At 37.8% G+C, this 288358-nt stretch overlaps 2 protein-coding genes and 1 long non-coding RNA gene across 9 annotated transcripts; 1 reads left to right on the forward strand and 2 right to left on the reverse strand.

Annotated features, from left to right (window-relative positions):
* Positions 1–13115: 13115 nt before the first annotated feature.
* Positions 13116–17062, reverse strand: LOC117022629 (uncharacterized). Its single transcript, XR_004423069.1, has 3 exons — positions 16843–17062; positions 15158–15367; positions 13116–13605 (listed from the first exon to the last, which is right to left on the reverse strand). It is a non-coding gene; the product is annotated as an uncharacterized LOC117022629 (long non-coding RNA).
* Positions 17063–17528: 466 nt separating this feature from the next.
* On the forward strand, positions 17529–231915 carry ATP8A1 (ATPase phospholipid transporting 8A1). Of its 7 annotated transcripts, none has more exons than XM_033105824.1 (37): positions 17529–17834; positions 45877–45991; positions 47269–47368; positions 48328–48426; positions 54481–54526; positions 69324–69364; positions 75451–75524; positions 81399–81468; positions 83172–83299; positions 87610–87721; positions 89071–89236; positions 90974–91101; positions 93574–93651; positions 94590–94678; positions 100398–100442; positions 108719–108791; positions 110910–111015; positions 112211–112293; positions 116453–116502; positions 121117–121186; positions 126738–126822; positions 129605–129744; positions 142899–143037; positions 146510–146574; positions 164791–164963; positions 182534–182717; positions 182807–182917; positions 188949–189023; positions 189128–189250; positions 192767–192845; positions 197967–198028; positions 200363–200419; positions 201420–201527; positions 217701–217789; positions 218495–218587; positions 225838–225929; positions 227123–231915. In XM_033105824.1, the coding sequence occupies exons 1-37, from the start codon at positions 17786–17788 to the stop codon at positions 227218–227220; spliced, it is 3495 nt and encodes a 1164-aa protein (XP_032961715.1). In that variant the 5' UTR covers positions 17529–17785; the 3' UTR covers positions 227221–231915. The 7 variants fall into 7 exon arrangements, with proteins under 7 accessions (XP_032961715.1, XP_032961716.1, XP_032961713.1 ...); XM_033105822.1 differs by lacking the exon at positions 75451–75524 and adding an exon at positions 78755–78828 and having other exon boundaries at positions 17645–17834; XM_033105820.1 differs by lacking the exon at positions 17529–17834 and adding an exon at positions 44796–44928.
* A 6565-nt stretch (positions 231916–238480) lies between these two features.
* Positions 238481–242351, reverse strand: SHISA3 (shisa family member 3). The gene is made up of 2 exons (XM_033106293.1): positions 242023–242351; positions 238481–239384 (listed from the first exon to the last, which is right to left on the reverse strand). Exons 1-2 carry the CDS (start codon positions 242297–242299, stop codon positions 238945–238947), a joined length of 717 nt encoding a protein of 238 aa, XP_032962184.1. The 5' UTR covers positions 242300–242351; the 3' UTR covers positions 238481–238944.
* Positions 242352–288358: the final 46007 nt, after the last annotated feature.

The raw sequence follows: 288358 nt of genomic DNA on the forward strand, positions 1-288358 counted from the left end.
TATGACTCTAACAATTAGATCTTCCATTAGATCTTCCCTTAAATAGACAAAATCAACTAATGAAGGGGATGACTCAACATCTGAAAGTATAATTATGAATAAAAAATCATGTCCTTCTTATGAGGTAACCAGAGGTAAACCAACACAAAATAAATCTTATAACTGAAGCTGCAAGATAAATAATATCGAATGTAAACTATTATATATATATTATATATTCCCCAATATATATATATGTAGTCATGGGATGTGGAGTACAGCATAAAGAATAGAATCAATGGAATTGTAACCGCTTTATATGATATCAGGGGGTAGTAGATTGGGGGAGGGGAATTATTATTTCATGAGGGATGTAAATGTCTATTACATTGTTTTGTACACCTGAAACTAATAAAAAATAAATTAAAAAAAAAGAAATCTTAAAGTTCAACTCCTACTCTGCAGTTTAGGATCAACTGAATTGTATTCATTCCTTAATAAACCACAAAAGCTGCAATTCCTCTTTGTATCTTTCAGAAGCAGTGTAGGAATATATGAAGCCCTCACAGAAATTAATAAATATTGTCTTCTGAGATCTCATATTCCATTTGGCTGGCAAATCAAACTTAGTTCAATAATCTAAATATCAATTGAGGATAAATTAATGAGCTCTGTGTACGAGGTTTCTTTCATGTAAAGGGAATTGAATCCAAATCTTTAATGTTACAAAAGTGCTTGCTATTGGGACTTCAAAAAAATTAAAACCACGGTGGTGCTATGAATACGAATGCCAATATTGTTTTATACAAAGGGGTATTAAACACGGTAATAAACTATTACAAATTTTTGCTTACCAATATCGTTCTCATCGCCAGATAAAATTGTAAGAATAACCCTTACCATGATAAATATAATATATAATTTTTAAGATTTAAAATTTGTGGATTTTTTGTTGTTTTTTCTGCCATTTTTGTTTTTTTATTCTTGTTTATACTTTCTACCATTGAAAAATGATAACATTTACCTGAGTAAACTGTGTCTTTATCATGGTCTAATCATTGGGATGTATTTAGGTAACATTACCATAACGAACATGGAAACTTCTAGAAATAATATCTAGACAGATACATAGAAAAATAAAGCTAATGTCTGGTACTGGCACATTACATTCTGGGGCTGCTTTGATCTTGATCTCAGTAAGACTCTCTGTAGAATATTAAAAATAATTTCTTAGAGACTTCTTAATTTCAAATGAGATAAAAATACATTGCAGGGGCTGGCCCGGTGGCTCAGGCGGTTAGAGCTCCATGCTCCTGGCTCTGAGGCTGCCGGTTCGATTCCCACATGGGCCAGTGAGCTCTCAACCACAAGTTTGCCGGTTCAACTCCTCGAGTCCCACAAGGGATGGTGGGCTCCGCACCCTGCAACTAAGATTGAACACAGCACCTTGAGCTGAGCTGTCGCTGAGCTCCCGGATGGGTCAGTTGGTTGGAGCGCGTCCTCTCAACTACAAGGTTGCTGGTTCGACTCCCACAAGGGATGGCGGGCTGCGCCACCTGCAACTAACAACGGGACCTGGAGCTGAGCTGCGCCCTCCATGTCTGGGACTGAAGGGACAACAGCTTGGGGCTGAACAGCACCCTCCATGGCTAGAATTGAAAGGACAACAACTTGACTTGGAGGAAAGTCCTGGAAGTACACACTGTTCCCCAGTAAAGTCCTGTTCCCCTTCCCCAATAAAATCTTTAAAAAAAAAAAAAATTCATTGCATGTCCTTTCATTTTCATAACTTCTTTGTAAAAGGGAATAGGAAAAAGACTGCTTTGATTTAAGGACATTTTGAAATTGATCGCTTGGTGTTCAATAGAGTCGATGATTCTATCAAATTTATATTTGTAAGTAATAATTTACTGAGAAATAATTTTTTAAGAAGCCAAAATGTGCACATTATTAATACGCAATGCAGTGATTTGAGGTATTCATTTCTGAAACAATGTTGCAATTATATTTCTTTAAGAAATGCTGTTTATGAAAATGTTTACAAAAAATTGCCATAAGTTTGCCTTAGATGAAACTGTGTAACTAGTAAAATAAAATAGAATGAAAACCATAGATTATATTCCTGGGTGCATGCAGCTCAGATAATAACTGAACAGCATGAGCACTTTATAGCATGATTGAGGGCATTCTGTGTTTAAAGAAAGAAAATCAGTAAGTACCAAAATTTTTCATAGTTTTCTGTTTTATTCTGAAATTATTCTATGCTGAAATCTTTGTTAGAAAATGAAACCATTCGTTGGACTTCTAAATTCCTTATTGCATCCCTGGAATAAACTCCACTTGGTCATGTAGTGTAATTCTTTTTATATATGGCTTCATTCTGTATGCTAATATGTAAAGGATTTTTGCATATATAGTCATGAGGATATATATGCCAAAATATGGTTTTCTCTTTTCTACTGTCTTTGTCTCTTTTTGTTATCAGGGTACTACTACCTTCATAAAATGAATTGAGAAATATTCCCTATGTTCTTTTTTCTAGAAGAGATGGTATAGAATTGGTATTAATTCTTCTTTAAATGGTTAGAATTCTTCAGTGAAACCATTTGGGCTTGGAGATTTCTTTGAGGGGAGTTTTTTCATTACAAATTCAATTTAATTTGAACAGGGCTATTCAAATTATTTATTTCATACTGTGTGAGTTGTGGTAGTTTGTGTTTTTTGAGGAATTTATTCATTTCATCTAGTTTTCAAATTTCTGTATGTAGAACTGTTTGTAGTGTTCCCCTATTATTATCATTTTTGTTGTCTGCATCGGTTTTAGTGATCGTTTTCTTCCTGATATTGGTTATTTGTGTCCTTTTTCTCTTTGACATTCTTACTAGTTGTCCATTTATTCTCCTTTCAAAGATTCAGCTCTTTATTTCATTGATTTTCTTTACTGTCTTTGTATTTTTGATTTCATTGATTTCTACCCTTTATTATTTCCTTCCTTCTGTTTCATTTAGGTTTGCTTTGCTCTTCTTTTGTGTAGGTTCTTGAGGTGGAAGCTTAGATTATTGATTTGAGACATTTCCTCTTTTTCAATGTACGCATTTAGTGCTGTACATTTCCCTCTAAGTGCTTTAGGTGTGTCACACAAATTTTGACATGTTACATATTTATTTTCATTCAATTCAGTGCATTTTTTTCGTTTCCTTTGAGACTCCCTCTATGATTATTTAGAATGTGTTGTTTATCTATAGTGTGTGGTTCAGTTTCCAAGTGTTTGAGATTTTCCTGTGCAAATTTCTTCCCTCTTCTTAAATGAAAGCAGTCATATTGGATTCAGGGCCTATTCTCATCTATTATAAACTTAACTTAATTAGATCTGCAAAGACTCTATTTCCAAATCCGTAAGTTTACATTCACAGCTTCCAAAGCTAAGGACCTCAATATCTTTGGGGGTCATTTTTCAACCTACTACGTGGACTTTGTTTTAACTCTAGAACAAAGTAGTGGGAAAAGAATCACCCTTTTTTTTTTTTTAAATGAATCCAAAGTAAGAAAATATGTAGCACATTTTACTCACAATGTTTACAGGATTATGATGGGTGGAATTGGAGATTAGAGGAAGTAATTGATAACTGACAAAGAACTGATTTTAACTATAAAATGTTTTTATTCAGTAAATTTGATGATAAATACAGAAAATTCCAGATAACACACAATTATAACTAGTTTGCTTTTAGTTATAATTTTGTAATGATATATGTGTCTGACTAATTGTTATTTTAAAGTGTGTCTTTCTCAGGAGAGATTAACCTTGAGAGCAGGGATCTTGTCCTGCATTGTTGAATCCTAAGTATTTTTAGTTTAGTACCTAATATAGATACTCAATAAATATGTGCTCAATAGATTGAATAAATAAAAGTACACAATATGATGATAGTATTTGCATGAATTCCTTGTACAAAACCAACGTTGAAATCCTCAGCCAGGAAGGACAAAAGCAGTGCTTCCCTCCTGGGCCTAGTCCAGGTCCTCTGCTCTAATTATCTAGCTGCCCACTTCTGTGGTGGACACTTCTAAGGTGGTCTAGCCCTTTCTAACACAAATGCTGATGTGACATGCGCAGAGTACTCCAAATCTTTTTGTATGAAGTTCCCCAAAAATACAGTCCTAAAAATTAGAAAATTCCTTCTTCAATTACAGAGTTCTTTTCTTATTTTTCATTTTTTATTTTACATTTTTCATTTGGAAAAATTTTGAAAACACAAAAATATAATGAGATAGAAAACATTCATATTCCAGCTATTAAGAATTGTCTTTAGTCTTTTTTAAAAGGAAATCAATCTATATATCTCTAAAGTCCACTTTAACTTCTCCAGTTCCACTTTACTCTCCTACCCCCAACTCTATCTCATCATGATCACAACTTTGGGCTGTATACTTTCAGTTCTCACTAAAAAAAGATTGTCTACATTTAGATCTTTTATCCATCTTCATTCCTTCTTATACAGTTTGAGTAGAGAAATATTTTAATTTTTAAATACAGTCAATTGTCCTTACAGTGTTCATTCATCCTTTACTCACTGATTTGTAATGTTACATTTTTTAAAAATAAATGTTTCCTCTTATATTGGCCTCTCCTGAATACTCTATACTATTCCACTGGTTTTTTAATTTATCTCTGGTCAATAGTATACCAGTTTAATTACTACTGTTTTATCAGTATTGATACCTAGTAAGGTAGTTCACCTGCCTGAAATTAATATAAAATAATATTGAATGTCAATTGTAATTGAAAAATAAAAACAAATTTAAATCCAGTTTAATTTGCTTTTTCAATGTTATTGGTTAAAATGATAAGCTCATATTAAAAATTTTAAAGTAAAAGTGTAAAATCTAAAGTGATAAATAGGTAAATACCACTTTAAGAGTTGTGTTGATCTAGAATACTAAATAATTCTGTAGCTGCCTGGCCATCTAATGAGAACTGAAGAATAAGAAAATGATTTTTGAAAAAGACAAAACATTCCTGAATTCTGCAAGTACACACTAATTGGAAAGGGCACATCTCATACTATTAATAAAATAGGCCAGTGCTGATCTTTAAGGGTGTTACCCAGACAGCCGCCATGAACCACACCACCAATGGGGGGAAAATAATCTCTTTATGAGGCAAAAGTTAATTATTGGTAATTCTGCCTTGAGTGATAGCTTGACTCCATATTCCCATCTTTTCAAGTTGATGTCTCCAAAATAAACATACATAGTTTATTGTTGTCTGCTTGATAATTTTGCTCTCACAGGCTTATGTGATTGATCCGTGTTATATTTACATAGTTCTATTCATTTGTAAATATAAAAAAAAAAAATTATCTTCTAATCACAAAACTCCAGGGTCCTTCTTTATGCTCCTTCGAACTCAGCCCTCATGGTTCTGAGGATGGCAGATTCTTAGTCATCATCACAAACCGCTAAAGCTCATCATCTCCTACTGGGAACACATCTGAGGATCCAGATCAAGTGCCCAGTAAGGCTCTGCAAAAGTTAATTAAAAATCACCTCAAATCTTCAACTCAACAATAAACAATTGCTAGGACGTCACACCATTTCACTTCCTTCTCATTCCTTGCAGCCTCTCATTTTTCAGATATTGGTATTAATGTACCTGCCTAAGAATGGAATTGTTCTCCAACATGCTCAGGTTATACAACAGGTAAAGTGAAAGTCTTCTGAATGGGCTGCTTCGTAACATAGCTTTAATGATTATTCTTATTATTTGTATGATTAATCAAGTTTGATAAACACTGGTGTGGGGACAAGCAGTCCTGGCCTCCAGGCAGTGTGGCGAGGTGACCAAGGGCACCAGCTCTGAAGTCACATCGCCCTGAGTTTCACTTTTAGCTGTGTGAAGCTGACCGAGTACTTAAGTCTTCTAAGTCTATTTACAAGTCCACCTATCTTAGAACTTCACTGTAGGGATTTTCAATAACATTCATGAAACCTGCTCAAGAAACAATATTACCTATTATTTCATCATCAATATCTTCACAGCATTGTCTGAAGGCATGACTATATTATTTCTTTATGTATGAAGGCACTGACTCCTCAATGTTTAATATAGTCTGTAAAATGAAACAAGAAGGTGGATACCATTTCATAGCAAGATTTGTATATAAATGATTGAATTAATAATAATAGCAATAACTTCTGTGACTCAACATATTTGGCATTGTTCTAAATGCTTTACATATATGAACTCATTTAATCCTCACAAAAACACATGAGGTAGAGTCTATTGTTATCCCATTTTACAGATGAGGAAACTGAGGCAAGAGAGGTTAAGCACAGTGTCCAAAGTTACAAAGCCAGGAAGTGGTAGAGTCAGAATTGAAATACAGACAATCTGCTTCAGAGTCTGTGTGCTTTAACACTGCTTCTCAAGGTTAAAAACAAATTTTGAGGTTTTAGGGAGAAGTTTGAGCTGTTTAGAAAAATACACTTAAATGGAATCTCCTATTCTCCAATAGATAAAAACAATGAAACATCTTATCCTTATTTCTGTTACCTGCTCTATAAATATCTTCTATATACATTAAATGCACCCAGCTGATTCCATGGAGAGGTGGGATGGCTGTTCCCTCTAAAATGCTAGGAGCTAGTGAGAAATGCACACAGTGGGAAAATTCATTGAGTTCCCCAGCTTCTAATTTTCTCAGTACAAGGGCATTCCAGGATAACAGAACAAACCATTACCCTCTAGCAGCAACAGGATCTCTGCTATGTCTGAGTCAGATGCTCATACAGTTGAATGTACTGTGAGGAAATAAGACAACGAAGCCCAAGAGGAACAGGCTGCATTTCTCCGAGTTGCACTCCATATGCCTGAGCAAGCTGCCTGCATGGCTACGTCTCAATAGGAGGAAGCAGGTCCCTTGACCTTCCTGAATAGATTTTATTGGGTATTCGTCAGGGCTTTCAAAACTCCTCAGTGTTCTAGACAAGAACGGCCTAAACAAGAGAAACGGCTACACAAAACGAGTCAGTCTTTTGGACGGAAAGCTGCAAGACAAATCAATTTTACCCTGAACGCATTCAGTCTCTGACTTTTGAATGGCTGCCAAATTCTTCAGGCTTTTTCAAGGTGATCAATCCAAATAATTTGCTCACTGTTTCAACACTCTCAATTTTCAACACTCCCAAAACATACTGTGTTGTGATAAGAAACAACAACAACAACAAATACACACCTCCCTCTTTACTTCCCAATGCCAGAAAACAATCTAAAATGAAATTGAAAGAGAGTAAGATTGGTTTTTCCTCTTATCATATAGGATAAACTTCATTGGACCAGATTTTTGGTGGAATGGCAATTTCAATAAATGTGCTACTCCACTCATTACCTCTCGGTGAAAACGGCACCTTGTTTCTCACACACACACATTCCCTAAACATCCTCTCTGATACATTATGGGAACAGACACTGGAAAGGACATACCTATGTTTGACTCTATGAATTTTTCCACTATCTAATCGATAGAGAAAAACTAGGAGCAACAAGATCTCTTGTAGGTCAGAGTAAAATGTTTCCTTTCACTATGACTTTTCATGTATGCCGACATTAAGAAGTTTTCTACAATAAGAAAAATTTCCCTAGCTTTACATCCAGCTTATCTGCAAAGAACTGCAAAAAGTGAAAGCACCTTGAGCTTTTACTAGATGTATAATAATATTAAAGAATTACTACTGATTTTTGGGTGCAATACTAGTGTTTTTGTTAAAGGTTAGTGACCGATCTCATGCAGGAACTAAGCTTCCCACATAACAGGAGTATGTAAGGTCTACAGGACAAATTGCTTCAATGTCTTTTGGAACAAAGGTAGTAGGTAAATTATTCAGCAGAAAAAGCTTTCTTAAGTGTCGCACGGTTAAAAAGAAACATCCTCTTATTCTTCACATTGTATAATCCCTTTCAGTAATCCCCAAAACTCTCAATGAATTACATTCCAGGTAGTCTTTATAGTAGTGTTCTGGAAATTGAAGAGTTGGGGGAGTAATGGGGATTGGGGTCTTCCTCCTTCGTCCCCACCCTGCACTCCCTCAGCTAAGGCTAGTGTAGACACGTCTGGACCAGAGAGATGTAAGGGTAGGTACCAGTGGCAGAGCTGAGAGCAGGCAAGTGGACAAATAAGGAGTAGAACGGGGCAGGGGGCAAAGGGGACAGGAAAAAGAAAAAGAAACAACAAAACTTTTTTTCCAAATATACAGAGTAGAATTACACCATATGACCTAATTAAAAATGTGAAATTAGTCTCCCCACCAGATACTTGTACTAATTACAAAAATATACATAGTAACCTTACAGCAGAGAAACCTGGCAATCAACATCTTAACTGATCATAGCTAACATCAACAGTAACAGGATATCCCCATCATGTGTCTGCTGATAGGATGCAGTGAGAAGAAGACAACATCCCATCTGTAGTATTCCTGCCAAAATCACCAGGAGGCATCAGACAAAGCTAGACTAAGGGATATTCTACCAAACAACTAGCCTGTACTCTTCAGAAATGTCCATGTCGTGAAATACAAAGAAAGAAGAACTGGTCCAGGTTAAAGGAGACTAAAGGGATGTGACAACTGACTCAACCCACCAATCTGGAGAATATTATTGGGATAAATGATAAAATCTGAATAAGGTCTGCATATTACATACTAGTTTCATTTTAATATTAATCCTGGTATTTATCACTGTAAAGAAAATACTAACTGAAGTATTTAGGAGTAGGGGTCATCATGTCAGCAACTTACTCTCAAATGATTTAGGAAAAAAACATCAGAGAGAAAAAAGAGAAGGATAAAGCACATAAAGTGTTCTTTATTGTATTCTAACTTTTTTGTAAGTTTAAAATATGTCAAAAATTTTTAAATTTGCAATGTAAAACTTAAGAAGAATATGATGTTACCATGATCAAAGAGGAAAGGAAAAACAATAGCTTGACCCCTTCACAAGGAGTCGCCTTGAGGGGATGGTTCACTTTCTAGACTTGCTGCCCTGTCGTGCTGTTCATTCTTCTCCCCACCACCACCCAAATGCTTAAACCTTTAGTACCAACTTCCATTTCTACTTAAGAATATCTTCATCCCTTTGAAACAAGTGCAATATATTGGACTCAGTAAACCTATTTTCCAAAGATTAAATAGCTCAGTCTAGAATGAAATGTGCAGGGGGCGGGGGTTGTAGAAGGGATGAACAGTGAAGAACCTGACTGCTATGACACCCCTCCATTGGAATGAGGCACCAACATGGCTCCTCATTCTTCCTGCTCAATTAAAAACTAATAATTGTATCAAACTGGCACACCTCTCTCTCTTTTTCTAACACACACATATACACCTACATGCACACACACACATGTGAAGACCAAGGATGATATTCAGAGATAATACAGAATAGATTCCTACTAACGAATAGATAGGTCATTAAAAATTGATAATATTCACACAGTCCCCCTTTCAGTAACAAGAGAACACTTTTCATTATTAATGTACATTCTAACTACTACTCTCATATTCATCCTTCAGTTTCAAAACACAGGGAGGTGAGTAAGAAAATTCCATCTTTTCAAACAACAGACATATCTGCCCTGGCTTTCCAAATTCTGGTCACCAAAAGACCCAGAGGAAGCTCTGAAATTACAGCTTCTCTATACCCTAGTCTAGATACATATTTTAGGATTGTCTGTTCTCATAGGTAGGAGAGCATATCATTATCTACCTGGGGAGCTGGAGAGGGACAGGTAACCATCACGCTCCATCTTATCACTGAGATCTTTGCTCAATGTTTCTTCTTCCTAGAATCCATCCCTAACCTCAACATCTACTCCCTATTCTCCCTTCATGACACCTCTCCTTTATCCCCATTGTTTCCATTCCAATTGCCACCAACTTCATTCAGGGCCCATTGACTATAAGCTAAGACCTTAAAACTAAAATGAATCAATTAGGAAAACCCTTGGAAGATAAGCAAAATACAATCCATGTCAAAGAAGAACTATACACATTAGTGCTAACAGATAGGAAAAAGATGAAAAAAATTTAAAATAGAATAACACAGTAGTAGATTAGTCGAAATCAATCAAACGAGCTAAATGTGGACTTGTAGAGAGAAATTTTAGATAATGGATGATTTGAATTTAGAGAACTGAGGTCCTTTGACAGTCAAAATTGATGTAAGACAAATTTCAAGGTATCTGTAGTTCTAGAGCTCAGATATCTCAGATGTCCACTGAGAGTGTAATGTCCAAAAGTGCTTGGTATGCTAACCCTATAATTGCTTGGATGAGAAAATTGTTTCCAAGAGAACTAGTAGTCTTAAACCTGGAGAATTAAGTATGTATGTAAATAAAGCAATAGTACTAATACTTTTTAGTATGGTTTAGAAATAATGTATTTAAGAGAATATGACCTATTACAAACATATTTCACCCTTGTGATTTCAAATTAAATTGACAGAACTGGAAAATTGATTTATATCAAAGATTTTATGATGAAATCTATCAGTATTAGAAAATTTAAGAAAACCCACAACCTATTTATGTAAGTTAAATTTATCCTATTATAATGGTTAAGTGGTTGGAAGGCTCTTTCAGGTTGACTAAATCTTTAAAAATTTTACCATCTTCATAAGCATAGTTTAAAATGTTCAAGAGAATTTTAGTTTTTTAATAGAACCAAACATTGTAATCAACCAGCTCCTTAAAAGAAATTCTTAAAATTTGCTAGATTTTTAAGTGGAATAATATGATTAAGTTGAATTACAAAGCTTAAGGAAGAATGATGCTTTTAATATATAAATTTAATAAATTGAATATTAATGTTTAAAAATAAAGTTTGCTTTGGCTAATCTCTTCAGGATCCAAAAACCATCCCCAAAAATAGAAAACTCCTATCGATAACATGGCCACAGTAGCTTTCTAACATGGTACAGCCTTTTCCCCTATGTCATTGCCGTTTGTGCACAGCTGAAAGACTGATATTCTCAAAATGCTATTATATAACATCTCTATTCAGAAATCTCTAATTCTTTGATTTTTTTGCCTTTTTTGATTTAAGCAGAGAAAAACTGAAATAGAAGATTTTCCCACGTTTTTACTTTATCCATTGCTTCGTGAGTCTCTTACTTACCCCTAAGATTCCATTTGTTTTTAATCAAGAAATCACCTTAATAACTAACTTACTGCCTCATTAAATTAATTTCCCCTATTTTCTACTGTATTCAATTAAATATCATATTCAATAAGCATTTAATAAGTTTTTATTAAGCCACAACTATTTAAAACCAGTTTCATCAAGCCTAGTTCTAAAATGAAGCAAACACTTTTCATTTTTTCTTATAAATAATTAAAACCACAATTTGAACAAAATGTAGTTTCATTACTATATCCATGGAGAACTTCAGGATTTTCATGATGCAACATTGAGAATGATTTCTGAGATGTATGGGAAAGTGGCAGAGAATACTGGCTCCCTGCCTACCCTCAAATCCATTCTCTCCTTCTCGTGGGTATCTGAATCCCAAATCTTACCTAGGTGCATTGCCAACTGAATATAGAGCTAAATTTACCAACCTCCCTTTCAGCTAGGTATGGCCATGTGACTAACTCCTAGCCAATAAGATATGAGCATAACTTTTAAGTGAGACATCAGGAACGGATGCTGGTTCAGCATGCTGGGGTCGCTTTTTATTCTTATTCATTTTCCCATCTTCCAGTGTGGATGTGTAGCTGGTACATCAGAAGCCAGCTAAGACTATGAGGTGACCTTGAGGATGGAAGCCATACATTAGCATGGCAGAGCAAAATGGAAGAACCAGGATCTCTGATGACAGTTTTGAGCCTATCTTCAGCCTTCTATTATATGATAGAGAAAAGAACCGTCCACCTTGTTTAAACTAGATGGTTATGTACTATATGCAGTTGAACCTTATTCTAAATGACAAAAGAGGCATATTTGTCTTAATATTTTAATAAATATTACTAATGAACATTCCTGCAACAAGTCTCTTGAAACCAATAAATAGAATTCTACATTAAAATTAAATGTACATATCCAACATTTATACCATTTGTCACAGAAATGATGGATTAAGTAAATTTGCATTATTAGACTACACAAAGAAAAGCATTGAGGAAAATGCCTCTAGTATCTATAATCATTTAATTTTATGTTACTCACAGAGTAGAAAAAATGCTAGATGCACTAAATAATAATAAAATAGTAGCTAAAATTTATATAATACATAGTGGTAAATTATCTCATGTACTTCTCATAACATTCCTATAAAATAGGCATTATAATTGTTCTCCAATTTACAGATGAGGAAACTGAGGCACACAAAAGTTAGGTAACTTGGCCAAAGTGATACCACTTGTAAGTGGTAGAAACTGAAGCTGAATATAGCTGTTAGGTTGCAAAGCCTAAATGTTAACCCACTAAACTAATTTAAGCAAATGCTCAAATATAACAAATTTAGCATCTTTCAAAGGAACAAATGTTATCTCCCCTCTCTGAATGTCAGAATTTCCAACTCAATAAGAAACTGGCCCAACATCTAAAAAGTTCATATATAGCCATATTTATATCTATACTTATATCTGTAATTACAAAAATTATATGGGTTTTTTCCAGATAAACAGACTATTGCGCTTTATTCTCCATAGTCCCATAAGTATTACTAAAACTGTTTCATGTTACATTTAAGCTTAATTTGTTTATATCGCCATTTCCTCTGTTATTTATTCACTTTTTAAATTTGTCTTAAATTTATTGGGGTGACATTGATTAGCAAAATTATTAGGTTTCAAGTGTACAATTCTACTATACATCATCTATATATTGTATTGTGTGTTCACTACCCAGAGTCAGTTCTCCTTCCATCACCATATATTTGACCCCCTTTTCTCTCTTCTACCACTCACCTCCCCTTCACCCTCTGGTAACCAATAATCTCAAGATCTATCCATGTTGTTGCAAATGGCACTATTTCATCTCTTTTTTATGGTAAAATAGTATTCCATTGTGTATATATACCACATCTTCTTTATCCCATCATCTATCGAAGGACACTTGGGTTGTTTCCATGTCTTGGGCACCATGAATAATGCTACAATGAACATCGGAGGCAAGCTACAGTCAGAATAGCATGGATTCAGGAGGAAAGATGTCCCGTTTTTAACAAGCTGAGGTCAGTTTTTATGAGTTCAGACCAAATAAAACATAGACAAGAAAATACAGGCAGGGAAGAGGAGTTGACATTTGAAGTCTGATTTTGGCAAGCAGATCTCTACAAAACGTCCAAGCTTTTATTCTCATACTTGGCCCTAGCTCACTTTACTCTTACCTTCAATGTCTCCACCTCCACAAACCTTGAATCTGTAGTCAGTTTCCTTCCTTTATATCTTTTCTTTATAGTGATTCCCCCTGGCTTCTTTTATTTGGGCCAAATACTAAAATGTAATCTTTGATTAAGTATTGATTCTCTTTCTCCGTTTTGTGGATTTCCTCAGAGTTCGAAGTTGGCAAGAATACATAGTGAGAAATGATTCCTCTTTGCAGCAGATGTTGTTTCTGAGATTTCTGGGGATCAGAGGAAAAAAATAATTGTGATTTTTTTTCCAATAAATCGGCTAAACACTGCAGTGAATTATGAACCTGAGCAGAGGATAATTATCCAAGAGGCCCAAACACAATTGGCAAATATTTCATATTTGAAAGCTATAGCTTAAATCAATTAATCTGGAAACCATCTTGTTGAAGATAGGCATTCTATCAAATCAAAAGTCATGGACTTACAAAATTGTATTTGATAATAATACTCATTTATCTTATGTAGTGCCATACTCAATTTTTAACAAAAAATTCTGAGATTTTTCATCTCTTTCAATACTTTTTACCTCACTATTGTCACTTTTCCTTCCTAAAATAGCACCTAATGTGATATTGCAAGAAAAAAAAGAATTTTCTTGGGAGTTTCTTTTCATTTACAATATTGGCTTTCTGGTCAATGCCGAGGAAATTAATTATAATAAAATCTCTTGTCTACACTGGTTATCTTTTCTATATAACAAACATCACACTCTTTTCAAGATAACAGTTATAATATCCACTAGAAAAAAAATGTCAATGTACATTTCCAGTTATATTGCAAAGGCCCATATAAGCAAATTTAAAGAGTTTTAGTTATAAGTGTGAAAGCCCAGAAATACTTTGAAATACCATAAATATATATATATGTAGAGTATTTTTCCTTTGGTGTAAAATATATAGCTGCAATTTTACATTTATTTACTTATGTAATTATTTGATTAATGTCATAAGTCCTATATGGTTCCAGAACCTTTTTTTTCAGCTGACTACTCAATCTCCAATACCCAGCTCAGTGTCTAGAGTATGATGGGTACTCAAACTGTGTTGACTGCATGAAGAAAAATCAACTCTAGTTCCACATAACAATGATACCAAGGGGCAAGAGGAAGTTTTTGGAAGTGATGGACATATTTATCATGAATGTGGTCATGGCTTTATAGGTATATACATATGTCCAAAATTATCAAATTCTACATTTTAAGCATACAAAGTTTATTGCATGTAAATTATACTTCAGTTAACTAGCTTTTTAAAGTGTCAAAATCCATAACAATACTACGCTAAACATATATCCATGACACCTCTGGAGACAACTTTTAAAATAACTTTGAGATATAATTCGCATAACATACAATGCACCCATTTAATGTATACATATTCCCAATGAGAACCTTTGTTGCGATCAAATCAGCCACTTTGTCCCCCACCCCCAAACATGTTTTTTTTATCATTCCGTTTACCTTAAACATTCATTAAACAATTATTATTGAGTACTTTTTACATACATGGAACAATGGCTCATTTCTATAGCCTTAACCCCTACTTCAAGACCTACTTCAACCCTATTGATCACCCTAATTCTTGGACTCTTCCATTCTCTCAATGTCTGTAGTTTTTGTCCCCTTGGCATTAAGTGTCACCGTCTAGTTACGTACTGGTTAACTTTCACATGTGCACTAAGTGTCTTTGTAACCTCGCACTCTGGCTCAGCACCACGCATATATTACACATTTAGTATATATTTTGTAGAGGATGACAAAACCTGGTCCGTGAAGAAGCTGTCCTTGAATAACTCTTCTAAGTTCATCAGCGGTGGAGTCATAGGACCTGAAAGTTTTTAAATGATCTTGCTGACATCTGAATTGTCCTACGGATTCTGTGACAAGGTCATGTTGCTGGAACCAGAGTTCCCTGCCAGGGGCTGGCACACTGTGCTTCTTACAACAATGGAAGATGAGAAGATCTGAGAGGACTTTGAAATCAAATAGATACCGATTAGTACCATACTGAACTTCAATTAGGTTTCAGAACCAATAAAAATGTGTGTGATTTCTAACAATCAGGAATGAGTGATTTTTCAGAAATGAGTTAATTGAAACACACTTACCATTATTGATAAGGTGACAGAATAATCTGGGAAAGGATACACACTAAGCTATAGACAATATCATGCAATGTTCTTTTCTGTAACAAAGACTGCTGTCATTTCCTGTATGAATGATGTATGTTGTCAAATTTGCTGACGGGTTGTTAATGGGACACACACGTACAGGCTCAGATAAAACGGATTGCCCTATAGAAAACAGGTAATTTCTCTGGAATTCCGTCCAATTAATTGTTATTTGTAAATAAGCAGCATTGAACTTCATTTGAGAGCTCATTAGGAATTACAAAGGAGATTGCTCATAAGTCAAATACTGTCATGATACTGTGCATTGATTGTAAATTAAAAACTGGCTTTCTATACAATTACATCTAAAATGTAAATCATAAAAGCACTGCATTTTCCATGGTTTCTGTTCATTGACTTTTAAAGCTATTTTTTACTATTTATTATTCTTAGCCTGTTAATTTTGTTTTAGACTTGTGTTCATCAAGCCAGAGGAAGCCTGCTTTATACTGGGAGGTCCTGGATCTGAAAGGAATACAAATGGCCAGTGATGACAGTCCTAAAAAAGCTGTGTGCTCATTTCTCACTTTTAGAAGACCATACGTACAGATCGTGACCATCACTGAAACACATTTATCTGGAGTCCTGCTCTACCCTGTGATGTTTCCTGAACACTGGAAATACATTTTTTGGTTCTAAGCCCAGCCTCTGAATCAGAGCCAAGTAGAGTGGGTTTTTTTCATAAATATGCATAGAATGCCTGACTCAGTGTTAATGTAGGGCAAGACTCTGATTGGCAAATGCTACCTGCAGGAGGCAGAGGAAATACCACAAGTAGAGATAAATGCTATTAGCAGAGTTTATTTTTCTTGAGGTTTGGGAATAATCACTTCTCTCTCTAGTCAAACCTCTCTAGATGGCTCCCTTCAGGATCTGAAAGCAGTTCACATAATCGGTCTCCATATAAGGCCCTCTTCCATCTGGTGCTGGAGGAAGAGCACAAGATGAAGAAAGAAGCAAAGTGCATCTAATTTAATTTATTCCTTTCTTGTCATTTCAGCTGTTAACCAGAATCTACATAAAACTTTACATCCTAACTTAAAGACGAAATCAGTAATAAATTAAAACTACTGTATTTGTTTTGATAACTTGTATATCAAAGAAAAGGTAACGAGGTTACCATGTTCTCTAGGATATGAGGCAAATTAAAATTTTACATTGCAGATTTTATACTAGGACCCCTCCTCTCCTCTTTTCAGTTAAAACTACTGCACCAATTTCCTGCAGGTTTCACTAAAAGCAAGAACCCAAAACAAAAAAACTCCCTTTTTAACCACCTGGCCCAGTTTTTTTGCAATTCCAGAGCTTTGTCAGGCTGCAGGGCACGCACTAGGCCGGATGCACCAGGCCCACTCATAAACCAGCCCCAGACGCACACAAGCACCAGCAGCAGGAGGAAAACAGGCGCCCAGGGACTGCGCCTCAGAGCCTGTTGCTTGTGGACCAGGCTAGGAAGCAAATACGGCTCCGACCCAGAGGGCTGGCGGTGCAGGGAGGCTGGAATTCCACCCCGGCGGCGAACTCGCGGTCCCTTTCCACTGTTGGGGCCGGGACTTAACCCTTGGTATTCCCGCCTCTTTAGCCCTTCGCCTTCCCACTCAGACCCAGCCCCACTTTCCACACCCCGGGTGACTCCATTGTTTTTAAAAGCCAGAGGGTAATGAGAGAGGTTATTCAAGGATGCAGGAGCCAGAGCACCCCTTCCTCTCTCGCCAAGACTTGAGAGAGTCAGAAAGACGTTCAGGAAGGACCGGATAAGCCGAAGGCGAGGGGCGGAGTGACAACCCTGTGAGGAGGCGACAGATAGATGACAGTTCTCCCCTCGCAGGGATGGTACGGACCGAAGGGGGCGGGGCGGAGGAGGTGCTCTACGGCTCTCCCTGCCCCTCCGCCTGGCTCGCCCCGCTGCCGCGAGCGTATGAGCGCCCGCCCCGGCGACCCCTCCCCTGGCGCTAGCGCCCGAGCTCCGCCCCTCGCCAGGCCGCCCCCTCCGCGGCTGCAGGCAGAGCTCACCCGGCTCTGCGGACGCCGCCACCTTCGTCGCCTCTTCCTCCTGCTGCAGGCGTGTGGGGCCGCGCCCCGCGGCTGCGCTGCCCTGGGTGGGCGGCGGGGTCCGCACGACTGCTGAGCGCTCGCTCGGCAGAGCCCGATCTTCCGCCTGCGCGGCGCAGTGACAGGTGCAGAGTCTGGGCTGCAGATCCACCTGCGGCCGTCGCCACGATGCCCACCATGCGGAGGACCGTGTCGGAGATCCGCTCCCGCGCGGAGGGTGAGTGGCTGCCGCAGCGCGGGACTGTGCGCGGTGGGGGGCGTCAGGGTAGCCGGGGTCCTGTGTGTGTGTGTGTCGGGGATGAGATGCCTGTTCCACCACTTCCCCCAGGCAACTGGCTGTCGCCCCCGGGAGACCCTTCTTCGTGTGGTGCCTCCAGTACACTCGCAGACCCCTTCCAAGCTCCAGAGCCCCAAGGCGTGCTTTACACTGCTGCGTGATCGTTTGGTCCCGTCGCCGAGCGCTCGCGCCCAGCCCACTTCCCTTCCCACTAGCTCATAAACCTCCCTGTCTCCACTGGACTTCCCCCACCCTAGTGAACAGATTCCCATCCCTCCGCCCCCGCCGCCCACCTTTTTGTACATTACGGCTCGGGGAAAAGCGAGTTTGCCTTTCCCAGGCTGCAGGATCCTTTGATCTACAGCCCCTTGCCTCTGAGAGCGCGAGGAGCCTTAATTGGGGTCGGGTGCTCAGCGGGTACTGTGCGTTAAGGTCTCTGCAATTCTGCCTCCTGCCGCGGAGTCTCGTTTTTTTGTGTTTTCCTTTTGCCTGAAGCCCGCACTTTGCCTAGCTGAGACGACTTTTTAGCAAGGTGGAAGCTGTTTCTTTTGCTTCAACCCGGGGCCAGCTGTTGAGTGGCTACACTTGTCAGCAATGAGCAACAGATGCCCAGGGCAAGTCAGCTTTTGGAGGGCCGAGACTCTTCCTAAGGAGCCCTCAGCATCCTGCCTAGCATGTAGCAGTCACTCGGTAAATAACCTTTCATTTTGCTCCTGGCAAAGCCGAGATCGTACATATCTCGAGTTTTATTTTCTTTGGTTTTTCTCTCTCGTAAACCCATACCTGAACCTTGCAAAGCATGGAATAACATAGTTTTGAGAACTAGTCTATCTTACGGTAATCACCGATTCCTTCCCTTCCCCACACTTCACCCTTTAATGTGAGGCAGGTGGTAAAGTGGTTGGGGGGGTGGAGTTAGGAAATGGGATTTCAGGGGTTTGAGACAGGACATTGTATAATTTTTCCTCCTCAGAGTCCCCATGTAAAAAATGGGGACACTGGGTTCTAATATCTGTGATTTTTCTGCTGACAGTGCTTGGGAAATATTAAATGAAACTGCTCCGGGGAGGAGGCCACCCCAGAGTCAAAACTGACCTGTGTCCTACATAGGAAATTAGTACATACTTACTGTTATTTGTAATATGAGGAAAACATATACAGGACATTAAAGTTTCAGATGCACAGCTGTTATACAAATGTACATAGTAAAAATGTATTCTTTTTTAATACTTCTGAGTGAAATGAATGAATTTTCCTAATCACTATGTGAGTGCAGTATACAGGTAATGAAAATATTGATAGTTGGGATTGTTCTTTCAAACAATAACAATTGATGAGTCATATGTTGTGGGACATAGGAAAGAGAGAAAAGACGAGAAAACAGTGCAAAACCTGTGAGAGAGTATTTTATTACTGTCGCAAAAGCTACAGTATTGTTTTTGATTGGCATGTGTATTTTTCAAAGCATTTTCACAAAGATTACCTCATGGAACATTACAACACTCCTGGAGGATGGCGAAGGTGGGGCCACCTGATAGTTGAGGAAACTGTGGCACAAGTGGTTTCGGTACTTGGCCAACGTCGAGTAGCTAGGGCAGTGATATATTTGGATTAAGAGCTTTGGGAAAACAAGGACTGTGTCTTATTTAATCTTTGTATTCCCTGTGCATCCAGCATATTTCGGGGGAATAGTGGCGCTTGGTAAATGACGCTCCCCTCCCATGTTGGTTGGTTTCTGTTTATTATGTGCTCAGCATTGTGCTTGGGTCTGTGGTGAGGACAACATAAATAATGACTGTGGGCGGGCACCGTGGCTCATTGCCTGCTCTGCCCACACTTGTCTTTGCTAAGGAGTTTTCTCCTTGGACAGCTCCCACTGCCTAAAGGGGCTTGTTCTGAACTGCAGCACCTTTGGCCTTGGCTGATGGCACCAGGGTAGGCTCCTGACCCAAGGGCAAACGATCTGTGGGTGGCTCAGACACTTGTAACCTTGTGGGTTGGCTCCAAAAGATTATCTGTTGGTGATCATCTCTCTCATGGGATGAGTTAAGCTGAGAGACTTAGAGCGAAAATTGAAGTAGAAAGAGACACAGGTGAACGGGCTGCTGGAGGAGAGAATGGCTGGCTGTAATAGGTCATGCAACTGCTACTGATTTAAGGAAGCAGAAGCCACCAGTATGAGTGAACAGAAAGATAGGAGAGAGAGTGGATTCGATGGAGAGACTTGGACAGAGAGAGACAGCTACTGAGAGGGTGGCCAGACCCTGAGCACCCCTCCCCTCCTTCCCTCCCTCCTTTCTGCCCTCCCTGAGTTTTCTAGTCCCAGTTCCCAAATAGAGTTAAAATAGGCCCTTTTTTTTCCCCCTTGAAGTGACTTGAATGGGTTTCTGTTTCCTGATCCAGATTGGCCAGATAGATGCATGACTATCCTGCGTGCAAGTTATTTACAACCAAACTGGGGAGAAAAGATATGAAATAAGGACTACGTAGTCTATGAGGGGATGTTATTACTTGAACATTGTGCTTGCTCTGGGTGACGTAGGCCATAAGAGCATGAGGCCTGCCAAGAGAACACTTCATTGAGGAATGCCTTGAGATGAGTGCTCATACAGGGAGCTTCTCAAACCTTAAGGTGTACCTGAATCACCTGGGGGTCTTGTTAGATGCAGATTCTAGATCAGGGATTCTGCAGCGGGGCTGGAGTAGCTGCATTTCCTATAAGCTCACGGGTAATGCAGATGCTGGCCAGCAGGTCACAGTTTGAGTAGCAAGGTTCTAACGGATATTGCCATCTTTTTCAATAGTTGGGCAGTGTTGAAAGTAAAGCATAACCAATTGAAGAAAGGGTCAAAATGAACATGGCTTATTTGCAAGTTCTTAAGGAAATTGGCCAGGAGCAGAGGGAAATTTGGAAGAGGGAGTGGGATGTAAATTTGTGTAGGTGAGGTACTGCGAGGTTACAGAGCACTTTGAATGCCAAGATGTGTCATTTGGCTGTAGAATCCAATATTTTAGGAGGATCTTATAGTTTGTCTAATCCAATTTCTCATTCAAGCATAAAAGGGCCAGTAAGGAGCCAAATCCCCAAAGAAGTGTTTTAGAAAGATTACTATGGAAGTATGTTGGATGGTTTGGAGAGTATGACACTGTAGATAGACTCTTTTGTAAAAAAGAAAAAAAAGAAAGAAAGGTCTAAAAATGATAAAGGCCAGGATTAGTATTAGAGTGGAGCAGTGAGAATGGGAAGGGAGCAAGCAAAAATATTTCTGAATAAGTCATTAACTTGTTTAACACATGTCTATTGAATGCCTACTAGTGAGCAGCATACAAAAAGCCCAACCCTGGAGGTACTCTCTAATTCTAGTGAGGTGAGAGAAAAAGCAAACAGACTAAATTAGTAAATTATAGAATTTGTTATGTGGTAAGTGCTGTGGAAAAAGTAAAGAGAAGGTACGATGCTTAAGGTTGGTGGATGGATTGCAGTTTTCAGTAGGTTGGTTAGGCTAGCCTTGATTGAAAAGGTGGAGGAGGGGAAGGAGGGGATGTGGGGACAGGGTGTTCCAAGCAGAAGGAACCACCAGGGTAAAGACTTCAAGGCAAGAGATAGTCAGGAATGTTAAAAGAACTGTGAGGGGGGAAATAGTAGAAAATGAGGTCATAAAGGTTACGTCATAGGACATTGAGGTATAGTGAATAGAGGCAAGAAACATGAAAATAATAGGAGATTCGCAAGCAGTAATTTCAAATTTTAATGTTTACAGTATCTCAGGTATCTCATTAAAACTGCAGTTTCCTGGGCTGACTCACGAATATTCTGTTCAGCCGATCATTTTTTGAGGAACACTATAGTCTTGAAACTGATTGGGAAAATCTATTAAAAGATAAGGAAATTGAGAAGGAGGGTCAACACAATAAGAGATGTGAATTCCAATTTTGAGCTAATTATGGAACATCCAAATGGACATATTTTGAAGATACTTAGAAATTTGGAGGTTAGATGTGGTAAAAATCAAACAGGAATCTTGAGTTCAGAGGTAACAGTTGAAACCCTGATAGTAGATAAATTTGCCAGAAACCAAGATTAGTGAAGCTGAAGGCGAAGAATTTTAGATCTCTTCACTGCAACCCTAAGTCTAATGGGTCTCTGAATACAGCATTAGGGATGCTAGAAACATGAACTGAAACAATAGTGATTTTACACAGAGTAGTTTTTCTTTTTCTTGTGAAACTAATATGGAGGTAGGCAGTGCAGGTCAGCTGTGCCCACTCCATAAATTCACAAGGGACATTGGCTCCTTAGGGCTTTCTGCTTCACCATCCTGAGTGTATAACTTCCTCAAGTCATAACGTGGTCTCTGGGGTTCCAGCCATTGTGTAGGAGTTCCAGGTAGGAAAAAAGGAAAGGGTGAGAGACCAAAAGGTTTTCCTTGAAGTGCCACACGAAGACTAATGTTTATTTTACATTGGTTCCCATATGTAAGGCAAGCTGGGAAATGGAGTTTTCTAGCTGGGCACATTACTCAGTGTTTTATTAGTACAGGAAAGGGGAAGAATGGTTATCAGCTAAGCAACTAACTAGTCACCATCAGGTACTCAGATTATCAGAGGCTTTCATTTGAATAAAAGAAGTATTCTAGAGCTCATAATTTATAAAATAATAAGCATTCAATTGTTCAAAAGTAAGGAAATGCACCCCAAACACATACCTATTCAATGATTTGCATTTTCTTCTGCTGAATGTTATAATGCTAAAATGTAAGACCTTCATGTGATTATGCCAAACATGCGCTAAGTGATAAACTTAGCAGTTGTTTCAGAGATTGCTGTTCTAAACTGGTCTGTATAAATGGCAGCTTTAAAGTGTTTGTAATTAAACAGATACTATGTTTCATTTACTTAAAAGATAACAAAAGGATCATTAAAGTATTTTCTGTAAGAACTGTTAAAGAGAAAACTTTAGGAGGCTATTTCATTTATCCAGATAAAAACTAAGATTCTTTGTTCATGTAACAAGCATGTATTATGCACCTGCTGTGTGCCAGCTAATGGGGTGATGAGACAAAAAGTTGTGGTGTGTGAAGGAGATCCCAGAGGAAACATGGCGATGAGTTAAAGATTTATAACTGGCATGGCCCTGTGAGAGAGAGGGTGTGTTAGTTTAGTGGTATTCTTCTTGTAATCAACATTTGAGAATCTGCAATACATGTCATTTTGCCTTGTGTAATTCTTGGGATTTAGGTGTGTGGGATAACTAAATTATTTTAGGTTTTCTAATCTGTAGTGCATTATTCATTTTTTCATTATATGTCATTTCAAAAACAGTGAGAATTGAATCATGTGCTTACCTTACAGCCATAGGAAAGTTTGCGTAGATCAGAGTATACTTTTGAAGTTGGTGATGTTTGCTGCCTGGGTCTCTGTCCACATAGTTTCATTATTGTCATTCAGGCATCAGTTTCGTCACTCCTTGCTGGAGCCCACATCTTTCAATGCTCTCATCCTCTGGATAGTAAGGTCCCTACAGGCAGGGATTTTTGTCTGTGTTCTTTCCTGATATGTTACTCCCACTGAGGACATTGTCTGGCACATAGTAGGAGCTCAGATATCGTTTGAATGAATAAATAAATCTTAGATCCTAGACAAGACCTAGAGACACATTATAATCAGACCTACTTGATACTCTCCTCCTGGAGCCTGAGCTCCACAAAGGGAACAATTTTTTCTGTGATCTGTTCATTGTTGTACGCTCTCTCTTTACAGCTTTGCTGCCCTCCATGATTGTCAGATATAAATGGGTAACTCCGACCTTTGTTTTTAATGGAAGAACCTAACTTTGTTCTCGATTGTAGAAGAAACACCTGCTCATTGGAAAAACTCAGTACAAAAAAGGTGTCAAGAAAGTAAAAATCACCCCAAACTGTGCCATCCAAATATAACCATTGTTAACATTTTAATGTATACTCGTATCCTTTCCAGCTGTTTTCCAGGAGAGAAGAGTATTTACTTGTTGAGAAAGATGAGATCATACTCCACATTATTTTCCTCTTCTTTCCACTCTTATTATTGCATGGACATCCTTGCCTATCAAATAGAGATTTACGTAAACTCCATGAAAAGGATAGGATTTTTAGGTATACTTTTCTAGTTTTATTGAAATAATTGATACATAATAATGTAGTAGTTCCAGGTGTAAAACATAAAGTTTTGATATATGCATATTTGCAAAATGATCACCACAATAAGTTTAGTTACTATCCATCACCTCACATAGTTACAAAATGTTTTTCCTTATGATGAAAACTGAAGATTTACTCTCCTAGCAACTTTCAAATGTACAATACAGTATTGTTAACTACAGTCACCTGTTGTATGTTGCATCCCACAACTTACTTATAGCTGGAAGTTTGTGCCTTTGGACCACCTTCACCTATGGGAAGGGATTTTGTCTACTGGCAGGACTTATATCCTCAGTGCCTAGAGCAGCACCTCGCACTTGGTAGGGCCTCAGTGATTATTTGTTAAATGCATAGATCATTAATTTCACGGCAGCTTAGCATTTTTTTGTTCATGTATAATAATTTACTAAAGAATCCTCAATAAGTGGACACACAGTTCATTTCGGTCTTTTTTTTAAAATCACTTTTGAATAGCCTCTTTATACATCTTTATATACTTTTCTGATTATTTCTTTGTAAAAAGCCCCAGGAAAAGGGATTGCTGGGTCAAAAGGATGTACCCTTTAAATGATTGTTGATACATATTTCAAAATTGCTAGAAAGAAAATATCAGTTTACACTCCCAGTGAAAGCGAACATTTCTCTACCCTTTCTCCAGCCTTGTCTTTTATCCTTAGGACTCTACAGTGCAAAATGTTAATGTTTGAATGTATATTGCTTTGCTTATTAGCTCGAATACATTTTAGTAAATATAATGATTATTTTTTCTGAATTGTTTATTCATGTTACTTTATGAAGTTTGTTTCGTTTGAAATTTTAAGAGCTTCTCATGTTGAAGATAAGAACTCTTTTCTCTGTTTATAGTTTATCTTTTAACTTTTTATAGTATTTTCACATGCATGTAAATTAATTTTATGAACTATAGTCTTTCTTTTTTTTTTCCTTAAAATTGCTGCTTTCGTGTCGTATTTCTCATTTCAAGTAAATGATCATTTTTCCCTTATTTTTCTTTTAGTCCTTTCAGGTTTCATTTTAAATAGTTACATTTGTAATTTCTGTGTGATTTATTTTGTTGTGAGATGTGGGGTAGGGATCTAATTTTACCTTTTCTCAAATTATTATCCACTTGACATGATGATCATATCTTTAATAATCCATTCTTCCCCTACTGATTTGAGGCACTTCTTTTATATACTAAATTTACATATATAATTAATCATTTCTGGATTTCGTCACTCTTTTCCCCTTTGCTCCCTCCCTTGCATTTTGATTTGTCTCTTTTGGCCCCTAGTATCTAATTCCTTTATTGCAATTAATAAAAAATATCCCAACAGTGGTCCTAGTCTAAATGCTCTTTTGTCTGATTTTTTTCTGGGTATTTTCATGTTTATTTTTCACTTGAACCAGTGAATGCATCATTGAATCAAGTTAAAAAATGTATTGGGATATTGATTGGGACTTGAAATTTAAATCTATAAATGTGTATTGTAAGAATTGACATCTTTCATCTATTGAATCATTTAAGCTTAGTTTTTCTATTTGTTGGTATTTCTTTTATGTGCTGGGGAGAGGTTTCTTAAAATAAACCCTGCCCATTTTAATGATTTGTCTCTATATGGTTTATATTTTATGAAGATATTGTGAATATAATCCTTTCTAAAGTTACATGTTCTTGTTTGTAACTGTTACCACAGGTAAGGTAGAAGCTATTGATTTTTAAACTAACCATCAGTCTGAATTCTTTCATTTTAAATAGTTTTTCAGTTAATTTTCATCACTGTAGGTTTAAAAATTATATGTCATAAGGCAAAGTATTTTTAAAGAAGGTTTTCAGTAAATCAGACTTGACCAGGTATATTTTATAGTTATATTATTTTTTCAGCAAGATTGGTTCACTTTTATCTGCAGAAATATCGTGGACTCTGGTTCCAACTTACCACTGTTAAGGTTTCACAATGTAGCCCTTACAGAATAGCTAAGATATTGTTCTTTTTTATGCTTTCTGTTAGGGGTAAAAGTCAGAATTTAGACCAGCTGGTATTTAATTAATGGTTTCTTTCGTGCAATCTACTTATAACACATTGGCACTCATATTTTTTTTATCAACACTAAAAAAATAAAATGTGAGTCACAAATGCTGGACACAGGCATAGTTTTAAATAGTAGCAACGTTTTAAAAAATAAAAAGCAACTAGTATTAATTTTAATAATATTTCACCTAACATATATCCAAAATACTTTTTCATCATACTATTGATATAAAAATTAATAATGAGATATTAGGTTGTTGCAAAAGTAGTTGCGGTTTTTGCAATTATTTTTACCCAGTTAAACCGCAGTTACTTTGGCACCAACCTAATAGTTTGCATTCATGTTCTTTACTGATTTTTTTCTAAATCTGCTGCATATTTTATATTTACAGTACATCTCAATTTGGACTAGTCCCATTTCATATGCACACTGGCCACATGTGGCTGTTGGCTGCCATACTGGACAGCATAGCTGTGGTTTGTACCTCTAGCCTGGGTTCTGTGTTAGAATTTCCTAGTGTTTTTCAAAATCTAAAAATCTATAGTGGAAATCATAGCTTATTAAAAATACAGCTATGGATATTCTTAAGTAGAAATGTAAGCCTTCAACTTGCTTCCTTACAACAGAAGGCAATCACAAATGTCCTCATAAAACCTCACACATTGTGTTAGTGCTTAGATAATACTGCTTTTGTTAAGGCCCTTGTGGCAATTTAGAGGTTTTATGTAAGTACATCATGGCATCTTTTGAAGCCTGTTGTTTTTGTTCCCATTTAAAAAAAAAATCTCCTTTTAAATAAATTGGATAAGCAAAAACCATCCTGCCCTACTTCCTATTAGTTTTTTTAAATGTAAATATGAATCTGTATACATAGTAACTTCGAGTAGTATGCTTTTATATACAATGTTGCCATCACTTGGTTGACCTATATACAATGTTGCCATCACTTGGCTTCATGGGTTATTCACACAGCTAACTGCGCTGTGTACAGGGAAGTGTGGGTTTTGAATTGAGCCTCTGTTCATTGTTTTGTGTGAGCCACCTTTGAAGATGACTGAACTTGATTCATCTGGGGCTGTGCTTAATGGGATAGGGTTAGTCAGGTGACAGTTTAAGCAGAGACTGTTACTAAGAAGGCCAAAGCCAACCTAGGCTCTGGACCAAGAAACCACTTTAGTGGGCCAGACCTATTTAGAATACAAGATTGGCTTTCGTGAGTCAAGCAAGCAAGCACGTGGTGGTGTGCAGGGGTGAATCAGAGAAGTGGATTGTTCTGACACCAAGCTATAACAGTTGAGCTTCTGTAATTGGCTTAGGTCCCTGTGACTAACTTTGATCCTAATGTAAAGCCAATTTGCTGTCAAAGACATCTTCCAGGTCTGCAGTCCATGTTTTCCCCTCATCCCTGCCTCATCCCATGTAGACTGAGCCCTGCCCCAATCTTGAAAAACCTAGGAGATGTTTTAAGGACTCAGCACTCTAAGGATGTGTAATGAATCACCCTGTCGTCATTTCTTTGACCCTGAGTGCCTGTCACAGCCACTCATAGAGCTCCAGGACGGAGGGTCCTGCCTTGCTCTGAGACAGGAGGCCGTGGTCCCTGACCCTAGCTTGGACCCGAGGGCTCTGCACTTGTGAGCAGTTCTGATGCCATGCCCCTGCGGCCAAAGTTCTGAATATCATTTGCTAGAACTTTCTGCACTGATGCTCTTGGCCAGCTCGTCTGGACAAACTTGTTGCCCCGTGTGGGAGGTCTGTGGTTCTGAGTGTACCTGCTTGTTGTCCATGACCACATTTTCTGGACCCCTTGCTCTGCCACTGTATTCTTATCCAATGGCTGTTGACTAGTCAACCCTTTCCAGTCCCCTTCCAGTCTTTCTCAGTGCTCCTCCCCTCCCCTCCCCTCCCCTCTTTTCCCCACCCCTCCCCTCTCCTCCTCTCCCCTCCCCTTCCTTCCCCTCTCCTCTCCTGCCATGTTCTGTCTCTGACCAAAGAAATGAAACCAATCTCTCCACATAGATTTTACCCGAATTGACCTTAAGCTTAAGTTGGGTTCAGTCCACTCCACCATCAAATCCAGAATGGTTGTGATACATGTTCTCAGATAGATGGAGACTCAACTTTCATAACTTTATTTCCCATACTTTTGAGTAATGGTTAGAGAAATGATGTGAAGAAAACTGACTCTGCTGTCTTTAATGCAAATGGTTTCCAATGTGGCCAGAGCAGTGGGAGGCTTGTGTAATGCGGATTATTTATACAGCCATGTTTGTACCTCAGCGCTCAGTGGTGCTCAACCCTGGCTGCACCGTGAATCAAATGGGGGAGCTTCAAACAGTGCTGATGCCTGGACCCATCCCAGACCCATGGAATCAATCAGTCTGGTCCATTGGGCATATGGACCGAGCACTGACATTTTATCTCCCAGGCAATTCTAATGTACAACAGTGTTGAAAAACATTGGTGTAGATCCTTGAATTTACAGTACTTTCTTGCCAAGAGAAGGAGGAGAGTATAGAAAGTCTAGTAGATTGCCAACCAAGAAACCAAAAGCATATAGATATTTTTGGTAAATTTTTTGTCTGTTGCCCAGTTATTTAATGGGTCTAATTATACTTCTATATAACCATATGTACATATATATATATAATTGTTTTATTGGGGAATATTGGGGAACAGTGTGTTTTTCCAGGATTCATCAGCTCCAGGTCAAGTCATTGTTTTCAATCTAATTCTGGAGGGCTCACTGTCCCATGTGGAAATCAAACCGGCAACCTTGGTGTTATGAGCACTGTGCTCTAACCAACTGAGCCAACTGGCCACCCCTAATTATAGTACTTCTCTTGATTTCCCTTCTCAGAAATGTTAAAGTTCATGTGCTGATAACTCAGTTATTAAGTCTAGAGGACTTACCTTAAAATTTTTAATTAAACATTCAGTTCAGCACAACCAAATGAAGAGTAAACACATTTCTTTAAATTTTTAGCTGGTGTTATGGGAGCTTGAAAAATATGAGCCTTTTTGTAGTGTCATTCATTACTAGTTTTTTGCTAACCTACTTACTTTGAGCATGGTATAGTAATTAATCCCTTTATTCATCTTATATTTTTAGTCCACATGTGTCGTCTTTTGTACCTGGAAGGAAGACTTTAAGGATTGTAAAAGTCTCTGAAACTTCTGCAGCAACTTTTTCAAGGGGTTTATTTTCTTTGGGTTACAATTATTTATTTATCCCACCAGGATCTTAAATACATTGTTTCTGTGCATTAACCTGTCTTTTACAGGTGAATGTATAGAAAATTAAAATTAACCACAAGTCCCAGTTTACCTACCTTCCCTGCGATGAAACTGCGATGAAACTCATTTTTGAGACTCTTAATTTAACCAGTGTGGTTTCTCTGTGGCCTCGTGGTTGGGTGCTGGGTGTCTGGCTTCAGGATGAGATGCTGGTTATTTCAAACTCTGAGGTTTAGAAAGGAAGCACCACAGTACCATAGATGGTGTGCATTGTGTTCAGCCATTGTTTGTTTTTTTGTTTTATAGTTCTCTTCTGTCCTTTTTGTTTCTGCATTTAAATTTGGCTTTTTTAGGTGATAATGAGATTTGTACTCTACAGACGAAAATCTTTATAAAAGCCAAAATTTGACATAGGAGGGGAGGGAAAGTTCTGAATTGTTGGCTCAATGTAACCCCCAGATGGCTACTTATTGTTTAAAGTTCAATGGAAAAACCATTAACACAAGTTGGCCTTTTGTTGACTTCCAAGTGATTATAATTAACAAAGAAGAAAAAAGCTCTCTTAATTTCCCGAGGTACCAAGCTGAAGCTCCCTTGATCTTAAGTCACTTTCCCTGTGGAATTTATCCTTATGGTTGGTGAACTGCTCTCCTGTGTGTTTTAATTTTAACTAAGTCTAAGTACCAAGGTCTTTGATATGAATTGGTAGATTACTTTAAAAGATATTAGACATTTCTCATACGTTCAGCTGGACTTGTCCTGTTTCCTTTTAAATTGCTTTGATGCAAACTAGAATCACCATCTTTACTGTTTATACTTCATATGCTTTGAGTCTATGAGGAACCAGTCTATTTGACGTAGTAGTAGCCATGTGAAAAAGTAAAGTGCTTTTGTTCTGTGACACGATGACAGAACTTGAGACTATAACTCATTTAGTGCTCTCTCCACTTTCCTCAGCATCCTTAGCTAATGCCCTTATAAATAATTGACTTGAGAGAAGATGAAATGAGGCACCTGGGGCTCCCAGGAGGCCTGGAGTGATGTTTGACGTCTGGCTCTTCCAAGCTGTGTGGCCTTGGGCAAGTCACATAACCTCTCTGAGATTGTTTCCCTTTGGCACAATGGTAGTAATACCTACTGGTAAGTCATATGCCTGTGGGGTAGAGAGTAGATAAAGCCTGCTTGCACACTGGAATCTCCCAAGAAGCTTTCAGGATGCTGATTCCTGCGTCCCACCCCGCAGGGATTCTGATTTCATCTTGGGAATAAGAGTTGCAACAAGGAGAGATGCTGCTGCTTTGGACTACTAAGTATCAGTGGTGGTGATGAGAACTGGTCTGGATATAGTTTGAAGGTATAGCTAACAGAGTCGTTGATATGTAAGATGTGGCGTGTTAGAGAAAGGAGTTGAAAAATGACTCAAGTTTGGGGCCCCGAGCCCCAAATGGTGGCACCATTACTCAGATAGAAAATACTGTGATGAAGAAATGAAAACCATCTTAGAAAAGAGTGTGACAATCCACGTGTGCCAAAATATGTATGTTTGTGTGCATTTCTTTTGTTCTTTTTGAAGGATTATTGCATTTATCCTAAAATCAGGATTTCCATCCTCTACTTTCTCCATCTTCTTTTCTCTGAATATTCTTTAGAGCCTCAGTAAACACAACTATTAGTTTCTGAGCTGTTCCCCATTGCTGTGGGTTTTAGACATCTAGGAACTGTGTGGATTCAGTCTGTTTGGGATTGATAATTCTATTGCCAGGACTTTTCGCTTCATAATCAGTTGATGAGAACAGTGTTTCATGCCATCATTGTGTTCCTTTGGCTCCTGAGGTGCTCCACGCTGCAGAGATGTCCTTCAGAGTGAGGAATGAAAGGAGAGCACTTGCTATAAAGTAGGTGCTAAGCACATGTTACTTGAATCTGCTTCTGGTGAGCAATCAGGATGAGATTAAGCTGTTCAAATTTTGGAAGCTGAGCTTTTAGCATGCTGAATTGGTTTTAAAGTCTCATGGAGTTTTCTTCTTATCGTGCATAGGCCCATTGCACTTGGCTTAACAATGGGCGCAGGTACCCAGCACGTCTAAGGGGCTGATTTCATGATTCTAATTGGTTGGTGGTAGCACATGGAGGCAGAAGTGTTGCATGAAGAGGCTCTTTCTGAACTGGGTAATTTTTATTTATGACAGTAGAAGATTCTTGAAATATCTGTTCCATCTATCCTCTCATTGTTCTTGTTCTGCTGTGAATTGGGGAAAAGCTAATGGCAATCGCATGTACATGTGTGTAGGTGTCATTACTTTAATGTTACCTAGCACTGTTGCTGGGTCTTTTAAGTTGCAGCCCACCTGCCGTCATTCACACAGCCTGGTTTAACCTGCTGAGGGGAAGTTTGTCTTCGATTGTAGCCACATCCTGACAAACTGAAGGATGCCGACCATGCCTCACTTGCTTTTGTGCAAGTGACTCCGAGATCTTTAAGCCTGTCCTGTCCAACGCATCTTGATGGGTTCTTTAATTCTGCCCATGGCACACAAGCCACCCCCGAGCCACACCCATTCTCGGGGTTATGTTGGGAGGTGGTGGAGTTTTCCAGTGCACCGTTATTGACCTCTTATTCTTCTAGCCTTGTTTAGTGGAATTGTTGCATATTTTGCATGCCAGATTGCGACCTAGCTTGTCATCCATAGGCAGATGAGAGTGTCACCCTTTCCTTATCCAGGGTAGTGTCTGGTTCTGTAGAGTAAAAAGCTGTTCTTGCTTGTAGGCAGTTTACGTTGCTGCGTGTGCTGCCCTGACTTCGCTGAAGCCATCGGTAGCAGGTAGACTTTTGTTTCTTCACTGGGTGTGTTTGATGGTTAAGGCTTTGTTAAAAAATAAAGGTGAGTTAGTTTTTCTCTCGTGCAGAGTCACAATGGTGATTAAAAAACAGGTGCCTGGCAACTCCACTGACTCATTCTGAGAATAAGACAGCAACAAAAACATGTCATTTGGTTGTTTCTGTTCTTTTAATGAAATGAGGACTAGTCCGTTGGATCCAGTCATGAATCCACCTGTTTTTGTGTTCTAACATGCATGCATAGCTCCAAAAATGAGAGTTGTAATAATTAGATAACTTTCGTGGCTGTTTATTAGTATTCTTTCCAGTACATTTTAAGGGCTGACTCATTCAAAACTATAATCAATTATATCTTCCTGTGAATGTATGGCTGTTGAAGTCAGTGGGGCCAACTGTCCTGCCCGCATTTTTATCAACTAATTCAATAATGCTTTTTTCCATATGCAAAGTGATTAAAACTTGTGCATTGGCACTATATTAGTGATTCTCTGGTGACCTCTTACTCTCCTTTTTCAAAAAATCTTTTTGCAAAGATAGCATCACAGAATTCTAGAGTTGGAGGGAATTTAAAGATCATACCATGTTTCCCCAAAAATAAGACCGGATCCTATATTAATTTTTGCTCCAAAAGACACATTAGGGCTTATGTTCAGGGGAACGTCATCCTAAAAATATCATGCTAGGGCTTATTTTCTGGTTAGGCCTTATTTTGGGGAAAACACGGTAGGACAACGCAGTCCCTGAGACAGTCTGTGAGCAATTGGTTACCCAGTTCCTACCTGAGGACCTGTCAGTGTCGAAAATCACACGCCCTTGTAAAGCTGCCAATTTCATGTTCAGACAGTTCTAATTCTTAGCAAGTTCTTTCTTGCTAAGAAAGCAACAAAACCATTTATTTTACACACATCTTGCTAGGCCAAATCCACCATATTATATTTGTGCCTTTGGTCTTTTTTTTAAGGCCTTAGTATTGGACCTTCAGTTTTTACATCTCTTTTTTAAAATTAATTAATTAATTAATTGATTAATTATTTTTTTTATTAGTTTCAGGTGTACAAAACAATGTAATAGACATTTACACCCCTCACAAAGTGATAACCCCCCACCCCCAATCTACTACCCCTCTGACATTGTATATAGTGTTACAGTTCCACTGATTATTCCCTATGCTCCACATCCTATGACTATATATGTATAGTCATATATACTCATAGGATGTGACTAGGAATATATTTATATATATATATATATATATATATATATATATATATATATATATATATAAAATTACAGTTGACATTCATTATTATTCAACTTCAATCTCTTAAAACTTTCCTGAATTCTGATTATTTCATGTCATCCATACATTTATTAATGGGGCCACATATGTCCTTATCCTGTCATTGGAAGGGTTCATGAAGTTATGCATTTGCCTATCCAGGGGACCCTCTTGGATCACAGCAGGGCTTCATGGGACTTGGTCGTTGGGGTCTCTCCGCCTTGTATTGCCTTGTTCTTTCCTCTGTACGTCCATCCATTCCATACCCTATACCTTCGGCACGTATGTAGCTACAGGGTGTTGTAACTCCCCTCCAGCCCAGCTCTCCATGACAGTCCCTGCTAAGTGCCAAGTCTGCCTGCCTGGATCTCAGGATCACAAGTTCACATTCCCAGAAGGAGATCAGATTGGCCCTGCTGGTCAGGTGCTCCCTGTTGACCCCGACACCCAGAGCCAGGAAACTAGGTCAGGAGAGGGGCAGAGGGGTAAGAGCCAACTGTTCCCAGGGTGGACTCCTTCAGAAGGGCTTGCAGGCAGGGGGAGAACCAAAGGACAGCTCCAGTTTGAACCCTCTCTGTGAATGTCATCTAGTTGTGAATCCACATTGTGACATAATCTCAGTTTTGTAAGAATAGGGCCTAGCTGAAAGTCTTGTTGAAATCCAAAATGGGCAATATCGTTATTGTTCTGACTTACTAGATAATGGAAAAGATCATTTTTAAAGGGGGAAATTTCCCTTTAATCTCTGACTACATATCCTGTGTATGAAAAACACAACTTTCAAATCAAGTCCTACTCAATGTTAATTGAATTTTTAATATAAAAGGGAAATGTTCCTTTTAACTTCTGAATTACTTTCAAAATTGTCACATAAATCTTTTAGAAGCTATAGATCCCATTATATAAGTCTGAACTGTGAAAGCACATCTGTAGATCACCATTTTCATAAACAGCAGTTTATAATGTACACGTGTGATCCATTATCTTTCTTTTTCAGAGCACTGAGACCCTAGCTTCTTCAGCTTTTGAAACCCCTCTCATTCACTGTGGTTCTTCTATGATGAGTGACAGTTCACTTAACCATTCTGCAGTTTCTCCCAGTTCTGTAGGTTTAAAAATTTTATATATGGGCTATACGATATGAATTCATTTAGAACAGCTAGGTACTGCCTTTTGTTTTTTCTTTTTAAAAATAATCCCCTACCTTCTCTTTTGCTTTAGTTCCTCCAACTATTGTTTGTTCTAACCTTTTAGTCTTAAGGTGATTTTCCTTGATAGAGAGTAAAGTAGGAGTTGAGAAGTTCTGCTTTTTATTTTATTATCTGTTAACATTGCACCATCTATTACAGGCAGCAGACCTATTTCATAAATCCCTTGTATTCCAAATGGAAGGAAGAAAACATTTTGGTAGTCTCTAACATTTTTAAAACCACCTTTCCTTCATTCTCAGATGTCTGTGCATCTGTTATTAGTCGCTGTTGAACATTTCCCAACCTTTTCCATGATCTTTGTTTATCTTCTTGTACTTGTTCAGTGAATTCCTGTGCAGCAGCAGTGGTCTCTTTAAAGACACCTCCCTTTTTCCCTTTGTGACAATCAGCATGCTGCTTTGGATGGCTTCCCAAACTTCTGCCCTTCTTGGGTCTTGATGATAACTTGAAATGTGCCCTCCCGAAGTCTAGAATGCATGTCTGGCTTAGCCTGGTTGTTTCCCTCTTTGGCTGTCCAAAGCTTTTTGGTACAATTATATTTTCTATGAGTATTATTACTACTTTGTCATTTTTCTATTGATTAGAATCCAGTACATAGAGACAATTCCTCATCTTGTTTCCTGACTAAATTTGATGCCAAGATGAGTTCACGATGCTTGTAGCTAATTGAGACTTCTACGAGATGTCCGGTACATGTCTGGTAGTTGAAACTCCTCATTGCTGGTGCAGTCTGTCTCTGTGCCAATTTTTAAATCTGTATGGGGAACATACCATTTATTTCTTCTCTCTGACCCAATGATCTATGGGATTTATCATAGGTATTATCATGAAATTCCTGTTATCTTTCGTTGTTCTTCCCTTTCCTGTTAAGCATGATTTGGATTAATGTTTTCAGTACTAATTCCAGCAACTCAGCGTGCCCGACACGATGTTTCTGGGTTAATATCCAAGGCTGGCAGCCAAGGAGATGGAGTGCTTACTGTGTGTGAGGTGCAGTGCAACGCTCTGCACGCCACAAATTTCCGTGTAATACTCCTCAAGGGTACACTTTTCCCTGAATGTCAGGAGTACTTTTTTTTTTAGTGTCTGCCACTTTGAACTCGTAGTACTCCTTGTGGAGCTTGCTGCAATTCAGCAGGAGTTCAGGAAGTGTTGAGCCTTTTTGTTTCTTCCTGTTTTAGACTAGAAACACTGTTGATGTGCTTTCATACTTGTTTATTTTTACATCAGTTCCCACCAAGACACTTAAAGAAAAATATCATTTATGTATGGTAATGGCAGGGCATGATAGGAAAATATGTTAGTGGGTATCAGGATAGGGCTAAGATTATAAAGTCTGGGGAATTTTCGTATGCCTGATATTAAAATAAACATTGTAGTAAACATTCATCGCATGCAAGGCACTTCCCTGAAGTGGTATGTTACTTACACATATTAGAGTAACATACCAGGTAGATACATACTTACCTGTACATTTATGCCTGCTGTGTCCTCAGTGCACAAGTTAGGTACATCTGTAAGGTCTATTGGTTTATTGTCAGTTGCTGTATACCTAAGTATGTAGGTCAAAAGATTAATATTGGTGTGGTAAAAAAAAACACTGTATATTTAAGAGTCTCATGCTCTACCGACTGAGCTAGCCGGGCGAGCCATAACACTGTATATTTAAAACTTTTGTAAGTGACAACGTCAAGGAAGAATGGTCAGGGAGGGTGCTTTGACATCTAAGGAGCATCAAACCAGGCCATGAGGGTAGGAAAGAGTTGTGGTTGGAAAAACTGTGTTGAGGAACAATAGGGCCAACAGAGGAGACATAGAGGGAGAGGTCAGGTCAAGCTTAATTGTTGAGCGAATGAATACGTCCATCAGTGTTAAAGCTTTAGATCTGGGCTGGACTTTATCAATTTCCAAATATTGTCCTGACTCCGGTACTCACTGGCTCACTGACCACGAGCAATTCTCCATATGAGAAGCAAAGTTTCCTCATCTTCATCATTTCAAGAACAATTCTTTATTAAAAAAAAAAAAAATGAATCCTTTTGTAAGATCAGAAACAACCAATTTTTGAAGCAGGTAACCATGTATTACACCATCAGGGTAAGTGGGTATTCATTTGTTATAACTTAGATTTTATAATTCAGATGCATCAGTGTTGCATGAACAAGTGGGTAAAGGAGAGGAAGCTAGAGCTGTGGAAAGCTTTTTGGCTGTTGTGCCAGTTCCTTAGGGTGACAACCCATAGTTATCCCGGAACATACTGGACCCAGGGCTAGGCTGGCAGCTGTTCACCTCTGAGGAGATCTGATCTAGCAAGTAGGGCCTGTTGGGGGAGGTTCCAGGCAGCCTGGTGATTTTGGGGGCAGAGTAGTTGCATTGTGGTTCTAGGTCATCATTCTATGCAGAGCAGAAAAGCTAGCTAGTAATCGGGATACAGGAAACAGTGTTCACCTTCTTGAAGAAGATTGGCCAAGTCCAGATTCATTGTCAGTGCCCAGCTAGCTACATTAGATGGACATTGGGACAGGAGTTGGCTTCCAGCAGAGGACTAAAATGCCTCCACTAAAATTACACACTATAGAAGCCAAGCATAGTCTTGAAGTAGGTAGAATAGTTCCTAGAATCAAATGTAAAGCTTTACAGGAAGGTCAAGGATGATCCAGGCATCTTGACTAATGGACGATTACTTCAGGATGCCACAGATTCAGTCTTCTCTGTGCCCAGCCTTTTCCTATGTCCAGACTGAAAATTGACTGCCATTCGCTTAGAATGGGCCACGTGCCCACCTTTCAGTCAAAAGGGGCGATGAATGGTATCTTGATGGACCGTTCTCTCAAAACTGCCTACAGCTGGGGAAAGGGAGTTCTCCAAAGAAAACCAAGGGACTGTTTTCAGGAGAAGCAGACTCTTAGCTGGAATGAGTAGCAGATGTCCATGCATAGAGCCTGGATCAATATTCTGTGCAAGGAAGGTATGTTGATGTATTGATGCAATTGAAAATGTCATTTCCCCTCTGGTTTTTGCCATCATGGTCTCGAAATTTGAGACATGTTGCTGAATAGTTTCTATTTAATTTCCAGGGTTTTTGAACTATTGGATTTCTTCAATGCCATGTGTGAAAATGTAGTATTTAACTCTTAACCTTTAAAGCACCCAGTTCATTGTGCTCAGAGTGGTGGTTCCTTTCTTTAGTGCCCTCTCTGAATGGCTGCTGTCAGGCTCACAATGGGATATTTGAAATGCCCGATCTGCTCCCACAGTGTAGAACATGGGATTTCAAATCTCTTTTGTACTTCTAGTAACTGCTTCTGTATTTCTAATTAGACATATATAAAGAATATCACTAAAAACAAAATAAAATACAAACATCTGAATTATTCAGCCAAAGATTTTGTTCCAGAAACTTGAGCAAAAATATATATATATATATATATATATATATATATATATATATATACACACATATATATATATATATACACACACACATTAGATGAGGATTTTTGATTTATTATTATTTTCTCCCAGAGAACAATATAAGAACATATTTAACCTTTGGAATGAACTATCGGTAATGCCCACAATTTCCTACTAACTAGCACCTATCTTCAGTCACCCCTAAGTTCTGCATTTGTGCCTTTGAAGTCGCTGGCTAGTTGTCCAGTTAATATTCTTTTAGTAGATTCTATGACTGTTACAAGCATGTTTCCCTGTGTTTCCCCCAAAATAAGACCAGGTCTTATATTAATTTTTGCTCCAAAAGATGCATTAGGGCTCATATTCAGGGGATGTCATCCTGAAAAATCTGCTAGGGCTAATTTTCCAGTTAGGTCTTATTTTAGGGGAAACACAGTAATGACCACATTCTAAGTCAAGAAACATGAGCAATTAATATGGTCTCTTTAATCTCTAATACTGGAAGCCATTGAACAAAAAGGATATATAATTGGATTCTCCTGAATATGTTTAGGAGTTAATATAATAGAAATTCTGATTCCAGTTACAGCCTTACTTATAATTGCGATAAAGTTGAGTCGGCACAAATGTAATGGTTTTATAACCCTATTACCAGGCAACAGAATGATTTTGTATCTTGTTGTCTTCCTCCTACCTACCCACCCCTGCTTTTCTGCTGCATAACCCCTACACAGATGACAATTTGGGGGAAAACATGTGTTTATTTAATATTAATTTATATAACTGTAGAGTAAAATCTATTATTTTACTCTGTAGATTCATTAACTGGTCACAACTTCATTTAAATTGTATCCAAATTTTGAAAAAAATGTTAATAGTTATATTAGTGTTTCTAAGACTTTTGTTTTTCCCATCTCAAGTATTTTGAAGGGGAGATTAATTTTATAATCTCTGAAGAGAATAGAGTGACAGGAACTCTCCGAGTGACAAGAATTGTGCTACATTGCTAACATAATGTCATTTAATCCTCATATTAACTCTATTTTATGCATGAGGGAAGCTGAGGCTCAGAAATATAAAATAATTTGCCAGTGTTATGTAGGAGTGCTATAATCCAAATCTGAATACAGGTCTGACTACAAATCCTATTCCTTTTCCCCCTAGTCTGTGTTTTCTGACTTCAACAATAAAAATAGCTAGAATGTTTGTACATGAGGAGGTAGGCACTGCCCCTACACGCTTTACACATGCATTCTCTCATGTAATCCCCTCCAAAACCTGTGAAAGGAGGGAGGCCGCTCGCGTTAAGTAATGTCTAAGCTAATACCATAGCTCATAACTGATGGTCCTAAATTGTCCCTCTTACTCCATGGCCTGTGCTCCTAGTCCTGACTCTAATGCCTTCTTTGATTACACCCTGTTTTGTTTTGTTTTGTTTTAATTAAAGTTTATTGGGGAGACAGTTGTTACTAAAGTTACATAGATTTCAGGTGCATCATTCTGTAATACATCATCTATATATCATATTGTGTGTTCACCACTGAGAGTCAGTTCTCCTTCCATACCCATATATTTGTTCATTGGTTTGTTTACCCTCTTCTACCACCCCGCTCCCCACTTACCCTCTGGTAACCACTAAACTACACCCTGTGTTCTTGATAGTGTTTGACAATTATGCTATAAAAAGAAAAAGATCCATGATATCTAAAGACAGGGTTGTTTGGTTGTAAAGATAATTCTATAAATGGTTAATCATGTGTTGTACTTAAAACCCTACGTTTCTTTCAAGTCTTGGACTTCTGCTTAGACGAGGATCAGGCAGTGGGTATGTATGTCATCATACAAGGGTCAGACCCACTCCACCTCCAAAAAAATACCATGTATGCGTCCCCTTCTTTTCACCTCTGTCACCACAATCTCACCCAGGCCCCATCATCTTTTACCTGGATTATCACAGTAGCCTCCAAATGACCTGCCAGCCTAAAACTTCTCAGTGGATTCTTATCCCATAAAGAATATAAATTCAAGTCTCATTGGTTCTCGCAGTCTGGCCCTACCTCTTCTTGTTTGATGCTCCCCTCGTTCCTATTACCAGTCCTCATGTTCCTGGAAATGCCAACTTCGGTCTTGCTTCCGGGACTTTGTTCCTGTTCTTCCCAAGTTAGTTTTCACTGTCTCTTATCTTTCCTTATTGAGGTCTCAACTCTGTCTCTTTGGAGAGGCCTTCCCTTACCACTCTGTATAAGGCAGCAACAGCAGTCGTGACAACAGCAACACAATGAGCACAGCTAACATTTATTGAGCTCTTACTATGTGCCAGGCGTTGTTCTCTCCATTTGTTAACCCACCAGGGCCTCGCAACTCCCTCTGAGGTAGGTACTGTGATCAGCTCCATGTAGACGTGGTGAAACGAAAGCACAGAGTTCTATCCGTCACTTGTTTTATTTTCTTCATTACACTTACTATGATCTGTAATTGTCTTGCTCTCTGGAAGACGGGGCCTTATCTTATTTTCTGCTGTTTCTGCAGCTTTTTTAAAAATGGCTGACCCTTCGTAGGCACTTACATTCAACTTACATTGAACATGTATGAGAGAATGAACAAATAATGGGTCTTACTGATTTGATCATGATATTTGTGATGAGAAATGGAAAATTTTGGAAATTATGATTCTGTTGTAATTATATGAAAGGACTAAAAGCCTTTCACTGAAATAACGGTTGAGCATTTTCCTTCCCTGTTACGTTATACTGTGTGTGCATAAGTATGTGATCATGAGTCTAAGCAGAGGAAGAAGGGAGGCTATATGTCAACATACTCAGTAACCCCGTGGTCGCTGGTCATAGATGGGTGCCAGGTACAGTAGTTGCTGGCAACAGATTATAGTCACTACTTAACCTTTTCAAAGACGGCTATTTAGCCATGATCACTGTAGGGACAGAGCCAGGAGTGCAGTTTCCAGGCTCTCAGCCTCACGTGGAAAGGTGCTGGCTCAGGTAGTAAATGGCCATCAACTGTGATTGGATGGCCATCAGCTGTGACTAGCTGGCCGTCAGCTGTAACCAGTGAGCCATTGGCCACTAATATTACTGCTTTGGCTATGCTAGCAGCAAATGGGGGCTAGCAAGAAGATGGTGGCTGAGCTAGCAAGTGTGGATTGCAGTTGGCACGGAGGATTGCAGCTAGCAAGTGAGGTTGGTTGGCAGAGAGAAGTGGACGGCAGGATTATGTGGCTCCTGCTTCCTGTGTCTCCAAGCCAGCTGCCAGCGAGAATATAGTGGTTTGACTCCCCTATCTATGGCTCCGTTGGTGTTCCTTTTTGGCCTCACCGTATCCTGTGTTCTTATGTGTGGAGCAGGAGCTGAGACCCCGCATGACAACCCAGCATGACAATCACAAAGCATCATCTGACTTTGTGACTGAGTCCGGGCTATGGATTATGTCAGGCAGCTGTTGCTGTGAAACGCTTGCCTCTAGTAGGGAAATTTTGTTTTGTTTTTAAACATTCCTGTTTTTCTGAACAAGTGAGCTGTGGACTTTTTTCTTCCTGGTGCCCAGCAGATACTAATTTCACAGGAGTTAGAAACTGAAAGAGAAAGTCAGATTATTAATCTACCTTGCTCATTTTACAAGAGAAGAGAATCATCCCCAGGGAGTAAGTGGTTTGCACAGGGTCACATAAATAATCAGTGGAAGAACCAGAGCTTGCCACACAACCAGTGAGAGGGCTGAATGATCAAACAGTGCTAGGGGGTGATGCACACGTGTTCACTTCACGGTCCTGATTAGATCACTGACCCGTCAGGAGCTGTGTTTTTCTCAGTAAAGAAAATTATTACTGAAAGCTGAAATGGTCACCAGGAGGACGTTGCTTATAGATCCTTATTTAGTACTGCAAAGTAATCTCTTCTTGCAGCACATTCAGTAGCTAAGACCTTTTGCATGACGTAAGTACAAGGAAGAGTCTGAATGGACCCCACTTTCTAGGAAGACTCCACAGGAACTGCTGAGAGATTATGGCCTCTCTCCTTCACTGTGCATTCTGTGAGGGGCAGATACAAGAGCTAGTTCTGTTCTTAGTCGTCCTTAGAAGTCGAGACAGGTGGATTAAGAGCTACTAGTGAATTTAAATGACTTATGTGAACAAGCCCTCTAAATTATTAAACAAACCCCAAGAGTCAGAGCTTCCCTCCTTAAAGGACAGACTGTGTGCAGGACGGAATAGCAACTGTACCATCTTACTTTTATTTTCTTTGGGGCAGAGTGGTGGGGGGATTGTTCCCCCAATTACCATCGCCACCACTACACATCAATATCTCAGTGAAAGCACTGCCCAAGTAGGAACGTGGAGCTCATACTCCTGTGGTCATTATAGCTGTTGAAGGTGTCAATTTGCAGAGGCTATTTAAAGAAGAAAAAAGAAGCATAAAAATAGTTGTATGGTACATATTGAGTGACTGTCACATTGAATGTTGGTAATGTGCTTTTACCTCTAACCTAGAAGAAGTGTAAGATCTAAATTGCTACCAGCCTCCCTCAGCATGTTGGTTCATTCATTCCAATGGAAGAGCCTTATTTCTTCTACACAAAGGGAGTCTGGACTCATATGTTACCCTATGCCCAGACCTAGCCTGCCTTTTTCTACAATGTAAGGTAAAGAGTTCATTGAGATTCTAAAGATAATAGTTACAAACTCTCACATTCCAAATTAGTAAGAATGCAGTGTTTTGCCCAGATGTCTTCATGGAACATTCCTGAGGATCTCTGAGGTTGCTCACAGCTACCTGCTAGGAGTAAACATGGAGTCATGCTTACACAAGGTGGGTCCTGCAACCTCTGGCCTTCAGACATCCCAGGAGTGGACCTCAGGTGCCTGAGGTATCTCTGTGTCACTGTTGGTAAAGGAGCCTGTGTGGCCGAGCTCGCGGGAGCCCTGAAGAGACAGGGCAAGGGTGAGCACCATCATTGTCCGAGTGTCTTACCTCCATTCTTTTGGCACAAGTCTCTCTCCTGGACTACCTCACCTGCTCAGGGCTTCCCACTGCCTGAGCCCCAAGGGTTCTGCTCTATACATCAGCATCACGTGGGCTGTCTTTCCAAGGCGTTTCCATAGCGCCTGGTGAAGAAGGTGTACAGCATCAGCAGTGTTCTGAGCCTAGGACCATCCATCCCCTTTACTAGCCCTACTCTTGAGAACAGGTCATCAGCCCAGACTGTTTCCCTCGTTTTGATGAGATTTTCCTTACAGGTCTCTTTATTATCAGACCTTAATCGGGGCCTACGAGTCTATAAGGATTGTTTTCTTTACTCCTGTTTAAGGGAAGGGAGTGATTCCAATCCCTTTATCCCAGGAGACTTTTTCGCTCCACAGAAATTCTTGAATACAGATTAATATATAAGGGGGAGATGTCATGTCCAGCTCTACTTGGTGACATTTGAGACCCAAGTATAAATGGATATGTCAGGGGAGGAGTGACACATAACTCGTCAGCTAAGAACATCCCTGGGCAAGGCCCTCAGTCCAGTTATATACAGTAACTGGAGCAGATTAGAGAGCTGGTATTCCTGAGGCTGTCTTTCCAGTCGAGGTGCCAGAAACAGTGCACTATGATCTTTGTGCTGTCATTAAGGAAAATTTAATAAAACATTTTTAAGAATTTGTGAGATTGATGTGCCTCTCTCTATTTGATAATCCATGTTGGTCTGGTTGGGCTGCTATAACAAAATTCCATAGACTGGATGGCTTGTGAACAAACAGAAATGTATTTCTCACATTTCTGGAGGCTGGGAAGTCCAAGATCAAAGCCGCAGCAGATCCGGTGTGTAGTGAGGGTCCGTTTCCTGATTCATAGACGGGTGTCTTCTTGCTGTGTCCTCACATGGTGAAAGGGGTGAGGGAGCTCTATGGGGTCCCTTCTACAAGGGCACTAGTCCCATTCATGAGGGTGCAGCCCTCATATCCTAATCACTTCCTAAAAGTGTCACCTTCTAATACCATCACATTGATTGATAGGATTTCAACATGAATTTTGGAGGGGACACAAACAGTTTATAGCCATACACACGTGAAATTTTGATTATATAAAATGAGGGGGAGAAAGCTTGTGTTGTATCTAAAACACAATGTAGTGAAAGATAATTATTAACCACGTGACCATGGGCAAAGTTGCTAATGTGTCTAAAACTGTAAAATGACGATCAGAGTCCTTAGCATGAGGCCACGTGATCTCCAGAGTGATGAGGATAAAATGTGACTCTCACTTGACCTGACTACCTGGAAAGCTTTCCGTGGCTTACTGCCAACAGAGGATGCGATCCAAACTTCTTTACAAGCATGAGAGATTCTCTGAGTTCCAGGCTGTGTGCTTTTTCAGCACCACATCTCAGCGGTCTTGACCTTGTTTTTTGTCTCTGCTCCAGCATTATTGCCCTGTTTGCACTCCCTGCGCACACTGCACTGTTCCCTACCCCCGTGGTCCCTATGCTCCCGTTCCCCACCTTTGTGGAAAGCCGAAATTATGTTCTGGTTTCATATAGCAACAAAACCCCACAGGCAAGCTCTTCTTGTACAATTTGTTACCAGCACTTGGCTGTCTTTAGTCTCCTTATCAGTGGGTGGAGGACCATTTGCTTGCCCTCAAAAAAAAAAAAAAAAAAAAAAAAAAAAACCAGCCAAATAACCACTCCTTTGTCGTTTGGTATATTTATTTGGCAAACATTTACTGAGTACCTGCTGCTTGTTGTACTGGCGTTAGGAAGATGAGTAACACCGCAGCAATAGCCCCAGGGAGTCCCCATTCTGGCAAGGGGAGACTGAGTAACCAGCAGGCAGTCACCAAACCTGCTGGTAAGTGTTTTGCTGGGGTTAGGGGAGGCCCAGAGACGTTTCCCTGTCTTCAGCACCATAGAATACTTCAGAGGAGACTCCATGGCAGCAGGTCTTAGGGGAGGAGATGGCATTGGCTAGCCAAAAAGGAGAAGAAAAATGGGTATTTCCAATAGAGTACTGTTGGTAACCCTTTCTAGAAAATGGGTAAGGAGCTGATGGAATCCAGTCTCATTTTATTCTCACTAGAAGGTAAAATAAGCAGTTTAATTTTCTTTTCTGTTCCTCTAGAACTTATAAGTAGTTTTAAAAGTGTTGTCAACTTTGCAGGATGGTGTTACTCAGTTGAAATTGCCTGAACCTGTTGCATTGTTACAATGATTATAAAATTATTTGAAATGATCTTAAGACATTTAAAATTCGTTTGTGAACATAAAGACTAATTAGTGGAAAGATTAAGATGATCTTAGTGAGTTAGATAATTGTGGTGGTTGCCTGTTTAAACCTTAGTATTGATCTTTTTCTGTCTTCACATGGAAAGGAAAAAAAATAAAAGCGTTAAATATATATACTTAAATTTTTAAATTATATTTTAAATGACCTCTTGTTAATCTCATCTAAAACTAATGTAAATCAGTTTAAAATTTTTTGTTACTTTTGGACATATTGTTATGTAGTGGGAGGAAATTAATTAAACATGTATGGGAGAAAGATGAGCAAAAATTGAAAATTGATATTACTGTTTTTGAAATGGGTTCGTTTTACATGACTATTAAATGCTGCCTTTTAAATTTAGTAGAAATGTTAGATGTGGGGATTTTTCTTTAAAGGAAACAACACAAATAAGGAGAGGCATGTTGCTTATAACGGATTTTCAGATTCTGGAATAGTGATGAAATGTGTTTTTGGTCTGGATAATAAAATGAAACATTTCTTATCAAGTTAGAAGACTGTCTCTCTTAATTTAAGGTTATGAGAAGACTGATGATGTTTCAGAGAAGACTTCACTGGCTGACCAGGAAGAAATACGGACAATATTCATCAACCAGCCCCAGCTGACAAAATTCTGCAATAACCATGTCAGGTAGGAACTGCTAAAGAAAGCTGTGGGACGGGCTATCCCAGCAAAGAGCCCGGCAGGCCTTCTCCCACCCACACTGAAAATGCCTGCGAAGAGCTTTCAGTTAAATCAGTTAATATTTGAGAGCTTACAGGAGGCTGTATGAATCGGCTGTTTCTCCCTCTTCCAGCCAATGAGGAGATGTTAATAAGAACCTGAAAGCAGGAAGAAGCAGAAAGAATCAGCAGCCATACTCTACCAATTCTGTGTATAGCATATGGATAATGAAAGCTGCTCCTGGCCAAATACCTTTGTCTTAAACCTGTTAATAGGACGATAAATTATTGTTTGGGGATAACAAGTTTTTACATTTTAGAAGATATCCTTGCAATTCTTCATGGAGAACTCCTTTCAATACTTAAATAGTCTTTAAATATTGGCTTTTGAGAGTTGTGAAATTTAGCATGGTGTTGAGGAATGGAGGGCTGTGAGAAGTACTTAACTGTTATATTTTCATTCCAACAATCATATAAAAAATATCTCTGTTATAATTCCTATTCTTTTAGTGGCCTCTGGAACCAAGTGAGCGATCCCTGTGTTAGCCCACTGTTTCTTTCTCCAGTGGCAAGATTCCTAGATTTGAGACATGCCTATTTAGAATTAATATTTATAACTTCAAATTTTAGAATAACTTTTCACAGTCTGGGGAATGCGATGTGTGTCCCTTTAATCTCCTTTCTCTATAATTAACAAGAGGAAGATTGGACATTTCCAAGACCTAAATGGTGATGACTGACTGATGGTGGGCATATCTGGTGTGTTTGGTGTGGAGTCCTAGCCAAGTTCACAGAGGGGCTGTGACAAAAAAATTCGAACGGAAACCCAGAGAACTCTCCATTTCTCTGAAGTTATCCCGGGAAGGCATCTCTGTTTAAAGTTTCTGGTCCTGCTCAAATTGCTGATTTTTTTTTTCTTTTATTGCAAGATTTTATTTTTTATTAACGTATTATACACTGTCTTAACTAAAGTTGCTCTTTGTGGGCTACTCTTAGTAATGTTAAAAAGGATGATTGGCCCACGAGAACAAAAGATACGCAGGAACTTAAACTCCTACTGTTTGTTCAGACAGTCCCTTTCACGCTTTTCATTGAGGTCGATGACCACTAGCAATCATCTCCGAAATTGAAACAGGGCAAATGTTCGCCATCTAATTTTTTATATTACGATAGTAGAATTTTGTAAACGTGACAGCTAATTGTGCAGTAATTAAGTTTTATGCTACTTTCATTTTTGTTTTCTAGCACTGCAAAATACAACATAATCACATTCCTTCCAAGATTTCTCTACTCTCAGTTCAGAAGAGCCGCCAATTCATTTTTTCTCTTTATTGCACTGCTTCAGGTAAAGTCATGTCGTAAAACCTTAGTTTAACATCAAATGTTCAACTACTAATAAATTTTTTTAAGCCTATGACCAATCTTCTGCAGCTTCTCTGAACACAGAGAAATAAGCTGGTTTGGGTGGATACTTCTGGCTCCTGCTACAAGCAATGTTTGAATTCGACTACCTCTCTCCGCCTTTTGATTCATTTTTATCAGCTTATTCTGTAAATTTCATATGGCAAGGACAGTATTCATTTGAGTGCGAAAGGGGGATGGGACTTTTTCTTAAAATATCAACTTATTTTTGTAACAGTAAAACTGTCAATTCTGAACCTTGCAATACAAGAATTACCACGTTAAGTCTTGTTTCTCATTGTATTTGAGTTAATGGTAGTTAGAAAAAAAAGTTTCATATTAAAAAATAGCATGTATTCATTGTAAAAAGAATTAAAACAGACAGCAAAGCATAAAGAAAACAATTTTAAACTCATTATTCCACCACCCAGAGGCAACTATTCTCTTAAAATTTGGGTGTATATTCTTCTGCTCTTTTTTATTTTTCTCCCAAGCATTGTTTATTGATTTAATTTACAAAAAGGGGACCATAGAGTACATATGTTTTATAACCTGCTTTATCCATATAATAATGTGTGGATATTTTCCCATGTGATTCATTGTGTATCTAACATAGCATTTCTAATGGTTGTATGATATTTTAGTGTATATACTGTAATCTTTTAAACCAGTCCCCCTTTGTAGGTGTTAGTCTTACACACAACTGTCACCCCCAAAAGTTAATTAACATGCTTTTCCAGATATTTATTAGATATGGACAAATTACTTCACCCAGTGTTAATCTACTGAGATAGAAAAATCAAGGAGGCATATTTTAAGGGACACTAAGACTTTGTTGTTTTTAAATGTATTATACACTTGCTAGTTCTAACTGATTTCTCTTTTTTTTCCCCCTTCAAATAGCAAATACCTGATGTATCACCAACAGGTCGCTATACAACACTGGTTCCTCTCTTATTTATTTTAGCTGTAGCAGCTATCAAAGAGATAATAGAAGATATTGTAAGTAACTTTTTTCATAAATAAATGTGACTGTTATTTTTATATACATATTTTTCAATATTAGTTTCATCTTTAAGTTGTTTAGTTCTTGGCACAGGCTATTTAAAATGTCCAGTTAACTTTAAAAGTGTATAGCAGAGGTGCTTCCACCTCCGGAGTTAATTCCTATTCATTTCTATAGCATTAATATTAAAGAATTTTTCTTACAGTGTGCTATTATGTTTGTAGCTTATTAATGAAAGAAATTAATAGGAATGTAAGAATTGGTTTAGAGAGAAAACTATATTTGAACATTATTTTCAATTGTACTCAATTTTCAATTTGAGCATTATTTCAAGGTAAACACAATAACCTCCAAATTATTTAAATGTAAAGGTGTTTTTTGTATTTTTAAATCTATATACCATAGCTTTCTACCTAATTAAATACCTTTGATTGCTTTTCATCTTATTTTAGTAATTCTAAGTTTCCTTTTCTTTTATCTTAGGTAAGGAAAGTAACAGCAAGTTTGCTATTTTTATTTTTCCGTAGTAGTAGAGAAAAGGGGAAGTCAATTTCCCCTTCATAAAACACATTACTCAAAATAAGTTCAGGCTTTTGTTTTTCCTCTATTTTAACTGTCATTTTAACTACCTTAGTTGAGGAAGCCAATATTCTTTTCTATGTCCCTTAAATACTTTGCCTGTCTGACATGACCTTCTGTCAAGCCTTAGGCAAGTCAGATGATAAGGCGAGGAAAGGCTGAGACGTTCTTTAGAAAGGTTTAATTTAAAGTTGCACAAACATTAATATTATTTCTGTGGAGAATTGAATTGGGATCTCACTCAGAACACATGAGCCACAGCATCACTGGACCCATTAGACACGGGTCAGCTGACCATTTCGATCAGCCCTCTCACAAACATCCAAGTCTGAGAGCACATACAGAGGTTGGGGCGGGTGTGTGTGTGTGTAAAACATCATGATCTTCTTGATTGGAAATGACACACTTGACAGCGACCACTAGCTGAACGTTTCAGTGACTCTCTTCTCACCTGTGTATTGTTCCACACAGACTTATTATCATCCTTTAAATTGTGGTCAGATTTGGCAGTCCATAAAGATTGGTCTTTATTACAATTTTGTCTTTCTTTGCCTTTTGTATTCTCTTATCTTTCTTAATTTAACCTAATTTTCACTGAGCAGCGGTTGTTGTACTATTGTTTTGCAAATGTTTTTCTCATTTAATTCCTTCAATAACTTTGAAAGTTGGATATTAACCCCATTTTAAAGGTAAGGAAGCTGAGTCTTAGAGAGGTCATCCAACTTACCCAGAAATGGATGGAATTTCTATCCTATCTTGTGCTCTTCCTTTGTATTATTGTGGTGAGTCACCAATAGTAATATTAATTAATAATAGTTATTGAACTTCTGGGTTCCATGTACTTACTCTATGTCCTTTATACTTATTAAATCTTATAACCGTCCTTTAAAGGGTAAATGATATTATCCCCATTTTACAGATGAGGGAGAGGAGGCACAGAGGAGAAAGGTAACTTGCCCAATGTCACAGAGCTATTTAAGTGGGGCTGTCAGAATTCCAACAAGGCAGTTTGGCTCCAGAGCCCTGCCATATAATCATTGGTCTAAATTGCCTGTCCTTTTTTTTTTTTCTCTTTTCCCTAGCAGATCTGTAAGCTCTCTAACTATGGTTTCTAGTACCCCTCTCTGAAAATACATGGTAAATAAAATGGTATTCAAGAATTTTATTTTTTTTTAAGCGCAGGTCTTATTGGCATGATGAAATAATTGGGTATTATTAGAAAGCAGCTAATTAGGCATGAAGGATGTAATAGTATTGTGGGGAAATAATAGTATTGTTTAAAGTCATTTTTTCAATAAAGTCAGTGTTAAAATATGGACTAAAAATGCTCTGTAACACTGGTATAATAAGAAGTTTATATCAACTCATAAGGTGGTAGAAAGTTTGAAATATAACTCTCGAGAATGGAAATAAAAAATCAAATGATAGTTTAGAAAGTTGGAAAAAGAGTATCAGTAATTATAATAAATACATATATTCAGTCACTCATTCAACAGAAATATATGAAGCAGTATTTAGGTGGCAGGCATGCATTAGGAAATGTATTCGGGTGTGTGAAACTTTTGCTGCAGGTAGTCACCCTGTCCCAAATGTCAGTGGCTTGAACATGAGTTTATTTTTCGGGTCTCAAACATACAGCAGGTTGTTTTTGGGAGAGAGGGCAGGAAGCACCATTGTTCATATAATCGCTCGGATGCAGCTGAATCAAGGCTCTGCTATGTTGGGAATGCTGGTGGTGGTCACTGGAGTAGAGGAAGAGAGAGGAAGGAGATCTCATTTCTTCCATGTTTTGGCCCAGAAGTGGTGCACATCACATCTGCTTACAGCCCAATATTAGAACTAATGACATGACAAGAGGTGGCATAACCTCAGTATCCATTGAAGTAGAAGAGAACTGGATATTGATGAAGACTAGTGATGTCTACCATTCTCACATCAGTGAATAAAACGGAGGTGGTATTCTACTGAACCTTCCTTTATATTCCGTTAAACAACATTGGAAACAATTTTAGAATAAAGCATAGTACTAACTGTCTCCAGGTGAGATGCCTAAGACTCACCCACCCCAGTGCCTTTTAACTCTTGATGCTTTGGACAGCTTAACATAATATGATTTCCTGTTTTTATGTGTGACAAATGAGACATATACTTAACTTGAAATGCTTTAAAATTGATGGAGAACTCTTAGTTTAAAAATTAAAAAGGTGTATCGTGTCAAATGTCAATTCTTAGGATGAGGGTCAAGATTGTTTGTTAATATTCACCACTAATAAAAATATACCTTCTTTGCTATCAACTTAAACACTGATAAACTTCTTCATTATAAAACGAATCTTTTAAAGTCTACAATGTTCAGAGATCAAATACTGAGTATATGCTAGTGAGTAAAAGTAGCCATGGTGGAGTTTGCAGTCCAATGAAGGAGACAGATATGAATCAAGTAACCACACCAGCTCTTATGAAAATTAAGTGATGCACATGAAGTCCTTAGAACAATGTCAAGTATATATAGTAAGTGCTGAAGAAATGTTAACTGTATTGTCATGATCCAAATATCATTTTGACTAAAATACAGGAAAATGGATTGTAAAGAAAACAGGATTTAGGTAGACTTGTTAGACTATTCTAGTAGCTGGTATGAGAAAAATGAAGATATCTTAGACTAAGTGGTATGGTAGAGATGAAGAAATATAGGAAAATGAATTCAATGTATATTTAGGAATAAAATTAACAAGACTTACCACCATTTGACATGCTACGTACCCTACTTATTTTGTTTGTATTCTGTCTCCAACCACTAGAATGTAAGCTTCATGAGAGCAAGAGTTTTTGTCTCTCGTTCATTGCTGTATCCTCAACTATAGTAACAGGGCCTGGCACTTATTAAATGTTTAGTAAACATTTGTGAAGGAAGAAATGGATTGGATGGGAGGGAGAGGGAGAAGGTACAAGGATGCCCTTCAAGTTCATGGTTCTTGTATGAATGGATGGCATGTGGTTCTGTGTCTGGGACAAGGACCACGTGTTGGGGGTTAACGTCTTAGATTGTCCTTTGGACATAGTTTGAGATGCCTTTGAGACTTTTAGAAGGAGATGCCAGGGAAGCAACTGGATATAACTGACTTGAGTTCAGATGAGAGTATTGGCTGGTACATATTTATATGTTGGTTATCATTGAAATGTCAGATATGAGTGAGCTAAGAGAGTATAGAAGGAGAAGCAAAGAGGGCAAGAGAGTAAGCTTTGAGGAATTCTATCATGAATTACAAGGGAGGAGACAAAGAAGGGGCCAGGGTGCAGGTGGCACAATTGGGCAGTTATGCAATAAGAAATGGCTAACGCAGGGAGAGTTCCCAGGAGGAGGATTGGTTAATATTGCATAGTTAAGTATCCTAAAGTTCATGGAACTATTTATACAGTACCGTTGGTTGGCACCCTGTCAATCAAATATTGGAGATATTAAATAATTCACTAGCTCTCGGTGGTATTAAATGAATTCTGATTATAGGACAGTAGAGGCATTTGTACTCAGAGAATAAATATATTAATTTTTCTGAACTATTACTTTTAGAAGGAATAATGATCTCTTTAGGATACAACAATGCTTTCTTTTTGTATTCATAAGATTAGAATTTGCCTGTCTGGGTGGGTCCTTATGCATATTCAACACAATTGTGTTTTGACAAGTAACCTAATTTATTCTATGGTGGGAAGGTTGAGGTAAGAGATGCTTCTGTACCTCGAAGCATAAGGAATTCTCTGTAGGTGGAAAGTAATGTTCAGGATCTCCTTGGGTTGCACTAAGATTAAATTTCCTGTTGAGGTGTAATGTTTCATTAATTAGCTTTTATTTGTCTCCTTCAGTTGGAAGTCTAACTATTATATATTACCAATGTGCATTGTTTCGGAAATATTTATACCTACTTTGAATATCTGATTTTACCTTGAATCATTATCTTGGACTAAAATTTACTTTGAGTTACTTTTAATTTTCTGAAGATCTTTATTAACAAATGAAAATGAATGTGTATTTTAGAGTTTTATCAATTATAAAATAAGCTCTACTCATGCTACAAATTGGACAGAACTTTAAAAAATCAGTGAAAAATATTTGCTGGCAAATTATGTGCTTACTTTTGGAAGCAATAATTTGCCTGTTAAACGTCTACATTATTATACTTTTATTAGTGAGACTTATTCTGAGAAAGAATTGTAGTGTGTTCTGCATATGGATGTGGCAAGAAATGTGTTCCACAAGCCTACCACAGAGGCATTTTAAACGCTCTCTTTGCATTTTGTGCAGTTCAGTGGCTGATAGTTTGAGTGCAGTGAGTTCATTCACACTGCCAGCTATTGTGCCTCTCTTCCTGAGTGTTGCTGGATCTTGGAAGCGTCCTAATTCACAACTCCAGGCTTTTCTGTTGGAAATTGTTTTCATATGTGCACTGTGGTTCTGAAAACCACGTGACTTCTCGGTGGAAAACTTAGGAACTCATTTGTTTTCCATTTGTTCCAACCCACCTTAATGTCAAGTATGTGCAGCTAAACCTGACCTTGGATTTTAGATGATAAAATCATTGAGCACAGAGTTAGTTACACTCAACACTTCTCCAATGCCAAAGGAGGCTGACGTGTTACACTTGATGCTGTAAGTTTAGATGGAAGCCTTGGAAAACCATTAGTTGAACTGTAGAGAAGATTGTTTCCCCTGGTCAATCAAATTCTCACCTTGCCTCTGACCTCCCATTTCCTTTTCTTACTGCTGTAAAGCTTTGGCTTATGGGATGCTCCAAACTCACCCACCTAGATATAAACCAAATCACCTGTTTAACACTCAATTTATTTCCAGTGCTTTTTGGAGAAAAGAGAATAGGATCATGTGGTCCAGTGGCTTGTGATTTGGGGGGAGGGCAGCTTTTGGGGAGCAGTAGACGAGGCTTTATGCAAAGGGTAGATGTATATGGTTCTAATCATTGATAGATATCAGCACATCACTAAATTATAGAGGATGTACTCAGCTTCATTAGATAATGAATTTCATAAGTTAAAAATATTTCAGTATCATTATTAAATGGCAGTTACAGATAATTCTCTTGGGCACTCTTCTTTTTTAAGAGAATTATTTAAGCAAAAGTTCTAAGTCAGCTTTTCAGCTCAAACTGTTGTAGTACATTAAAATTTTAGTTTTATTTTTATGATAACATAAGATCTTTCTGAGGACCACATACCTGTACTCCCAGAAAAGGACGACTGTATAAAGATGCTGTGGATTGCTTTCAGTTTAGAATTCCTGAGTATCCTCTGATTCTCCCTGTCACCCCACCCCCAGCATATTCATAACATTGATACAGGGGTGAAAGGATAAAAGCCTTGAGAAACATAAGTTAAACCTCTTTTATTGTAGGCAGTACTTTGTTTTATTAATCTTACTCACTTTTTCACAGTTTTTGTTTTTTGCTTTTAAACTTTAGAAACGACATAAAGCTGACAATGCAGTGAACAAGAAACAGACACAAGGTAGGAATTTTACATTTTATTTCTCATATCTGTCAAACACGTTCATACTAATATATACAAATCACTTCAGTTAAATGTAATTCAATTGAAAATGCTATTTATCTCCTAAGTTTTTGTTCCAGGGTAGATTGTTGCTTTGTAGCATCTATTATCATGACACTTAAATTAGAATTAGAGTGATTTACAATGGTAATATTTTTTAAAAGTAACATTTTTAATGTATTTAAGTACCTCATAGCAATGTGCTTATAAGTACTGTTCATAAAATCTGCAGTGGTGTTGACAGTGTTAAATGCTGCAAAATGCCTTTATTTTGTTTGTGATCTGTAGATATTACTCTAGAGAAGATTTATAGAAAATAATCTGATGTGATGCTTGTGGGGTAAAAGGCATATTGGAAGCACTTTGAGTTAGTTATAATGTACATGTAGATGATATATGCTCCAGAAACAAATACAATTAAAACCAGCCCAACTTCTGGGAAATGCATTGCAGTTTGATATGGCTCTTTTGTTGTGGGTCTCATTTTGATGCCGCCAAAAGCAAATGACCTTCAACATAAGCGAATAGACCATTATACTCTCAGACTTTCAGAAATACGCAGGAACATGCAAAACAGACATCCTGTCCCATCCCTGAGTTTGTCCCATCTGAGAGTCTCATCTCTCTCTGATGTCCCCTGGTGTGATGGGGATCAGACATGTCAACCAAAATTAGCTGGTAATTACGCACAGTATTGTTAATACTCCTGTGATTTTTATGGGACTCGGTCAAATGCTCTACTTCTCTTCTGACCACCATCTACCAAAGGGATTATCTACTGATTGTTGATACATTTGAGGAAACTACGTTTATTAAAGTGTCACCTAATAAATTCACAAAATACTTACTGAGATTATATTATATTCCCTGTGGGGACATAGGAAAGAATACAAGATGGGAACTACATAAAAGCACAAAGTAAGAGATGATTTTGTGTGGAAAATACAGGGTTTCAATGACATGAGCTCAATGTCTCTCTAGATTTTTGTGGCAAATAAAGGTTCCTATGTCAAATGCTATATGAATTCAAAAGGAGAGAAAATTGTGGGATAACTGGAGCTAGATCTTGAATTTGGGGAAATCATTGGATGAACAGAGGCACATGGGGAAGACATTACATGTGAGTTGTGTGAGAAAGTGGGAGGAGAGGTTATCCTGAACAGAGGTGAAGAAGGCTGTTGGATTGCTTTGTTGAACCATCATTACAGCACCAGATGAAGAAGGAGATTCATACCAAGGGAAGCAAACACATGATGAAAAAGGTAGGCCAGGGTCAAATTTTACAGGGCCTTGAATACCAAGACAAGGGCATTCCAACTTTTCTTGTGTATACTGAGTAGCTATTGAAGGTTTACAAGCCAGAGACAGAATGAACATACAGGTTAAAGATGGGGAGCAGAATGAGTTAGAGTAGGAGGCTATTAGAAGGCTGGGAACAAAGCTACTCCAGGAAGGTGGAAAGGGATAACCACAGGGATTGAGAGAAAAACCCAGATGTTTTGGGGCAATATGCAGTATTTGCGTTTGTTGTCATGTTGCTCAAAATGTTCAGTAACAGCTTTTGAACCAAACACTTGCAATTATTTTTCTGATACATAATGGACCTTGCAGCCGAGGGCTCCTATCTTCAGAGATGGGCAGTAATTTCCAAGTCTTGGCCCAAGAAGTCATTGTACAGTGAAAGAGTAGCTGTCATAGGTATGATGATTTTCAATTGCCACACCTTGAACCGATACGGTCTATGATTTCTCAGGTATTTACTTACTTCCAAAATACTCCCTTTTGTCTACTATTTAGAGCAAGTATTCTTTCTTAGTTATCATTCTTGGTTCATCATTTCATCCTGGACTAACAGGATTAGCACAATGGCTAAACATGAAGAATATGCAAGTGAGAAGGCAGGCTTTTATACTGAGTGCATATAAAACTCATGTCAAAAACAAAATATTAAAGCTATGAAAAACCATGCTCCTTAGCAGAATAGTTGGACTCCCATACATAAGAAGGTGTGGCTTTCAGTTTGACACTTAAAATTGTTTTCTGAGAGATCTTTCTTTTTCTCTTTGCCTAATTTGAGCATTGGTCATCTTTTTGATTTTGCTGTTGATAGGAGTTAACAGAAATGTTTAAAAGAGACTGTTTGCTGTCAGATAACTCAAATTGCTTCATGTGAAAGCCATCTGTTGTCATTAGACCAGAATGAAATTCAGTTTGCTTTCCTGAGGCAGGAGTGGGCGTAGAAGTGGGAAGGGGGAATTTTTGACAGATAATTAATTTGTGACAGACATTCGAAGTATTAAGCTTAAATTTTCAATTTCTGAATGTTTACCAAGACCATGTAATGTGTAAGAGGACACCTTTCCCTTGCATTCAAATATTAACTCTTCTGTATTCTTAGAGCAATGAATAATTTCTCTCCATATTTTGCATTGAGGCACTAAAGTAACATTTTTCCCTGTCATTCCCTAACAACTTCAGAAATACAAATTCATAATTTTATTTCCAACAGTTTTAATCATTTCACTATAGATTGGTACCTGCCTGAGGCCTCATTTTCACTAGTTAATGAACTCAGCCAGTGATCCTATTACGGATTTTGGATCTCACTCAGGACTTTATAAAGTTTCCATGTTGAGCCTGTCATCAACACTTGAAAACAAGCCATTTCTTCTCCTTAGATATATAAGTTGGTTAGGTAGATGGTTCAGCGAGCTGGCAAATTTCAAATTTTATGTTGTCCTCTGAGGACCTAGTTGTTGAAGGAGGGCAGAGTAAACTGATTGTCAGAAGTTCAGGGAGTGTGAGTGAGTCTTGATGAGTTTTGTGGTGCACTCCTCCCAGGCAATTGTCACCACCTGTCTTTGCTCCTGTATTCTTATAGTGTGATGGCGTATGTGTACTAGATAGGAACTCTGCAGAGGGCAGGTCCACCCTCTTGCTCATCTTTGTGTTCCCCGTAGCTCCCAGTCCCGGGGCTTGTCCTTAGCAGGTGTTCTGTGTGTGCATGGCACATGAACGGGTGGATGATCCCCTCTCCGTATAGATACCTGAGTACAGATAAGGAAGGAAAAAGAGACTAAACATGAAAGGAGCCTTCTTGGAAATTCGTTATCTGGGGTGTGAGCAAGATGAAAAGCAGTATTTTCGTCACACTGTGTCCCAGACTGTTTCACAGGCCCTGATACAATACTAATGTGGCAGAAGCTCTTGCCACCTCTTTCCCTCCTGCATTGAAATCATTGCATCATCATCTTATTCTGCTTTGCTTCCTGTGGACACAGTATTGTCTGTGTCTGGGTCCTTATCAATTCCATTACTCAGGGTCCCAGAACGCTGCCATATTCAGAATGCCCCATGTCCTTGCATCTAAACTTACCTTCATTTTCTCTGATTTCTTCCCTCAATATTTGAACTCACAGTATTTAACATACCTTCCTTCACGTGTCTAGCACACATGGAGGCAGTCTCTAATTGCTTTCCCCTCAAATGGGGTTGTTCTGCCAAATTTAGCTCTGCAGGAATTTGTAAATGATAAATTTGTAATTATTATTATAATATGTAAATTAAAGCCAACCCCCATATGAATTAATTGTGGTTGAGTTCCCTTTCTAAATTGTAAAAATGTGCTTTTATTTTCTGTAAAATGCTATTATGGCTAGCCAATATTTCAAGTGAAATGACAGTTTCACAGACAGTCACAGTTTGGAGGCCTGGGAAAGGATGGGGTTCAGGTAGAGACAAAGAAAGATATTTGGGAAAATTGAAAAATGCCTCCTAATGGAATAGATTTGCTTTTTAAACAATGCCAGGTTTGGATCGATTCCCTGAAGGAGGCTGTGTATACATTCTGTGAGAATGAATGGGAGATATGGCTGTGGCATCTGGCACACCTTGATCACTCGCTTTGATGCTGTAGTTAAATGAGAGCCACCTTTATGACAATTAAATTGTTTAATACCTTATTTTATTATGATAGTAGGCATTAGGTGACAATAGGTATTTATTTAATCAAGCAACTTGCTCTGTTTTAATCTAACTTGGGAAATGACAACATGATGTGCTTTTAAACTAGGCACATAGCTAAAAATAAGAGATCTCATCTTCACCTACATCTTTCTTCCCCGGAGCTGCACCAGACTTTTAAGACGTGAATTATATTCCTGGTTGTGGCTGGTAGCCGCTAACCAGTCTACTTCCCTGCAGGGCACATAGTTGCTTTGCTCCCCCTAGAAACCATTTCACCTTTAAAGTCCTTAGTGGAAAAGTTGTTACGTTGGTGTGGATGGAATACGTTTTTGTTCATGAAGCCTGAAATGACCTGCTATCAGGGCTGAGTCCACTGGTTCCGTTCATTTCAAGAGCCATTATGCGAAGGGCCTTGAAATTGCACTGCTCTCCTAGCTTATTGAAAAAGCGAGTGTGCTACCCTTTGTCCCGCTGAAGGTATCTCCACATCTGATCCATCCAGGGGTCCTGAACATAGGCTGTGACACATGGATATCGACTTAATTGTGAATAGTCCTTAAAAAGTATTGTTTCCATGATCGTAAAATTTGGGCTTAAAAACTGAGCACTTATATGGCCTAAATATTTTCAGACACCTGTAAGAGTGTTAATATTTTCAAATTATTACAAAGATTTTAGGATTCTGTAAGTTGAACTGATTAGATATTTTCAACAATAGCTGTGGGTGGAGCTTATTTGGGGGAAAATATAACTGCAGATTGTCTTTCATGTGATGTGTCCTATTAATAAAAGTTGCCCACAAAAGAGCAAAATCCACCGAGGACGTTTAGAGACATTAGTTAAAGAGAGAGAGGAAACACAAGTGTGATTCAAAGTTAGAACATTTGTTATTTCACTTTAGTAAATTTTTACTGGACATCTGCCTTGTGTAAGACAGTGCAGGAAATGCAGAAAGAAACCAGTCTTCATTCTTAATCCTACTGGGAATTATAATCTAGTCTTGAAAATAAGATGCTCACCGATGTCATAATACAAGATAGGAAAAGTAATAAAGGGCCAGATGAGAGAGGTAGGGATTCCGAAATGTCATTTGACAAGTGAAATTTCAGTAAGCAGAGCTATTAGGGTGGTAGCAGTGGGTGATCCGGGAGGAAGTGGGAAGGCATGAGATACATTCTGGGAAGAGCAAATAGTCCCTTTTGGCCAGAGCATCGGACACGCATCAGGGAGCAGTGGGCAGGGACAGGAAGGCAAGTTAGGGTCAGATTGTGTAGACTTTTGAAAACCAGGGGGAAGAACTTGGAGAGCATTTCTGAAGGGTGTGGCTAGGTTCCCAGCTGTACTATTGAAAGAAGGATGTGAAAGCTGGTACAGGGAGAGGGAGGACTGAGGCACAGAGAGAGGTTTGTTTTTGATTAATTGTTGAAGAGAGGTGACTAGGGCCATGGCTACTAGAAGGCGGGGGAAAATACACAATGGATAGATCCAAGAGGCTGTGGAAAAGGAGGGGAAACCCTGTCACACACCAAATGCTGCTGAATTAAAAAAGGACCCAGACTGCGATACTCGCTCATCCAGCAATTAAGAAGTGACATGTCATCCCCAGAGTTCCGTTCTTACCTGGAAAGCAGCTGTGGAGCTGTGAAAACTGAAGCTCGATTGTAAGGAATGATGGCGTGATTGGTGAGGCAGTGGAGGGAGATTTTTCTTTGAAGAAATGTCTCAATGAAATAAAGAAACCAGTAGTGACTCATGACTCTTTGAACAGGATTGAGGAAAAACATTTTAAGAAAAGGATTGCTGACTCATCTTTTTTTTGTAGGTCACCAGTTCTCAAACAGCTTGCTGGGACTCACCCCTAGAGTTTTGTAGGCCTGGCATGGTGAGGACCTTTGTGAGAAGGTTTATAAGTGAGTTGATGGAAGTAGTATCAATTGAATACCTCTGTGTAGAATATGGGCAAGAGGGGAATTCAGGAAGGTCCCTTTGTTTTTTGTGTCAGTAGATTCCAGGCAGATCGTTGTTTACTTTGACCTGTATAGGCAAGTTTATACAGGAGACATTTGTGCATTGTCAGTTTGGGCCCCTTAAAGTTGTCTTTGGAAGTAAGGGTCTGCACAGCAAATGAATTGATGCTTTAATACGGGTTTGTTGGTTTTCCTTCTTTGCCCAGTTCAAAACCAGTCTCAGCTCCCCTCTTAGCCTTCTCGATGCACTAAACTTCCTCTTCAATGCTTATTCCCGGATAGGAACTGGATCATACTACTGTTTCTGTGGTTTGTTTCTCTGTCCTCTGTGCCATCACTAGTGCCCATCATCCTTTAGGATAACCTGCCTCTTGTTACCCACTTTAAGAACTTGCTTGACTGCCCAGGAGCAGCACCCCAGTAACTTTCAGTAATGGCCCCCGTGATAGGCCATTCGATTGCAGTGGCGACTGCCTGGCAGAGGAGACCATGGTCAAGTCTCAGCAAACACCTCTACCTGCACAACATTTACGGTCTTGAAAGCTGCCCGTTTCTGCAGAGCCTTTAGGAATTCCCAGCAAACGCCAACAGGATGTTTTCATTTCAAAAAAGAAACCCATTACAACAAAGCTGTTAGATAGTCACCTACTAAGGAAAAACAAGTTTTACTTGAGATGTTTGTTTAAAGTCTGAGATCTCCTACGCATACTGTCTAACTAGAGGTGTGGAACCTTTAGCAGGTGTGTTTGGCTGGCACTGGGGAAAGGTAGAGGAGTTTTGCACTTAAAAACAGAGCTGTTAAAATACTGTAAGACAGGCCATTCTGATAATTCAGTCCATAATTTGTTCTAACTCTCCTGCACTCATCATCTCCTCTAGGACTTACCTTCATGAACTCTCATACTCTCAAGTGTAAAGCCAGTATACTTTTGGCCCAAGGAAGCTAAACGCTCAGCAAAGGAGCCAGCATCATTTCTTGCTTCCGCTAAATCTGATTAGAACTAGGTCTGAGGAGGTCAGTGATTAAAAATAACTAGGTTGCTATTTCAGTCACCAGGATAATACACGTGATGCTGTTTATTTTCATTGTTCGGTGGTTGCATGTTTAGGAACCAGTTCCAAAGTCAAAACAACAATGAATGCCATGATTGCCTCTGATCCTTGGCCAGTATGCAGTCTATGTACGTCCTTAAATTACATACAGCAGTTGGTCTTGATTTGCACAGAAACCTGTTACATGTTGTCAACTGATTTTTTTCACTGCACCAGCATTCTGTGTGGTTCTCTATATCCTAAGATGGTTTTCTAGCCTCAAGTTTGAGGAAGCTCTTCACTTTCAGTCTTTATTTCTGTGTTCAGTTTTGTCTTTCATGAACAAATGAGATGGAGGGTGAGATGGGTACCCTTGGTTCTAGTAAGCCCCCTGGTGCTGCAGCTGCTCCAGGTCCACCTGTGGAGTAGCAGGGTTCTATAGTACATCCAGAGAAATGTTGCTCTACTTACACAGAATTCTAATTCAGTGTAGGGACAGAAAGGAATTTACACTTTCATTAATCCAGACCACTGTAACCTTCAGAACAAATACCAAATACCCATCAGATGGACAAAATTCAACTGCTTGATAACACTGCTTGTGTAGGTGTGTAGTCAGTGGAGCTTCATACACTGCTAGTGAGAGTGTGGGTTGCTGTAGATTCTTAGGGAAATAATCTGATAGTATCTGATAAAAGCACGAACACAAATACCCAGGAGCCAGCAACATTCCTTTTGGAATCTTCTCCCATAGAAGACAGTCATACCTTTCAGTGTTGTTTGAGGTGGCGGGAAAAAATGGAAGTCAGAATTTCCATCCAGAGAAGTATAGTTGAGTACGTTATGGTAGAATTGTTGTTTAAAACAGAATTGTTTCACAGCTGGACTAGATCAGCTCTGTGCTTATCTCTGGGACACCTGGAAGTGTGATGCTGAACTCCGACCGAGATAAGGACAAGGTGGATTAGGTGGTGATTTATAATGTGCCATATAGGGCTTGAAATTCCCCTGGAGGTACCCAAGACCAACTGCTGTACGTAATTTAAGGATGTATAGAGATTGATGGCTTACCTGGTTTAATATGTTATACATTCTGGCGTGGCTAATTGACTAAGGGGTATAAAACACCCCTGGAAACTTTTTCTCAGGCTTCCCAAAGTTAAGATTTATCGCACATATCACAGAGGTTCAAAATCCTTGTCCTAGCTTCATGAGAAGCGACCTCCGGGAATGTGCCTAGAAGTTCCTCAGGCCCCTGATGCTTGCCTGGGCTTTCATTTTCCTGCTGTACCATACCCTCTACTTTGATTAAAGCTTTGTGTGAATACATCCTGTGGAGTCTAGAGTATCCGTTCAGTTAGCTGACCCATTGTAATGGATGCACCATACAATGAGCTATTTGTTTAAAATGAGTTAAGTCTCTGTTGTTTGTCCTGAAAGCATCTATGATAAGTGGAAAACCAAGTTGCAGAGAAATAAAATTTTTAAAGGAAAGGAAAAAAGTGCATACATACATGTTTGTCTAGAGACAGGTGTGCGAGGAGGCATCCATTCGTATTCCTTACCTTAGAAAGAGGCATGAGATTAGGAGACAATGTCAGCTTTTCCATTACATACCTATCTGGTTTGTGGCAAACATACATTGGTTTTATAATTTGATAGAAAATGTTGTTGACTGAATATGTATTGAAAAGGTTCTTAGACATGTAAAATTTTGCAGCAAGCCACATTTTCCAGTGCATCTTTTCATTGATTAATGGAGAGGAAATGTTTGAGTGGAGAGTCAAATCGGAGAATGTATGTTTGGGTGGAGGCAGAGCTCCCCTCGGAGACAGAAGGACAGATTAATAGAGAGAGAGAGAGGGAAGTATTATAGGGAGGACATTTAGGGGAAGGAGGTAAAGAGGCTGGAATACGCAGAGAAGTGATGGAAGCAAGGTTGAGTGGAAATGAACAGCTCTACAGAAGGTGGAGAAGTGAAGTGAAGCAGGTTTCGAGCACTGTTTGCCATCGTCCCATCGAAGTGCCACTGGCGTTCACCCTTCTTAGTGGAGAAAAGACTCCCTGGCGTGGTCTGCGGATTTGGGGAGGCCTGTTGTGACACTTCTATCCTGTTAAGTGGAACCCAGTAGCTCAGGGTATTTTTAGATGTGAACTAACAAACATCTGCCAAGTGGAAACGTTTCAAAGAAGGCTAGTTTAGATTCCAGAGCTGGAAGGGGTCGCCCTGAGCTGACATCAGAGGACGCTCATGTTACTGCATCTAATGGTTACATAACCATTTCCAGCTGTTCGTACTGGAGTTGTTTCAGTAACTTACAAAACTGACAAGTCTATTTTAAGCAAATGTTTAAATAGTTCATTGGTATGTTTTTATGTCGCTTGTTTTTGTTGTTATAATTCACATACCATAAGAATTATTATTTTCAAATATACAGTTCAGTTTTTTTTTTAGTGTATTCACAAGTTTATGCACTCATCACCACTATCTAATTCCAGAATATTTTCATCAACCCCTAAAAGAAACCCCATTCATGTAAGCAGTCAGGGTCCATTCCCACCTTCTAAGAGTCCTTGACAGCCACTAATCAACATTCTGTGTCTATGAATTTGTCTAGTCTGGACATTTTATATAAATGGAATCATACAATACGTGGCCTTTTGTATCTGGCTTCTTTGACTTAACTTCAAGATCTATTCATGTTATAGCGTGTATCAGCACTTCATTCCTTTTTATGGCTGAATAATATTCCATTGTATAGATATACCACTTTTGTTTATCCATTCTTTTGTTGATGGATATTTGGGTTATTTCCATTTTTGTGGCTTATAAATAATGCTACAGTGAACATTTCTGTACAAGTTTTTGTGCAAGCATGTGTTTTCAGTTCTCTTGGATATACACTTAGGCCTGAAATTTCTGTTACATGGTAACTCTGAGCTTAACTTTTTGAGGAACTTCCAAACTGTTTTCCTATGTAGCTAATTTAAAAAGAAAAAAAAAATCCTATGTTATGTTTAATATGAGATCTACTAGGCAGCAGGCTTGTATCCAGTAAATCTATGTGATTATTGCTATGGCTTCACATGGTACCAAACACATAAGAACAATGGTGGATCCAGCTTTCCATCCAACAAGTATCTTCTGAGCACCTTTGTAACACAGGATACAGCAGTGAACAGAATAGAGAAGGTTTCTGTTGCCCAGATCTTACAGTCTGGGGGAAGAAACTTACATAAATCTTCTCTCAACTAAATATATAGTAAAACTGTGATCAGTGCGCTGGAGGAAAAGTGCAAGAAATTCATTTACATTTGGGGGTAATGGCAAAGGAGTGAGTATCAAACGAACGTCCCCTGATAAAGGATGTCAAAGCTAAGATATGGAAAATATGTACCAGTTATGTAGGTGAGGATGGAGGGAAAATGTTCCAGTCACGGAAACATGAGAACGATTTGAGGCAGGAAAAAGCATGGGCGCGGGGATAGGGGAGAGGGAATGGTGATGGAGAGTAGGCAGGAGCTGCTTCATCCCAGGCCTTGGAAATTGTTGGACTTATTTTATGAGCCTAGGGGAGCCAGCGAAAGAAGAGTTTTGAGCAGGGAGTGGCCTAATCTTGTGTATGTATGTTTGTGTTTAAGGATATATGGATACATACAGATACATATGGATACATACATAATTATTACACATATGTAAAATCATTTTAGATAGTCATTATAGTAGAAACTAAATTTGAAAGAGATTAAGAATGAATGCAGGGAACTAGTGGTGTGGCTAATGCAGACCTCCAGTTGGGAGATAAAGGTTTCTTAAAATAGGGGTGCTGGTGTTGGTGATGGTGGAGATAATTAAAAAAAAATTGGCAGAATTTGAGATGCTTAGGGTATAAAATCAACAGGACATTTTTAGTAGTAAAAAATATTCTCAATTTTCAAAGGTTTCGGGGTTGTTGCTTTTTTTTCATGATAGCAAAAGAGTTTAAAAATAAAGAGATGAACAGCAGGGAACAGGCATATGAGCGTAATAAAGCTGCCAAAAATCATAATACAGCATTGTTAACAAACTGAAAATAAGTTGCTTAGAAAGTAGTGCTACAAAAAGAACAATGAAATAATAGAAAGAAACCCTGCCTAAACTAATAAGTGACTTTAACAAAGTTATAGGATGACGGGGTCATTGTATGAAAGTTTAATTCATTCATTTATACCATCGGTTGGTAAAGAATAAAAATAAAAAAAGTTGACACTATAAGAAAAAAAATCATATGTCAAGAAATAAATCTAACAAAAGACTCATGCACTGTAAGCTGCGAAAACATCTGAGAGAAATTAATGAAGACATAAATAAATTGAGAGATGTAGCTTATCTATGAATTGAAAGACTTGAGTCCCAAATCAAAATCCTAATGTTTTTAAGAATTGACAATTTGATTCTTAAATTTATATGGACATGCAAAGGACTTAAATAGCCAAAACAATACTGAAAAGAACAAAGTGGGAGGTCTCCCACTGTCTAATTTCAGAGTGGTGTGACGATATGCAAATTGATCAATGGAATAAATACAGAGTCTAGAAATTGATCCACCATAGTGTCGTGTCAACTTAATAGGGGAAAGAAACATTTTTTAAACAGAATCTCAAATACGTTAATTGAAAGCTCAATACAAAAATACCTACATATTGTATAATTTAATGTGTATGAAATGCAAGACCAATCTATGGTGACTAACTTCTAATTTGCCTCTGGGGATGGAAAGATGGATTGTAAAGGGCCACAAGGAATCTTGCCCGAGTTCTGTACCTTGTTCTGAGGGGTGGATTCACGGGTGCTTATAGCTCTCAAAACTCATTGAAGAGAACACTTAAGATCTGTACATTGTGTTGTAAGTTATACCTCGATTAACAAAAGGAAACCTCTCAAGCAGGAACCAGACAAACAGGCAGGTTCCCTAAATAAGGGAAGCAGGCTGGGTATAAAGCAGCAGGAAACATGCACGTGGTGATAGAGCTGTGAGCCCCCTCGAAAGAAGTGGACATTGCTCTCTTCCAGGCCCATCTCGCCATGCGGGTCCTGACCGACCCGCTGAGCTTTCCAAAGAAGCCTGCAGTCTTCATTTGCATGTCACATCTCTTGATTTTAGAAATATTAGAGACTGATTTTTTTTGTTTTTTGATTTTTCTTACAAAACTAAGTATTGCACTTGGGAGAGTGTTTACTAATTGAGATTCAATCAGAAGAAAATAAATGGCAATAAATAGCTCTAGATTAATTTAAATTAATGCAAGTTTTAGCCCCATGTTTCAATGTCTGTTCATCTTGGTTATAGTTGATTTGAACAGCACTTTCCCAACTCTCTTTGTTGATTTATTATATTGCAGCCGCTGGGTTAAATGATTAAAATGAAGAGTGCTCACTCATATGTGGGATGTGAAACTAAAAGCAACAAAGAAATAAAGCAAAGAAACGAAAACTCATAGACACAGACAACAGTTTAGTGGTTAGTGGTTAACGGAGGGTAAGGAAGAAGGGGGGCGGGGATGGTAGAAGAAGGTAAAGGGGGTCAAATATATGGTGATGGAGGGATAACTGACTCTGGGTGGTGAACCCACAATGTGATATATAGATGATGTATTACAGAGTTGTACATTTGAAACCTATGTAATTTTACTAACCATTGTAACCCCAACAAATTTAACGAAAAAAAATGAAGAGTGCTCTCATTTATTCTTTATTCTGGGTAACAAATAATTTTGAGGAAGATACTGCTAGGCAAAGACAGAGACGGCATCTAAAACCCAGGGCTTTTTTACTCTTAATCTTATGCTTCAAACCTCTAGTTCTTTGGCAGCAACACTAAAGAGCAGATTTACTTCTGGGGTCAGTTTGGGTAAACTACAGGCATTAGAGTTTCGTGTATTAGGGACACAGGTCAATTTTAGATGCCTGTGGTTCAGATCATTGACCCCTAACTTTATGAGTACCATAAAAATTGGAACTTTACCTTATTCAATAATTACAGTTATTATACTGGAAATCGTTGTTGTTGTTTTTTTTAATTTTAGCTCCTCAACTTGGAATTCTTTTTCTTTTCTTAATTAATGAAGTTGATTCATCAAAATGCACTGTAAGATATTCCTTTTTGCATGTATTCATTTGTGTAACAAGCATTTGAGTGTCTTATGTGCCAGGAGTGCTATGGGGGGGCTAGAGATAAAGAAATAAATAAGACACAGCGCCTGGGTTCAGGGAATTTTGGAATATAAAAAGATTATAGTTAGATTAAAGCAATGTGTATTGTTATACTGGTTTGAAGACCTGTGGTATGTAATTAATGTTCGATTTGCCATTTAACATTTTGAAAATTATTACTGTGAATTAGAAAAGGTTCAGGCTTCATCTCTTCTAAGATCAAAAGAAAATGAATCTAATGTTTTGATACCTACAAATTATTCATTCTGCAAATATTTGCTGAGTAGCTGCTCTGTGCCTGGGCACTGTGCTGTTTCCAGGGAATATAGTGGTAAACAAAGCGAATACTAGCTTTGCCCTCATGGAGTTTACTGTCGGGATAATCTGTTGACTAACCTTGACTTATTCCTTTTCTTCAGTACTAAGTTCTGTGCTATTTATATTTCACATATTCTTTCCTGTTTTTGTTTTTATTTTAGTGTCTATTGGTATATTTGGTATTATGCCACTGGCGCATAGTAGGGATAAAAATGGTTCACTGAGTAATGTTACTGTTGTGAAGCAGTAATGAAACACTAGAAAATACCAACTTTTCTATCATAATTTAATAGTACTCTGTCATTTCTTCTCAGTAAACCAACTATAGAAATTTTTGCTCTTTTGCATTATTATAAACCTAAAGCTGCAGATTCTTATCTGTTGATTTATGTGTTAAATGTTTACTAACCAATTAGACATCTATTCCTCTGTGCTTGTGATTCTTTTAAAAACAAAAAAACAAAAAACATTACTACTCTTATGGCTTTCTTTCTACCCTCAAGGTTCTTGTGGCAGGTTGAAGGATCACATAGACATGAGACAGATTAGCAGAGAAAATAACCAAATTTAACACATACATATGTATGGGAACCCCACATACATGAGAGAGAGACCCCACATGCACGAGAGGTTCAGAGACAAAGGGAATATGGGCATATATGACGTTTTGAACTAGGGATGAGCTAAGGTGCCTTGGGGGCTTCAAAGGATCTTTGCAGAACAATAAGAAGAGCAGATGTTTAGTAAATAGAAGTTTGCCCTGCCCTGTAAATAGGTCAAAAGGTTATTGCTGATGATTTCTTATTATGGGCAAGGTCCCTAATTCAAATACTTCCAGGTAGTTAGGAGAGGCGTGGAAGTTTCTCGAGTTGCCTTTCCTCAAAACACTCTACATACTACAGAGACACATCTTGGGGTGACACATTCTGAACCCCCCAAAATGTTTTTAAGCTTGTCACTCCTTTTTTTCACATCATTTTTGTGGCTTTCTCCACACGTGGAGCTGTGTAATTCCTCTAGTTTCTGAAGAAAGCCTTTGGTAACACCAGTGAGATTACCCTCTTTTCATACTGTTATTGTGGGATCTACAGTGTACATTGGTTGTTTCTAATTCTTTGTATAATTTTACATATCCTGTCATAATTTTAAATCTGTAAAAATTGCTACTGGTTAATTTATTTGAAACTATTTATTTAAAATGATCATTTCATCAGAAATAGGCTTTGGATTGATTAGTAGTAAAAAATGTTCTTAAAAATATGACCTTTTCTCTTTCCAGTGTTGAGAAATGGTGCTTGGGAAATTGTGCACTGGGAAAAGGTATGCATTGATTTTTATTTTGCTCCAGGAGAGTAAATGCATAGAGGTGTGCTCTAATAGATGTAATTTTGTATATAATATAAACAAATGTCAAGAATTCCAACTGATATGAAAGCTATTTAATAATTAATGTTGTAAACATACATGGAGTCTTCATTTATGCACTTCCAATTAATATTTCTGCAATATGCTATAAAGACAATTATCTTGAAAAGTAATATTTGGAACTTTTTGTTTCTTTCATGGTATATTTTGAGTACTGTTTTCTCAGATTTCGTTTAACCATGAACTGTTTTCTGTTGTAATTTTTGCTTTAATCATCTACTGTCCAAGTAAAAATAAAAATTAGAATTCTGATATTTTACTTCAAATTCATGCATTGTGACTAATCCAATTTACACACTGCTAATTCCTTAAGGGAAAAAAAAAAGTCTTACTATCATCTTCCGAAGAGCTGGAAATCAGCTCCATAACATTAAGAGGTTAATTTGCTCACAGGACCTCAAACTGGTAGTTAGTGAGTTGAGTCACAATTTAACAAGTGTTATCCAAGTGTTCATATGCTTTTCAGACCTCAGTTTCAAAAGGTAAGCTATTGTTATTCTCCCTTAGTTCTGAAAGAACATTTGACCTCTGGTCATCCACAAGTGACTAACTTTGTAACTTGGTAAATGGACTTTCAGTTGTGAGGCCACTTTCCCCAGGGCACTTTGTTTCCTGAGATTGCCAGGACAACAGAGATATAACCCTCATGAGTTTATCGGCACTCCAGGGTTTCCCAGCAGATTAAAGACCACGTCCTGATTCTACCTTGTGAAGTTCATAGTCACCTTGTATCCATGTCAAGAATAGGATTCCCTCTGAGTTCATTGCCTTGTTGTTATTTTAAATCAGTGACTAGACTAGAGATTGACATCTCCTCTTCCGGATATTTGAAAATTCATCACTCTCTCTTCAGTCTTTGACATAAAAGTAACAATGAGGAAAATACCTTGATTAGCAAGAAAAGGAAGCTCAAAGTGTTTCAAAAGAAGTTTCTTTTATGCTTTTGTCTGGCATTTGTGGATATAAACATTTTAGAGAGAAGATAGATCAGAGATAATCAAGTATAATAAATTGAATTTTATTATAAATATATTTCCTTTACTAGAGTTTTCAGTGTAGTTAACATAAATGCATATCCTGACAAACTGATAGATACTTTCTTCTCACCTAGAGTGCTTGTTTAGAAAATAAATAGTTGTAAAGTCAGGAGATAACCATCTACTACTTCACTCTTAACATTAACCTGTTAAAATGTCTTATTTTCCTAATAGACAGTCATTATTTCAAGATCCATCTGGATTATTGTAACTCGTTTTCAAATTTACAGACAAAAAAATTAAATTAGCAGCCCACAATTACCCATATTGATGGCCTTTTCAGCCATCTTGCAGATCTGCATCACCTTTGAGATACTGGCATCCTACTTTGAGATACAGAGGGATAGAGCTTAGTGTTGCCGAAAGTCATCCAGCCAAAATGAGCTGATGTTACTTAATAATTAGAATTAGAATTAATTAGAATTAATAAAAGTTGGTTCAGTAATCAATTCAAGATACATATTCAAAATTTAACAGCATTCTATTTGTAGACAATATCAGTTTAGAAAAATATAGTGAAAAAAATATCTCATTCCCAGTGGCATATGAGATGCTTACAAATAAACTTAAAATATATATATGGCCTTGATAAAGAAAACATCAAAAATTTAGGTATTAAAGATTCACATAAATGTATAAATATATCATATTCCTAGAAAAATTAAAAATGTCAGTTGTTTGAAAGTACTGATATAGTATAATCCCAGAGAAATTATCATTTTTTCCTTCAAGAGTTGAGTAAATTTTTCATCTTAATTTCAAAAAATAAACTGGATAAAATAGAAAAATATTTTGGAAAACACGAAGAACAGTGTAGAAGCAAATGGAAAGCAAAAGCTTTTAAAATAGTGTGTATCTGTTGCAAAAAATAGACATTGATAAATGTCTTTTTTACTCTTAAAATAGACTATAACAGAGTACAATAGAGTAGAATCAAAGAGAATAGAATACTCTGAAATAAAGCTCATTTTGATAAAGGAGGCAAAAATCATTCATAAACAGATTATATAATAAATTATGTTAGGATCACACATTAGCAATTTCAAGAAATTACGCAGTTTATATATAAGTCACAGCCTATGCTAAAATAAATTCCAACTAGCTAAAAGAGTTAAATGTTAAAGTATTGTTTTAAAAAAACAGACAAATAGAATAAAGACTTCAATATTTGGAGAAGAGCAAGATCTATGGGATTTGATTATATAAAATTTAAAACTAATATACAACAAAACTACCACAAATAAGGTTAAATATGGAAAACAGTTGTATATAACAAAAATTTAAATTCATTATGATATAACTAGGAAATAAAAGTTGGCAATAAGAAAAAAGAGCTATAATAAGAAACCAGACTCAGTATAATATCCAACCTAATAAAAGTTATGAATTTAAACAATGTTGAAGTCTCATCTGCTATCCAGTAAATAAAAACAAACTAAGTTGTACTTCAGAATTTTTAATTTTCTGAAATATATATTATTATGGATTAGCAGTTTGGGTCTTCATACCAAGAACCATTGAAAAGATTCTGGGAATTTACCCCACAAAAATTATCAAAGTATGGGAAAACCTGTATATGTATAAATATGTTATTGTAACATTATTTATAACAGGGAAAACTTAGAATATGTGGATACCCAACAATGAGAGAGTTTTATAAATAAATTACAACATGTTACACTCTAGTATATTTTGTAACAAGTAAACGCTATAATTTCAAATACTGTGGAAACATAGAAAAATGTTATGCCATTCACTCAACAAATATTTATTAAGTGTATGTGCCAAAAGTGAGCTCACAGCAGCAAGCAAGATGGTTTCTGTGTCGTAAAATATAATCATAGATGAAAAGAACAGGATTGCGTACACTAAGGTGCTGGCTATGTAAAAATGGTTTACTGAATACAGTACTAAGTGAACCAGGCATGGAAGCAGGCTTGTTGCGTTAGCCATATTGTGGGACAGATCTTTTCTTTAGCTTATGTAGTATTTTGTGCATTTAAAAATAAAATCAATAAACCAAAACCGAGAGTCACATCCACATGCCAAGGTAATGTGATAAACCATAGTGCAAAAGAGCTTTAGTTCCAGGTGCTTAATTTCTCTGCATTTATAAATGTGTGGTTACTGTGGTTGCTTTGGAATGGTTCTCAAAGGACCTACAAATTTGCACAGCACATCAGTCATTCACAGATGGGCAGACTTCCGCTCTCAAACATTAACAGTCATCCCTCCAGTTGTTGCCCTGAAGCCTTTTCTCTGTTGCACAAGGTTAAGTTGCCAGTATCTGGGCTTTTTTAAAAAGTAGTGCAATTCCAAAGCCCTGTGCAAGGCATTGCCTCCCCACTCTTGAAATGTAAGCAGCTACCTTCGTGTGCCCTTAGCACAAAATCAGTTCTTCAAACTGAGATGTAGTTGAGACTGTTCACAGGTTTCTTGAGATAGTTGCAGGGGGGAAATTTAGGTGAAGAATCTTAGAATCAGTAAGTTCTCCTGGCTTCCTAGAGAAGCATGGACAGGTGGGTGGGCTGTATGCATGTGTAAAAGTCATTTATAAAGCTGCTTTCATGCATGATATTTCCACCATGAAATGTATTTCTTTAGATTAAGAATTTGTATCTCAAAAAATTCTCTAGTAAAAATATAAATATGCCGGAGCCTCCAAATGGAAAAAGACAGGTTTTAAGTCAGTCTATTTTAGTTTAATAAGCTTATCCTTTTTCATAATCCTCAGTTGTAATGCTAATGTGAGTGACTTGAGAAGGTGCAAGGTAGTGGCCTAAAAGCCCTAAATATTTCCTTCACTTCAGCATCTTGGGGATTAAAACTGCTGTCATGATAGTCCTCTAATTAGAACACATGATCAAAGAATTTTTGTCATCTTGATTTTCTCTTCTGTCCGTTCCTCTTATGTACACACCAGGCTGCAAGGGGCAGTGCCACATTCAGGGTTCAGAACCCAAAAAGTAAAAGAGGTGTTTGGATGTGTTTGAGAAAGTGATCTAAAACATAAGCATCATAAAGAGGAAGGAGTTCCCTGCTTCCCTCACAGTACCCTGAGGATAGCTACTTAGCACTCAAAGGGCCCTTGGCTTTTCCCACGCCACTGTGGTAACTATAGTATGCCATATAAGGTGCTAATGTTTTCTTTAGTTTTCAGTTTAATAACCACAAGCCCTTGTCTTACAATGAACAAAGATTTTGGAAAACAGTGTAATCATTTAGGGATTTTCGTGAGTCTCTTAGACTCTAATACTGTAATGTAAACAAATATCTTGATTTGATGAAGCGTATAATCTAATTGGAGAGTAAACATTAACACATAGATCGTGATTAAAGAGCAATTGATTGGCAACCTGCTCAGCTTTCTCCCTCAGTGTCATGGCGACAGAGAACTTACATTTCTTTGTCTTGCTCTCAGTGGGTACTATCTGAGCACTGCCACCACACATGACTTTAAGGGCCACACATGACTTATACTTGCTGTTTTTCATTTTCCCAGTTGATTGTTTTAAGGGAGGGGGTGTTTGATTCCACAGTCCCTGGCAATGTTTCAGTGCCAGGTAATCCAGATTTCAGCTGAAATAAATCTCTCTTGAATCAAGACATCCAGAGCTTCCCTACATGGATAACCAGGACACATACAATAGATGAGACGGCTCCATCCAACATTTCCTAACCTGTTCTGCCCCCAGTATATAAAGTAGACCCCAGTGGGCTATCTACTGTGTTTCCCCAAAAATAAGACCTAGCTGGACCATCAACTCTAATGCGTCTTTTGGAGCAAAAATTAATGTAAAACCCGGTCTTATTTTAATATAAGACAAAATATTTTAATATTTTATATTAAAATAAGAGCGGGTCTTATATAATATATAATATAATATAATATAATATAATATAATATAATATAATATAATACCGGGTCATATTAATTTTTGCCCCAGAACCGCATTAGAGCTGGTGGTCCTGCTAGGTCTTACTTTCAGGAAACACAGTGTGTAGTAATTTCTTACTGTGATTCCCACAGAAGACACCATTCGCTCCTTCCCCCGAATAAAGTGCTTTTAGAGTTCAAGGAAAAATAGGGAGGGAGAAGAACAAAATGACTTTAAGGACAACAAAGAAAGGCTATAACAAAAAAGGCTTTACTTGATTAAGAATTAAACTTATTTTAGGTTCATTTGGCTACTAAGAGAGAGGGCAACGTTCATGATACAATAGGAATGGCTATCGATGTTGTATTGTTTGACAAAAGCTATCACTTAAATTACTCCTAACAATTTCTGGCCTGAAGACAATTTCTTTAATTTGTCTTCAGGCCACGTTCACAAAAGGGCTAACAGTTATTAAAATGAAAAAGAGGTTAAGCTGTTTTTGTTTTAAAAAACAGTACTAGTTTCACTATATGCAAAATCAGACTTTGCAGAAAGTTGGATGTGGGTTTGAATTAACCTCTTCATCTTGCTGTGATCTTGGGCAAATACCTTAGAATCTAATCCTCATTTCCTTCCCCTCTAAATTATGAATGAGAGCTAACACCTATTTCATAAGGTCATCATGAAGAGTAATGATTATATATCCAATAGTTAGTTTTTCCAGTTGACTGACATTTCCTTAAATAGGGTAAGGTTTTCATTTGGTAAATTCCTCCTTTTTATTTTTATGTCAGAGGGAGAGAATATGAGAAGTTGAAATGTCAATTCAATGGATAAATTAAGATTAGTTAATATAGCTGATAAAACAAAGACATAAGTTCATTTTTTAAAGCATTGCCCCACCCTTGGCCTCATTCCTAGTTCATTTTATGCCATTTTGTGAAGATAAGTGGTTCTTGTTTGCCAATAACCATTTTTACTCTTTTCTATGTTTAAATACAATGGGTTGTATATTTGTAACTATCTTTCAATGCAGATAATTAACCAATTCCCAGTTTTCTTTCAGGTAAATGTTGGAGATATAGTTATAATAAAAGGCAAAGAGTATATACCTGCTGACACTGTACTTCTCTCATCAAGGTAGAGATACCTACTGATGCTCAAACAGTGTAGAGGACGGTTTCTCTACCCTGCATTGACCTTGTGATTTCTCCAAGGAAATAAGGAATAAACGAAGAATTTTAAACCTCTCTAGTGATTATGAATTAAGCATTTAAAAAAATTTGATTGGACTTGAAGGACTCTTTCATGTTTGCCATATAGAATAAGTGATAGGTACCATCTTTTATAATTCAAAAGTTATCATTCCAATTACGAGCCTACTCCCCCTCTGGATATGTCCAGATCCTTTTCTGTGGACTACTGACTCTTGTAAGATTTCCTGTCATTTATTTTATATAATACATGGATTGGGTTCTTTACTGATTGTTACCTTGCAATATTTGTTCATAAGTTCCTTTATGATGCATTCATATATCCCTCCAAAGTTTCTTGATCTTTATGGTGCATTGGTACAAGAAAATGGATTTATGATTTCTTTTTTTTTTGTCATATCTTTTGAAATGCCATACTCTTCCAACAAAAAAAATTAAAGTATTTTGCTCTTTCTTTAAAGTTCTTTCCATTACTGCATTTAGATAATTTTTATTTTACTCATACTTAAGATAGTCATGAATTGGTATTCAGAACATATGGCACTGTTACCCTTTAAAGAATGTGACTTTCAAATGGTCTCAGGTTTAAAAACTATAAAACTAGTCCTAATATAAATTAAGAAAAAATATTTTTAATGTTTTAGAGGTTGTTTATCATCATTTCCTTGGACAGTTTTATTTGTAAAATCCACATGTAAATATGGACAGTGTCCTTTTTTCAAAATCTGTTTAATCAGGTCATTATTGAAAACGATTGGATTTATGACAAGTTAGTGAAACTTAATTAAGCAAAAAGGAGTTATCCAGATATTTATAGAAGTAAGTCTATAGGTAGTTGAAGTAACTACCTATGGATAGTTACAGTTCCATATTTTATAGTTGGGAGTTCTTTGTGCCATTTACTTATAGATTTTGTTTTCAATAAAATTAAAATTAATAGCTTTTTAAATTAACCTTTCTTTTTAGTTTCCTTTGCCCAACCTTTATCGGGGTAGGTTTCTAAAACTGAACCAAAGGTAATGGTCCACACATGGCAGTGGGAGAATGAGTTTCACCTTGAATTTGCTGTCTGTGTCTCAGGGACTACATAGCATCAGGATTAGGGAGGTCTGCTCAGGAGGCAGAAAACCAGGGTTCTTATCTTGATTTGGTGATTTTGAACCAAATACTTAATCTCTCAGGCCTTCAGTTTCTAACTTTTAAAGTGAGGGAGATGGATTACTTGATCAAATGCTAATATTGCTCAATTCTCCTTCTTGTTTAAATTGATACTATTTCATTTAAGTTTTAAGCATTCCTGTTTAACCAACAGAATGGTTGGCACTTAGTGGTACTAAGTAAAAGTTTGAGAAATGTAATGGACATTTGGCCATCTAAATGTCATATTTATATAACTAAGTTCAAAATGATAGTAGAACATTTCAATGATTTAAGAAAGTATTGATGTTTTCCTGATTAAACTTAACATGGAGACGTTATCATAGAGCCATCTTCGTTGAACCATTACAGTATTTAAATTGTATACTCAAAAATGTGAAGATAAGTAACTGTATTGCCCTGATTATATACTTAGATCTAAGTTGAAAAGTTTCAAAATATTTTTCATCTGCCTCTGTTCAATCCCAGAGACTCCAAGAAAGCTCTGTGCTTGTATTTCTTAAGCCTGAGATCATTTTTACAGAATTGGTGTTCTAAACATTAAAAACATTCCCTATCCCTATCTGGCTATCAGAATTGGTAGATCAAAGTAGTTTCTAAATTTTAATATAACACCCATAAAGATAAACTTCCTTTAAAGATTATTATTTGTAAAAAGATTACCTGATTTGTAGCTTTTTGTTATTTAGTAGGATTCAAAGTAATATATAAGAGCTTGTGCTGTTAGACAGATATTTTTGTCCAAGTGGCAAAATACCATCTTTCAGGTTTTCCTTTTTGTTTTCAAAAGGGATTTTGCATTTCTTGACTCTTTTGAACCTATATTGGCCTTAAGAAGTAGATAAAAGTTCTGTCATCATTTACAGAAAGAGGAATTTTGACTTTAAGTTTTATTTTTAGCCACTTAACTTTAGCTAATGACTAGGTCAAAGTTGGAATACTTAACTCCTAATTTAATATATTCATTATGCCACACTCTCTGCTATCAGAATAAGTACATGGTGATTTTCATATGCAGATGAGCACTATTTAGCAGAAGCAATAAACACCAGTTTATAATATTTTAATTTCCAAATATTTTTCAATTATTAATTACTGATAGCGCATCTTCTTTGAGGTAGTTTGAAATTAAGGTATGAACATGCTTGAAAATTACTATTTTAAATTGATTTTCATTTTGAAATAAAGAAACTGAAATTTTGGCATATAACTAACAAATATATATATGAGTTTAAAAAGTATAGAGTAAAATAACTCAAGCTATTAATTCAAGTCCAAACAGGTTCTTGGCTTGTCAACTTTATACCTTTGAAAAATTTTTCCCAGATGCAAAAGATTTCCTTTCCAAAACAATGCATTCCTTAGACTTTATTAATTATTAAATAACTCAAAAGACTGCAATTATGGCTTCTAACTTCCTGAGATCCATGTCTTTGCAGCTTTGCGTTAGCATTAATAAGATATTTATGTAATTAACTTTGAAAGATTTTGGAATCAGAAAATTTTAAATCATATTTTTGGTGTACTTATAGAGTTTACTATGGTATAGTACAATTTGTTTTTCAAAAGCCTAAAAAGTAGTTTCCACAATTATTTCTTTTCTTCTTGGGTAGGAGTGGATATAGAATAGATGGCATGAGAGTGAGGAATTAGAGACAGAGAAATTTTTAAGATAAAGTAGCTCTCTATAAAAATATCTTTTTATTTAATATAAGATATGCTTGTGAGTAAACTTTTAAATATCAAAAGTTTCTGCATTAAAAATTGAAAATTGGGCTTAAAACAAATAAGTCATCCTTAAATATTCCATGTTTTCTTGTGCCTTTAGACCTGATCAAAATAAATTTTGAAAAAATTGGCATTAGACATTTTTATTAACATGTATTATTTTCTATAATAATTTCAAACTTTCTGTCTCCTTTGTCCATTTGTTTGTTTTTTTCTCTGTCATTCATTTTTTTTTTTTCCATTTTAATTATTTTAAACTGGGACTTGTAGGTGGCAGTGGGGGAAATAGTCAAAGTGACCAATGGGGAACATCTCCCAGCAGATCTCATCAGCCTGTCCTCAAGGTTAGAATTGCTGAGTCGTACAGGATATGTGTATGTGGGTCCTCACCCTACACCAGAGACCAGTTAAACCCAAAGATGGTCGAGTTCTATGTTTCTTCCTTTAAAACACTTTAAAGGAAAACTTTTTTACACTTCTTGGTGATGGACATTTCACAGATGTTTTAAAGGCCTTTTATGAATATAATATTGGATGATGTTCGTCCCTTCACTGGGCAGATTGAGCTCCTATTGTTACCAGTAGGAGCCCCTGAGGCATGCCCGTAAAGGTAGATTTTATTTCCTATGCATCATTAATATATATTCACATTTAACAACATGCCTAAATACTAAGGCTTGATTTAATACCTCTCCAGGATGTTGTTTTGAACAATGTTAAGGTTTACACGAAACAAAGTTATTGAGAAATTTCTAAGATTTTAAACGTGTGTCTTATTCTTATATTTGGAATTGTTTATAAGTTCTATAGAATCCCTTCAGCAATCATGACTGTAATTTGGGCTTGTATAGGGTTTACAGAGGACCCCCTGCACAAAGCTCGATGTTGTACATTTTTGTACCGCATGCTTTGGGATCAATTTTTATCCCACTTGTAACTAGTGACAAAGTGCACGTTCCTGTGATAAATTTCAGCTGTCTACTGGTGTCTGTATTGTGAAATGCATCTTGTTTCATTTTTCCACCTACTAATCAAAAAGCTTGCTTTGCCTCTCTGACTGTAGTTTGTGTTTTGGATGTCCTCATAATTTGCCAAAATATTTATTATCTAGCATGATTCCTTATCTGAGACATCTTGCTGCCTTTTCATAGCACTGTTAAGAACTGCTTCACTAACAGCTGTCTTAAGGGATTAAGTATGTTCTGATTTTGGATGCATATATTATTTGCCCCAATTGAAATAGACGTCAGCCATTTAACTTTCTAAGTTCCTTGCCATTTAAAGTCCTAGAAAAGTTGCTTTATGAAAAAAGATAGAAATAGAATTAGAATATTAATGTTATTCTCATTTAATATGAGAATGGCCTTGGATGTGTAAAGTAAAACGTGGATGCGTGTTACTGCCAAAATATGGAATCATCATTGTTCATTTAGCATTTGTTTGTCATCATGCTTCTGTATTATTAGATGTGTTTTATAATTTTACAAACATTTATGTTTCAAATGTATACATAAGTAAATTACAAATTGGGAGCAATTGCCAGAGTGAAATTACTGTTGTGACAACAGTAAGGAAAAATACAACTTTCAATGATTGATAGAGTGAAAATATAAATATTGAAAAACTCCAGTTAGGAAAAAGTATCAGCTTTTATGATATTAAAAAAAATAGCCCATGGAGTAAATTGAAGAACTTGCAAAGTTAATTTAAAATGAATCTGCAAAATAGTTGATCAATGACCATTTGTTTTAGTAATTTTCACACATCTTCAGGCCACAAAACTAAGCCACATGCCCATTTCTGAAACTCGGATAGTCTGTTTTGCACATGTACAAATTGGACGTTGATTAGAAAATTCCAAGTGTTTGTAACTTAACAAATTTCTTTCTTTCCAACTTTGAATACACATGTAACCAGAGATTACATTCCTAATTACTTACATGATGTTAATTAGGCTTATTATATAACTGAGTGCTAATAAGATTAGTTTAACTTCAAAATGCTTCTCCTTATAGTTGAGGATCAGCTTATAATGTTGGACTCACTTGTCTACAAGGGCAAGTAAAGTTAGCATGTGAAGCAGCAGAATTTAGATGGTCCAGGAACAGTACCTGTGAAAAGAAGTGGAGAACACAGAACTCTTATACCAGCTACTGCACACCAAACTTTACTAAAACACTGTAGTGAGGACCAATAAAGTAGATCTTCTAGATTCAGGTCAAGGAGCAGTATAGCCAAGTCAGCTGTTTTTAGTTTTAACTTTTGCTGCCACAAGAATCTCCGCAGCAACTTTAAGAAATAGAACAGGAGCAGGAAAAATATGGGAAGAAAAGTGTATATCTACTTTCATTGTAAAATCTGTTCATACAGTCTTTAAAAAGTAGCCTTAAAATTTAAATATTTTGGTTCATATGATCCTATTCATCTTTTTTTAAAAGGATAGTAAATGCAAGTTTTTAGAAGCGGCAATCTGGAATTTTCTAATCAACCACTTTCCTTAACCAATTTACATGTGGGCTATGAGCATGAACTCTCACTTGATATTTTTGAGCTAAAGATAAACCTGGACACAAAACTGTTTTACACTTCAGATTCAGTCTATGTTGTGTCTATATGGATGAACAATTTAAGTGTAATTTGGCAAATTTAATCATTTACAGTATCTTGAAGATCTACACTGATTGTTGTCAGGAAATTGCTTTTGGGTCCTTCTGGCTGAAAAGCTGATCCATGAGTTGTCCTGCATGGGTTCGCTCCATAGCATTTTGCAGTTAGAATGAAAATCATCAAGAAACTAGGCAATTAAAGCTTTGTTTAGAACGAAAGGCTTCAGCGAGTCTGACTATTTAAATAAGTTATTATTATGCTTTCCTTCCCCCACTGAATCTTTTTGCTTTTCAATTTCAAACAATAGTGAGCCCCAGGCCATGTGCTACATTGAAACATCCAACTTAGATGGTGAAACAAACTTGAAAATTAGACAGGTAAGATTTAATACATGGTTATGTAATTGTTGCTATTTTATTACATGGAATCAGGACCTTTATTTCTTACTGTCTTGAGTTGAAGTAATTATATCCAATTGCAGATATTTTCTCATTGAGCCACGAGGAAGAGGTTTTATTATTGGTATCATTAAGTAGCATAGAAGACTCAGACTTATTTATCTGATTAAATATGATCCATCGTAGACATACTATTTGTAACATTTTTAATATTTTATGCAGTAGCCAACACTCTGATGATAATAATAGTAGTAATTAATTCTAAGTGCTTTGATATGTGTTAGCTTACTTATTCACCTGACCCAAATTATTAGGCTTTACCATATTGAAAAGATGTAGCTTCCATTGCTATTCTAAAAGTCTCACTAATCTCAGGGAACAGCATAGATTTTTGTACTTAACTTCTCCTACCATCCCTAGCAGAAAGCAACTGTAAGGATTTTATCTTTTAAAATTTTAAAGGGACTTCAAAAAAATGTGGCACCTAACCACCGGAATGCGTTCTGAGAAATGCGTCTTGAGACGATTTCATCGTTGTGCTAACGCATGGAGTGCACTTATATACACCTAGATGGTACAGCCCACAGCACACCTAGGCTGTATGGTGTAGCCTATTGCTGCTAGGCTACAAGCCTGTACAGCACATTACTGTACAGAACAACATAAGATTAAATTAAGCACAAGAAAAAATGATGCAATAAACACGACATGTATGAGGCTGCTGCCGGCCTAACATGGCATAGGTTTTACAGCAAACTTTTTTGTCTGTAAATACAAAGAGTACAACAAAAAGTATAGCATGGTGAATACATAAACCAGTAATATAGTCATTTATTATTATTAAGTATTATGTACTGTACATAATTGTATGTGCTATACTTTGATATGACTGGCAGGCAGCACACAGTAGATTTCTTTAGCACCGGCATCACCACCACACACATGTGACTAATGTGTTGCATGATGACGTTAAGACAGCTATGATATCAGTAGACAGTAGGAATTTTTCAGCTTCATTATAACCTTATGGAACCACCGTCACAGGCCGTCAGTCGTTGATCAAGACATCCTTAAGTGACGCATGACTCTATTCTCTTGGGCTCTAGGTGAGTGGTGAGAATGACATGTAGGAGAATGGGGATGTGACACAAGTAGGTCATCACAGAGCATCTGAATTCAGGCTGCCACAGGAAGCAGGGCCTGTGCTGTTCCAGGCAGCTCTAGTTGGCTGGAGGGGAGAACTATTTTGGAGTTTTTCTTTTCAATGGACTAAAAGGACAGAAACATAACGACGCTCTTGAAACATCGCTCCTATTCATTTCTCAGCCACTTTCTGAGATTCAGCAGATTCACACTGTATAATGCTAAATATTTGTTTTTGGAAGCAAACAATTCTTGAATGACTTATTTCAAAATATATTTTCAGACTAATTTGTAGTCTCATGTATTTTGGAACTTTCGCAAAAGCTACCCTATTTTTGTGCTAAAACCTGTGTTCAAGTGGAGAAGAAGGTATCCCTTAATTGTGATTTGACAAAGAGAGTATTATATAACGGAGAGAATTGCTCATAAAATAGTGGGGTCTCTTAGATCATAAGCCTGGATGAATTCAGAATACCCCCCTCCCTCCCACAGACAATGTATTTAATACACTCTTTGCTTATCTCAACATTTCTAAACAGGGCTTACCAATAACATCAGAAATAAAAGACATTGACAGTTTGATGAGAATTTCTGGCAGGATCGAGTGTGAAAGTCCAAACAGACATCTCTACGATTTTGTCGGAAACATAAGGCTTGATGGACACGGGTATGTAAAATCTGTCTTCATAACAACAGCATTCACTGTGTCACCGTGTATTGCTGATCGGGTACATAATACTTTCTTGTGCTTTAAATCTGAGCACTCAGAATCTTTTTCTTAAGCACTACTGTATTACTTCTACCCAAAGTCCTTTTGTGAAAATACTAGAGCTTAATTAACACAATAGGTATCGCTGAACACTTCTCCAGGGTTCTGCCAACCTGGCAGTTTGATGTTTTCAGGTATATGACAGGCTTCTGGCATTGCTTAATGGCTTACTTTTTGGCCAGAATCCTTCCGTTATAGGCCTAGCTGTGCAGTCCATGGCCTGGGTCCTTTCCTGTCATCTCTCAATACCTCAAGGAGTTCAGACTCTGCCCCAAAGGAGTCCATTGTACTGGATAAACTCTTCCTGTCGTCTCTGCATAATTGCATATGCATTTGCTAGGCCATGTTATCATTTATATTCATCTTTTGCTGTTACATGCTTCCTGCCCTTTTCCCATCTCCCCCCTCCCTCCTGTTCTTTTTGCTGCTTCTCCCCTCGGTCCACTCAAACAGTACTTAGTAAGCGCCTAGGCCAGTTAGAGATGTTAAGGAGACAGCAACAAACAAAGCAGATAAACATGCCTGCCCTCATGAGCTTACTTTCTTGCAATTAGGGAAGGGCAAACAGGCAAACAATAAAGTGATAAATAAGAAAAGTCTACACTATGTTAGAAAGTGTAAAATGTTTTGGAAAAAAGTCACCCAGGAGAAAGGAGAGACTAGGGAGGGAAGCACTTTTAGTTAAGGTGGTCACAGTTGGCCTCATTCAGAAGGTAACATTTGAGCCAAGGTGATTTGGAGATGAAGAGGTCAGCCATTTGGTTATCTGGAGGGAGAGGATACCAGACAGAAAGAATAGTGACGCTAAGTTGTTAGTTATATCGTTATATCATCTGTAAGTGGGAAAGTGCCTGGAGTAATTGTGGAATTACAGGGAGGACAATGCGGTCGGAGTGGAATGACCTAGGAAGACAGTAACAGAAAGGCCAAGAGAGAACCGTGGGCCAGACCACGCAAGGTTTTGTAGGTCATTGTGTGTTGCTCTGAGTGAAATGGGGATCCAGTGGAGAGTTTTGAGGGAGGAATATCAGCAGTTCAGTTTGGAATTAACAAATTTGTGATGTCCAAATAGAGATGTCAAGGAAGCAGTTGAATATATAAGCCTGGAGTTTGAGATAGAAGTCCAGGTTCATGAAGTACATTTGGGAGTACTTGGCAAGTGGCTTTAGATATTTAAAGCCAAAGAGTGGAAGAAACCCTAAGGGCGAAAGGTAAAGAACCCCAAGGACTGTCCTAAGACTCCACCATTAAGGTTGGGGAAAAAGGGAGAAGAAGGGACTGACACCACCTTGGTAGGACGAAAACCGAGAGAGCATGAAGAAGCTGCTAATGCACATGGAGGGACTAAAGTGGGTGTTATGACGGTCAAGTGCAACCAGGCTGAGAACTGCCAGGTGGATCTCTATTTCCTGAAGATCCTTGAGCTCAGTTAGAACCGGTAGAGCCCAATAAGAGTGAGTTTGAGATAATGGAAGGAGTTCAAAATAGCAAATACAGTAAGTCCTCACTTATATCATCGATAGGTTCTACAACTTTAAGCAAAATGACGTGTAATGAAACCAATTTTATGGTAGGCTAATTGATGTAAACAAGAGTTAGCTTCTGAGGGCATCTCATTAACATTATAACAGAACCACCTTGAATGAAGTGACATTATTCGAGGACTTGCTGCATAGACAAGTTTTTCAAGGAGTTGTGTTGCAAAGTGGGCAAAGAAATGGGGCAGCACCTGGCAGGAATGGTGGGTCTTTCCAGCCTCCCTTCTCCTTCCTCTTGCCCTACCCTCCCTTTTTCCCTGCCTCCCCTACTTTACAGTGTACCTTATCTACCAGGCATTTGTAAGTGGCTAACTAAACGCGTGAGTGCAACCCACCACCCTGAGAGATTATCAGTGCTTCCATTATTTTGTAATTGCATTATTACGAAATTTGAATTCTGAAGGACATTTGAAATATACCCTGAACTGTCATCCTCATTCAGATCTACCAAAAGCTTTCCTGTGATTTTTGAAGTAATTATATTTTATTCTAAAACATGACTTGTGCAGAGTGATCTTCCCATGAACATATGGTTATAGACTAATGATAGATTGGGCCATTTATACAAGTTTCTATAGTCTGACATTCCTAAATGGCCAGCTTCCATTTCGTATCAGTTCCCTAGCAAACTGATGCCAAGCAAATCCATGCAGTGAAAGAGAATCTGTGTATAATTGTGCCAAGATTTAGGGTACAGACAGAATTTATATAATATGCTTTAATTTATATGAAAGGTAGAAATACATTGTCAGTACCTTTCTGTTTGTAGCACATTTGATTTTCACTGTGATTTCCCAGAGCTCTTGGAGCCCCTTTGAATGAGCGTATGTTGACTCTATTAAGGATGAGGGTCTTTGTCTAATGCCAGAAGCTTTGGAATTCCAGCTGTGATGAAAACTAATAATAACTAACACTCGCTGAGTCCTTGTAATTGAAAAGTAGTATTTTTTGCTTTTGAAGAGTTTACACCTAATTCCAATCAATCTACACTACAGATGATGAGGTGACATATATGTGCCCCAGAGCATAGAGCAGCAGCTTCCCAAGAACTTCTTAGAAACCTGCTTTAGGCCGGAAGCCCCTCCAACTCTGAAGTGCACCCCAAATCTTGAGACGTACACAGGAGGGGTTCCCTTCCAGATAGGTCTGAAAGGTATCCTGTTATGCATAAAAATATGAGTTATGGTTGCTGTTTTCTTTTCCTAAATTGGAATATATTGTTTCCTAAGGTTTTACTCATTTAAATGGAAGGCTTTAGGTGCTGTTATTACCTAGTCATCTGGATTGATTTCACTGGAACCGGTGCTATTTGTGTAGTTCCTGAAGGAAGCCTTTTACTGGACATAAAAGCCCACCAGAAATGAAAGCTCAGTCTCACATGCCTCCACTGACAAAGAAATTTTTTTGTCTGGAGACTTCTCTTGGGGAAATTGTTTCCTTCTTTTTCCAGAAGTTATTTTTTATTGTATTTTTCTTCATATTTGTCATTTCTTTTTTGCTTTTTGTCCTTATTATAACGAAGACTTTGTGATAGGAATCCTTGAGCCATTACATTCGGGGTAGTACATTTCCATCAAGAGTCCCACTATAGCTGTGATAGCTTGTACCCTTCTGATACCTCTGTGTGAGGTTATGGCAGCCCACTGTCTACCCTAGCATATAGCCTTGCAACAAACTGACCTTTAGTCATGAAAAATGTGGTTTAAATTATATGAAATGGATAGCCTCAATTTGCTTTCATTTCACTGAAGTGCTTAAGACTTATTACCATTTATTGGACATTTTTTACAGTTCTTGGAGAACTGATTGTCAAATATAATAAAATGAATGGCCTAGAGATTTTAAATACAGGGGCTTATCTTTGGAGGACAGAGATGGCAAGTGTATGGTGAGATCTGTATGTTTATCTTTTCTTAATTCATTAATTTTTATTAGTTACAGGTATACAAAACAATGTAATAGTTAGACATTTCACCCATCCTGTGTGTTTATCTTAACTTGCGTGTTTTTTTAATATTTATTACCGTGTTTCCCGAAAAATAAGACCGAGTCTTATGTTAATTTTTGCTCCAAAAGACACATTTGGGCGTATTTTCAGAGGATGTTTTATTTTTTCAAGTACGACAATCTACATTTATTCAAATACAGTTATGCCATCTTCTTCTGGAACATCGTCATAACGTAATAAATGCATCCATCTGGCTGACGATCTTAACTGGGGCTTGTTTATGGGGTAGGTCTTATTTTCAGGGAAACACGGTATGCACAAAGCTATTTAATTTAAAGGAAGGTGGGGGAGGGGAGCAGATCTCCTAACGTCAGCACTTCCAAGAATCTCGGAATCCTAAATGGACTTACTAAATCGGGAAAAGCCTTAAATAGGCTTGAGAATTAGCCTCTGAATTCCAAAACATTGTCTACTATTCTAGATAGCGAAATTGTGGGAAATGGCTGGTTTGACGTTAAGGAGAAGCAACTAAAACGTTTCTCTCCAGCTGTTCTTCTGTAAGAAAATTATTCTTCTTGGTAAGAAAATTACTTTCCTAAAAATGTGGTACATGTAAGAAGGGTTATTTTAATAACAGAACCGTTTTGGAACTATACAATGCCTGTCAAATTCTTAAGCATTTTAGAAAATGTCATTTCTAATGTCAACATAATTTGTCATAGCACTGTTCCCCTGGGAGCAGATCAGATTCTTCTTCGAGGCGCTCAGCTGAGAAATACACAGTGGGTTCATGGAATAGTTGTCTACACTGGACATGACACCAAGCTGATGCAGGTGGGATTTTTATCTATGAAAACCTCTTGGACCTGAATCTTTTGAACATGGGCTCTTTGTAGCTGGCAGTGCAGTAGTCCCAAACATAACAGACCATCTGTCACAGATTCCTGAGCCCCACTTTAGACATCCAGAATTTCATTGTTTGCTGAGAGGGCCGGCAGTGACTGCACACAAGACTGGCAAGTTTCACCAGCCATCGCCCAGTGCGTTGACCTCGCAATGACTTTGTATATTGGGGCAGAGGCAACATTTACTAACTGTTGCAGTGACTGATTCAAGTTGTCTGTGTAACAGTGAGTGCTCTGCATTCAAGTGTGTGTCTTATAATTTTATTTTAATACAATAATCAAATTTTAGGACTTATTTTCATTTTCTCATAAAATTCAAAGAAAAGCTTGTGAATCAAATGTTGACCATTTTTCCTCAGCAGTATGATGTTAGTTAGGCCATCTTTAATCAGCTTTAATCCTAGCCACTCGTCATGTTTACGCATGTCCCTTCTCTATGTTATAACGTAATCAGTGTTCAGTGGTTAGATTGGTGTGGTAATATAATCAATGTTCAGTGGTTAGATTCAGTTTTAAGATACTGCATGAAAATCTGCTGTAAGGGCTGGTAACTTTGCTCGTTGTAAAGGCACCAAGATGTCATCAACAGGCAAGCAGGACTGCTACCAATGATTCTACTCCTAACCATCCTGTAAATTTTACGAGCCCTCACTTTCTATTGATTATGACAGATTGAATTCTCTGTCCTGTGGATGCCTTGGTTAGCACACATCTAGCATAATCATTTCTTATCATGATATACAGCTGAGGACACTTACTGTTCTTCTTCTTTATAGCCAAGACTGCTTAGATTGCTGCTGTGCAATTACTAAATGCCACCAGAAGTCTGGAAACCAGAATTTTTTTAAATGTTGCCTTCATACTTTGGAATTTCCAGGTCTCTGGGCGGATAGGCCGTCTTTTTGTCTGTCTCCCTGAGCTAAAATGCTCACTAAACTAGAAGCTTCTAGTCTACTGTTTGCTTAAGTAGTCAAGTAAAACACTGTTCATCTTACCTGCCAGACTGCAAAAATCTATGTTTACAAAGAAAAAAAATCTTTTTATGTCTTTCTCTCATTATTATTTTACATCCTCGAAAAAGGCTTAGGTGACATAGTAGCCTTTAGAAAAAGAGGTAGTTAACCTTTGACAGCTTATTATGTTATCTGTATAACTTTCAGGTATCTGTCCATGTCTAGATTTTGAGTTGTGACTTTGTCATCTTCATCAAAATGCTAGATAAACATTACTAAATCATTTGTACACATTTCTTATTACTCATCTTCTTTCTTTTTACAGAATTCAACAAGTCCACCACTTAAACTCTCAAATGTGGAACGGATTACAAATGTACAAATTTTGATTTTGTTTTGTATCTTAATTGCCATGTCCCTTGTCTGTTCTGTGGGCTCAGCCATTTGGAATCGAAAGCATTCTGGAAAGGACTGGTATCTCAATCTACACTGTAAGCATTGAAGTTCTTAGTCACATTTTTTTTTTCTTTCATTAAAACATGTATTTGTTTCATAGCAGCTCTTGGAATTTCCTATTACTTCTAAAAAAAAAAATCTAGTTGCCAAGATAACTGGGCATTTAATCTTTATTTTTCAATGCAGTTTCCAGTGAAAGTAAGTAAAATGTTAGAATCTCTAAAATGTCAGAATTCTTAAAAATATAATGAGCACTCACTCCATAGTAATGTAAAATGTTATTTTATTAATGCTATTTTAATTAATGTTACTAATTTAGTGTTTAAAGATATTTTAACACAGGTAGTTCTATAACTATCTGGTAAAGAAAGCAGATTGAGGATATTTAAAGAACCAAAAGTAGTTTACATGTTTATATAATGTTTAAATTGAATGGCTTTCATTTGAACTCATGAATGCAGTGAGTTCTGTGTTAATGGTCAGCTTGTCTTAGGGCAAGTGTGTGGGAACAGAGCCCCAAAAAGCAGTTTCCAGGCTCTCGGCCTCACATAGAAAGGTGCTGGCTCAGGTAGTAAATGGCCATCGACTGCGATCAAATGGCCATCAGCTGTGGCTAGTTGGCCGTCAGCTGTAACCAGTGAGCCATTGGGCACTAATATAACTGCCATGGCTACGCTAGCAGCAAATGGGGGCCAGCAAGAAGATGGTGGCTGAGCCTGCAAGCGGCACAGTGAGGGTTGAGAATTGTGTGGCTCCTGGTTCCTGTGTCTCCAACCCAGCTGCCAGCGAGAGTATAGTGGTGTGACTCCCCTACTTATGGCTCCGTGGGTGTTCCTTTTTGGCCTCACCATGTCCTGCGTTCTTGTGTGGGGAGCGGGAGCTGAGACCCCGCAGGCTGCCCCGCACGACAGAGTGCTATTAAATAGTTTCTTTTTGGAGCATTTATCCTTGTACTATTGTGGGACTAATGTACCACCCCTAAATATTTCTGGGAAGTGCATTGCCTTTTGATGAGTACTTAACCAATAAATACTTAATTTTCAAAAATGTGAAAACAAATTCTAGTAAACTCTTACAGCAAAATTGATTTTTTCAGTTTATGTATATATTGATTTATATATATATATGTATATTGATTTAGCTTTGTACCTATTCCAAGGTATATTTTACAGTCATTGATTGACTATTTCAACATTAGAACTATTACGACTACCATCAGTTTGTGTCTTCCTATACTTTACAGTATGTTTAGGATAGCTGTTTTGTTTTAATTATTGAAAAGGAAAAGTATAATTTACTTAGGGCTGAATTTACCTGGGGTCCAGCTCTATGTTGTTTTTGCTAGTTGGGTTAGTTTTGCTGCTGTTGCTTTGTTTGCTTTCCAGGCATGCTTTAAAATGGAAATGCTTTTCAAGAATTTTTATAAAAATGATTCTGCCCAATTTAGATTTTACATTTATAAACCCTCAGTCTTGTCCCTGATATCTCTAAACTTTGTGTCTGGAGCAGAATTAGTAATACTGATAGTACTTTCACTTTTGGTACCATTGTGCAGTTCTTATTAGGATTACCATCATATTGTGTATAAATGATGCTATTCCATCTTTAAAAATGTATTTGAGAATAAGGATATGTTATCAGCATCATGTTCCTCCCAAACTATGTAGAGATGCTGTATAATACGGAAAAATTTTGTTATGCTTAAAGTTCTGGTTGATACAAAATAAAATACATAAAACTCTTATTGACTTTCCTTTTACCTCCCCCAACAGATGGTGGTGCTAATAATTTTGGGCTGAATTTCTTGACCTTCATCATCCTTTTCAACAATCTCATTCCTATCAGCTTGTTGGTTACATTAGAAGTGGTGAAATTTACACAGGCATACTTCATAAACTGGGTAAATATGAATTATTCTTTTTTATCACTCTAGACATACGTTTTATCTTTTTTTTTCCTGATACAGTTTTTTGACCTCTCAGGGAAAAAAAATTATACCTTAATTATACCTTACCTGCAAGATGACATTGCAAAATATTTTAGAGCCTAGTATAATTATAACAAATTCATTTGACATGTAAAATCAGTAACAACATCTCATCTCAGCATCCTACATAGAAATGGTAAAAAACAAGTTTATAGACCAGACATCCCTGAGGAAAATAGGTCTGCAGGTCAGGAAACCTATTTTGGGTTTTTTAGTGGTCTTGGGGAAAAGGAGAACCATCGAGTTTGGAGTTAAAATATCCGGACTGTAGTTCTAATTCTATAATTTACTAGCTGTGTGAACTTTGCTAAGCCACTTGACTTCTTTGACACATACTTTTTTGGACACTCATATAGAAACGATAAAACCTGTTTTACCTGCATCTCAACATGGTTATATAGACCAAAGTAATTTCACAACATAGTAGACAGCTTCATAAACAATTGAGCACTATAAAAATTATAGTGTATTCACTAGGAACAACCAGGCTGTCTATCATGTTTTATACATCTAGGTAGTTTATTTTACCACACTGTAAACAATTTCAGCTATGCTTGAATTTTTCTTAATTTTTTAAAAATATTTTTTTTAATCTTGGGAAAATGTGCTGGACATCTGTTTCCTAAATGTTTTGTTTATAAAACATGTTGCTTAGCCTCAGTTTTATTTTTACCAAAGTTAAAATTAATGAATTTATGTAAATTAAATAAATCTTCAGGCCTAATCTCCCTGAAAGTTTAATTTGTCTTTTATTTTGAGGAATTTTGGTATTATCTTTTGATGTTCCTTTTTTATTTTTTTTTCAGTTACAGTTGACATTCAGTATTACTTTACATTAGTTTCAGGTGTACAGCATAATGGTTAGACTGTTATATAATTTATGCAGTGATCCCTTGGTGTCTCTTTATAAATCACTTTAAAAAGTTTTTCAATATGAACAGTGTTAGGATTTTAAAAAATATAACAGATGATACTTATGTAACTCATTATCTTCCCGTGGTAAATGATCCACTTCAACTGTCAGTCTCTTAATTCATTGGTAAAAAATCAGTATAATTTAGAAATCTAAAATGAGCTGCAAGTGGAGCTCGTTTCATGCAGGAGATGTTACTGGAAAATTGTGCAATAAAAATTCATATAAATACAATTAAAATTTATTGACTGTTTCCCACTTATAATAAGAAATAATAAGGTAACTCATTGTGAAAATCCAATAGCTCGTCAATCACTTTACTATTTTTTATTTGGATTTTCAAAATAATGTCGGCTTTAAATAATTATATAATTTTAGTATTGTATGAACCCAGCCGGCTTATACTTTTCAACCACCTTTCTAATATACAGCTATTTTATAACACTCCTGACAGAAGAGATCTTCCTCTACCAGGCAGCTTCTTCCTTATATGGAAGTGAAATTAGCAACTGCCTCCCCTTGATGCTGGTTCTGCCCAGTAGATCTTTCATGAAAATGTCTAATCTTGTTTCCAAATGGTAGCCTTGTAAACTATTTGAACTCGACTGTCATGCCTATTCTTCTATCACATCCGTTCCTCCCAACAAAATACCTTCTATCTCGTTCTGTTCTGCATTTGACATGACTTTCCGACCTAATCCCCATTCCAGTCGCTCCTCTCGGAATCTCACCCAGGTATTTACTATAAAACATGGCCCCTACAACTCAACAGCCTATTCCAGAATTGATAATGCTATTGATCAGTCTGAAATACAGATGTGGAAGAGATCAGATTGGGCCTTTCCATGTGACATGTGAAAACCAATAAACCCTGACTTCTCAATAAAATGTGCTCCTATAGGAAATATTAATTTTTAAAGTATTACTAGTCAAACTTCATAATTCTGGATGCAAAGCAAGTACACGTTAGTACAAAAACTATACATTTCTGTTTGGGTTTTGAGAATGCGTTCATTTTGTTTTCAAGTATATACAATGTCAGAAACTTAACCAAGAAAGTACAGCCCAGTAGGATCCCTTAGGTAATTTTTCCAGGGGTTTGAAGTTTTCATTATTTGAGCAGTATGTAGTTGCTGTTATTTTAGCACTTAGCAGGAAGCACTTAGATTGTGTCAGACACCACAGGAAGCATTTTGTATACATAATCTTAATCCATCCTTACAGTAGGGCCAATAGCTAGGAAATGGTGAAATGATAGTAAACCAGCATCACCTGATTCCAGTGATGTACTCTAACTACCATACTGTTCTGCTTTTACTGTGAAATATAATAGTTTGTGTTCTGTGCTTTTCAGGGAAATCAACTGAAATGGGATAGGGATGGGAATATAGCTCACCACTTAAAATAAAATTTCACTCTATCTCTTATTACCAGTTGTATTCAATGATTTATTTTACATATTTTTTTTAAAGGATCTTGACATGCACTATGAACCCACAGACACTGCTGCTATGGCTCGAACATCTAATCTGAATGAGGAACTTGGCCAGGTAGGTGAAATTGCTTGTTGAGATATTGAAGTGGAAGTCAAATTTGTTGTAATTTCTGCTGTATGTGGCAACTTCGTACAAATTGACAGCTCCTAATTTTCCATTATTTGAATAATCAGCATAAATACAGGTTAGTACATACCTACCAGTTTCATTTTTAGTGAATGAAGTTTTAAAAACATTATTTAAAGCATATTTTGCTCTCTGATAAGGTATTACACTGAGGGATATACTTCAGTATATAATCTGATTAGTAGTCAAGTATTGGCTGTTTTTGAGTTATAAACCTTTAGTATTAAAATTGTTCATAGGTTTTGACCACAAAGGAAGAAAAAATTAAATTGATCAATGAAGTTTTATGAGTCGAAGTATAATAGTAGTCAAACAGGAATTTTAGATTTATAATTCATACAGCATTCACATATATGTGTATATTTGTAATCCATTTATACATACTAGCTGAGAAAAGATTTTTTTTTATAACATTGCTATTTGCTCTTATTTTTCAAGAAACATTTGGACCAGAATTATTCTTTTGCTTGTCAATTCAAATGTTGTATAAAGTTAATTGCAGAAGCTATTGCCAATTCTATAATTGTTTGTTATGTGGAAAATGCCGATAGATGTTTGAATGTTAGGTAGCAGTAATAGCTCTTTCTAGTGGTAATTCAGACTATATTAAGACAGATTTCCATATGACTAGTTCTTCTAATATCTTGATCATCTTCAGTGTTCATGTATGAAGTGATTCATTGCTGAAATACTAAAAAATATAGTTGAACATAATAATGTGCAGAAAGTAGTCAATTAATAGTATTCTTTGTGCCCCTACTATGTAACAACATTGATAAAAAGAATAAGGAGTTTTCCCCCCTCTGTAAGAGACTGACATAAAATTACTTCTGAAATTTTAATGAGAAACTTCAAACTTTTTTTAGGTAAAATACATATTTTCTGACAAAACTGGTACTCTGACATGCAACGTCATGCAGTTTAAGAAGTGCACCATAGCTGGAGTTGCTTATGGGTGAGTTTCCCTTCCTTTAATTAGAGTATGAAATACACATTTAAGTAGTGCTAACAGTTTGGTACATTTTGAGAGTTCTTTTAGGGGAGATTATTTTTTTAATCTAGAAAGCAACTGTTTTAATTTCAGCATACATGTATGTGTTGCATTTTATATGGAAGTATTGCTTTTCATTTGGATTTACCTATGAGGTCGGGGCTCTGCCCTGTAGTATTTCCGTGTTTAGAGCTGTCAAAGGTCTCCATCTGGCTCTGGTAATAAGGTTCAAATACACTTCCCTCTACCTTCCCTCTAAGTTAGAGCTTGCATGTGATGGGAACATGCAGACTGTCCGTGGGCACTTTTCAAGTGAAAACATTGCTGTTTCTCTGATAGTTGTCCCTTTGATTCGTTTTTGTCTTTTATCATCTTTCCTCTTTGCAGTCACAGAACAGTTTCAATACTGGATGACAGGAAGGAAATAGGGACATGAAACTCTTAAATCAAATCCGGGGGTAATGAGTATCATCAAAACATTTAATCTGTCTGTTATTGTCCCATAGAATGTGCTATTGGGCACTTATGTATTCTTACATCGAGGTATGCCTGCCAAAACTGTTCAGAAGCTTTTTCTTTTTAGATACTTTGTAGGGTAAGGTGAAAAAATTAACTTCTGCCTTTCCTAAGAAAACATGATCAGAAGGTGAAACACCCTCCTGGTTGATTGACAGTCATCTGTTACCAAATTTTCCACCCATTTTTATCTACAAGTGAGACTGGTAAATATCTGTCCCTTAGCCAGACAAGCAACGGAGCTTGCTTTTGGGTTTTCTGGCCTATCCCCACTCTTCCCCACTCACACTCTGTCTCCAGGCACTAAGCTAGTATAAAAATAGTATATTGAATTCTGAGAATGCCTTAGTTAAAATTTTAAGGAACCATTTGGTAAAAAATTCTAAAAGCATATGATGACTCCTACACTCACTGTCTACAAAGAGAAATAGATGGAGGCAGATATACTTGTTCTTCGGGTTAGCAGAGAGTGTGACTAAAAACGGCTTCAAACTGTGTAAATGAAGCTAAAAAGACATTTGATTGAATGGCTTTTTCACATTGTAAAGACAGGCTGTTCGTGTGAGAAGCATCCTGACAATTTGCAGGGCAGAGTGCGATTGTTCATCTTTCCTCTTTGTCTGAAGATCTAATTCCCTTAGACAGAAGAGCCACTCCTCGCTCCAACCCCAAAACTGCTACAGACCTCACTGTTTAGTCAGCTGCTGGAGCAGGAGAGGTACAGCCATACTTTGTGACATCATGTGTATTCGACCCACATTATCCCAGATGGGAAAAGGAAAGTCCTGTTGTGATTCTAGAGTTTGTGGCATTATACCTGCTGACAGATTTATAGTTATAGAGGTTTGTTTTTACACAAATTCTGCATTCATTCATAAATGTGATTTTTTTAAGAGCGATCGCTTTTAATAATTGACATCCTTTTTTATTTCGTCTCATTTCTAATTGAATAAGCAAGTTCTTCAAATTAGTGAGATTCCTGATTGTAAACTTACCAGAACAGAAAGCTGGAATGATACCTAGCTGGTCTTTTCTCCTGCATTTTATCTGGGTTTTTTTCTTATTTTTGGGTAAGTCCTTAAATACTTGCAAGCAGTAGTTTTCAAGAGCAATGTTCTTCCTGTATCTATTGGTGATATTGTCAATAACAACTGTATCATGGTAACATGGGTTTGAGACTAGTAAATATCAAAGTAGTATTAGGAGTTAAGAATTGTCCTCATTTAGATTAAGTTTCCAGTGAAACAGATTTCCTCTTGAGAAAATGACCTTTGTTAATGTTGAGGTGTAATCATAAGACATGAGTTCTAGTCACAGCTTTGGCACTAATTCACCATGCAACCCTAGACAATTCCTTTCAAATATTCCAAACCCTTTAAAATGAGGGTAGTGAGACCAGATGATCTTTAAGGTTCTTTTTTTCTCCCAGATATAAAATTCTAATGTATTTAGAAACTAAAAAAAATAACAATAACGTTCCTTTGTTTGCAAATTTTAACTATATAAATGGAACTATGGTTCTCCTTTGGATGCTGTATCATGCTTCTAAGAATGCCAGAGCCTTGTTGAGTGGAGCTTGTTGTTAAAATGCTTCCAATAATCATGTGTAGGTTGTGGGTGTGCTTTTATGTAGGATCCTTAACCCTGAATGAGTTTTTAATCAACATCCTCACCCCAAACATCCTGATGAACACTTGGATTGTCAGCATTGTAGAGTTGTTAACATAGGAAGGCTTTGGAGAAACCGTCAAACTTCAGACTGCTCAGGTGTTTACAGTAGAAGGCACACCACTATTACTTAATTCTGCCAAACTCCACAGGAAAAAGTAATTACCATCAGCCACCTCTCTGTGGGAATTTCCTTGGGTTATAGGAATCCAGACAGGGAAATAACAGGCTGTCACTATTCCATTTGCCCCACAGCGGTGTTTTTAACACTTGTTTAATATGGGGAACCATTAGATAGGTGCACTTCTAGCTCCAGCAGAAGAAAGCATGGTGTTTATCCCCCCAGGAAGTGACAAAACAAGGAGAATAACACAAATTTTCTCATACTAATAAATGCCTTTGGGGCTATAATTTCAGAGCTGGTGCTTTTTAAGAATTTGTAAGAAGTAAGATAAAACCTACTTTTACCCTAAGTAGAGTCAAAGGTGAGTTCTCTGGACTTCTATCACTTTGAGGGACAAGTTTGATCATATAATCTTTGCCTAGTTCTGTGTATTCCACAGGTTTGTAAGAAGATACTATTTAACACTTGATGCTTTTTAGTCTTGGTCAATTTTCTCTCATTTCATATAACATTTGCCCCAAATTGGATTCATGGTGGGCAATGAAATAAAAAGATTTGCACACACTGACCGATGGTAATTACTTTGTAGAGATCAACTTTGTATCAGAGATGCCACCATGCTTAAATTCATTAGAGTGTTTTAGTAGATCATTTTTCAGTTAAATGTAAATGAATTGTGATGTCATTTATAAATTTAACTATTACAAACTAGATATACTGTTAAACAATTAAAGTATCATTTTAGCAAATTGTTTCCTATAGGGAATAAATCAGTTTTATTGTAGTGACTTCAAAGCGAGGAATAGATAAGGAGGCTTTTATGTTCGGTGGCTGGGATTCTCAATATACATAGTGAGTATTCTAAGCTACAATCACGAGTACCATCTTTGTCAATTATTTAGACCTTACTGTTTGAATGACCTGATGAGTTGGGCAAGACTAAACATGATACAATCTCTAAAGTTCAAAAAAAAAAAAAAAAATTCTTTTAAGCAAACTAAACAGTGCTTTTTGTGTAGACAAATCATTTAATCAGTATTAAAAACATTTCATAGACATTTTCCCTTTAATTGAAAAATGAATGGTTTTGGAAGAAACCTTTATATATGAATACAGTAGGTGAATAGCTTTACATGACAATATATTTTTTTAGCATTATGGTTACTGAAAGGATCAGCTACTTCTTTAACACCAGGAAGAGACCGACCAGGAGAAACCTCACAATTACCATAATGCTTAGCCCCAAATCTAATTATAACTAACAGACTTACCTTAATACTCACTATGACTGGTGGCGAAAGCTGGATGAACATCATTACTTGTTTATTTACATACCTCAGCAAATGTTTGTCTTGTATGGATGGGGCACTTCGTTAGATGATGGGGCTATAATGATCAACAGAATGATCGTGGTTCCCGCCTTCTCAAGTTAGAACCTAATAGGGGGGTTACAGATGTTAATCAAGTAACATACAGACAAATATAAAATCCTAACACTGTACAAAGGTCTACGTGAGTCTGGGATTGGGGTTGATCTAATTACAGAGGTCAGGAACTGCCTTCTGAGGAAGTGATACTGGAGCTGATGTCTAAGAATGCGTTTGATTAAGTGAAGAACTTACCAAAAGCAGATTTAACAGCACTGACATGCCAACAAAGGCAGACAACCAGACAGGGAGGACACACATCCCAGGGCTGCTTGAGAAACTCATACAGACAGGAGCAGGAGCAGGTGTGTGGGTGGCCTGCTCATCATGCTGAATAGCACTCAGCATCTGCCAGGGCTGGACCACACTGGGGTGAGGGACTCTGAGCCGTGAGCGCTGTGGTTTTTAGCTGCAGAACTGGAGAAGCAGTGCCCCTTCCTTCTCCTGGTTTGTGAAGCAGGGGCTGCTGTACAACACCAGTGCAACTTGGCAGCACCAGCTCTCACCCCCACCCCTGTAGAGTCTGGGGGCTGGAGTCCAATCCTTGATGTTGATCAGAATTGATTGCTGTAAGCCCTGCCACTGCCCTTCCTGGGAGTCCAGCCCATAAGGGGCTTGGTTAGCCCTTCTTCTCAAGCATCTACAAAAGTGGGTTAGGAGATAGAGTCGTGAGTAAAAGGGACTGCCATCATTGTCGTTGGAGTGCACTAGAGGCAGTTCAGTGCTTTGGAGCTAGACAGGTGCCTTGGAAAGATGGGGCCCATATTATGGCCAGTTCGGTGGAAAGGTAAAGAGAGTGGTTACCTAAGGAATGAAAGGATCCCAATGAAGTCAATTGTACAGCTGTCAAAAATAACAATGATTCTACATTTGTACTGAACTCTGCATTTTTTTAAATTTACCTATAATATATTTAATTAAAAGGAAAAATATTGAATGGACATATATAATGAAAGAAATGGGAGATAAGAAAATCTGCTCTAGTTGCTAAAAGAATAGATCGTAAATGTTTTCAACCACACAAAAAGAAATGGTAATTATGTGGTGTGATGGAGGTGTTAGCTAACATTAAGGCGGTAATCATTTTTGCAATATATACATGTATCAAATCAACACACTTAAACTTACACAGTGTGATATGTCAGTTATGTCTGAATAAAGCTGGAAAAAATGAACAATAAAAAAGAAATTTAATAAATACCTACATGCATACATAAAAGAAAATCTGCTCTGTCGTGTATTATGGGCCACTTCTGATGAATACATGATTGGCTGGTTAAAATTAAAGCTGTGCATCAATCAAACTTTCTTAGTGAGCTAGTGAATGAAATTAAGGTATTGACAAATGTATTTTCTGTTTGAGATGGCAAATGGTTTAATAACTGCATTATGGTTTAAGTGAAAACTTTTGAATCTCAGTTCATCTTAAAATGTGGTTCCATTTAATTATGGAAATGTAATTTTACTTTAAATACCTGCTTAAAGAACCGTCACCTCATGGCAGTCAAATTTACTTCTAAAATATATTTGGCAAATTGTATCTGTGTGATAATTTGTTCCTAGGTATTAGCATGATTGTTTCATTAAAACACTTTGTTCTGATTATGCAATATGTGATTGATTTTCTATTGGCTTTTGCTTATTTTTAAACTGCTAAGTTCAAATATTTCCTACTGAACACTGAAGTCTGTGCATAATTTCAGTAAATTTCATGGTGAAGAGGCAAGTTGGCTATCCAGTTATAGAATAACTTTGTAAACCTGTTTAGTTACCATAACTCATCATTCTGCTTACTATACTAACAGTCATTCTTTCAGAATCAACTAGGAGTTCATTTTCTTAACTTTTAGAGATCTATCTTTTAGTACTTCCCATATTCACACTTTTGTTTCCAGCCTTTCTGTGATGATTTTTCCTCTCTTTCTGTCCCTCCTCTTGCTTTCTGAAGCCATGTCCCTGAACCTGAGGATTATGCCTGCTCTCCTGATGAATGGTAAGCTGCATGGAGCTTTCTGTCTCATTGATTCCTTTAAAAGGTTTACATTGTCCTGTTTTGTTAGACACATTCACTACTTTTGAGAAAAAGCATTACTGATCGGCTAGGGCAACAGTGCTGTAAAGTAGGCAGCTGCTGAAATTCATTGACTATCCTTGATTTCCTATGGAATGACCTTTAGTCATTTTATCAAGCTTTAAAAGTTAGGCTTCTCAAAGTTTCACATTATGTATCAATAATTAAGTCTGTAATGATCTACTGGGTTCCATCCCTGGGCTATGGACACCTACGATTTCAGTTAAAACTCCGGAAGCTTTGAATTATTTAGCTCAGCACTGCCACCTTCTGCCGCTACAAAAAGAACTACAAAAAGATGCCACTGAAACTTCCCCAAGCAGCGGAAATTTCCTTTACATTTCTTTTCATTAATTCACTAACTCTGTTTGGGAGCTAGAAAATGAACTTTTTTTTTTTTTTGATGAAATGCCTGGAACAGGTGTTGGAAGACTATGCTGCCAAGCACTAGAGTTAACTGGAGTATAATTAACTTTAGAATTATTAAAGATGGAATTTTATGTTTAATTTTAATACTTTTGGGAGTTTGGGTTCCTTTTATTGTAAAACTCCCCCTCTGTGGATTTACATTTTCATTTAGAATAGTAGAAGTTTATTTTGATATTTTTATAATTCATCATGATTTGGTGGCAAATGAAATTTCAGAAAACAGATTCTTTTAAAGCTGGTGACTGTAGAAAACATTGTGGCTTTATAAAGTGGTGACATTTTTATTTTTGAGTTACATATGTGTTTCATGGTTAAGCCACATTTCCAATATGCATGGAAGTCCAATGACATTTAATATTTTTCAACTTAGGTTTTATTTCAACAAACTGGAGATTTGATAACAATTTGCAGTAAACCACATGATACCTAGAGTTACTGACAGAGACAGCGAGCTGTTTGGTTCATGTGACAATTGATGGGTCATCACATTTAAGCTCATTGCTTAGAGTGTCAAGCATTTTAACACCTACAGACAACTGAATGATTTTTAATATTTTTTTTAAATGTGCCAAAGTATCTTACTGTTGGTGGATAATTCAAATTTAATGATGTAGCTATTCCTTTTTATTTAATCCTTTGAGAATATAGCTAAAATTTTGACTATATCTTTTTTATTTGTTACTTTTCTATGGCATTAAGATAATTCTCATTTTAAACACTACTCATTAATGTAGAATTAATACACATTTTTCTAAGAAAATTTATTTATTCTTAAGAGAAGGAAATTGCCTTTACCATATTTTTATTAAGATACAATGGAAATGGTAAAAATTGTTGGTTTACTCGGGTCATTTAAAATATCCTACTTTTGACAGAGTTTGTTTCATGACTTTTATCATTGTTGTGAAGAGAATGTTATTTTATCTAGCTTAATAAGTTCCTTTTGTAAAACACCCTGTTGAAAAATTTGATATTGGATACTCTAAACAAGTTAACTCCAATTTAAAAAATGTCAGCGTCTTCATAAATTGTACAATTCCACTTGCAGTTACATGTTAACTTAAATATTAATGATATTTTTAAGAATAAACACTAGGGAAGGCTTTTGCCCCCTTTATAATATAGTGAGCTTTATTTCAAATAGCTGCTTGGATTCCCCATCTGTCGAATAGTAGGACTGTAGACCTGCAAAGATGAAGGAATAGATATTTTTTGAGCTTCTGTTGTGTCCTGAGACCTGTGCAGTGGTCAAGGAAGCGGACTTTGAATTCTGACCACACAAGTTCACATCCTTGATCCTTCTGGTGCCTTTGAACAAATTGCCTAATCTCTCTGCCTGCCTGTTCTCATCTGGTAGAATGTGGACATCAGAGGGAGGTTGTGAAGATGCAGCGAGATCTGTTCTTACAGGGCTTAGAAGAGTGTTCGATATAGTAAGCTCACAGAGAGTCTTAGCTCTGCTGTCTCTCATGACGTATTTGAGGAGTCGTGATTGACATGACTATTTTAAAGTTGGTGAAATTTAGGCAAAGAAGCTAGTAAGTAACTTGCCCCAAAGCATACAGCCAGTAAACATGGAAGCCAGAGTTAACACCGTGTTCAGGCTGGTTCTAAGGTAGGTGCTGCTCACATTTCATCCTACAGACTTTAAAGAACTTTGGAGGATATATGCTTTTAGAGCATAAGATATCTTTACTCTATGTTATTTTAGTTTTTCTTTGTTTCTTTCTTGTTTTGTTAAGGTAACAAAAGGAGGTAAAAGTTAACTGACGTGAGAAAAGTTAGCACGGGGTTGGGGGACAACTTTGCACATTCACAAAGTTGACATCCCCCCAATTTCCTCCAATTGGTTTCATGTTGTCAATGAAACCAGTATCACAAGTGTGAGCCTGGGTGAATCCTGTGCTCCGGGCACCTGACCACATCTTCATGCTGCTGGTCTGCAGGGGTAAATTAGAGAGTGTGATGACTGTATGTCCAAAATCTGAAAGTTCATTCCCTTCTGTCGGAAGCTTCACTTTGCAGTGTGAAGTTCATTGAATTCTGTATATAAAACCTGTGTCCTGTGTATGTTTTGCTGCCCTACTTGAACCGTATTCACCACAGTGAATGTCAAGTTAAAAAAACACAAAATAACACTTGAATGTATGTAGGTTATTTTACATTTAGTTGAATTTGAAGGCAAACCCGTAATGTATTATACTCTTTCAAGCATACTCTCTTGACATTAAAGATAATTGGATGATGGCTATAGCTCTACTCGCTTGAATATATTAATATAAATAGTTGAGAGAAATAAAATCATTTTCCAGCTTACTCCAAAATTGGCATGGTGTTCTTGTCATTTCCAAGTACAATAACTAACATAACCTTACAGATTAATTCTTTCTATTAAAAATCTACCACTGGAGGAAAAAATTTGCTATTCTCAGCATCCATGTTGCCCTAAGACACGATTATTTTCCAAAATTGTATATTTCCATAACCAGATTTTTCTTTTTCTCATGTTTATTGTGGAAAATTTCAAGCACAAACAAAAGTAGACAGCTGTACCCATCCACTCACTTCAATAACAAACAATATCAATTTCTATTAATCGGTATCTTTCCCTCACTATTATTTTAAAGCATATTCCAGATAACATATTTGTTTTTCTTAACTATTTAAGAAATAGTTCCACATTATTCTTTCTGATAGTTTTTTGCCTTTTAAGTTAATACTACTAGTGAGGGTGATTCTCTAGAAGGATTACCTTAAAGTGTTCTGTGTTTAACCATTTCACCGTGACTTTTAGTATTTTAATATTAGTGGATAGTACTATTTTCTGATTTATTTATTTTCTCATTTCATTCTGGTATACAATTACATATGGAATGATTGGTATTTCTTTATTTTGCTGTAGCAGCTAGGCTCGCTAAAACATTCCTCCAGGTGTGACTGCATAATAATGAGATCTAATGCATCCAAATTAGTGTTAGTCTTCAAAGCAATTTGACAGGTAATTTATTTATTCCAATGAAGCAGCTGTTTCAGAGAATGTTTTGGAACTCCTGTTCTGTAATTGCCTTCGGAAATACTATGAGCCACACGAAAAGCAGGTCTCATTTCTTTGGTTAAAACCAGTGTCCAACAGAAATATTATTGGATTCAATCACTTGTTCATATTCTTGAACTTGACCAGACCTGACTCTGAATAACAAATTTATTTCTAAATATTTAAGTCTTCCTTTAAGGAATTTTGATTCGGAACCAGTAGAACCATTTAAAAGCGGAGGTACAGATCCTTTGAAAAGACAGTGCTTCGCAATCACACGGCCTATTGTCTTCCTGTGTGTGCATGTGTGTAGTGTGTATAATGTGTACGTTTAGTTTACATGTAAGGTGTATCATTTATTTCAGGTGGCTGACATGGATTTTGTTCTTGTTTTTTTATTTTTCATTTTGATTTATTTTTTAAGTTCATAATGCATTATCATGTTACAAATTCAAAGGGTGTAAGGAGGGAGAGGTTTTCCTCCCTTTCCTGTCTTAGAGCCCTCCATTTCCCCTCCCAAAGGAAGCCAGGGTAAGCAATTTCAAATGTGTCTTTCCAGATCTATACATGCATGGATTTTTTTCTCTCATATTGTTACAGAAAGTGAAGCATACTGCACAGTTTATCAGTTTTTCTTCTGACAGTGCATCTTTGAGATTTGTCCGTATTTCATGAAGATCTAACCATTTTTTGGTATCGTATTCAGTTGTGTGGATGTAACACAATTCTTTAAGCAGCATACCAGATAGAATTAGGTTATTTCTAATCTTTTGCTATTAAAAATGAACTGCAACGAATGAATTTGTATGCATAGCATTTTGCACCAGCTAGATGACTAGTATAAATTCCTAGAACTGGAATTACTGGATCAAAGGATACATGCATTTTAAAGGTTGATAGAAATTGCCCAATTGCCCTTGTTAGAAGTTGAACCAATTTTCCTTCTTACCAGTGATAATATTTAACTTTTTCCATAATCACAACCGCACAGAGTTGTCAAACTTTATTTCTGTCAAACTTTATTTCTGTCACATTTCAATTTCATTTCTTTCACAAAGGATTAGGCTGAACTTATTTTTAAGGCCAATTGTATTTTCTTGTCTATGAACTGTGTTTTTATATCACTGTTCCACTGCATTGTTGATTTTTTTTTCTTATTGATTTCTTATTAGTTCCTTTTATTTTCTGGAAATGAACCCTCCATATATTAGTTGGAAATCATTTTTCCCAGTTTGTTGTTTGGCTTTTAACTTTGCAGTAGTTTTTGCTCTACAGAAACGTAGCTTTATGCAGTCAGATTTATCTACTTGTTTTGTTTTTTGAATTATGTATAACACTTAAGCTTTTTCCACTCCTCAGTTACTTTTTAATTTTTGTTGTATCTTTAGTACTTTTATTAAATTGTTCATCCTTCTGGAGTTTATTTTGGTTTAAGATGAAAAGTATGGATCTAACTTTTTTCTTTTTTTTTTTTCTGGTGACCCTCTTGTTGACAAAAATTTTGAATTAGAAAAAAAGTCATAGTTCATACTGTCATATAGGAAAATAGGTAATACCAATTAAGCCTTATACATTCTGAATTCTCTGTTAATTTTTATTGCAATGGGGATTCTTCAGTTTTATATGATCAGAAAATAATTATTTACAATGTGTCATAACGTTTAAGTCAACCTTCAAGAAGCTGCAAATTATATGATGTTATGGGCTCCTGGCTCATTGTTCTCCTTACCTTTGCAGACTCCCTACTGATTGGTTTTTTGCAAAACTCTGTGATTTCTTTGTCTCCTTGCGAGCAAATTACCATTTGAAAATTTTCTACGGAAAAAATTTAATAAAATGTTGGTGTATTTTCATTTGTGAGCAGTTTGCAAATTCAGGTAGTTTTGTCAACTGTCAGTTTAAAGTATTTTACTTTTAATGCAGGTGGTTCTTATTTTGAAATGACAGGCGCTTCCTCATGTTATCTGTTTACTTTTACTAAAAGTGAACATTTTGTAAGATTTTGGAGAGGGGCAATGTGAGCTCCGTGCCTGAGTTGCTCAACCCAGGCTATGTGATTAGCAGATGAGTTGTTTATGGCTTTTATGGTCTTGGAAGGGAAGCTGTGTTCTGGAAGAAGAGTTCGTATGTAGCATGATCCGTGGTGGAAGCCTTCGTGGTGAGGGGAGGGGAGGATGTGCCCACGTAAATATTGCAGTTGCATATCTAGTGGTATGTGCTACAAATACATTTGAAAGTTATATCAATTATGGTAGCTGTGATTTATGAAATGAAAGAATTACTGGTGAAATTAATAAGACATATCTTCAGATTTATAAAGGCTTTCAGTCTGAAATTCTTTGAAAAGAAAATAGACTTCTACATACAGGATGTTACTGTGAATGTTCTTTGACATTTCAATTAACCTAACAAATAAGTAGGAAAGTATTACTATGAACCACCAGTGAATACATTTTAATAATAGGGAGATTTCATGGAACCCAAATAATAAACTATTTTTAAGAAATAATAATGTTTGAAAGAGAAACATATGTTATTTTTTCTGTCTGTTGATCTCTCGTTTAAAAGTCCTTGGATTTTTCCTTCTAGCTTTAAAACTAGAGGGGTAATAATAATAATAATATAATAATAATAATAATAATGTGTACATTCTGCTTCTCAGGGATGTTATGAGAATTCTAAACTACTACACGCTAATAAAGATGTATTATAATTTTGGAATTAATAGACCAAAGTACTCCATGTAAATAAAGATGTGTTTTATTATAAACGTTCTAACTTCTTCCTTTAGTTTATGGGAAAATGTATTTCATTGACAATGTTGTGTATCTTCAGTTATTCCAAATTCTCTCTTTTCTTCAATGGTTTCTCATTCCTTTTAAACTGCTGGCTTTAAAATATGAAACTCTTGGTATACGGCACATTGGCATTGATAATACTCTTTGTAACCTGTAAAAAATGTTATTAAAAGTTTTCTGGGTTGCAGTTACTTAATCTCGGACACGTTTTTCCATTGGTAAATTATTTCTGAAATTTTCTTCTATGCACAAAAGCTTAGATCTATACATTTTAACTGAGCTTCACAAAGTATGTATTTTGGGTTTGACATTCCCACTTAAATGTTCCTTGTTCTTACTGTGAATCTCAACATTTTTATATTAAATTGCATGGCCATGAGATTAATAATAGCTACAATACAAAGGCAATTCTGACTCCATTTGTTTCATATGAAGTACATAATGTGTTTGCTGATCTGAAGATAGCCACAACACAAACAAAATCCCAAACACTTTTATGATTTGTTCTCCTCATACCGTGTTTCCCCGAAAATAAGACCTAGCCAGACAATCAGCTCTAATGCATCTTTTGGAGCAAAAATTAAAATTAATATATATTATATTTATTATGAAGACCCGGTCTTATTTTTATTATAATAAAATTATAAGACCGGGTCTTATATTAATTTTTTATAATAATTAATTTATTATAATAAAAATAAGACCGGGTCTTATATTAATTTTTGCTCCAAGAGACCCATTAGAACTGATTGTCCGCCTAGGTCTTATTTTCGGGGAAACATGGTATATACAGAACAAATGTGATATGTATGTAAGTGTATCAGATATTTGTTAGTGATGACAAGATATGTATACAGTTTATTCATATTTTTATATTTCATATGATAATCATGTAGTGTTAGTAACTACAAATAAAAATTTCTCATAGGTTAAAGTGAAAGAATTAAAATTACTTTTTATAATAACTATTAATTCTCAGAATTCTTAAAACCTGAAAAAATATGGAATTTGAAGAAATGCAATACCAGGTATTTTAGCAGTTTGTTACTTTTTTTTTTTTTAATGTGTAATGTTTTTTATTATTAGTTTCAGGTGCACAAGACAAAGTAATACTTAGACGTTTATCTTTTATATCCCTCATACTGTGTGAACCCCCCTCTCCCCCCATCCACTAACCCTCTGACATCGCACAGAGCCATTACATTTCCACTGTCTCTGTTCCTAATGCTATACTCCGCTTCTTGTAAGTATATACATATACACATATATACATACATATATATATATACACACACACACACACACACACATATACATACAAACTTGTAGTTGACATTCATTATTGTTCATCTTCAGGTGTACACTGCAGTGATCAGGCATCTACATCATCCCTGAGGTGGTCTCCCTAATGAGACAAGTGTCCATCGGACACCCTGCAAAATCTTTACATTATTGATTACATTCCCCAAATTAATTTTCAGAACCCCGTGGCCATCTTGTGGTTACTGACTATCTTCTAATCCCCTCAGCTTCCCCCTTATCCCCACCCTCCCTCCCATCTAGCAACCCTCAGTTTTTCCTCTTTGTCTCCAAAACTGTTTCTGATTAGTTCATTCACTTAGTCTTTTCTTTAGATAGTTTATTACACTTTTAAAATTAATTTTTTTTAGAATTTCATGTGGCTATAATATAATGTCACTCCAGGAAAATGAACTTTATGCTGTTTTTATTATGCTGCAAAAGTCTGTCACATTTTAGAATGCTTGAAAATTGCTTATGATTAAGTCATGAAATCTGTGCTGTCTTATTTAGCAATGCACTCTGTGTTACAGTTAATCTATTAGGTTTGCCAGCATAATGACTTGTTTAAAAAGTTACAAATCGATCAGTGAGCTGCTGTAAATGAACCTGGCTTGCTCCATTTTTCTCCCCTGCAGGCAGAGCTCACAGTTGGGAGACGAAAAAACATTTAGTGATTCATCATTGCTGGAAAATCTCCAAAACAATCATGTAAGTGACATAAAAGCATTATATTTTCATTAATGAGTGAAAACAAATGATCTTAATTATCTTCCATGTTTATACTTGTTTTAAGTTTTATGATTATTTTTAATAATTATCAAAATCTATTGCCAATTTTTTTTTTACTTAGCCAAAATGAATTCATGGTGATTAGAAATTTAGTTTTAATATTATTATTATCATCAGTAGTCTATATTTTCAAAATGTTTTATGTTGAATATTAGCACACTATTTGTATGAAACAGCTCACTGTTAACAATTTCAAAATATGTACAGAAATGAATTAACCTGCTCAAAATGATAGGCCAGTGCCTAAGCTGTACAATAAGAACTCTCAACATCTGCCACCCATTGTGAAAATTCCACTTATGAAGCGACTGGCACTTATTAAAATTCCGTCAGGTCAAATGGTAGGGTTTCTGGGAGTCATATGCCAAAACTTGAGCTCATGCTCATGACCCCTGAGCGTGCTCCCTCTGTAGTACAGGTGGAGCTCTAACAATGTGTTCCTGGGGGTAGTTTTGTATCCTTTTTTCTTAAGAGAGCCTCCAACCAAATACGAGCTTCATGAAACCTAGACCTAGACTCCCTCTTCCCTCTTGCATCCTCAGGTTCAGTAAATGACACCATCACCTATCTTAGTGCTCTTCTAGGAACTGAAGGGTTGTTTTTGATACCTCCTGGTCCTTCCATCTCCTGATTTATAGTCACCAAGTTCTTGTCAATACTGACTTCTAGAGTATACCCTGAATGTCATCTTCACTTCATTCCCACTCTCACTACCCCAGTCCAGACTACCAGGATCTCCTATGTGAGTTACCATGATAGCCTCCTAACCAGTCTCCTTGTTGCCATTTTTACTCCCCTCCAATTCTTGTTGCGAAAGATGACTGCGGTGATGCAAAGGGAAATCAAGTACCGTCACCTCCCTGTTTGACACCAATCCCTCTTAACTTACAAGGTTAAGTGATCTGGCCCATGCCGAAGTCACCAACTTGGGAGCCACTCTTCCTTTTTTTCTCCTCAGGCCACTGGCTTTCTTGTAAACACGCTGCATTATTTCCTTCTTCAGGATCTTTTCAGTCATGCTTGGTTCCTGCTTGGTGGAAAACTCTGCTCAGGTCCTCATGAGGCTAAAACCCCATCAGCTTAAATATCACATTATCTTGAAAACAGCCACACATTCTCCCAAATCACATTACATGATATTTTCACATTCTCTTCTTTATAGCCCTTTTCAATCTATAAAGAAATAATACTTGTGTATTGATCTGTGTTCTGTTTCCCCCACAAGTCAAAGCTTCCCAGGGCAGGGACCATGTCTGTTTTGTCTACTATTCTAGCCTGAGGACAGTTTTTTCTAACAGTGTCCTGATTTAGTTTCCCAATCACTTCACTTTTTTTTTTTTTTGGTCCAACAACATAGAGGAATATTTTTCTTTATTAATTTGAATGACATTTTTCTTCATCAGGAGCCAGAGAGGCAGACAGATGTTTAATTTAAAAGGTCTGGCTTCTTTTCTCCTATAAACTCTAAGCTGCTTGCCGAAGGGATTCATTTTTATGTCTTCCTCAGGCTGTAAGAGTCCACTGTATGTAGGAATTGCTCAGTCGATTCTTTTTTATTTAATAAAACCTGTGTGAGGTTATGCTTGTCATTTTTGGAGGGAGGGAAGACAAGCATTACAGAGGAATCCCCTGCCATCATCACCCCAACCCAAAGTAGTGGAAACACAGTACAAGTAGGATGCCTAAAATTTACATCTGATCAGGAATTAGAACCAGGTAAATGAACATTTTAGAATTTCTCTCCTGTCTTCTGAGGACAGTATTGACCGTAACTACAGTTTTTACCGTGCAATTTCTATTTGACAACACAAAAGTTGCCTTGTATAAATATTTAGGAAATGAAAGAGAAAGTTCAAGAATGAATGATTTTAGTTAAAACATATTTTCTTCATAATAGATGTGGGCTTCTTAATTGGCTATAACCTCACACCCTCTATATTTAACAGCTATACTCTTAATAGACATAAAGTAGTATTTTTATTGCTAGTGTCAAATGTTTAAATGCAAAAGGCTAAATTATGTGTTTATTTCTTACAGCCAACTGCACCTATAATATGTGAATTCCTTACAATGATGGCAGTTTGTCACACAGCAGTACCAGAGCGAGAAGGCGATAAGATTATTTATCAAGCAGCATCTCCAGGTACAAATGACGCAATTGTGATATATTGTTTTTGGTGGAAAATTTTGAATTTGATACTATCAAGAAAAAAATCAATTTAATTTGAAAAAATAAAATAACCAAGTTATGTTTTGTAGAAAAGAAATTATTTACTAATTAGAAAAACCTTGGCTTTCAGAATTAAATATACATGTTAAAATATAAAACTTTGTGTATATAATTTTTGGTAGATGACATAAATTATATGGAAATTTGAATAACAAAGTTCACACAAGTAAAAAGTACTTTTCTATATGTACATAATAATTTCTCCCTTCTTCATAAAAAACTAATAATAAACTATTAGTCATAAATTCTTTCTGCACATAAGCAGACAGAAAAAGAAAGATCTGTTTGCCTAAATCATATGCATTTTAGAATACCAATTTTGCTTTCCTCTTTTGGAGATGATAATCAATGAGTTTGTGTATTTATTTGGATAAGGACAGTTTATACATTTGAAGGGGTTCCATAGTATATGTATTAGCACTGTTATCAGTAATTTTAGACCTATTTTCAATGTAAAATTGGATAAATAATCGATTTGATTATTGTCAGATTTTAGGAAAGAAGGAACACACTTTGGAGAACTCTGTTATAAATATTTTGAAATATATTCTAAACCACCTGTGACTTTGCAGGATATACCAAATTTCTACTAAGTATAAGAAATGTTACATCTCCTATTGTTGAGAGAGAAACCATGTGAATGTTCTCTTATCCCACACCCTACCCTCAGCAACAAGGTTTGATATACCATGGTGATTAAAGTAAATAATGTATGATGAAGCATCAATTCATTTATATCCATTTAAATTGAATTCTCAATTAATAGGCAGGTTTGTGTCATTCATTTTAGAAAGGTTTTTCTACAGACTATTCTGGAGCAAGGAGTACATTTAAATTTTCCCTCTTGTGTACGACTAAGAGTGAGACTTAATCTTCAGAAATATGACTCTGGGGTCTGTACTTATCTCTGATCCTTAATATTATTCCAGTCATTCCTTTGACATTGTCATATAATTTTAAAAGGAATTTCAATAATGGGCTAGAATAAAAATAATTTTAATTCTTTTAAAATTAAACAGAAAATTATACCACATTAATGTATTTCTCTAGTATCGGGAATAATTTTTATTTCACCATGTATTTGCTTTTAACTGTTTTCCCAAAACAGATGAGGGAGCCTTGGTCAGAGCAGCCAAGCAATTGAATTTTGTTTTCACTGGAAGAACACCTGACTCAGTGATTATAGATTCAGTAAGTTATTTATTTTTATCATTAAAAATAAATTTTCTTTTTCATCAAAGTAATACATATGTATAGCTTCAAAGATAAAATGCACACTACCAAAAGGCTCATAATAAAATGGAGCTTCCCTGCTCCAGTTCCCCTTTCCAAAGCAACCTCCTTCTACTCTTTTATCTCTTTCTTCAGGCATCTATGTATCTCATATATTCAAAAAAATATGCGATTGATGATATGCATTTTGATTCTTCAATTTCAGACGTATCTATTGACTTTCTAGTCAATTATGTGAAATGAGGATTTATCTCTCCTGACTAACCATCCCTTCCCAATATTTTTATAATTATATTACAGTTTTTGGTTAGACTTGAACAAACATCTCTCAAAAGAAGAAATATGAATGGCCCATGAACACATGAAAAGACATTGTTAGTCATCAGGGAAATTAAAATGAAAATCACAATGAGATTCTACTACATGCCACCAAAAGTGCTAAAATGAAAAACATTGGCACCAAGTGTTCATGAAAATACAGAGCAAGTGGAGCACCCAGGTCTTGCTAGTAGATGTGTAACATGATGCAATTGCTTTGGAAAAGCTTTTAGAGTATTCTCATACAGGTGAACATGTACCTGCGCCAGCCATTGTACTCGTAGTTTCCCAGGAGAAATGAAAGCTTATTTCCACAAAAAGATGTCTAGTGGAATGTTCATAGTAGCTTTAGTCATAGTAACCCAAAACTGGAAACAAATCAAATGTCCACTAATAGGACAATGGACAAACTGTGATACACAATGGACTATCTAAACAATAAAAAGGAAGGAATTATTGATTCATTGACAGCATGGATAAATCTCAAAATCATTATGTTAACAACAACAACAAAAAAAAATCAAGCACAAAGGAGTACATATTCTTTAATTTCACTTATGTTCATCTTGAGATTAGGCAAAAGTGATTTGTGGCGTTAGAATTCTGAACACTGGTTGCCTCAGGATCAGGGAGGAGATTGATTGGAAATGGTCACAAAGGAATTTATGGGGTGATGGTTACACCAAGTATGCCTTTGTCAAACTGTATAATTTTCATTGAACTGTACATTTAAGGTCTGTGTACTTTATGGCATATAAATTATATCTCATTAAAATGTTTAGTGTTTATGTTATTACACATGTACCGGTATTCATTATTACACCTGTACCAGCTGAACATTGTTGTATTCAGCAATTATTCTCTTGTTTTAATTTTGTTTCCTGACATAAAACTATTTCCTGAAAATAATTCTTTCCTTTATTTCCTAATAATAAATCCCTCTCTTTTTGAATTGCTTAATTTTCTTTCTACCTATTCTTGATTGTCCACCTTCAAGAACACTTGTATCAGATAATCTGTCCGTTGGCAATTCTGTTCCTGAGTCATCACTCTTGACTCTCTCCTTGCTCTGGGTCAGTTTTGTTCTATGGCCTTCTTCTGTGGCATTTTGGAATTCCTTTTGATTTTCTCCTGTTTTAGACTATTTCCTATATCTCAAATCTTCTTCCTTAGTGAACTCTTTTATTTTGGTGGAACATGTACTCTGTCCATGTGGTCAGGTTAAAAAGTTGTTACAGAAGCAGAGGACGTAATAGTGATAGCTGTCAGCAAACCCCCCTCCTGACTCTCAGGACTCTATGAGGTACGAGGTGACAGTTCTCAGTCTTGCTCAGAGTTGTCACCCTGGAATCACTTTCATATCTTTCTGGGGACTTTCTTTACCTCTATCCTGTGTTAGATATTTTAATTCCTAAATCCTATATCTTCCTTATTCTTGATTTACTCTTGTTTTTGTGGAACACGTTCTTTAGTGGCTTCTTAAGAAATGATGCATGGGGAATTATTTATTTATTTATTTATTTTAGTCCTTTTAAGTCTAAACATTTTTTTGTCTTACCATTATACTTAATAATTTTTAGTCTGGCTGAATATAGAATTCCAGAGTGGAACTCATTTTCCTTAAGAATTTTGATTGTTTGACTATCTTCTGGCTTCCAGTACACCAAATTGAGAAGTCAGAAGCCACTGTGATTCCACATCTTTTGTGACTTGCTCCCACCCCCTCTCTCTGGAAAGTTGTAGGAACTTCTTTCTCCCAAGAGTTCTGAAAGTTTATGATCGTGTGCCTTAGTGGGAATATTTTAATGTATTATACTGAGTAGTAAGTGGACCCTTTTCCATTTGGACATTGATATGCTATCTTTCAGTTCTGGAAATTTTTCTCGAATTATTCCATTTTCCTTCCTTTTTGCTCTGCTCTCTTTAGAATCTTTGAACTAAACTTTTAACTTTTTTCTCATGCTTTTCAGATCTTTCCCTTTTTGTTCTACTTTTAGGAAGTTTTCCTCAGCTTTGTCTTCTTAGCCTTCTATTGATTTTTATTCTCTGCTATCATATTTTTGATTTCCAGAAGCCTTTTTTGTTCTTTAAATATTTCTTTTTTAATAGTATTCTGTTTTTGTTTCATGAATGTCATACTTATGTTACTTCTCTGAGGGAAATGATAGTTTTTTTTGAAGTTCTCATTTAAAAAGAAATGTATAAGCATTACAATTTAATTAAACAATAGACTTTTACCAGAATATAAAATGGTCTTAAACTATCCCTGCAGTTGTTCTTTTGCAGTGATTATTATTTTGGAAAAAGCATACTTTACCAAAAATTAAACATCAGCTTTCAAATGTTCTTTTTCAAAGTTCCTCATTTTTCACTTAGGAGAAAACAACATCATGTAATTATTACATTCCTTGCATATGGGATGTATGATAGACTATACGAAGTCTTTGACAAGAACTGCAATATGCAGAAGAATAAGGCCAGTCTCCTCCTATACCACCAAAAAGCAGCACACAGGGTATACATATTAATACCCCAAACATAAGAGTAGTTACAAGTGATCTTATTGTTTCAAACATTTTCTTCATGGATCCCATTAGAAAGCATATACTGGCTAGTGCAGCAATATTTTCAAGGGTATGAAGCACTGTAAAAGTTGTATACCATCAGGAAGCCACAGCAGTGCAGTCCAAATATAGAAGAAAATGCTACAGAAGAAGCATGTGACTAACTACTTCAATCTGGTGTTGACACGAAGTAAAGAGGCATCCAGAGCCTGCTCACCAGCCCCACGGGCCCATCAGGAAACCCAGAACCTGTAACTTCATGGGCTGACGTGAAGTTTTATTTTTGAACTGTCTTTCCTCCACTTGCTTTGATCTATGTGTTTTGGGTATCACTGTGCCATGTTAGTGGCTTTCCTTAGATGTCTGTTTCTCTTTGGGATTCTCGTGGTTAAGCGTGAGGCAGTTCTGTGCATGAGGGTATTTTCCAACATTGAGCTTCACTATAGGGTGGCCTCATGGGATTAGTTTGGAAGGTTGCGGTGTCTGTTCCTTTAAGGCTTCTCTTGGGCTTGTTGGATTCTCCAGAGAGTGATCTCCAAGTTTCTGCCTGGAAAGGTCTGGCTGCCACAATGTAGGGAACTGAGGAAGTCTGGGTATGGGGGCCCAGCATTTAGTATAAATATAACAGTGCCGTATCTTCAACTTTGCCAGTCAGCTTCCAGAGAGATGTTTGCCAGTCAGCTTCCAGAGAGATGATCCTGTTCCACCCTTTATAGCACAAAACCTCTGGTCTTCTGTCAGCGTGCAGGAAGGGCCCATGCTGATCACTGCTCTTCAGATAGCTCTGACCCGGTTCTCCCATCCTTTACTGCACAACCTTTTAAGGATTACGTGGTACCAGTCGGGTTGGTTCTTAGCTTTCCCCAGGACTACTGTCGCATTTTACCTTCTTGTATCTGCTAAGTAAGGTACCACTCATGGATCTCTGTTCTATCTTCCAAATTTTTAGTGCTGCTGTCTCTTTTCTTATTTTCCTGCCATAACAAGTTTCTTTCCTTCTTTTTAAGTGTTTACTATAATTTTAGTGGGGCTTTGGGAAGGACAGAAATTAAACCTGTATGGTTAGTCTTCCATCTTAACCAGAAAGTACGTTCAATTACAGATGATGTATTTCAGAAGGGGCGATTTGTTAGTGTTAACATTGTTTACCTTAAAATGTCATGACTTAGGGTTCATTTCCAAGAAGCCAAAGATCCTTCCAACTTTATGTGATCATGTATTACTTTTCTTCATAGCTGGGGCAAGAAGAAAGATACGAATTGCTCAATGTCCTGGAGTTCACCAGGTAAAACATCTGCTCTGTGATTTGTGCCTATTAGATAAATTTTTATCTATTGTTATTTTTTCCCTTTTAAATAATTAGTAAGTATGCTTTATTTTGATTTAACTAAATTTACTTAGATAAAATATTAAATTAAAATCTTCAGTACAGTATGTACTTACAAGAAGCGGAGTGCAGCATTAGGAATAGAGACAGTGGAAATGTGACAGCTCTGTGCGATGTCAGAGGGGTAGTGGATGGGGGGAGGGGGGTTCACACAATGTGAGGGATATAAATGATAAATGTCTAAGTATTACTTTGTCTTGTGCACCTGAAACTAATAAAAAGAAAACTGTTGTTGCAGAAAAAAAAGAAATACTTATCCTTGATATTAGGGAGACTACTTTGTGATACTTGGCAGCTATATACTGTTGAATGCAAGTAACCTATTTTTATTAAATATTTGTTCATTTACCAAAAAAATCTTCAGTACAATTTTTAATTGACATAGCTATAGATAAATCATAAATAGCTTCCTTCAAAATAGCACAAGGTATGACTCCTGAAGATAGTGTAAAAATATCTTTGAACATAACTGTCTGCATCACAACCGCGGGGTATATATAGGACCAGGAGTCTTTTGGCTTGTGAGCTGGAAACACTGTTATACTCAGAGGGGCCACTGTTTATGTGGAGTGATGATGAATGTGTTAGGAACCCACCATTCTAATGATGTGCTCGTTAGATCTAAGTGTCTTTGGGATTTTGCAAAACATACCCATCTCTCTGTTAGGTATAAAATCGTTTATCACCTAGTGAGCAAAGCAAGAAGCAGACAGGTTAACCAACTTGATTTCTAGAAGTCACATAATAGGGGCCTTTCATTATAATCAGTGATATCTCTAGGAGTTTTCGGCTTTTTATTCCTGTGTGACTATGTAGTTTTTTCAACTAACCTACAGTCTTGGGGAAATTAGGCCTCCGCTACAAACAGGAGTGTCTTGCATTCACAGGATGCTCCAGCCAGGAAGGCTCCAGCCAGGAAGTAACGCTGCTGTTCAAGGAAATAAGTGCCCAATTTTTTTCTTGAACTTTCTCCCACATAAGGCAGGCTTGTATGCTGACTAGAAAAGGCATTTCCTTTTCTCTGCCAGCTTTGGTTGCTGTCTTGGTTGGGAGTGGCTACATGCCAGTGGTTAATATAAAAAATAATGGGGCCTATCTAATTTATTGTTTAAACACTGTCTTATTTACTTGTATGCACTGAAAGTCTCAAAGGAAAGTGCATAAGAACTTGGATGATTAACTGTAACAGAGTATTCCTGAAACGTATCCCCCTTCTCTTTTTTTTTATTTCATGTCAAAGTGACTGTTTCTCCTAAGCCTCCTTGTATTATAAAAATATTATAAATAGTATATCAGTTAGCATTTTAATATATTTGTTTATTAACACACACTTAGAAGCATTATCTAAGTGATAAGCGCCATGAAGAAAAATAAAGCCTGAAACCTATAGAATTTTATTCACCGATGTCACACCAATAAATTCAATAAAATTTAAAAGAAAGAAAAATAAAGCAAGGTTAGGAGTTGAAGCTTTTTCAGGATGCTGTGATGGAGGCAGGCTTAAGGATGAAAGTGAGGAAAGTGAATATGGTGGTATAAACACAGTCTCTCAAAGACATTGTGGTTTAGACCTCGATGATGGTAATGAAAATACAGTGAAGTTGATAGAATTCAGATATTTTTTCAAGTATGTCAAGGGACTTTGGGATGGATTGGATGTGGAAGGAGAAAGGAGAGAGGGATTATAGCCCATGGCATGAGCAGCTGAATGGATAAAGGTACCATTTACAGAGATGGTACACGCAGGAATAGGAATAGATGTGGAGGATGAGAGGTTTGAATCGTTCAGTGTCACATGCCTGTGAGATATAAAAATGGCAGTGTCAGAGGTAGGCAGTTGGATATAAGGGCTTAAAGCATAAAAGAAAAGCCTGGCTGAAATATAATTTGGTAGTCACCGGCGTGTAAATGGTATTTAAAGCCATAAAGATGAGTTGGGTCTCCTGGATATAAAATACAAAGTGAGGGAAACCAAAAGGCGGAGGATTGACCTATGAGTAACTCCAACTTGTAAGGGTGGATTAGGAAAAGAGGAATCAGCAAGAGAGACTGCTTTGTGGATAGAGAAGTGGAGGATAAAAAGAGGATAATGCTACAGAGCCAAGGGAAGAGAGGGATTCGAGGGGAGAGGTCATGTGTGTCAGAAACTGCTGCAAGGTCAGGTACGAGAAAGGCTGAAAAGTGTGTGTTGGATTTAGCCATTTCGTGGAATGGTGGTGGGAGAAGTGTGATGGGAAGGAGAGGGAAGTGGAAACAGTGGGTGTAGCGATCGCGATTATTTGGAAAGTTGAGCTGTGAAGGATGGTAGGGATCGAGTTCGAAGGGGATGTGGCTCGATGGGGGAGAGCTGTTTGGGGTGAGTTTCATAGGAGAGAGACTAGAACGGATTGAAACAACTGAGGAGGAGGATCCATTCTAGAAGAGGATAGAGATTCAGGAGAGAGCACCGTAAGTCTAGGAGTCAGGGTACTAAGAAAGTGCCGTGAGAGAAGGTTCACGGCCCAAGTGAAAGGAAGGTCTCTGATAGGAAAAGAAACACTTTAGATAATTGTACCTAAAGCTGTAAGGTACAATTATCTCTGTATCAAGAAAAGAGACAGATGTACAGTGGATAAATGTGTAGGTCTTAATGGCAGAAGAAAGAGGGATTCCTTGTCTGAAGCTCCCATCCAGGTGAACTGCAATGAGGATGCACTAGAAACTTGGAGAATGGAGAAGGTATTCATTCCTGTGGAGAGTGTGAAAGGAAGCTTGTTAGAAAAATTTCGTGGGTTACTGGGCAGTAGGGAGCATCCAGTTGACGTTGTGTCATGTATTTACTAATCACTGTGGATGGATGACTTTTCTCCAGCAATATCCACTGACTCTGATGTACCACAGAAAGGGTTCTCATTCACCCAGGATTTGGGAGTGTTGCCAGGAAAAGAGAAGAGCAAGGAAGTTGATGAGTTTGGGATCTTGTTATCAAAGCTGGGTTAAGAGAGAAGAATATACAGATGTCATTGCAATTACAGAGGCCCAATTAAATGTATTCCTAAAACACAGGGATGGAGATTGGCGGTGCTAATACAGCCATGTGTCACTTAACGACAGGGATACGTTCTGCGAAATGTGTGATTAGGTGATTTCATCATGTTAGGGACTCTGATGAGCAAAACAACACGAGGGTAAATCAAGCACGAGAAAATGATGCAATCAAGAGAGGAAGGGAACATGAGATATATGAGGCTGCTGCTGGCGTAACGTGGCATATGTTTTACAGCAAGCTTTTTTTTTTAATAACCAGAAAGAGTACACTCTAAAATAACTATAAAAATCATAGCATGGTCAATCCGTAAACCAGTAAGATAGTCATCTGTTATCATCGTTAAGTACTATGTACTGTACATAATTGTATGTGCTATACTCGTATACAATTGGCAGTGGTTTGTTTATATCAGTATCACTACAAACAGGTGAGTGATGTGTTTGCACGATGACATTGTGATGGATTCAATAGGTGATAGGAATTTTTCAACTCCATTATGATCTTATGGGACCTCCGTCACAAATGCAGTTTGTCATTGACGGAAACGCCGTTATGTGGTGCCTTACTATGCAATGGAGATTATAGGTGGAGAAAAGGAGGATTGAATATTTTGAGATAGCTCTGAAAGAAACTCCCGGCTGTATGCTATGACATCATTTCTAACTGCTCCTTAATATGGAACTTGTCCCAGTTTTTCAGCAGCAGAACATTATAAGGTAAAACAAACAGATGCAGACACTTGAGAAGTCCCTTTTTCCGCTCGTTTCTGGAGAGAATGCTTATACACGCTTGGTTCCCAATGGGGCTTATCCTGTGCGGTGCTGTACCAGCTTGTTCTCTTCAGTGTTATTTGCTGTCTGTTTGCTAATGCTTTGAAAGATGTTGTATGTTTGACTCTCAGTTTTTATTCAACTGTTTATATCACCAGCACAGTGTTAAAATATTAGCTTAGCTTTGTAATATAAATTATTTTTTTTCACATGATGCCAGTGGTTTGCTAGTAATCATTTAGAAACAATAGTTGGGAATGCTTAAGTCACTTTTAAAGTGCTGGTGTTTTCCTTTACATGTGATTGGGTATGTACTTAAAATTGATTATGATTTCTGATTTTAATAAAAGCTGTAAGGTACAATTATCTTAAAAGATACCAGCTTAAATTTTTCTTTTTTTTAATCTGAACACACTGAACCAGAATTCCCCTCTATCCTGGTGGGTACTAACTCCTGCAGGTCTCTAAAGAGCTGTTTGTAAATTGTTCCTCTAGGGCAGCAGATGGTACCCTGGTGCCTTAAAAAACATAACGTAACTTTCAAAGGTACCCATTGTACACCCAGAGGATGGTTTGTGTATGTGGAGGGATACGGCTCATAATTTGGTCAAATTTATTTTTTCACTGTGAGTATTAAAATATATGAGGCATGACAAACATATATATGCATATGCTCAGTATGATGACACACTATGGAAAACCTTTTTCTTTCAGTACTAGAAAAAGAATGTCAGTGATTGTTCGCACTCCATCCGGGAAGTTACGACTTTACTGCAAAGGAGCTGTAAGTTTTTATTTTTGTCTTTTGCAGTTTAGATTTATGATGGTTTATAATGTACATGTTAAGCATTCTTCTATGGAAATGTAACACAGATGTTTAGCATGAAGTTGCTGACATCTACTTTTGTTGGTGTTTTATGGTAATAGTGTTCAGCCTCTGGTGAAATGTGGAGTTCCTTCTGGGTAAATTTGGTGCTTTGAAAAGTTTGGCCTAGGTTATTTATATAATTTAAGTTTTGATACATAATATTTGAGGTTTATATTATATAAATATGAAGACACTTACAGAAAGTATTTTTTAAATTGTATTAGAAATGTAGTGAGCCACACCAGTTTGAATGCAGTTTTTTAAAGACCATAGAAATGAGGGGAAATTTGGATCACAATTACTGCTATAATTTCTTCATGAAATGATCACTATTTGTCTGACATTGTTGTAATTATAACAGAATTTCTAACTATTGGTTGGGTTTGGTATATTGACAGAAACAGTAATATGTTTTGCTAACTGAATTTTCCTAGTAAAAATATGTTTGCACTCTTGGAAAAATAAGGAATCTACTAATCAGAACCTTTTGTTGTTGTTCTTTAAAATAGTAAGTCCTTTCCTTCTGAATTATCCTTTCCAAGTACCTAGTCTACTTGGACTAGTCAGGTAACTTACTAACTTGGAACTTTGAAGTTTTCAATATAATCAACAGACTTGCTTTATCTCATGGAACTTGGAAATAATTTCTGAAGAAGCTCAAACTTATTACTTAATTCCTGTTGAGGGTGTTTTTCAATGCCTTGGTTTTGAAGCATTGAAATGCAATTTTCCAATGCCTTGGTTTTGAAGCATTTGGTAGAACTAGTTCTGATGTTTCATGAATTTAGATTTAGAATTCTTTTGGATGCTGATTCAAACAATTGACATTTATTAGTTGTGTGTGTTTTATCTACCAGACTTTGATCTGGATGTTGGAGATAGGAAAATGAGATCCAAGACTTGTCATGAGCTTAAGACTAGTCAGGGAAATATATATAAAGAGATTAGGATAAAATATTAAGATGTCTTGTAAAGATCTTCCACACCTCAGTGATAACATTCAGTGCTAAGGGACTAAAGAGAGCCTTTAAGACCTCCCACTTTAAATGGTTGCTATCTGTCCAGTTTACGGTACCCAGCTCACATTCTGTCTTTCTTACTTTTGAGTAATCTCTACCTAGAAGCTTTGTTTGAAAGTTAAAGCATTATATAAAAAATAAAAACATTTGATCTCCTTTTTGAATAATCACAGAGAGACTTTGCACACACAGTTTCCTCCCCCATTCCCAAATTGGCTGTGAATTATGGTTAAATACTGAAAAAGCATAAACATATGAAATAGTAAGTTCCATTTGAGAACTACAGGTGCTTTGGCAGGGAATAGCAGAACGCAAGGCTGGAAAGATGGGCCTGAGTTAAGTCATGGGGTTTTTTTCCATGCTCAAGAACTTGTACCTTTTCTTTTGGATTGTTCTGATGACATTTAGGAAGATAAGTTGACGCAGAAAAGAGATGCATACAGAGTTACCAGCTGAGGTTATTGACAGTAGTCCAGACAAGAGTTGAGAACGATCTGAACCAAGACATTTGCAGGGAGGATTAAGAGAACAGAGATTTAGGACTTAGTAATTGATTACATATGGGTGATGAGGAAAAAGGTGACCTAGGATTATTACCAGATTTCTACTTGGCTAATTGGGTTTACTAAAGTGATACCATTTACCAAGATGGAGGATTGGGAGCTACATCTGGGCCATAACGCAGAAATACTTGAATCTCACAGGGGAAGAAATCTGGGATGCCGATACAGATTTAGGAGTTAATAAGTACAGCTGGAAACTAAAAGCAGGGGGTTAATGAGATCTCATATGAAGAAAATATTACAGGAATAGAGAGCAGGACTAAAGGTGAAAAGTAGAGGATCCAAGAGGGGAGACTGAAATTTGGAGGAGAGTCTGAGGAGTCTGCTGATTCCTTGGTAGAGGGACTAGTTAACAGTGGCAAGTGCAACAAAATAGTAATAAAAGTCAATTAAGAAGTTATCGATAATACTTCCCAGGCAAGATAGCATAGTCTGTTCATACTTTGATGTATCTCCTCTATCCAAAATCAGAGCAGTAATGGTATAGTATAAAGAGAAAACAGAAAGATAAAACCAGACTCAAAAGCAAGATAAATATTTTTTAGACCAAAATAGGAATAGAAAATCAAAGTGGTACATTGAAATGATGCTTGAGCTGAGTAGGGTGGGAGTCCCAGGCTTTGGGTTTGGAACTGGGGAGCAGTGGGCTGAAGTTCAGTTTCTGTGGGGCCATTGGGGCACATAGTGCTTTCTGTAAAATGCAGACGGGAGTCCAGCCTCCTTCTTCGAAGACTGAGACAGCAGTGCTTTTTCTAATCGTGAGATGAGGCAAAGTAAAGCTCTTGCCAACCTCTGCTAGGGATTATAGAAACCCACTAGAGTAGGATGTGGGCAAAGAGGGAGAAAGCAAGAGCAAAACGGAGACACATGAGGAAAACTCATCATGCCAAAGAGAGAACAAGCACATAAACCAGTGGGCCATGAATTCACTTCAGATGAAGTCATCTGTGTATACCAGTCTGACAAAGGTGTTTACAGCTCAGCGTGATAAAGAAATTATTATTTTAATGAAAAAAGAATATGGGGGAGGGAAGAAGGGGAATACCTATAAGATAAAGTAGAAATCATTAATAAATTTAAGAAAAAACATCAGTAGGTGAGATAACCTCTAGATTAGACAGAGTTGAAGGGGTGGGGATGAAGTTAGTGAATTGGAAGATAATACTGAAGAGTTCATCTAAATTATAACACAAAGAGATTGTAGGTGGTTGGAGGTGTGTGGGGTGTGTGTGTGTGTGTGTGCGCGCGCTTATGGATGACTCATTTTCTTGTTTCCGGATTTTTTGCAGTGAGAATGTCTTACTTTGTTAACTTTTAAATGAAAAAAAGTATACAATACACAATTTATATCTGCAATAGAAGCCAATATAGAAAAAGTTACATTTACACAAAAATTTAACTTACTCAAGAAGATAAAAATCTTAACTCCAATACTCATATACCAGCGAAGAAATTAGAAACTTGATTAATACACTTAATGTTGTAAGGACCTTAAAGTCACTGAAAATTTCAAATGAAGAGCCCCCTAAGTAAAATTCTGTGCCATATGCCGAAAGACCACATCTGAAATTAGTTATTTTTAGCAGTTCACCACCACATCAGTGGCAAAGTATAGATAATTCTGAGTGGCACACATAAACCCAGAGAGTGTTTGTCTACGTTTAAATGTAGATGTGTCTAAATGTCTTCAGCAAACATTCCGGTTCATAAGGGCCCAAGCTTATTGCATCAGGTCAGTCTTGTTGTTTAACTTGACAACAAGATCATGTTCCTTGATGATGATTGGCTACTTTATAGCAAGATCATCTAGATAATTTCAGTATAAATTGCAGTGCTTCAATAAGTAATTATTGAGGCCTCTTTTTCCTACTTGCTCCCTTCCTATTGTTGACCCTTGCACTTCATGGTAGGCCTTTATTTGAGAATATTGTCTAATGTGGTATTCCATAAAGTGAAATTTCAAGATAATCGGGGATTACTTCAAATATTTTATTCATTTAGCACATTTTTTGAACACCTGCTATGTGCAAGGCACTGTAGGTAAAGACAGAGCAGCACTGGAACTTCAGTCTAAAAGATGAATAAGAAAACAAGTGTTTGAATGAAAATTCACCTAAGCATTTTCATCAAGAAGCCCTAGGCCCTTTACAGAAGTGACTATAACCTGACCTCACCGTGCCAATCCAGCAGCAGACCCTCACCGTGATTTTCCACTTGGACGTGGCCAAAGCCTAGGACACCAGATTCGTAAATCCAGTGAGGATTTTCTGTAAAAGTAGACTCAGTAGGTTCTAAATCTGATCCTAGGGGATGCACATGCTCTAATTCCTGTGAAGAAACCTTTTTGGTTCCTAACAATATACCAAATATTTGACATAGCCCCTCTGAATAAATGAGTGTTACTTTGGGAGAGAAGGTATCTGTATGTATATATTTTTCACATTTAAGCATGGCCATTTGTGATTGTCATTTAAAAACATGATGTACAATTCATGCAGAAAAGCCCATTCTGAGCCCAGCTTTCCTTGATAGTATAAAGAAGTTGGAAAATGCTCCTGTTACAAGCATCGGTGTCTGTCACAAATTGCATCAGTTGACTGCACTGCAGAAATTCATCTCGCTGGCCTTATTATCACTGTTGTTTACATGATTTTAATTTTTGAAAGATTTTTTTAAATTTATTTTTTCAAATTAGTTTTCAAATGGCCTATTTTAATTTCACTGAAAGTTTATTAGCCTCTGGAAAAAATAGAGTTCGTAAGTTATACCTTGCATTCTCAGAAAGGAACCATGAGGGGAAATTATCATTTCCTTTTGCTTTGCCCCCCTTCCCATTCTGCCACTGAAAAATGAAAAGAAATTCATAATTGGGACCTGGAATATTCCATGTGTTCTGAGGTCACTAAGTTCTGTTTCTCTCAAGGGTTCTAAATCATAGTCCATTAGCCTGCCTCCAAATCTCAGCCCTGAGACTAGAGACCCCAAAATGGGTAATACCACTGAGAAAGTAATTACAGGTAAATGATTTATTTTTTCCTGGTCTAATAAAATCGTGAAGGTTGAATACTAAAATTCTCAAAACATTAAACCCAAGCCAAAGAATAACTGAAGGAAAAATAGACAATGTATAAAGGGGCAAAAATTGGAGAAACATAAGTGGTGCATGAAAGTAAAGCTGAAAAGGATTTTAAAGGTAACCTAGCAATTGGATTTGACAGACTAAGTAAATTGAGTCTTAAAGCTAAGTGGCACAATCAGAAATATCCAGCTCTAAGGCAATGCTAGGTCTAGCCAAGATTCTCCCTACTACACCCACCAGCCCTCGAGGTGGATTTAGACCTGTGTCTCTCAGAGTTTGTTCTTTGGTCATCACCAGTCCCATGAAGATGCCCTAACCCCTAAAAAGTACAGCAGTCAATGAGTTTGGGGCACAACCGTATCACCCCCTAAAGATCCACCATGCACATTCGCATCTTAAAGGCTCTGAGACGTCTTCCAGCAGGGCAAGTGTTCGGCTTTGTTCAGTCCAGCATTTCCCAAACTGCTGGATGCTGACCCTGCCTTCCTTGTAGCATCTCTAAACCCTGCAGTGTTTTGCACAACCTGCAGGTGTGGCGGGAGGGGAGTGAAGTATTGATAGACTGTGAGATTTTGAACACTGGAGTAACTACAGATTTATTCAGAGAGGAGAAAGATGAAAATATAGGACGTAGGGTCGTTCGGGACATGGTATAATTAGGAGAAAACATTTTATGCTTTAAAACCAATTCTAAACATGGTTGGTTGTTTTTATACTGATTTGCTGCTAATAATGTTGCCAACATCAACTTTATTAAACTCAGAACGCTGAATTTAAGTGTATCATACCTTCTGTTTGTTTTCCAGGACACTGTAATTTATGATCGACTGGCGGAGACTTCAAAATACAAAGACATTACACTAAAACATTTAGAGCAGTTTGCTACAGAAGGTGAGTGTAATATGGCCATAAAGCATGATTGAAATAAAAAGAAATCATGGACTACTGATATCATTGTTATTATTTTAAGATTCCTAAAGCAAGATAACAATTCATGTTGATAATTAATATACATTATACTATATGCAGTTCCCACCCGTTATTTTTATTTTGGTTTCCTTTTTTTTATTAAAATTTTAAGAGGCTTTGTTCCTCCAATTTTAGGAGCTATAGGGCGTATAAATCTGTTCACTTTTTAGAATGGACACTATTTACATTAAATACTTTACTTTGTATCTCAAGCAATGCAGAAGGAAAAGAAACGAGACAGAGACCTGGGTATTCTAGTCTGAATAAGAAAGAGGAGAAGAGAGGGTGGCTGATTAGCTCAGTTGGTTAGAGTATGGTGCTGATAACACCAAAGTTGCCGGTTCGATCCCCGTATGAGCCACTGTGAGCCGCGCCCTCCTTAAAAAAAAAAAAAAGAAAGAAAGAGAAGAAGTAAATAAACTTATATAACTATTGAAATAGTTATGCGTTTAGTTTCAATTCGAGACTTTCTATTAAGCCCTTAACACATGCCAGGCTCTGTGTGCGGCCTGAGCATCTGTGGTAAACATACTGAATCCTGTCTGTTTGTCCTGCTGAAATAACACGATCTGTACAACAAAACCATGCATAGTCCAGAGAGATGATCTAGAGTGGATGAAAAGAAGTGAGAATTGTGAAACATTAGGGTCATAATTTATAGTCTTATCTCTAAACTTAATAAAAATGGCCAGAGCTATATCTAAATCTCCCATCTAAGTTTTCACTGTTATATTCTTGGGCTGGAACTGTTGCCAGTGGCACCAAGCCTGACCTCTGATCAAATCCTTTTTCCTCTTAATCCAGTCTTCAAAAAGATAGGAATGTTTCAAAGCACTAGGTTTTGAAAAGCGAGGACTTAAAGACCCTTCTCCCAGTTCTCTAAAAATGCAAGAACATAGAAAGACACATGTCCGTAGGGTTCAGATTCCTTAAGGCGCAACCACAGACAGGCTTGGCAGGTGTTGCCTACCCAGCATATGAAAGCACAGGCTCTTAATTAGTGGAGCATCTTTCTCTTCAGTTGTGAGGTTAGACATTCTAGCTCCTAAGCAGACGCAAATTGGCATGGCTTCCACCTCCACCCCATTCTTTCTGGTTCTGGTCTGAACAACACTTCTTGGCTATCCCGGGGTAAGTTCCCAGCCAAGTTTCCAAAAGAGAAAAACATGTCCTAATACTGTGTTTCCTCGAAAATAAGACCTAGCTGGACAATCAGCTCTAATGTATCTTTTGGAACAAAAATTCACATAAGACCTGGTCTTATTTTACTATAATATAAGAACGGGTCTTTAAAATAATATAATATAATAATATAATATATAATACCAGGTCTTATATTAATTTTTGCTCCAAAAGACCCATTAGAGCCGATTGTCTAGCTAGGTCTTATTTTTGGGGAAGCACGGTATAGCCCCAAAGATTTAAGTTCCTTTCTCAGTGATCTGGCAATAGACAACACACTGCTTTCTTGGAAGATAGAGTCCCCTGGTCACTTTATGTCCTATGTTCTTTGCTTCTGTTTCTGACACGTTCCCAGACCATATTTTACTTGACCTGAGATCACTAGCACCTAGTTATTCTGACCTATTTAAATGATCTTGAGCAAGGGCGTTATCTTCTTGGGGACCTGTTTAACTGCATCCTGTTTAACTGCATTTGTCATGGCTGACAGTCTTTTTGCCTCTTCCTTGTTCCAACCCATCAACTTTGTTTCTGGCTGAGGGTAGCCTCCAAGTGAGTTATGAAACTGACAGGCCCCCAGCCCTGAGAGCAGGTCCCCTCAAGCATCAGCTTTGGTGGTTTTCCCCAGGGCATTTCTGCTGGGTATTTGAGGGGGAGGGGTCACTGTTCTTCAATATTTTAAAGACTCTTCATAACTAGAAGTTTACAGGGGTAAAGAGCAATGATAAACACAACCGTATATCCCAGTAAGAGGAAGGAAGCTCCCCCAGTTGACCTCACTGGGGTCTCTCTCTTCCGTCCTTCATAAACATCTGTGAAGCCACTGTGATGAGCCAGCCACCATGCTCAATGCTGGAGTGACAGATGTGAAGAAACCCAGGTCCTTGCCCCTCAGGAGCTTTAAGCTAATATCGGAGAGCCACAAGGAAAACAATTTATGAAACATTGTCATTCAAACCGTAGCAGTGTTTGGGGATTTCTGCCTGTGGGGGCTGGGTGAGAGGAGGATGCTTCAAAGAGATGATTTTACAAACTGAAGCTTAAAGTAGATTGAGGGCAGATAGCGGAGGGGAGTAAGAGGGTGGCAGGAAGAAGAAGTGACCAGCATGGGAATGACCCTGGTATGTCAGAAGTGAATGGCAGAGAATGAGGCTGGAGACAACTGATGTGTGGAGAAACCAGCCAGACTTTGGGGTTTGAACTTTAACCTAGGGAACAAATGAAAGATTTCAAGGAGAGGCATAACCTGATAAAATTAGGATTTAAAAACAGTCACTCTAGGGATGGAGGATAGATTGAAAGAGTTGAGAATTAGAAGCAGGGTTGCCAGTTTTAAACAAGAGGGAAGCGTTCGTATATGTTTTATACTAAGGTTTTGTCCTACTTGAATTGGACTTCAACATACTGTTTCAATTAAATCAGTGTTTTCAAAACGAGACTTTGTTGAATAAAACTGAAGTGTCAGACTTCTGCATAACATTTTATTTTGTTTTTTTCGGGGGTGTATGCTACCTTTTTTCAGGGCTAAGAACTTTATGTTTTGCTGTGGCTGAGATTTCAGAGAGCAACTTTCAGGAGTGGCGAGCCGTCTATCACCGCGCATCTACATCTGTGCAGAACAGGCTGCTTAAACTGGAAGAGAGTTATGAGCTCATTGAAAAGGTATGTGGGAGACTATTTTGCTCGTATAGAAAGTTTGGTTTCCACAAAAGGACAATCTTTACTCAAGGAGCCAATAAAATAAAAATCAAAGTATCTTGACATACCACTTACTATTGAATCTCCTTGGGTCTAAGCATTGACAAATCTTAATACTGGTTAAACTTTTCGCTGACAACACGTCTCTGGAATGACTTTGTATCGATTTTGACAAATGCGTCACAATTTCGGATCAGTTTGGCTAGTCCAGCAATCTCCTTGCCACATATTCCATTGCTTGTGCGTCACTGAAGATACACTTGCCCTTCTCCACACACACAAACACGCGCACATGCTCATAAGTCACGTATGCACACATGTGTCTAATATGAAGGTGTATACTATGAAATACAAAATAATATAACATATAGCTTATGACTCTGTAGCTAATAAAAAAGAGTGTGTCAATCATTGTTCACTGATACAAACCCATCATTTATGTCACAACGGTAAACATCCTCATTTTACTATCCAAGGAACCAAGGCGATTCCACCCAAAGTGATGGATACACTATGATTGATGCTGTACAAGTAGCAAGAAGTCTTTCTTCCTTAATTAACAATAGCAAACATTTTTACGTAGTGTTTACTGTGTGCCAGGTGCTGTTTGTATCACTTGAATCTTCACAACACCCTTTTGAGGTAGATACTGTTAATTATCTCAGTGTTGTAGATGAAGAAATCAAGGCAACAGAGAGGTTAAATAATTTGGCTGAGATTACACAGCTCATAAGAGGGCGGGCCAGAATTCTCACTCTGGCTCCAGAGTTCATGCTCTTAGGCACTCAAGTATCTTCCTTCTACCTTTAACTTTCCATCAAATAACTTCATAACTACATAATTCCTTCAACTGTACTCATATTTGTACTGCATAGAATCAAGCTTGCCTGTTTGCTACAATGTACTTGATCTGGCTTTCAGGTAAGTAAAAGCCAACATTTTTTCCCCTCCTTCCTCTCTCTCAAGTACTTCCTGCTACTTCCTGTCTTGAAAGGCAGCCAATACCATGGACACCTCCCTGGACTTTATCCCCCTTCTACTCCCCACATGCCACCACCCCCAATATAATACTGGGAATATCTGCTCCAACTGCAGGTGTTTTTTTCTATCGTGTGCTGTTGCCATATGTGACTCTAGATACTGTTCTCCTGTCTCCTCATTAGATAGTGATCGCTTTAGGAGCTGGTTTGTTTCTCATATCTCCCTTATATTTGCAATTATTTCTCAGAAGACTTGTGATGGCATGTATGGTACCTTCCAGCTTGATAACCCTCTCCCCCCACCCTCAATTTAGATGTGCATAAATAGTAAAGGGCTTGTTATCCATCAACTTGGTGAATTTCTCTCTCTCTCTCTCTTTTTTTTTTTCCCTGACATTTTTAGATACGATTATGCCTTGGGGTATTGTATGGTGAAATAAAATGATATTTTATTTATGAGGCCATGATCCTAATCTCTTTCAGTCTCTCCAACCAGAGTCACATGTTATCTTAAAGCACTAATGGTATTGATTTTTAATCTTCTGCTTTTCTTACTCTTTTGAAAAGTAAAAAAATAAAATATTACCGTGTTTGGAAATTATTCCTTTACTCCTGTCTCCTTTTCTACATAGCTTGACTATAACGTGGCATTTTCTCCCATGATAACAAGATAGAATTAATATATAATAAGTGACAATAAAATATTTGAAAATGGATTCTAAACATTACATTTTGTTTCTGTTCAGGAATTGAATGTTTATTATGCCTAACATTTTAAATCTGAGTGTCCTGGTCTATAGATTAGGTTTTATAGGTTGAACAATGGTGGTGGTGGGTGTGTGTGTGTTTACTATCTGTTATCAAAGCCTTGTGACTTCCACCTTTTCAATGAAATAGATGTTCAACCTTTTTCCAGCAGATGGAGATGGTGAGTCACATTGAAATTTAAGTTGCCTGGAGAAATCCATAACCTGTGTATGTATTTTTAGTTTACAAATTCAGAAGCCTCCCTTACAATTGCACCTAAAATAAATGCAAATGGGAATTTTTAGCTAATTCCTCATTCGATCGATATTATGAATCGATCAGATTCATAATATATATAGCAGATAAAAGTAATGCTACTCTAAAGAGTGGACACGGTAGGGAGAAGCCCCAGTTGGCTCTCCCATCAGCCCCTACCAGCCCTCCTCGTGTTCCGTGAGCAAGACTCTGGGGCTCCACTGAGCACAGTTTAAAAAACATGTAATATTCCATGTGGGTGTGAAGTTTTTGGGAAACATGCTTCTCAAAATTACTATAGGCATCTTGCCTCACTTTTTAAGAAAAGATCAAAACGTCACTGTGGTCCCATACAGGATGCTTCTGAACCTATTTGCGTTATTGTTGCCAAACGCCGTTGATGCATTAATGGTAGTGTTCCATTAAAAGATGTTCAAAATTTGAAAGATGTTGTAGAGTGTTGCCTGAAAACAAGAGTACTTTTCATATGTAACAAAATAAGTGAAATTTTTATAATATGATTATTATAATTAAGGTTGTTCTTTTAAACCCTGCTCTCTATCTTATCCCTGTAATATTTGTTCGAACAAGTAATTCAGGTGTTGAAATGTAGTTAAAGCCTTATCCCCTTGGGGACTAAAACTCATAGTATAACCTGGAAAAAATATGCAAACATCCACAAACATCCAAAAAGATGACATCTGTCCCTTGGTGCAGTGCTTTGTCAGTTTTCTCCCCCAGCATGGCTAAGCACTAAGAACGCACTCCCTCAGCCTCAGGGCACACTAAAGGAAAGATGACTTGGTGGGGAGGGGGTTGAAAAAATCCTCTGGATATTGTCATCCGTATTGACAGACACTGTTAGATGAGAGGATTTAGGATTTTCACATTCATCTATAAAATATCACCATCTCTGCTATGAGGTTGTACAGTTTGGATTCCAACCATTGCATTCAGATTCAGGATTTTAAAAAAATTAACTCTAATATTATGAGTTGTTTCAAGATGTTACTGAAACATCTTTTTTCAGTTACTAAATATAGGCCAAGAGGTGACATTTATTACTAAGAAGACATTCAGGAACAAGAAGATAGTTAAAATGCAAAAGGAATTATTAGTCATATCAGATACTTGAGATGTCTTGACCCACTTTGAGGAAAATGATAGCATCACTTTGGGTGTGTGGACAGTAATACTTCTTTGTCTCTCTTTATCACCAATTGAGAGAATTTGCATTTGTCTCATAGCGTCAGCACACTTGACCTGTTTACCTTCTTTAACCTCATTCTTTTGAAAGATAATGTGTGTGGACTTGCAATTTTAGATGATGAAACAACTTACACTGTTTGTTGGTCTATATTTTTAAAACCCTGATTTTTAAAATAAAATTAAGAATTAGTGTATTTGTAGTCAGTCAGGGAACATATCAAATAAGTAACAGAATCATTATGAAGCTTTACGCTTCATCAACAGTGGTTTCTCTGAAAGTTCTCACCTGCTTTGATCTGCCACTTTGCATTTATTCTAACATAGTTCTAAGACTCAGATTTTTTTTTTTTTTTTTTTTGCCCCATACGCATACTGTGCTGCTGGGTTCCTTTGAAAATTATTAGTACAGAGGGCTATGATCTTACTTATCAGGGAATATATTGTAATTAAACTGTTGCTTGAAATATGAAGGTGTGCCTTCGTGCTAAATATAATACTTTGAAATTTTTGTTATGTTTATTTGCTTCAGTAGAAAATTTTAATTATATCTTTAGCATTGCATAAATTATAAATTAATCACTTCTAATGTTTACAAAAGAAATTATTTATCTTGAGCATTACAGAAAACTGAGTGAGATATTATATACCTGTCTAGATTGGGTATGATTGAAGCAGTATTTCTTAATGATAAAACTTCTTTTCTTTGTCTCTTGTTATGAGGCATGAATTGCAAAATATGTTTTTTTTAAATGAAAAACTTATCTAATACTTTTACCTGATAAAAGTTTTTTCATAGATTATGGGACAGAGAGGATCGTTTCTGAGCTTCAGAGCAGAGGCATACCTCGTTTTTCGTGCTTTCCTTTATTATGCTTCGCAGATATTGTGGGTTTTGGGGGGTGGGTTGGTTTTGGGTTTTTTTTGCAACTTGAAGGTTTGTGGCAATCCTGCATTGAGCAAGTCTGTCGACGCCATTTTTCCAATGGCATTTGCTCACTTTCTGTATCTGTGTCACATTTTGGTAATTCTTGAAATCTTTCAGACTTTTTCATTATTATGTTTGTTTTGTGATCTGTTGTCAGCGATCTTTGATGTTACCATTGTAATTGTTTGGAGGGACCAGGAAGTGCTCCCGTGGAAGACCACGATCTTAATCCGTACATGTTGTGGGTTTTCTGACTGCTCCACCAACCAGGTGTTCCGGGTCTCTCTCCTTCTCCTTGGGCCTCCTATACCCTGAGAAGCAACAATATTGAAATTAGGCCAATTACTAACCTGACAGTGGCCTTAAAGTATTCAAGTGAAACAAAGTATCAATCGATTCCACAAACTTCATTGCTATCTTCATTTAACAAATTGCCACAGCCATTGTAACCTTCACCCACCACCAACCTGATTGGTTAGCAGCCATCAACATTGAGGCAAGACCCTCCACCAGCAAAAAAAGTAGTAACTCGCTAAAGACACAGATGATGTTTAGCATTTCTTAGCAGAAACGTATTTATTTAAGGTATGCACATTATTTTCTTAGACATGCTACTGCACAGTTAATAGACTACAGAATAGCATAAACATAACTTTTATATGCCCTGGGAAACCAAACAATTCATGTGACTCGCTTTATTCTTTGTGGTATTCACTTCATTGTGGTTTGGACCCAAACCCACAGTATCTCCGAGGTATGGCTGTCATCAGAAGGCTGTATTTTTGGTACCATCTAGCTCTCCTTTAAATCAGATAGCAATGTTGTGTTTTACACACATTTTGTAATTTATGATTAATGTATATCTTCTGCTGCACTGAAGCTGCATGTGGGCAGAGACTGTTTCGATGGTATTCATGGCGGTATCTCCAGTGCCTACCTGTCCGGCCTATGTGAATAGCTGAATAAATATTTGACACATGAATGAATGATTCAAGCAAATAAATTCAGAAGCTACATTTACTTTGTAGGTTTTGTTTAATGAAAGTCAGACCCCTGTTACTGACACAGTTCCTGCTGTCTGCACATTGAGGATGCTGATATCAGTGTATTGTCACCAAGGATATGTTAGAAAAGGGGCTAATAATTTTAAAGATTGCATTCTTTAGAAATTTAGACTCAATCATTTGAAAAAAAAAAAAAACCTATCTATCTCCCAAGTTATTTAATATGTGAATGTGAGAAGCACATGGTTGAAAAGATTCAGAAACAAATGCCTGAACACATGGCAGGCTCTGTTCTGGGTTCTGGGGTACAGCAGGCTCTGTTCTGGGTTCTGGGGTACAGCAAGGGAAAGGATAGAAACCTCTGTCTTTGTTTTAAGGGTGGGAGATTAGCAGTATACGTGTGAAATGGAAAATACAATTTCAGATAGGGCTCAGTGCCCTGGGAACTGAAATAAAGCTACGGAGCTCAGACAGTTGCGGTAGTGATGATTTTTACGTTATTTCCTTTATTCCTCCCCAAAATATGGTTGACATTTCTGGGATTTTTTTAAAGACTGCCTTGATGTGGTGTAATATAGGTCAACCATTACACTCAGTGTGACTAAGTACAACAGTTTAGCGTCCTTGGCAACATGTGGCAATGAGTGGTTTAGAGGATTCCTAAAGAAATATAAAACTTAATGGAAAACAGGACTTTTCTTGAACATTTATGACTGCCAAGTTCATAGTAACTTCTGTATTAGAATGGAATGCTTTTTCAGATAAAACTACCACTTCTATTCTTAGTAGCTGCAAATATCGCTTTCATTTGTACTAAAAAGTGAAATGTACTAGATAAAAATTTGCATGATGTGCTGGTGATTTGGTGGTTTAAAATTCCAGTAGTTTCCTATTTTACTGTTTGCTTAAGAACATTTGCACGTCTGTCAGCTCATCTACTAAGAAGACCTGCCACTTTTTGAGCATTTACTAAGCTCCACGTCCTCTGCTCTTTACCCTGATTGTTTAGTTCAGGGGGCCTCCAAAGTGGGGTACACACGATCATCTACTGTGTAAGCAAGAAGATGTTATAACTTCTGTTTCTACTTATGTTTGATCTTTTTCCTAATTCCTGTTTTTGCATTTTGCAGTGTACATAACTTATTGATATTACCAGAACAAATATGTTATACAAAAATATCACAATGTCAAAGGAGAGTACTCACCATTTTTTGCTGACATATTACACACACCCCCCAAAAAAAGGAGTTTGAGAGGACTGATCTAATTTCATCCTCAGAACAGCCCTGTTAAATCCATATTATTGGCCTTCCCTTGCTGATGTAGATATCCTTAGGTAAGTTCAGTTACTTGCTGAAGGACATAGATCCAATGGTGGGTAAAGTAGTGATTCAAATCCCTGTTCTTTTAATTCCATGTTATTCTGCCAGAAGGGTTTAGAAGAAGGAGAGAATGTGTGTAAAATGTTGCAGACGTGAAAAGTAAAACGTAACCAAGTGTGTATGTAGTTGTGTAATCACAGATCGGCACTTGGGGTTAGGAGGCATTGGTGTGTTCATAGCAGGTCCACTTAATGAACAAGGCAGCCTCTGTGCATCCTGGGGAATGGAATGTACTATATTTTCCTTTGAAACGAAAGTGGAAATACGTTTTTCATGATTTTCCCTCAATTCATCTCTAGAATCTTCTCATTTAAAGTATTTAAGATGTTGTTAGCACTTTAATCCCTTGCTTCTCCCTTCTGGCCTGATAGATTTCTTATTAGAAACGCTTCGTGGTAGACTTTCCACACTGGGTATTGCTGTCTTCTCATTCAGATAAGATGGATGTGTTGTTTTTGCAGGCTACACCCAGTCGCCGCTCAAATTCAAATTCTTTTCAGCTGGGTGTGTGAATTCTGGCCTTATTTGGTGAACGCTGGGCCGTGTGAGAGTTCAAATATGATTTCTGTGGTTCAGAAAGCACCAAGTTAAAACCTACTCCTTGGCCTTGAAAAAATTAACCAATTGCATTCTCCAGAATCAGGCCAATGAGCCACTTAGTCTGAGCCACTTAGTCAACGATTTAATGCCCTTAGTCTGAGTGGACTGGAGCCCAGCGTACACGGAAAGGAAAGAGGGATGAGGTTCTCTTCTTTTACATAAAACCCCACTTTTGTGTCGTTGAGAAGAAAAAGCACAAGAGTGGAATGGAGAACAGAGAGGAGCCCGGAAAACTTTGAGAGCCAATGCTCTCAAAGAATGACGGAATCTCACAGCCACCAGCACATCCGTATTCCAGGGTTACCGTACTTTGAAGGTAAAGAGGGGGATGATGGCGACAATAGCCTCTTACCTGGTCTTGGCCTCCATTCTGCTAAGCCATCCCCATCGCCACCAGTGAACTTGATGAAACCTAAATCGGATTCTGTCCCTCCCTTTCTAAGAGTCTCCCCCAGGTGCCCTTTGCCCTGGGATCCTCAGCAAAACGTGCAGACCCTTCCATTTCCATTCCCTGCCAGCTTTCCCAGCCTCCTCTTTTTCCTAATCTACTACTCACAAAAAGTTTAAAATGATTGAACCGATTTCATCTCTAGTAATACCTATCAAAGCAGTGTTTTTTAAATCCCCGCCGCACCTCACTTCAATTATTGTTTCCATATTGACTAGATGGCAACTTATCAAACACAGTATGCTTTTACATACCTCTGTCTTTGTACATGTGATGTTTTCTGTTTGGAATTCCTTTCCCCATCCCTTCCCATTGCTTAACGAACTCTTTGTTTAGGATTTAAGGTCAAGCGTTAACTCATGTCGGATGGGGTTTTTGAACCACCCAGACTAAGAAGATACCTCTTTCCTGTGTTTATCCTTTGTACGCACAGAAAAATTTGTGTTTACTTTTAAGATAGTTTGTAACATACAGTAATGTGATTATTTGGGAAGAGCACTGTTTCTCTCTGGCGGTAATCTTATATTACAGGAAAAAAGGCTTTGGCCATAGTTTAGAATCGCCAGGAGAGTTGAGAGAATGGGGGCCCGAAGGTCTAAGACCAGGCTAAGAAACAAGGATAGAGGTTGGACAAGGATATACGCAGAGCAGTGGGTCAGACGGAGCCCAGTGCAGGGATGGGCTTCGCCCAAGAATTCGCATCGGGGGTGTGCAAACTCCACACGGGCAAGTCCACCCGCTGCCTATCTTTGTAAATGAAGTTTTACTGGAACATAGCGCTCTCTCCCCATTTGTCGACAAATTGTCTTTGGCTATGTTCATGCTAAATGACAGAATGATGTAGTTGCAGCAGAGACTGGCCCTCAAACCCTAAAATAGTCACCATCTGTCCCTTTATGGAACAAAATTGTCCACCTTGCTGTAGATACCAGTTTTCCTAGTTAGTCCTCAAAGCCAGTAGCACCGTCACTGTTGCACACCTCCAGGCCTCACCTCATACCTACTCAGTGAGAAGTTCTGGGTGTAGGGCCCAGTGATCTGTGTGTAATAAACCCTTCAGGTGACTCAGAAAACCACCACTCTAGATTCCTGGCCCCAGGGCTAATGATGGGGCTTGATGACAGCCAGGCAGGCAGGGTCTAGGAGAAACATTACCTGTAAAAGGCAAAGGAATACTAGCAGAAGACAAGGCGGGGGTGGTGGTGTCTCCACCATCCAGAGAATCTCTGATGCATCTGAAGTATAAATTCCATAAAGGAAGGCACTCGCTGTTGTATCCCACCATCTCGCCTAGCTCTACCTGCGTGTACATTTGTGAGTGAATGAATGCGGTTTGCATGGCTGGAGCCAGATCCAACATGTGACTGGGGCCTGCACATGGAAACAGAAATAGGTACACCCAGGAGGTATGGCTCAGGAGAAGGCTGAAACCCATTCATAGCAAGAAAGTGTTACTAAAGACTGACGAACAGAGACATGTTTAAAAACCTGATAATTTGATAAAATTCTTAACTTTCATTGTATCTGTTTTACTTCCCATTTGCTTGCTGCCTTTGGCTGCATATCGGTTTTGCAGGTTTTGTTTTTACCATCATAGCTCAGCTGTACCTTTGTTTGACCTTAGATAATTTACTCAACCTCCCCGAAGCTATTAACTGAATTAATAAATATAAAGCACTTAACAGCCACCATCTCGTACATTTTCTCTGTTAAGGAAATATTTCTTCATATTCCTAGTCACAATCTTATTTCATGGTGAAGTAAAGGTTACCAATTACTACTACTATTTTATTTATATTTATTCCAATGGTAAAACTTTGCTTACGATATTACTTCGTCTTTAAAGAGACTTCTACCAAATAGTCCATGTTGCAATCTGAAGCCTAAGTTGATATGAGTTTGATTATTATACTTTTAGGAACACATCACAAACTTTTTTAAAATACACAACCTAAGCACTAACAAAATATTCGCTAATATGGAAATAGGTCATTTTGAGGTCCTGTTATTTAGCAAAATATACATGTGTTGGGAAAAAACATAATATCTAAATCTGTCATAATACATTTTGCCATACAGTTTTTAAATACTCTGTGTGAAGCTTTTTATCTTCACTAGGGTAGAAATTTTGCATTTATATGCCTTTTTTAGAACTCCACATACATTATCAACACGTGAAAAAGAAAATAAGATTATCGAGGGCTTTACTAAGTGAATAAATATTATTTCATGATTTTTCAGTGATAACTAAATCTATATTGTGTCAAAGAGTCATCAACTTGAAATCTTTATAACTTTTGGCATAGGGACATTTTGAAAGTAAAATTAGTGTTTGGGTTTTTTTTTTCTTTTTTAATTCCATAAATGCCATGGGAATTTTATCATGTTTCAACACTTGTTGAATATGTAATTCCCATAGTGCCCATTAGTGGCCATCTGTGTAAGGTAATACGTGTTTGGGATGAAATTGATTATGGCCTAAATACTCTTGTGTGATGATCAGGAAAAGCATGCAAAGTTCACATCTTTTTTCCTAATGATCATTATGTAGCTAAAGATATTAATTTCCAGAGGCAGAACAGCCTGTCACTCAAGATCCTAATCTCACAATAAATGGCACCAGAGCCAAAGGAAAGGAGGCTGCAGAAACTTCCAGTAAAATTAGTAAGTGCTGTACTGGGGCGCTCTTAGGATAAAGGGGAAATTAACAGGCTTTGGAACACAGCATTTCCTTTGCAGGGATCAAAGTGGACCCATTGCAGTTTTGCTGAATATTCAGCAATGTTTTATTACCCTATTTAGAAATTCCTGTTATCATAGCCACCAACACATACCACGTTAACCTTCCTTGTAACTTTTCTCAGCTTATGCAGTCATTTTATTTTTATTAGATTTGTGCACGGTAATGTATACCTATGTACTTGCTGAGCTCATTTATCCCCTTAGAGTAGAGCTAGGAAATGTACAAAGATACTTGGTTATGTATTTATAATGCATGTAGCCACACGTTGGCACTCACATTATCTACCCCAAGGTTTTATGAAACATTACAAATACAATTTTTTGGTTTAGAAAATTTTGAGAGCTTGTATTACCGACGTACTCCCATGATCATTTTAAAATCTTATCATGCCTTCTGTAGACTATGTAATATTGGAACACAGCTATATCCTGATCTTCGCTGGCTTGTAGGCCAGAATGACCTAGCTGCAAATGCCCTAAAAGCGCTGAAAGAATTGATAAAATCATTGTCTAAACCTTGAAATACAACAACTGTGATGTTGGCATAGTTGATGCTTGTTCTTCCTTTTCATTCTTGAAGTTCTTGATGGTAATTATTCATCAAGTTATAATAGATTTCAAATCTGCTTCCCACTAAAGGTAATAAAACAATATTGTCTTCTTAAAGAATGAAATTTGCCTTCCTGTCTTATGTTTTATGTACTAAGAAGTCCTGAATCAAGTGCTTCTAATAGCTGTATGAGTTATTTGGAATATATTGAAAAGAAAATGGGCTGGTATGCAGCAATTCTTAATAAAATTTAGGTTTTGGAATTCATTTTTTTGGTCATTCACTCAGCAAACATGCTGATATAAAGATGAACAAGACATGGTCCCTGCTCTTAAACAAAACTACCAGAGCCATACATTTAAACAGCTAATCTTAATATGACAAACTGAGATGTGCAAAAAGCAAGAGCAAAGTTCTATCAGCACAGCAGAGGGGAACACTTGTTTTAAGATGTAAAGGAAAGCTTCAAAGAAGCAGTTAAGTATTGAGTTTGGCCTTACGGGATGAGCATGAGCCGAGTTTCTCATGGCAAAGCAATAGAAGGTGTGTGTGTGTGTGTATTCATACACCTATGTACACACATACACACATGGACATACATGAGTGTATATGCAAGCCCATCTATATGTAAGCATGTGGCAAAGACTGTCGGGGGGCCAATTTAACACCAGTCCCATCCCCCTTCTGCCTGCCACCTCCACTATGAGGCTGGAAAACCTAAGACTAATAGGGTTGGCCATGTAAGACAGTCTGGCCAGTTGGCCATATCTGGAAATATGCTGAGGACTTTTAGAAACTTTTGCTTTTAAAATAAGAGACAGATACAGTTAGTATTACCCCCATTTTGTCTTCTCTGGGGTTGTTAACATTCTAGTTAACAGCCACCTTGAAACACTGAGAGAGATCTGGAGAATGAGTTGAGATATGGCTGACTCATCAATCTAATACCCACAGCCACCTACTTCAATACAACTTATTTAAGGAAAATTACATCTTTAGTTAAGCCATTGTACGTCAAATTTTTCTATATAACCCACAGCATTCCTCATTAATATACTCGTAAACTACACACACACATGCATTCACTCTTATATATATTCAACGTTATTTTCCATGCCTACCAAGACTTGGGACTACTTTTAGGCTTCCAGTTTGGTGACGAGTGAATATAATAGAACTTAGCATTAGAGGAAAATAGGAAATGGAATGCTTTCTCTGTTATTACCAACCTGGGCATTATCCTTAGCACTTAGTTTCCTTTGTATCTATTCTGTCTTTGTCTTATATTGTAAGTAAAAAATGAAGGCAAGAATGGAGAGTACGGTTGAGAAGAAGGATAAATGCTGAAGTGGATCATGCTGGAAGCTAGAGTATGGGAAAATGGGGTAAGACTGAGAGTCAATTGATTGTGGCTTGCAGAAAGAGCGCTGTTGGAAAGGGTGCCCAGCTAGTGAAAATGCCTGGTCACAGGATGGAAAGAAAGGTTTCAATCCTAGTCCTTCACTGCATCTCTGTGTATTCAGGACCAAGAACACCATTACCTGTGTACCTAACAGCCAAGGGATTGTTCTCTGTTTTCCTCTAATTCGGAAGATGAGAGTAGAAGCCATTCTTGTTTGTGAGAGATTAGATCAGCTTTCCACAAAGCATGTTATATTGGTTGTGGTCAGCCTTGTATGAAACATGCCGTTTAGTGAGAAGAGATGGTTAATGGACTCGGACCTTCTACTATGCAAATGTGAAACAGCTTGAAAAACACTCAACCTGTTCTTTTTTTATAGAGACTAATGCTATCACTTTATTGTTCATCATTTCTAATTGTATGTATCATGTGTGTACATTTCCTGACACTGCATCAAATTACAATTTAATAGAGTCAGCATATATCCTTATTCTTTTTCAAATAGGTCAGCAAGATTGCTACTTCACTGTGGGGATCTTCCATAGTATTTTGTTTCTTTTTCTTCTTTTCAACTAATTTTTTATTACCCTTTTCTACAGTGTTGTTGTAGTTGTTGTTGTTGTTTTTTAGAGTCAGTTTCTTACCTTAAAGAGAAGTAAGGTAAGATGGATAGCCTCAGTCTCATGCCAAAAGTACTGAATGAAAGTCAAGGATCCTGAAGAGAGAAAAGTCAATGGGATAGTTGTAATTTACACCAAAGTCCACGATGTACCATTAATCTTTGTTTTAAAAGCATATGCACACTTCAATTTTTTGTTCTTACAGAATCTAAACTGGTTTTCTTCTTAACATGTTTGCCACTTGTTTTCCCCAGAATCTTCAGCTACTTGGAGCTACAGCCATTGAGGATAGATTACAAGATCAAGTGCCTGAAACCATAGAAACTCTAATGAAAGCAGACATCAAAATCTGGATCCTTACAGGGGACAAGCAAGAAACTGCCATTAACATTGGTAATTCACCTAATTTAGACTTTAAATTGTGATGCTTTTTAACAGGTTGATACATTTTAGAAGATAAATTTAATATATTTTAATATTTGAAAGATTTGGTATTGCAATATTTCCATATTTGTATTATTGGGCTTATATATCTATTTATGGCCTCAGTGCCCCTTTAAAATTGCAATGGTTATATACACAGCCAAACATTTGCACTTGCAACCACATAGTACCCCTTCTCCCCTTTGTATCTCTGCCTACCCCCACATACCATCCACAACTGGCACATGTAGATAACATTTCCACAGTTGTCTCTGAAAGTCTAGAGACTGGGATTATGGCAGGCTGTGTATTAACACTTGTTTATGTGGCCAAACGTTACTTCTGAGAGAGGAAGTAAGAAGGTTGCCAATTTCCATTCATTCTACAGTTCATTCCAATTTTTTGGAAAGAGGTTAGGTTAGCTCGGTCTGCCATAACAGAATACCACAAATTAGATGGCTTAAACAACAGGAATATATTTTTTCACAGTTTTAGAGCCTGGAAGGCCAAGATCAAAGTGTCAGTAAGTTTGGTTTCTCCTGAGGCCTCTCTTCCTGGCTTGCAGATGGCTACCTTTGCAGTGTCCTTACATGGCCTGTCCTCTGTGGGTGTGCCTTCCTGCTGTCGCTTCCTCTCCTATAATGACACCAGTCCTGTTACATTGGGGCTACACCTTGATAGCCTCACTTTAACTTCTTAAAGGCCCTACCTTGAAATACAGTCACACTGTGTGTTAGGGCTTAAACATGTGAATGGGGGTCGGGGGAGGAACAATTCAGTGCGTAAGAGAGGTCTTACTGAGAAAAAAGTTAGTATTTGGTGTTAAAGGCCTATAGTACCAGTACTATGCAAGAAAATGTCACTCCTTTTTTTCCCCAAATTCAGTAATAGTAGGTTTCCTGAGCACTATAAACACTGATGTGGAATCAACCTCTGGATATTAATGATAATGAATTACGTGCAAAACTCTCCCAAAGTTGAACAATCTATTTCAGATTTTTTTCATCTGTTCACAGCATGAAACCACATTTTTAGAAAGTCATTATTAAGTATCATCTGTCTAAAGACATTTAGTTAATATTTCTTTTAGAAGTGTTAGTAATCACAGTATTCTGTGTATATAAAACTGCTACAAATTTGTAGTAAATTGATGTTAATAGAGGAAAATTAATTTTTAAAAAACCCTAAATGTTTAAATGTATAAGCCACACAGGTTGTTGATTTTGAACATATGTGTTATCAGTGGTGTTAGAGACAAAATGGAAAGATGTACAATAATACAGAATGCATTCGAGTTGGCAGACCTGAAAAACACAACTCTGATAAAACATGACTACAGGTAGAGGGAGAATACATGGTGGTAAAGAGTGACATGTGAGGAACATAAGAAGTCCTAAAAAATAGCTCAGGATATAGAGCCATTATGAAAGGTCCTACAAAAAGAAGAGTATGGTGATGGTTCCTGGTCACATTTATCTTTTAGAGTCTTGTTCCTAGAAAAAAAGTAGGTGAGATTCATTCATTCAGCAAATGGTTATGGTACCTATGGTGCCAGTTAAGAGCAGGGAACAAAAGCAACATCTCTACCCTCCTGGACCTAAGGAACAGACCATAAAGTAAAACACACAGTATATTAGATGCAGTAATTGCTATAAAGAAAAAGCAGGAAAGAGAATAACGGCATTGCACAGACAGATTGAGTTTTAAATCAGGAAGTCAGGAAGACCTTACTGAGCAGGTGCCATTTGAGGAACAACTTAGGAGAGGGAGTTTGTCACTTGGATGGGTAGGGGAAGCTGTCTTCTGCAGAAAAAGAGCAGCAATGCAAAAGGGAAGAGTAAGAAAAGAGGTCAGCCGCATAACGGAGCCCAGGTTTGTTGGGCCCTCCTAGGTCATTGTCCGGGCTTTGTGTTTCCTCTGAGTGAGATGGGAAACCATTGGACAGTTCTGAACAGGGGAAAGACATGATCTGACTTTCCTGTGAAAACAATCAGTTTGGCTGCTAGACTGAGAATGGACTCAGAGGGAAGCAAGTGTGGAAGCAGGAGGACCGATGAAGAGGCTGTTACGTGAATCCAGATGAGACATGGTAGTGGCTTGGACCCAGGTGGTAACAATGGAGGTGGTGAGAAATGGTTGGGTTCTGGATATATTTTAAAAGAAGAACCAGCGGGAGTAACTGATAGATTAGATGTAGAGTGTAAGAGAAAGAAAGGAATCAGGTAACTCCAAGGATTTTTAGCCCTAGTGACTGGAGGATGGAGTTGCCATTAACCAAAATTAGGAAGGCGAAAGGAGGAGCAGGTTTTGTGGGGGGAGGTCAGGTAGCTGTCTTTGACTATGTTAGGTGGGAGATGCCAATTGTATAGCTAAGTGTACGCTGGTACTAAGTAGGCACTGGGCTGTGAGAGTCTGGAGTTCAGGAAAGAGGTCTTAGCAGGAGATACGAGTTCCAGAATGGTCAACATTTAGGTATTTAAAGATGGGAAGAAATGAGATCACAGAGGGCCTGATTTCCCCGAAAACAAGACTTAGCCGGACAATCAGCTCCTCTAATGTGTCTTTTGGAGCAAAAATTAATATGAGACCCGGTCTTATTTTACTATCATATAAGCCCCAGTCTTATATAAGACCGGGTATAATATAATATAATATAATATAATATAATATAATATCATGCCGGGTCTAATATAATATAATGTAATACTGGGTATAATATAATATAATATAATACTGGGTCTTATGTTACTAATTTTTGTTCCAAAGACGCATTAGAGCTGATTGTCCAGCTAGGTCTTATTTTCGGGGAAACACGGTGGTATTAAATATGAGATCAGTCAGCAGTGTTGCCTGTTTTTCTCCAGCCACATCCAGCTGTAGGCAAACAGATTCAGAGTAAGTAGAGTTGGTTTAACCAGCCAGTGATTTTGTTTTGCCTCAAGTACAGCAAAGCAAGAGAAGAAAGGAAACTCGAGGATGTGGTGGCAGTTCCAGGGCAGGGAGATGGAGGTGAGATCAATGGTCTGACTGAGAGCCAGACAACCCTCCTGCTCCCTTCCAGGAAACAACTATCGGCCCATCTTCTGCTCTTCATGTTGATCATCATGAAGGATTTCCATCCACATTTATTAGTTTTCAGGACGTTGAGAAGCATTACTACAGGCTCTTTCCACATTTGCTTATCAAGATAGCAGCAACACACCAAGTCCTGTCCTTGTATCATATGCCTCCTGTAGCAAGCAAGACCATTTCTTTTTAAACTTCCTGCAAACCTGGAAAAGATCTGACCAGCGTCTTCCTAATAAAACAGATACAATTTTACCTAATAAAACAGATTAAAAATAAAATTTAGGTATTTTTATAGTATTATTACTTGAACATCTCCACTTCATCTCTCTAGAGAAATTAATTACATCAATTAATTTACTCTGTTTGGACATAGGACACTCCTGCAAACTTCTGAGGAAAAACATGGGAATGATTGTTATCAATGAAGGCTCTCTTGATGTAAGTAAAATTGTCTTTCTAAAAGCTCCTTTCACCACTTTATCAGCTTGTAGTATTCTGTCTTCTATTCAGATAGTTGTGAAAGTATTTTCTCTTTCTGAGGTTAAAAGATGCCTTACTACTGTTGTTCTGTAGCATAACGTACACTGTTGTAAACCGCAGTGACATAAACCGATTCCAGTTTAGTGTCTGTGACAACTAAAAGAAATTGCTTCAAGTTGTGAGACAAAATAGCTGCATTGTGTCAAGTGGTTACTGAGTGGTTACAACTTGTTTGTAGCTATCAGGGTATTTTCTATATTAAGCATTTAATATTCTGCTTCATCTCCCAATGATAATATATATTTTGTTTCTTTTTCTTTCTTTTTTTAAAATTTAATTGTATAATTAGTTTCGGGTGTACAAAACAACATAATGATTAGACATTTACACACCTCACAAAGTGATGACCGCAATCAGCCTAGTACCCATCTGACACCGTACGTAGTTATTACAATACCATTGACTGTATTCCCTATGCTGTACTTTACATCCCATGACTATAAATATATGTGTGTGTATGTATATACATAAATATGTACATATATATGTGTGTGTATATAGGTATATATACATATTTAATTATAGCTGACATTCAATATTATTTTATATTAGTTTCAGGTGTACAGTGCAGTGGTCAGGCATCTATATAACCTATGAATTGATCTCCCCGATAAGTCCAGTACCCATCTGATACCCTACATAATCTTTACAACATTATTGATTATATTCACCGTACTGTATTTCAGATCCCCAACAAAACAGAAAGAGATTCACAGATATTCTTGCTTCTTTTTTAAAAACCTGTGAAAGCTATTGAACAACACAAAATAACCATTCCTAATAGGAAAGTTGTGGGGTTTTTCGAATGTTCTAGCTTCTGGGCTGAAATATAAGTTCCTAGGACATCTTTTTTTCATGGCTGTGATCACTTGAATTTATATTTGGAAAAGGGGGAAAGATTTGTTAGGTGTACAGCGTAAAGTAAAAGTTAACAAAAATATATGTAGGTCAGATGACCTGTAAATCTTTTAAAGTAAAGGAGACTATTTGTAATTTAAGGTGGAAGACAGAAGAGGAGAGGTGATTATACAAGTGCCTGAAATAGTCATTGTGACACAAAGAGCAGAGCAAAGAAAATCTGATAATTAGGGATGTTGGTGAAGCCGAGAAGCCAAATATGCAGAAGAGACGCTAGAGAGGCAAATGTTTAGAAGTCAAGTATAGAACAGAAATCCTGCGTAAGAAGTATTTGACTTCTGATTTTTAAATTGAAATGATGATCTCTTCATAATTTGTCCTCAAAACCATCCTTGTGATGCCTTTCCCTTTCTCGTGAAATCTTTGAGCAACTTGTAGCCTAGGAATAATACATGATTTTGCAACCATGAAAGTTGCCTACACCTTTACATACTGGAGAAGTACTTTTTGTGAACCAAGTTTTAATTCTAAAAGCACAAACCAACAAAAGCCAGCCTGCAGTTAGAAAACTTTCATGTTTATTTTATTTATTCAATAGGCCCCCAGCTAGTCACTGAGAACACACCACTAAACAAAAGGCTGTGCACTCTGCCCCCTTAGAACTTAGAGTTGTCTCTGCTCTGCACCCCTCATATGTATTAGTTTTGGTTTATTATATCCAAGTTACTGTGTTGTGAAAATTTTTGACTAGGACAGCCCAGCCCTCCCAAAGCGTACAAATAATAAGGGAAGTAAAATGCATCTGAATAGCAGTGCAAAAAGATACGTAAACAAAGCAGGTCTTTGCTGTGATCATAGTGTTTAGAGGGGTATTTATAAAGTGCCCTTAGGTTAGGTATAGGTGTGTAATTGGGGGGTGTGGGGGGTTACCTGAAGCAGAAAGTTATTGCAAGTAAGTTCAAGGCATATTTTGGGCATGAAAGAGGACCATTGAACTTGAACACAAGGTTATAATTTTTTCAAGTATTTTTTTGTTTGAAAAAATATAAGCACATAGTGTAACATTCAAGTTACAAAAAGAGAAAAGTACAGATGGTAAAAAGTGTACGAGCCTTATACCCAAGCTACCCGGTGTACTTTCCTAGGGACAACCACTAGTTGTAGCTTCTTTTATGTTCATCCAGAGATATTCTGCCTTATCTACAGGATATATGTGTGTGTCTCTGCGCACATCCTTTGTTGTTAAACACAAATGGCAGCATCCTGCCCACACTACTTTGTACTTTGCTTTTCTCATTTCATGTATCTTAGCAACTTTCTGTAATAGTATGTATGAAGCTATCTAATTCTTTTTTAATGGTGACCCAGTATTTATAAGGTATCTGTAAAGAAATGACACACGGAATTAAAATTGGAAACATAATCTCACGTCAAGTGAGGAAGACTGTGCCAGGTTTGAGAATTTGCCCTCAGAGGCAAGAGGAGCAACTTCATGAGCCTCTTCAAAGAGGTAAGGTGTGTAGGAGCAATTGTACATAAGCAAATTCGGAAGGGTAGGAAGGCATGGGGTGCAGGCAAGGGACTAGGAATAAGAGTGCGGTAAGAGGAAATGGGGGCACCAGTGCCCGACATGTGCCGTGAGAGAAATGTAGGGAGACCTATCCCACGTGATCCCTGGAGAAGGAGCCACCAAGGGTGCTTCCAGCACTGAGTTGCAGTTGTTCACAATTTTGCAAAACCCTCAGTGGAAGCATTCCTATAACCCTGTAGACGTGTAGGCCTTTGTTAGTAACATGGGTTATACGTGGTACAAGGTTTTTCTGACACTGGAAGGAAATCAGAGGTAGGACCTGTGACATTGAAGCCAAGGCATGGCAAGCCATGCTCGATTTGACATATGATCCCTTTTATCGGCATGTAGGCTTTCAGCTAAATACAGAGTGTGGTAACCTTGCTTATTCCGTTTTCATCTGTCTCATCATTTTTCTCCAACTCTTGAATAGACATGTTCTTTAAGTGATTTAAGTATCAAGTGATATAAATAGTAATCTCAAGGGAAGAAACGTGAAATACCAAAAATATTCAATGTACTGCATCATACATTGTTAAGACAGTGGCATTTGTTTTCATTTTGAAGTTTCCAAGGTGGTAACGCAAAAGTCATAATCACCCTGAAAGGTATGTGCCTGCCTATTTCTACTGGAGCAAACACAGATAGGCGTCTCAATGGAATACACAATGTCAGTAAAAGCAGGGACCACGTCTATCTATTTTGGTTTTGTTGCAATTTTTGCCCAGCATATTGCTTAGCACCTAGTAGGTACTCCATAAATATTTGAGAAGTGAGTCACTGAGTAATTTTAAATTAAGGGCTTTCTTTAATACAACAACAGGTTGTGTATCAGTTTTAAATTTGGTAGTAATCAATCGTGCCTAATGTTTTAAAAGGAAAATGGCTAGAATTGTCCTTAGCAAGTCAAGTGACAGTTTTGTGTGGAAGACCACAGGCAAACACTGTGGCTGAATGGATTAACACTAATTGGTCCAGCTCTAGACTACCAACCATTCTCCAACCGCTCTCTGCGGGAGGTTTTTCTCCCAGGGAGTTAAGTGGTGACTTTACAAACCTAGCTGTTAGGGTCAGACCGGTTATGGTGCACTCATTGCTTCTCAGCAGGAAAGGAAACATCACTTTGCATAGCTCCTTCAGATCTTGTGTCATAAAATCCATGGCTGAGATTTCAGGCAAATCATTAGATGTGCCAGAATGCCTGTAGGTAAATCATTGCTTATTTTTTTCATTGCCATGGAAAAGAAAAGCATCCCGTGTTCAGATTGTACTGATGATAATTAAATATGGGGTTATCATTCCATCAGCACAAAGAATAATTAACATTTAAGTAATAAACTTAGGGACATGTCTTAGGAAATAAGTTGTGTGTGTGTGTTTTTGTCAAGTGACAATTTTAACGAAGGTACTCGAATTATTCTGTGAAATAGCATAGTAGTTAAGAGCAGCGTTCTGCCCTAACCTGCACAGGGAACCCTGGGCACACTGGAAATTAGATAACTTCTTTGAGCCAGTTTTGCTGTCTATAAAGTGAAGATAATGTTACCCTTGGCACAGGATTGGTATGGTTAGCACAGGGCATGACACATATAAAAAGATGTTATGAAATTTTGTAGAAAAATAATATTTCAATAGCCCACCAGTTGTTTTGTATAATCATTTTTATTACAAAAGATATATTATTTTCCCATCTTTTAATTTTTTTCCTAAGATAGCAAGTTATAAATGTAGATCTTCTTTTGCATAAGTGATACATGTTGCTATAAACTGTTCAAATTTTCTACCCAAGTATTATTAGTATTACTAATACTGTTAAAATTTTAAAGCTGAATCTTTTTTTATGTTGAGCTTGTATAAATAAATTATCATATTTGAGGCTCTTAAATTTCCAAGTAGAAAAATCTTTCTCCTGGTGATCATGGTAATAAAAATCTTTGTCTTCCCATAATCCAGCTCATCTCCCTGCCCCACCCCCCAAAATGCCATTTGGCTTTCTCATTTTCTCATTTTGAGTTTTAATATGATTATGCTTCTTGAAAAATTAATGACTGTTCAACATTTTCTTAAACCTTTAAATAAACGTATACAACCAAACTACAGTTGAAAATGCAAACAGAATAGAAGTCTTGCTCTTCAGATCTGATATGGAAATCTGACTGGCTTTGCTGCCTCTGCCCACCCAGCTCCTTTCATAGCAAGAGAAGCACCCACAGGTAGCATGATGCCCAGAGCCAAGCTGGGTACTCACTCCGTAACCTACCAAGCTACTGTCAGGTGCTGATAGAGCCAGCAAAAGAGTTTCTTAGAAAGCTTGATCATGTATATATATATTTTTTTTAATTCAGAAAGTGAGAATTTCATGGATATGCATCATTAAAAATCCTCTAAAGTTAATCAAACTCAGATACTTATAATAAATAAATTACTTAGATTAATCAGTTAGATTTATTCATATCATGCTACTTTGAACCCCGTTTTTGGGGGGTTCTGATTATGTTCTTGGTATAAGGCATTTCCTTAAGGGTCTAAAAAGGCAGGAATGTCAAATTAGTGGCTCGAATGGTATATTGTACTTCTTCCCTAACTCCACCCCGGAAATCTCCCACAGACTTCTCAGAAACCCCTTCCACTTAATGACTTAGATCCAGGGGATTCTTCTAGCATCTCTTTTATATCTTTGGTTTGTCATAAAGTAATTTGTTCAAATAAATTTGTTTAGAGTCTGTTAAAACTAGAAACATCTAAAAATGTGAACTAGGAACTAGGAAATCACATATATGACCAATTTTTACCTTCTAGTATCTACTTAGGGTCTTCTTTCAAAATGTTCTGAAACAATTCTGGAATGATTGGCTTTATATTAAGGACTGTGATTGTTATATTATTCAAATCCCCCATAGCATACCAACTCTTTGAATCTTTGGAAATACTTTCAGACAACTCAAAATATTATTGTTTTTTTTTTTTTTTAATCAATACAGTCTTTCTTCAAAAAGCTAGAGAAATTTTGAAGACTTGTTTCATTGAGATAGCTCAGGATGTTACTACCCTCATCCATCAAGCCTAGGGTGGGTGGGAGGGACCATAATTTCTTAAGCCACTAACTCTGTAGGTGCCAAAACAGTCTTTCTTGAGTCTTACCTGACATACCCTTAACCTGGTTCTGTCCTTCTTCTAGCATTTCTTTTATATGGAGAATTGTAGGATCTGTCCTGGGCAGTAGGGCTGGATCTTAAATCCATTCTTACTGTTTTTCCTCCTCCTCTCTACTGTCTGGCTTCCCCAGGAAACAAAAAAAAAGACAGAGAGGAAATTTATTTACTATGTATTTATTGAATCCACAGGAATGATGATTAAACATGCATGTAAAGAGCTTGGAGAAATCAACCTCCTCCACTCCAAGTCCAAAGGCTTCCAGTGTTCTTAAGTTCCACTCCTGAGAAGCCCTGCCCACTTCTCCTTCTGCTCTGAACCCAGTTTTTCTAGATTGTCTCTTCTGCTGTTGACATTCACATTCAGCCTGAGCAGGAGTCAGCACTTGCTATGTGGGTAGCAGTGTATAGATCCCGAAGGAAAATGCAGCTTGCTGACTTTCTGTGAAGAGGGAAGTCCACCCCCCTACATTCCGTCTAGTCGTAAGGAAAACACTGGCTTAAGTTTAGGAAGTGCTTAATTTTTGTACTAGGTACTAGACGAAGGACTTTACAGGGACCATCACATGTACACCTGAAAACATTGCTAGGCAGCTACTATTACGTCCAAGCTAGAAAGGTTAACTTGACCTCTAGTGCGAAGTGTTAGTGGAGGATGAATCTAAGTCATTGGATTCCTAAGCAAATAGAGATTTCTGGGCCTCAGCTGCCAGCGACTCTTATAAAAGAAGAGTAATAATAACATTCATCTCTAGGGTGTTGTGCGGATTAAACAAAACAATACCTTTGAAATACTATGAAACAATGCCCAGCATTTAGTAAGCACTTAAAAAATATAGACCTTTGTCATGATCGTCATTATTATTATTTCTTTGAGCATTATTATTCCTGGGGAGGGCAAGGAGAGAGTTCCTTGTTGCCATCTACTGTAAGGTGATTTTTAAACAGCCACCCTTCTGTCTAAAATTTCTCCGCTTAATTTGAGACAATGACCCCAAGCCAGCCTAGGTTTGGTTATGGATACCAATGTTTCCCCTCACTGATATATTTTACAGAAAATGAATTGCTAGCCACGTTTGATATTAACAAGCATAAGAATATATGTTTTTCAACACCACAGTAAAAGAAAGCCTTTACGTTACGGTACTGCTCATTTTTTCTAGCTGAATTTGATTTTCTAACACCATGTAAGCTTCAACTATAACTTACAGAACATTCATGACACAAATGGTGAAGTTGTCATCTATACCCTTTTAAGTCCTACTTAAATGTATTATGCAGACAAACCTCACTGTTTGGGGAACCAGCCACTGTTGAATGGCCTCTGAAAGAAATCCAGAATAAGCAAGTTACTGACTTAACTCCAGAAAAGGAGGGAGAAAATGAGAATTGGGGCTACTTCAGGTTTTGTCTTGATATGTCCCATGAGTCTAATACAGTACATTTTGTATTGCTTTGAAAAATAGTTTAGGCAGCTTTCAAACCACACTGAGTTTTCTTCCACTGCTCACATTGGCTCTTTAGTAGCATGAATTTTCTTTGACCAAAATTAGCAAAGCTGTTTTTCAGCTTTTCGGCCTGAAAATTTTAAGATCCTAGTTTAACTCTTACGGTGTTAATGAATCCCCTATCAGAAGCAAAAAATTCGTTTTTATAATGTCCCATTGCAAGATTATTGTTCAAGAACTATCTGGCACACCGCCTACTCTAAGTATCTCTCAGTGAATAAAGCCAACTTTGTTACATTTGAAAGAAATGGGTTAGCCAAAAATGTAAACATGACAAAAAATGAAAATAACATATGAACAAATAATCTGTTCTTTTTTTCCTCTGATTTACGACTGTGTCTGCCACAAACCCAAGTCTGCGGTTGTAAAAGTTCCATCATACCCATTGTTTGGTCTCAGAAGAACTGAATGTGTCCGCTTATCTTAAACAAAATCCAGTAAGCCTGGCATGTGTGCAAACCCCTAAGTGAAATTGTTCACAAATTCAAATGTGTGTCTGTTTTGAGAAATTCTTCCTCCACCATGCCTGAAGATGCTTTATCTCTTGTTTTGGCTAAACATCTGAGCTCTTCCAAAAGCTTCCTGAGACCTAGAATTACAGATAAAAGCTTTCTAACCAGTCTGCCCCTTACCACTCACCCCACAATTCGTTGACATTTCTGAGGGGAATGGGTCATGCCTTGTGATTTTTTTTTTGCATCTCTGCCACCCATATCTTTTGATGAGTCAGCACAACCATAACATTGGCAGTTTTTAGGAAGCCCACTATGTTTCCTATAACCCACCAGGTATATCTGCATATGTTAGCCTCTGCTCCTAGGAAGCTGGTGGTGTTTTCTCAATTTCAGATAGAGATTTGAGTTCACATAACCAGCGAGTGCAGGATCCTGGATTTCAGCCTACATTGCTCTAAGTCCAAGCTGTTTGTTCTTTTTGTTTTTAAATAGCCATACCTTCTCCAGTGGCAGCAGGGACTCAATCACAGAAGAAGCATTCTGGAAGGTATTTTCTAACTTGTGCCTACCTCCTTTCCCATTCACTGCCAGAACTACAAAGCAGCTGAAAGAGGGATGCCCCTCCGGAAAAGGGTGGTGTGTGGGCATATCTTGTGTTTATGGAATTCAAGCAAGACCCTTTATTTTGTTTTACTCGTACCATTGAACCTAAGATTTTATTGAATGAACGTACATATGAAATAATGTCAATGGTGTGCATTTCAGATGTGCGCTGAGAAAATACAGTGGATGACAATTCTTATGTATTCCTACATTAATTAATTCAAACCATTAAGATAATGGGCCCAACATTAGCTTTTTGTGGTTCTGGGTAACAATTTCTCACAGCCCCGGTTGTTACTGTCTCCAAACCGTTGATTTTGTAATTTGCTTATTTTCAAAAAAATCAGTGCAGTCTCTTCCTGGCTGAACTGAAGGCAGTAGAAGAGACTGGATGTCTGCCGCCCCAGTTCCTCCAGAATGCTTCCTTCAGCATTTGAGTCACTGCCGCCACTGGAGAATATTTAATACCAAGCTCAAAATAAGTGTTTAGGGGGCTTTCAGTGGTGGTTTAAAATAATTACCATGAGGGCTTTGGTAGAAGCCTTTATCCACAAAACTATTTAAATTATATAATTATATGCCCTACCTCACTCTTCCTTCCTTTCCCTGGATTTGTCTCTGTTTGCTACATGCCCCCACCCCAACGCTGAAACATAAACTTGGACCCAGATTCGACACTTCTGTGCCTCTCTCTCTCTAGTGTACCCCAAGTGAGACTAGATGCCTCACAGGCGTTATTTGCCTGATGGAATCTATCATAATCCCAAATCCCAAACCTCTACTCAGAGGCCAAGAGCAATTTACCCAGTGCTACAACTTCCTCTTCTTACCTTCTTCCATTTTGTAACCCTTCACCTTTTTTCGATGGCATGACCCCACTGGGAGATGGGACCATTTCCTCAGTTACAGTGTTTTATATCTACTCCTGCCCTAGAAAGCCCATATCTGTGTATCAGTGAAGCATGGAATGTTTTTGTCTGTTTTCCCTCTCCAATACATTTAGCAATATGTATTGATTAAATGCATTTGCTTGGCTGTCTTCCACTAAGCTGTTTGGGAGGACCTATTTGACCATGTGTTTTTAATAATTTCACCTTCTGTCTGTCTTTACCCATTTTGGAAAAATTACTTTATGCTGATTTGGTTCTATATGAATATGTTTTTAAAGGTTACATTCGAGTATAGTCTGGGAGTTTAGAAATACCAAAACTTTTTAGTCAAAAACTATGTCCGAGGGAGCTATGGATTCCTGACAGGGATGAATACGAAATGGACCGGTTGCATATAAACATAGTTTCATTCTACTCTCAGGCAACTCTTTCCAACTTACTACAGCCTGCAGTAGCTAAAGGAGTGGTTAATATATGTGTTGCATAGGGGTATCTGGAATGTCCAGTGTTCCACTAAATCAGTGACACATTGTCGAAAGATAAGTAATGCCCAATGGTTTATTCATGTTGCTATTCTATTATGAGAGGTCACAAGTCACTCTTTAAGAATGTGCTAACATTGCCCATACTTGATATGGTCATAATATATTATTAAGAATGTCCTTGGAATATTCTGTGAATTTGTAATTTTAGGGTGTGAACATTTGAAGAGTGTAAAAGCAGAGAAAGAATGAAACATTATTCGGTCATAAATTTGTAAATACTTTATATCTTAAATGATGATGAGATGGGGCTACAAACTACCAAAACAGTGAACAAAATATGTGTTAGTTTAAGATTATATATACTCTTATTTGTCCTTTTATATGACTAAAGTAAGGGTTTCTTTTACCCCCAAATATGTATTTATCTGCTTTAAAAACAATCAGTACCTGATAAGTTGCTAGTGTTATATCTGAAGAACATGCCAGCAAACAAGTCCTTTGTTTTTTTTTATCATTATTTTAAACCTAGTATTTATGAAGCACTCACTTATATGAAATCTAACATATACATAATTTTATGTTTTCTATGGGCACTTCAAGTCTAACATGTGTATTGATATGATCATCTATGCCTAAAACATACAGATAATAAAAAAGAAACATCAAATCAGTTTGTAACTTTCGAGTTATTTTCAGCTCAAGTGTTGCATCAGGTTGGAGATAGAAATTAAGAGACAAAGAACACCAGTCTAGGTTAGTACATAAATATTTGTCCTCCTACCATGTACCAAGTGCTATGTGCCGTTTGAGAAGAAAGAATGCTCTGTCTCCTAGAACTGAGGGGAAGACAGGTTTCAGATACTTTGTATGTAGTGGAAGAAGAAGCTGGTAGAATTGAGTGTTAGCGGTCACAAGGTAGACAGATAAAATTGCTAGTGGGAGATACCAAAAGCAAACTTAAAATTATCTCAGGAGTAACCCACTTAGATTGCACTGATGTCGGGCAGTGCTTAACAGTTTGTGGATCTTTCTTCATCATATGTTGATACCTCCATCAGACCTAAAGTCAGAAGAAAGGAAAGAACTAATCTGTCTTAGATGTTAACTGTGAATGAAACACTGTGCAGGGCTCTTGACTCACAAGTAAAAGGAGTTAGCACATTTTGTCACCAAAGTAACCCTATAAAACAGATATGAACCCAATTTTATAAATGAGAAAAATTTGATTTAGAGAAGTTAAGCAACCTGCCTAAAGAAAGATAGCCATAAGTATCATAGCACTGATTCAACCCAAGCCATTCTGATAGTCAAATAAAAGAATAAAATAGTGAGGTGATGTATTGGAATACATTCAAGGTGTGACACTTAAGTTCACAAACTCATCCTGGTGCTGCATACCTCATTGCTGAATATCACTGTGGTCACCTTCGAAGTACTCCCCTTGGGAAGCTATGCACCAAATCTAGCACCTAGTCCACCCTTCAAAGCAATTTTGGAGCTCTTTTTCTGGAATGGCCATCAGAGCTTTCATTGGATTATCCTTGAAGTCCTGAATGTCATCAAAATGTCTTCCTTTCAATATTTCCTTTATCTTCAGGTAAAGAAAGAAGTCATTGGGGCCAGATCAGTTGAGTAGGGAGGGTGTTCCAATACGGTTATTTGTTTACTGGCTAAAAACTCCCTAATAGACAGTGTTGTTAGGAGCTGGTGCATTGTTGTGATGCAAGAGCCATGAATTATTGGCTAAAAGTTCAGGTCATTTAACTTTCACGCAGCCTTTTCAGCGCTTCCAAATAGTAAACTTGGTTAACTGTTTGTCCAGTTGATATAAATTCATAATGAATAATCCCCCTGATATCAAAAAAAGTTAGCAACATCATTGCAACAAGTTCGCGAACTTAATTGTCAGATTTCGAATATACTGGCAAAAAAAGTTTACTGATAGACCATGAAATGAACTTAACTGGACACTTTTTATATAATATGCAATATATTCTTTCTAGAACACAAAGCCTATCTAGCCATCTGATCCAAAAGTGTTTTGGGGTTCTTGGTGTCTTAGTTTGGTTAAAATTATTCTTTATTTCTCCTTTAGTTTTGTTTCCTTTTATATCATTAAAGACTGTTTTCAAAATAAAACACTTAATATTTTCTTTTCGAGGAAGGTGGAAAAGGTATTTCATTTTTACCTTATACTTCACATCCACTTGAAGTGGATGAGAACCTTGAGTTCTCAGCCATAGGGTGTATTTTGGCTTCTGGAACTTTCATTCTTTACAAGTGGCTTCATCATTTTGTCTCAAACTTTTGTCTCAAACATTTTGTCTCAAACCAGTGCCCAAAAGCATCATGTGATCCCTGTGGCCAGCCTTGATTTATAATACATTTTAACTTTTATAGCTGCATGTTTGAATGTTATATGTGGACAATGGTTTTCTCTGCACTGATTGGTGACTTGTACACATCAGCTGACAGGTTTTGAGGAGTTACATTACAGTGGCCCAGCCTCTCGCAGCGAATCTTGTTCAAGCAAGAGTCCCTGTCTTTGTTCAGCAAGATTCCTGCCAGGGTTTTCCTATAACATTGTGTTACATTTTGCTCTTTATATGGAAAGTAAGTGAAAACAGAAACCTGCAGTGCTGATACTAAAGTAAGAGGTACAGGCTTCATACTTAAGTCTATCCTGACAAGAGTGAAAGCCGTGTGTCTTCCAAAAGTGATTCATCATTAACCCCAATTGCATGCTTATTTTACTTAATTGGTGGTGAACTGATGAATGAAAAGAAACAAATCCAAGGACAATGAAATATATATATATTGTTAAATATTGTTGTCTGAAAGTCAAAGTATAGTTAAGAATTTTGATTTTTTTGTTGTTGTTGTTCCTGGGAATAGAATCCTCCTTATAACATAACTTTATCCTTTGACCTGCACACATTTAACAGATTACCAGGAATAAATATAAATGCTAAGTACTTGTTTATATTAAGACCCAAACACCAACATATAGCTTGCAGTAAATAAGTATAGATATACTTTTTTCTTTTAACTTCTGTTCGGGCTTAGCCTTGCTGATGACACCCTCTGGGGTATAGATTAGTGATAGTACATTATTTACTGTCACTATAAGTAACTGTGTTTCTGGAGCAAGGTGTGGAAGCCACTGCCGTTAGGTGTTGTGTGTTAGACTATTTCTCTGTAATCCTCACCTCGTCTCTGCTGGTTAGTTAGACTTGGCTAACCGGGCTTCTAGTCAGAGGTTAGAGGCTTTTATTTTCCTTTAACTCAGGGGTATTTCCACGTTCTCTACTGGGGAGTTCCTTGGATACGTTTCTAAGTCTGACTGTCCTATAAACCTCTGATGAGAATCAGGAAAAAAACCCAAAAGGCTAGAAGCTGGAAAGGGCCATTTTTATTGCAGGTGCTTTGTGCAACATTACATTTTGGGCCATCCAAAACATAGTTGGTAGGTGGCCTAACATGTTCTTTGTACATCTGGCCTCTGGGTTCTTTAAACTATTCCAAGAGGAGTTTTGCCAAAATGAAAATGACAATGACATCTTATATGTTGTGATCCTTTCCAAACAAATCAGGGCTTTTGATTTATTTCACATAAATTTATCTGTCTATCGTTTAAAATGTGTCAGATTTCATTGTCTCGGTGCCTTCTGTGATTTTTATCAAGGGTTTCCTTGGTAAAGTTCCTGTAAACTTAATGAAAAATCTTACCATAATGCTGCCGGTCTCTGATTTCTTTAAGACTGTTGTTGTCTTATGAACATGTTACCTATTTTGCCAGGCTATACCCTAAAGATTCTAATGGAACTTTATTAAGGCCGTCTAGTCATCTTTGTGAGGAATTCTACGCGGCCTAAGTACCTACCAAACATCTTTCTATGTTTTTCTCTTCCAAGCATGTGTCTTATAAACCAAATACATACTGTTTACTTCTCATTGGTCCACTCTTATGCAACCTGACCTGATCACTGAGTTACTAGTCTGGGTGTTGATTCTATTGTATTCTTTAAACAATTTATATTATTTGAGACAGAAGTAGATGTTGGACCATGACTTTCACTTTATTCTCCATTTTTTTCTATAATAAGAAAAGCATATTAACATTTTACTTATTGTCTAATTAAGAGTATCCAACATTATACAGGAGTTTTATAAGCAGTGGAAAATGTCCTCAGAATGGTCACACAAGAAATTCATTGTAACTTCCCACAAGGTATTCTCCAGTCATTAATAATTTTGTTATTCTTTCATTCCCAAGCTTTTATTTATTTTATTGCATCTCTTCATCAAGGGCCTCTGTCTTGAAAGGAAAAGAGAGATAGAAACAAATAAGCTACTATGTATGTCATGCTACGGTGTGTAAGTATAGACCAAGTATTTGGACAGCCCAAAAGATGAGCGTATTCATGTCACCTGAAGGACTCAGGAAAAGTGGGGTCAAAGGACTATTTCTTGGTTTATTTATTTGTTCAGTGTTTTTAGTATGTAATCTTGAAGTGAAAAAAAGTAATAAAAGTGTGGCGATGGGGAGATGAAGATGGAACGGAGAAGTGGGGGAAACAGAGTTGAGAAAAGAAGACATTTCTTACCCTGGCTCAAGAATTAGGGAGAATTGGGTAAAGAGAAGTTTTTAAGTCAAGAGAGAAAAATCAAGGGACTTCTTTCCGGTATAAATGTTCTCAGTAAAGCAGGTAGATGTTTGCTGAAGTGACGGGGGCCAAATTTGTAAACTTGGGGAAATTCTGGAGTGGAAAGGAAAGGTATGGAGTGGCCTCTGGGGAAAATGGAATCCACTAGCCATGGATAAAAGTCTAGATCAGCTGTAATGAACACCCTTAGAAAAGGAGAGCTGGAGAGCCTGTTCTCCTAGGGAGGGGATGTTTTCCCTTCTGTGTTGTCAAGACTAAGAACCAAGGAGAATATTGGCTGTGGCCTAAAGTGTGAATTGTCAAGGCAGGAAAGCATGGTAGGAGGTCCAGGGGCTGCACACTTCTAATGAGTGCTGTGCTATGTGCAGGGCTATGGGTAGAGAGAACAGAGGGAAATGGTTGACTGGCGTGTCCACATGGGGTGCAGGTTATGAGACCCCACTTTCCCTGTAGCTCCCTCCTTTTCCTGGATCTCCACCTGGTAAGGCACCTGAATCCCGGCCTTGCCTCCTGCCTATCTGTCTCCCCAAAGTGCCTTTGCTTCTGACTTTCCCTGATATAGCAACAGATGTTCCTTTTCTGTCAGCCCACAAAGAAGACTGTCCACACCAGGAGACACGGAGCTTTTATTTTGTTGTACTGTGTGGTCTTTTATTCTTTTTCTGATTTAGCGTCTCATTTATGTATTTTCACTTTCACATGTCGCTAAGTTTAAATGTTTAAACATTTCCCCCTTCAGTAGCCAAAAAGAAAACAAAGCAACAGCGAATATAGTAATAAATTTATTTCTAGCTACAGGAGATAAGCTTCAGTGCAATAGAGCCATAAAGTATGGCTCCTGGGCTTAGAGGAGAAGCAATAAACTTTCATACATAAAAGAATTTTAAAATGCTCCTAGCAGTATAAAGAAGGGCAAAATATAACTTGTAACTGGCAGCACACAGCCAACACGAGAGCTACTTACGAAAGAAAACTGAGCTAATATAAGAAAATGTTTGCAGCTTTTCTGTTGTTTGTTACCTTGCACCCTAGGTGGGCTGGCTGGAGAATTCACTGTGGGAAGTTTTTGACTTTCCTGAAATGTTATCTCTATGACATCTCTTGTTAGATTCGCTGAAGATCTGTGATAATCACCAAGGAAACCCGAGGATACTGCTGCCACAAATAAGAGAGTTCTCAACAAATGTTAAGGTGTTAGAGAACACCTTCAAACGGAGGGAAAGTGGGGCACACTGGACTGCATCCCATGGTGTGGTTAATGAGGAAGCTTGCACAGCTCAGATGTTGACTTGACTTTCAGTCTTACTCTGCAGTTGATCTTTAAAGAAATCTGAAATCCTCCTGAGGTCCAGCTCAGGTTTCATTTGGGTTTCCAGTTCAGGAGACATTTGGGCAAAAGCTTAAAAAAAATGCACTGGCGTTTTAGTGAGTAATGCTTTGGTTTGAAAGGCTATTGAACTAATGGATTATTCTCTAGAAAATTAAGGAGCAAGCAAGAGAACACCTCTCTCTCCTCTCTTTTTCACTTCCTCCCTCCCTCGCCCCTCTCCCTTCTCCTTCTCCCTCTCTCAAATCAGAAGCAATAATAGAGGGGAAATGGGGTGCTGCCAATAGGATGAAATCAGAATTCATCAGTGCTCTCATTCAATAAATGTGTATTTCCTAAGCATCTGTAATTGCCGGCACTGTGTTTGTCACTGGGAAACGGGTCTCTCCCCTCAAGGACCTGAGAGCTGTGCTAGCAGAGAGTTACTTACACCTGGCAGCATGGAGGGAGTCTGGGAGCGCTTGGTAGGGAAAGCTTGGTTTAGAAGGTGGTCGTGAAGAGAAATTGAATGAATGTCAGTTGGGCTTAGATTGGGCCATTTTAAGAAGTTTGGGATATATCGTGTAGACAGTAGGAAGCTTTAGAAAAACATTAGAGCAAGAAGAGACATGATTTGTGTTTTAAAGTTGTTTTATGAAGAGAAATCTCTGTTGGCGGTAAAGATGAGATGAGACACAGATGATGCGGGCCCTCGGGAAACACACAGGGAATGTGTGGGCATTCCATTTATAATTTGCTAGGCCTGGTACCGTCTGAAGTTGGGTTTGTTTTTGCTGGATTGTGTAGAGAATGACAGGCTAGCACAGAAATTTAATTCTCAGTTTCTTTTCACTACTTAGTTGCCATGTGTTTGTGGGCAAGGAACTGTAAGTCTCATGTTTCTCATCTGCAGAATGGGGATAACAGTAGGGCGTCCTGCACAGGATTGTAATAATTTTAACTGAAATGTTGTATCTGTACGGGTAGCCCTGAGCACCAATATTGTTTCGTTTAATTTTTATTTTTGATCGATTCATTGATTTGTTTGTTCATATCATCTATGTGAAGACATAGATGGTTTTTGAAAAATCCAGGGTAATCTATCGATTGTCATTGGGAAATTTTGCTTGCAGAATTTTACCAACAATTTTTAACTCATTTTCTTAAGTCACCTTGGGCCAAAAATTTCCAGCAGTAAATAAGAGGGTGAGGCCCTATAAATTAACACAGCTACTTGCCCTCTATGTGAAGTGTGAACAGTAAACGTTGCAAAGAATGCTGCTGTATGGTGGTCCTTGGTATCAGTGTAACAGGGAACAGGGGAAATGTTAAGTAAAGTTCCAGTACTGGGAAAATTGGGCAGTCTTACTTTACAGTACAATGCGGTTCTATTATTTTGATAAACAGGTTCTGAGATTCCAGAACATAGTGTGAACCACATTTAAATATGATTGCAGAAACACCTTCAAAAATCCCCAATATAAAATTTTAATTACCTATGCCTTTGCTTCCATCTTTGTGAAAATAACTTTGAAATGACTATACCACATTCTTAAATTGGAACAATAATTATGTCTCCCATGAACATAATAAAAATTATTATGAGTATTTTTATTGTAGGCAGTTCTATTCTATAAATATATATTTGTATTTATTATATAAATAAGTGCAGACTTCGATATTAGCACTCAGAACAAAACGCTAATAAGAGGGAAGTGGTTCCTTATATTTCCTTGTGCAGAGGCCGTGTTCTGTTTCTTCACAATGTCAGGGTTCTTGTGAAACAGCAAACTGGCCCCATTAGGTGACAAGAAGGGTCTATAGGATTTGGGGAAAAAAACTAAATATCCTGAAACTTTTTGCTTTTGAAAAGCTGGGAAAGCAAGCAGTTTTTGATAGAAATAGACAAATACAACTTCTCTTTATAGTTGAGGTGAACAAAGCTTTCCTTGACACTAAAAGTTTTTATTGTGCCTGAACGTGAACTCTTCACTGGTGGAAGGGGTTCTTTTATTTGATCCATCAAGATTACCAAGCCACATGTCACCGTCCCCAACTAAACTACAGCATCATGAAATCACAATTAAAGTTACAGAAGCCAATTCATAAAGTGGCAAGAGATTACAGATACTGCATTATCTCCTCTTGGTTACTGGGAATTGATTTTCAATAACAATGAGTACTTCTGAAAGAATACCCGTAAATTATATCAATTATATTCTCCAACTTTTCCCCTTGATTCACGTCTAAGCAATTTTGACTAGTTCCTAAATTAGGACAGTGTCATTTTTTAATAACATGATTTACTGGAAATATTTTTGCCAGATTGTGATTCTGTGGTTAGAATACTGAGCAAAGATTACAGAGGAATGGGTGATTTGTAATCTAGTCCCAACCCTATAAGAACACATGTATGACTTCAGGCAAGTAACTTGCTTTTCCTGATAAATGTTTGTCTCATCTCCTTTGAGGAGCTTTTGTGAGAATCAAATGAGTGAAGGTACATGAAAACCAGCGAAACATTAAAGAGCACTGAAAATCAGTGTAGTTGCTGAATATCCTTAAGGTAGAACAAACAGGAGTAAATGTTGAGGGCATTTTTGTTTGTTTAATTTTACAGGGAACAAGGGAAACTCTCAGTCGTCATTGCACTACCCTTGGTGACGCTCTTCTAAAAGAGAATGATTTTGCTCTTATAATTGATGGAAAAACCCTCAAGTATGCCTTAACTTTCGGAGTACGACAGTATTTCCTGGACTTGGCTTTGTCATGCAAAGCTGTTATTTGCTGCAGGTAAGTTCTCCTTAATTTTGTCAGATTTCGGTGAACCGCGACTTTATCCTAAGTTCTTGATTTTTAAAGCTCCTTAAAGTTATTCTACCCAGAATTTGTAAATGTCAGATTACTTATTAATTTAATCACTCAATACTCGAGGCTCACCAACTGGAATAGAATTTATTAGCAGCGTTTTTGGAAGAGAGTCATAACAATCACTAGTAGTTATTGTTCATAATTTGAATTGACAGGTTTCTTGCCATTTTCTGTGTTTAAAATTCGATTATTTACCTGCATTTCCATCTGGCATTATTTCTGTAAAGGTTCTGTTTTCTACACTTAAATCTCCGATCCTGCTGCTCGGATTTATTTGGGGGAATGGCACTAACTTAAATCATTTTCCTGAAGCCTTAGCTGTTTGAAAAATAATTACGGCCTATACAGTCCTTCACCTTCTAATTTATAATATTGACTATTGTCCTACAATAAAATCTGTTTTGAGTTATCAAGGCCTAGCTCGTAGGATTGTATTTTTGTAAACCAGTTAGTTCCAGTGCTCCCTGAGCTTCTTGTCACAGCATCTTCCCCGTCCCTTTGTCTATATTGTTTAAACTATGTCTTCCTAAAATTTAAAGTATATTTGTGACTATGCCCAGTCTCTTCCCTTCGGGTCGCATGAAAAGTAAGCATTTCCTTCTTCACCATCCACTTACTGAATCTTATCAGCTGGTAACATTAGGTCCAGGGTAGCACTTTCTCAAATTGCTTTCTCTTCCTGGAGATGAAATGTTAGCAGGACTTCTGAAGAATTTCTTGGAATCTGTGTTTTTAATATTGTCTTTCAGACTGTACTGTTTGCTTTTCTTATTTTCTTTAAAAGTTTTTTTTAAAAAAAAGAATGTTGCGCTTTTTAAACCTGTTTTTTTGGTTTGTTGGTTTGGTTTTTGTTTTTGTCCAGGCTTAGTCACTTAAATATTCTGTATGTAATAGTACCTCCAAACTTATATGCCAAGCCTTGTAGGTATTTCCTAAATTTCTATTGAAATATTAATGAAATATAATTTCAACCATACTTAATAAATGCCCTTTATAAACATTATTTCAGCCTATATCATTATATCATACTCAGAGAATAAGAGTTGCTTATTATTCTTCTCTGTGGCATGTATTAACAAATAATATTACTCTTGGATAAAGCTCTTGGATAAACTATTGTACAGATAATTAAGATTAGTAATAATCAGGCGCTTTGCTTAATCATGAAGAAAGAATTGGAAATTATTTTGCCCTGTCTCATTTGCACTTTGGTATCCTCATACTTTTTTTTTTTAATTAAAGCTTATTGGGGTGACAATTGTTAGTAAAGTTACATAGATTTCAGGTGTACAATTCTGTAATACATCATCTATATATCACATTGTGTGTTCACCACCCAGAGTCAGTTCTCTTTAGTTCACCATATATTGGACCCCCTTTACCCTCATCTACCACCCCACTTCCCTCTTACCCTTGGGTAATCACTAAACTATTGTCTGTGTCTATGAGTTTTCATTTCTTCATTTGTTTGTCTTGTTCCTTTGTTGCTTTCAGTTTCTTATCCCACATATCAGTGAAATCATATGGTTCTTGATTTTTTCTGTCTGATTTATTTCGTTCAGCATAACAATCTCAAGATCCATCCAGGCTGTCGCAAATGGCATTATTTCATCTTTTCTTACAGCAGAGTAGTATTCCATTGTGTGTATACACCACATCTTCTTTATGCAAACCTTTATCGAAGGGCACTTTGGTTGTTTCCATGTCTTGGCCACTTTAAATAAAGCTGCAATGAACATTGGAGCCACATATATCTTTACGGATAAATGTTTTCAGATTTTTGGGTAGATACCCAGGAGAGGGATTGCTGGGTCATATGGTAATTCTATTCTTAATTTTTTGAGGAACCTCCACACTGCCTTCCAGAGCGGCTGCACCAGTTTGCATTCCCCCCAACAGTGTATCCTCATAATTTTTCAAATCTGTGTTTCCAATAACTTTTCTTAGTTCCTTGCTAATCCCTTGACCAAGTCTTAGTAAAGTTCAACTCTTGACACTTCATCAGGGTAATACTGTGCCAGACTTGGTTGTTTAATCACTTTCACTAATGGGATCACAAGGATCAAGACCAGTTTACTCAAAAACACATTAAGTGATAGGACTGTTGGCTCCTCTGTGGAAACAAAACAGAATTCGGAGCTATTTAGATAACATGGCCAGCTCCCTTGAGTGGGCGGCATCTGTTCTGTGCCTACTGTGTGCTGGACACAGGCGATGCACATACGGGGATGAATCAGACTCCCCACCTGCTCTCCTTCGTGTATCTTCCTTTCTTTTTCTTTTAAGGAGAATCACAGTTGGTTTGAAAGATGTGGGGGGCCGGTGTTCAAAAGGCAGTCAGAGCAGCTGAGCCTCATTCTGACAGCATTGCTTAACACAGTACCTCCCACCAGTCTTCAAAAAGCTGAACCACAAATTAAACAATAGCAGAGGGAGAGGAAAAACTAGAAAGCAGAGTCCAGGGAGAAGAAATATGTTCTTTGCTTGTGAAATTCCCTCCCGAGATCCGTGTTCTGGAGGCTCACAGCTCACATGGACCTCAGCGCTCCTCCAGACCCCGGGCCCCTAGGAGGGAATCACACTTTCCTACTCACGTGCAGCTCAGCTCTGACACGGAGCTTCTAAAGATGTGTGTGGCCCCTTCCTCCCTCCATCCTGTTTTATGCATGTTTGAGGACCGTGGAGGTCCCTATGCAGACACTGAGTTTTATTTAGAGTTTTAGGCTTGTTTGTTTGTTTGTTTAAGTAAAATATCTTTCCTCAGCTTTTTTTGTCTGATTATCTTCATACTCTCTCTTTTCCCATAAGGACTGTCGTTCAACTTCCATTCTGGCTTTGAGACTTTATCAAAGGCCATAGTCACATCAGTGCCACTGCCCGATGTATGTCCCTGCACCTTCTTGGCTTGGCGCCTCTTGGCATTTAAACTATTGGCACGGGCCAGCTTCGTGTCATTTAGCTTACTAACTTCAAACTATAATTTCCATGATAATGCTTCAATAACTGGTGAGGTATAGGCAGGCAATTCTGTACATCATTCTTCACAATTAAATGCAAGTGTCGCTCCTGGTGTTTTACACAATTACAATCTCCCAGGCTCAGGAAATTCTCTATTTTACTCCATTATAGGAGACTCTGAACATCATTTCAAAATACAGTGCAGTACTTTTTCCCAAATTCATTTACGTTCATTCTAGCTGTATGGGTTTTCCCCTCAAACTACTTTCCGATCTATTTCTTGTCAGTCCGCACAGGAAGATAATTCAGAATCTGCCCTTCCTCTTCAGTCCTCTCTTTAGACATAGCTGGAGTAGAAGTAGAGGGGAAAAGCTTTCCGTAATGGATAATGAGGCCCTCAATATTAGTTCCATCTTCAGGATTACATCAGCCACTCTCTTCCCTGACATTATCAGCATAAAGGGCAGAAGGCAGTTTTTAGTGTTTGCCTAAGTGACACAGTTATAAAAGATGAGTGTTTTCCCAGAAGCGTCTACAATTGAAGTGAAAGAAACAGTTGTTCTCCGTCAGTAGTCATTACGTCTCTTACTCACCACCATTTTCTGAAGGGAATATTCAGAGACAGAAATAATCCCCTCGCCCCCAAATTACTCAGGGCTTTGGAGTCCTGGTTTTGGTTTACAAAGGGAAGGTTGCATGTTATGTCTCAAATAATTCTTTTTAAGTATGTAAAACCCAAGAAGTAAAATGAAATCTGTTTTTATCAGTCTATCAAGTACTGTATTTTCATGAATACCATGCAGCTTTTGTTTTTACCTCTGTGGACATTTACCTGTGTAACCTGAGTAGTTTAATAAGAAACATGCATCCAGTGTTAAGGCAGTTTGTGATCAGTTGTCCTGGTTATAAACATAAACTTACTCCTTGTGGTCTTTCTTCCCTGCTATTCTCTTGCTCAAGTACCCTGATTCTTACCGTTAGATGTGATCACAGATAATTTTGAAGAACAAATGAAAGCTATGGACTATCTCCTCCAAAAAACTACACATACATACAAACATATAAAATTGAATGCACCATTTTAGGGGTTTCACAGACTCCCTGAAACTCCTTGGATAGGTAGAGGGGGATTGGGGAAAGCTTGCTCCAAGATTCATGAAGATTTGTGTACACAACTAACATCATGAGCCATTCTACAAAGTGTACTAGAAAATAATTCCTCGTGTCAGTTACCAATATTTATGCCCTAAGGTCCTACAGCTTGTATTATTGGTATAATGGTGTTTTAGCTGGGCAGTCACGAAATTCTTATTCGAATGCTATCTCGCTGGCAATTCGGATACCTAATGGTATCTGTCTGGCCTTGGTTTTGTGACCTGTAAAATGTGGAGCATACAGCAGTGATTCAAATCCTCCAGGGATCCTGATGTCTAAAGAGTGGAGCTTCTCTGGCCTGGAAAGGTGAGAAACCCATGCACACACGCACCGTTCCTGGGTCATCTCCTTCCAACTTGAAAGCTTCTGAGCCAGACAGAGGACCTCCCCTAGCCCTTTCTTTTTTTTTTTTTTTTTTTTTTGGATGAACTGTACTTCTGTTGACCACTCTGTTTTGGGAAGAGTCTGTCTACTGCTTGGATTAACTTAATTTGGGGAAGCATCTGTTCTACCTCTTTTAATATTCCCTCCAGAAGAGAGTGGGAATGTTCAGTGAAGTATTACCGTGTGTTAAATAGCATGTGGTTTCTGAGATCCTCGTCAGTTCACATAACCCAGCCTTTCAAAGAATTTTACGTTTTTTCTGTAGTTGTCAGTTTAGTTTAAACATATATTGAAACTTACGTTCTGTGACAGTTGGTTGAAAATTGGCCTAGAGCCTCCAGCTTTTAGACTGTCTAGTAATCACCATTCTTCTACATAATTTATGTACTCATGTCTTCTGAAAAGCAGAAGTTAAATTGAAGTAAGCATTTTTCCCTACTTGTAACATCTCTAATCAAAGTTTAACCCCCTTTTAGGTGATTTCCCCAAAGTGCATAAAAAAACACTTGACCTCACCGAGTGTCGTCACTCGGGAGTGGCATTCCAGGCAAAACCTTTCACCTTAGTCCGATCGAGAGGTCCTCCAAGAAGAGGTCTAAAGGGACACTTGGCATATTTTCTGTCATAGCATGAGCGCATTAAATAAAGGATTTATTTACTTCTTGAATCCTTTGGGATTGTCTTACACTGTAAGGATTTCTCTAAATAAATGTTCTGCTTAAAGGTAGTCATAAGGCACAAGTGAAGCTAATAAATACTCAACAGATATTCCTTTAAAGAAAAAAGTTTGTGAACATCCCCGGATGCCAAGCAGATGTTTGGCTTTCAGAAAACTTACAAACTGTTAATGAATGTCAACCCTATATTTGCTTCCAAGAAAATATGAATAAATGTTGGAAATGTTTAGAGAATCTTTCTTTCATACATGTGTGGCTAAAAGAGGACATACTGAATAAATTTTATAACTTCATAAAGTTCCCATATTTTGCTTAACATAGTATAATCATAAGTTGCTCAACCCTTTCCATCTCATTTGCTGTTCTGCCTCTACTGAGTAATATTAAAGGAACGACATGGCCATATTAGAGCTGAGCAGCCAGTTATGATATATACCACTAGGAGGTTCATATTTGATGGTAAAATAGCTAAAAATATATGAGAAATCTAAATTCTGTAGAATCCCATTGTAATTTGATAATATATAGTTTTAGAAGTGACTCAATTAAGATAAACCACCATCACAACACACAAATTAGAACTGCAGACTATATAATTCTGATAAAACAGTTAATCTGTACTGGAAAGTACGTAAAGCATAAGTGTACATTCAGCTCAGTGAATTTTTACAAAGTGAACACATACCTGTATCAAACACCTGAGCATGACAACACCCCAGAAGCCCACTTAAGCTCCCTATAGTTTTATTATTCTCCTAAGAGTAACTGCTATCTTGATTTCTATTACCATCCCTCTTAAATGATATCTTGTTTATTTTAGTCTTTTTCTGTTCTGTATCTTGCTAACTTGGACTAAGCATATATATCTTCTACAACTGCATTCAAATTCTTGATGATTCTTTTCAACAATTTTAAATACAGAATTGTAGCTTTCCAGTTAAGGCCTTCCTAAAGCTTTATGTAGATCAGTAAATCAGCACTCTAATATATTCTTCAGTCAAATGCAAAGCTGCCTACCTGATTGCTTTTAGTTCTCCTTCCATTCTACAATGATAGAATGAAAGGATTTCATTTTCTGATTTGCTACAGACATGATACATGGAGCCTGCAACACTTCTCTGATCTGTCAGTCTATTGACCCAATTGTGACGGAAAGAGAAGAAGAGTTGGTTTGGCATAACTGGTTCTCCTTGAACCCATGATGGTATCTAGTGATTACCTTCTTTTTAATAAACCTGCCTGAGCCATCCCCACATAGGGCAAATTAAAGGCTTAGTTTTTTGAGCCAGGCTAGAGTTCCAGGAGTCTAGACCTGGTAGGATGTAGGCCATGACGCAACAGCTACAGGGCATGGAGTAAAGAGGAAGGAAGACAGCATCCCAGGGAAAAGATGGTCTTGGGAAACAAAAGGCATATTCCCAAGGCAACAGAGAAACAAGAAATGGACATAAAATGACAGGCTTTAAGTTGAGGCATGAAAGAGGAGAGGGTTCCAGGTAGCATTCTCTAAGAACAAGGGAGTATTTTATAGAGCAAAGGTGGGCAAACCTTTTCTATAAAGGGATAGATATTAAATAAAATCGGTTTTTTGGGCTACACAGTTTCTGTCACAGCTGCTCAACTCTGCCATTGTAGCTGATGTAAAAAACTGGCTGCTGCCCGGATTTGTACCTGGGGCCATAATCAGCCAGCCAACTCCTCATATGGAGTGTTTGTAGAATGAACAGTAGACAGGTCGGTTCTAGCAGACATTTCCTAGAATTTTGATGAAGCTCTCTCCAAGCTCCCAGGTCTGTAATTTCCAGACTTTTCTTGAAAACGGTGACATTGGCCCATCTCTCCTAGCATGTTTCTCTTTCTCCATGAATCCTCAAATATGACTGACACTTTCTGTGGTGGCAGCTGCACGGTCTGGATGGAGATGCCATTCAGTTTCTCTGTGCCCTTGAATTAAATAAAAAATAAATTAAATAAATACATATAAAAAGTAAATTAATTAATAAAACCTTAAAAGATGGATATTTCCAGAAGGTGATTTGTTTTAAAAATGAGGTGTCAATAGATATTTATGTATCTCAGCAAAAGATATATGATTAACCCAAGACCATAAACATCAGATCCTGCTGTCGCCAAAATAATTTCCCTCTGTCCTAGAAAGAAGAGCCAGCAGGGAGATGAAGGACCATGACAGGAAAGGAATCAGGCAGGAAGATACACAGGCTAGCCTTGTCCCTAAGCTGGAAGCATCCTTAGAGCGTTGAACTAAAACAAGTTCTTCTTTGATTTCTATATATTCCTTTAGTTTTTGCCCTTCATCCCGTCACTTTCTCTTCACTCCACCTTAGCAAAACAATCTCAAGTATTTAATATATTCCCATCCATCTGACATACTTTATTTGTATATATGTGTAGCTATGAAAAATGCTTTTATATGTGTGTTGCAGTTAGGGATAGATATACAGAGGGTGCCAAAAAAAAAAAAAATGTATACACATTTTAAGAAAGGAAAAAAACTGTATTAAAATTGTAATACTCAATGTATACCGACAACAAAAGATGGATACAAGTCATGTGTATACATTTTTTTGGCACCCCAGTATATTTGTAATGATATTACAGCATAATTTTTTTAAGATTTTTTTAAATTTTTCTACAATTTTGAGATCTGTCCATGTTAGCACATGTAGAACACGTTTATTTCTTCTCACTACTGCTTACTATTATACTAATGCACATGCATCATTTTATTTATCTGTTCCCATAGTGATGGTCACATAAGTTGCCTCTAAATCTTCGCCTACCATGGAAAGTGCTGAAATGAGTATCCTCTCTATGCACCCATGCAAGTGGTTTTCTAGGAAATATGCTTAGGAATGGGAGTGCTTTGCTGTGAGGCTATATGCATATTTCATTTCAGTCAGAATTGCCACACTGCTCCAAAACACCTGCACTAGTGGGTCCTCCCAGATCCGTGTAGGCAGGTTGCATTTCCCACCTTACCATAAAACTTAGCATTCCTGAATTTATAGCTTTGCCAATTTGATGGTTGAAAAGTGGCACCTTGTTGTTTTCATTTTCATTTATCTGATTAATAGGGATATTGAGCATATTTTCATATAACTGTTTATCTCCCTAGAGTTCAACTTTTGAAGTTGATTCATTCATTCATTCAACGTGTCCTTCGAGCACCCACTATATGCCATGCACCTTTTTAAGAGCTATTAATAGAGAAGAGAACAAGAGGAAAAAATAATTCCTGCCTTCACATTATAGCTATTGCTCGATACAGTAAATATGTATTCAAGTGGCAGTATTTGCTGTGTGTGTTTTAACAATTGATCTATTATACAGTGGTACCTCGGTCTTCGAACGTAATCCGTTCCAGAAGACCAAGTTCTGAAACGTTCGAAAACCGAGGCACAGTTTCCCCATAGAAAGTAATGTAAAATGGATTAATCCGTTCCAGACCTTTAAAGTCAACCGCTAAAACTGCGAATTTAGCCATGAATTTTACTATCTAATGATACCATAGATCCATAAAATTTTCGGTTTTCATAAACCAAAATATTCATCACCGGAGATGTTTGAAAACTGAGGTACCGCTGTGTATCAGACGGACATATAAAGTCAATGGTAACAGTTGCTATGATGAAAAGTTGTATATTGATGAGGGATAAGGATACTGAACTTTCTGTTGGTAAGTTCTTTTTTTTCTGCTTATGTACAAGAATTTCTTGTGTGTTCTGGACATTGATTCTTTGTTTATTATAAACATGGTAAATATATTTTAGTCTGGCTCCCTTCTTAATGCTGCCTGTGGTATTCTTTCTTGTACAGGAATCATTGACTTGAGATAGTCAAATTCCATTAATTATTCCCTTTATAGCTTGTGCTCTGGAGATATTAAGAACTTTCCACTCACAGAGATATTCTCCTACATTTTCTTCTGTTAACTTCACAGCTTTCTGTTTTCCATATATAAAGCTGTGATCAAAAACTACAGTGAATATTTAAATTAAAAAAAAAAAAACTATTACAATAAAAGGCACATTGCCATTAATACCCCTCAAAATACACCCCCTTGCTTCGAACACTTATTCCATCATTCTTGCCACTTTCTGAAGCAGTCCTGGAAGTCCTCTTTCATGAGTGTCCAGTTGCGCTGTCGTGGCTGTCTCGATGCCTGGAATCAATTCAAACGTTTACCTTCTAAGGTCATTTTGACTTTGGGGAAGAGCCAGAAGTTATACAGTGTCAGATCCAGTGAATAAGGTAAATCAGGACACACTGAAATGTTTTTATTTGACAAAAATGCTGTACCAGAAATGATGTGTGACAGGGAGCCTTTTCATTGTGATAAAAAACAATAGTGAATGCTGCTGCCGAGTTCCGTCCAATGGAAAGACAGGGATCTTCAATATGGGAAGCTGCAGGACGAACCTTAGTAACAGTGTGACAAGTTTCAACTTATTCGGTGCAGTTAGTTGGGTGTGAGCTATGGTTGAGAGAAGGTGCGTTTTAAAGTGTGCCATAAATCATCCTCCATCATGACAGTGCTCTGTGTCACACATCGCTTCTGGTACAGCAATTTCTGTTAAATAAAAACATTACAGTGTATTCTCATCCACCTTTTTCACTGGATCTGGCACTGTGTGACTTCTAGCTCTCCCCCAAAATCAAAATGATTCAGGACATCGAGGCAGCCATGACAGCACAACTAAAGACACTCACGAAAGAGGACTTCCAGAACTGCTTCAGAAAGTGGCCAGAACAATGGGATAAGTGTGTTTGAAGTGAGGGTGGGGGGGGAGGGTATTTTGAGGGGGATTAATGGCAATGTGTCTTTTACTGTAATAATTTTTTTTATTTAAACATTCACCATATTGTTTGATCACACCTCATAGGTCTTTAATTCATGTGAAGTTTAATTTGTATATCTTATGAAAGAAAAGGGATCCAGGGTTTTTCATTTCTATACAGTGAGCAAATTCTCCCAATACTACTTACTAAACAATCCACCCTTTTCCTTCCACTTGTGATGCCATGTGCTCCAGCACTCAGACTCTGGGCCCAGACTTTCCAGAATCTAAGTCCAGGCTTCACTTCTTATTAGCTGAGTAATACATTGCTTAACTACTCCAGCTTCAGTTTCTTTATCTTTGAAATTGAGATAAAAATTATTGTTCTCCTAAGGTTGTTAGGAATAAATGGGTTAATGTATGTATCAGTGCATTGGCAGCTATTGTTAAAAATTATGTTACTCTTAGAAATGCTATCAAATTTTCTTTTATATGGACTAATTGAATATTTCTGGTAAGAGAAATGCTATCACACATAAAAATTTCTCTCTAACCATTAGGGCCTTTTCTGTGTCCTAAATTCTATTTTGTCTGATATTAAAATTCCTTTGTTTCATGTGTGCCTTGTCTTTTTTTCCTAAACCCTTTTGTTCAATTCTTCTGGATAATAGAGTGATTAAGAATGCTGTCTCTAAATCCACATTGCTTAGGCTTGCATCATGGCTTTACCACTTACTTGCTGTTTTACCTTAAGTTACATAATCTTTCTGTACCTCAGTGTCCTCATTTGTAAAATGACAACAACAGTAACCTAGCTCATGTAGGGTTCTTCTGAGGTTAAATGAGTTAAAACAGGTAAAGAGCTTAGCACACAGTAATCAAATAAGCATTATATTAGCTGTTATTATAAAGTATGTCTCTTTTAGACACCATTTTGCTGGATCTTTTTGTTTTAATCCAACCTAAGAATCTCTGTTTTTCAACTCAATTAATTTAAACCATTTATATTTATTGTAATTGTTGCTTTGTTAGACCTTATTTCTCCTATATTATTTTGGGTTTTCTACTTATTATGCTTTTTGTTTATTTTTTCCCCCTCTACTTTTCACTGTCTAAATCAGATTTTTGTCTGCTGGTTTGAAATCTTTACAATGTATAGCTATCCTATGTCTGGTTATTTCTGAAGTTTTGATAACCATATTTTTGCTTATTGTCTATGTTAGTATGTCTTCTTTCCCTGCCTCCATAAAGAGACAATAACTGAAGATATTAAAGTAATTTTGTGTGTGTATCCTGTGTCAGATCTTGTTTTTTTGTAAGTAACCTGCTTTTTCTCTCTAGAAGCTTTTAGAATTTTTTTTAAATCTTAGTTTAACCGTAATGTGTCTAGGAATAGGTATCTTTTTCTTATGTTTCTTTTTAGCACTGTATGAGTCCTTTCAATCTAAGGACACAAGTGTCTTTAATTCCAGAAAATTATTTATCATTCTTTTTCATTTTGTCCCTTCTTATTCTCATCTTGGGAAAAAAAACAAAACAAACAAACAAACAAAAAAATATGTATATATATGTGTGTGTGTGTATATATATATATATATATACACACACACATATATTTCACCTCTATTCCTCCATGTTTTTGTTTATTGTTTTTTTTTTCATTTTTCTTACAGTCTTTAATTTTCTTCTCTATTTAGTTGAATTTTGAAGGTCTATCATATTTACAACTCAGTTTATTGTTGGCTTCTTTCTTTGAACAGTTACATTTTTATATGATTTATTTTCAATTGGTTCTTCATTATAACAGCTTGTTTCAGTTCCTTGTTTCCAGTATCTTTTCATATGTTTCCAAGGTTTTTTTAAATCATACTTCTTTTAAATTCTTATATCTGTTTGTACTAGTTCCCTACTTCCTTATAAGTTGTTTAGTTCTTTTGTGCTTATGATCTTCTCCTGTCTCAAAAGTTTTCTCTATGAGACCATTTTTCCCTGTTTGCCCTAATGGCAGTAATATCCCTTTGAGAGAGAGATAAAAGCTAGGTTCTAACTTGAGGTAAAGTTGGAGACAGGGCTCAGTCTGAGCTTAGTGAATCCCGATTTTCCCCTTGTTCCTTTACCCAGCCACAGCTCTTGTTAGAGGCAGCCACATTCTGATGGAATTGAGGTAACACTCGAGGGTCTGTCAGCACGCACGTGTCATTGGCACCTGTCCCTGACTGTCCCCATGCCCTGAGGTTGACCAGAAATCTCTGATTTTCCTCGTCCAAGGCATATGGTGGGAATTTTCCTGGGTTCTTAGCTTTAGGGCATTGGAGATACTCCTGGAATTGGGTATTGTTTTTCAAACATGTTATTTTGGGGACTTTGAGTTTCCACAAGCCTAAGCCACAGTTTACAGTTGTAATAAAAGAGGAGTTGTTAGCTCCACCCAGCCCAGTCTCACCCCCCTCACACTGGTCAGCCTGGGTTTACACAGGGCATCATGGGGAATGAATAGTACAACTGAAAAGCTTTCCCCCCATTTGTTCATCTATGGCCACTTGCATACCACTCTTTCCCTCTGTGCCCTTTACTTTCTAACAGGTATCCACCACTTATCTGAACCATTAAAACTGAAGACAGTAGTAATTTACCTATAACAACCTAATTTTCACAAGAGTTTTACATCTAAAATACATTGTAAAATAATTAATAATAGTATTATTATTAATAATAATAATAATAATAATAAAAAGCATTGTAAAAGGAAATCTTCTTAAAAGTTACTTTCCTCTTTTGTCCTGTGGAAAGGCTATCTGTATTTTATTCCTGTAGACTCAATCTCTGTATTATAAGGTCCCCTTGATGCCTCTGACTACACAGTATATCAACAAACATTGCTTTTGGAGGCTAGGAAAGCACTCACTTTTCAGTCATTTGAAAAATACAGTTCTCTTACCCAGAAGTGGCTGAATGTTTCATTATGTACCATATGCTAAGTATCATTTTTAGGATTTGCTATGTAAGTAGCTGTTTTCATTCCAGTAATAAATTGATGGTGAATTTCTAGAAGTGTTACAATACTTGTGTAAGTTTGGTACATGTAATACAGATTTTTTTTTTGGTCATATTTTAATTCCTCCTCAGTTCAAAACCTTTTTAGTTCACAAATTTTAGTTCACGAAAGAATAGAGTAAGTTTTTCTCTTAGCATTTTCTCTCTTTTTGTAATTTCTTTATTAGTCAGCAGAATATGACTCAGTGGGAAACAGACTTACATTCACAAGGAGAAATCTTAGGAAGTTTGTTGCAAAACAAAGTCAGCAGATCACCCCACTAAGGATTCTGATCTCTGAACAGTCACCAGGAGCAGTCCCCCCGGCTTAGTAAATACAGGGGTTCTAGCAATACAGGGTCACTATACAAAACACTTCAGGGTAGTAAAGAAATGCTATATTCCTCCACGTCCTTAAAATTCTTTTTCTAGATTCACCTTCTAAAGGCAACTTTATATAGTAACTTTTAAGTTTACAGTGTTAAGTCTTTGAGATAATATTGTATTATCAGCATAATTTTTACTGTATGAGATATTTAAGGTTATTAACCTAAAACACAATACAGTAAGATAAAATTATTGTACTCCTTTTGTCTACCTATAAAATGTCCCTTAAAATATTCTTTATTATGTGCCTGTGTATATACATGCACATATAATCTTTATCCATATTCCATTCAAAAAGGTGATTCATTTAGCTAATCCCATTAAAAAAGTGCAAAATGAGGCTCATATAATTTGGGCCACTCCATATACTTTCCAGTTTACATGGTAAAAATTTCCAGTGCTACACTCTAATAGTCACAGGGCAGTGTGAGTTACTACATAGCAAATAAGAAAAGTAATGAATAACATGTGCAGAAACTACAGCCAAAATAATATCTGAAAAACATATTGCACTCAATGCACTGTTAGGTTGTATCGCAAAGGACCACCCTCTGTTTGTGGAGCCACAGGGAAGAAAACCGGACGTTTACAGCACATAATAGATAGGTAGTCTTTTTCTGTAGAAGCTCTGGTTCTCCCAAAGAATAAAAAGCAACAGTGGAAGAGAACTGTGAATAATTTAAATCCTGATGCAGACCCATGGGTTGTTAGGGAAAAAAAACAAAAAAAACTCAGGGTAGAAAACAGTGCTTTTATGATGTTTCTGGATTATACATTGGGTCATGGTTGGTATTTGTAAAATTAGGGTTTTAGAGATTCTCAACCCGTGATGTGTGGTTTTTAGTAGACATTTGGAAGAATTAACTTGTGTGGTAAGATTATTCTAGACTATTATGCAAATTGTACAAATATAGAAGCAAGTATACAAAAGTCAAGAAAATAAACTAATGAGTGAAGTGACCTTTTGTGAGGTAGGAACAAAACAATACAAAGGAATATATCATAGATAATTTTTAACATGAAGTTAAAGAAATTTAATATATGCTTTGTTTCTTATACCTGCTGTGAGCTCTTTTCCTTGTCAAGGCCAAGTCAAGTTCTGACTCATGAAGAAGCCTCTTGCAGCCCATGCTAATTTCTACATCCTCTGAAATTATCAAGTACTGGTAATTATATCAGAAAGCTTTATGCTACACTCATTGTTAATTTCTTGCAATTTGTTTTGCTATCTTCTACCTCCCCTGTAGCAAGGAACAATTTTTAAAATGGATGCTTTAAAAACATAGATTTTTTTAACTGAGTCCCCTTAAACCACATTCCTTCCCTAAGACATGCTGGTGGATGCTCACAGCACATCTTGCCCAGAGCTGGAAGGATATTCTTTAGGGCCCTCCTGCACTTCTCCCATGGGCGCGCTTGGTGCTTACAGGGAATCTGGAAGTACCTGTTCCCTAATATTACTGTTTATTCCTGTTTTACCTCTTAAAGTAATCATCCTTAAATTAAGTATTTCATAAGTCTTCAAAATAATAATCTAGTCAAAATCCTTGCTAGGAAAACCGGGTTATAATGCTCTTGAAAGACTCTGAGTTGCTAAAAATTTTGCTGTTGAATTTAGGGGTGGGGACTAATATCATGAACAGGGTGGAGCGTATCATTACATTCTAGTCTCCACCTTAATGAAACCAACCATGTATTGTGTCACATGAGTGCAGTTTCTGCAACTAAATGCAGAATTTCAAGCAGGGGACCCTTATGCAAAGTAAGATTCTTTGCCCAACATCACAAGTTTGTACATTTATATTTTGAGTTACGTGTTTTAAGTATGTATATTTTATTTTTTATGAATCCCCACTTAAATCTGATATCTTTGTTTAGCAACAACTGCTTTTTCAAACCCGTCAGATAATGCAGCTGCCACTGTTTCTAGAGTCTTCTTCCAACCAGTTGTCTACGTTAGCTTGATGATGGAAGCAGATGCCTTTGCTAGTAGCAGTTGCAGTGGTAATTTGGGGGATGTCTGTTACTGCATCATCATTTTTTTTTAAAAAACAGGCATTGTTCTTGCCAAGGGGAATCGTATTCTATCTGTAACGCCTGTGTTAACCACACCCCCGTAGATGATAAAAATCCTCAGCCACTTTTAATTTGGGGGCACTAAAAATTGTAGTGTCAAGCATAGAAAATAGTGGTTAGTTGTAGTAGTCATAAAAAAATAAGAAAAAGTTTAATCCAGCTCTTTTCTTATGCTTCTTTAAATCACTAATATTAGCTTACCATGCAGACATGTCTCCTTCATTACCTGTTCATTTAGGGAAAAAAATAGCGCTGTTCTGTTTTCTAGTTCCATTGATCCCATGATGTAACTTCACAGTGTGTTTACATTGTGAGCCTGTTAAATTGTGAAGGGAACTTGATAAATGTTTTCAAATGCCTCCCTCTTTTCATGCCCATTCCCCATTTGCTTTCTAGAACATTTCTTGGTGAATATTCTATAGTCCATGTTTAAAACATTGGCCTAAAGCCAGTGGGCTTACCAATTTATAGTAACCTGTTAAGAAAAATTAAATAAAATTTGAAAATGACATGAAAATTGCTTAGAAGAAAAATCTGAGCTGACAGTGAAAAAGTCCATTAATGGCCTGATACTCATCCATTCCCTTGTATTCACAGTCGTGTCAGTGTTGTACAATTGCCAGACTCTGAAAGGAAATCGAAAGAAAGAAGTAAAAATAAGTCTTTCATAAAACAGCCCTTCACTGAGTACCTATTTTGGATCAGCACCATGAATACAGAGATGAGGAGACTGGTTCACTCTGCAAGCAACTCACAGTCTGATGCAGTGATTCCCAAACTTGAAGTAAAACCTGGAGCTGCTCTGACTAAAGCCTTTCAGAAGGGCAGCTGGGGCCTCCTGAAAGTATAGACGTGTGCAGAGTATCCACTGCTAGGAATTTTTCCTAAAGAAATAATCAGGAAAGTGGCAAGATGTTGAATCTTTCAGAGGAATGATCTTCGGTTTTAAATAGAATAATAAATGGTTTACCAGATGTTCCGAGCAGATATTATTAGACACTTAGTCCACTTAATCTTGAGGAAGAATTTTGCTCTGAGTTACTTTTTTTATCCACTAGCATTGTGTGTGTTAGTTGTTTCTTAGTATGTCATGACCATCTCCATGGTTTACTGAGCCAGTTCACGGTTTTGTTTTCCTTTCTTTCTCCTTGATCGCCAATACAGTGTGGATAACATATTAATTATGCTGATGAATTCTGTCTTTGAACCTTCCTGTCAATTGTTCTGGGGTTTTTTTCTTAAGTGGCTTTTAAAAGTCTGCAATAAGTTAATCCAAAGTTAAAACAAAAGTGATTTTCGTATGGGTGCTGCTGTTGTCTGTTCCTTATCCATGTTTATATAAAAGATTGCTGATTCTACTTGGCCGTTGGTGAGTAGCTTTGGAAGAAAATTGAGGCCCATGAATTATATAGCCAAGCACTTGGTATTTACTTTGGTTGGTTTACCATGGTGTCTGAGAACCGGTTGAGAGGTTAGCCAATTCCCTACTGTTAATTTAAGCAGTTTTAAGTTGTTTTAAATGTATAGTACAATGTCTAAGATCAGCTTTAAGATACTCACAAGTTTTATTTTCCAGGAAGGATATAGGATTTACTTAGTTTTGGGACTACCATTCAACAGCCTTTCTGACCTTTTTCATTCAAATGTGAAAAATTAGAATTGCTGATGTTATTTGCTAGGAAGTAATGGAATTTCTGAACTCGAATGTTATTTGTTTCACAAGTTAATGCAAACTTGTGAAAAATAAACTAGTACTGGTAAACTAGTGCTTAACAAGGCATTATAGCTTCTATTTGTCTCCTACAGGTTTGCTTCTAAGACTTCAGTTTTATTTTTTCCCTTAAAATGGCAACGAGGTTAACAGAGAACCAAACATTTGTAAACATGTAACACTTTTCCACATGGTTCTTCATAGAATTACATATTCATTTGGATCTTCTGCTGCTTTTATCTTCAAGACAATGAAATTTCAAAATTATTTTCCTTCAGAATACAGTTAATTGACCATTTGTTCTAATTTAAGGGTTTCTCCTCTTCAAAAATCTGAAGTCGTTGAGATGGTTAAGAAACAAGTCAAAGTCATAACGCTTGCAATTGGTGACGGAGCAAATGATGTCAGCATGATACAGACGGCACATGTCGGTGTTGGTATAAGTGGCAATGAAGGCCTTCAGGCAGCTAATTCTTCTGATTACTCCATAGCGCAGGTAAAGCAGCATTTCTGCAAAACACATCATTCATCTCAGCTAACGCTATAAAGAGGAAAATATTAATTTCTTTTCCATTCTTCTTTTAGTTCAAGTATTTGAAGAATTTATTGATGGTTCATGGTGCCTGGAACTATAACAGAGTCTCCAAGTGCATTTTGTACTGCTTCTACAAGAATATAGTCCTCTATATTATCGAGGTAATTGCAGGTTAAGTTTAAAATCCTTGTCTCTTGCATAGGCATTTAAAGAAGTTTTCTTTATGATGACATTTCTCATTTTAATTAATCAATTTGCCCACTTTTTATAACTTCTAAACCTGTTAAAACAAAAAGTTTGTCAACCATGGAAAATAATTGGTGTTTGAATTCTGGCTAAAAATGTTAGTAGGTTGGTGCAAAAGTAATTGCGGTTTAAAAGGTTAATTGCAAAAACCACAGTTACTTTTGCACCCACCTAATCCATTGCTTTGGTAAGAAATGTTGAATTAGAATTGCTGATGAAATAATGTTTTCAGTTCTTAAAAGACTACAAGCTATATAGAACTTTTTATGAGGCTCAAAAACATACAAGAGAAAATAATACACTGTTTAGAGATACACACATGGAAAATTATTTAAAAAGAAAAGTAAGAATGATGGGCATAAAACTGAGGATAGCAATTCTGCTGGGGGCAGGCAGAGTACAATCAGGAAGGATAAATAGGTCGTTTGCTAGCATTGGTCATCTTGTAGTTCTTACTTTCTTTCAAACTTATATATTTACATACAAGTATCCCTGCTATCCAGATCTGTTTTGGTTTCTGAGTTTGGTAAGCAGCAAGCGTTCAGATAATGAGGAATTGGTCTAAAAATCATCAGATTATTCAGTTCCTGTGTCTGGATAGCAAGAAAGTTCTATATTTCTTTTCATGTATCAAATACAACATCATTTTTTAAATGAAAAACTTAAACTGGGTCAGGAATATCACTTCTAAAGGAATGTATTCTACGATTTTACAGCACCTACTGGGTGCCAGTCTCCAAGCTTAGTTCCACAACTACAAAGTAAATCAAGCATGATTCCTATCCTCCAGGAGCTTGCCAACAGAAATATAATGCAAGCCACATGTGTAATTTTAAATTTTCTAGAAGCCACATTAGCAACAAGTAAAAGTTAAAGTCCAAATTAATTTTTAAGTCATGTTTTATTTAACTCAATATATTCAATATTGTCATTTCAACATATAATCACTATAAAAAATTATTAATGTGATAAGAAAACCTTCCATGTTCCACTCCTGTCAGGGGACACACCTACACTCTCATAAATATGCTCAGGGCTTCCTTACAGATGTTTGTTTATGCCACCTTGTCCTATAATCTGTTGACTGTTCCTACACATTTATCAGAAGAGACACAACCTAACCATTTTCTGTATAGAAATAATATCCCATACTTTATACCAGAGAAGTAACACCGTAAACAAACAAAACAAATCTAGATTTTACATTTACCTTATTGACAAGTTAGTTGGGAACTGCTGTATGTTTGCTTCAGCTGTTCTTTATGCCTCTGTCAGAACGCTTATCTCCTTATTAAAATTTTGACTGAGCATAGTTCTTATTATGAGTCAGACTAGTAAAATTGAAACTTAGTTTTCAAGTGTGCAGGCAGTTTCATTTATTGGTCACTAAAAATCTATAATTAGGTTACAACCCAGTAGGTAAAATAATCATATATTTGGAAACATAAACAGGATGATCTGTGAACTTACTTATTGTTGATTACTGCTGATTTGGTCTGGAATTGTCTGGGTGCTGAGGCAAAAATGCACCTCCAAAATAGCTTATGAGATCCAAAAAATACATGTTCTTCGTTGTGTATATAAATTTGTGATTGTTTTCTAAAATAATTACTTTTGATTCCCAATTCCCTCTATAGTTACTAGCTTTTGTAATTATGTTTTTTCTCATTCAAATAATATCAATTTATACAGTTTATTTCCATATATTTTTGAAGATACCAGGAGTTTAAAGCCAATGGCAGTAATAAATCTGCTTGCAAAAATTTAATTTTATAAGATGAAATAAGAGTACTCAACTCGTGGATTTTTTTTTTTTTAATCTAGATCATTTGACAATCAACAATGAAGTGGGAAAACTTATGTACTAATGGGGGAAATAAAATATATTAAACTCAAATGAAAAACTAAATTTGCACTCTGTTTGAAATCCAGAGTAATGCAATTTGTGGTTGATTCACCCCAAATTTCACTTGGCTCTGAATTTATAATACCTCTTCATGAGATATTTAATACTGATCAAATTTGTTATACGTTGAAAAGGAAGTAAGTCCTAAACTCTACTGGAAATCTCATTTTTAAGTTATTTCACTCTTAGCACTTTATGGAAATGTATTTTGAATATAATTCAACTATCTTGGAAACGAATTGACCTTTTCAATCAATTCCCAGATACCCAACTTTTGCCAGTTAAAACAAGTTCTGCAGATGTTAATGGCTCATGTCAATACTGGGAATGAATAGACAGAAAACACATCAGTGAATGTCTCTAGTGAGGACAACTGCCAGTCTCGAATCTCTCCTTTCAGTTTTTTGTGCTGATCAGGCGTGGGAGCAGAGGACTCATTGACTGTTTGTAAGCTGCTGTTTAATATGCAGAAATGCTCCATCAGGAAAATGTCTGTGAAGCTTTAACTGCCACGCCTCTGCTGGGACGTGAACTTAGCAAATAATACCAGGAGAGGCAGGTCTGAAGTTTCTGTGCTAATAAAGGAATAGTCTGGAACACTATGGGTTTTACAGATTATCTGCAAAAAGTGCTTTTCCCACTTGCTGTATTGCCGGGAATGTCACTATCTAGCTACTTCTCCATTGCCATAAATTACCACCAAACAAATAAATACATTTAGCAGGTGACTGTATAAAGCACTTTCTTATTATGGTGTCGGCCCAGCAGCAGCTCTAGGTATTCATTGCAATTACTGGCCCTTTGTAAAGAGATTTTTTTTGATTATTATTATTATTTCTCTGAGACATCTGACTTCTTTCTACCAAAATAAGATCTTTCAAATGATTGGTTGCGTCCAGGTTTTCTGGTAAGATCCGAAAACAATGTAGTGTTTCTAATTTCCAGAAGCTTTGATTAAAGTCGATGAGATGATATTTTCCTAGCACATCGTGCTGGGATGTGGATTTCCTATGAATTTAAATAATTTAGATACCTCCCCTGAGGGACCGACTCCGTAGTTTTGGTTGAGTCAAAGGAGGGACTTTTATGTGTTTATAGTACTGTAGGTGTTGTTTTATTTAGTGTGAGATAAGTTTCTAATATATCTTTTACCTACAAATCGCAGACTAACTGGTAGACTTCTTTACTGGTAAAGAACTTCTCTTTCTCCTTTAAAATATGTAAACTTAAATGCCATAATAGTGATGTGAAGGTGTGGGGTATTTTTTGGAAGGTTCTGCTCTTACCTAGTTATTTCTGCATTTTTTAAAAATTAGAATATTAACTTTTTAAAGTACAGAAAGAGAATTTCTAAATACATGTTCACATATCTTTCAGTAGGAAAAATAAAAAGGTAAAATTGTATTAAAATTTAATTCATGCATTTTTAAAATAAACTTTAAATGCAAACATGTTGGTTTATTTGCAAATTATTTGGAATTTGAAACTTTCTTAAATATTCATTGATTAAGGGAGGTTCATAAATTTCAAGCTCATAGTAGCATGTTTGTATCAGCACCTAATGTTATGTTCAAAGAAGCCAGGAGACCGTTCATTTTCACAAATGTTCACTCACACACAATAAATTTATTAACACAGATTTTCTCTTATTATATGTTAATGACAATTGCAAATGCATTTATAACTATAACCTTTGAGCCAGTTCATATCCATTAAACAAATTTGGTATACAGGTAGCTTTGGTTTTCTTCAAACTGACAAAGATTAGACTACATCTTTATAGACTAGTGAGGCCACAATTGAAAGTTTAAAAACTGATTCTGGGTGGTGAACACACAATGTGATATATAAATGACATATTACAGAATTGTACACTTGAAACCTATGTAACTTTACTAACCATTGTCACCCCAATAAACTTTAATAAAATTCCTTAGATTTTTGTGATAAGCTAAGAAATGGGAGAGCTTTTTAGTATGTAATACCACAGTAGATCACAGTGACCTGCAGAGAGAGCATTACTGTCACCCAGAGTATTACAAATATATATTTACATAATCCACATTTCACAAAGGCCAAATGTTAAAACAAAATAGCAAGCATTGAAGTCTGTTTTGCCAATTTGTGCATACTGACGCTTCTTAAAAAAAAAAAGTAAGGTCGGCTGCACCACCCTAAGGAATAAACTTAAGTTCACATGAACATGCTAAGTTCTTTGAAAATCTACATGCACAAATGAATGATCTGGCTCCTTGTTTAAGGTAAATGTTCAGTTTTTTTTTTCTGTAAATATACGTGTCAAAGTAAGCAACATTTTCAGATTTGACTCCAATTGTATGGTTTGTTATTGTTGTTGCTAATATGTGTTACAACCCTAACACAATTTGAACTTATTTTTCATGTGCTATCGCTACTTTGTTTTCTTTTTCATCTCACGAAGTAGACATTCCTTTTTATCTATGCTCAATCATTCCTTTCCACTATAAAAAGGAAAAAGATCAATGTGGGTACAGAGACTGTTCATATGGGGGCCAGCCTGGGTACATATTGATAAATGGTGAATTTGTAGCAATTCATGCTTCCATAATGAGGTGAAATGAAACGTGAAGTGTAGCAAAGTCCCTGCAACTCCGATTCAAAAATTCACTTGACCGGCATGTCAAGCCTGCTTTCCTTTAACAGGTTTTTTTGTTGTTTTTATGTTTTGGTTTTGTGTTTGTGTTTATGTAATCTCATTGCTGGACTAGACTTTTTACTCTTACAGATCAACATGATTTTAATTACAGTTTGGGTCTGCTTTTTAAAAATAATGTGGGTGTTATAGATTTACCAATATTCACTTTAACTTTCCATTTAACTTAAACATGTTGGAGAAAATTTCTCTATTTGCCCCTTAATATTGTATTCAAAGTTAAGGTTTCTGTTTTTAACAGAATTGCAAAATATGTAAGAATATTATGCCCAATTAGTTAAAGGTTTGTTTTTATCAATGCATAAATTTGTTACAAAACATTTTAATATATAAATTCATATTCTGATGGCTGTAATTATCATGAACTATAAAAAAAAATTCATATACTTTGACCCATTCATTCTACTCCTAAGAATTCATCCTTAAAGGGGGGAGGGCCACAGAAAATTTTTGGAGGTGATAGATATGTCTATTATCTTGATTATAGAAATGGTTTCATGGGTGTGCACGTATATGTTCAAACTTACCAAATTATATACGTTAAATGTGTACAGTTTTTTGTATATCAGTTATATCTCAATAAAGCTGTCTTTTACAAACAAAGAATTCATTCTAAAGAAAGAAATGCGTAGGACTTCTGTACAAGAATATTCAGTTCAGAATTATATATAATAGCAAAAACTAGAGGCAAGCTAAATATCCAGAAATAGTTATAGCTGCCCTGTAGAGGTTATACATTCATTAACATTGTTTTAAAGGATATGTAACAACTTAAGAAAATGTTTATTACATGATTTTAAGAGGGAGAGGAGCAGGACATAATACTATATTCAGGTTTCCAGTTAGGTAAATTTATGAATGTGTATAAATGAGCTATATGAATACAACTAACGCAGAAGAAAATAACTGGTGATTATATTATTACAGGAAAGTATTTTATTTTCTAAATAAGCATTTGTCATTTTATAGTAAAAACAATAATATTTAGATAACTATCCAGAGATATTTTAAAAGGGAATTAAAGTTCTAAATATTTAATGGCATAAAATATATTCCCTGAACTGCCTTTTAGAAAACAAGGTTATACTTATTGTTTTTAAATCAATGATTGCCTGTTATATAGTTCTTGTTTTGATTCAGCAAGTGGAACCGATTTTGGCTTAAATAACAAATATCTATGAAAGCGCCCCTTCTAATGAAAAAGTAAATCAAAGAAATACCATTTTTAAGAGAGTCATGAAAATATGTTAATGCTGCTGCCATGCAGTGGTTGAGTACACAACAATTTCTATGCATTTAATATTTTTTGTGTTCTAATTTGGGGGGTTTTGGGTTGTTTTCTTCCTAGATCTGGTTTGCCTTTGTTAATGGCTTTTCTGGACAGATCCTCTTTGAGAGATGGTGTATAGGTCTTTATAATGTGGTAAGTTTAGGACATTTGGTTATTCCTATTTTATTGAATACTTTGAGATAATGGTTCACCCTGTCTTTGGCTGCTTGGTATAACGATCACTTTGTGCGCTTCAGATGTTTACGGCAATGCCTCCCTTAACTCTCGGAATATTTGAGAGATCATGCAGAAAAGAGAACATGTTGAAATATCCTGAATTATACAAAACATCTCAGAACGCCTTGGACTTCAACACCAAGGTAGGGTCTGCTGTCCTGGCACACATCTGGGGGCTTGCTTTACTGCTGTAATTACTTGGGGCACCCGGTCTTCCAAAGCCAAGGGAACAACCCAAAATGCCAACCATGGCAAGTCAGGTTTGCCTAAGGTTCTGATATGAACTGAGAAGGTTTTTTGTTTGTTTTGTTATACAATTAAAATGTAACCCTGATTCACTGGGATTTGCCAAGCAGCAGTAAACTGGGTCTGGCAGACAGAGGCAAGTGTCCTTTCAGCCCTCTGACCTTCTGTCTGCAGTGTCTAGGGAAGTGCTCACTCCTCACAGGGGTTACCCATCCAGGACTGACAAGGGAAGGGAAGGTGGTGAGCGTTGACCATTCTTTTTTTTTTTTTTAAAGTAATTGCGGTTTTTGCAATTATTTTTAACCTTTTAAACTGCAATTACTGTTTCTGTTTTTTTGTTTTTTTGTGTTTTTTTTTTAATGTTATTGGAGGACAGTGTGGTTTTCCAGGGCCCATCAGCTCCAAGTCGTTGTCCTTCAATCTACTTGTGGAGGGCACAGCTCACTGGCCCATGTGGGAATCAAACCAGCAACCTTGTTGTTCAGAGCTCACGCTGTAACCAACTGAGCCATCCGGCCGCCCCAACATAGCATTCTTTGCTAATTTTCTGTTCTGTGAAATAACTTTGTCCTCATTACAATATTAGCTTGTTTGTATCGAGCATTAAAATAATGGTCTCTGGGAAATAACTCAGTCATAATATTCAGTATTTCAAAGCCATAAAATTTAAAATACAAAATAAGATATCCAATATTTTATCTAAAATCATATTCTGGCTTTATGCCTGTATAGCACACCATGGACTATTGTCATCTCTTGTGACCCATGATTAATTCATCCCAACAACAAAAACATCTCATCTTCTGCATAGTTTACTTCCCTGCAAGTATATATTCTAAAATGTTTCCACTGGTATTTTCTAGTAATTCAAGATTTTATTTAGTGTGAGGAAAAAATTTTTTTAATTTTATAACAGTCAAGGTAGACGCCATTTTGAAACTATAATAAAAGTAATATAATAATACACCTTCACAGAATTTTTTCCCATTTCATATAGTACATGCTCATTAGCATAGTACTAGCAATCAGACATAACGTATATTCTGTGTTTTCAATTTAGGACAGTTAATGTAGGATATTTAAAATATTTCTTAATTTTTCGAAAGCTCTCGAATTCATTATTCTCAGTGTACCAGTAGAATAAACTGAAACCGGTTTCAGCTGCCCAACCTCACACTATAAGTGACAGTGCTGTGTTTATAGCCAGGCTGTTTTTCATCTTCTGAGACTAGGTCTTTATGAATGCCCTGTGTGCTCATCCAGGTGTGCACATGCATACACCTTGATGGCATTGTTTTAAATAACTGAATTTGGTTGGTTAAAAAAAAACCAAAAACTGAGGCGTTCTTAGACTTAAACCATTGGTTTTGAAAAGTATTTTTAGTGGTCTCTTAAAACTGTTGCTATTTATGATATGAAATGTCCAGGCTTTTATTTTTGAATGATTTATTTTTGGAATTTTTAGACTTTTTTTATGATAGCCAGTTTGTATTAAATTCCACCTCCTTGCCATGTGTTTCATTACCTATGGTGGATATTTTCAAGTGCTAGAAAGACACAGTCAGAGCAGATGCAATGGACTATGAGCTCTTGTTTCCCTGAAAATGTGATCTGAGAGCTAGGAAAATTCCAAACATCCTGGCATACTGATCATAATCCTCACTGACCTAAACCGTTGTCATCAGCCTCAGCCACAGCTCCCCAAACTACTGTAGCTCAGCTCTGCGGTGCTCTAGAGAGTTAACTTTGCAGCCACAAGCTTATAAACACAAATTGATTCTCACCAGATTACTCAAAAGCATTCCTGGAAAGTCACATCCTTTCATGCCTTTTGCACGAGGCAACTTAGACACAGGGCTGTGGCCAGGGAAAAGGTGTAGCAAGTACTACATAGTTTTAATGTGGATGCATCATTCCTTTGCTATTCTTTTGTTGTTTATAAAGTATTTCATTATCTGCAGAGCCCATGCATTTCAAAAAGTCATCAGATCAACCCAAATAGATTATGCAATTTCTGTATCCATTTATTTCTATCTCCATGAGTTGCCCACCATTTTTTAATAGGGTTATGGATTTCTCTAATGATTTCAGTGAAAATTCTTTGATTAAATCCCACATAAGTGTTTTAAAATTCAGGGACAAATGGCTACAAAATGCATAGTTGTATACACAGTAGTTGCTGTGGGTCACCAGTGAAGAAGCATTGTTACCCTGAATGATGTTGATTACGTTTGTTATGGTAAAAAGGGTCGGAGGTTCTGAGGTCATGACAGGGGTTAAAGGATTAGCATGTGACAATAAGTAGCGGTCAGGAAAATGGAAAAGTAGAACTAATTTTTCTTGCACCCACCTGTGCTTTCTGTCAAATAAAAACTTGTGGTAATGACATAGTGAGGAGAAGAGACAAAGGTTAATGAGTAACACAAGTTCAAATGTGTAATGTATTGGAGCGTAAATTGGATCATACAATCCAGTGTGACTGTGTGAACTAACAAAGGAGATTGAGATCACGGTGGAAAATTTTGGGAGGCAGGCAACTTAATTTCTGTTGTTTGAACAGCTTAAAACTATTAATACATGGCAATTTTATTTAGTATAAGTTTTGTTTGCAAGAAGCACTTCTAAGTGGCAAAACTTCAATTGTTCACAAGGCCATAAGAATTTTGAACGGTTTTTCTATAACTTAATCTTTCATATCCGTGTTACAAAGAAAGAACAGTGATACTTTCTCTCTTGTTCTTAAAATACAATTGACGTAGAAAGTAATAACTATTAAATGATGTTATAATTGTAAGAAGTTTGATGTTGACAGGTGTTAAAAACTGTGAAAGCCTTTTATAAATTCAGTTATATTGGCAGTGCTTTAGGAATTATACAATTAAAATGTAATGCCTGCTAGTTTTAGTATATAATTTATATGTACTATATATAAATTTATGTAAACCTATATATATATGAGAGAGAATGTGAATACATTATATCCTTACCATTGAAAAGTTTACAGTTGTATTGCACATGGGAAAGAAAAAGTAGAAATCTCACCAAATTACCATCTTTTTAAAAGTCTCTTCTTCTGGAATTATGAAACTAGTACCACTTAAAGAATTTCAGGACCTGCATTTATTTTAAATTTTCTTTTGTTTTTCAGGCAGAAATTTAAACTTCTAATACTTGATTTTTAAAAAGTAGAAAAAATTTCAGTGAAGCTGAAAAAACATTTTGAGAAACATAAAAATAAATAAATGACCCATGAAGGTCTAAGTGGCAGAAAGTGTCTGTCAGTTCTATTAATTCACAGTGGTGGCCCGACAGAGACACGTTTTGTGAATCTAACTCACAGATAAAAAGAAAGGTCAGAGTTCACAGAGCTAGTTTATCGCAAATGGTTCTCATGGATTTTTGTTTTCCCTCAGGTTTTCTGGGTTCATTGTTTAAATGGCCTCTTCCACTCAGTTATTCTGTTTTGGTTTCCACTAAAAGCCCTTCAGTATGGTAAGTAGAAAGGATATGAATGCTAAGAGATGACTTTTTACTTTTTTAGAAAAATAACTCATTGTTAATATATGTTAAAAATTACAGCAGTGTTTCATTATGGTATTTTCCTTAGCCTAAAATACATACATCCAAAAGTCGTACACACTTTAAAGATTTTTATTATTCCTTTGGGAGCAAAGTGATTTAATATATGCAAAGCCTTTCTTCTCTATTCTCATGTTTTCCCAACTTGCAGAGAGTTAAATTTTAGGGCTCTTTTTGTTCTCTGTTGATGTATAGTTTGAAGACAATACTGCTAATATTTTATGTAGTCTATTTATTATACCTATGAGGCTTGTGTCAAGCTCTTTATACTGAACCTTATCAGACATGCTAGTATTCTCAAGTATACTTGAGCCGATGTCTTGAATGAGAGTTTTAATATGTTTTTATGTTCATGGTGGAGTGTAAGCTTTTTCTCTTCTTGTTTTGTGGGAGTGATGTTATTCTGTCAGTTTCGAGAGATAGGATCATAGTGAATTTCCTATACACATAAAAATGATTTAGTAACCACATTAGAGGAGATTTCTGTGATGCCTGAGCTGGTGCTGCAGTATCCAGGAGCAGACCTTACCTTGAGGTCCTGAGGAAGACAGCTGGCTGGTCAGTGCCTCTGCTCCCAAACGACAGTAATTAAAAACACAACACACCCCTCCACCCGAGGATTTGTCTGTCAGTCCTTTGGAAGTGTAGGCCGTACCTCGGTGACTATGAGTTCCTGATTGCCAACAGCAGAGAGTCCTGTCCATCCCTTCCTGGCCCCTACAGTCTCCTCAGGTAGCCAGCGTGATCCATATAAAACATATATTAGACCAGGTGCCTCTCTCCTCAAAAACCCACAGAATTCTATCACATTTGGAACAGAATCCACGGCCCCAGCCTTGGCTGACTCCTCCACCTAATTTTTTCCGCCACTTTCCCCTTCAGCCTGCCTCCTGCCAGCCTCCGTGCGGTTTCCTCATTCTCCACCCAGATATGCCAGTGGGCTGTCTCCCTCACTCCCTCAGGTCTATGCTCAGAGAGGCCCTCTCTCATCACTCTTACCCGAAAGAGCCACCAACACTGCCCCCTCAGTTCCTGTCACTCTATCCCCTTGGTCATCGTGTATCTTCTTCATGGTACTTGCCTGTCAAGGTGTGATATATGTGCTTATTTTTTTATAGTCTTTCTCCTCTGTTAGAATCAAAGCTCCAGGAAGTCAGGAAACTGTCAGTTTAACTCACTGTTGTATTTACAGTACTTAGAACAGAGCCTAGCTCATTGTAGGCACTCGGTAAACTGTCGATGAATTAACGGGAGCGTGCTGTGTGAAGGGGGTGAGTGAGTGTTAAGAGAAGGAAGTGGTTTCATGTCCTAGTTAGAGATTTTTATTTCATGTCTTTATTAATTGCTTTGCCAGTACAACAGTAAATACTTCTCATTTTTTCGGCCATGGAAATGAGTGTGGTGAGAAATCTAATTAAAATAAAAAATATTGATCCAGCAGGCTAGGAAAACCAAAATGGGATTTTTTTTTCTTAGACATAATTCACGTACCATAAACTTCTTTTAAAATCACGGGAGTCAGTGGTTTTTAGTATATTCACAGAACTACGCAAACATCACCACTGTCTACTAATGCCAGAACATTTTCGTCACTCCATAAAGAAAACCCCACACCCATTAGCAGTCACTCTCCATTTCTCTCCACCTTCCCCCGAGTCCCTGGCACCACTGATTTTTGTCTCTGGATTTGCTTATTCAGGACATTTCATATAAATGGAATTACGTAATGTGTGACCTTGGTTCATCCATATTGTAGCATGAATCAGCACTTCAATTCTTTTTTATGGCTGAGTAATATTCCATTGTATGGCTATACCACATTTTGTTTATTCGTTCATCAGTTAATGCATATTTGCATTGTTTCCACTTTTAGAAGCCATGAGATATTGAAATCCAGTGTATAATTCAGGATACCTTGACCTTAGACAAATTCTCCAGGCAATTTTTCAAAATGCAAAATCAGTATAGGTTTGAAAGATGAGACATGTCCATCTGTTAAACTGCTATTTCAACATTCCAACATTCTATTTTCCATTAGAAAATAGAAATTTAATATCAAAAGTAGTTCAAACCAAATAGCATCGCAAACCCCCTAATAATGACAGATCTTGAAAGGAATTCCCAAATAACTCTAGCTCCTGGAGAGCAGATCCTAAGTGTCTTTTGTGTTTGCCGGGTAACTGCCCAAGCCAACCAGCTTCAGCAGTTCACAAGGGGTCTGCCTGTGGAACCCAAATCTAGCCAAGTCCGAACACCTCATGCTGTCTCTTCTTATGAGATGAATGACATGCAGCATAAATTGCATTTTTAACATTCTCATGTTGAGGATTTTGTCAGGGATTTTTTTTTGCCTTGTTTTTTATTTTTAAAGAAGGAGGAGGTTTTTGTTTTTGTATTTTAGCTTTTGAAAAAATGAAGTACAGGAGAAATATAAACATGCTTTATAATACATTGCTAAATATTCATTTATTCACTTACTTCAGCAGTTCTCGAAGTATGGTCTATAGAAACCTGGGAATACCAAAGACCTTTGGAGGGGGTCCATGAAGTCAAAATTTAACAGTTTCAACCGTTTTATAATATTTTCAAGACATTATGTATCGGTTTCACTGCTGATACAAAAGCAATAGTGGGTAAAATTGCTGGTACCTTGGCACAACAGTAATAGCACTGTACTAGCAGATATTATTTTCTACACTGCCATGCACTCGTAGTAAAAAGCCACCAAAAAAGCCAGTTTCACTTAAGAATACCCTTGAAGAAGCGGTGAAACTAATACTTTCATTAGATCTCAAAACTTGGTACGTATCTTATTAATATTCTGTGTGACAGAATGGAAAGTATGTATAAAGCACGTGTGCGGCAAACCAAAATGCAGCAGCGGATTGTCTGAGTTGTGAGCTAAACCAGCTACTTTCATGCGGTTACAGAAAATGATCCATTCAAAGTGCAAAGGGGACCAGGGCATTTTAATGTAATCGATTACCAAAATTCCACGCTGCAACTAACCTTTAAGAAACTACCTCTACCTCTTTACAAAACTACCTGATGAATTTTGATATAGTATCAAAGAATACCCAGTTATTGGAAACGATTGTTCAAATACTCCTTTCCATTATAACTCCATTTCACTGTGAAGTTAGAGTTCCCTCATATATTTCAACCAAAAAAAAGAGAATAACCTGGCTTCCTTCCATTAAGCCAAATATTAAAGAGATTGTAAAATGTAAAACAATGCCTATTTTCTCATTTTTTTCATTTTGGAAAATAGTTATTTTTCATAAAATTTGTTAATATTACCATTTATTGAGTTTGTTACTATTTTTTTTAAGTAAATCGATACGTATTTTTAAATTTTCTATCTTTATTTCTAATTTGGTAAATATTAATAGATAGAAACCATATAAACAAAAGCTTTTGGGGATCCTCAGTAATTTTTTAGACTGTAAAGAGTCCAGAGACCAGAAAATATGAGAATAAATGATTCCCCTGAATCACCCAAATGCTAAACCTGACAAACCCAACAACAGGCTCTTATTTTTTTCCTCAGTGTGATCTTGGAATGAATCTCCGTCTTCCATATGATGACCCAATGGTGATTAGAAGGCTTAGTTGATTATTAAAAGGCATAGTTGATTATGATTGTTTTCGCTTACATTGGCCAAGGGAGCTAACCAATATGCCACATAGCAGAAGCATGCAAGTTAGGAAGTAATCGGCATATTTTCAGTTATTTTATAGATTTCTGAGTTTGTTAATTTTGTTATATGGAACGTCACAGATTAATTGCAGACGTTTAGAAGTTTGTCCACAACATGCCCACAAAACGTAGATAGCACTTCAAATCCTATACCCATCCTCATGGAATAACCCCATGGAGAAAAGTGGTCTCTGAGGTGGCATGACTCACTTAAGCAGCCCTTCCTGGCTACTTTTACCTGAACACTTTAGAGAAGGAAGGGTCACACTTTGGAACATCTGCCATGTGCCAATCCGCCATGCTTGGTTCTTTACATATGTAATCTCATTTTAACCTAAAAGCCCCTACACGGTAGGGAGTTTCACTCCGTGTTTTAAGTGAAGAAACTGAGTTCCATAGAGATTGATTACAAATTATCCAAGATGACACATCTGGTAACAGAACCAGACCTTGTCTACATCCCCAAAGCTCACCCGACTCTCTTTTTCTCTTCATACCAGCACCATTCTCCCTGACTCATCCCATACTGTATTCTAACATATTTTGTCCTTACTTATTAATTAGGCTTTGAATAAATATTGTTGAATATGTGCATAAACAAAATGTTGTATTACACATACAATGAGTTTAAAATTTTTCATCGATATCAATAATTTAGTTATTCAGTGTTTTGTTTTTTTCCATTTTTTTAAAATCTGTATTTTATTTTTTTTAAATCAGTGATTTTTGCTTGTTAACTACAACTTCCTTCATCTAAAACCATGGTTATTAGGCATTACTAGAATAACAAAATGCCTTAATCTATACTCCTAAATTCAGCTAGATCCTCAATGAGCCATGGGCCTGGAATCATATGGTCTTCCTCAGCTCCCTGTGAGTTGCTCTTATGAATCCTTCTTGGTCCAATGCCAACAACTTTATTAAGAGATAGTAAGACTGCTCCCTAAAATCCTCATCTATATTGTTAACAGAGTTCTTTACTAAGGGTTCAGAAGGCCTTCTCCTGTCTCAATGCTCATAGTATTAAGCTTTGCTTGAACAATTAGTTTAATTTCTTTTTTTTTTTATTTCATGGATCCTGAGAATTGCTTAACAAGTCAGGTTTCCTTCTTCATGCTGGCTATTGGAAATTTTTTTTTAATCTATGACCTATATTTATAGCAACTTTGTGAGACTTCTTACAGTATTTTTATTTTATTTTTTTTAGTTTTATTTCTGGCTCCATTGCTTCCCCATCTTTTGCTCACTACTTTTAAGTTGATTTATCTTTGAAAACATTCTGCAAGAACCTCATTTATTTTCTTTTCTAACAAGCCTCTCTTCTTTTCATGCAGGTACTGTATTTGGAAATGGAAAAACCTCCGATTATCTGCTGTTGGGAAACTTTGTTTACACTGTGAGTACAGGACGTTTGACTGGTTTACATATAAAACCGAATCCTTTCATATGTGCTCAGTGCTCGTTTTATTTTCAAATTTAAATGCGTGCATTTCTGGATTTAAGGGTTGGTTACACTTCCCTTTAAAAAATGAAATGAGATGTTTGGATTAGTAAGAGATTACTTTCTATTAGGTTATTAAACTGTCATTTAGGTTCACTGACTTTATAGGACTTCGGTTGCTATTATTTTCAATATTCCCTCTTGACTCTTATTACCTCCCATTTGCCCTTTTTCTCTTCCTTATCTCTTTTTCCTCAGTTTTTTGTTTTGTTTTGTTTTGTTTTGTTTGTTGGTTTGTTTGTTGCTGCCCTTGTTAATACTATTTTGCTTTTCTAAATTTATGGCAAATATTATAGTATTCTTGAGTGTTTAACCAGTAATTGTTCTAGAGTCTCATGTTAACTAAAATGGGAGAGAAATCTCCATGCTTTGGGTATGTTTTCACCCACACAAGGTGTGGAACCCATAGACTTAAGTAAGTATGCCAAATGCTAGAGGATACACAGATGAGTACAAGCCCATTCCTGCCATAAAGAGCCAAAAAATGTTTTAAAACCATTTTCCCCTTAAAATTCAAAAGCACTACTTGAATGTGAATCCCCAATGTTACACAATTGGTATCTGCTAAAAACTTACTCTAACCTTCAGCTCCGAATGGTCAAACCAATGTTCTTTCCTCTCTGCTCTTGTGTCCCCTCTGTGATCTTTGAATGTGGGCAGCGTGCTGTTCTCAATACTAAATAGCCATGGGTATGGCAGACTCAGTTGGTGGAAAAAATATAATAGGATGTTTAAATGTCAAGTGTTTAAATAACTGAGTGATAAGCTATTAAGTAATAGAGGGATTAAGGTTTTGGCAAATCCAGGGGTCTCCTTTCCATTGACATCAACCCCCTGAAGTAGTAAGAAAAAGGAAAAGTATGTTCTAGGGGGCTGGTGATTTGTTCTCACACAACGTGAGTGCAAAACAGAAATAAGTAAATACCTGATAGAGTAAGTTTAAAACTTAATCAATCTGTATCATGGATGTTTCCTAGGGACACATTAAAGTACACAGGTCTTAAGAGGGAGTTTTTCTTTAATTTTATGTCAAACTATATCTCTTACTTTAGAACTTTTTATATCACTTAAGTTATTAATATTTACATTTTAATGAGAGTTTTATTTCTACAGATATTAATCCTAAATTGCCATGGGATATCCTGCTGAGAAAGCCCAAATGCTTCACTTTACCTAACTTTATGACCCCTCTGGGAAGCATCTAAGCAAATACGAATATTTAAAACGCTTGAAAATGCCTGAAAGTGCAACTAGGCATTTGAAGCATTTATTGATGACCAGTGCTAGGCAGATGTCACACTTCCGTCACAGCAAACTATTGAAAGTGGCCAGCGTTCTCTAGGCTACTAACAATGTTTAAAATTTTATTAATTCTAAATAGATGATAATAGATAACAGTGCAGTGTTCAGCACTGTTCTTAATGTTTCGTACTCAAACCCCAATGAGGTAGGTGTGTTTTATCGTTTATAGATAAAGTTTATAGATGAAGGAGCTGAGACTCAGAGATGTCAAGGAACTTGCCTTGTTCCTTAACCAAAACAGCTAATAAATGATGGAATCTTGAGCACAAATAGTCTGACTTCAGGCCAAGTCCATTTAACCATGATGTTGCCCCATGGAAACCACAGGGCAGTTCATTAAACCTGGTTCCCTTCCTTCAGAATTCGTAGCATAGTCCCCGATGATGAGGGGTGTAGATATCACATAATTATCTCTGACATTCTGCGCTGCATGGTTTCAAGTCAATAGTTACAGAGTAAGAGTTTAGATTTCCAAATATCCAGTTGTATTACTTTTAGAATGTATCTTTAAAATTCAGGAAATGGGGGCTTTAAGTATTGAAGATGATTTCAAATTAAAGCAAGGTTGAAAACCCAAGTTACTGCAGATGTATATTCTCCATCACTGTTCATGAATTGTACGAGAAGCAGGCAGACACCTGCTCAGGCATCTCATGGAGAGACTGTGCTGTGAGGTGGGAAGAGGCAGGGAAGGAAGACGCGCTGTGATGTTTCTGATGGGCGTTGAGGTTGGTCACGGTCAAACTGTTGAGCCACCCGGCTCATTCCCTGGATTCTTTGCTTGTTGGACATACAAGCCAAGCTGTGAGAAATCTACTGGTCCGACCATGTACTTCTGAGATACTTGTTCTTTATAAATCTCACTTTCAATCATGTGATAAACTATCCTATTTATCTAAAAGAATAACATCTCCCCTTCTGTTTTAGTTTGTAGTGATAACTGTGTGTTTGAAAGCTGGATTGGAGACATCATACTGGACATGGGTAAGAGTATCTCTCATCGCAACCAAGAAATAGCACATTTACTTATGCATGATTGTTCATTTGTTTGTAGTTTTTCATTCTAAAAAAATGAATGAGTTTTTTAGACTCATTCATTTTACATTCTAACTTTATACATCCCTTAACCCTAGAGCTCCAGGTTGTAAATTGTTGGGGACTCAGGGATGGAAGGATGAGAACCAGGGATTCTAGTTTGGAAACATTGACTGAAACAAACAAATAAGTTTGTTTACCACAGACTTCACAGAGCCTTTAATATATGATCGTATATTGTGAATATCACAGGAAGGGGGGAGGCTTTTATACTTACTAATGAGGAATCTTTTTTTTAGTAGTGTGTGTCACAAGACTGGCATTTGGCAGAAAACCCATTGCAAAATGATTCTGAAGACAAGTAATATTTGCAAAAGATTTGCCCTCAGACATTTGTAAATATCCAATATGGATAAAACAAGTTCCACTTTAGATACCTTAGTTTTTAGATATATTCACATCCAGGTAGAGAGACCTAGTTAACAAAAAGAAAAGAAAGAAAGAAAGAAAAAGAAAATTAAAGTTTGATGGTCAGAGGAAAGATTGGCATAAGAAATATGGATTTGACTGTCATGGGTACACAAATAGTATTGACACAAGTGTCTAACACCTTTCAGCAAGAGCACACAGAGCAAAAGTCAAGGAGCCTTAAAGATGGTAGGAGGTGGGGGGGAGAAGAGTAGGAGAACCCACCAAAGGAGGTAGAGAAAGAGCAGTTCCAAATGCCAGTACCACAAACATCGTAACTGTTGTGGAACAAGATTAGCCTTTAATGAACGATACAGTTAAAACACACATGCACACACACACACAATTATTTAGAAATTCCCATAGATAATATTTTATGGATGTAGTAAGAAATTAATAAGGGAGTTTGTGAAAGTGCTATTAGTGTTTGTGTACTCGGTGTACCTAAAAGTCTTTTGACTCCAATTCCCTTCTTTCACAGTTCAGCCACATAGCGATTTGGGGCAGCATCGCACTGTGGGTGGTCTTTTTTGGAATCTACTCATCTCTGTGGCCTGCTGTTCCGATGGCCCCTGATATGTCAGGAGAGGTAATGTGTCCTAATAACTCATGGTCCAACAAAGCTTAAAAATTGGTATTCATTAATGAACCTGAATTGTGTGGCTTGGATTTGTACGAAAATAGCATTTGACCATTTAAAAGCTATTTTTAAATTCCACAGTTGTAAGCAATAAATCTTGAGAGAATATTTTAAACTTGGACATTTTACTTAAATCTGACTTATCCTTTCATAAACATAACAGGGAAAATAAAATATGGTTGTCAGGAGCTTGAATCATGTTAAGAATATCCATATAGAAAATTCCATTTTAAAATTAGCACATAAATCACAAATACATTTTGGATGAGAGATTTGAGGAAATGGGGAGCTTATGTCTTTGGGACAGTCTATCATTTCTTCTGTTATCTCTTATTCTAAAGAAAAGTCTACTGCCACTAGATTAAATGCACTTTTAGAGTTGTCTTAATGACATCAGTTTGGTTTTCATTTTGAAAGAGTTAGGGCATCTGACATTTCAGCCTTATCATAGTCCATTTTCAATTCTGTCTTTCAGTTTCTTGTTACACTAGTAGGAATTGAGTTATTAGGTGTTCATGGGGGAATGTCACAAGATCTCCTTTCCTTCAGAAGAGATTCCAGCAGTAGGAGGGTTTATGATTTCAATTGCAGGAAATTTGACATAAAATGTATAAAAGAAAATGTGGAAAACATTTCAGGATTTCCTGTGACCTCACAGTAACTTGCAAATCAAGGTAATGTGAGCTCCGTTACAGTACATTGTTTTCCCATAGTCACAGGAAACTTCCAGTGGTTTCCATGTACTTGTTGCCCCTAAGTACTGCCTGAGTACCTTTCACTTTTGACAGTCTGGTTTATAGATCATTTTCATGAAATTTTATCTGACAGCATTCTGCTTTTTATAAATTAGCAGAATACATACACATTAAAACAAAATTTTGGTGTGTGGTTAAATTTATTAGAGAGAGGCATTATGTACTATTACAGCAAAACCAGACATTTGTATTAAAGAGCATATACTTCCTTCCACCAAAAGTAAAGGCTTCTTTTGAAACATGTTAGCTCTAAAAAGACTGTTAGACTGTTAGCTCTAAAAAATTTACAGCATGTATTTTGAGTAAAACAGAGAGAAAGCTGTGAATTCATCTACCTCTTACCTTGGTTTCTGAGTCCTTTTTTCCCGAAGCAATAAAATCAAAGGCTAATGTCTGATGATGCCACTTAGAAAAATCCAATTCTGTTCTTTACTTTTATTTCATATACTCTGTCTGATGGGCCCTGCTTTTCCCTAAGGTCAATTCCAACTTAATATCTTTTTCATTAGACCTCATTGTATCTCATTTCTTAATGTTTTATCTTGAAAATGAATAACAAAAGATTTTGAGATCCCAATAGTTTAAGCAACTATAGCCAACAGCTTTGATGACAAGAACAGAGTTTTTGACCACTTCTAGGACAAGTGTGAAATTTGATTGGCTTTTTGCCAACTGAATATAATTCTGCCCTTGCTCATAGAATTCCTGGTGTTACCTAAACACAAAACCTAATATCATCTCCTGAGATTTGCGGTGATGCCGTGTTTAATTCCAAGTGAAATGGATGTCAGCACTCCATCACGTTTCTGTTCCCTTCACATACAGTGAGAAGTGAGAACAGGGGTTCTTTTTCTTGTTGTTTTATTACTACTGATTCTTTGAATCTAATGTTTGAATAGTTTGTGCTCCATTGAAAATATGAAACTGGATTAATTTAGTGTGAGGTCTGACTAGCTTGTCCAAAATGTAAGTCTGTTTAATTTATTCAAAGAAAAGGATAATGCTTTTTAAATTTATGTAGTACTTTAGTGTTTGCCAAGCATTTTGATATATATGTGTGTGTGTGAATGAGCCTCACAACTCAAAAAAAAGACGATAACAAGAATGCCACTCAAATTCTCAATGACAGTCTGCATTTACTGTTTCCTGGGCACCAGGATAATAGATCCCAAAATATGTTAATAGTAATACTCAATTTTGTAACATTTTTGTTAGTAGAGAGTCACTAATTCTATTACAAACCAGTTAATTTCGGAAAGAAGTAACTACCCTTAGGTTTACATGTTTCTAATCTTAGAATTATATTTCAATCAAGAGTATAGCCAAATACATACATACCTATATATGTATATATATGAAAAATTCATTTATGTGCCAATGTTTATATCTTGTGTGTGTGTGTGCATGTGTGTGTATAAAATCTTGAATAAAATTTACTTATTCATCTGTTAATTTCATAGCAAAATACTGTTGTAATATATTATGTATTAGATATGTGTTATAGTATACCGTGTTACCCCGAAAATAAGACCTATCTTGACAGTCAGCTCTAATGCATCTTTTGGAGCAAAAATTAATATAAAACCCAGTCTTATTTTACTATAAGACCGGGTCTTTAATATAGTATAATTAATATAATATAATACCAGGTCTTATATTAATTTTTGCTCCAAAAGATGCATTAGAGCTGATTGTCTGGCTAGGTCTTATTTTTGGGGAAACACGGTATTACATACAGGTGTGCCAAAAAAATGTATACAAGTGGACACTTTGGTCAGCGTTGCTCAAGCAGTAGTTCGCCATAAATCAGAAGTGTCTGGACGCTGATGGTAACCACTTTGAGCACCTCTTGTAATTGCAGAAGTCAAACGTGACTTGTATTCACCTTTTGTTATCAGTATATATCGAGTATTAGAATTTTAACACAGTTTTCCTTTCTTAAAATGTGTGTACATTTTTTGGCACCCTCTGCATATTATTATATGTTCTCTATTGCAATGTATTATTGCCAATAATACCAGGATAAGTATAAATATTAGCATTCCTTTACTTGACATGTTGTGTTCCCGATAGAGCTTTGTGGGTTTTACTCATGGTCAGGTCAAGAGCCATTGGAGGAGTTTGAGATCTGACTTCTGTTTTCATAGCAGGACTGTAACTGCTGTGTTATGAACCATTTAGGAGGTCACTGCAGTAATCCATGCGACAAATCATGGTGGCTTGGGCCAGGAGGGTGGCAGTGGTGGAAGTGGTCCAATTCTGAATCTGTTTGGAAGGTAGAGCCCAGCCAATAGGATTTGCTGACAGACTGGATATGAGGAGTGAGAGGTGGACTTCATCGTGATGGCTGTGTGCACTGTTAGGATGTGCTTGTCCGCAACTCACTGGATCCTCACGGAAACTTGTTGTTGTAAACATTTTACAGATAAGAAAACAGAAATTGAGAAGTCAAGTACCTAGTCTGACATTCCACTAATACTCTGTGGCAGATATGACTTTGACTTAGACGTCTGGCCCGGAGCCTAAGGCAGCCCTACTCCCTTAAGCACTGTGCTATGCTGCTCTCTGATCATAGTTCTTGAGAGGAATCCGTGGTCTGTCATCTGGAAATTAGAAGTCTGAAGGGACTGTCACTCCCTGCAGGTACTGCAAGGACTAGTGTAAAAGAGGAAATCTCTGTTTTCCTGGCAGTACTGCCTCCTCCACCTTTCTTCTCTCTGTAGACATTTCAGTAGTCTTGCTCTTCTTCAGTCCATCCTCCACTTCCGAGCTACAGCAACCGTTCCTGAATGCTTACACCCCGTCTCGGGTGTCCTCTGCCCCTTCATTTCTTCACTCATTCACTCCTACATAACCGTGTTGGGCTAGTGCCCCATAAATAAGGGTTAAATAGATGATCATCCAGTAAAATTTTTTGCTTGTCTTTTGTGTTGAATAAACAAATGAGAAACAGTGAGGTAGAGATGACAGAGAACCAGGTTTCAGCTCAAATAGAACATCTTTCTAACATCTAGAGGTCCACAGGTCGCAGTTTCCAGCAGCTGCAGAACAGGATGCTGGTCGCATTTGATCGCCCATTTCTGTGCTGGTTGGCCATGAGTGATTCTTTTTTTTTTTTGTTTAAGGAGGGTGCAGCTCACAGTGGCCCATGCGGGGATCGAACTGGCAACCTTGGTGTTATTAACACCACATTCTAACCAACTAAGGTAACCAGTCACCCCCTCGAATGATTCTTAAACAGCCTCAATCGTCTACACCTCCGAGGTTGCCTGCCAGCACCTAAAATTCATATTCTCTCTGTGCTTCTCTTCACTGTTCTCCCCAGAGGAACATCTTAAATGTTGAAAGGGCACAGACTGTCTTACTCTAGTTAACGGGATCTCGGTGCAAATTATACACAAATTAGGCAACTTACAGGCACAGGTCTCGTGTGTCTATATTCAGTTGGATGCATATTCACACATAGATCTGGGTTTTATAGTCATTTCCAATTTATATTCTTGGTTTATCTTTGCCCCCCTATGAAGACAGAGTCATTTCTTTCAACATGTGCAAAGAAACTCCTTGCTCGCTAAGAGGGGAAGGGAAGGGCATCAACAAGTATTGTGTACCTACCATGTTCCTCAGGCACTGCGTTTGATCCCAGGCATTCCTTGTTTTAAATCCATGTCCCAAACCTTTGTGGTAAGCAAAGCAAGTGGCCCAGAGAATTCATCACAGGTTTTTTTGTGTGTGTTTTTTTCCCCAAATCACAATTGGTTTTCTCTAACATCCTGAGACACTAAATGCTTTGGGTGTGGGGGGAAGGCATTGCTATTCCTTTCTTCTTGCATTGATTTCCCTGACTTATCTGCAGTTTCCCAGGATACCCAGGGCCTAAGTTAGCCAGATATAAAAGTGTTCCCATCTCTTTTTAAAAAGTGCCCAGATTTTCAGTTCTCCCTTTTCAACACTCACTTAACTTCCTCAACATATCTATAGAAATTTCATCTCACTTCATATCCTAGCCTCTTGCCTCTTCTTAAATGCAATATTAGCATAATACCCATCGCGTTAAAAAATATATGCATGAAATTGGTACCCAACCATCCCACCTCCTCAGAGAACGTACAGTTGCCACTCAGATAATAACAGGGCCTCCTTACTGAGGGTCAGTCACTATCACAGCACTTTTCATGTCTGCACTCATTTAACAGTATGAGCATTTAATAGCAACACTGTGAGGTATGTGCCAGAATATATTTCACAGACACAGAGTGGTTAAATAATTTTTTCAAGGTCACACAGCTTGTAAGTATCTGAGCTGCGACTGGAACCCAGCCAGAATCTACCACCTTAACCATCATCCGCACTGTTCCCTTTCTTTTCCATTTCTTTTATCTTTTCATTCTCCTGCACTAAGGCTGTTCTCCCAGCCTTACCAACTTTTAAAGGTGTAGAGGCCTTTTAGTGTCAATGCCACCAGGCAAGATCCGTACTTCCATCTTGTGGGTACACTAAGCGGTCTGTTATCTGCATACAATATTTCTGTCTTCAGCAGTACTCAGCTACCATTATCACGGAGCAGGGATTTTTTTTCACACACTGAGTAGTTTCTTTCCCCCTTACTTCAGCACATTCTACATGCCTGAAGTTACCAGAAATCCACTCCCCAAATATCTCAGAGTTTAGTGCAGCTTTCAGTTACTCCAGCCATAGCCTGAGCAGCTTGTTCTCAGTTGGTGGGCAGGGTGTTCCCTTTTGGGAAGCATTCCTTCCTATAGTTCTGAGCTTTGTTTCCATTACAGTAATTCTACATCTCTACCCATAATAATGATTCAAATGGTAATGATTAGCAAGTGTCTCACTACCACAAATTATTGAAATATTTATCTATGAAAAAGGAATTCTGACGTGGGGTGGGGGTAGGGGAGTGGATTACACAAAGGTAGAAAATACAACGATCAGAAATTATGTCAGAAAGGAAAAGAAAGAGAAAATAGTATGACAAGCTTGGCTGCAACTTTAAATATGTTGCTGTCTTCCTCTCCTCTCACAAATATGGTTGTGATTTAAAAGGACTTTTTTTTTTTTCTTCAGCCGTGACTTGTATTTTTTCACACCAGTACAACAATTTATGGGGCAAGGTAGGCCCTGGGGAGAAGTGCAATGTTATATAAACATATGCTGGCCTGCTTTCCGACTTGTCCAGATTATGTTACTGGGTATTTTTTGCATTTCCAGAAGAAAATACGTTAGCCACTATGATTACTACGCCAGATTAAAAAATAAAAAGCCAGCTCCATCAAGGATCATTTCATATCGCGATTAATACTAGCAGCTCAGTATCGGCAAAACTTTTCCATTTATCGTGGCATTGCAGACACACACAGCAGAGTCCTCCCAAAAGCGCCATCTGGTTCTGCTCTCCCTGGCCTAAGGGATCTATAAAACTACTGAAGGAAATTGAAGTTAAGGAACGAGCATGTGTTTTACAGAATTTCAGATCTCTTGATTGAGGTTTGTAAAGTCTTTCTGAAAAACAATAAAAATCTTTGTTGAACCCTTTGGTGTCACCCCTGTAGGAAAGGTATTAATAAACCACATTAGTGATATGGTTTTCCTAAATTATGCTGTTACCCATTTTACCAACATAATAAATTACTTTACATATGAGGAATTTCCTGGTTAAAATAGTCCTTATTCATCTCTCAGCTTTTAATTACCTAGATAGCATGTGATAATTTATTGGTCACAAGACCAGCCCTTGCAGATGGGCGGGGTGGGGCCGCGTGATGAAACGCTGGAGTTTCATCCAAGATGACTGTGTTTAGCCAAGTGGCCTGGAGGGAGCAACTACCCTAAACTCTGTCAGATGTTCTTTAGTGAGCAGTGGTTGTGAGCCCATCCAGGAAAACGTGGTCACAGTTGTCATGCCTCTGACAGTAAATGAGGCAGGCAGACCGTCAGTTCTTAAGGCAGCTGGCTGCATAGCCACTTCCAAGCCCACTTTGTGCACAGACGCCTGCGTAGAAATACGGAATAGGAGAGAAAGACGTGGATATGGCAAATGTAATGGCCGATCAGGACACTTGCACACATTTTAAAGCTAAAGCTCTCTTTAGAGTCATGACAAGAGCCTCCATTGCTTTTTTTGTAAGCACTGCATCTTTTCCCATGATAACAGAGCGAATGTATGTGGAGTGTCTAATACTGTATGCCACGCTCTGCGTTAGACACTGGAGGATGTAGAGATGAACAGCATTGGTCTTTGCCCTTAAGGATCTCATTACTGATGAGACATTAAGGATCTCATCTTAATATCATAAATGAGAGTGATGCTGTGTGTACCCAAAGTGCCACGGTGGTGAACAAGGCACGGAAAGCTGAACAAAGCCTGCTCTTAGTATGGCGGAGCTTCGGCTGTTCTCTAGAGTCCATTCATTCTCATATTCATTCATTCCATAAATATGTATTGAGTGCTTAATCAGTGCTGGGTGCTGTGTGAAGGTAACGGATTAATTAGGCAGGATCTGCATTAGCATTCAGGTTGAGAGGACCAGAGAATAGGGAGGAGAAATGGTCACTAAATCAGCTAACAAATGACTAACTAATGAATGACTGAAGATAATTTCACAAGTGACAAGTGATGGGGAAAAAAAAAACAAACAGGGTGGTATGATATGTATTACAGGGACTGTAATAGGTGCTCCATGAAGGTCTTTTTGAAGAAGGGACAACTAAGCTGAAACTCAAACGATGTGGGGATAGACACCTGTTGTGTGAAGAACATTTCAGGGTTGCAGGAACAGCAGGGACTCATACTCTGAAGCAGGCCTGAGCCTGGCAAGTTCAAAGAATAAAAGACCAGCGTGGCTGGCACAGAGAGTGGGGAAGAGCTCTGTGAGATGGGCAGAGGGCAGGTCATCCCTCCAAGCTCAGCATTCTAGCTGGTAAGACCAGTACAGCTTATTTTTGACTTGTATGCTGGGGATTCGATCAGAAATGGGCATGAAGGAAACCATGAATGTCACGGTGTTATCTACTTCAGTAAAGCTCATAATTGGGCATAATTGTAGCATTCCATGAGACAGTAAGATAAAGGGAGTGTCCATGAACGGTCGAAAGCTGCTCTGTTCCAGGTTATCACTGAGCTTCCCTAGCATGTATCATCCAAAGCAAGTTATTGTGTATGGCATGTTTCTTTGTGTTTAAAAAAAAGTCACAAGACAGAAACTTATTTGTCTCTCACATAAAAGACGTGCAGTGGAGGCAGGCAATCCAGGACTCATGTGGCAGCTGTGCACTCATCAAAGGCCAGACTTCTTCGTCGTGCTGCACTGCCCACCTTCGTGTACTCCCTCGCAGCCCAAAATGGCTGCTTAAGTTCGAACCATTTACCAATGTTCCAGCCAGCAAGGAAAGGAAGAATTCTTTCTCTTTGAGGCTCTTTCCTAGATATTGCCTACCACATATCCACTTAGATTTCATCAGCCAAAGTTAGTCAGGTGACCACACCTCACTGCAACAAGAGAGCGGAAGGAATATAGTCCTGAAGCTAGAGGACAGGGTGTCCAGCCAAAAATCAAGTGGTTGCATCTGAGGAGGGGAGAGGGGATATATTAGGGGACATCTAGAAGTCTCTGTCATGAAAGTCAGTGATTTTTCTATATAAGTTATATATCAGTTCTTATATGCCTTTCTATAGCTGAGTGCTTTTTGAACTTTTGAGTTTTTAGAAAGAGTTTTCTAAAAGAGATGGTAATTACGTGACAGGATAGAGGTGGTAGCTATGCTATGGTGGTACTCATTTTGCAGTATATGCATGTATCAAATCAACACATTGTATACCTTACACTTTCAAAATGTTATATGTCAATTATAGCTCAATAAAGTTAGAAAATAATTTTAACAGAAAACTATTTCCTACAATCTAAAATATAGGTCATTGTGTTTTACAGATTGAATTACTAGTAATCAAAAAAATTGGTGCTTTACGAGGTGTTTTTTTAAAAGGTAAAATACAGAGTCATCACAAAATTATAAAAACCCCTAAGAATGATAAAACAAGTAGACATAGTGAGCATTGAGATAACATACCCTCTCGTATACAGTTTATTCAGGATCCTCATAACATTTTAAAATTATATTTCTCATAATAAAAAGAATGTTTTGTTACTAATTCTATTCTCATTTTTCTGGTACTTTCAAGTTTTTTAAATAGCACAATAAAGAAGATTAAAATAAAACAAACAAAAGACAAATTCTGTTCTTAATTAATTTTACTATTCTGGGAACTATCTCCTCAGAAAATAAAGTTTCAGTCCCACACATTTTCTAGTGTTCTCCATTCCTTTTTAGAAAGACTATTTCTTTTGCATGTTCAGTTCAATACAGTCAATTTTTTTTTTTTTTTTTTTTTAGAAAGTTAACCTCTGATTGATCCAGGTCCTAACTAGCCCTTTTTACTTTTTCTCTGAACATCTTTTATAATCATTTGTTTTCTCATTACTCCCTTGCCAGAGGATAGAGATTCAAAGATTGTTTCTTGCATCATGCAACTAGATTGAATATTAGTTCAGAGTCCCAAGGGTGATCACCCCTCCTTCAGTCCCTCACCACCACGCAGAAATAACTAAGGGAAAACAGCACATAAATGCTGTGAACTGTGTCTAATTTGCATATTTTCTAAGATTTTCTTTGGAACAATTTGCATATTTTCTGAGATTTTTGTTTGTTTGTTTGGGATAATTCAAGCCAAGGGTTTTCTTTGTCTCTGAGTCATCAAGAGCTTCTGGGAATAATTTCACACATATTGGGGTTTATCTGAAACACCCTTCTCCTTAGTTATTTTCTGGGTGTTCTGCCCTGTCTATTTTTATGTAGAAAGTAGTAATTCATCCTGCGTAAGAGCCCAGGTCAGCTCAATTCAACTGAGATTTATGGAGTGCTTGTGGGTCAGGGCCTATATTGGCTGTCAGTGCATCAAAAGTTGAAAAAAGAGAGTCCTTCTGAAGAGCTTGAGTCTCATGGAGTAGACCAACAGATTAACAGATCATTACAATATAGGAGGCTAATTATTGTGCTCTGATGCGCAGGTCCTGGCAGAAGAGAGGGCACTTGATCCGAACGCTTTGGTTTGGATAGTTTGGAAAGGTTTCTTAGTACTACTGTTCCCTGAACTACCAAGCGAGGCAATGTGAGAAGGGCTTTCCAAGTAGAGAACAAACAGCCCAAGCAGAGGGAGTTTGGGGTTACTAAGGTAGGAGATAGCTGGAACTAGAACTGAAAAGTTAAGCAAAGACCAAGTCACAGAAAGTTACCCAGATATTATTAACATCATTACTTGAAGTCAGGGCAGATGGCTTTTCCTTATGGAATATACAGTAAGTATTCCACAAAGTACCTGAAGCCATAGAATAAAGATTTCGATCAGAGGACATGATAATAAATGCTAGTGGTAAACCAGTGCAAGACCTTCCTTTTCTTCCTGCCCATTCTACATCCTTGTCCCCACTCCAACCCCTAAAAATTATGTTACTTCCAGTTCTACTTTCCCTGAATTCACCAAAATACATATTTCTTTTGATTTGTATGGGAGGGAGGGGGAGGTAGTTTAACGTACTTAAGCTTATAATGCACGTCACTCAGCTTTTTTAACAGAAAAGACAACCTACATTGGAAAAGGATGTTTAGGGAGCTGGATCAACCTCTTCTCCTGTCTTCCTAAATCACATAAATATCTAGTTATAACTGCTCCCAGGATAACTCCATGCCACAACACAGGAAAACCAATCACACGGTAGCCACTACATCTCAGCAGCATAGCCCCAAAGCTGTGGTGTTTTGACTTTTAATCTCGCCAAACACTAGGTTCTAAGAATTTATTTATTCAACAATTATTTATTGAACACCTGCTTGGTGATTAAGCACTTGGGGTGTGAAAATTTATCAAGATATAGTTCTTCCTCTTACAGAAATTAAAAGTGTAACAGGAAGACAAACAAGCAACTAGAAATGGAAGCCCAAAGTGACATCTGACGTAAAAATTGAGGAGCAAATAGGAGTCACAGATGCAGTGGCCCATGGATGAAAGTAAGCTTGGGCGCATTCCAGGAACTGAATTACGTTGTGTAGCTAGAGAAACAACGGCTTGAGGGGACTGGCTTGAGAGATGATATGGGGGAGGCAACCAGAAGTCAGGTAGAAAAGGTCTTGAAATCATAGTAAGGACTTTGTATTCTCTCCTGAGGGTAGCATGAAGCCATTGAAAGGGTTTAATCCTAGAACTGCTAAAATCTAATTTGCACTTCGGAAATATCCCTCTGGCTGCAGTGTGCCGACTGGCTAGAAGCAGAGCAAGATGAGTGTCAGTCCAGCTAAGAGGCTATTTGGAGGGCAGACCAATTTGGGGACTGGGATAATGGCAGCAGGATTGACAAGAAGTAGATAGGTGTGAAGATGCTGAAACACAACACAACCTGGTGATATATTGGATGTGGTGTAAAAGACAATTCAAGAATAGAGCCCAGTTTCTATCTCAGTCGCTGAATTGGCATGGAAGTCATTCCCTGGATAGACTGCGCAAAGAAAGAGCAGGTCTGGGGGGAAGACTCTGTGTTCGATTTAGGATGTATCTAATTTGAAGTACCTGTGCGATGGTCCGGTTCACAGCTGGATAGTCTGTGTTTGCAGTACAGGCAAGAGATCTAAGCCACAGGGGAAGTCGGTGACCCCTTACGGACAAGAGAACTGGCCAACCTTCCGAGGGTGTGTTTGTATAACAGAAGGCTCCTGAGAAGAGCAGGATGTTTTACCTTTCCCTCTATTCAGGACTCTTCTGAACTACCAGTTTTCTAGTAATTACATTCTGTGAACAGCATCTTTAACAACAGTTTGGATGATAGTCTCTTAATGGTTGCACATTTACTTAACCAGCCACATTGTGTCCTGTTGGTTTTCACTAATGTTTTACTATTTAAAGAACCCATGGTGAATATTTGCGTTCCCCAAAATTAGTTCCATGGGATGTTAATAAGCAATATGTGGGAAAGTGTTCCAGGATCAATAAATACAGTTAGAAACCTTGGTTTTGAAAACTGTTCAGTATAGGGTTCTTTACTGTGATTTCCCAAAGGCTTAAATATTCTCCTCTGTGCTGCGACTCTCAAGAGGGCATGTTTGTGGTTTGTTTATACCTGTACTAACCGTTGGGCCATGGTGTACTTTTGGGGGGGCATTGCTTTCAGGACTAGTAGTAACCCCAGGATTCTAGTTTGATGGGATACTAACCTCTATGCAAAAGCTGTCCCAGAGTTCAACATGCAGTTCCAGAAACTGAATTATCAGATGAACAGGAATGAATGTTGTATCCTTGATACACAAATAACTTTCTCAATGGCAAGTATATTGCTGATGGGGATATAAACCGTTACAAAGACCTGTTCACCATACCCCCCCTTAACTGATAGTGAATTGTTTCAATCTGCTCTGATGTGGTTGCCTTTCTATAATTACAGAGAGACTCATGACTTTTCCACATTATTGATTACTTGCTACTGCTTTTGTGAAAATCTTCTCAGGTTTTTTCCTCTCTATTGGGATCTTAGCTATTCTTATGAAAATAAGTGGTCTATTTTTACAATCATCTATTATTGCAGAATTTCATATATTCATGGCAGTCATTCTCCCCGTTTTGTGTTTTTCATTTACTTTTTAGTTGTGTTCTTTTTGAGCATGTGGGGCTTCTACATTTTTATGAGTCAGTTCTCTGAGGCATTTTTTTTTGTAGTTTTTTTCACTGTTTTTAAGCTAAGAAAGTCCTTATGTAAAACTTTATCTAAATACGTAATAATCACTTCTTGGTTTTGTTGTGTTTTCACATTAATTCTTAACCCCTCTGGAATTGATATTATTTTTCTGCCCTCTACCCCTTCAAAAAACCAAGTTTTGCAGAACTGTTTTCTGAATAATTTTCCCTTCCCAAATTAACGTATTATCCCTATGTAGTCTTCAATAATTTTTATGAAAAAGAAAATTATCTCCATTTCCTAAATTAGCAAATTAAAGTGAATGGGAATTTATTAGTGGTCAGTTCTTTTGGCCAGTTTCAATCTTAAGACAAGCATATTTTGTGGTGTCAGTGGTGATGAAAACATGACATTTATAAACTGACTTACACTTAATTTGATATTGTGGTAAAAATTTCCCTCCTTGAAGCTCATGGGAGAAATCACTAGGAAAAACAAAAGACTAGTGTGTTTAAAGAAATTTGAAAATTAAGCTGAAGAAAGGAAAGTTTGTTATTAATCCGTCTTACTAATACAATCAGCTGCTTTACATCTTTAGGTTTAATTCTTACAATCCACTTTACAGCTGAGCAAGCGGCGACTGAGAAGTTACTTCCCCAAGTCGGGGAGCTGGGAAGGGCAGAACCAGGATTTCTTTCAGGGCTGTTTATCACAGTCCTGCTCCAGTTGGGGGCCACGGCTACAGTGAGGATTCCCCACAGGAGAATCAGCGTCTGTCCCTGATCTAAGAGTGAGTCATAGTGAGACATTCTGACATTTGTAGTATAAAAGGAGGGGTAGAATTAAGGACCACAGCGCTGAAGGTTCGTAGGCAGGGAGCACACTGAAAGTCCTTCTACAAGACTGAACTGGGGGACCCTAAAGGTGAAGAAATAAGTGGTCCTCTCTGGTGTGGAAACGTAGGTGCTGAGGGATCACCTCGTGGTGGGTCAGAAGGTAAGCCCCTGCGCTTCGCTAAATGCATATGAGCTCCTCTTTTCTCAAAGATTCTTTCTCTGCAAGTTCACAGGGAAACTTCAGAACAATTCCTCATCTCTCTGCCACATCTTGCGTTTTCAGGCAGCGTTGCTTCATTTTTGAAGCCCGCGTGGTCCCATGTTAAGCCACCATTGCTCTGCAGAGACAAGTGGTCGTTTGTTCGCTCTCAGGGCCTGGGCCCTCCAGTGTACTGGCTTTGCAGCTCCCTCGGCTGATCCTTTCTCAAGTCCCCTGGGAGCCACTTTTGTGGCAGATTCCATTTGGTCTCACAGGGCCTCCAGGAGGGGTGGTGGGGGCCACTTGGCAGGGCCCACCAATCTCCCACATTAGGAGCAATTTGCAAACTGCTCTTGGAGGGAGCTCAAGCCCAGCCCTGAACAGGCTGCCCCTGTTCCCCCCTCATTGTCTGCGGGATCGGGCGCCTTTCCCCAGCTGACCTGCCTGCAAGTGGAGAGATGTGAAAAGTTAGAGACAAAAATGGTTTCTACAGAGGGAGGGGGAAGCTTTCTTGCACAGAAAGGAAGGAAATACCTCTGTGGGATTTTATTTTTTTTCCCCCCTCTTCATCCAAAAAATACAAAGAGACTCTCTGTCTTTAATGCGAATGTCGGCTTTAAATCTTTTAGGTTTGGATTAACTCCGCAAAAGAAAAAAAAGAAATCTGACAGCCTTTCAGATATGACGCAGAAAAACTTTTTTCCTCTCAATTCATGTTGTTCATTTGTAAAGCCAAAGGCTGGTGGATTGAATAGTGGGCGCCAGTTGCCCCCCATTCATAGTTAACATCACAATGGTCAGAATTAGCAGCCTCGAGTCTCCACTACCACTTTGGCCTTTTCCACCAGCGGACATTTAATACAAGGTGGCAAAGGCAAGAATAAGTCTTTCTTCTCTTGCCCTGAACTTAAAATCGATGAAAATTAAGCCAAGTAAACAAGGTATTTTCAACTACATGACTTAGAATCTTGAATCTTAACTTTTCCCCCCTGCAGGTAAAAGAAATGTGGTTTCTACAGTTGTTACCTTACTAAAAAGCTTCCTTCCCTCTAAACAAAACCCACTGACTTGATTGACATTTCCTATTACATAGTTATTGTTGGTTTTCACTATTGAGGATGACAGCAAACATGGCGAAGATCATGTTTTGCTTACAAAATAAAGTGACTTTTATGTGAATATTTTTCGTGCTGTTGGTGTCTACAATATGGGTGCTATTTCATGGAATCCACGTGGCAACATTTCTTTGCTGAAATTTTTTGTGATCGCATGTTGTGAGTTTGACTGTGTTCAGAGCTGTTTGATCCATAAAGGGAAAAACCTTGTCATTCTTGAACCAACCGTCTAATGATAAGCCCGTGTGCATGTAGAAAAAATTTTGAACAGCTGTTCTTGGTCTTCGATTGAGAGTCAAAATGAATAGGTAATTTGAAGCATAATTTAAAAGTAGTAATCTTTCTATTTGATAAGGATTGATTGATTAGGACTGTTTGTGAGTAATTGTGAAACTGTCTATAGGAATTAAACTGTAGATCATTTTTAACTACTAAACCATACATACCCAGTTAAAATAAAATTCTGTGTGATTTTTTTCATAGAGTGTTAATATGCTTGCGTTAGTTGGCTACTTTTTAATAGGCATATAACAATACTTTTATTGAAAATTTACTCTTGATAAACAAATAGACTTGAAGTAGAACAAAATATTTCTTTTTATTTTATTGTATGACATATTCCTTTTAAGCTCTGTAATCAATTACATTACAAAGAAATTTTTATTATAATTGCAAAAGACTAATCGAATTTATTAATTTTTAAATAATAGAATCATTATCTTTGCAACCCAAAAGGCTATGATATAGCAATTTGGAATTTGATACAAAAGAATTTAAGTTATTTTCGATAGACTTTTATTTGGGTTTTACATTCTAGATATTTGACTTTAGCAATAACAGGATGCACCAATATAAATTATGTAAATCTTTAAACAGAAATTAAGATTATTCTACATAATTTCACCTGAAAATAAAACTATTTTCATAGCTATCTTGATTTGGTTATACTATACTCATGATTTATCTGGATGATCTTTTTAATGTCATATTTTATAAAAGAAAATTAATTTTTATTTGCCAGAAATAGTAAATTTAGTTTCTAATTAGGAATTATTTTACATGTTGTATTATAAGAGAATTTAATCCAGAATCATTTGAATTTGCTCAAAAAGATTGATTTTGATATTCTAAGTTATAAACAAAGGTCAAAGATATTCTAAGTTATAAAAGAAGGTCAGTTTGTTGCTCCATGTATTGACCACAATAATAAAAATCCCACATAAAAACATGAAAAGATTTGGCAAATGATAAAACTTTGCTATATTAGCCACTTGAAGGAAAAAAAGAAAAAAACAGATGTAGTAAATACATGTTTTAACTCTTTTGGCTTTTAATTTCAAATATTTTACAAGTTTAAATTTAGAGTTATTATATACCCTCTTGCAGAAGGAGGTTCTCATAATTATTTTACTTAAAATCATATAAAAACAACATGAATGATGTATTTTTTGTTTTTTAAAGTAACATTGTTTCTGTTGGTTTACTCAGGCAGCCATGTTGTTTAGTTCTGGAGTCTTTTGGACCGGCCTCTTATTTATTCCTGTGGCATCTTTACTTCTTGATGTGGCATACAAGGTGTAAGTGTAATTCTTGGTTATTTATGTAAAAATATAGATGTATGTTAATCCTCAGATTTCTCTACTTGTAGCATCAACTCGAGAATGTAGAGTTTGCAGAATAGAAATTAATAATCTTCATTAATTCTATATAAATAAATAAAGAAGAAAGGAGTGATTGAGGACCTAGATAACTAAATTAGTATAAAAGACCAAATAAGACATAAAGCAGGTAGTTTCAATTAACATTAGAGAGTTCATTTTTAGATGAAATCAGCCTTAAAAACCCATTCAAGGTAGAAGAAAAAATTCTGGTATCTCCAAACACACTATTATTAGTGAATAATCATTGTGAAATGAAGTTTTTTGCATGCCTGATTCTAAACATGTATAAAATAATAGAATGGGAGAAACTAAAACTTTACTAATTTTTCTCAAAGTCTAGAGGTTTTAAAATGTTATCTCTTGTCACAAAAAGTGATATCATTAAAGTTAATTATATGATGCTTATTTAATAGCTGAATTTTAATATTATAAACTATTTATTTTAAGTCTGTTATTTCTATAATTATATTAATGCTCAAAATTATTATAACTTTTCCGATTCTATTGAAAAGTTGTTGCTTGTAGTCTGGTTACTGTTGTACTTAGCTGCATGATAATACACCAGTTTTGTGAAGTCTGAAGTCTTCACGCGAATATTTCCATGCAAATATTTTTCTGCAGCATCAAGAGGACTGCTTTTAAAACATTAGTAGATGAAGTTCAAGAACTGGAGGCGAAATCTCAAGACCCAGGAGCAGTTGTGCTGGGAAAAAGGTAAAATACACTGAATATGTTCTCTTCCAAGTGAACTTTAAATTTTCTTTACTAGTGTTTGGAAACAAGTGGTAAAACTTTATCAATTAACAAGGAGCTAGCAGTGTCATTGACAGATTTTGCAATCAGAGAGATGTGGATTCAAATCCACTCTGTCGTTCACTGAGCTAAGTTGCTTAGTGACCTTAGCCAAGTTGCTTAATGCTACTGGGCCTCAGTTTTCTCATCTATAAAATGGGGGTGATAACATTCACCTCATGGCTAGTTATAAGAATTGAATAAAATGCTGTCAGTAAAGCGGGGAGCTCGGTTTCTGGTGCTTAATGAACATTAAATAAGTGATATTACAACTATTATTGTGTTATTAAACTGAAAGGGATAAAAGAGACTTTTAGTTTGAAACAAAGTCCATAATAAAATAGTTATGTGATGAAATCAGAGCTTGATATAGGGCAGAGTGCCCTACAATTGCATCTATGGTTCAGTACATTATTAGGAACTGACGCAGGCATATATAACATCACATATGAAGTGAGTTATATCTTCCATGTCCTTTCCTCACCACCACCCCCTCAAAAAAAAGCAAGGTTAGAAAGCTAACCAGATTTACCAAATTCACAAAGCATGATAAAAAGGAAATGAAAATTACTTGAAAGCAGTCTATAATAAAACACAATTATGACTATAATTCCAGATATCTATTTTTCTCTCTTTCATCACACTAAAATGAGCTAAAGTTTTGTCTAAACCATAGGAAATGTTTTGCTCTGGTTTGTCTCCTTTGTCATGATTCACTGTTATTCGTCTGTTTGACACATGGAGTAAGTGCCAGATGTGGAACTCAAGGTGAGACCTTGGCTTCCACCCCTCACTTGCTTTCCTGAGGCCTCGGGGGCACATCACACACCAGTCTGTGCCTCTTAAAATATTAGCACTGGCATTTGTTGAGGACTGACTGCATGCCAGGCGCAGAACTTACTGCTTCAAGTTTGCGATCTCCTTGAATCCCTATAACAACCCATACAAATCCTTCATCCCACTTTTTTCCAGATGAGGAAACTAAGGCTTAGAGAGACTAAGTTCTCAGACGGAAGTGACAGATCTGGGCCTTGAGCTCATGTCGATTGATTCTTGAGCCCCTGTTCCTAACCATTCCGCCTCCTTGTGCTGCCTATTCAAGAACATGCTATAGCAACAAAAACAGCCTGCCACTCACTGACTTGGCAGAGACCTTGACCTCTCCAAATCAGCATCCCTGCGTATACGATGGGAATGATGATACCTACTTTCAAGGTCTAGGTATTCTCCTCTCTTCACCTTCTCCTCCATCTATGTCCCTTCATCTAAAAATCTACAGCTCTTCCATTGCCTGGCATAAATAGTCCCTCAGTAAATGTTTTCTCTCTCTCTTTTACTCTAGCTGTAAAAGGGATGTGATAAGAGTTCTAGTTCACAAAATTGTGAATAAAACCATTTATTAAAAATTATTAGAGAAAGGCCATTGATTATATTGTTACTACTCTCAAGACTAAATTTCCCATATTTGTATGTTAATAAAACCTACACTAAGCCCCTCCACATGATATTTTGTTGCCGTAGTTTATAATATATCGGTGACTTTGACAATTCATAAATCAGGCTGAGGGTTCAATATGATGACCTCTTGGTTCTAAAGATTCAATGAGTCTGTGATGTACGTATGCCTTTTCACTAAATGAAATAAGTCAGAGAGCTTAAAAGGAAAAAAGTGAATTCCACCCTAAAAACCCACCAACTTCTCCATAGAAAATGCATCAGATATATTTCCTACTGCTGCATAGCTCATTTGTCTAAAATTCGTATTCAGCTTTTCTCAAGAACTGTAGAATGAGTCAGCTGTTAGCTGATAAACACCCCTGGTACCACACATACCCCCATATTGCTGTTGCTGCCCATCGGTGATCAGAAGGATGTTGATGGTGAGTAGGAACATAGTGTCTTCCCACCAGACGATAGCTAGAGGAGAGGAAAGAAAAAGGATCTGTGAAAGGAGAAAAATAGCAGCTAGCTGGGAAAGACTTCATATTAAACTAACTGCATTCTAAGGCGGTTAAGGAATTAACAGATTGGTTTTTTACTGCCAGGATTGTTTTAGGAATCTTGGAGAATGAGATCATGTCAAATTTCAAAAAGTTACCTAATTTTATCTACATTTTCAAAAAGGGAGGGATAAATTGTGGTTTCTATATATTCCAGCAATATTAGACTTCCTTTAGTTCCAAACACCGCATTATTTTATAGTCTTTGCATAGGCTGTTCCCTTGTCTAGAAACAGATACACTCTTACAGACTGGGCAGTCCAATTCCTAGCTTTCAAAACCCAGTTCAGATGCAATTACCTCAACTTTTCACCAATAAAATTTAATTCCTATTCTGCTATCTCCATAATTTGTTCATTCTTCTGCTTTTACATTGATTGCATTATATTATAATGTATTTATTTACTCTGTTTCCCCTACTAGATTGAGCTCCTTGAAGGAAAGGCCTCTGTCTTAGTCTTAACTGCAACCCAACACCGAGCACAGCACCAGGAACATAGCAGCACTTGAAAAATATTTGTTGAATAGATGAATGAATGGTCAAGAGAATGAACTGAGGAATGAATGAATAATGGAGTAGTGGGTGGAAAATCGATGGTTGACCTGTGGGTAGTTCACTAAGAATAGGATACATGCAAACAGAATTATACAGGTTATATTGGGAGAATAAGCCCAAACCATACCCCTGATCACTATGTAGCCATGGCTTATGATTTTTTATTAAGAAAATGGTGTATAAGCTGTGAGACCCTGTTCTTTGCTGTAACTTTATTGTGGACATGCTCCAACATTAGGGAGCTGAAGCATCAACAATTCCAAAATCCAAAAAACTTCAAAAATCAATTTTTTTCCATAAGTTTATAGCAAATACCGTGTTTCCCCGAAAATAAGACCTAGCCAGACCATCAGCTCTCATGCGTCTTTTGGAGCAAAAATTAATATAAGATGCAGTCTTATTTTAATATAATATAAGACTGGTCTTATATAATATAATGTAATATAATATAATATAATGTAATATACCTGGTCTTATTTTAATATAATATAAGACCAGGTCTTATATAATGTAATATAATATAATGTGATATAATACGGGGACTTATATTAATTTTTGCTCCAAAAGACTCATTAGAGCTGGTGGTCCAGCTAGGTCTTATTTTTGGGGAAACACGGTATTTGCTGGAAAAATCTAAACCATTTGTTCTATAAATGTAAGGACATTAATAGTGGGGGTTTTTTCCTATAATGTAAATATTTATACATTTTGTAGCAGAAATATTTATTTTGGGGGGGCCTCTCAGATCCCAGTTGGGGGTATTATTTCTGTAAGTTGTGTGTAACATCTTACAGTTCTTAAAATTTTTGTTTTGTTTTAGAAAAAGTAAATTCAAAAACCCAAAGGCTTAAAATAAGGGCTGTGGACAATGGGTTCATTGGAGACAGGCAATGACATCCACTTTTGGATATCTTTCGTGTGCACATGAAGCAGTGTATCCTATAGACAGGCTGCTATAATAATGAGACTCGTGATTTTTTATATCCATCATTAGCCAGCGTATTATCATCAGCCATTACTAAACAGAATTTTAGCCCAGGATCTTCAGGTCAGTCCTCATTCATTTGCCCATCACCTTTGTTTGGCCCATAGCCTCAGCTTTAAAGAAGAGAGTAAGGAAGTGTGGATGTCAGATAATCTGGTCATGTGGATGGTGATGGTGGTCTCTCCCAGCGTTCTCTGTATTGTTTATCTTGAAAAGCAATTTGAACATTGCCCCAGAACTAATAGAAAAGAAACTAGGTTTATCAGTTTTCACACTGGATTTTATATCAGTTTTACATAAATTTCTTGGTAGGGGTTTATGATGGGAGGACATATCAAATGTTTCCCCCCAGCCTGTTGTCACTACTGGGATAGTGGTTCTATCCAGCATTTGTAAAGAAAATGACAGAACGATGGAATAGTCTCTCCTCCAGAGTAGAGGTTAGGCTCATGTTTGTCTCACCACCACCATCACCACCACCTCTTAGTACAGGACAGCTGTCACATGCAACACACTAAAACATTTATGAATGAAAGTTTATTCACTTTCCGGAGATCCATTTTAATGAGTCAACCAAGATAGCTTGGCAACCCAATGTGAAGGCAAATGCAAATTTACCATTGAAAATACCTATGACAGCATGTTCCAGGATAGTAAGCGGTTTTTATCTATACTTTTTAAAAATATTTCTAGATGAAATATTTTAAAACATGGTATCTTTCCATCCCACCTCCACCCGATATCTGAGTTGCAAAATTTTGTGAGCTTGGAAATAACGTAAAAGTATTTAAGTGGTAGTTGTGTAATTCCATTAAACAAATTCAGAATTTGCATAGCTTGGTATGTAAATGAAAGACCATACAAGATTGAGTAAAACTACTGACTAAGTGGTATGAAGAAGATATGGTTTTAATGAGAAGGAATTTTGGAGACTTTTTTTCTTCTCACCCTATATTAAGCTATTCAACAAAAATTGAACTTTTAACATATCTACTAATAGTTAATATGTTACCAGTATATTTTGTAACATGATTTGATAGTAATATCAGTACCCATAAACATCAGGGGCACAGAATTGCATAATTTTGACATGATGAATATTCCCTAAATGTATGATATGACTAGAAAAACACAATGCGATACATAGATGATGAATTATGGAAATGTACACTTGAAATCTATATAATTTTACTAACCAATGTCACCACAATAAAGTAAATTAATAATAGGAGAAAAAGAAAAATACAACTCATCATCCCTATTTATTAAGCACCCTCCTGTAAATGGCATTTACATTCTCTAGAAGGGACTTCAACGTAATAGGTAACTAAGGCAAAGTAAACAACCTCGTAGTTTCCTAAGGAAGTGTAGTGGGGGGCATTATACATTAAACTCATGCGTAACAATAGACATCTCGTATTGAGCTAATGTTGAATATAAACCAAGGCATCAGAAATGATCCTCACAAAGTAACTTTTGTTTTGTGATGACCTCTGTTCTAGTCGATTTTTTATAATAAATTTTTTGGGCACTGAGGAGTGGTGAGGGTGAGAGGGACTGACGTGTGTTGGGTGCTTCCCAAGTGCCAACCATTGTGCTGGAAGCTGTACAACAACCTGAGTCCTCACGTCAGCCCGAGGGTCAGGGACTTTCCTATTATACATAAGATGACTGAGAAAGCTTTGCCTAAGGTAGCCCAGGGACCACTAACAAACTCAGAATTCAACCAAAGTAAGCCTGCCAAGCCCATGCTCTTTCCACAGGAAGGTGCTCCTTTCAGAAGAAAGACTTTCTTACTGCTCTTTTTGAACACTAGACGCTCACTTGATGTAACAGCTGAGTGAAAACATAGCCTTATATGAACCGTTACAAAACAAAAGTACCTTATCTTATATATTTAAGTTGCCATAATATAAAAGACAGAATTCTCATGTCTGCCCTAACACATTAATGTCATGATATTAAAGTCTGAAGCATTTAAGATAGCCTGAAACCTGGAAAATGTGTTTTGGGAAGAAGCGGCTATATAATGGTACGTTGCCATCCTCTAGTCTTCTGTAGTCATTTCGGTTTTAAACACCAGAGACTTCCCCGCACCCCATCCTGCAAAGCTCTGCTAACAAAATCAGACCACTTGCTGCTAAAGTTGCTGACTTCCTCAAAGCAGTGACATATTTCAGTGTCCCTCAGGGTCCTGGGGTCTGTATTGTTAGATCATTTTAAGAGTAGGGTAGAAAAGTGACTGAAAACGTTCCTTTCTCCTTCCCCGTCTCTGTTTATTTCACTGGCAAAAACAAGTTTTACAAGTATTTGCAAAACCACTGGAGCTTTAGATTAATTAGCTTTTTTGCCTTAATGTAGCTAATTCACAGTGACAATAAAGTATGTCTAATAAATACCAGTTAACATCGCTAGACTTTAAAAAATATGGGAGGAAGATTAGTACAAATGTCAACATTTCTAAATATTTTACTTCAGCAAAAGCCTACATGTCTGTGTAATTACAAGTTCATTTTGCAAAGGATCCTTTTTATTTCTCGCATATGATAAAAATTGTTCCATTTCAGGGTCTCTAAATAATTGGCAAAACACTGAACTAACATAACTTACGGCGATTTAACTAAAGCTTTTATAGTGGGGAAAATACAAGATGGAAAATTTTCAACTGAGTCAGACTCAGTGATTAAAACAAAGTTGTATAAACATTTGCTGCCACACATATAGATTACTTATTAGCTCTTCATGCTTATTATGTTCTTTGATATCAAAGCAAAGTTTTATAAATCAACCAATGGAGAAATGGCATGATTGGGAGGATTGATGATGTTGCAAACTACATTTGAGAATTTTCACTCAAATTCATGTATTCGACAAATATTTGGGTTCCTACTGTAGAAGACAAAGTTCTACATGCAGTGGAAAAAAACAGATGCATTATTTCTTGCAATGTGCTTTTAAAAGTTCCATAATTAATTACATGGTTTTGTTTCTAAGGAAACAAATTAAGGAAAAGATTATTCTAAACATTTATTGAAAAATATTTTTTCTTGTCATTCTACCTAGTATAATTATTTTCTGAAAATAATTTATTTTAAAATGAAATTAAGGAACACATTTCATACCATATCAGAGTGGTAATGGAATTTTTCTAATTAAAAGGTTTATGAAATTTCCTCCTTGTGTAATTTTTAGGATTTCTTCACATAACTAAAAAAATATTGTGCACCAAAATATGTGTAAAAAGATATAGTAATGATTAATTTTTTCATTCTAAAAATGGCATGTTTAGAATACATGTAGTAAGTCAACCAAGTTTTTAGAAACTAATAAACTACTGGAAGATTTTTTAAAATTATTATTATTAATTGCATTATACAGATTCTGTATCTCTATTTGATTTAAATATCACTAGGGCATGGAGGAATCTTTTGACTAGGTTGCTGGGGACAAAATAGTCTTCTATCTAAACTCTTGGAATCTCATCAGCTGAGAAAATTGGGGTAAAAAAGCAATCACGAGGCTACAGATTTCTCAAGCAATCTTTTGTTTAAGTCTCTCTGGTGGTCCTGTGGGCACACTGGGGTCTTGCCGAGCTGATAATTCGTTTCACACATTTGCACCTGCTCTGCAGCCTCACAGAGAGGGCACAACTGCTCAAGAACGTCTTTAAGAAGAATCACGTAAATTTGTACCGGTCTGAGTCGTTGCAACAAAACTTGCTCCGTAAGTATTTGCGTTGTTATTTTTTTATTTTTAATTCTGCCATTACTTCATGGCATTCTGAGAGGAGTATTTTGACTTTAGGGATATTTCACTATTTTAAATTAGCACCTAAAACAAGTTTTAGTATTTTGCAACATGTTACGTAAATAATAAATGTTTAGAGAATCCTTTGACCACAACCATCTCACTTTTAGCAGAAGAGATAAAGCACTTTAAAATCTTGCTGCTTTCACTTAAAGAAAAATATTTCCACATGCTCCTTGCTTCCTTACATCTTAAAAAGAACCACTAAAGTAAATCTAACTCTTAAAAGCTCCTTCTGTATTGTTATCTTTTCTACTTGAAAAACTTTGCAAGAGCCTTTTCAGCTTTCAGACAGCACAATCAAACATATATTTCCCCTTCAAAAATATTTATGAACATTTAGAGTTGTAAGAAATTACTAGGTGTCATGCCCTCTTAACATTTCAAGAATCTAAAAAAAAGGAATGTAATATATAAAGCCCCGTAGTAAATGTATTTCTGTTAGTAATATATCTTTTGTTTCATGTTGTTTCTACATATAATTTATTTTTATTTACATATATTCATGTTCAATGCTTTTGCTCTTTGTACTTCAAGAGGCCTTTTCTAAAGATGTGACCCCTGGGGGGTCATTTCTTGTCCACACACCGTCTCCAGCCACAGTGGGACTTGAGTGAGTTTATCTGTAGATGCCCAGAGCCAGGCAGAATATTGTCTGAGAGAAGAAGATCACGTTTCCACCATTCACAGTGATATGTGCTTATCTCCTGCTCACTTTCATTTTTCCTTCCCGCTTATCCGATGGCCTGACGTATGTGGACCTACATGTTCCCGCTTGACTAGACTCCTCCACCCCTCTGGTAGTCAGGAAGACAAAATTAGATGGGTTGGACGTGAGATGTTAAATGGAGAATTGAGGGGTTGGGGGTGAGAGTGCCTGCTCATTCATCTAGGGAGAAGAACTCCTAAAATCTAAACCAGTCATCCCACTCTTAATTTTGCAGTTGAGTCTGTGTCTTTTCTGGACGTTAAAAATTAGTATCTTCCTGCTTTTGAAGGTAGGACGGATGCATTCGTTGTCCAAGTTAGAAAATGGGCACTCAGAACTCAGAATGACAGATTTCCAGTGACTTCATGATGATCATTTCTATTTTATCTTTGACTCACAGACGGGTATGCTTTCTCTCAAGACGAAAATGGAATCGTCTCACAGTCAGAAGTGATTAGAGCATATGATACCACAAAGCAGAGACCTGATGAATGGTGATGTGGAGGGCCTGCCAGGCTCTGCTGCGTCTCTAAGGAGAGCTCCCAGGTCTTCACCGGAATCTGCTGACCAATTCCACCCTGGTCCAAGGAGGGGAAAGGTGGATCTGAGCTCATCTGGTTGATTGACGGTCAGACTCATGTATATTATTGACATAAGCACTGTGCAACTCTACTGTAACACCATCTCTTTCCGATTTTTTTAAGTATTTGCAAAGTCTTTGTAAACAGAAATTGAAAATGATCTTGTATCTTGCCAGACTGGTTTCTTAAACTGAGAATAGGTCAGTATTCTTAAGCCGTTACTCTGGGGCTGTAGCTATCAATTTATTGGATGTACAACAAGGTGACCAACCATTATAAAACTCTAAAATGGTAATAAGCTAAAGGGATTCTTGGTTTCCAGACTTAGATTTCAGAATATGCTGAAGAAAAAAAACCAGCATTCTTAAGGAACTGACTCACCTTACTGAGCAAAATTTCTAAACAAGACATTAATAAGTGTTTGTGTCAAAAAATTGTCTCGATAAATGTTTGCCAAAGAAGTTCAATAAATGTATTTCTCATTCAGTAGTCATTTGCCCAGAAATTTAAGAGAAAGCTTACCTCCAGTTCTACTGTAAGATCTGCATGCTTGACTTTCCAAATGTAAGAGTGATTTGCAAAAAAAATGAGTACTTCAAGGCATTTGCTACTAAAATCTGTGATGTTGCACCTTCGGCCTTACAAATGCTTTTTTCTTGTTTGTCTTGTTTATTTGTTAAAGTTAGAGGGCACACATGGTAATGTGACTCTGTCATTACGCTACTGATTTTTAAAACTGTGTTTATATCTCAGTCATTTCTAATGAGGTTTCATCTAGATTTTTCTAAAACTCTGGCTTCTGCTGTAGATTGAGTGGTGTCATTTTGTCTTAAAGTTTTCTCTCGTATGAGAAATATGCTTACATATTCATGTGGGATTTCTAATGCTTCTGTCGAGATGTTTGAAATACCATGTCAGGTAAGTGCATGGGCTTTTGTACTGTTTTCATTCTCCTGATTAGTTCCCACTAGAGATGCCTGCTGTCTTATGTAGCACACCCTGTGTTATGCTGACTGCCCTGTACTTAAGACTGAGAATTACTTCACAGTTCACTTGTCAAGCAGTTCCCAAAATTATTCACAGGCTGCTAATTGGGACAAAGAAGCAGTACATTTTCCCCATTTTAAAAACACCTATCTTACTCAAGCCTAGAACTTGACAGTCAACACACTTTTCATCCTGATAAGGTTTGAACATGCTTTAAAACATTATGTTCAGTTTAATTATTTTCAGCGTTTTCAGGACATCTGAAAATGCCTCTTTTGCCACCAACGGTAAATCATGGGGGCTGTTTAAAAACCACAAGCAGTTTTCTGCACTATTTTTAAAATAATGCTTTCATTTAGAAAAAAAATAAAAAGGAATTCTAGTTTTCACATACACTTCAGAGACTGCAGCAAACTTTTTGCCTTTTATTCAAAAGCCTGTTTGCCTTTAAGTGGAATTACCAGCAAAATAGATAGAACTTCCGCTTTAAAAAAAAAAAAGTCAACTAGAGCTGAGAAGTGATTTTCCAAATCACTCCTTGAGTTTAATATATTCACATTCGCTTCACTCTTTTTCTCAGTCTAGATTTAAAATTAGGCTATTTATCTTTTCCTTCTCTGCATTTTTAGCTATTTAGTTCCAAGCAGGCCTCCCACATTTTTTACAAATAAGGGAGGCTATAACACGTACATAATTCTAACCTGAAAGGAGCACGGAGTTGACACACTTCAATTCCCAGGCCCTTCCCGTTCGGGGTTCAGATTAAGAGAATTGTGAATCAAAGCATCTAGCAAGACCACAGGTGTAAAATCGCCTTCAAAATTCTGAAGTCACAGCCTTTAACTGTCCACCGAATGTGTATTTAGAGCGGCTTTTCTGGGCCTCCCAGTGGTGATACTTAAAGTCAAACCACAAAAGTCAAGAAACAAGAATGACATACATTCCTCCAGAGAAAACCTAATAGCAGTTACGGAGAACAGCTGCTTCCATTTGCCGTCCCCTCACCAGTGGCTTTCTTCTCAAAATTTTAATATCAAAATATAATGAATATAATAAAGTTGAATTTTCTGACTTAAGAAAACTGAAAGTTTGATCTTGAAACATGGATTTTTTTCTGTAGAGCTCTTCAATGTGAATAGAATACTCATGGTTAATAATGTATAGGATCATGATCTAAAATATGACTTATTGATGCTTTTTTGTCCCATGGCCCTATATTTGAAGTATCAATACTAAGTCAGTTTCTTTGCTTCTTGAGTGGGGGGGGGGGGGTGGGCAGCAGGGAGTGAGTGACCTGCTTGGTAAAACTTAAAACACAATGCTGCAATTGCAGTGACTTTAGAGTGTTAGAGAAAACCCTCTGTTTTTTTAACCTTCCTAAGGAGGAAAAATTTAAGTTTTACCAGGATTAAAATAAACAGTGCAAGTGACTTTTAATGTATATTTTCTGAAATAAAGGACACATGCTCTTCAGTTAAAAAGTCCCTTATAGGGACTCTGGCAAATGCTAACATCATTGCTTTATAATGTTTACAATTCAGAAAATACTACTTACAGCAGAAACTCCTCATTCGTTTCGCATTGAAAAGCTGGGAGTTGCTTCTTTGACATTAAATAGTACACATTGATATTGAGTATGAACTTTCTCAATGTGATATATATACACACACACAGAGGGTGCAAAAAAAATTGTACACATTTTAAGAAAGGAAAAAAACTATTAAAATTGTAATGCTCAATATATACTGATAACAAAAGATGAATACAAGTCATGTGTATACATTTTTTTGGCACCCTCTGTATATATGTGTCTCACACCCTGAAAGATGCTATATAGTAGAAATTATCAGCAGGAAAATGTTGTTTCTCAGGAATGTAGTAAATTTAAAATAATATACGTGCCGCCCACCCTCCCACACCCCACTCTATGTTTGATATGAGCCTGCTCCAGCAGTGTTGCAAAGTTAATGGGAAACTTTTTCAAATCAAGTCAGGTAAACATGTAGTCAGCTCGACAATATTATCCATTGACATGAATTGTATTGTCATTAAATGGAATCAGTGATTCCTCTTAATTTCCGGGGGGCGGGGGGGAATGCATTCAAGAAATCAATATTCTGATCATTACATTTTATATTTTAATTTTGCATTTCAGCATTCTAAATATCTGACATGAAAGTCACATGATAATTTGTTGAGCATTGTGTGCACTGTACATCACTTATAATCCGTCATTTAAAACATTCTTTCAGAAAATGAATGCTAGTCTAAAAGTAATAGATTGTATATTTGTAGTTTTTAATTATTTATAAAAATGTCATTATTGCAAAGCTAAATAATCATTAGTGTTTATTTTTGTGCAGTTGCCCTTTGATAGTTCCTGGTTTTAAAACTTATATCAAGTAAATCTATAATCTCCTAATCATCTACAAAATCAAGAAAATGCCCACCCCGCTCACTTCCTGTGGTCCAGGCCTATGAATTCTTTTTGTCAATTGCTTAATGTAACACCATGCCATTCAGTAGCTAATTAATGCTTTTTAATGATGAATATTTGTATAATGCCTCTTAAAGAGACCATCGTCTCATTTTTCTCACATTAAAATAACTGAGTCACTTGTGAAACTTAGTTATACTTTCCTGCATTTTAATTAACCTTCAACAGCTATTAAAATGGAATGTAAGATAAATTTTGAAGGAAAGGAAATAAATGTTTTCCATTTTCCATCTGGATTTATTTTCTGTATGAGAGCAGCTGTGTTTTTGATAGATTTATGGTTTGCATGAATTAATATTTAAAGTGGTCTAGGCCAATGCATGGCTATTGCTGTAAATCTTAATGTTTATTTCTGCCTTATAAAATTCTGTCATGGCTTACCTGGAATTTAATATTCAGTGGACAAATTAATTGGTCCTCAGCACAACTTTTTTTAATAAGTAAATTATTTTACAAATTTGAACAAATTTAATTGAAACTTTTGTTTAGCTTGCCTCTGAGAACTTTTCTTAATAAAGCTCACAAAACTTCTCAGCAAATAAATCTTCCTTAAGTAGAAAAAAAAAGCTAGATTTCATAGTTGCTTACTTTGAATTACCAGCAACTTTCCATAGGTAAATCTGCTCTTGCAAAGATGTGAGTAGAATATTAAAAAAACAATAAATATTTTTGTGTTTCATGATTCTAGAACAGAAGCCATAAATTCAGTAAATACTGTTTGTTGTTTGTTTTAGTACTTCAAGCTTCATTTTTCACATTTTCAAGTTTATTAGGTTAAAAAAAAAAGGCAGCCTTGGAAGGCAGCTACTATGGAAAATTGCAGTTTGCATTAAAGATAAAATAGTATTTTCAGCTCCATGAAAAACCATTCCTGCTGAAACCGGTAGAAATTGTGAAGCTGCATGAGTGGAGAGTGTTGAATCTGTGATTATAGTAGTTTTCTCAGGTTTGTTTATCTCAATGTTCAATGCACTGTGTTTTATAAATAGTTATTAAAGTTGAGTAATATTCAATTCTATGCAGTGTTACGTGTCATTGGCCTTTCGTGAATGTGCATGTTTTAAACTGCAAATTTTAAACATTTTGTCCTCTAATTGTTATTAAAAATGAAATAAACTTTACCATTACATAAAGAAAATTGTTGAAGTTGTAATTGCTAGTTTTGGAAACTATATTGCTTTATAAAACCTTCAAATCCACATAACTATATAGTCTGAGACGGTCTATCCTTTTAATAGCATTATTAACATATCTTTTTTACATCCCCAGTGATATGTAAAAGACCCCTTCACTTTTATCCAGCTAAAAGAATCATGAAGTGGAGTATGTTAACTCTAGTAAAAAGGGTAGTTTTGATAAGTATTAAAAAAGAATTCTTTTAATAAAATTACTGTATTTTTATTCTTCAGTCAGAAAAGCCTTCCAGGATTGTCCCCATTATGTATTTAAATTAGCCTGCAAGTCAACAGCTAATTCATGGCTCCATCTTTTTAGGTACGATGAATTTCTTAGGTTTTTTTTTTAAATCCCCCAATTTTTTTTAAGTTCCTGAGAAAGTGGCCAAGTTTTGCCAATAACGTTTGAAAGAAGTAACCAGAAAAAAATAAAATTGCCATGTGAGACAAAAGTACAGGGAGCATCAGAAACAAGGACGAGAATTTCATCAAAAATTAGCACCATTGGGTAAAAGAGGAACAACTGAAACTGCGATTGGGTACAGTGCAAGAAGAGGATTAGTTAGTTCAGAGAGGCACTGAGGAAGCAATCGGAGGAGCCTCTGGGTTTGTTAGAGGGAAGCAGTATGTGCTCAGCTGGCTGGGTGTCCTTTCCCACATCTTCCCAGGCATGACGATTGGGTGTGGGTCCGCAAGCAAAACCATGGAAAATAATGTACAGAAATGTTACTTGTGAATTATATGAAATGATTTTCACATTCAACTTTATTCCCTTTCAAATAAGCACCGTGTTTATAAGTGACCTTGTAGTTCAAGATGCCTTCTAATACTACCATAAGGAAACAGCAAATTTGAAATACATTCCCATAAATTCAATACATCATCCCCATTTAAAGTTTGTTTTTGTACGCTTATGGCATCTCTAACCTAAAGCTTCCATTTCAGTAACACAGAACCGCTCATTTTAATGAAGAAAGATCGTCCTAACCTGGATTTTTCACTAGTGGGCTAATAAAAATTGTTGGAAAACATGAAACATTTTACCATTCAGTTTTTATTTCACGTACAAACTATGTAACTAGCAATTTAAATAAGAATTCTCAGAATATCATTAATAATTAATGTTTAATTGCAATTTTAAAATAGCTATGTACATATAAAAATATGTTAACAGTTTGTTCCCTTAATAGTTTAATATGCCCATAAAATTCTTACTTTTCTTGAGCATATACTAACTGAACTTTGTATACCTTTAGTATACAAAGGTAAACTGATCCCAAACCAATGAAATGTATCAAATTCCTAATTGTGATTGTATATATTTTCAGGAATCTTTTTTGTCTCATTTTATACAGAAAGTTTCCCCTAGATTTACATCAATCTGTCAAATTCTCCATCGTGGGGTGGAGCTAATAATAACATCAATAAAAAGTAGAAAGGTGGGTAAAATAAGAGGGAACAATCTAGCCATTTGAACAATTATAAGTACAATCTGTTGGCTTTGGAATGAATAACCATTTTAAAGAAAATTTCCTATATTAAATGTGTTCTTCTAAATCAGATGATAAAAACAAATTCGTAGGCCATGAGTACCCAACAGGGTGAGAGGGTGCTGTGTTCCAGGCAATAATGGCAAGTTGGCCAGGTATCAAAGAGCTCGTGGATTATCATAGACTACCTCTGTCAAACCATCGGACCCTTTCTTCTGTTCCCTGCACTTTAATCAACAGTTATATCTGCCCTCCCACAATAGTTGGCCTTTCATTTTTATTCTAGGGTATTTCATCTGCTTTCTATTTATCATTAATTTACTGTGCCCTCCCCACTAGAATGGAACTGATTTGAACAGTGACTCTAACTTCCTATTTCTTATGACAATCCTAAACAACAAGGGACCACTAATATTTCCAATTTACAAATGAGAAAACTGAGACACAGTGAAGTCAAGTAAGTGGCCAAAAGTCACTCAGCTTATAAGTAACAGCCAGAAAACTAACCCAGACACTATGACTCCAAAATCCATGCTAAATTGCCTTCTAGTCGTGTCTCAAATTTCTCATGTGTAAAGGGAGAGACATTTCTCATCTAGTATTTGTTTGTGCTTTATATTATTCTATATTCTCACAGTACAAAAGCGATTGATTGTTACAGTCCCTGTATAGGGTATGTACATTACACAATCACTTTTCCCCCCCGATAGATTTTGTGGAAAGTAGGTTTGGTATTTTTTTCTGAGAAATTAGGCCTTCCAGGTATGTGTCATAAAGAATGTATAGTTTCAAAGCAGACCTCCTGGGTTCAAATCTGGGCTCTGCTATTATTGTCTGGCCCTGAGCACAGTGTTTAACTTTTCTGCTTTGATTTCTTCGTAGGAAAAACAGGCACAATAATAGTCCCTACCCCAGAGTTGTGAAGAATAAATGGGGGAGGGGAAAAGGGGGATGTCGGCCGGTTGGCTCAGTTGGTTAGAGTGCGGTGCTCTTAACAACAAGTTGCCGGTTCCATCCCCACATGGGCCACTGTGAGCTGCGCCCTCCACAACTAGACTGAAACAACCAAGTGACTTGGAGCTGATGGGTGCTGGAAAAACACACTTAAATAAATAAAGTTTTTTTAAAAAAAATTATAAAGAAAAGAATGTTAAATGATAGCCTCCACTTTAAAAAAAAAAAGAGTAAATGGTACAATTCATAAAGCACTTGGGACATGGTGCTTGATAAATGTTACCAATTATTTGAATAACCAACCACCTTTTAAAAGGTTTCAGGATGTTAGAACTCAAATTCTTTGTGAAAGTAATAAAGCATTACTCAGACAAGTTTCCCTTGTATTTTGGTCATCTTGGAAATTTTAAGTGATTTGATTTGACCCTGGCTGTCTAATCTTCCTAAAATGAAGATTACAAGTCACTCCCCCTTGTAAAATCCTTCAAGGCTTCCCCTTGCAGTTGTATATATAGCCAACCCCCATGGAATTCAGATCTTTGATATGACCCTACTTATCTCTTCACTCTCAGGTTTTCTGTGAATTTTTGGTCCAGTTCCAGAATGTTCCTTGTTCTTTCCCACTCATGGGTGCTTCTCTGCCTTGCTATGAATTCTTTACTTTGCCTAATATGCTCTTCCCCTCATTTTCAGCACTCCTTTCTCCCTCCCCCCAACAGTCTTCTTCACTCATACCCCCACTCATCTCTCAAGGCTCAGGTCCCATCTCAACCTCTTCACGATGTTACCTAACTTATTCCCTTTGTATGTGCTCCAGGGTACCCTGTACATACTTCCCCTATCATTGTAGTTACCATCATGAATTCTAAGTGTTGATTTATGGGTTCATTTTTCCCTACCTGACTGTGAGCTCCTGGAAAGCAGGAAAGATAACGTGCTTCTTTTATAAAGCATCTATAACTTCTCATCACAAGTATTGCTGTCATGCCTGAGTCCATGGACATGGTGGCTCCTTGAATCAGAACTGCCTGTTATCTTAGTACCCTCATCCCCTAGCACACACAGTGCCCAGCCCACAGGTGGTATCCAACAAATGCTTCTTGATTGGGACAATATCTGGAAATCTGCCTCAGGATGGCCTTTTTACACTGGGATTGAGAATAATAATTTTATCAACTATATAGCTTCCAGAGGGAAGTTCAAAGACATGTACTATATGTCAACAAGTACATGTGGATATGATTTGATTCAGTGTGATTGAATGCCATATTTCAATGAGGTACACAGTGGCGCCCTTGTTTTAAATAATTTATAGCCAGTTAACTTGATCAACTAGAGCATGCTGCTAAGGAAGAGAAGGTTACAGATGTGAGCTTTCAGAATTCCTCAGCATTATTCTGCCTAATAGATACAAACTGCTCCGCAAAGGATGGCAAATAAAAAGCACAACCATAGAGAGAAACCTGACAAACTAGATGGTTCTCAGCGGGTGCGGTCCCGCCCTCTAGAGGACATTGTGGAATGGTGTGGGCGCACCTTTGGCCTCACTGTTTGGGGTTGTGGCAGGTGTGCTATGGACATTCTTTGGAGAGATCCTGCATACATGGGACAGTCCACACAACAAAGACTTGCTGTCCATCGGCACAACTCTGGAATGTCCCACCATTCCTTTTTGGTGGAAAAATCTAATCTTATTTTTCCAGTAACATGTTTTTTGTACTGCCTTCGTGTACACTGACTTTTCCAGTTAAATAACTGTAAATCGAAGGAAGATCAAACTTTGCTTTGTTTAGAAAAATCACCTTAACAGCTGCAGTGCGACTGTGGTGTTTGGGTTGCCAGTCTAGCAAACCTGCAACAGTCTGAATTCCAGTGGAGCTGTCACATCTCGGTGATTCTGTGTAAGAGGTTTGCACCTGAATCCTTTGTTTAGTCTGCCCAAACCATTACCTTTTGAAATATATTACTTTTCTTTCTCCTTTCTATTTACTATTAGGGCATTGTATTGATTTTTTTAAATTGTATGCATAATGAGTAATACTATCTATTAATTTCATTTTGGGACAAAGGGACGTCACAAAATACTTATTCTAAGGAGAGCTTACTGGGTCCAATAGAGTTCACAATCATGCCTCAGAGAGAGGGACCAGGACTCATGCTTTACTGTCCAGTGGATTTTGTGCACAGAGATCTAAACCTCAAAGCAGGTGTTCCTTGATGTTTGAATCTGGTTTTGCACACAAATCCAGTACTGACTACCTGTGGGCCTTGGGCAAGTTACTTCATTTCTCTGGGCCTCGGTTTCCAAGTCTGTAAAACAGAAATTATAATGAGTCCTTGTGATTTTTTGAAGGATAAAATGAGTTAGCGTATGTAACTATCTACAATAGTTTGGCTCATAAGAGCCCAGTAAAGAAAGATTAACTTAAAAATATGAAAGAAGGTGTATCTAACAAACATGAATAAAACCAGTCTAATGACATAGAAATGTGTCCCAGAGCTTGCTCACAAATGTGTATTCTTTTATGTTCAGTGTTTTCTCTCTTCCTCTCTTCTTTCCCTCCCTCCTTCTTTTCTTGCTTTCCTCTTCCTTTCTGTCTTTTGTTCCTTAATTATTTGGGTTAATTTGGGATACTGGAAGTCAGGCCACTTTTATATACAGGACAAAGCAGGAGACTAGACGTCAGAGCTCCTCTGCCATTAGACTGGGCAGAGGCCCAATATCTTTGAACTTATTTCCTCAAGTAAAAAAACAAAGAGGCACGGCCAAAAGATTCTCTTAGGCCAAAATTTTACCTTTAACTAGCTGTATTTGAAAAGAGCTATTAAGAGTGACATATGAATTCATATAAACCTGTGTTCCCAAACAGCACTCACAGTGGCCAGGTAGGAAACAAAACAGAGAGATGGGCCAGGAGGCTGGTGAATATCAAGTGTCCTGTCAGAAAAGGGCCAGCCTGACCCGTGGCAAAGACCCTCGGTACTACTTCTTCTTTGGGTCACAAGAAGCCAGACATCTAGATTCTCATGAGAAATATCCCAACACAACTGAGTGTTGGATGCAGACCCCAGGCTGATACGTCCAGGAAAATTCACGTTCCTTTGCTGCTTTCATGAGCCCCGATGCAGAAAATAGTTGTTTAATGTAATTAAAAATCAATGTAGGATCTTTTTTCTTTGCATTTCAAAATATGAAGTGTTATTTCCTCTTATTGGATAACCAAAAGTATCGTTAGGAAATAAAATGAAGCACTTTGATCTAAAATTTCAAATAGATTTCACAAAAACATGTTTATTCTAACCCAGCAGGGTATTTGCCCAAATGTGTAGTCATCAGACATGGAATTCAGTGGCGCTTGAGATATGTAAGATTAGAGGATTACAACCAACAGCTGGACTTTGGACTCCACAGTTCTTATTAACACAAAAAATTACAGTGTGACTACTCAATAATTAGTACTGTCAATGTGGTAAATCCATTAAATTACAAATCTTTACATTTGTACATAACTCATTTTACATATAAATGTTTTAAGAACCAACTGTGCAACTTTCACTTAAACACAAAATACTACTAAACAAAAAGTCTGCAATAAATATTCCCTCAGGTGGGTGGGAGAAATGCTTTTACATACGATCTGTGTTACAATGCATATCTGAGTAAATATTTAACAGTTTAAACTCCTCCTGTGGTTATTGAACTTTTGTATTCTGAAAAAACTCTTATATTTTAAACAAAATTTAGTTATTAATTTAAAAAGGAACTTCTGATGATGCTAATATTATTCATGGTTAGGTTGCTCCCAAAATCATAAATAGGTTGTTTACTGTCCCCTCAGTTTATTTAGTAGTTTGGTTTTTTTAAGTGAACCTTCAATAATTACGATCAGGTATTTTTCTTTATATATATATATATACTGGGGGTGCCAAAAACAATGTATACAAGTGGACACTTTGGTCAACGTTGCTCAAGCAGTAGTTTACCATAATCAGAACTGTCTGGACACTGATGGTAACCACTCTGAGCACCTCTTGTAATTGCAGAAGTCAAACGTGACTTGTATTCATCTTTTGTTATCAGTATATATTGAGTATTGCCATTTTAATACAGTTTTCCTTTCTTAAAATGTGTATACATTTTTTGGCTATATATATATATATTTGTATTATGACTCACCGAACAACTTATACTGAAAAAATAACATGTAGACCTTTTCTAAACAGTACAGCTAAGTTGTCCAATAAAACATCTTCAGCCAGTTTGCAACTTTAGAGTTGAACTGCTGTATATTTTGAATAAAAGCATAAATTGAAATGTAAAGGTCACCATGTTTTCAAAGCCAGAAAGCAGTTATCTAACACAAACATTCTGTGATGAGAGCCAGGAGCCTTAAGACTAGAAGACACATTTTCCTAGTACTTTCCTCAATGACTTTGCTCGGGTCAAGGGACATTTCCTCAGAAATCTTTGTGGCAATGGCAGCAGCGCTCCACCTGTCTGCCATTATACTACCTGGTGGATTTGTGGCTGTGGCCTGTCAACTGGAACTGAATTCTGGACAGGTCTTCCCAGGCAGCGGAGGCTCCTGCTGGAGTGGGTAAGCAAAGTATTGGGGGGACACCAGGAAACCGGATGGCTGGGTCAGGTGGATTGGGTGGCCTGTGGTGTAAGGCGGGGGTGGTGAGGGCACCAGGCAGCCTGGCTCTGCCCTAGCAAAGGAGAACCTGCGGATGGAGCCCCCTGTGGAGCTGGAGCTCGTGGCCGTGCTGGACTGCCTGGAAGGTGCTCTGAGGTTCGTGGAGGTCAAGATCATGGGCAGGGTCTCTGTCTGATAACTGCGGAGCGAGAAGCGGATTGGCTGCTGTGAGGGCTCCTTGGGTCTCAAGCAGGTACAGCAATAAATAGCCACTAAGGAGCCCAAGATGATGAAGGCGATGAAGATGGAGCCGACAATCAGGAAGGGAACGTAGACGGGTTCTAAAAGGCAAAAACAGACATAGACAGATGCTGGGACAAGAGTCTCCCAAACTCTGGGCAACTTAAGGGTGGGAGGTGGTGGCTTAGTACTACTACTGTTGTCAGTCCAACTTCTCAGGGCTTGTTACTGATAACTTCTAGAGTGCAAACTGTGATGACAGAATATTCTTGCTCCTAGCAGGGAGGAAGGAAACTGATACTGTAGCTTCTGTTAGCAATTAGCCATCATATTGCACATCTGGAAATCAGAAGGAACAGACTCTATCCTCCTGTTCATGCACTGAAGGAAAGGAAAGAGTGAGTTTTTCTTAGTTACTGCAACGTTGTGTTTAAATCCAAGGTTTAGTAGTTTTATCACGGTGGGGCACTTAGGGCTTTGACCCATACCTGAAGGTGAAAATCCATCCCCTGTCCCAGAATCTCCAATCTAAGCAGAGAGAACTAGGCGTGTTAAATTAGACCCTCAGGAATTTATCAGAGTACGGAAAGAACAGTATAAAAAACTCCATAGCAGGCTACAATTAACTGTGTCTCCTATTGCATCACAAGCTGTCATCTCTGGATGTTTCCAGAAACAATTTGTGATACCTACTCCAGCTGCCACACCTCTGCCTCTCAATTCCCACCCAAACTCTGGGAAGGTCAGGCTGAACCTTAGATCATGATGCAGTTCTTGGGGCTGGTGGCCCAGACTTTCTGTGACAGCATCCGTCAGACAGAGAAACACCCCCGTTTCCTTCTCTCTCTAGGCAGACATAAAATTTCCGACCCCTGAGGCAGCTCTTGGGTAGTTCTCCAGGTGTCTCCCCTGTGTGACTGAGCCATACTTGGATGCAACCTCCAGCTTAGAGATAGAAGAAAGAAAACCTGCATTAACTAAGGTCTTACCTGTGTCTGGTGCTTTCTTATTTATTATCTGATTCGAGTCTCAATGAGACTCTTATGTGAGCATAAGCTCTATTTTCCAGATGTGGAAACATCAAAGAGTTTTTGACTTTCCAGAGACATACAGGCAGAGAGTGACAGGTGACTATCAACCCCCAAGACCTGTGGGCAACTAGTATTAAGCTCTTTAGCTTACCATCCATTCTGCCATGTTTAGTAGCACCTGGTGGAAGGCGAGGCGAAAGTGACTAACCAATTATTGAGCACCATGCTAACCATTCATACAATCTCACTTAATCCACAACCTAACTCAGAGAGCAATATGCACATTTTAGAGTTGAGAAGAGGTCCAGAGCAGTTAAGCAACTTGCCCAAGATTACACAGCTGGCAAGCAACAGAGCCACGGTCCGGGTCCGGGTCCGTAGAATTTGCCAGATCCCAGCCTCAGCGAATACAGAGGCTGCCTGGTCCTGCTGCCCTCAGGTGGGGTCTGGGAAGGAGTCCCGGCTGTAAACTGGGTATTTACATTTACTCTGCAGAGAGCAACCGGGTCCCCCAGGATGACTGGAATAAAGCCACGGGAAAGAGTGATTTTTCTCACAGGTCATGACTGCCTAGATTTCCTACTTTCCATTGAGCATCTTTTTTCCAGTAGCCACTGCATTCTCAGTCCTCTAGATTGGGAATTCTGACCTCCAGAGTTAAATTTCTTAAAAGTCTAATGGAGTTCAAAGAGCAGGCTCCCCTTTCCTCTGGGTTATCAGTCTCCGGAAGTATGTGTGGGGGGTGGGGGTGGGGGGGACATGCAGGCGAAGAGCTCCAGCACTATATTCCTCTCTCCAGCCTCTCCTAGCCTCTCTCGGGGACCTTTTCTTGCCGGCTTCAGACCTCCGCGCTGGAGTTCTGGGGTGTCACGGCTCTCAGCTCCGCCTGCTCCGCTGTTTTCCCGGCCGTAAAACCGTCGCCTCGAGCTCTAAAGGATTTCCCTGATGTTCCGATTCAGGTGGAAACTTTTTTTTTTTTTTTAACGTGTAAAGTTCCTCTGCTACAGTCGTGATTTATTCCGCTCTGAAGTGAGCGGAAATTTGACCCGTGTTTTCCGACGTGAGAATAGGGGGCGGGGAAGCCCCTGCGACCCTGGTTTCCAAATCTCCACCTCGAGGACCTGGGCAATGCTGAAAGGCATGACAATAGGGGGTGGGCCGGAGCGGGTAATTCGATGCAGACAAATGAAAGGAAGTCGGAAGAATGGGGCAGCGGTTTAGAAACGCTACCAAAAGACCACAAAAGAAAAAAAGTGGCTGAAGTTCCTTAGCCCTGCGGGGCTACAGATGAGTGCACCCCAAGAGTTGCGTTCCCTGCGCCACCGGCGCTTTCCAAAGCTCCCGGGGTTAACAGGAGAAAACCCAAGTCCAGCTTGGTTCTGCCCTCACAGCCCTTCTCTGTAACCTCCCGAGCGCCGGGGAGTTCCAGCTCTGTTCCCCGGGGTCACCCGGTGACCCCGTGCTATTCGAGGTCCCCTGCAAACTTTCCTTTGGGACAACCCGCGGAAAACGCGTGTGGCGGGAATCGGACTGCAAAGGAATAGGGGCCCCTGACCTGAAACTTGACCACCCACTCCTCCCTGATGCCTCCACCTCGCTGTGTCCACTTTGCGCAGACCCAGGAAGGCCTGTGCGCCTGCCCGCGGGGACACCCGCCGGCATACACAGCAGCGGTGGACCGGGTCTGGCCCTGGGGACCAGTACTTACGCGCGGTGATTCCAGGGTGCTCCAGCTCGCCGCGGTCGTTGGTGCAGCCGCCCTGCTCCAGCCTGGCGTCGGCCGCGGCGCAGCAGTAGCGCAGCGCGCAGGAGCCGCAGCAGATGGTGGCGTCCAGCGTGTCGAAGTCCTCCGGGCACTGGAAGCCCTCGTGGTAGTTACCCTGCACGTCCACCCAACCGTGGCAATACTCTCCGGACTGCTGGGCTCCCGCTGGGCCCCAGCGCAACCAGCACAGGAAGAGGCAGAGCGCCAGCAGCGCCCCCATCTCCGCTGGCGCCCTGGGCGGCGGAGAGGGGCACGCAGTTGGAGAGCAAAGGGCTGAGCTGGGACTCTGGGCTCACTACGGTTCCGCCTCCCCCGGGGCGCGGCCCGGGCGGCTGCACCGGCAGCCGAGGCCACTCCCGCGCGGGTTAGCAGGAGCCGGGGAGGTGGCAGGGGCTGTGCTGCGAGCTCCGCAGGCCGGGGGTCGGCATAATGCGCGGGGTCGAGTGGGCAAGGGCCCGTGGGAGGCGCCGGCAGAAGCTGCTGCTGCTGCTGCTGCCCTTTGCCGGGTTCATAATGCTCCTGGCGCAAGGGGCGCGCCGAATCCTCGGCCACCTCCCTCCCCACTCCTCACCGGAGCCATCGCGCCAGGGGCTGGCAATTCCAGGGCCGCACAGTGTCACGACTTGTGGCTGTCGCCGGGTCCCGAGCGGAGCCCAAAAGAAGGATTTGAGATCCCCACGTACGGATCCCGGGACAAGCCGTCGCTCAGCCCCCGCCCGTGTCTGTCACGGAAGCAGGAGTGAGCCTGGATGTGGCCAAGTGCAAACGGCCTCTGGGTTGCTGACAGCTCTGCCTGTTAGGCGTCCTTAAAAAGGAAGAGGGAGGGGGAGACAGCGAGGGTGAAGAAAGAGTCCGCCCTCCCCTGTTGCGCCGCTAGAGCTAATCGCCGCGGGTGCAGCGCGGGCCGCGGGTCCTTTGCGCTTTCTGGTTCGCGCGCCATCCTCCGCCTTCCCGGACCACCCCCGCCCACCGCGCTCCCCCAGGACTCGACTCTAAACCTAAGGAGTCCAGGCGCTCCACCCTCCCACCCCAACTCTCGCACAGCCCAGAAAACTCCGCAGAACGAGGGAGAGGGCTGCCGGGTTTCCGCGTCTATCCACGCGCGTTGGCGCGCGGGTGGAGACGCAAGTTTTGCTCTTTATGGATGTAATAAAAAAACGATCGCGGTGACTGAGGTTTGTCGACTCTTCTGTCGCCTGTTGCACAGATCCAGACTCGTCCCTGGGACACCTGTTAACATGATTTTTAGGGGCCGCCAATATGTGCACTGAGTTTTCCACCTAAGTTTCCACTTTTTCTAGGACGGTTGGCACATTTTCATAAATACAAACACACTCGCACTCTTTCCCCAAGCCCCCTAACCTGCGCGCTGCCGGTGAACAATCGCTGGTCACCTCCACCCGCCAAGGGCAGCTCGCAAAACCTCAAAGAGCAGGACTTCTCTGTTCACACCCGCAAAGGAAATCAAAGAACTGAACTAATGATAATTGAGCGGATCTGAACTTCTGTTCGGGCAAAGAAACACATTTATTTAAATGATGTGTCCCCTGTGTGCTATTTTCAGGGGCACTGCTCCTTTAGCGGTGTAAATGCCTTATGAAACTGGTGTTACGTGAAACCTGGGCTAAACTCAATAATTTATTTTTACTGCATCCTGAACTTCCTCTCATCGTTTATTGGTGTGTGCGAATATATTCCGCGTATCTCAACCTATTTGTCAAACACGCTGAATGCCCGCGTCACTGATTTAGATGTTGGCAAGTGGAGTGAAACAAAAGAGACAAAGTTTGCTGTGACCAGCAATAAAAATTGCGGTCAAAAGCATTTACGACGCCCGCAGCTTCCCGATGGTCCCAGACGGTTCAGGGAAGCTAAAACAAAACAAAACCTCTGAAGAAAACGGTTTCTTTCTAAAAATCTAAGTTAAAGTACATCCTAAGTAAAGCATTACTTCTGATTTCTGATTTTAAATACTAGGGTTAGTATTTAGTTATGAGAATGTAGAAATAATGCCCAACACTTCAGAGATTAAGTAGGACTGTGTCAATGTTTAACTTTATTGTTCCTGCAGATATTTCTTGGGACAATAATAAGCTATAGAGTAAAACCAAATTAAGTTCAGGCTTTTATCTGCAAACAAGCAATGGGGGACAGTCTTTCTTGACTTAAAAATTAAGCATAGGGAAAAGTATTTTGCAGAAATTTCTTAATTGCTATGTTTTTATTTACCAAAAAAAATGTTCTTGCCATACTTACAAGCCTCTTTTTAAAGTTGGTTTTTAGGAGTGTTGTTTGGATTATATATATCCTGAGCAATTAAGGGGGGAAAGTCGTTTAGAACCACAGCAAAAGTGAGATACAGTGATTATAATAAGATGATAAAACTACAAAGACATGTTTACTGCTAATAACTTTCCCAGAACCACACCTCTTAATATTATTTTTGTTACATTTAGAGGAATTCCATTACATCACAACTGCATAAAGTTCTGTAGCAGTAACTGCAACCTTTGCTAGTCCCCCAAGGGTCAAGTTTCTCTCGTTATCCAGCTGTTCTTTGATAGCATTAATATTTTAAGGAGTGATTTGTGGCGCTCACCTCCCATTAATTACATTCTCCGAGCCACAGTGGGATTCTTTTCCTTAGGACACCAGCTATAATTAATTCCCTCATTCAAAGCCCCTGTCTATTTGACTTACCGTGTTTCCCCGAAAATAAGACCTAGCTGGACAATCAGCTCTAATGCGTCTTTTGGAGCAAAAATTAATATAAGACCTGGTCTCATATTATATTATGTAAGACCCGGTCTTATATTAAAATAAGACCGGGTCTCCAAAAGACGCATTAGAGCTGATTGTCCAGCTAGGTCTTATTTTCAGGGAAACACGGTATTTAGAGGGCATTTTACTCAAATTTAGTTGGATATTTACTAGGGGAAAATAACCAAACCTCCAGTATTAAATGACTTAATACTGCATAGAACTGATGTGTATGGACATTAAAACAACTGTGCATCATGTTTTCATATCTAAAGTGACTTTAAACCATTGCAACTATTGGCTCAGGGGGTTGCATGGAGGAAAAATGTATTTGTTTCCTTGGCATGAAATAGCTCCTCGAATTTTACATTGACAATTTTTAACTGCAAAAGTGCTGTTCTCAGATTGCTCTTTGGGCACAGTAAAAGAATATACACTTCCTTTTAGGTTTATAGAAACACCCAAAGTTTCTGTTACGGTTACTACTTTAATGGTAAGGGAAAATTAAAAAGTTCTCATAGACCCTCCCCTCAAAGACTCTAGGGGGAAGACATGAAGACAGAAAATAAAATCTACACCATCTGGGGTATTATGTAGAGGCTTTAGTCATTCTCTATGCTCCCTTTATCTCAGTAACAAAATTCCATATTTTAGTGAAGAACACAATCATAAGAGATCATTTCCGCAGGCTACATTCTCTTGTGGCCCTGCCTCCAGGAAATTGTATAGGAAATGAGTTAAATGATATGATGTCTGGGATTTGCTTTAATAAATGCCAGAGAGAGAGAGAGAGAGAGAGGGAAAGAAGGGAGGGAGAGTGGGAGGAAGGAAGGAAGGAAGGAAGGAAGGAAGGAAGGAAGGAAGGAAGGAAGGAAGGAAGGAAGGAAAGACAGAAGGAAGGAAAGAAGGAAAAGGAAAAGGTAGGGGGAAAATGGAGATGTGAAGGTGGAATGATGAAACCGAAAAACAATTGGCAATATGGTAATTGTAGCTGGGTGAAAGGTATTTGTAAAAATCGAAACACAATTCTATTTTTTATGTATCAATAAAAATTACATGTTAAATAGTGTTTGTTTGGTTTTTTAATTGTCAATCAATAGGAACCAGCAGCAGCATGAAACTAGCACTGGACTGTATTTTCAAACCTTGTTCTGTTCACTTCTCTTTGTTTTATATTCTTTGGAGCAGAGTGAAAATTGAGACAAACAAAAGCAGCAATAAGAAAAACGGGACAAAATGGATGCACCAAAAAGGGTTGGGAACTCAGAAGTACAAAGGAAAGGGGGAGAAAAAGCCAAAGGAATACAGAAGTAAAAAAAATAAAAATGACAATTAACTTTGGCTATGGAAATCCCTCCAGCCCATTTGCAGAAATAAAATAGAACATAAAAGGTTTTCAAGTCTCCTTCAAGTTCTTTTCTGGAATGATTCTTTATCACTAACCTTCCTCTAATATTTTGCCCATGACTTAATGGAATTCTCTTCCTTGGATCACTCACTATAGATCTCTTTTTCCAGGACTCTGTCAATCTGAGTTACTGGAAAGGTTTTTTCTTTTTTTTTTTTTTTTTTTTTTTTGAAATTTGCTTTGGCACATAGTCACCAGAAGAGAATAACAAGATGCCCAGAAGTATACTCCCAGACGCTGGCAGCCCAGCCCCAGGCCGCCCCCATCCCAACTCCACGCCTGTGCTTTAGCTGACATCAGACTCTTGGTTTATAAAGAAGGGATTAGACATAGGGCTCCTAGAGCAGTGTTTTCTCAAACCAAATGTGCATACGAATCACCTGGGGGCCTTGTTAAAATGCAGACCCCAGGGTCTTCGAAGCAGCCTGAGATTCCTCATTTTCATCAAGCTCCCAGGTGATGGGGGCTGCTGGTCTAAGGACCATCCTCTGTACCCCTTGCCTCCACCCACAGGGGAAGGAATGAAAAGCACCAAGGGATGAGCCCACCTAAAGCCCATTTCCTCTTTTTCTATGCCCCTCTGTGGGCCTTGGGGTCCCCACACTCCCCAGTAAAACAGACCCAAGCTTACTTCTAGGGTTCACAGAAGTCTCTTCCTGTTCTTAACTAGTTCTATAGGAAGGTGGTTAAACACTTGTCAACACAGGCTAGGATGTTCAAACACTTATAGGAGAAGCCTTCTGCAATGCAAGATGGAGTAGGGGATGGGAAAAAGGAGGGGGCTGGGCAGATGCAGGCTGGTGGGCTCTGTGGGGACAGAGCCAGGAGTGCAGTTTCCAGGCTCTCAGCCTCACGCGGAAAGGTGCTGGCTCAGGTAGTAAATGGCCATCAACTCTGATTGGATGGCATCAGCTGTGACTAGTTGGGTTGGCCGTCAGCTGTAACCAATGAGCCATTGGCCACTAATATAATTGCTGAGGCTATGCTAGCAGAAAATGGGGGCTAGCAAGAGGATGGTGGCCGAGCTAGCAAGAGCAGATTGCAGTTAGCACGGCGGATTGCAGCAAGCAAGTGAGGTTTGTTGGCAGAGACAAGTGGAGGGCAGGTTGTGGATTGTGTGGCTCTTGCTTCCTGTGTCTCCAACCCAGCCGCCAGCAAGACTATAGTGGTATGACTCCCCTATCTATGGCTCCGTGGGTGTTCCTTTTTGTCCTCACCATGTCCTGCGTTCTTATGCGGGGAGCAGGACTAGAGACCCCGCGTGACACCCTGCATGACAGGCTCCATATCTATTCTTGCCTTGGCTTTGCGCATGGTAGAGTGGGCCTGTGCCTTGCACGTGACAGGAACTCAGTAAATAGTCATAGGAAGAATAAGTGAATGGTTGAATAAATGACAAAATGAATGTTTTTCCATAGTAATTCCATAGCATTTACTGTAACTCATTGTAATTTTGTGATTGGGCATCTGTCTTCCTCATTAGTTTAATCTCCTGTTTTCTTATTGTATCCTGCAACCTAGCAGAGCACCTGGTAGGTAGTAAGTGCTCAGTAAATGTTGAGGAAATAACTGATTATAACAGCAAATGACTGGTTGAGAAATTGTGACAACTGACTCACATCCGTCTCACAACTGCCTGGAGCTGCAGCCAGGGCGTACCTGGGAGCTGTACCAGGGGAGAGCAGGGTGCGTTTCTGGGGCAGGGTGTATTTGTAGAGTCAATTCCTGATGACGTAATTGTAAATGTAGCTCATCAAGAACTGTCCAGTGTGTCAGTGCTGCTAGAATAAGGCAGCCACCAGCCGATCCCCTATGAAGACAGTGGTGACACTTATCCAAGAGAATATAGAGCTGTGATGCAGAGAAAATCAGCCAGCACAATACAAAGAATATTCTAGCTTTGAGTCAGACAAGTCTGGGTTTGAATGTGCCTCTCTCTGATCATGTGACCTTAACAAAGGTCATTGCAGTTTACTGAAGTGGCAAGCTCAGCTGCCATGTCTCTAAATGAGGGGTGGGGGTAAAAGGGAATAGCTCCTTCCTTAAAGGATTGTTGTAGGATTCAACATAAAATATGTAGCAAGTGTGGCTCAGAACCGGTAGGTATTTATTACCTACCACCAGCTGGTTTGAATCTATAGTCAAATAATCATGGCAAGTTGCCTGCAAACCAGAATAGGCCTATGCCCTGATTAATCTGAGTGGATTATTTACAGTTCTCCATCATTCATTCCCTTATTCATTCAATGTGCCCTTTCGTAACCACTGACAATTGAATATTGACTATTCATTTTTAGAGTTCTTTACCTGAGACATGCCCCAAACTAGGAGCAGAAGAGGAAAAGGGTGGGTGTCGGATGATCACAGAGTAGGGACAGACCCTGTTAGACAGACCTTATTTCAACTGGATTTCTACAGGGTGTAGCCGCAGGCACAGGTAGGCATTTAATAAGTATCTGATTAGTCTGTGATTCCATATTATGTCAGTAAAGATGTAATTTATTTACCTGAGCTCCTGGCCTCTTTCCAGTGGTAGTATAATACAACGACATTTTTCAGGCAGAAATATAAATTAAATTAATTGGCATCCATACTAAATTGAAACTTCCTTGACAACAGATGGATTCTCCCCCAATGCCACCCCTTTCTCAGCAAGGAGCATTTCCTTTTGAGTGCTTACAGAATGAAGAGAGGCCTGCCTCAATTCCTGGGGCTCCCCACGGAGCGGGCTTTTAGCAGGGTTTAGAGCAGCATGGAAAGTGAACTGACCCTGGAAAAGTGCTAAGTTGCAGCTCAGCAGCCATGCTTTCTTTTGCTGGGGGAAAGGTTTTTTAGAGGAGAAAGAAAACACAGAGTGTTGTCTTATTTCTGTCTTCTTAATCCACATCTCCCCTTGACCAGCCACACGGAATGTTTTCAAAAACTTTAAGTCACCCTCAAAGTTTGTAAATCATAAGGAATTCTTTTGAAAGCAGCTACATGATTACTGTCAAAGGTATCTTTTAATTTTTCTCCTTTTCAAATAGCCGGTATTTGGTTAGCTCTGTTGGTAACATAAGAGTCCAATGAGGCAAAGGTCCTAACTTCCACCCCTGTGTGTCAACTAAGTTTCCTCTGTCTCAGGAATATAGAATGCACACTTAACCTTGGCTTGCAAACACCTGCTGTGAGTTATTTGAGGGCATGAGCCAGAGAACTTGGATGTGACAGACACAATCAAATATGGAGCATGAAAAATGAACTCAATGTTACATACTCCTATAATGGGTCAACAGTGTCAGCTTCCTAAATATCAGCATTTCAAATCTTGCACTCATGCACACTTCATCCTGTCCTCAGAACTGTGCATTGGAATTCTTTCTGCTTTATCTGCTCCATCATCTGATTTTATCCAACCATTCTGTATAGTCACTCTACTTTATACTTCTTGAGCATATTTTTTTGTAATCAAGGACAAGAAGAAAACTCATCCCTGGCTTTTTTTTTTTTTTTTTTTTTTGGCTTCTCCACTTGAATTGGGCTTTGAAGTAAAGACCATATTTGTAGCTGCCTGCAGAGCTATTCCAATTTAGTATATAAAAAACTATGATTCAGTAATTCTTTAGTTTATGTGACATTCTGCCTCTTCTATCTAGAACTTAGTTATTTGGCAACCTCAGCTCTCTTGAAGACAAAGGAAATCTAGGAAATAATCTTCACTACCCACACATCCTCCCCCTTATCTTCCTAAGAAAGCATAACATCTTACAAAGTCTCGTGCTAAATTTAGTTTAGTTTATTGAAAAGAGAGTGAGCTATACTCTCACACGGGGCCTATTTTTCTATATCTACTCTCTCTCTCTTGATTTTTCCTTTGTCCTGAGCAGAATTCCTCCCCCCCGTTCTAACAGTAATAATACTCACTTTCTCCCATTCCATATGGGCCTGGAGGGTCTGTCAATCATTGTGCTCTACTCCCTCGACAAGGATTAGGTATGAGATCTTAGAGATGCAATCAGAAGTCCTTATATCCTGGGTGTGCACAGGACTCAAGCACGGCCAATCAGAGTCCTTCCATGATATTTGAGGACTTTCCTTATTTTTAGATTGTGAATGGTGGAGAGGTTGCTTGAGGCCATCAAAGACATGAACTCTGTCTTGTAGAGTAGGCATAACTGAGAATGAGGCCGATTCACAGAGGCAAGAGAAGAAACAAAAGGAGAGACCTAAAATGTTTGAGTCCCTATACCCAGCTGTGCTTGATGCTTGCACCATCCTGATCTTCCCTGTTACATGAGATAATACATTCACTTTTGGCTTAAGCCAGTTTGGGTTGGGTTTTGATCACGTATAACTGAAAGCATCTTGATTACGACAGTCAATATTATGGAGACAGCTTTAATAAATGACTGCTGCCTGCGATTGTGGGGCATTAAAGTTATTAAAATAGAATGATATGAAATCATAGCATCTGAAGCTATATCATGCATAAAACGTTTTATTCACCTCATTAGGCCTTTAGGACAGTATATTTCAATTTGTAGGTCACAACACATTGGGTAGGTCATGAAATCAATTTACTGGGACAGAACTTGTTAAAAGACAGAATAAAATACAAAATAGAGAGTACCTCACACATAGCAAAGGTAAGTTTGATTTCATGACATTTTATTTCAGTTGTTTGTCTAGTATATGTGTTCTGGATAATGATATAAATATCTTTTTTGTTGTTTTTACTCAGGGGCATGATCAAAATATTTGAAAGTCACTGCTTAGAACAAAACTGCATAGAGCAAAAGAGTCAAAATATTTAGCATATTACTATTCCTTTATTCTAAGAAAAGGTAGATGCCTATTTTCCATAACTGACACGTTAGTTCTGACCTTGATAGATATACATGTGGAGGAAGGATGTGTGAGGGTCATGCATGGAATTAAAGTAGTTAATTAAAGGGGTATCAGACTCTTCTAGTTTAAGACTGCTTCCTTTGAGTTATTTATTCAGTTAGCTCAAAGTTCATCTCTTTACCTGGGCTGTTTTGCCCCCTGGTCCTCTCCCTGGATATAAGGGGTGGGGGAGAGAAGCAGCTTACCTCAGCGCAGGAGGGCAGGAGAGATCTGGAACGCTCATGCTGTTCTCCAGATCCTCACTGTTACAGGGGCACTGGTCTGACCTGATTTCTGGGATGAGTTCACTGAATAAGCCCATGTTAGGCAAACACATGGTTTACCCTCTAGGCTTGAAAGGAGCTGCTGACCTTCTCTTTCCCAGCCCCACGTTGGCTCTCACTGGTGCTGTGGGTATCATACCTTCCCTGTGCCTCTGGTCTCGCTTGTTCTGAGCAGTCTACCCCAGATCTTTGGCTACGGCGTAAATCATCCTCAACATGGCAACCCTGCCAGCCAGCACCAATAGCTACCGTCCTGTTTGCCATAGCATGAGGGACCTTTTAGATCCTTCTATAACACACAGGAGACAAGAGAGGTTCTAGAATGCTAACCTGATCTCTCTCTGCCTATCCACACCTCAATTGCCATTTTAGCTGGCTTCCCCACATTGGAGCAGGGTCACACATCATGGCTATCTCCCCCAAGAGTCCCAAATAGAGAAAGAGGCAAACTCCACTCAGCTTTTGACTTCACCCTGAATTTTCTGACACTGCCATCTTCCTGTTCCCTCTGGGACTTGGGCTTGGTAAGGAGTAACCATAATATACTTGTCTCACCAATTGTTTCTTAAATGTGCACCCCTCTGCTACCCATACTTCACTGGGGCGAAGGGGGCGTACTTTCCCTTTTTCCCAGGGGGCAGGGACTTCCCTAACCTCATTTACTGGTTCTTCCTACCAGTGACTTATCATAAGCCTGAAGTCACACAAGCATAGCTCTTAATAAGTAAATGAGAACTTAAGAAATTCAGAAAACCCTCAAGCTTCTCAAGACCATGGTCTCTCTACGGACTTAAAAAACTGTCCCATATTGGTAGTCTAAATTTAGGCATTGACATTTTCTTTCTCTTTCTTTTAACAAATTTTGAACACCCTGAGGTAAATGGATGCCCTTGGCTGGCTAGGAGGAAAGTTACAAAAATTGAGATATGTTGTTTAACTATGTAATTGGCATAATTTAATAAATATTATCCTTTCACAAGAATAATTTATGTTCATAATTATCATCACATGTGGTGGTCAACTTGAAGTATACTTAGGTATTTTAAATACTTAGTATCTGTAAACATAAACACATACATACTCATACATTCTTGGTATTTCCATCATGAGATTTTTAGGATGATTCCTCACCATTATTTATAAGAGTGGGTGGGCTTTTATAAGCATGGAAATTCCCTATTTTCTCATTCTCAGTCCAAAAATATAATTTCTGTGCAGAACACAAAGAAAATTTATTCTTGTAGACCAGTGGTCAGCAAACTTTTTCTATTAAAAAAACCAGATAGTAAATATTTTAAGCTTTGCAGACCATATGGTCTCTATCGTAACTATGCAACTGATGTTGTAGCACAAAAACAGCCATAGATGAACATAAATGAATGACATGGCTGTGTTCCAATAAAACATTACTTATGGACACTGGAATTTGAATTTCATGCAATTTCCACTTGTCACAAAATATTCTTTTGATTTTTTCAATTATTTAAAAATGTAAAAACCATTCTTAATTGTGAGCTATGTAAAACAGAGAATGGGCTGGATTTGGCCCATAAGCCATAGTTTATCAATCCCTGCCCTATACCCACTTTTTAAATTTAGACATTTTAATTTCCTCTGTCCTCCCATTTATGATCCAACTTAATGTAGCAATGGCAGCAACCAAGGCCAGTTTAAACTAGCTGACTTTACCCCTCAGCTTTCCCTACTTGTTAGCACTTAGAGGAGAAATGCTACCACCAGCTGCACTGAACAATGAATATGTGACCTGGACATTTCGAGTGACATCCTTTCAGATTTGCAAAATACAGTCAACTGCCCCACAGAAATTGTTGAAGGCAAGGACCATGGTTCTTGATGCCTCCTCCCCAGTCTCCTGAGTTCCTTTTCTGGTTGTACACAGGATAACAGACATCAGGTCATGGAGCATTCAACATAAATGACAATAGGAGAAGGTGGTGAGAGATCAGTCTGCTGGGAGCTCCATCTTTGCTGATCTGTATAGTATTCCTGCCAGAACAATGTCCTATGACAAGTCATTGGAATTAAGTCTTGTGCTGTTGGCAAATTTATAAGAAGAAAAGTGAACCCAGGAGTGATATGGAGGGAATAATTCAAATACCAAGATCTAGATCTGATTCCTTAACATCCAGGCCACAAAGGATATATCATGAGTCACTAAGAAAAATTTATGTCATAATCCATAAAAATCTGTTTGAGAAAAAAAAATAAGCGTATTATACGATCATAAAATGTTCCAATTCAAATAGTTGAAATGTTCACTGTTTTATTATTTTGAATCAGTTATCTGGAACATTCAGCTGTCCACAACTCATTCTGAGTAGGTCTGGGATAGCCCAATTTTACTATAAAATTGCTTTCTGAGAGATTTGCATTGTCATTCAGAGGGTAGGATTTGCAAGAGTCATTTATGGCAGTTTGTGTGAGGTTAGATACAACTAATTTCTATATAGCACTATTGTAATTATCCAAAAAAAATTCTAACTAAATAAACCAATGTGGGAAATATAATTTCTCATGAGAATTACACTGGCTATCATTCATTTTCACATTACATAATTTAAGTTAAATGAATAAAAATAAAAATATTCTAACATCTTGATGGTATACGAGTAGCTAGACGTCAGAGGTTTCATTATAAGAAGGATAATAAGTTATTCACACAAGAAACACGGTTGAGGGGAACTTCATATAAAATGGTGATAATTAGTGAACTGGGGTTTTTGATTCATTAAAGGTAACCTTGTGATCACTTTTTAAATAAATGAAACATTGACTTATTTGCATTGAGTTAAGTTATTCTTATAGATTAAAAAAAAATCCATTGAATATAAAGGTCACAACATGACAGTTAATTTTATATTATACTTTTGAGTGTGGAAAGTCTTTCTGAATCATTTTTAGGTTCCTACTTTGTGTTAGGTACTATGGTAGGTGCTTGCTATATGTTACCTTGTTTACTGGTCACATCAATCCTATGAGAAGACTCAGAATATAAGTAACTTGCCCAAGGCCACACCGCCAAATCTACCAACTGTTCACTCATGTTCTCACAGATTCCAGAGTCTAAATCTATCCCTTGAGTTGTCTACTCACTATGAGACTGCTGCACAATGAGAACAATAGGGAAATGTTTGATTAATTAATTGGTTGTTTTATTTATGTGATACAAAAATTCAAGTTGATTTCTTTTTCTCAATAAATAGATTATCTTTTTTTGTTTTTGCCCAATTCACCCAAAACATTTTGAGATTTAATATATTGATTATCTTTTACTTGGGGAGCCAAGGCCCTTACACAGTTCTTGAGTCACCTGGCAGATTTGCAGTAAGCTAAAGATTTAGGCATCTCACTCTATAGTGCTCTGTAGGGTGAGCCCCTGCACCACAGCTGCTCCACTGTAGTCATGAACAGTCCTTACAACGAATCAGCCAGAGGGTCAGTCCCGCCCATTGATTTGCAAACAGCAACCAAGGCTCAACTACAAGAGCAGAGTACACACAACCCACACACCCTTGGAGTGTACAGCTCTGGTGACCAGGGAACCTGTACTGCTGAGCCCTGTAGGATACCTACTACATAAGGCCACTTTACTAAGACCAAAAAGCATAGCAGCCCAACATAACACACAGAAACAAACACAGGGAGACAACCAAAATGGGGAGACAAAGAAACATGTCCCAAATAAAAGAAGAGAACAAAGCTTCAGAAAAAAAAAAAATGAAGCAAAATGGAGACAAGCAATCTACCAGATGCACAGTTCAAAACACTGGTTATAAGGATGCTCAATGATCTCAGGGAGACCCTCAACAAAGAGATAGGAAATATAAAAATGGAGATAGAAAACATTATTTAAAAAGTCAGAAATAAAGAATACAATAACTGAAATGAAGAATACACGAGAGGGAATCAACCATAGATTAGTTGAAGCAGAGGACCAAATCAGCAATTTAGAAGATAAGGTAGCAGAAAATACTCAATAAGGATAGCAAAAAGAAAAAGGAATCCAAAAAAATGAGGATAGCTTAAGGGGCCTCTGCGACAACATCAAGTTTATCAATATTTGCATCATAGGGGTACCAGAAGAAGAAAGAGAGTGAAGAATTCAAACCCTATTTGAAGAAATAATAATGGAAAACATCCCTAATCTGGTGAAGAAAATAGATATACAAGCCCAGGAAGCACAGAGAGTCCCAAACAAGATGAACCCAAACAGCCCCCACCAAGACACATCATAATTAAAATGTCAAAGGTAATAGACAAAGAGACAATCAAAAAGCAGCAAGAGAAAAGCAGTTAGTTACCAAAGACCTCCCATAAAGCTGTCAGCTGATTTCTCAACAGAAAACTTTGCAGGCCAGAAGGGATTGGCAGGAAATATTCGAAATGATGAAAACCAAGGCTACAATCAAGGCTACTCTACCAAGCAAGGCTATCATTTAAAATCAACGGTCAGATAAAGAGCTTCCCAGACAAGAAAAAGCTAAAGGAGTTCATCACCACAAAAACCAGTATTAACATGGAATCTAAAAGGGACTTCTTCAAGATAAAAAAAAAAAAAAGATCAAAATTATGAATAATAAAATGGCAATAGCTATATATCTACTAATAATTACTTTCAATGTAAATGGATTAAATGCTCCAATCAAAAGATAGGGTGGCTGAATGGATAAGAAAACAAGACCCTCCTTACATATGCTGCCTACAAGAAACTCACTTAAGATCGAAAGACACACAGAGACTGAAAGTTAAAGGGATGGGAAAAAGATATTTCATGAAAATGGAAACAAACAAAAAAAAAACTGGAGTAGCAATACTTATACCAGACAAAATCGACTTTAACACAAAGGCTATAACAAGAGACAAAAAGGAGCCAGTAATCCTTCTTCTGGGTATTTATCCAGAGAAACCCAAATTCTACTTCAAGAGGATATGTGCATCCATATGTTCATTGCAGCACTGCTTACAAAGACCAAAATGTGGAGGCAGCCTGGGTGTCCATTGATGGATGAATGGATAAGGAGGGGTTACTACATATATACAATGGAATATTGTTAGGTCATGGACAGGAATCATGGACGGACTTGGAGGATATTGTGTTGAGTGGAGTATGTCAGACAGAGAAAGACAGATGCAATGTGATTTCGCTTATATGTGGAATCTAAAGAACAAAATAAACAAACTCATAGACACCAAGAACATTTTGATGGTTGCCAGACAGGAGGGCGGTAGGGGAGTGGGTAAAAAAGGAAAAGGGATTAATAAGTACAAATTGGTTGTTACACAGTAGTCATTGGGATGTAGGGTATAGCATAAAGAATATACTCAATATTGTAATAACTATATATGGTGTCAGATGGTACTAGATTTATCAAGATAATAGATGGAAAGGGGTTGGGAGGCAGGGTGAAAAAGGTGAAGGGATTAAGAAGTACAAATTGGTAGTTACAAAATAATTATGGGGTTGTAAATTAAAGCATAGGGAATACAAGTTCTAACAATTAAATTCACGAACCCATCCTAGAAAAAGTGCTACATACCTCATTGCTGAATATGGTCACCTTTGAAGTACTTCCCTAGGGAAGCTATGCACTACACTGATGCCAGCGACTAGTCCACCTTCAAAGCAATTTTGGAACTCTTTTTCTGGAATGGCCTTCAGAGCTGTCGTCGTATTAACCTTGATGTTCTGAATGTCATCAAAATGTCTTCCTGCCAATATTTCCTTTATCTTCAGATAAAGAAAGAAGTCACTGGGAGCCAGATCAGGTGAGTAGGGAGGGGGTGCCAATACAGTTATTTGTTTACTGGTTATCAACTCCCTTTGCTTTTGTTCATTGGTGAGCTCCTTCAGGACCATTTTTGTACACACCTTTCTCATGCCAAGATTTTCAGTTATTTTCCTGTTTCTCTAGCGATGTTTACTTGGTCTGCTATGCTTCTCACAATCAGCCGATGATTTTGACACACAACGTGATGAATTTCTGCACTGTTTCCATCAGTTCTGCTCATTATTGGCCTTCCTAACCTCTTTTCAGCAGTGACTCGTTCTCTACCCTCAGAAAAACATTTAATCCATTTGTACACTGCCGTTTTCTTCATGGCATTATCCCCATAAATTTGGACTAACATGTCGCTGATTTCACTTCCACTCTTGCCAAGTTTAACAAGAAATTTAATGTTTGTTCGTTACACTAATTCAGGCTCAGACATTCTCGCGACAGCATACAAAAACACGCAACAACAATAATGAACGCCACTTGGCAAGACACTGCCACATGTTGACAGGAACACAGCTGTGAGACACTGATATACCAAGGTTATGAAACCTTACCGAACTGTTTGTACAGTGCTGCCAATGTAAGCATTGTGGCAAGTTCGTGAACTTAATTGTCAGAACTTACATAGTCAATAATATAGTAATAACTACAAGGTCGGACAATTCATGAACTTTTTGCAATGATGCTGCTAACCTTTTATTGATATCAGAGGGTTTATTCATTATGAATTTGTACCAACTGGATAAACTGTTAACCAAGTTTATTATTTGGAAGTGCTGAGAAGGATGCATGAAAAAATTAGATGAAAATGACCTAAACTTTTCGCCAGCAATTCATGGCTTTTGCATCATGACAATGCACCAGCTCACATGGCACTGTCTGTGAGGAGCTTTTGGCCAGTAAACAAATCACTGTATTGGAACACCTCCCTACTCACCTGATCTGGCCCCCAATGACTTCTTTCTTTATCCGAAGATAAAAGAAATACTGACAGGAAGACATTTTGATGACGTTCAGGACATCAAGGGTAATACGATGATAGTTCTGAAGGCCATTCCAGAAAAAGAGTTCCAAAATTGCTTTGAAGGGTGGCCTAGGCTCTGGCATCAGTGCATAGCTTCCCAAGGGGAGTACTTCAAAGGTGACTGTAGTGATATTCAGCAATGAAGTATATAGTGAAGACTGTAGTGATATTCAGCAATGAACTTTTCTAGGAGGAGTTCGCGAACTTAATTGTCCAATCTAATATGTATAGTGCTAGGTGGGTGCTAGACTAGTCAGGGGGATCAATTATTAAGTTATATAAATGTCTAACCACTATGCTGTACACCTGAAATTAATATAAAATAACATTGAATGTCAACCGTAATTGAAAAATTTTAAAACGGGGGGAAGTAAAGGGGAATTAGAGGTTCAAATTTCCTGCTATAAAACAAATAAGTCATGGAGATGTAACGTACAGCATTGGAAATATAGTCAATAGTATTGTAATAGCATGGTACAGTGTCAGATGGTTGCTGGACTTATGGTGATCACTTCTTTAGGTATCTGAATGTTGAATAATTATAGTGTACACCTGAAACAAATATAATATTATGTTAGCTATATTTTAATAAAAATCTTTAAAGAAAAAAAGGATTTGACATCTCAAACAGCCCCTTCACATTGACCATTACACACACCTTAGCCTGACTGACAGTCTAAATGTGTGAGTGTTGGCAGGATGGCCACGGGTTTGAAAATTAATCTGGGGAACGTAATTTGGTGGCTACCAGAAGGTAAAGGGGTTGGGGGGTGGGGGATGAGGGTGAGGGGGATCAAATGTATGGTGATGGAAGGGGAGCTGACTCTGGGTGGTGAACACACAGTGTGATTTATGGATGATGTGATACAGAATTGCACACCTGAAATCTATGTAATTTTACTAACAATTGTCACCCCAATAAATTAAAAATAAAAATAAAAAATAAAAAATAAAAAAAATAAATGTGTGAGTGTTGGAAGTAGTGTCATTCCATACCTTCATTTTTAAAATTTAAAAGCTCCAGTTTCAAGGATCACAAGTGAATTAAGCTTGCATCCTTGGATATTTCTTTCTGCAATTAAAAACATTTTTTTCCAGTAATAGACTGATTATATAGTATATTAAAATTCACTTTGGAGATTTCTTCTTTCATTCACACTTGTGTAACATTCAGCTCTCACTAAATATTATGGGTTTAAAAATGTCCTCTGGAGCAGAGTCATAACTTAGGAGAAAAAATAAAGAGACTTTCAAGCAAAGGGATCTGATAACTTATATCTAGTCAGAAATCATTTTGCCCTGAAGGAGAGCAGAGAACATTCTGTGAAAAGACCATGAGGTTGGAAATACTGGAGCGTGGAGAACCTGAGTAGCTAGAGAGAAAGAGAGACATGAAGACCTGTGTACCATGCTAAGGAATTTTAATTTTTTTCAGAATGTGATGGGAAGCTATTGATTGACGTTTATCTGGGAAGTGACACAATGAGATTTACATATTTAAAAGGTCACTCTAGTCACTAAGCCTAGTGATACTGTAGAATGGATGGATTAGAAGGTATGGAGTCAGAGAAGCAGAGACTGGGTGGGAGGTTCTGACTACTCTGAGAGAAATTACTTAAGCCAAGCTGAAGGAGATATTTGAAAGTATATCCAGGATAACAGCCAGGCCATGGAAAAAACCATGTCCACGCACAAGTCCGTGTCTTACATGCTGTATTAAGTACTCTGCAAAGTCCTCCAACATAAAACAACTAGATTATGCATAAACACAATTATCATGCGTTACTGGGATCATACATTACTGGGGAAATTTCCAAGGGGAAAAAAAAAGAAAACTTTAGCAGCAACCACATGCAAAATTTACACTGAAGTCCTTTCTTGGGTAGCTGGCAGTGAGAAAGGATGGAGGAAGGGGCAATGAGCCAAGGAATGCAGGCAGCCTCCGGCAGCTAAAAAAGGCAAGGGAACAGCTTTGCCCCGGGAGCTCCCAGAAGGAATGTAGCCCTGATGACCCATTTTCCACTTCTGATCTCCACAAGTTTAAGATAATAAATTGATGTTGTTCTAAGCTTCTAAAGTCGTGGTAATTGTTACAGCAGCAACAGGAAATTCATCCACTATGAGAAGGAGTCAAGAAGTTGGGACAGTGAAGTGCTGCACAGATGCAGTAATACCGGTTAATATGCTAAGTTAAGCGAAGGCTTCATGAATATCTATTTTATCATTATACTTTATAAATAAGTCATGCTCTTTTTTAAAAGTATGAAATATTATACTGAAAAACTTTGACACACACACACAAGGTAAATGCAGAGGGGAATGGTTTGGGAAGAGAATAATGAGGTGTTTTCTACCTTCACATATTGCATTTGAGATACCAATGGAATATTCAGGAAGAGAGGTTCAGGAAGTGGAAGGAGGAGGCCAGAACGTGGCAGAGGTCTGGAATCTTCATCCTCCAGATTAGGCAACTGTTCAGCAGTGAGTGAGTTACCAAGTCCTGAAGTGAGCATCAAATAATGAAGGATGGAAGAAACTCACAAAGGCGACTAAGTGTGCTCAGGTAAAAGAAAACACAGAGAGAATAACTGACGTGTCATTTAAATATTTAGTAATTTATGTACATACATTTTTAAGTTCACAGTGGTGTTATTCTCAAGAAACTCGGCGATAACCCTCCTGGCTAGGTAGTGGCCATATCACATATACCTGGTGGATCTTACTCATCTTCCAGGGAGGCCCAAACTAGCCCTAGTTGGCTGCTCCTGAAACCTTAGCCCCCAGACTCACAGAAGGAGATCCAGATAGGGGGTGCCAGGCAGTGTGGGCATCTGCCGCCTTGTTCCACTGTAGCAGGACTCGGTCTATTTGAAAGCACTCACTGTCTTACCTTTGACCAGCTCCATTTATCGGCAGGAATATAGCCACATCTGAGAGACTTATTGATGAGACCAAGAATTAATTGTGGCAGCAGCCCTCAAATTTTAGGTAAATAACACCACAAGACTGTTGGTGTTGTTACGGCTGTCCCGCCTGTGCTGAGTGTAACCAGGACTCCACGCTCACAGGAGCTGCCAGGCTTGGCATCTTATAACACATCCACTCATTTCTCAGACCTGCAGGTGAAATAATGGGCATAAGAACTGAGGAAAATTGCAACCAATTCTACAGAAAATAAAAGTAATTGGGGGCCACGGTGGGAGCACTGTTTACATATGGCACTCGAGTGAATCATTTACACTTTGGATGTGCAGCCTGTATGGGGTAAGGGGTTTGTTTTGTTTTTCTTTTTGGTTTTTTTTAAAAGCCACTCTGTGTTCCTTGTCACTTTCAGTCTGAACACACTAGAACTGCAAAATGCAACATCTGCTCTTTACAGCATCATGGCAGTGCTTCAAACGTATGCAAAACATTCTTGATTTTACTGCCACTGACGGATATTAATGTTTTAGTGGGAATGAATTAGCAACCCGACTTCTTAGTGTCCACAAACAGTTTAGTAATTATAACCTGTGGATATTTTCTCATTCCCTTATCTACAAGTTAATCTCATTTCCTTTTGTTTCAAGGTCTGACCTAAGTAAGGAAAGGGTCTAACTTAGAGTAGGAACATAGACACTTGTAATAAATAAATACATATGAACATGTTTTGACAATTCAATTATAAATTTGAAGTAGCAAAATATATTCCTGGTGATTCCATTTTTCCCCCCTAACCAGCACTTGAAATTAAGAATTAACAATTGAATAACCTTGTCTCTATATAAAGACAGGTAGGAAACGGTATGGTGCCATGTGTTAGTAAATTCTTGGGTATTGCTAGTCCTTTTAGTATGTTTCAGCATGTTGAGATTGTCTGCACTCATTCATTCAATTTTACTAAGCACTTATTATGTGCCAAACCCTATACTAAGTACTATGGAAATTAAGATAAGACATGACGACCAGTCAAAATTTAATCCAAGTGTGGCACCTGTGTTCTGTTCCGAAGTTCTAGAATTCCACACACTTCTACTGCAACATAAATGATGCCACAGTTCTATATTTTAAATAACTGTGTAAAATCCATTGTGTTAGTCATTTTAGTAATTCTAAAAACAGATTTGGTAATCCTAGACCTCTCTGTTCACAATGATTTAATGGGCCAAACAAAACACAAGTACTCATTTGCAATTCTTAGCATTCCTCAACCCTGATTAAATAAAATTAGAATCTTCCTGCTGTTGAATAGATATCTGCAAAATGATTTATTTACATCAAAAGCTTAATAGAGAATAAAAAGCTAGTAGCTACTATAAAAATATATTTCCCATCGAATGAAAAATCCTTTCCCTTGAACCCCCATTCCCCAACAGTTCCATTATTCTGCTCCTCTGCAAGGCAAAACTTCTTGAAGTAAATGTCTTGCTTTTTTTTTTTTAATAATCTACTTTAATCACCCTTTTGTGCCCCCCTACACACACACACACACACACACACACACACACACACTGAAACCATCAAGTTCACTAACAATCTCCATGTTGCTAAATCTAAAGGCCAATTTTCAGACTACATGATACCTAACCTCTCAGCAGCCTCTAACACGGTCACTTACTACATCCTTTTTTGTTTGTTTGTTTGGTTTCTAAAACACCTCACTCTCCTGGTTGGTCTCCCTCTGACGCTGCTTCTTTTGAGGCTTCTTCCCTTTAGAGAGAGGATTAGCCCTCTCTCTAAAACCTCTACATTGTAGAGTACCCCAAGGGTTGAATCCTCAGACATTTCTTTTTTACTATACTCTCCCTAGTCTATCTAAGCACGATCCAATAGAAATGTAATGTAAGACACATATGTAATTGTTAGTCTCTGTTAACCATATTTTTCAAAAAGCAAAAGAAACAGGTGAAATTAATTTTCATGACATATTTATTATGTCAACATATCCAATGTATTATCATTTCAACATCTAATCAATATTAAAACTATTACTGAGTTATTTTACATTTTTGTACCAAGCCTTTGAAATACAGTATAGATTTTACACTTATAATATATCTTAATTCAGATGCTACATTTTTATAGGAAAAGCCTGGTCTTCATTTCCTAGGAAATGCCTGATTTTATAACATTTACAGTTGTAAACTACTCCTGAGCTTTTCCAAACATACTTAAAAGCTTTCCAATAACTGAATCAAGTGTCAGTTTTTACATTTAAATTTAAATTAATTAACATTAAATAAAATTCAGTTCCTTAGTCCCACTAGCTATATTTCAAACGCTCTGTAGCTACGTATGCTAACTAGTAGCTACCATATTGGAAAGGACAGCTCCAGATGGTTATGTTTGTTTCACGGTTTGTATGCCCCAAATTCGATCTGTAGCATGAAAGTCTCTTCCCGACTGATATATCCAAATGATTTTCAACATTTTATGTAGACTTCTAATAGGCAAACCAAATTTAATATTTGATTTTGTTTTGGCATCCTTCCCTACTTGTACCTACTTCTGCGGGGTGAAAAACTAGAGGTCTTCTTTGATTTTTCTTTCTCTCACATCCCACAACCATTCCATTAAATCTACTTATAAAATTATATTCAGAATCGGACCATTGAAAGCACCATCATCTCTCTCCTACTGCTGCAGTGGCTCCTGACCAGACCCCCAATTTCTACTACCTTTGTTCTCCTCCACATGGCACTGCAAACAAGTGTATAAAATGAAAATCAAATCATACCTCTCCCCGACTCAAAATCCATTACTGTCTTCCTGTCCCTTTTTTTAACATGTTCAGGTCTTGTGTGATCTGGCCCCTGTCTCGTCTCTGCCCTGTTGGCTCCTAGCTCATTCTTTTCTAGTCACACTGGCTTGCTATATCGTGTTAAGCTCAGGAGGTTCCCACAGCCTGTAACTCTTCCTCAGGTGTTTGTGGGCCTGCTCCTTCATTCTAGGCTCTGCTCACATGTCACCCGGTCATCCTCTCCTAATAGCGACCCTCCTCCAGCCTCACCCAACCTTCTCAGTCCTCTTGCTGTCACCTTGTTTTCCTTCCTAATAGCCATCACTACCTGAGATTTTAGCCTATGTTTGTTTGGTTATTGTCTTGCTTTTCCACGAGGAAATAAGCTCCATGAAGGCAGAACTTGAATGTTTCTTTTGTTCCTTTAGAGACTTCCAGTTTCCAGTTCCACTTGCAAGGAGCTTGGAAGTCGCCACTCTGCTGTAACAACAAAGAGAAAGCTGAACAGACTGAAAAATCAACAACTCTTCGTGGATCCGTAGATAGGAAAGGACATAGGGCAACTGCTGCCTCCGAGACTGGCGAAACAGACTAGCGAACACAGGGAGTTGTGGCTAACCAGGGCAGACACTCGTGAGTGGAAACCAGTGTAGGAACCAGGGCCGGGCTGGAAAAACCGGAACTGTAATTGACAGGTGCTGGAGGCCGGTGCCGACAAGTCTGAGAGTTATAAACTCCAGGGATACCCAGTCATAGGGCACCCCCACAATATTGTGCGTTTTACCTCCAGGAGCTCAATTATATTGCCACAATAAATATCAGAGAAAAATCCTCTCGGGCTTCTGGCAGGAGGAGGAGAAAAGGAACATTTTGAAATAGGCCAGAGCATTCCTTCCTTCCTAACAAAGCTTGCTCTTAGGGGAAAGTAGTTAACTAGAGCCTAATCTGCTGAGATATTTTATTTTTTTATTATTATTATTATTATTATTATTATTATTATTATTTTCAGTTACAATTGGCATTCAATGTTATTTTATATTAGTTTCAGGTATATACCACTATATAGCTTAGTGGTTAGACATTTATATAATTCATGCAGTGATCCCCCTGACTAGTCTAGTACCCACCTGGCACTATACATAGTTGTTGCAACATTATTGACTATATTCTCTATGCTGTAATGCAGGGACTCAGCTCCCACTCCCCGCACAAGAATGCAGGATATGGTGAAGCCAAAAAGGAACAACAATGGAGCCATGGATAGCAGGTTCATACCGCTATATTCTCGCTGGCAGCTGGGTTGGAGGAAGCAGGATCCACATTACCCGCCATCTGCTTCTCTGCCAACCAACCCCCCTTGCTAGCCACAATCTGTGTTTCTCTGCCAACCAACCAACAACAGCTCCTTAGTGTAGCCATGACAGTTATATTAGTGGCTAATGGCTAACTGGTAACAGCTGATGGCCATCTGATTAGAGCTGATGGCCATCCACCACCCAAACCAGCACCTTTCCACGTGAGGCCAAGAGCCTGGGAACTGCTCTCTGGGACTCTGTCCCCACAATCCCCATGACTATTTTGTAAGTACCAATTTGTATTTCTTAATCCCGTCACCATTTTCACTCAAATCCTCAACCAGCCCCCCACCCCACAACCATCAGTTTGTTCTCTGTCGCAATGAGTCTGTTTCTCTTTTGTTTGTCTGTTTATTTTGTTCTTTAGACTGCTGAGGCTTATCGGAGCCTAACTGACCTGAGGAAGGGAAATACCTAACTCCAGCCGGGCCTAGCCTTACATGTGGAAGAAGAGAAATCCACAACTTCAGCCCACTCTAGCCATCCTGCCCCACCTAAAGGGAGAAAAAAACAACTGAGAAACCCTCCTGAAGTTCACAGTTCAGTGGCACAGACTCACGAAAAGACTGAGACCCTAATCATATCACTGTAGAATTCTTCCCCTCCCCCGACACATCACCACCACCTTACTGGGCTTATTTACAGCGGTTCCTTTTACTTGATACAGCGTGTCCAGCTATCAAGAAAAATTATAAGACATACCAAAAGGCAAGAAACACAATTTGAAGAGGCAGAGCAAGCAATAGAACCAGACATCGCAGGGATGTTGGAATTATGACTGGAAGTTTAAAGCAACTATGATTAATATGCTAAGGGCTCTAATGGCTAACGTAGACGACATGCAAGAACAGATGGACAATGTAAGCAGAGACATGGAAATCCTGAGAAAGAACCAAACCGAGATGCTAGAGACCTTTTGTTCATCTGTTTACTTAATGTGGTCTCTCTAGATAGAAAACCATGCCATCACTGAAGGAATAATTATTCACGAATGACATTTAAACAACACATATAATAAAACGTGAATAACACTTTGAAAATATGATTCCTATTTTGAAGCATTTTATTGGCATTGAAATAACATTTGGCCTAACCAGCCGTTTCGCTACGTGGGAGCATGCCACTTTTTTTTTTTTATTAGTTCAGGTGTACAAAACAATGTAATAGTTAGACATGTACACCCCTCACAAAGTGACAGCCCTCCTCCCACAATCGACTACCCCTCTGCATCGTATATACTGTAGCTGTTACAATTCCATTGACTCTGTACCCTATGCTGTACTCCACATCCTGTGAATATATATATATTAAATTAGAGTTGACATTCAGTATTATTCAGCTTCAGCTTCAGCTTCAGGGGAAGGTGAGGGGATTAGACAGAACATCACTCTTAAGATCAGTCAACAGCTGATGAGAGAGAGAGAGAGAGTAGGAATGCTTCCTCCTCAACAGATGTTAGAGGCAGCCAAGTGACCACCACCTCCAGCTTCTAGAAAGAGCTGGACTAAGGGCTGGCCAGCTGCACAACAACCTAAAGTGCTCGTCTTTAAGGGTGCTAAAATTTCAAAGGGGAAAAAAAACAGAAATAGGTTCCCAAATAACTCAGGTGTCAACATAGGACTTCATAATTAACTAGAAAAAACATCTAAATGCATCCTCTTCCCCCACTTGTCTAGAGTAGACATACAGAACACTCTTTGCCGATCCTGTCTAACCCAGTTAAATATAGAAAAAACCCTAAAGAATTTCTAGTGAAAAGTGCACCAAATGCTTAACTCATCACCCATATGATGCAGATTGACTGTCCTCCTAGAGCCCTGAGAGATAGAAACCCCCGCTACCAGGACTTCCCCATTTCTCCCTTTTCTTTTTTTGCCCTTATAAGAGTCTGTGTGCTGACATCAGGAGCCACACTATCTGAGCTAAAATCCTGGCTCTGCCACTTATTAGCTATGTGGCCTTGGGCAAGTTACTTAGTCTCTCTGTGCCTCAGTTTTCGTCTAAGGGTACCTCCCTAATGTGATTATTGTGGGGTTAAATGAATTAAGGTATGTCAAACACTTAGAATGTGCCTGGGACATACGGTACATACAGTAGTAAGTGTTAATTACTCTTATTGTTAGTATCTCCACCTCCAGGATAGGACAGAGTGGGGAGAAAGGCATCCCTTTAGATAGGAAGTATTTAAAGATGTTCATTTGTTTTCAACATTTGGTTGATTTTTATTCAAATTAACATTTTTCCAGTACCTGCTGTCAAAGATTTTCTCATCTTACACATTCACAGGGGGGAAAAAATGGAGAATGAAAAGCACAATACAATCTGGTATCAAAATTGTGGGACAAAATACAAAAGAAAAAAAGAGGCATTGCAATCATGGGATCAGAGTGTTGTATCAGTGACACCTATGAAATACTAAGGTTCATTAAATATCGCCTCAGGAGAATATTTCATGACATGGAAGAATGTTCAAAGTTTATTGTTTAGACTAACAAACAAGTTATGAAGCAGAATATATAGCAAGATCCTATCTAAGTTTCAAAACGTATAGAAATGGATGAAAAATGGCTGGATGGATAATGTCAAAAGGCTTACAGCAATTATCTTGAGTGGTTTTCTTTCTGGTTCATGCTTAAACTATATTTCAATATTTTTTTAATTGGCATGATATGTATTACTTCCAAATCAGGGGGAAATATCACCAATAATGTGTTTTCTTTTAAAACAGGATGTTAGAGATGTCTTACTTCACAGCTCTCCACTGGGGCAATATCGCAGCCCCGTCCCCACCCCAGGACACTGGGAAATGTGGGTGGGGATCTCATATGGCTTGGGATCCCTATTGGCATTTAGGGCCTGGCGTTCAAGTCCTTCACAACAAAGAATTATCCCATTCAAAATGCCAAGGCAGCCCTAGTGACACATTTGCATCTAATCCACATATTTTACAATCAAAGACACTGAGGTCCAGAGAAAGGAGGTGCCCAAGGTTACAAAGCAAGTTAGTTCTAAGTCAAAACTAGAGTCTAACTCTTCTGGCTCCCAGTTCAGAGCTTTTCCCATTTTCCTACTTCTTGGAAAAGATGGGGTTTGAAATAGGTTGGAAGAATGGGTCGTACAATAGGCTGAAAAATGGCTACACACAGATATCAGGTCCCAATCCCTGGAACCTGTAAATATTATCTTAAGGAAAAAGGGTCTTTGCAGATATGAGTCATTAAGGATCTTAACATGGCTACATTAACCTGGTTTATCTGGGTGGGACCAAATCTGTTGACAAGAGTCCTTATAAAAGAGAAGCAAAGGGAGATTAAACACACAGAAAAAGAGACGCAATGTGACTATGAAGACAGAGTTTGGAATGATGTGGCCACAAGTCAACAATGGCCGGCAGCCACCAGACACTAGAAAAAGCAAGGAAAGGACTCTCCCCTAGAGCCTGGACAGCGGACATGGCCTTGCTGACACCTTGATTCAGCCCAGTGAAACTGATTTCAGATCTCTGGCCTCCAGAACTGTAAGAGAATCAATTTTTCTGTTTTAAGACATCACTTTTGTAGTAATTTGTTGCAGCAGCCACAGGAAACTAATACAGGTAAGATTTGGCATGGCCACAGGGAACACATTGTGAGATGGAAATGGAATCTGAAGCGATATCATGACCGAAGAAAGGATGGAGGGAATGACAGCATTCAGGGAACAGTGAGGGAGCAGTTAACTGCTGAAACGGGTACACGGAGTGAAGTGGAAGATACACTTTTCCTGAATTGTCTCTTATAAATTCTCAGCATTTGTAAAGGTTAACAATTTCAGAGCATTTAACCTAAAATTGTCAGAAAGCTTGATGCAATACGAGGTCAGACAATTAAGTTCGCGAACTCATCCTAGAAAAAGTGCTACATACCTCATTGCTGAGTATCACTATGGTCACCTTCGAAGTACTCCCCTTGGGAAGCTGGGCCAATGCCAGCACCTAGTCCACCCTTCAAAGCAATTTTGGAACTCTTTTTCTGGAATGGCCATCAGAGCTGTCGTTGTATTACCCTTGATGTCCTGAATGTCATCAAAATGTCCTCCTTTCAATATTTCCTTTATGTTCAAGTAAAGAAAGATGTCATTGAGGGCCATATCAAGTGAGTAGGGAGCGTGTTCCAATACAGTTATTTGTTTACTGGCTAAAAACCCCCTCACAGACAGTGCCGTGTAAGCTGGTGCATTGTTGTGATGCAAGAGCCATGAATTATTGGCGAAAAGTTCAGGTTGTCTAACTTTTTCACACAGCCTTTTCAGCACTTCCAAATAGTAAACTTGGTTAACTGTTTGTCCAGTTGGTACAAATTCATAATGATATCATGAATCAAAAAAAGGTTATCAACCTTTTGGATATCAAAAAAAGGTTAGCAACATCATTGCAACAAGTTCATGAACTTAATTGTCCTACCTTGTATGCTGCTTTCTTGTGCTTTCTTGTATTTGCTTTCTGTGAAATATAAACAAACGATGCAAACAAAATATGTAAAACATAGCAAGTTTAAATCTTATGTATACATTTCTTCTACATTGAAAGGCAATTTACATAAAACACAAACATAAACAACATCTGTGTATATCTGTAGTAATATATTAAGTGACAATGATGTTCTCCTTAATCAAAAATGTACTTATGCATTCAAAATTACCATTTACATAGAATTTGGGGAAAAATACACATTTCCCTCCCAGTGGAAATTACCCTAATGTGCCTTATAATATATAAACATGACCTAGATATATCAGAGTGGTATTTGTGAAATATCACATATGTTCAAAACTTAGCCAAGTAATTATTCTTTACAGCTTTTAAAATGGTATGTATCTCTGAACACACACACACACACACACACACACACACATCACATACACACACACATAGAGCTCAGATTTGAATATAGTCTTTGTATGATTCCTTCTTTGGATAATTAAAACACTGAGTTTTTTTCCAAATTAAATTTATTGGGGTGACGATGGTTGGTAAAATTACATAGGTTTCAAGTGTACAATTCTATAATACATTATCTATATATCATATTGTGTGTTCACCACCCAGAGTCAGTTCTCCTTCCATCACCATATATTTGACCCCCTTTACCCTTTTCTACAGACCCCCTTCCCCCTTACTCTCTGGTAACCACTAAATTGTTGTCTGTGTCTATGAGTTTTTGTTCCTTTAAAACACTGAGAATTTAAATCCACTTTTCCAGGAATAAAACTTGGATCTTTTTGTGATGGGAAAGGGGTACAGGTTTTATTACATAGCATCTGATTCCCAGAGATTAAATAGCTTACTCATTCAAGTTCCTGAGGCCTGTATACAATATAGAAGCAATACGCTCAGAGCCACCAGTCCCCCCATTCACACTCATGGAATGAAAACCCTCAATTATAAATGGTCTCAAAACCCGAGGCTGAGCATCTTCCCTACCTGTACTTACTCCTCTTACTGAAAATCGAGTGAGTGTCTCCATTCTCTTCTATTTCCTCCTCTCCTACCCAGTCCTTGTAAATCACCAGCACTATTTCTTGTCCAGAGACTGTCTTAGTAGAGTCAGGGTGATGTCATGGCTAAGTGCATGGGCTCCAAAGCCAAATGGACCTGCATTCACGTACTGGCCTTCATTCACACTTATTAGCGTGAACTTTGGCAGGTTATTCACCCTGTTGGAGCCTCAGTTTCCTCATCTGTAGTGTTGTGCTGAGGCTTAATGAATCCTTAGCACGATGTAGGTAGATAGAGTACAGAAACGGTCCAAGTGCAGCCTGACACCTTCCTTATCTTCCCAAGAAGAACCTGTGCTCCAGACAGGATGAGCTGGCAGGCTCACAAATTGCAATGCAGGCAAAGATCTCGGAGCACAGCCAGAATGCTCCTGTGCACTCTGTGTTAGACACATGCAAACCTTTCTTGGAACTGCTTAGCTCTGCGTGTATTGGTGACCCCCAGGCACGCTCCCAGCTTTCTGGATTTCAGACCTGCCAGGGCGAGGGCTGGTGTTCTTCTCTGCAGCAGGAAGCGACATATGTGCAGCCACATCACCCATCTGCTGCGTGGGGACCGGGCATTGCACTCAGCTATTCGTGAATCACATCATATCTAAGATTGTAAGAAATGTCATTGTTTTGGTAAAAATAAGAAATTAAATCATGACATTGATTATAAGATGCATTCTGACTTGAGAAATATTAAAATGTGAAAATAATGTGCAGCCTAGAATCCATGAAATATATTATTATAAAGAAAATGAATATGTGCATTAAAAGGCACTTGAGTCTTCTCTGATTAGATAGGAAAAATGCTTTCTTATAGACACAGAAATGAATTTAAATATCAGCATGCAAGAACTTATAAATGACATTCAATTTTTTTTTTCCCCTTTCTCCCGCCTCCCTCCACCCCTCCGGTTCAAGCCGTTGTTTCTCAGTCTAGTTGTGTAGGACCCAGCTCCCTGGCCCATGCTGGTATTATGAGCCTTGCCTTCCCCCACCCTCTACCCTTGAGGCAGTTGGTCGCTGGACCTGGGCGTTAGGAGCATGGCACTCCAACCACCTGAGCTATCAGGCCAGCCCGACATTCAATTCTTAAATCTCCCCTAAACTATGCCTACATGGTCACTTCCCACAGTCATATACCATCATTTTTACATATTTGCATTTGGTGGCTGACTTTTGGTGCTATCAATATTTAATTTCTCTTTGGACATCTTTTATTTAAATAATCTCCTTTCCTGTTCTCTTGCTCTCCTACCTGTACCTTCCTACAATTTCAACGGTTTTTAAAAACCAGAATCTCATTTAAAAAAAAAAATTACTGTAGTAAAGACAAGTTATCAGATGTCCTTTAACTCTAGAATTTGTTACACATGATTATTAATTCTAGGGCTTCAGCCTTAGTTTGAGCTTGTAAGCAGAGTGGAGAGGGTCCCCTATCTTTTCTTCTCTTTCCCCAGAAGTGTCCCTGCCATCTCCTCTCAGGGCTGCTTCTTCTCAAAGGCACCCCTTCATTAATAGAGGCTTTTCTGGGCAGTGGCTTTGCCTGTGATTAATTATCATGAACCCAACTTGGACCTTTGGCTTTCTGGCTCTTAGCTGAGTAGCCAAGACATTTCTCTAGACTGATAGTTGGCTTCAGTTCTAATTAATGATCAGTTGTTATCAGCTTAGTTTAGACTTGTTGCTCTCTGACTTTTTGGCTGGGTAGCCTAAACACTTCCCAGATCCAAAGAGTTGGCTGAAATTTATGTTCCCTTTTTTTTTCTTCTTCTTTTTTTTTTTTTGGCACTGTCTTGATCATTCTGATGCTTTCCCGGATCTGGACAAAGATTTTAATTGTTTACAGTCTTGATTAATGGGTTTGCTGTTGCTTTGATAGTCCATCATTTATAACGATAAGAAACCAAAGAACAAATGGGCATGTTATATTGCTCTTCTGGGATATTTCAGTCAATCCTTTCTAAGGAGTTACTGTGTTGTTTCCTTCTCTATTACTATTAAGTTACTAATAATTTCATTATAATTGAACTTTAAACTGTCACTATTTCTAACTCTTCTCTCCTTGCCTTATTTATTAGGCTGTAGAATTTCTTGCTGTTGTTTCAGCAGAATCCTTTCTCACAGTCTTCTGGTTGTATATCTGAAGTTAGCGGCTCTCTAAGACAGTTCAGTATCAGTTTGCTTGCAAACACACGGTGTTGTCATCACTTCTTTAGCATCTATCACAAAGCTCCGTGAACCTTGGCTTCTTACTCTCTATCAAATAAATGAATCCTTTAGACTCCATAATCACTCTTTGGCTAATTACCACATTTGGCTAAGTAAATAATCCCCATTTAAAGTGGAACCCCAAGTTCACTTTTACTAACAAGTTTTATTCTGCACTTTCAACTTGTCATCTAAGCTCCAGTTCATCTCCAAGGCTCTCTGGATATATGTTGTGAATTAATACATTGTTAACCTAGACTCTGCTTTCCAAACACTTGGCTTAGACGGAAATATATGTTTTGGGGTTTGTTTTCTTCTGCTAGAATTCTCTGTAACTTCTTTCTCTGTTTCCAAAGGGAAAAGAATGAAAAAAGGTAAAACACAGAGTATTTGAGGGAAGTGATAGTTTCTATTTTTTTCTATTTCTAAAATGATTATTGCATATCCAGTTTTATATGACATTTTCCTGACCGTGACCTTCGAAGCTAAAGTTTACTATCAGTTACGTTTGGTGCCTTAAATGGAAAGAACTGTCTCTACAGTTTGTTTATTAATTTCTATACTGTTGCCACTATCTCTAGATATTTTCTATTCGATGTTAATCAAAATTCTACACGTGATCGAAAGCATCTCTGCCTAAGCTCACCAATGACTTCGTTTTGAGAGAAATCCTAGATTCCTCCCCTCAATCTCATTTTTTTCAACCGCTCCACTGCAATCGATACTATTAACCCTGCACTCGGTAAACCTTCTCCTCCCTCGAATTACGTGACCCTGCAAGGCCCCAGCTCTCCTCCTCCCTCTTCAATCATTCTTTCTCTGTCTCCTGCATAGACTCTCTCTCAATCCTCCCATCCTCTAACACGAGACCACCCCAAGGGCCCGTCCTTAGCTTTTAGCTACTCTGTCTACTCTTCTCCCTCAGAAATGCACAGCCTCTTACAGCTTTCACCATTACCTGTATGCTAACTGATTCCATTATCGCTAAATTCAGTTCCCTCATCTGAAGTTCGTTCATGTTTCTGTTTAGAGAATTTCCTCTTGGATATCCTGTTATCCTACATTTCACTTACTCATTTTTTTTTTTTTATCAGTGCTTATTAGTTTTGGCTATTAGGGGTCTTTTGTGGTTCCATAAAAATTTGGGAACTGTTTTTCTATTTCTATGAAAAACTGCCACTGGAATTTTGATAGGGACTGTATTGAATCTATAGATTTGCCAAACCATTTGGAACCAGTCATAAGTCCAAGCCCAATGTCAATAAGTAAAAGAGTCTATTCCCCTTTTCCACCCACGAAGTGGAGAAGATGGAAGAGAGTGGATATTTGCTGAACAATCATTTAATTTAACCAGTATTCCTTTCTTTTATCATCAATATCAACTAGCCAATGAGTCTTCTTGATTTTTGCTTTAGTGTGTCTCCTATATTTACCACGTCTCAGCCATTATTCCTGAGGATGTAGAATAGGCCTTAACGTTTCACAACCTGTTCTCTAAAGTGGCTGTGCCATTTTCCATTTCCACCAGAAATGTATGAGAGCGCCAGTTGTCACATGTCTTCACTAGCACATGTATTGTCAGTTTTATTTTATTTATTTTTTTCAGCCATTTGAATAGATATGTAGTAGTTTCCAACTTTAGTTTTAATTTGCATTTCCCTAGTGATTAATGATGGTGAGCTTTTTTTTTTTAATTGGGTAACAGTGTGTTTTTTCTAAGACCTATCAGCTCCAAATCAAATTGTTGTCCTTCAATCTAGTGGTGAAGGGCGCAGCTCAGCTCCAAGTCCAGTCCCCGTTTTCAATTTAGTTGCAGGGGGTGCAGCCCACCAACCAGCAACTTTGTTGTTAATAGCACACATTCTAACCACCTGAGCCATCCAGCCGCCCCACCGGCAGCTCAGTGGCACCTTGCTGTCTTCAATCTAGTTGTGGAAGGCGCAGTTTACTGGCCCATGTGGGAATCGAACCGGCAACCCTGTTGTTAAGAGCTCATGCTCTAACCAATTGAGCCATCCGGCTGCCCCTGGTGAGCATTTTTTTATACATGCTATTTATTATCCATATATATCTCCTTTGGTGAAGTATCTGTAAAATCCTTTACCAATTTTTTGGAGGGATTGCTTTTTTTATTATTGAGTTTTGTATATAATTGATATATATTATAGATACACATCTTTTATCAGATGTTGTAGGGATGGAGTCCCAGAGAGCAGTTTCCAGGCTCTCGACCTCATGTAGAAAGGTGCTGGCTCGGGTAGTAGATGGCCGTCACTGTAACCAATTAGCCATTAGCCACTAATATAACTGGCATGGCTACAGTGGCAAGGGTTTTGTTTGTGGATTGGCAGAGAAGCGGACAGCGAATTGTGGATCATGTGGCTCCTGCTTCCTGTATCTCCAACCCAGCCGCCAGCAAGAATGTAGTGGTATGACTCCCCTATCTATGGCTCCGTGGGTGTTCCTTTTTGGCCTCACCAAATCCTGCGTGCTTGTGCGGGGAGCAGGACCAGAGTCCCTGCATGACAGACATGCTCTGCAAATATTTTCTCATAGTCTGTGACTTGTCTTTTGATTCTCTTAGCAGTGTCTTTTCTAGAGCAGAAATTTTTTATTTCGACAAAGTCTAATCTATCAATGTTTTTCTTTTCTGGATCTTGTTTTTGGTGTCATAGCTAAGAAATCTGCGCATAACACAAGATCACAACATTTTTTTTCTTTTTCTATGTCTTTTAGAAGTTTCAGGTTTTACGTTGAGGTCTGTGATCCATTTTGAGTTAATTTTTTTGCATAATGAGAAGTATGGGTCACAGTTCATTGTTTTGCGTATGGATTTCCAATTATTTTTCCCTCAAATAAAACCTAAATACGTCTACCGACATGAACGTCCTTAGTAGTATCATTTTATCGTGACCCCCTCTGATTAGAACTTACCATGGCTCCCTGTTGTGTACAGTTAACAGCTAATGCTCCTCGGCCTCCATTATGTGGCACTGCGTTCCTCAGCCCACTTTATGTTCCACAACCTCTTATACTAACTCTGCCGTTGTCCTCACTGTGGCCAGTGGCCTTTAGGAGCTATTGGTTCTGGATGACCTAAGGAAGGTCATCAGAATGCTTCCCTGGGGTCATAAAAATGGATATGGAAAGAGTGACGTTTCCTCCCACAGGAGCTACTGAGCTAAAAGTGTCAAATGAAGGAGAGAAGGAGGTCAACATACAGAGGGAAGTGATGGATTGTCCTGACAATAGGCCCCACCCTCCTGGCTCTAGGCGTTGGCATGTAACCCAGTGTCACCCTAATGGCTGTAAAGCTGCAGAAGGTCTAGTCCATTCGCAGACAGAAAAATCTTACTATGAGATACTCAGCCTAACAGAAAATCTAGAAGATGATGGAGGAGTTCTCAACTCTTTCCCTTGAGTCTATCCTTGTCCTTCCTCTCTGGTTTCCTTCACTCTCCTCCTCCTTCCTTAGTCCCTTAGGTCTTTTCAGCTCTCCTCCTCCATCCTTGCCTTTGCTGCTTATGCTCTTCCTCACTTCTTACTTTGGTTTCCATTTGAGTTTCTGCTGAGGGAGCTGGAGCAGTGAGCTGGAGCTGGAAATAAATACATGTGGAGGAGCTGAAAAAAGAGCTACATAGTTGGTGCTTATGGAGGAAAGGAGGAAGGGAAAAAGTCTTCTCCTGATTAGGCTTCAGAGTGAACCATCTACAGACAAACAAACCTAATGAAACACAAATTTCAGTCAACAGCATATTATTTTATCAAATCTGACTCCCAGACCACATGCTCTAAGGTGGTGAGAAATTTAATTAGAACGGTTTCATTAAATTTCTTTAAAACAGTGGAAGACAAGACAGTCTAAGTTGGCAGCTTTTTGAGAATGTCTTGCTTGATTCAAGGGCGTTTGGAAATTAAGTTAAGGTGGTCTTGATATACATTAGGTGACTAGACTCTGATGGCAAGTCAGACTCCAGTTTGTTGCTGTGGAAAGGTACATAAAGACAGGGCAGCCCTGATTCTCACCTGAGGCATAGAAATGAAGACAGAAATGGATGAGGGAGTTTGAAGGAGAATCGCTTCTAAATAGGAGAAGGTGTTCATGGGGAAAGTGGCTTTTGGGTTGCCGTGGGGAGTAATTGGAGATGTGACCAGGAACTAGAGTAATGCAGGGAGGAGTCCAACCACCTAATGCCTGCAACCACAGTGAGGTTGGTTGTGGAGAGGGGCAGCTTGCTATTTCCCTCCTATATCTATGCATCTGGTTGGTTAGTAGCTGGAGAAGAAAGCTCTATTTTATTATTTTATTATTTCTTATTTCTTATTTTTTATTTATTATTTCTTATTTATTATTTCTTATTTTATTATTTCTTATTTATTCTTTCTTCTCCAGTCTAATCATAAGAAATGATTAGATATTATCTCTTCCCTCTGTATGTTGACCTCCTTCTCTCCTTCATTTGACACTTTTAGCTCAGTAGCTCCTGTGGGAGGAAACGTCACTCTTTCAATATCCGTAAGAGATGATTAGACTGGAGAAGAAAGCTCTATTCCCCTTTCCTCCTGACCATTGGTGAAATCCTCCCCAGCCCTGCTTGGGCCTCCCATCTGCCCCTGGCAATCTGAGCTCACTCCATTACCATCTCCAATGAAGGCCACTGTTTCTTTATGGATTCAACAAATCACGTGATTCATGTTTGGCCCTGGTCAGAGTGAGATACCCTGTTTCTGGTGGCTTCTCTTTTCTTTTACTGTAGTAACTAATTTGAAAACTCCTCTTTAAACTTATGCCCATATGAACAATCCAGGTGTCCCATACGTGATCTTCTCAGGACTCTGGCTGAGGGATTGAATCATTTTGGGATCAGAGACCTGTACACTGAATTCTCAGCTCGGTTCCTTCCTTCACCCTTCCTTTTCTCTCGTTTCCTCTTAGTTGTTGTTTTTTCCCCCAAAAATTTGCTGAGTGAAGGAAGGAAAAGAAAAGACTTTTTGTGCCTCAGCCTAAAGAAATAATGATCCACAAATCCTTGGAGACTGAGTGTGGTAGGGAAAATAAAGTAAAAGTCAAAAAAAAAAAAAAATCCCAAGGGAGAAGTGAAAACTCAGGCCAAGAAAGTCAGAGGCCACTTGTACAGAAGGACTTGCCCCTTCTGGGGCTGTTTACCACACATGCTCTTTTTTTCTTATCATTTGGGGAATTTTTGTATTTTATTTTATAGTAAAATTCCCACACAAACCAATCTCCTGGTGGGGTCTTATTTGAAAATCATGCTCTATAGTTCCAAGCTGTGTGTGTGTGTGTGTGTGTGTGCACGTGCACGCGCATGCGCTTGTGTGCATTTCTTTAAAATTATTACTTGTCAGAAAGAGAATGATGTAGGTTCCTATACCTTTTTTCCCTCTTTAGTGTTTGAGTCCCCAGAAAGCAATGACTAACACTTCTAACTTCTACATATTTGGAAAAGTTCTACATGAAAACAGAAATTCACAATTCATTTTAAGCTTATTTTAATTGAGTTGCAGCATAACTTAGACCTTGAACTTCTTCAGCCTGCCACGTAACTAGGGAGGCACTTCAAGAGAAAACGTATAGGGTATAAAATGTTCACCATAAAACAGACATTTCCTATATCAACCCTTTCACTCAGGGGTAAGGAAGCTGGGGTTTGCAGTGGGGAAGTAAATTTTCAATGTGTGCACTCTGCTATTCTCACATTTGTAGCCACACTTCTTCACTCATACTTCACTAACCAGTATTTTGTAAGTCTTCACAAAGTTCTGAAACTTCATAAATATTTTGATAACTGGAGTTGTTGGTTTTAATTAATTAAAACAATTCTGACTTTGTGTCAGACACTGAGCCAGAGGTTAGAAGGACAATAAATACAAACACCACCTTTCCCTGCCCACAAGCACTCTCAGTTAAGAATGAGGGATAAGACCGACCCAGCAGCTCACGTCAGAGCTGTAGAAATGCAGAAAGAAATGGATAGGGGAGTTCTGAGGAGAATTGCTTCCAAATGGGAGATCTTCATGGAGAAGGTGGCTTTTGGGCGGCCGTGGGAGTAACTGGAGACGTGACCAAGAACTTGAGTCATGCAGGGAGGAGCCTACCTACATGAAGGGAACAGGATAAAGGCCGGCTGTGAAAGGGGTGCATGAAAGACAACAGAGCGTTCAGTTTTACTCGAGAACAGGATGTCTGCAGGAGAGTCATATGATAGAAACACTCTGCCAATGGCATTGAAAAGCAAATTTCTTAAAATTTAAGACTGTCTGGCAGTTAGAGCTGCCATAACAAAAGACCACAGACTTGGTGACTTAAAAAACAGAAATTAGTTTTCTCACAGTTCTGGAGACGCGAAGTACAAGATCAAGGTGTGGGCAGGTTTGGTGTCCTGAGGTTTCTCTTTTTGGCTTGCAGGTGGCTGCTTTCTTTCTGTGTCTTCACAAGGTCTTTCCTCTGTGTGCAGGCACCCCTGGTGTCTTTTCTTCTTCTTTTAAGGACATCACATCTATTGGATTTTAGAGCCCCACCTTATGACCTCATTTAACCTTCATTATCTCTGTAAAGGCCCTGTCTTCAAATACAGGTTTCTGAGGTAGTGGGCGTTAGGACTTCAACATACGCATTTGGGGGGACACACTTCAGTCCATAACAACCACTGCTCTGTGTGGTTACATTATTTCCGGACAGATTACACTTTTATAAAAGCTACCAGGCTTTTCATAAAAACATATTAAAACAGGTTGCACATTTATTTTCCCACATATTTCCTGTGAATCTTTTATGCAAGTATAAAGGTTAAAAGTAGAGATTCAAATACTTCATAAAAAGCTTAAGAAAACAACCCTGCATTTCTACTCCTAGGAAGTCACCCAAGAGAAGTAAAAAACTCGTTTACATAAAGATTTGTACATGAACACTCACAGCAGCATTACTCATAAGAGATAAAATGTGGAAACAGCCCAAATATCCATCAACTGATAAACAAAATGTGGTATACCCATACAATAAAATATTGTTTGGCTATAAAAAAGGAATGAAGTATTGATACATACTACAACATAAATGAAGTAATGAAACACACTACAACAAAAATAAGCAAGATGGAAAAGACTCCATATTGTATGATTCTATTTATATGAAATGTCCAGAAAAGGCAAATTTACAGAGACACAGAGCATATCAGTAGGTGGCTGAGGCTAGAGAAGGGAGTAGAAACCAATAAACTCTTGGGTGGGCACAAAGGTATTCTTTAAGGTGCAGAAGTTCTAAACCTCGATTGTGATGATTGTTATACACTCTATAAATTTACCAAAAAACACTGAATTACGTACTCACAATGAGTGAGTTTTATGGCATGTAAATTATACTTCAATAAAGCTAGAAAATATTAATGAAAAAGTACAGAGGAGGAACTGAAAAAAATACAATAAAATAAACTTAAGAAATTTCCTGTAATCAGACAGGAAAGCTTATTCCTTCCATCTGCAGAAGGGAAAAGTCTACCCCCATCCCAAATGAGTCCTTAGTTCTGCACTGTGAGGGGTAGAGGAAGGGGAAGAATTCTGCAGCTCAGAGGCCCATATACTGTTTCTTATCCATTGACTAATTCCTGGTGAAGTCCGGCAAGCGATAAAATCCTGAAACTGTAACCCTGGGAGGGGCCTCAAGGACCACCTTGTGCAACCCTCTCATTTAATTGAAGCTGGAGTGAAGGTTCAGAAACCTTTATATAACTGACTTGCTCAAGATATCTGGTAAACGGCCAGTTTGTAATCTTTCCCAGGTACTCTGATTCCTAATTCAGAGTCTCCTGTCGGGCTCTCTCTTCACGTCTCTTAGCCTCCTCTATCAGCCCAAGTTATCTCACCTGCAAAATGGAGACAGTAATATCTGCCCCGGCCTGTTTCACAAGGCCATGTGAAGATCAAATGAAATCAATGATGTGGAAATGCTTTCAGAAAGCAGAAAGCCCTCTACTAATGCAAAGTGCTGTCGTAATAGTATTAGCAAGTCAGTTGTGGATCAGTCTAGCTCAGAATCCAGACCAAAGATCTGCAAGAATGAACTTCCAGAAAATGCAGTCATCTGTGCTAACATGAACACGAATCTCTGGTTAAAGCTGGTCCCCAGCATCACAAGGGGCACTTCGGGCAGCATTCCTTTAATCTTCCAGAACATTCTGTCATTCCAGAACATCGCTGTCTTCCTGCTGTGTATCCATGACACCTCAATGAATTTGATGACAATGAAATTTAGTCTATGTGCATTCAACTATGATTCCTTGAGTAACAAAGATGAAAATAAAGATTTGGTTTAGATCTCTATAACCTAAAACTTATTTATTTTACACCCCCTCGTTTGAAAATGTATCCATCCCCATTGGGACGCCATAAAGGGCCCTCTGTGTCTAATAACACCTGGAAATCCCCAAGACTGTAAACTAAGTGTATTTTGAAGTGTATTAATCTCGGCTAAAGGATCCCTTCAATCCAACCCCCTTCCCGGAGCCTCCTACCGCCCACACAGGGGCGGATCTCACTAGGAACCCTCAGTGAAATGAGAGCTCGGCACACCAGTCATCTCTGCTGCCCCGGGAAAACACCAGGTGCAGAGCCCAGCACAGAATGTGATCTGGGAAAACACTTATAAATCAAGCGGGTTCCAGGGAGTGAAAGTACAAGTTTAGAAATAATAACAACAAAGTGGCCATGAAATGTTAAATCAGACCAACCCAATAGCAAGCTAATTATTGTAGCCTCTACAGAAAATCTGGGGTGAGGAGTTAATGATAAGCTAGGAAAAAGCTGGAGAAGCATGCTCACCTCTCACATCCAGTTACTTTTTATGTGTTAGGAGGATTGGCCCTTCAATGGTGATAAATGTTTCCAATGTTTTCTCCCAGCTGTCTTATGACTTTGTCATGATTTTTGTTATTTCCCGTGCAAATATATATTTTTTGGGGTCATTCCAGTTATCAGTCTTTTCTTTTGTTGCATCTGGATTTTGAGTTATATTTAGAAAGCATATCCTGATACTTATGTTATAGAGAAAGACACCCACATTTTCTCCTAACACTGGTGGGTTTCATTCTTGATCCAGTTGGAGTTTATTCTTGTATATGGCTACCCATCACGACATTTATTAAAAAGTCCTTTTTTTTGGTCCCAATGATTCAAGATGCCTTACTCATGTACTAAATTTCCACACATATTTGAGCCTATTTCTCAACTTTCTATCCTATTCCATTGATCTGTCTATCCATGTGCCAGGATCACACTGTTTGAATTACAGAGACTTTATAGTACATTATAATGCCTGATAGGTAGCCCTTTCCCCGCCAGTATTTTCCCGAGTATGAACTTTTTATCAACTTGCCTAGCACCAGTAAAAGTCTTATTAGTATTTTGGTTGGGATCATATTAACACTGAAGAGCTGATATCTCCATGATACTTATGATACTGAGTCATCCTATCAAGAACAGGAATTTCTTTCCGTTTGTTCAAGTCTACTTGTATGTCTTTCAAGAGTACTTTAAAGTTTTTTCTCCCATCTAAACTCTGCACATTTATTTTTAAGTTTACTCCTAAGCGTTGTATCTTTTTTTGTTAGGACATCCTGTTACTTTTTTAATCCAAGCTGATCCAGGCATTTGCTCTTGGGTTCTAAATAAAAAGTAACATATTCTTTTCCACCCTCCTTGAGTTTTCCTTTTGCCCAGTTCACTAGTCTCTTTGGCCTGACTTGAGGGTATCTCTATTGACTGTGTTGGGAGAATAGGAAACAATAGCAGGTCTAGGGTTTAAGACAAGATGACATAAGACAGTGGTGAATAAGGTTTTCAGGTCTTAGCAAGAAAGAATTCACATCTGTCTGGGAGCAACGATAAGAAGTTGCCGGAGTCTCACATATTTAAAAATCTGAAATTAGATTTAAAGGCTCTGCTTTTCTGTCAAGTAAACTCTATCAATCTTTGTGACATCTTGGACAATCTTCTAAATCCTCTTTCCTCTTCTTGGTCTAACATAATATATATACAGTATACTTAAGAGTAATAGTATTGAGTTGATAAATTCCTTCTATAAATTCTCCTCTTCATGTCTCCCTAATACTTCTATGTGGCCAGAGGAATCTCTGATAGATAGTTGTCTCCAAGGTTATCTGTAAAACCATGTTAGAGGCAGACCCTGGGAATTGTAGTACACATCTTAGACCATACATTTCTGTCAGATTTCAGACTCAGTGTTCTCTAGCTGCTTATCTCAGGTACTTGGTACATGGTTCTGCAGAGACCAAGATCAATACTTGGCTTTTACTCTAGGCCACCCAGCTCTCCTCCTTCCCAATGCCTCTGTTCCAATGGTATTTTAATCCCTTAGACCCAAAGAGGACAGTAAAAAATCTAGACAGGTCATAGAAAATGTAGTGTTGAAAAGCAGTTGGAGACTCGAGGCCTTTCGCAAGAATGAGGAGACCCCTGCTTGGCCTTTTGCCTGTAATGCCTCTTTCTCCACCAGTTTCACTCTTGAACTTCTAAACACCCTGCAAGGTCAGGCTTAACTGCCTGCCATCTTTCATATATAATTTTTCATGACACCCCGCTTGCCTCTCAACAATGTAATTGTTTCCTCACCTGTCTTCCCATTAAATTTTAAGCATGTTTCTATTATCATTTGAATCACATTTTATTACAGTTTTCTCATACTTGTTTATACTTCTCTCTACCGACTACGTTTCAGATTCCTGGAAGGCAGAAATGTGTTTTATTCATCTCAGTCTCCTTAAGATCTAATAATTTAATTGAATGAAATTGACCAGAGGAAAAGAGTTGAACTTCTTTTTCCTAGTCACCATTTTAGATCTATTACTCACAGCCTTAGGGGGAAGCAGAGCCACGCGTTTTACTCAGCTCGCATTTCTATCGAGAGATCCGAGACAGAACTCCTTGGTGAAGATACGCAGTGTGCTTCAAAACCGGTCTCCGTTTCAGCCTGTTGATGAACTCTTAGTTGGTTAAATGTGAAGTGGAATGAGAATTAAATAAGATGATGTATCTAAGGCACTTCTTAGTGAAATATTAGTAACTTTATACTACACAGACTGACGAGCAAACCAGTTGACAACACAGAGCTCCTGCGTCGAAGGAATTCCCCAATGAATCGCTATGTGACTCAGCAATAGTTCTCTACCTTGTCCTAGCACTGCGTATAAGATGGGTGGTGCCACATGTGAGGTACATTGCCCGGGTCATTCCTACGACGCGGCACGCGGGGAAGGGCACACGCAGATCACAGGCGATTTCAGCCGCATTGGCTTCGACCCTCTATCTCCTTTCCCTACGTCTCAAGAAAGGACCGAGACTGTCTGAGTAAAACTGGCGGAGCTACGAGAGCAACACATCCAGTCTTGTTGTTTTACAAAACAGTCCTTCATATCGCACATATGTAGTAAAAATATACACATCTACGCTTAGTATTTAATGTTTTATTTAATTAATTTATTTTTTAAATTTAAGTTTATTGGGGTGACAATGGTTAGTAAAGTTACATAGATTTCAGGTGTACAATTCTGTAGTACATCATCTATATATTGCACTGTGTGTTCACCACCCGGAGTCAGTTCTCCGTCCATCACCATATATTTGATCCCCTTTACCCTCATCTCCCACCCCCCACCCCCTTACCCTCTGGTAACCACTAAATTATTGTCTGTGTCTATGAGTTTTTGTTTCTTCATTTGTTTGTCTTGTTCTTTGTCGTTTTCAGTTTTATATCCCACATGTCAGTGAAATCATATGGTTCTCGACTTTTCTGTCTGACTTATTTCACTTAGTATTATTATCTCAAGATCCATCCATGTCGTCACAAATGGCACTATTTCATCTTTCCTTATGGCAGAATAGTATTCAATTATTAATTTATTTTTTAATGCACAAAACTCTGTTCTTCATTATTACTAATTACTTTGGCAAACCTCTGTTTTGACACACCAGTGTTTTGTGAAACACACTTGTTAAGGTCCATTATTATAGGCTGACCATTGTCATACTGTGAGATATTCGCAACCTCTTCTACGAAACATAATAATTATAAAAAGTGGGCTCTGTCAAATGCATACCATCAGAATATTCTCATGGATAGTCATGGCACAGAATGAAGCTCCATCGTCCCATAAAATGTTTTAAAGCTCAGGGTCCTGATAGTAAAGAGATGGCAGATTCAAAAGGAGAGACCAAAGAGAGTTTGATGAAGGTACTGTTTACAAAGGCTTGGGCAGGTTTAAAGAAAACCAACAAGTACCCAGGGGCTAGCACCAACAGGAAGTCACTACTACTTACTTCCTGGGGAGAGCAACGAATCAACCATTGGCATCAGAGAGAGCTGTAGCTGTTGGAAGAGGCTGCCCTACAAGAAGGAGCTGCTGACAAGCCCTGGCCCACCAGGCAGTGAGCCAGGATAGTAAATACTTCAAGGTCTTCTCCATCTCCGGCCTGTGCCCCTCACTGGCCAAACTCCTGGAATTAGGAGGGTGGGGCTGTCTATGCAATCCTTAAGAGTCAGTCTTCTCAGGCAGAGAGCAGGCTGAGAGCTGCAAAGTATATCTGGAGGGACAAAGAAAAAAACATCCAGCAACACTGTCAACCAACTCTTTTCTTCCTGGTTCTATACTGTGATTTCTAGCCCATTTTTTAGACTCACAAGTGTGTAACTAAACCCTGGAAACACACAGCGTCATCTCAAACCTAAATAAAAAGAAATCTCAGTCATGCCTTTCTCAGGCCATTCTAATTAACTTTGTTGGGAAAGTTCTAAATGTCTCACTCTCTTTATATTCGTTTTCAGATTATCAACAAGGCAGAATGTAAAAATAAAACTTAACAGAATTTATAGTGAAGGGGAGGGGAAAAAACTGTAAAAGGACACAAATATTATACAGGGATTTTTTTTTTTTAACTCTTCCCTTTTACTTCTTGTCATACTTACTCAATAGGATTTTGATGGTAGACAGAACTAAAAGTCCCGTGTGTTCACTTTGATCTGCTCTAGCTGGAATCCTTCTTGGAGAAATAAGCAGAGGTCAGGCTGACCCTCCTTGTTGGGCAGGTGGTGACTCCACTTTCAGCTCAAGCTATCTCAGCTGAAAGTTTTAAGACACCAAATATTTACTCTTTTTACTATAATTTTTATTGATTGGTAAAATAATAATACATATGTATTAATTATATATAATTTGAAAAACACAAAAACATATAAAGGAAAAATAGAAATTGCATATTCTCATCTAACAGTGGTAACTATTATTAATGTTTTATTATATTCTCTTTTACTCTTTTTCTATACATAGATTTCCCAGACAGGCATTACACACTACAGGCAGTTTTGCATCCTCCTTTATTTTAATTAACGTTATAGAATAAGATTCCCCATGTTATTAAGTAAATTTCAAAATAATAAAATTTAAAGACTACATAATATTTTATATGTGGATGTTGTCTTAGTCCATTTGGGCGGCTATAACAGAATACCCTAAGCTGGGTGGCTTACACAACAGATATTTATTTATCACAGTTCTGGAGGCTAGAAGTCCACAATCACGATACAAGCATGGTTGGGTTTTAGTTAAGACCTTCTTCCTGTTTAACAGACTGCTGTCTTCTTGTGTCCTCACTTGTTCTTCTTAAAAAGGCTCTAATCCCCATCATGGGGGCTCTACCTTCATGACTTAATTAACTCCCAAAGATCTCATCTCCTGATAGCTTCGTATTGGGAGTAAGAGTTTCAATATATGAATTTGGCGGGTACACAAACATGCAGTCCATACAAATGGCTACACCCCAATGTATTTAACCATTTCCCATTATCAAACATTTAAGGTTTTCCAATTTTCCTTATTATGAATAAGATTGCTGTAAACACCTTCATAATTCTTCTAAATCAATAATAAATGTCTTAGAATAAATTTCTTGGAGCAGTTACAAATTTAAAATTTCACTTCAGATCTTGCCAAACTGCAATCTAAAAAAGATTATACTAATTTACATTCCCACCCGCTTGGTATCAAAGTGCCCGGTTTTACAGAACCTGGCTGACACTGAGTGTCAAAATTTATTTTTATCTCTGTCAATGGCATTTTGTTGTTCTTTGAACTGACATATCTTTGTTTAGTGAGAATGCACATTTTTGCACACACTGTAGTCCATTCAACGCCCTTCTTTGTGAATTGTAGGTTCCTGCAGTTTGGCAGCTAAACTTTCTTCCAAACTTTTGTTCCTCTCCTGAGGATCACAAAACTTTGTACAACTTTTTTCCAATTCATTGAGTGTTTTCAGATGGTTGGTTGCTTTTAACAGAGTGACTTGATCCTAAAAATGTCATTTTAGTTTGGTTTTTGACAGAGAAAAGCTATATGTTCAGTTGAATGCTGCCCAGATTGTTTTCCAAAACCATAACTAAAGTAATCTTAATTGTCTCTCTGAATATATTAAAATACACAGTAGCCTACAGTTTTCAGTTCATAAGTCCAAACCTCTTGGAAACATGTTTCTTTTGTTGGCCTCTCTAGGCCTAATTAGGACTATATGATCCTTTTCAGGCACTGAGAAGAGTGAGAAAAAAGTTTGGTCAAGCTAGGCCTTTCGACGTGAGTTTTCAACTTGATATGAAGCCCAGCAATGTTTCTACAAATGTGTTCTTGAGTGCCTGAGTGCTTTCCTACTGTTGCTATGGTAGGTGATGATGAGATTATTCCCATGCTTCAGCACACCTGATCCCAAAGGAAGGAGTGAGAAATCCAGGGGGAGTGAAGTGCATAGAATCATCTTCCATTGCAAGTTGACCAGTACTAGCAAGTAGTATTTGTTCAGCGCTTTCCGTTTTACAAAGCACTTTCTCATACATAATGTCATTTGATACTCACAACCACCACATGCCGTGTTTGATACCCTCGCCTTCATTTTGCAGGGATAGTGAAATGACTCGGTCAAAGTTACACAGCTCATAAGTGGTGGTCGGTGCTCAAACTCCTGGCTTCTGTCTGTAAAAGTCTGTCTCCTGCCGTGCTGGTAGTGTGTTTACTGAGCACCCTTTAGAAATGTAATAGGATCACGAAGCAAGAATAGAAAAAAGAACAACAAAACACACACGCATACAAGTACAACCCTGATCACCGTCTTACTCAACAGTCTGGAGAGAAAGTATAAGAGAGATTTGTGTGATCTTGTCAATGAGCAGTTACATTCTTGGTCTTTGCATGTGCCTCTCATATATGATTATATTATATGATTTCTCTCTGAGTAATCGTATTCCTTGTGTCCTGTTGAA

The sequence above is a fragment of the Rhinolophus ferrumequinum genome, chromosome 5 (assembly GCF_004115265.2).
Source record: "Rhinolophus ferrumequinum isolate MPI-CBG mRhiFer1 chromosome 5, mRhiFer1_v1.p, whole genome shotgun sequence".
Classification (NCBI taxonomy): domain Eukaryota; kingdom Metazoa; phylum Chordata; class Mammalia; order Chiroptera; family Rhinolophidae; genus Rhinolophus; species Rhinolophus ferrumequinum.

Bases quoted from the DNA above. Each gene is read 5' to 3' on its own strand.
- SHISA3 (XM_033106293.1), bottom strand. From the start codon at position 242,299: ATGGGGGCGCTGCTGGCGCTCTGCCTCTTCCTGTGCTGGTTGCGCTGG. The intron at 239,385-242,022 runs GTAAGTACTGGT...TTTGCCTTTTAG, and splicing joins GCACCCTGGAATCACCGCGC to AACCCGTCTACGTTCCCTTC.
- ATP8A1 (XM_033105820.1), top strand. From the start codon at position 44,841: ATGAGTAACACCGCAGCAATAGCCCCAGGGAGTCCCCATTCTGGCAAG. The intron at 45,992-47,268 runs GTAGGAACTGCT...TTTGTTTTCTAG, and splicing joins TTCTGCAATAACCATGTCAG to CACTGCAAAATACAACATAA. The intron at 189,251-192,766 runs GTAGGGTCTGCT...GTTTTCCCTCAG, and splicing joins CCTTGGACTTCAACACCAAG to GTTTTCTGGGTTCATTGTTT.